This window comes from Esox lucius, chromosome 20 (assembly GCF_011004845.1).
Source record: "Esox lucius isolate fEsoLuc1 chromosome 20, fEsoLuc1.pri, whole genome shotgun sequence".
Taxonomy (NCBI): Eukaryota; Metazoa; Chordata; class Actinopteri; order Esociformes; family Esocidae; genus Esox; species Esox lucius.
Genome location: NC_047588.1, coordinates 6,359,086 through 6,647,443, shown reverse-complemented (window position 1 = coordinate 6,647,443; position 288,358 = coordinate 6,359,086). Strand labels below are relative to the sequence as shown.

At 43.1% G+C, this 288,358-nt stretch overlaps 4 protein-coding genes across 10 annotated transcripts; 1 reads left to right on the top strand and 3 right to left on the bottom strand.

The window, feature by feature from the left end:
• Positions 1-36,913: 36,913 nt before the first annotated feature.
• znf516 (zinc finger protein 516) lies at positions 36,914-87,293 on the bottom strand. Of its 2 annotated transcripts, none has more exons than XM_034288955.1 (6): positions 86,938-87,293; positions 55,398-57,696; positions 48,418-49,746; positions 44,547-44,651; positions 43,170-43,237; positions 36,914-40,273 (listed from the first exon to the last, which is right to left on the bottom strand). In XM_034288955.1, exons 2-6 carry the CDS (start codon positions 57,109-57,111, stop codon positions 40,214-40,216), a joined length of 3,276 nt encoding a protein of 1,091 aa, XP_034144846.1. In that variant the 5' UTR covers positions 57,112-57,696; positions 86,938-87,293; the 3' UTR covers positions 36,914-40,213. The 2 variants fall into 2 exon arrangements, with proteins under 2 accessions (XP_034144846.1, XP_034144847.1); XM_034288956.1 differs by lacking the exon at positions 86,938-87,293 and adding an exon at positions 85,441-85,935.
• A 31,443-nt stretch (positions 87,294-118,736) lies between these two features.
• Positions 118,737-197,214, top strand: LOC105019332 (zinc finger protein 236). Of its 3 annotated transcripts, none has more exons than XM_029115755.2 (32): positions 118,737-118,918; positions 127,138-127,268; positions 128,641-128,805; positions 131,987-132,165; positions 132,394-132,524; positions 137,109-137,281; positions 146,352-146,474; positions 147,277-147,450; positions 148,787-148,964; positions 149,211-149,483; positions 153,279-153,482; positions 155,041-155,164; positions 156,886-157,146; positions 157,576-157,832; positions 164,437-164,538; positions 166,342-166,484; positions 166,715-166,821; positions 171,970-172,121; positions 172,340-172,516; positions 173,323-173,611; positions 176,678-176,781; positions 181,267-181,695; positions 184,426-184,571; positions 184,804-185,083; positions 185,979-186,155; positions 187,641-187,784; positions 189,248-189,414; positions 189,709-189,825; positions 189,934-190,128; positions 192,459-192,588; positions 193,880-194,053; positions 195,388-197,214. In XM_029115755.2, exons 1-32 carry the CDS (start codon positions 118,867-118,869, stop codon positions 195,528-195,530), a joined length of 5,601 nt encoding a protein of 1,866 aa, XP_028971588.2. In that variant the 5' UTR covers positions 118,737-118,866; the 3' UTR covers positions 195,531-197,214. The 3 variants fall into 3 exon arrangements, with proteins under 3 accessions (XP_028971588.2, XP_028971587.2, XP_028971590.2); XM_029115754.2 differs by having other exon boundaries at positions 189,931-190,128; XM_029115757.2 differs by lacking the exon at positions 164,437-164,538 and having other exon boundaries at positions 189,931-190,128.
• Positions 197,215-198,702: 1,488 nt separating this feature from the next.
• On the bottom strand, positions 198,703-217,513 carry LOC105019331 (myelin basic protein-like). Of its 4 annotated transcripts, XM_010885416.4 has the most exons (7): positions 217,285-217,513; positions 204,630-204,728; positions 204,477-204,503; positions 204,143-204,172; positions 202,930-203,013; positions 202,726-202,744; positions 198,703-200,297 (listed from the first exon to the last, which is right to left on the bottom strand). In XM_010885416.4, exons 1-6 carry the CDS (start codon positions 217,396-217,398, stop codon positions 202,742-202,744), a joined length of 357 nt encoding a protein of 118 aa, XP_010883718.1. In that variant the 5' UTR covers positions 217,399-217,513; the 3' UTR covers positions 198,703-200,297; positions 202,726-202,741. The 4 variants fall into 4 exon arrangements, with proteins under 4 accessions (XP_010883718.1, XP_010883717.1, XP_010883720.1 ...); XM_010885415.4 differs by lacking the exon at positions 202,726-202,744; XM_010885418.4 differs by lacking the exon at positions 204,143-204,172 and having other exon boundaries at positions 202,930-203,004.
• On the bottom strand, positions 217,436-268,184 carry mbpb (myelin basic protein b). Its single transcript, XM_010885414.5, has 4 exons — positions 267,990-268,184; positions 257,216-257,274; positions 236,806-236,899; positions 217,436-217,808 (listed from the first exon to the last, which is right to left on the bottom strand). Exons 2-4 carry the CDS (start codon positions 257,258-257,260, stop codon positions 217,510-217,512), a joined length of 438 nt encoding a protein of 145 aa, XP_010883716.2. The 5' UTR covers positions 257,261-257,274; positions 267,990-268,184; the 3' UTR covers positions 217,436-217,509.
• Positions 268,185-288,358: the final 20,174 nt, after the last annotated feature.

Genomic DNA, 288,358 nt, shown 5'->3' with positions numbered 1-288,358 from the left:
TCTTAACACTTTTAGTTGTTCTCTGAGAAACACTTCATATAACATGGTCCAATTCAATTAGAGAATTTCTATAATAATATAAATATATATTTTATATATACTAGTGTTCAAATGTTTGGGGTCAATTGTTTTTAAAAGAAAAGTTTGCAATGTTTTGTGAACAGATTTCAACAAAGCATTGTACAAGATTTTCAGTTTCGTGGCAATTTATTGCATTGAACAGCCTTCTTTTCTCAGATCAAGAATAGACTGAAGGGTTTCAAAAAAGTTATTTGTTTCTGCACATTTTGAGCCTTTAATCAAACCTAAAAATGCTGATTCTGACAATACTGAACTAGTCTAAAGAAGACCAGTTTTATTGCTTCTTTAATCAGCACAAAAGTTTCCAGCTGTGCTAACATAATTGCAAAAGCCTGCATTTTAAAAGGCAAACCTAATGATGAATTAGCCTTTTAAAATGATAAACTTGGATAAGCAAACACAACATACATTGGAACACTGGACTGATAATTGCTGATAATGGGCCTCTGTACTGTACGCCTATATACAGTGGGACAAAAAAGTATTTAGTCAGCCACCAATTGTGCAAGTCCTCCCACTTAAAAAGATGAGAGAGGCCTGTAATTTTCATCATAGGTACACTTCAACTATGAGAGACAAAATGAGAAAAGAAAATCCAGAAAATCACATTGTAGGATTTTTTATGAATTCATTGGTAAATTCCTCGGTAAAATAAGTATTTGGTCACCTACAAACAAGCAAGATTTCTGGCTCTCACAGACCTGTAACTTCTTCTTTAAGAGGCTACTCTGTCCTCCCCTCATTACCTGTATTAATGGCACCTGTTTGAATTTGTTATCTGTATAAAAGACACCTGTCCACAACCTCAAACAGTCACACTCCAAACTCCACTATGGCCAAGACCAAAGAGCTGTCAAAGGACACCAGAAACAAAATTGTAGACCTGCACCAGGCTGGGAAGACTGAATCTGCAATAGGTAAGCAGCTTGGTGTGAAGAAACCAACAGTGGGAGCAATTATAAGAAAACGGAAGACATACAAGACCACTGACAATCTCCCTCGATCCGGGGCTCCACGCAAGATCTCACCTTGTGGGGTCAAAATGATCACAAGAACGGTGAGCAAAAATCCCAGAACCACACAGCGGGACCTAGTGAATGACCTACAGAGAGCTGGGACCAAAGTAACAAAGGCTACCATCAGTAACACACTACGCCGCCAGGGACTCAAATCCTGCAGTGCCAGACGTGTCCCCCTGCTTAACCCAGTACATGTCCAGGCCTGTCTGAGGTTTGTAAGAGAGCATTTTGATGATCCAGAAGAGGATTGGGAGAATGTCATATGGTCAAATGAAACCAAAATATAACTTTTTGGTAAAAACTTAACTCATTGTGTTTGGAGGAGAAAGAATGCTGAGTTGCATCCAAAGAACACCATACCTACTGTAAAGCATGGGGGTGGAAACATCATGCTTTGGGGCTGTTTTTCTGCAAAGTGACCAGGACGACTGATCCGTGTAAAGGAAAGAATGAATGGGGCCATGTATCGTGAGATTTTGAGTGAAAACCTCCTTCCATCAGCAAGGGCATTGAAGATGAAACGTGCCTGGGTCTTTCAGCATGACAATGATCCCAAACACACCGCCCGGGCAACGAAGGAGTGGCTTCGTAAGAAGCATTTCAAGGTCCTGGAGTGGCCTAGCCAGTCACCAGATCTCAACCCCATAGAAAATCTTTGGAGGGAGTTGAAAGTCTGTGTTGCCCAGCGACAGCCCCAAAACATCACTGCTCTAGAGGAGATCTGCATGGAGGAATGGGCCAAAATCCCAGCAACAGTGTGTGAAAACCTTGTGAAGACTTACAGAAAACTTTTGACCTCTGTCATTGCCAACAAAGGGTATATAACAAAGTATTGAGATGAACTTTTGTTATTGACCAAATACTTATTTTCCACCATAATTTACCAATAAATTCATTAAAAATCCTACAATGTGATTTTCTGGATTTTCTTTTCTCATTTTGTCTCTCATAGTTGAAGTGTACCTATGATGAAAATTAAAGGCCTCTCTCATCTTTTTGAGTGTGAGAACTTGCACAATTGGTGGCTGACTAAATACTTTTTTGCCCCACTATATACACTCACCTAAAGGATTATTAGGAACACCTCATCTCATTAATGCAATTATGTAATCAACCAATCACATGGCAGTTGCTTCAATGCATTTTGGGGTGTGGTCCAGGTCAAGACAATCTCCAGAACTCCAAACTGAATGTCAGAATGGGAAAGAAAGTTGATTTAAGCACCATGTCACAAAGCTCGAATCATTAAAAAATTGGTTTCTTGAACATGACAATGAGTTCACTGTACTGAAATGGCCCCCACAGTCACCAGATCTCAACCCAATAGAGCATCTTTGAGATGTGGTGGAACGGGAGCTTCGTGCCCTGGATGTGCATCCCACAAATCTCCATCAACTGCAAGATGCTATCCTATCAATATGGGCCAACATTTCTAAAGAATGCTTTCAGCACCTTGTTGAATCAATGCCACGTAGAATTAAGGCAGTTATGAAGGCGAAAGGGGGTCAAACACAGTATTAGTATGGCGTTCCTAATAATCCTTGAGGTGAGTGTTTATATACACAGTATATCCATCTATCTGTATATTTATATAAATATAAATATATATAAAAGTACATACATTTCTGCTACATTCTAGAACCTTCGAACTACGCTTGTTACAAATAAAATCTCCCTTTTGATTGGTTGTATTCTGTATGTTAATGAAATGTTAATTGTCATTTGAGCAATTGTCTTTTTATTCTACAACATACAGTAAACTTAGGTCTCTGTGGTGACTTTACCCCAAAGGTCGATCTCTATCTGGGAATACTGCTGTGAACACATTCTATCAAAACGCTTCTTGTTCCCAGTTTTATTTGAATGACCTTCCATTTGGTATTCCATGAGGGAAACTCTAAGATGTTACCCTAGTTACCCAGTTGGGACGTTTCACCACTGACCTTTTACCATTTTAAATAAAAGATGACAACATATCAATTTGACATTTAGATATACAACCTTATAAATATACACTATGTATAATAAAGCTAGTCTGACCATATCAATGTAAGCAAGCTAACCTTCCTAATGATTTTCAGGCAATGTCAGCAAACGTATCAAGCTAGATAAAATCATCCTGGTTTAAGAATTTTTCATAATTACTTACACACAATCATGTCGGATTTTCTAGATCCCTGTTTCCTGTTTCCCACAAGCATGTGAATCCACCCGATACCCCTCCCAGGAGTTTTGATATCGATTAGCAGCCAATGACTGAGTGGCATGGGAGGGGGCATTGTTAGCTCCTCAGCCAGGCAGTGAAATCAATATCCGCCCTCTAGGAAGTGCCATGTTCCACTAATCGTATAGAGGAGGCGGTGCTCGGCCTGCCCCCTCTACAGCTTTACCTGCAAATCTCACATGTAGGAAACCACAGCAGCTAAACATCAAGGGGGAGAGGGGCGGAGTGGATCAGAGGGGTCTAAGAAGAAGACAGAGTGGTCAAACATTTCAGGCACGCCATTCCAGAGTAATGAAGCATAGCCAGAGAATATACCTGTGCAACATTTGATAAAGATGGGCTGACACGCCAGTCCAAATAGGTTCTTCTGTAAGCTAGCACACGTCTATCCATCAGTGTAGTGGGCTACCGACAGGAAGGAGAGGGAGGGAGGCAGGTTGAAAACACAGATGGTAAAAGAGAGTCAAAATTGACTGACAGAAAGAGAGCAAGTGTAATGAAGAGAAAGGCCAGGAGAGAGTTAAAAGGGTGTGTTGTCGCTTGGGCAGCTGGTGCTTCCTATCAAGACCAGGTGGTTTGTGAATGAGGCCCGGGCTGCCCAGGTGTCCTTGTGCTCCTTCCGCTGGTTTTCACTCTCTTTTCATTCTGTGGGGCCTTAGATCCACCTCACATCAAGGGCAACCCCTCTTGTCATTAGATAAATATATTTTCATTTTCTGCACCCTGGGTTGTTTCCAAGCATAAGCGACATGAGCTTATTTACTATATATTTATGTATGTGTATTTATATATTTTATTATATGTGGTAAAAGTGGTGGTAATACGTATTTTCAAATGTAAATTATTTGGTTATTGGCCTAGAGATTTGGGCCTGTTTAGGTGGGCCATTGTCATGATGGATAATGAAAGGGCCTGGCATCGGGCCTGAGTTTAGATGTGAGTAGGGAACAGATATCCACAACACGCTAATGTGGCGAGCAAAAGAGTAAAAAGAGAAAAGCTGAGGAAGAAAATCAACATTGTGAGAAAGATTACTTTGTTAGTGACCTCAGCTTGCAAGCAAGGACACCTAGCGAGCTAGGGTTAAATTGAATACCTTCTGCAGCATCAGTCAACAAGGAGGCTTGTTGACTGATTTATCTCAGCAAAGGGCAATTGTGCTAGCTCTATAAGCTTTTGTTTTACAGTAAATGTGCTAGCTAGGTGTGAAATAAATATGTCACTCAGTTCTTTAAGGACTCAGACATCTTCTGACGAAATGACTGTATGCTTCTAGCTTAGCCTGGGGAGAGCTCTTGTAAACCACTTGCTATGCCATTAGGAGGTAAACACGGGGAAGCCAGGTGTTGCACTGGTCTAATTTCCAGGTCCTAAAATTAACACCTACCATGTTTTGCATTGGCGGGTAGAATGTTTGTTTTGCCAGCTTCGTAGACACACAGGTGCAAACAAGCACAGGGCAATGCAAGTGTTTCACTTGCTTTTTGGGCCACAAAATACTCAAATACCACTGCAAATTTGCAAGTGGTGATTAGTAGCACACAAAAACTTCCAGAAGCCTATTTCTATATATTACTGTAATTTAGACAACACATCCCTTATTATTATATTTGTTCCAACTTTTTGAAACATGGGCATATATCTTTTAAAAAACTATAACATTTCTCAGTTTCAACATTTGATATATTGTCTATGCATTATTTCTATTCAATATAGGGATTAAATGATTTGCAAATCACTGCAATATGTTTTATATATATTTTACGCAACGTCCCAACATTTATGGCAACAGGGTTGTATGCCATAATGCACTAGATGGCAATAGGAATCATAAGCAATAAAATATTTCTGGCGATACATGGGACCATACAAACAGGCTGATTGAGTGAATGCCAGAGACTGACAGAACAAGTGAGCAACTGCTGTTCCACAAACCACCAGGACCTACGCCCATCCAGTAACCTCCACACAGGAAAAGGCAACTGTACGTGGAGGTGAACACAATAATAGAAATATACCATACCACCTGTTGCTTCACCACACCATGACAGAGAAAGACAGATAGAAAGCTGAAGGGAGAGAACGAGAGAAGAGGCTGACAATATAAAAATCATAAGTCTAAAGGGGTGAGAACAATGTATCTCCAGAGCTTGGTACAAGCCCTGCTGGGTAGAGCCAGGTAACGCGCTTCTCCAGAGTCCTTTGCGTGATTAATGAAATCTTAACGCCAGACCAGACACAAATATTCATCACCCTGCTGCCCCTATTGTGTAGCGTCTGGAGTCACGGGAGCGTGACAGAGGAGAGCAGAGAGGAGCAAGAGGACCCGGAGACAAAACACAACGCCGGACAACAGGATTACTACCAGGCCTGCTCAAACAAACTGCTTTTTGTTCTCAAAACAAAATGGAGGCCATGTGATTTATGGACAGCCAGCATCTGTTTAGGGCTGAACAACACAGATTCATGTCTGCTATTATTCTGTGTTACATGGCTTGAAATGGGAAGGAAATAGGGACTGGGCCTAAAAGAGAAAGACAAGTACTGTAGGTCCTCTATGTATGAAATCAATAATGCATGTATTCACTGGATAAGAGCATCGACTAAATCACCAAAATGTTCAGTGTGAATGTAAAGCAAGACCCTGAGGGGAAAACAGAAGTTCTCAATTTCTTATATGGTGTTAATATGTGATGTAGAATGGAACTGGGTAGTGTGTCTGAGATGTGTTGCACATTGCAAATTGACTTGACATGTAAAGGATGCTGCAATACTGTCTAAATTAGTTTGTGTGTGTGTGTGTGTGCACGTGCATGCATTTGTTGATGTGTGTGTGCCCCATCTGTGTAGCCCCTGCACTCAGCAGGCTTGAAAACCGTCTTGCAGAAAACTACGCTTGTGACCGTTAGATGGGATTACTGAACAGCAGTTGTTCAAACAGCCACATCCCTGACGATGTGCCGGCCTTCCGGAACCTTCCAAACACTTGCCAAGCTTGGATGACAGAAAAGAGCGAGGCAACTCAAAAAAAATAACACTCCAGCCATAAGAGGAACAGCTGGTTCTCCGGGCTCAGCTGACTCACTCTCCTCAGCAGTGTGGACGCTGTATCTTCCCTGCTGAGGCCATCCTAATACAACATTTATTTTGGGCCGCTTTGCAGACAGAAGAAGTGAGGTAATATCCACCCTCTTGCAGTGGCAGGCAGAGGGCTGCAGCTTGCAACCAGTGCTGTTGAACCATGTTGGATCAAACTTCCAGTTGGTTGTGAGACTCACTCTGTGGTGGATGCTGACAGGTTTTTGGCCACCTGAACCTTTCATCTACAGGATAGCTGGGGCAGCAACATCTTCATTTTCCATGGAGACAAACGCATTTTCCGCTACACCATGCCACTCCTCTGAGACAGAAAGAGACTGGGCCTAGAACCTCTGTTGATGGGATTAGGGCAGTTCAAAAAACACTACACTGTTGAGCTTGGACTCATAATCAAGAATGGGCTAAAATGGCAAAATACAAAATAGAGTTCCAGTCCCCACCCAATCCTCTCTCTTCTAACTTTCACCATTGTCTTCACCAAATCAAGCATGAAGTGCCCTAATATACATGAAAGAAATTCCATATTACCAATTTATACACTGCTCAAGAAAAATAAGGGAACACAATCATCACACTATTACGCCAAGTCAGTTAAACTTCAGGGATATCAATCAGTCCAGTTAGGAAGCATAAGCAATAGCGAATCAATGTCACCTGCAAAAAAAAGTGACAACAGGTTCACTGGAGAGGCAACAACAAGACAACCCCCAAAAAGGGAAGGGTTTTGCATATGGTGGCCACAGACAATTGCTCTCTCCTTATCCTTCCAGACTTATTCTTCTCTAGTTTTGCTATTGTTCTTGTCACTACTGGTAGCATGAGGCGGTACCTGCAGCCCATTCAGGTTGCACAGGTAGTCCAGCTCCTCCGGGATGGCACATCCATACCATCACAAGAAGGTATTTTGAGTCTCCCAGTACAGTCTCAAGAGCATGGAGAAGATACCAGGAGATGGGCCGTTACACGGGGAGAACTGGACAGAAGGCCATCAACCCAGCAGCAGGACTGGTTTCTGCTCCTTTGTGCGAGGAGGGAGGAGGAGGAACAGTGCCAGAGCCCTTCAAAATGACCTCCAGCGGGATACAGTGTGCATGATTTTAACACAACTGTCAGAAACAGACTCCATGAGGGGCGGCATGAGGGCCACAACGTCCTCTAGTGGGGCCTGTGCTCACAGCCCAGCACCAAGCAGCTTGACTGGCATTCGCCAGAGATCACCAGAATTGGCACGTCCACCATTAGCTGGAGACACAGTGGTGAACGTTATGCTGCCTGTAATATCATCCAGCATGACTAGTTTAGTGGTGGGTCAGTGATGGTCTGGAGAGGCATATCCTTGGAGGGTCACACAGACCTCCATGTGCTAGCTAATGACTGCTGTTAGGTACCGGGATGAAATCCTCAGGTCCATCGTCAGACCTCACGATGGTGCAGTGGGCTCTGGGTTCCTCCTGGTGCAGGACAATGCCTGGCCTCATGTGGCCAAAATGTGTGGGCAGTTCCTGGTTGATGAAGGCATTGATGCCAATGACTGGCCCTTACGTTCCTCAGACCAAAATCCAATTGAAAACTTCTGGAACGTTATGTATTGGTGCACCCGACAGTGTCAAGTAGCGCCACAGACTGTCCAGGAGCTCACTCATGCTCTGATCCAGGTCTGGGAGGAGATCCCCCAGAACACCAACCGCCATCTCATCAGGAGCATGCCCAGACGTTGTTGGGAGTGCATACAGGCATGTGGAGGCCATACACAATACTGAGTCACATTATGAGTTGCCAATTTGTAAAAGCCTGTGACATCGGTTGTTTATTTAGATTTTCGGTTTGAGTTTGAATCCAGCCCTCAATCAGTTGATGATTTTGGTTTCTTTAATATATTTCGATAGAAACCTGTGTGATTAAAGTGTTCCCTTAATTGTTTTGAGCAGTACAATCGTTTTTAAAAGTACAAAGAGAAAACTGACAAAGAAAAGGATATCCTTGTCAGGTAAGGTCATCATTATCAAATATGATTTAGTCTGTTTAACCACAATGTACAATGTAACCGCAGTAACTTGTTTCCTCTAGCAACAGCGTTTCTCCCTCAATTCATCTACCCACGCATTCTCAGAAAGAATGACCACAAACGTATCTTCATAGAAAAACACTAGATTTTAACTGAATTTCCAAAGGTCTGATCTAGGATCCTGTTATCCTCCTTTGGAGTACACAAGTTATCCCCACCAACATCTCCTGTTTCCTTGTCCTGACCCTCATCAATGGTGGCCACACCCACCTGAGAGTAATTATTTTAAATGACATCTTTGAAGTCTGGTTTTGATGGATCCAGAAACTGAAATACCGGTCACCTAAAGCAGTTGTTCTCAACCCACTCCGCGTGGGGACCCCCCGCTGGTCAGGGTATTTGAACTACTGCTGAGCTAGCACACCTGATTCAACTTGTCTACTAATCTTCAATCCCTTGATTAGTAAATCTGCGGTGCTAATTCAGGGCTACAGCTTTGCTGTGGGAACCCTGAGGAGTTGGTTGACAACCAAAGGACAAAAAAAAGTTAACAATGCGCATGTGCAACAATATATATTTTTTTTATTTCAGTACACATTATGCATATCACTGAAGTGCTGTACTGTTTTTTGCTTTTTGGCTAAAGGACATGTTTTTGCCCTGGGTGTTTGTGAAACACAGAGAAAGAGGCAGAGAGAAATCTGGTTGGATGCGAAGCCTGGACAGGAGGAACGGTTTGATCCAACAAGAACACATGATGAGAAATATTTGATGGCGGTTTGATTTTCTACGGCATGCGTCGGTCTAGGAATGTTGTTTCTGTTCTATTTGAGAGCTGTGTTTTCAATCACATTTCTAACAGACCTGACTAGTCCATGGTCCCTGATGACACGTGTGTGTGCGTGAGTACGTGCGTGTGTTTGTTTGTGCGTTTGTGTGCTCAGGTGTGTGTGCACTGTAGCATCCACACCTGCCCCCCCCCCCAGGTTTTCTGGAACAGTGTCAGATCTCACTGTAAATGACTTGGCTGTAACTCTGCTGAGGAATACTGAGATGTTTCCTAACCCATCACTGATCAACACACACCTTTCCCCAGGAATGTATGAAAGGTGCAGTCCCTGGAGGGCGATCGCATGTTTGTCTGTCTGAGTCCGTGCATGTGCATGTGTGTGTGTGTGTGTGTGTGAACTCAGATCAGTTCCGCCACAGAGTTTTTGAGAAGGTTGTTTTCAGAGAGTATCCTATTCACCGGCACAGACCGTTCTTTTGTACGTTCTAGCATTTTGCCTTGTCTGTTTTCAGCTGTACTTAACATCCCCGAATCACGGTCTCAGAAAACAATTATAGCAGCCCAGTTTTGTTTTGTAAGGATCTTTCCCTCCAGGCGGCAACACAGAAAAAAAGCCATTCATTGTTCTATTGTTCACACTGTGTCATTCTTTGCCGACGAACAGCGATTGTTTGCTGTATAATAAGGAACACAATGGTGTTCACATAAAAAAGGAGCCACTTAGCTCACACACTAAATTAGCGCCGCAGAGGAGTCAGGCTTTCCGAACTCGCTTACTCATATTTTCCTCTCCTTGTTAGCCCCTAATAAAACAGAGGTTACTGCTGAGGTGGTCAGAGACATAACAGCCCAAGTGAGAAAGGTTTCAGCGTGTTGAAATCACGTCTCACGTGAGAAAGGTATCTGTTTTCAGCGTGTTGAAATCACGTCTCAAGTGCTAACATAAACACTAATCACAACTCTGACCATCCGGATCTTTGTGACCTTCGCCATCGTCATCCTATGCGTAAGGGTCCTTGAATAGAATCATTTGGGTCATTTGAATAGAATCATAAGTTTATCTACAGGCCTGTTAGAAAATTATTAGGTTTGGAGTTATTTGTTAGGGTTGTATGCATTATGGTAATAGTTTATTCTATATGTGGTCATTTAGTCTACCTCAGTACCTAAGTGCCCAAAGCCGTCCTCGACTTACTACTCCAACAATAACATTGGTAGCACGTTGCTCTGCTGTGGCTTTAAATCACAAAAATAGTTATGAGGTGTTCCAAGTGCTGACATGAGACTGGAAGGTCTCCCCCCCCCCCCCCCCCATCAAAAAAGATGATGTACAAGAGGTGATTTTTCTAAGAGCCATAAAAAGTAGTGTTTTGTATCGGTTCCTTTGCACTCCTCGTTAGTAAAACATCTCCAAATCCTCCTACCATCATGGCCAAGAATGAAGTACTCTCCAGGGCCAGACAAAATCAATTCCACACTCTGGCAAATTTCCTCCAACCGTATTTTTCTTTTGATTATTTGTTTTTAATGCTGGCATAGACTTATTGGTTCAGGAGGGCAATAACATGGATCCGTATGAACTTAACCTCTGACTAACACTCAGAATTCTAGTTAACGTTCATTAATTTCTCCGTGTCAGACATACGTTTTGCGAGGCATTGTTATGAAGAGGAGCCGCTCTGAATTTCCACGCATCCCTGGAAATGGCAGCCAGAGATATAGTTGAAGAATTCCTTCGGAGAGATCCATCTCTGTCGGTAGAAAAAAAGCATATTCATCATCGAAATCAGTTTGAATGATCTGTAACAGGAGAATAGTAAAGTAAATCCCAAACCAGGAGGTAGAATCGTCCCACAGGGAAATCTAAGGCAGAGACACTACATCCAAACGTTCAATCCCACCTCCTCCCTCCAACCCACGGCCTGCCTGCCCTCTAACTGCCACGACACATAGGCTAATTCATAACAAGGGGGTGAGAGTAATGGGCCTCAAGTTTTCCATACTCCTGACTGGACTATATTTAAACTGAATGTAGTACTAATATAGTACTAACTATGGGCCTCAGCGGAAACGTTCATCCCAATCCACGTTATATAGTAAGTGCACACTATTTTACCATGTGGTGTTAAATCCAAAGTTATAACCTAGATTTTCATTTTTTACTCATTTCATCCAGTAAGCATGACAAAGATGTCCATCAATGGCCTGGGAGCAATTTGGGTTAACGGCCTTGCTCATGGACAGGCTCCATGAATGGCATACAATTAGTTAGCAAGCCAAACCAAGTAATTTGCTCAGGCTCTGAGTGCAGCATTCATATAGGGACCGATCAGACCTGTCCCTCTAATCTGTGAGCTATCGATTCAAAGCTGTTATATATCCGCAGGGGAGGAGACCATTGTGCTCACAGAATTTCTTTTTTTAATAACATAAAAACCCCCCCGGTGAGCGATCATTACCCCCCCCAGTACTTGGCCCGAGATGGGTTTCACACGGTTGTGAACCCTAAACCTCCCGAGATGATTTCCATGAGAATCACCGCAGTGATTAATCACCAGCGTTCCTCCGCTCACAGACGCCATTCAGCGCCTTTTAAAGCCATCAACCCCTCATGATGTTTATCGTAGGAGAGAGACATGGTGCTCCTCGACCCCTCTCCTCAACAGTCCCTCCCCACCCCAAACCCTCTATTCCTCTCCCACGGGGACGTCCACAAAGTCACGAACTGAACTGTCCCGCATCATCCCGAATCCATCCCACATTCCCTCATCAGTAGTGCTCTCTCATCCCCACCGCACTCTTACAGCAACAACCAAACAATCTCAAGACAGTGAATGCAGCTCCTCTCGGTTTTTTGGGACGGGAAATCTGCGGCTTCTGTTGCAGCTACAAGAAAAGTCTCTTTTTTTCTTTCTGAAAAAAGCTAGCCGCAGACGTCCTGTAATGAGTTCACAGTGTTAGCCATTTGAAAAAGGAAACATTTGAATGCATTTTCGGCAGCTGAGCTATGAAAAGTGAACAAAACAGAACCAAAAAACTACAAGGAGATGAAGCGTCACCGTATCATTCGGGGGGAAAAGGTCAGGCGTCCTACGTTCTTACGGGTCTATTCCATGAAAGGGAGGCTGCGAGCCTCAAGTGTCTGACAGCGTGGGTGGGTGTTTTTTTTCTGGGGGGGTGGGGGTGGGGGCGGGTTAGGATCAGCAGCTCTAGCTTAAAGACCCCAGTGAAGTCAACGACATGTTAATAAACACTTATGGAGGGGCGTGGGGGTCACGGGGGATGACGGGGGGCTGAGAAGGGGCGCAGGGGTGGGGGGGTGGGGGGGTCAGGCTCACGCTCCTCAAACCCACTGTTTCCTTCTAGGCAGAAGAAAAGGAGTTAATGACACCCTAGGGCTTCCCGCCACTCCGCTCCTCCCTCTCCTTTATGGGCCTGTGAGCGACACCACGGAGGTGAGGAGGCGACAGAGACAGCGCTCCAATCCCAAAAGCCTGTGAGCGGGAGGCTTGGGGACAAAAAAAAAAGAAAGCCAAGGAAGGGGAAGCCGGCCCACAGATAGCTGTGATTATTATGACTAAATATAATATGAAATGCCAGAGCAGGGGGCCAGAGAAGCATCCACCCTTCCGCCCCCACGCGGTCCCTATTGAAACCTTGACACGGAGGCTCTGGATGAGGACGGGTTTAAAGACAGGGCCTTTTCAACGCCACTAAGAGCAGGGCTCAGAGGAGAGGTGGGGGTGAGGACTTAATGAAGGGCTTGGTGAAGACAGCATTCAGCAGAGCCAGGACGCGGAGAGGTAAGGCTGCTGTGCTGTCCGTCTCATGGCAGGGGAAGAGGTTGAAGATTTCCTGGAGAATGCGGAGTTGGCGGCGGGGAAGTCAAGGTCAGAGTTGAGAGGAGATGTGCCCGTGCACGTCGGCCACAGCTCTCCATAGCTCTGGACGGAGGCCATTAACTTTGGGACAGTCAAACTAAGACTCCCAGGCCCATAAGTCCCTGTCTCGCATACTGAAATTCATTAATTGCTACACAGCCTTGTGAAGAACAAGAGAAGGGTGGGGGCAGTTCATGAGTGTGGCGTTCTACTGTTGGGGTATTAAACTAGAATTTCCAGTGTAGTGTGAAATTATAATGCGCTAACTACTTTAATTTTCCAAATACAAATGAAAGCCTCAGTAAGTTGACTGTAAATCAATAGTTTCATTTAGGGGCCAGCGTGATTTTACAAAAATGAAAACTAGCTGGTCTGGTCAATGGAAGAGGGTCATAAATCACTGAGCTTTGGGCGGCAAAAAGCCAATTTGACTTGTATATGGAGCAGCTTGGGGGCCAGGGGGGAGTCCAGGATGGAAATGAACTCCTGGTTTATTAGAGAACCCTATTGACCAGAATCGTTTCCAATTCGTCCCCTCTGTATTACATCTATAACATCTCACACACACACACACACACACACACAGAATACCAACATCACACAACGACATCTTAATGAAAACCATGAGGTGTGTTGCGATGAAAAAGTAATTTTATTTAAAACAAAAAAAAGTAATACACCTCGATTGAATTGTCCTCCTCTAGCAGTCTTCAATTCAGGCAAATATGTGATTATAAAAACAAACTTTTAAAGAACAGTAGGGAAAACTTGAATAGATACTTGAAACATGAGCAAAAAAAAGCATTGTCAAAACACTGCGCCAAAAAATCTGTCTAGTCTCCCTGGTAAGGTTTGTATTTGTACATCAAATTGGCACGCCAACATCAAACATCTAATGTCATGGCTCTTCAGAGATGCAGACAGAAGGGATGGAGGGAGATGCAAGCCTCACATTGTCATCAAACAATCAAACAAACAGTCATCCGTTCCTCCAAGCAACTCAGAGCTGCGCAGCTCAGCTGCAACCAGACAGCAAGCCAAATTATAACACACATCTCTAAAGTTAGAGCAAGCAGTTAGCATGTTACGCTAACCTACATCTCCCCTAAAGTTATGGAATTCAATAGGAATGCTACACTAACACATCCTGTCATACACTGTGATAAGGCTCTGTTCAGATTAAATTAGTGGTTTGTGTTGAGACTGTGAGACTGACTAACATTATCACATTATGCAATCAATTGTGTGTTGATGGTGGGAATGTCATTTTTTACTGTGTCCATCTGCATCTTGACAATCTGCCAATATAAGGCATTCATGTATTTAATTGTACAGAAATCTGTGTTTGCAAAGCAAACGTTTCTGGAAAATACGGTCATGAAAACTGATCTGTTTGAGCTACAATACTAGTGATGGGAAGTTCAACTGACTTTACTGATCCGAATCTTTTTAAATTGTTTAGTAAAAAGAATTTGAGTCAACCCTCCCCCCTCCTGTCCTGATGATAATAGACCAAATAGCTTTTTTGGTTTATTAGGCTGATAACAAATCAGAGACTCAGAGATCCAAAAGGTTAAAAGACTTGCTATCTTCTCCTTAGTTATTGTTGTTGCTTCCGGTGATCGTGGGATGAAAAGGACCATGAAAAAAAGTGTAATCATAAATCTGAACAGTTTAATTGAGTCCTGACAGTTACAGTATTACCAATAGACGTACATAAATCGCTTGACAACAACAGGCTGTCCTCATTTTTATTGTAGATTCAATTGATAATATAAGATATTTGGAGATCAGAAAGATTGAAAGACATATTTCCTCATTAGTCATTAGCCTCCCATCATTCTCAGATGATTCAAAGCGCCTAAAGATCCATGGATCATTGTTTACTTCGTTCATTGCTCCACACGGTGAACGAGATTCCAAGATCTGTGGACAACCGTTCATTTTGTTCATCGTTCCTTCCGGTGAATGAGATTCGAAGATCCGAAGACCCTACTGAGATGAATCATGAATCACGAATCATTCACAAATGACCCATCACTATGCAATACATTTTCTGCAATTCCTGAAAAGGATTAATTTCTCTAGGTGCTAGACTGAACATTGTGGGGGCAATATAACATATTGTGTTTTATGCATGCTAGCTATTTCAGAAGACCTGCTTAATGAAAGAGTATCTTGTTTGTAATAGCCAGCCAACATGTTAATAAAGAGTTGTTACGTAAGCTACATTACGTGCTAGCTAGGTTTACTTCAATTAACTCACTGGCCCTCTGATCACGCAACACAAAAAAAGCTTACTTAGGCAGCTAGGCTGGCTACAAGGCTCCATCGTGTCTAAGAATATGCCCAACATGGCAAACTCGAAATCTGATTGGTTGAAGAATATGACAATGAACAAGATTCTCTTAATTTAAAATTTTTCCCCCTCGAAGATTTCAGTTTGTTTTTCAATTGAATTGTTCACATTATAGGCCACATTAAAAGTGGAAAAAGATCTGACATGATATATCTTTGTCTCATTCTTTTATATCACAGAAACCGGGCATTTTAACAGGGGTGTGTAGACTTTTTATATCTATTGTAGTTGTCTATGAGGCCCCAAATCTTTGCAGATGTTATAGTTGCCCATTCATCTTGGTAACATGTCTTCAGGTCATGCTAAGTCTTTGGCCTTCTTGCATGAACTGCATGTTTGAGATCTCCCCAGCTTGGCTCGATGATATTAAGGTCAAGAGACTGTGATGGCCACTCCAGAACCTTTTCTGCTGTAATCACTGGGTCAACTTGGCCTTGTGCTTAGGGTTATTTCATGCTGGAAAGTCCCTCTCCAAAATAGTGCTTATGGTTGGGGACTAGGGGTATCGTTATATACCAGTATTGACAATAACCGTGATATAATTTTTTTTCAATATTGATATCATGTTAATAATATACATGATGACATCATATTCACTAGGCAAAACTGAAGTTGTATATTTCCAAAAAACCCTCTTGGTTTTTCCATGCCTTATTCATGTCGCTTACAGAGAAACGATGCATGTGCTTAAACAAGGAGACTGGACCTAAGCACTGGCATTGAAATCAACTCGTTAGCCCCACCAGAACCCCCGGGAGAGATCTGCAAAGACGTGCCGTTTTAGTTGCCCATTCACATGGAAAAAAGGACGTTGTATTTTTCCAAAAACCCCTCTTGGTGTTAGGCCTTGTGGGTCGTTTGTTTATCAGTTCATCTGGTTGCCTTTTCACTATCCATTAAGTGTAATTGTTCTTTTTGTAAGCATTTATTTTTTTATTTGTACAGTTGGTTACAGACTCTCTCCACCTCCATACAGTCATATTTTTATTTGCCAAAAATTTGAAAAAAAAACACAAAGTTGAAGATGAATTTGACTGACAGCATCCTATTTCTCAAAATGTCTAAAGATACCGCAATAATATTGTTACTGCATAAGCATAAGGAATTTGTACTAAAAAAACACGAAAGTAGTTAGATATGCTGCTTAACAGTGCAGTTAACATAACCTTGAATAAGTTCCACTAAAAGCTGGCTAACAAGCTGCTGTTTGAGTAACTCATTGGCTAGTTAGCTAGCACGCCTCTCCCGCCAGCTGCTGCAATGGGCACAGCTGATCAAAAGCTATTGCAGAGTAAACATGGTGACAAGGCAGAAACAGGCAGAAACCGGGAGAAACAGTATGTTTGCAACTTCATGTGTCATATCATGTGTCAGAAGTAAAGCATAGATGTTTAGAAAAGAACATCGAATTAGCCAGAGAGTTATTAGTGTCAAAGACAGGAAGCATCCTTTGACCTCCTACATCAGCATTCACATACTACAAAATCGTATTTGTGAGAGGAGAGTCTAGCAAAAGGCTCCACCATTACCTCCAAAGGTGAATGGCAACAGTGTGATTTTCACTTGTTTGTATAAATATTTTAAAGGACAGCCATCCCAAATCAAGTACTGAAACAATTACTTCCCTAGAGTTATGTTTTGCACATGGGTATATATTTTCAGTTGACCAGGTCCAGGCCATGTGTTTGGCCTGTTGAAGATTGCGGTTTCTTTCCCCTTGTTTAAGTCCAGTATAAACCTAGAAGTCAACCATCAGATTCAGTACACAGTAGCAAATTACACACTAGCAATTAATATGTTTGATGTAGTCTTGATATTGAGTGGGTTAAAGAAAGGGCCTGACCTCAGGGAAAAGATATCTGAAAAATGTCTGGTTACTGGGTCCAGATCCAATGGTCACAACAGCATTGTTTAAAGCACAAATAGAAATGCCGATTTAACAACTGCCATACTTCCTTAAGCATATGTTGACCAGAGTACCTCATGCTGCCTACACTTTGTTTTCTGTATGATTAAAGAGAAGCAATCCAGACAGGTTTGGCCTTTGTGTACGTGGGCGGAGAAGAGAGGGTCATCATTGATTGAGCACAACGGGGCAAGGAGATAAATGTCTGGTTCTCCATCCACCAGACAGACCTCCCTTTGCACTGACATTTCATTTAGAGTTAGGATTAGATTTTTGTTAATAAATATATTTTGTTATTTATTCATCAGATGTTTGATTTCCCATCAGTTTGTGACATAACTAACACCTTACATACAGTCAAAGGTAGGGGGAGGTTCAATAATGCTGTGGGGTTGCTTCACTGCCATGTCATGAAATCTCTTCATTGTAAAAGTGTTCTGCAATGCAATGTTCAACCTAGCATCCAGAAACAACAGGAGAGCAGGACAAAGACCCCAAACATGCGTAAGATAAAACCATTCTCCAATTTGGATTTGTTTTTAATTTTAAAACTTTGTTAATATTCTTCATTTTGATTAACTAAAAGAAATATCAAAGAAATGCACGAGGGGAAGAAATTAGCATTTTAGAACATCGCTCCCTGTCCCTGTTGCCACAAAAATAATGGTTTTGACCACTAACAATTATGGCATATTTGTTTGCATGCCCCATGTAGTCCTGGGCTAGTAGAGTTTACTACCTTTTAACCTTTCTATTAGTCCAAAATAGACTGACCTGGGACACAGTGGCATGCAAAATGAGCATGTCTTTAGTGGATTTGTGGCTGTGATTTAGATAATGCATTGGATTTATATCGCTAGCTTGCTAAATTAAAAACATAGACGAAGAATATGTAACACTGTCCAAATACTAACACTATACAATCTGGAATCCGACAGCTTCAAAAGAATGATCCAATGTGTTTGAAACATCAACGTTTAGAAGCTGAGACTATGAATCGTATATCTGAGCCAAACTATATCAGCAAAATTCCAATCCCACACACTAAAGATCTGTCCGTTTTTGTAAAATTACTACCCAATCCGAGTGGGATCCAAAGTTGGCCATATCAGACCCCACAATATGCCAGAGATGAGGGTTAATCTGATCAAAATTGTGTTGGAAATATAAGACTCAAATCTAAGCGTAAGACAGAAAATGGCTGATCTATTCCCATGCAGGCATGCCAAATTGTTTGAACTTGTCTGGCAGTGAACATAAACTTTTCACATGCATTTTGTTATAGTTTGGCCGGTAAAATACATGGTTTAGACTACACTGTTTATTTTAGAAAGTTGTCTCTAATTTAAAGTGATCCACAAAAGCAAATGTGGAATGTCTCATAGTAGGCTACAATAATTACCTGAACTGCCCTCCAGAGCTGCTGAGCTTCTGAAAGTAATTATTTGTTACCTCACACATGGAAAGTCAGCGTTGTGGGATACTATCCATTGCTATTTCCAAACATATTTTCAAGTCCTTTAAAATAGTCCTAACCACCAAAACTTGCAACATAATAGTCTGATGGCATGTCTCAGTTGAAACCATTACAAAAATGCTACTCGAGCTGCATGTTGTAAGATCAGTTGAGTTCAAACGAGATGAAAGTTCAAATTACCTGGTGTTGAACCAATTTAGCAGATATAAATGATATTATATTGTTATTAGCAGGATATTTTCTTATAAAATCATTTGACATATTATCACACCGATCCCAGCTCCTTGATCTGACTTGGGATCCGACAGTCAAATACATAATGCTGTATCTGACCTAGTCAGATAACAGATGGGATCTGAACACCTCTAATTTGGGTACCAACATGTTCCAAACCTTGATTTAGTTCATGCTTATTAGTAGCCTTACTCTGTATAGAGAGGTTAACTCTGAACAAGAGTTCCTTATCTTAAAGGGAATGAAATTAAAGTAGGGGTGGGATAACCATCTGCACAGTACCTTTAACTCTTCGGACCTCATTATAAATCAACATTAAGGGACAGCACAAGCTGCTGATCACAGGGCAGGGCAAAGGCTGGCTCATAAGATAAGAGGACCCAGGAGAGAAGAGTTTTTATGCTCCTGTGAGATCACAGGGCATCATACCCTATGAGAAAAGACCCATTGTCATAGAGAATGCTACATTTATTTGGGAATGTGACTTGGAGCCTATTTGGACTGCAAGAATTGTTGTGACAAATATTTAATTTAAATAACATTTACATAATATGTTGATGCCATTTTTGATTTATAGTAACAACAAGAAACTCACTGAGCCATAAGGCGAAGTATGCGTGCACAGTGCTTTCGCCAAACCCTTGACCTGGAAGGTGTATAAACTCACTGACAGTGTTGTTTATCTGGTAACTACCCTCTCTGTAGAACAAGTTCTGTTGCTGAAAATAGTAGTATTGTTTTGGTGCCACTGAGAGGTTTTTAGTTCCCAATAAGAATCTTTCTTTTTTTCTGAGGGAAGCAGCTGCTTTGGGAAATATTATGCTACCTCAGCAGCTAGTTAGCTAACTTCTGGTGGAAGCTTATGTGGGCTGCACTAGTTAGCAGCACCCCAAACCATATTCATTTCCATTTAATGAGGTTTGACTAGCTGAGTGAGCTGCATTATTAGCTTTGGAAAACAGTTTGGGGCTTTGCATGCCAAACTGTACACATTCAATAATACATTTACATGTCAAATAAGCTTTTAATTTTGTATTATAAAAGTGTATTGTAAAATTATATTTGGGATACCTCACATTAGCTTCAGGTTGGTACCAGCTTGAAAACAACAAAACTGCAGTTTTGATATTCTTAGGATTTAGTTTAAAATAATCTGATTACATGAATATGTTGTTCCGTTTAAGTGAAATAAATGTTATTTAAATTCAGTTGTCACAATAATTGTTGCAGTTTAAATAAGCCCTTAAAGGGTTTTGTCATGCTTTGGCATGGAGGCAGGACACAGGCGCAGAGGTTTTCAAGGATAAACTTGGTTTAATAAACAGACTCACTGAAAAGCACAGTCGTAGACAGGAAAACACACACACAAATAAAATGTCCAACAAGAAACACTGGGGCAGGAGGAATGTAAATAAGGACACAACGAGGGGCAAACAGGACCCAGGTGTAAACAATAATAAAAAAGGACAAGCTAAGTTTGATATCAAAGGACAAAACCCAAACAGGAAAGACCACATTCAAAAACAAAAGCAAAAACTTGTGTCCAGATGTAAAAGGAAGTTTCCTGTAAATAACATTACAGACATAATTAACTAGCATAAATCTGTCACTTTTTAAAAGTTTTAACAATGAGTTATAGCACAAGAACATTTGATTGTTTAGTAGTTGATACACCAAGGTTAGCTTCTGAACTACTTGTCTCACCCCCAGAAGTGGAATAATCTCAAAAATGAGCTTAGGCTTCAATGCCTTGTGCCCTTGAAATAATTTAGTGCTCTGTTAGAGGTTTTGCTTGAAGAAAAGTATGTCTGCTTTTTATATAGTGTTGCAGTTCGTTTAGCTTTGTGAAACTTTTTCAAATGCTGCTAAGTTTGTATATTTTAATGTGTTATGCATTGAACTTTGATCCTACACACACATGTGTGTTGTTGTAAAAAAAAGTTTTTAAAATGAGCTATAGAAAATGTACACTCTCTCTCATCATCCAAAATGGATCTCTCATTTGGATCAATAAAATATTTTCAAGACTGTTCAGCATATGACATTAAAACTACACAAATCTGATAATATTTAATATAAAATGAACATATAGGCGAATTTTTTATTGCTAAGGAGTGGAGCCCAAACCTAGTGGTTTGGAAATGTACTAATGGCACAATAATTGACCAATTAATTACAGATCCGAATTCTTTATACTATTGTACCCTAATTCCATGCACACTAATCTTCCAACATTATCTTGAGATGAAGAATTTGTCAATTCCCTGAGATAAACACTCCACAATTATTCCTAACACTAAATAATTGGCCAAAATAGTGTATGTTTTGTTGGTATTTGTTAATTAATGACCAATATTATGAACCTACTCTTTATATACAGTATGCTGTAGTCATGCTTTGGACAACATTCTTATTTTAATATTATAGGCACACCACATTTCTAGGGATAGCTTAAAATAAATGTACTGAAAGCCCTGCTGAATGAAAAATTAAGAGAAAAACCTGTTGGCCATAAAGTGGGGTGCTTTCAGGTAAATGTAACTGTTATCAGGTCTATGTGACCTAAAGACAGACTACTTGTGTCTCACTTCAAACCACTTGATCGCTTCCATGCACTTCGGTTGTCAATAAATCTCCTTTGGCTAGTCACAATTTTTTAAGGGCAACGATACCGCGGTCGCATAGATTGCATTACAGCTTTAGATGTCTTTAAATGTCAACCATGCTACAGTGGTAATTCAGTTTTCAGTAACCTAAGTCATTGCCACTGTAGAACAGAGACGTAAATATAGACAGTGCAGGCAATGCAGTCACGCTGGGGCCCATAGTGTTGGGGGGGGCTGTAGAGAGCCCAGGCCCTCCAACAACACCTTATTCAGAGAACACTTTTATTCAACCAAGAACCCCAACTAAATTAAAGGTGGTGCCATTTGCGATATATGCCCTGAAAAAAAGCAAACCCTTCTCCATCATGGTTTTCATTTTCTTGGGTAATATAGTCACTAGCAATCTATAACAAAATGTAATTCTTATTGTATATAAACATAAAAATAATATAAATAAACTATAAAAGCAATTCAATAAAAAACAAAAACATATTTTCTTTGGTCTTTTTTTCATAAACAAATATGCAATGATGATTGGTAGTTAATATGTATGTTATTGTCCAATGTCAAGGCCAGAGGCAGGCTCACAAAGCCTTCTCTGCTGGCCTTGGGAAGTCAGAATCAGAATATTATATATATATATATATATATATATATATATATATATATATATATATATATATATATATATATATATATATTTTCAATTTATTTTAATCCATTTTCATTTATGCATGTATTTTACAACGTTCATTCCCATCAGTGTATTAACCTCATTTCATTAAATTTTCTCTCCCTCATTTGTATTGCTTCTAGTGCAGCTTTTATCCAATCAGATTTTTCACCTGTGCTACCTCTGGGTGAAAATCTACCCTGAGGCCTTCAGACTTTTGAATGAATCTCCTCTGCTGTTGATACAAATGGGGATGATGTTGTTGATAGTCATATTCTTTAACCAATCAGATTTTGAATTTGCCATGTTGGGCATATACTATGACACGCCGGAGCCTTCTAGCTTGCCTAGCTGCCTTCGTTTGGTGTGATCAGAGGGCCGGTTAGCTAACTAAAGTAAAACTAGCTAGAATGTAAGTTTTATTTACATTTTCTTTCATGATGTTTCGATTTTTAGATGTATATGCGATGTCTCTTTGTGATGCAGCATTCTGTCATACCGCGTAATACAGAGGAGGTACATGACGGTTTCTGTCTCCAGTGTATTCAGTGTGTTTGTGTTTCTCTTTGACCTCTCTACTGTCAATAAAATTAAAAAGTAACTCATTCAATTGTAAAATCCAACATAGTTGGTAAAATATGTATTTGACTAAATGGTGTGTGTGTGTATGTGTGTGTGCACTTCATAACTGTTAACTAGCATGCACTAGGGCCTGTCATAATAGAGTGCATTGGGGCCCGTCGAAACTTCCTTACGCCACTGCTGTAGAACATACTGTCCTTCCACATCCCAAAACCAAACGTTATGGAAGGTGGCTGTGAATATTATCCTTGATTGTTAATGAATGCTTATGCCACAATAAATCCATTCCGAAGCTGTTATGTCCTACAGATTTCTTTTTTTCCCCCCCCAAAGTGTTTCTCATATATCTTTGCATTTGTTCATTACAGCTTTGGACAGGTAAAGCTTTCTGGGTTCTCCCCAGATTGACCCCCACATTCTGACTTTGTGTTTCCACTTAAAAATAATGGACATCCCCTGTCCTGCACTCATCAATCAGCCACTTAGAATTCTCCAGGAAATAGTTTGGTGGTTATGAATTACAGTAACCAGTGCTTTCTGACTCGGAATAGATTAGCGAGGCATTAACAGTGTTTCATTAACCTTGCATTAAGTGACATCCTCCCATGATTAATGGGCATTATTAACAAAAGGGAAATGGTGTTTCCTAAAGTGAACCTTTTTTGCTTAAATGGTTTGTTTATTCGTCATTCATAAAAGCTAGTGTGTGTTTCCTCAATGGATAGATGGAGGCAAGCAGAAATCCACACTCTCGTCTTTGACAGACGGACGGGAAGAAATTGTCACTCAGGTCGGGTCTGTGGTTCCGTGTCCTGAGAGAGAAAGGGAGGGAGAAAGAGATATTATAGGATCAGTGTTCTTTTCTGGAGTTCACACTGTCCATCACCTGCAGGCCCTTCAGAGGCTGGCTGTCCTGCCTGTGAGAGAGGCTGGCAGGGGGGTGAAGGGTGAGGAGAGACAGGGAGGTGAGGAGAAAGGCCAAGAGGTGTTGTTGTCCAGGTCTCCTATCCTCCTGGCTGGAGGTCCACGTGGGACCTCACCTTGCTGAGTGCTGTCTGAAAGGCTGACAAACCAGGTAGCCATCATATTTGGTGTGTGTGTGTTTCTTTTATCTTTCTACTCCTCTGGGCCAACACATTGCACTCTCTCCATCTGAGCTTAGGAAAATAAATAAAGAAACCTACAATGAAATAAAAATGAGGGTCTACCCATCAGGCTTGACAGGATAAGCTCCTCAATCACCCTCGATCTGTCAGAATGCCCCCCCACAAAAAGAAAAAAAACATGCACGCTCACCCTCCCTGACTATCACAGCAGTGAGGACTGGATGGTTGTCCTCTCGTCCTTCCATTACCCGGCGGATGGTTTCCCTCAGCTCTCCCCGTGTGTCGTTGCACAGCTTGCGGGTACTCTCTGGCTTCTCGGAGCGGATGACTGACACTGTCAGAATGCCTGGCAGTCAAACAGGCCCGGGCCTTGACGCTCGGCGGCAAACGCAATGTGACACGGCGAGCAGTATCTGGTTTCTCCTGCACAGAGTACATTTCATAATGGCTCAGAGGGGCTTAGAACGGCCAGGCGGAGTGTGTGTGTGTGTGTGTGTGTGTGTGTGTGTGTGTGTGTATGTGTGTGCTCGAGTGTGCGGTGGGGGAAGGTAATGGAGCAGATGTCAGGAGAGTCTGTGAGAGGATGTGTATGCTAAGGGACGACTGAAACCTGTCACATTGATTTTCAGCCGTCTCATGTTGGTGTGTGTGTGTGTGTGTGTGTGTGTCGGTCTGGAAAGGAGAGCTGTGTATTTGAGCATGTCACAAAGTGTGTTAAGGCCAGGACGTGAGCTGTATAGCAGTGGTGGTATTGGGGACTGAGTAGCTCTAGTCAGACTGTGGGAAGAGATCTGCGCATTCACCTCAAACCGATGTCTCAGATCCACTGGGGAGATTAGTGCAGCAGCGTTTGAAAACACACACCAAAAAATGCTTAATTTACACAGCTTTATAAAGGATTGTATCATACATACTGTGAGTAATTATAGCCGATATCGGTGGATAAAAAAAAGAAGGAAAAAAAAGAAAGAAAAAACTTGGTAACGGAAATTAGGAATTTAGATTGTATTATAATAATATCAGAACAGTCTGATTTTTGGGGGGACGGGGGGTCAACCAATTGTTAACTGATGTGGGAAATAGATACTGTAGTGTCATCATAACAGTGGATGTTCGACACAGTCAACGGAGAGCAAATTCCACCAATAATTTTTCTGTCAATGATAATGTGATGTCTGCCAAATCCAAAGTCCATACGCAATTAACCCAACTTAACGGGGACATTCCAATTATTCCTGTATGCAAATACAATTGGCTTTCTAAAAATGAAAAATAATAACCTGCAATCAGCAGAAGACATTGTCATTGTACATTTTGGGGTGGGGGCGACATTTTGTTTTAAAAGGAGGTTGTGTTCATCATTACAGTCTTCTGTACATGTATCTATTATTTTTAATGGTATTCATCCTTTATTTTGAGTGATAACACTGAGATGTTTCTGCCTCTTTCTAGTGAGCCCCGACCGAGAACGCAGCATTGTAAATCACTACAAAAACACAAAATTAAAAGCTAGAATGATGCAAATTATATAGTACGGTTTAAAAGAGCAGGTTAAAAACATGTATAGCGTTGTGTGTCAAGAAATCTTCAAATCTGTCAAAATCTGTCTGTGGCTCAATCCAACATTTGAATTTTAAAATAATATATATCATTATTTGTCAAGTATAATAAAATTATCATATGACAAGACACAACCCTGTAAAATCAGCTTCAATTGAATCTAAAACTGTCTGAAGTGGATGAGTTAGACAATAACACAGGCAACTCACCTAAACAGAATAATTATATCCAAGCTCAAATTATTCTTCACATTTCTATCCCCTAACATTTTCTATAGATTAATTTCAATTGTGTTATAGGCAATGGTAGTATATTCTTCATTACCTTTAAGTTAATTAAAGCAGCCAAAGTTCAATGTCAATAATGTGTATTTAAAATATGTATGCATGCTTTTATTTGTCTTCCTCAAGGGTGCATTCAAATAGGTAAACCATTCAGACCTTTGCACATAGAGATTTAATAAATAGATCACACATCCTTATTCTATATGTCAGCCATTTCTACCTAAACATTCCATCAGCATATCGCGGATAGAAATGTAATAAATTAGTGCTCGAATGATTCTCTCCTTCTTGCATGGCAGACAATCGGTTTGGGTCTACATAATAAATGTGAATCTGCAAGTGCTGTAATGTGGTCCCGTTCTGAACAAACCTCAGTAATCTCCCACTAGAGGAAACTGAGCAGGGTTTTTCCAGTCCTTCTGTAATAACTACAGAGCAGTAACAGTGAGAGCAGCACATCGCGGTCTTACCACTGTGTAGCGTACTCTGTTACCAGAGTGTGCCATCTTTTGGTCATCTGGAGAACTGTGCCTTCTTCTCCCTGACTAGAATAGGATGGGGGAACAAATGACAAAAACTCCAGGGAAATGGTTGTCATCAGGGTTGGGTTAATTCCTTGAAATTCCCATCATTATATTTTAATTCTCTTCAGTACTTTTTATGGCGCAACATTTGGAATTTGGTCTTCCTATTAAATTAACTGGAATTAAAATTAAATGGATGTTATCATTGTAGGGTTTGTTTGATGGTATCGGTAAGTGGAACTAGAACAGTTTTCTTTTGCTTGAATGACAGCACTGTCTTATCAAGGGTTTGTAATAGTGTTGAAAGTTCTGCTTTTTAAATGCAGTGCTTCAGTATTTTGAAGTCGTTTTTTCTGTTTTAAATATGTATGTCTTCTCACATAATGGATATTTACAAGCAACTTTACAATCATTGACACAATGCTGGAAAAATACAGTGAATACATTTTGTCTTTAAATTGCCCAGCAGTTAAGCCTACATAATTCATAGACAGCAATGTGCAGAAACAGTACATTGAAGTCTACAGTGTGTGTGTGTGTGTGTGTGTGTGTGTGTTACGAGAGAGTTTCACCTTCGTCAGGTCACTCTTTTTTCCTCCTCCCTTCTCTTCCTGGACTCATTAAAAGCAGGCCCATTAGCAACGTTCCTTCAGTGCCTGGCTTTAGATATGCGTGTGTACGACGTCTCTACATCTCTGCCGTTTTGGAGGCCTCTCAGCAGCCAAGGAATACATTAAAAACAAAAGAGCTGCCTCTCCCTGACTGACTCTTCCAGGGAGTACTTAGCATTGTCGGGGTGAAACTTTCCAGGAAGTTGTCAAATGCTATACGAATTACAATAGACCTAAATTGCTCCTGTTTATTTGTATATATATTTAACTCTGTGGTGTGGTTATTTAAGCCCTGACAAAGCCTACTCCCCTGACGCAGAGCAGGCAGTGCATTTTGGGTAATGTTCTATTACGCGGCAAAGACAGGGAAAATTAGCGAAAGAGGAAAGAGACAAAGAGTTCCGTTTCAAAGGTCTGCGGAACCATGACACCCGTGACTCCCGAGTTGCTATCAGAAATTGAAGGACATGACATTCAAAATGTTTGTAATAGTCTGTAAATACCGATGTCATGTTGCCTCTGCCAGGTAACCATAGCGGGAGTTAAGGTTCAATAATCATTAACTGAGGGGTTGGGTTTATTTTGTGGTCCCTAGGTAGCAGACATTAGGAGACATTTGACACGTGTCTGTGTGTAAGCCGTATTTCAGGTTAGAAAGACATCTCGTCCAGAGACTACAAGTAACCATTCTCAACCTGATCAAGATATATCTGGTCAAGATATATCATGACGGGTGGATAACATGGTGGGACAGACATTGTACCATGGCTGGTATCTGGTCTAGACACTGACGGGGCCCTGAATGGCACATTGGTAAAATCACTGCATTGTATTTAGCTGTGTATATTGGAGCCATTGACCAGCATCGTCTGCAGGGTTAGTACTCAAATATGGTGGCCTTGCCTCATTGCAATTTAGCGACTCCTTGTGGCTGCTTGGGTGCCTGCTAGCTCAATCCAGGTAGAAGGTCAGAGAAGCATTTAATTCCGGATTCCAATCTACACTTCCTGGGTGAATAATAAGAACCAGGAAAGCATCAGATATGGTTTGGAGGACACATATCTCGACATTAACTGACTCAAGACCCCTGGGAGTTGTTGCAATGAAGCGGGACCTTAGTCTTGACTTGGATTTTACAAACCTGAGGAGACAAAAGGAGTAAAAGTAAAAAAAAAATAGATAGCTAAAAGTACTCTGGTTACAGTCAGGGAGCGTATCCTCTGGATGTGCAGACAGATAAATGGTGGTGGTGGGGGCGGGGGTCGCTACCCACCTCCAGGCAGTCATCCATTAAAGCTGAACCCGGACTGAAATTCTTAACCCCGTCCAAGGTGCCAATAATGAGGGGCCCATCGAAAATTACAGGGGAATTTAAGTCTGCTGGCTAATGGCATTGGCACGGACACTTTGCCAATACACATTTAGCGCTGTAGCGGCGCGGCGAGCCCCGGGTGCCTGAGGAGAGTGACACGTCTCTCTTGAACCTGTCCAGGCGGGAGATTGGGCTGTCCGTCAGCCCCGGTGCCCCCTGCCATTACCCATGAGCACCCCATCACCCCGCCCCCCCGTATCACCTCTCATCTCCTTCCTACCTCCCCCCCAGGAGGGGAGAGAGTGACCAGTTAGAGCGATTAGAGAGAACGAGAGGAGATGTGTTCAGCTGTTGTCCTCACTGTCTCCTTCTCTGACACTCAGTCACCGGGCAGCCCTGATGTGTTCATCTGCACGTTGGGTTTACACACACACACACACACAGCGAGGAGAGAGGGTCTAGAAGCTCATGCTCAATGTCTACTTGTTTTTTTTCTTACTCTGTGCCATCTTAAGAAGAAGCAGGAACACATTTCATGGCTTTTGTCCTCCACCATTGCGTCCATGTTATGCCTGGCTTCGGTCGGCTTTAATATGAAGACTATAGATCGTTAAAACACACACATATCTGACACCCCACATGTTAAGAGTATGAAGATGAAGGGCATCGGACAACGCTCTCTTTAAAGAGGGCGAGTGCAGAGCTAAAATTGGAGATGTGCCAGGGAAAAGACGAGCGAAAGCTTGACCCCGCTCTTAATCTCTGGTGATGTCAATTGGTAAAGAGTTTGTGACCGATAGAACAGATTCTCAACTTAAAGGGGTTTACTACAATCCACAATCTCTCGCTTTAAGTCTTTCCCCTTCTCCTTTCTAGTGGTTACTCCTCAACAGAAGCACTGGTGGCAGCGGGAAGAGGGAAAAAAGCGACTGAAGGATTTCTGCCATAAGTGTTCCATTAAATTTAAGCTGTAAAAAGGAAGAAACCACAAGCATTAGCTGTTTAAGTATCTGCAGAAAAGGGGGAAATGAATGTGGAGGGGGAGACATGTGAAATGTCATTAATGTTAATTCTAATCACTTTTTGGTTAAGCACAAATTAGTGAAGGCGATGTTAAATGTCAGGGTCTGTCCAGGGAGTCATACAAAGAATGTGTGTGTGTGTGGTGGGGGGGGGTGGGGGGTACACACAGAATAGGTTCTCATTTGCATACTTAAGATCCAACTTAATTCTCGTAGGGTGATGTAAAATGAGCCGGAGCGGTAAAGCGATGATGATGATGATGACACGTAGTGTTAAAAAACACAAACGCTCTCTGTCGGGTGATTGTTCATTGTTCGCAAGCTCAAGGTTATTTTTTTTTCAGCTTGTCATCACGAGAATGTCATTCCCCTTAAATAATTCCACTCAGGCTTCTCATCCTTTTTGGATTTAAGGTTCCTGGGTATTTAAGGCCAATCATGTCAGCGTAAAAAATATATAATCCTGCCTAAGAGAAATTACATGACTGGAATGTGTGTCTTGGAATGCTAGTCTACCTTGTAGTGCTTTGGGGCACGGCTTCACAGCTGTGGCCCAGGTCTGTGGTAAAACTAGGCATGCCGTCATTCCACAGAACGACCTACACACAGGCCTATGGATGTGCTTCAGATTTGATGCGTAGCATCCGTCCGTCCTCCTCGGCTCGGTGTCTTGTTCTGTCTTTCGTCTTCTCGTTATGTTTTTCTCCTTCCTCCTCGTGGTTCATCTCTGAGTGTAAATAACATTGGATATGCATAAACAGACCCTTTCTATTCATTACTGTCAGCGGCGGTGGAGTGTAAGACGCGCGAGGAGGCGCAGGAGGTGCAGGAGGCCGAGGTCAGCATGTGAAGGTCCTCCTCAGGCGGGACGAGCGCCTGTGGTAGCCGTCACTCCGGCCCCCTCTCTCCCCCCTTGCCTCAACTCCCCCTCCCACACGCCCTCACTCTCTATTAGCGGAGGCTCCGGGTCATAACCTTTTCTGTGGCATTTGACGATTTCCGGAACCCTTTGATTAGTGCAATATTTACATATTTCACGGCGGAGGGGGCTTTCTGGTGTCGCAAACGCTTGAAGTGTTGTAAATGTGTTTGGCCTTTTGCCTGGGCTGCCGAGCGTGGCTCTACACTTCTGCCTATGTGTTTAATATGTCTGGGAGTGTGTTTTTGAGTATACCTCGACCCCCTACACATACACACACGTAACAAGTGCCATTTGGTCCGCATCGTTCGATGTGGCCCTTGCTCCTTTGAAGACAGTAGATTGGGGACTATTAGAGCAGAATGCTGCTCTCTAGTGGAAGACCAGGATCATGCCTCAAGAGGGACATGTAGTCTGAAGAGACAACACACAGGCGTTCACGTTGTAGGTCAACTGTTAGGAAGCCTGAAGATCCACCCAGAGTCTTGGGGAGCCAGTAAGGCATGATGGGAGTGTACCTTGGTCCAGGGCTGTTCTGAGGGCTGTGCCTTTGTCATACACTATGACCACCAAGTGCCTTACCGCCATTAGAAACCAGTGACCAGTGCATTTAAAATAGCACACATTATATTTTGTGATAGTGGCAGTACACGTAATGATGTACCCTGATTTCAGCCACAGCAATGTTCACACTGTCTTTATTTTCGTGTTGACCCCGTTGTTGTTGGTTTTACATAGCAACAAAGACTGTTCGGTGAGTTCATTTGACCAGTGCTGGTTTGGTTTAATCGATAACATTAAGTTCCGGGAAAGAACTGTAAGTAGAGCCAACATGGACTCAAAGTCAAGACAAACCCCCCCATGCTGTGGAACACCAGTCTTGTATATAAGTGTTAACACTGCATGTTGGAAACCATCACCTGAACATCTTATACCTATTCCGGCGAAAACGTATTGCACAGGCACCCGTGGCAATGCTGTTAGTTGGTGTGGGGTGTGTATTCTGAGGGGAAAACGTGTGTGTGTGTGTATGTGTGTGAGAAAATAAATGACATTCACAAACAGCTACGAACTGTGGCCCAATTGTCTGCTATGAGCCCGGGCCACAAGTGGAATGAATAAGCCGCACCGGTCGCTACACTGAAACCTCGCTTTTCACAAGGTTGTTCAAGTTCAAACTGGTAAATCTATTCAGATGGCACGTATCATATCAGTCATCAAAATGGAGCCTGCAGCCTGAAGGTTAATACTGCCCCCCCCCCCACCCCAACTTTCCCCAACCGTCAGGGAAACAGAAAGCAGAGATGTCAGGGAACAGGTTTCTCACTGAGTGCAGCCTGCAAGCCGTCATGTTGGGCGGTCGCTCCCGGAGAATGACGAGGGGGAGAGTGACAGGCAGCTGCTGTCTCAGTGTCTTTTTCAGCAGCCCACGGGCCTCGCTGGCATTAACGTCATGTGCCATGTTCTCCAGGAAAACCTGTCACTCAACGCTCAGTCAGTCCATCAGTCAGGCGGGTCTCAAAGCACACAGTCAGTCACAGGCTAGACCATGAAAGGGACTGGCCAAGTAGGAGGAGCGAATCCGCAGAGTCCCAGGCGGTGGGATTTTCCTCGCTGGACCAGGCAGGTGGGAGTAGACTTCTGATCATCGTGAGCTGGACATGGCCCTAACTAGGCAGGCCAATTTCAGAAATGGAATTCAAGCTCAAAGCTATTGAATAATATATTTATAGATGAGTGTCGAATTCAAGAGCTCCACCACAAGCACAAGTTTGAATCCGGTACCCAAAGGCCCGGTAAGGTGAGCATCAGAGGGCACGCGTCTTGATCTTTGACTCTCCCGCACTTGCTGTGGCGTCGTGGCGATGAGTAAAGGCCATTCTGTGGTTGCTGTGGCATCGTGAGGGAGCATAGATGAATTGATCCTGTGAATTTGGAATTTATTGGTAATTTTAAGTGATTTTTGAAAATCATTTTGTTATATAGTAACATATTATATGTTAATGAACTTCAATATCTGGCAGTCTTGACCAACAGGGTTGCTAGGGAAAAGGGTGATTTGTTCAGATGACTTGGCTATCTTTGGCTGGCTTGTTGGCAGTCTTTTGAATAATGCATTAACAAGCGCAAAGAAACTATAGGCTTCTACACCAGTTTTACTGTATTTTCGGTTTCTGAAATATGGACAGTGGTTTAAAAGGAGGCAGAGGTCTGACAAGACGTAGTTAATTTTGTGGGCTGACTGTATCATTTCCTACCGATTGTGTGTTTGAATGACTGCATGATCTACTACTCATGGAGTGGTTGAATGACTGTAATATTTATTACTGATGGAGTAGTTGACTGACTTTATCATCTACTACTGACGGGGTGGTTGGCTGACTGTATTATAAACATCTGATAGTGTGATTGACTGTTGACTGTGCCATCTACTACTGATGGTGTGTTTGACTGACTGTATCATCTACTACTTATGGTATGGTTTACTGACTGTATCATCTACTACTGACTGCATGGTTGACTGTTGACTGTGCCATCTACTACTGATGGTGTGTTTGACTGACTGTATCATCTACTACTTAGGGTATGGTTTACTGACTGTATCATCTACTACTTAGGGTATGGTTTACTGACTGTATCATTTACTACTGACTGCATGGTTGACTGTTGACTGTATCATCTATTACTGACTGCATGGTTGACTGACTGTATCATCTACTACTGACTGGGTGGTTGACTGACTGTATCACCTACTACTGACTGCATGGTTGACTGACTGTATCATCTCGTACTGACAGAGTGGTTGACTGACTGTATCATCTACTACTGACAGAGTGGTCGACAGACTGTAACATTGTCTGATGGAGGAGTTGACTGACTGTATCATCTCCTACTGACAGAATGGTTGGCTGACTGTATAATCTATTACTGAGTGATGGGTTGGCTGACAGTATAATCTACTACTGATATAGTGGTTGACTGACTGTATAATCTACTACTGACAGAGTGGTTGACTGACTGTATCATCTCCTACTGACAGAGTGGTTGACTGACTGTATTATCTCCTACTGACAGAATGGTTGGCTGACTGTATAATCTACTACTGAGAGAATGGTTGGCCGACAGTATAATCTACTACTCACAGTGGTTGACTGACTGTATAATCTACTCACACAGTGGTTGACTGACTGTATCATCTCCTACTGACAGAGTGGTTGACTGATTGTATCGTCTCCTACTGAAAGAGTGGTTGGCTGTATTACTGTTGGTAGGATGGTCTTGAAGGACCTGAATGTCCCTTGCAGCTGCCAAAGCATCACTCAAATGGATGCTACATGTTCAGTGGTTTATGATCCAGACAACAGCTGGAGGATATGGACAAGACACTCCGGGTCTGTGTCTGACCATTCTGCCTACCTGCCATCCGTCAGCACTCCCGCTATTTAAGATCTGCCACAGTTTGTTTTTCATTACAAAATCAATGACATTGACTTAAAATGACATTGATACAGTTAAACTGACTAACGGTTCTTACTAAGTTTACCTCCAACACAAATAGCGTCTCTGTATGGTGTTTGCCACTGGCTGTTTTAACAGCGTATTAGCCAGTAATAAGCTTTACCGGTATCTACTAACTTACTGGAATAGTCATAAGAATCAAGCAATTGTTAGCGAGTCTGCCAAAGCTATTGCATTACATGGCATGAGAACATGTTTCTTTCTTTTATGGCAAAACAACGTACTTCTTTCTTTCATTCGTGAATGACATTTACACAATTACTATCAACAAAGGTGACTATAGCCACCTTTTTCATCAAGTGAAAAGATGAGAGAATCGTAGAATCTACCAGAAATAATTAATAAATATCGTTGCTCTCAATAGATACGAATTTAGGTCTTCCACGAGAGGCACTGTCTTTAACGACTACGCCACGACATTACATGTTTCAGCAGTCGCTAGACTCCATTGAGGATTGTGTTAAACCGACTAACATTTCTTATTAAGTTTACCTCCATCATAGCGTCTATGAACTGTATTGCTTTAGCCAGTAATAGTCTTACTAGTATCTACTAACTTCCAAGGAATAATCATAAGAATTGAGCAATTGCTTGAGAGACTGAAGATTAACTTTTCCATGCCAGAAAGAGTCGCAATATAACCGTATACATTTTCAGTTAAGGCTAACGTAACTACGTTATGTTGAAGCCAGCAAATGTGTTTGTCTATCCTGACCCAAAACGCATGCACGGATGCATACTTCGAAAATCCACCAGAAACAGTCGCAATATGACCGTAAACTGTTTTATTCCAGGCTTACTATAATCCAGACACTGACGGTTTTAGTCAGCAAAGTTTTCGCCTATACGGAATAATTCATAACGTGTACTTCACTTTGCCTGCAAGGAGATACAAACTCGGGACCTATCATTCATAAGTCCGCTTCTCTAACCACTACGCTATTTAACATGTGGTAGTCAGTCAGTCAATCTGTCTGTCTGACCGCTTATGCGGTCTGGCAAAAAAACTGTTTTGAAGAAAAAGACCCACTGAATATTAAGTTACAGGACAACAATGAAGACTTTTGATGTTTTCATCCGCATATAATCCTTATATTTTAGAATAGTTTGAAAGGGTCGACTGATTATGTATTTTAAACTGCCAAACCAAAGGTACCAAAAAAGCGTTGTCTAACCAGACCTGTTTGATCCTTGCCTGTTAATCCTGTGTACATATACAGTTAGGTCCGGATATAATTGGACACTGACACAATTTTCATAATCTTGGCTCTGTAAGCCACCACAATGGATTTGAAATGAAACAGCCGAGTTGTAATTGAAGTGCAAACCTTGAGCTTTAATTCAAGGGGCTGAACCGAAATATTCTATGAAATGTTTAGGAATTGCAACCATTTTCATGCACAGTCCTCTTATTTCAGTGGCTCAGATGTAACTGGACAAATTAACACAATCATGAATAAAATGTTATTTTTTTGTCGAGAATTCTTTCAGGCAATGACTGCTTGAAGTCTGGAACGCATGGAAATCACCACACGCCGGGTTTCCTTCTTTGTGATGCTTTGTCAAACTTTTACTACAGCTGTGTTCAGTTGTAGTTTGTTTGTGTGTCTTTCTGCATTTTGTCTTCAGCAAGTGAATTGCATGCTTGTTGAGATCAAATGATTGACTCGGCCATTGCAGAATATTTCACTTCTTAAAAAACTGGCTTTCGCATTGTCTATCTGTAAAGTGAAGCACCATTCAATCAAAGTCACTGAATTTTGCTGAATCTGAGCAGACAATATATCCCTATACACTTCAGAATTCATCTGGCTACTTCTGTCTTCTGTCACATCATCAATAAACACTAGTGACCCAGTGCCATAAGAAGCCATGCATGGGCATGCCATCACACTGCCTCCACCATGTTTTACAGATGATGTGGGATGCTTCGAATCATGAGCCGTTCCAAGCCTTTGCTCTTGTGAAGTCTTCTCTTTATGGTTGACTTGGGTAATGATATGCCTACCTCCTGGAAAGTGATGTTCACTTGGCTGACTGTTGTGAAGGGGTTTTTCTTTACTATGGAAAGCTTTACCAAGCCTTCTCCATAGTTTTTTCTTCCCATCATTCTGGTCTCACCTGTCCCAAGAAATATGTTCCAAAATGTGGCTGGCTTTTTTAGTTGTTTTTTTTAGCAAAGTCTAATCTGGACTTCAATTCTTGAGGCTTATGAATGGTTTACACCTTGTGGTGAACCCTCTGTATTTGCTCTGAAGGGAAGGGGTTTTTCTTTACCATGGAAAGGATCCTACGATCATCCACCACTGTTGCCTTCCATGGACGTCCAGGCCTTTTTGTGTTGCAGATCTCACCAGTGCATTCTTTTTTTTTCTCAGAATGTACCAAACTGTTGATTTGGCCACTCCTAATGTTCCTGTTTTCTCTGATATATTTAAGCCTAAGGATGGCCTGTTTCACTTCCACTGAGAGCTCCTTTTACATGTTGTGGGTTCACAGTAACAGCTTCCAAATGTGAATGCCACACCTGGAATCAACTCCAGACCTTTTACCTGCTTAATTGATGAAGAAATAATAAAGTAAAAGCCTACAATAGCCCTGTCCATGAAACAGCTTTTGAGTCAATTGTCCAATTACTTTAGGGTCCCTTGAAAAAGAATGAGCTACATATTAAAGAGCTGTAATTCACAAAACCTTTCCTCCAATTTGGATGTGAATACACTCAAAAAGGTCTAAGCTGAGAGACTGCACTTTAAGCCCATATTCATTATTTAACTGTAACTTGAATATATTTTGGTAACAGCCAAAACAACAAAACTTGTGTCAGAGTCCAATTATTTCCGGACCTAACTGTACAAAAACAGTAAATAGTTAGGAATATAATGAAAAGCATTAATGTGTATCTGCTATGTCTCTAGACCTATGCTGCATCAGAAGACCATTTCCTTTGCTTTCAGTGGCCAGTTTACAACACACTTAAAAGACAAAAATACACTTTAATTAAAAAAATATACTGATATTACAGAGAGTATTTTCGTCGCTCTCCTCATTCTCAATAACTAAGCGTTATGTTAGTTCTATGGCATTTGGAAGACAAAGTAAAAGACAGAGAAAATAGAGTCAACAGGTGCCATATTGGTGGTTTTTTTAATGTGAACGTGATGACGTGACATTTTCGTTGTACCAAACTGTGACAGAACTGAGAAGGCCTCAGACAAAGTAGAGCGCTCTCGTTGGTGGCGGCTTGAAAGCTTCAGAGTAGAAAAACAAAACAGCAATAAATGAAATAAAATAAGTCTTGTTTACTTCTGCTCTGAACATTGTAAATGATAATAAATACAGATATCAACCAAATACATTTCCAATAATATCATCTAAGGGACCAGGGCAATGGACTTCATTACTAATTAAAAGCAAACAGAAACATAAACAACTTAAGAGGCATTGTTAAAAACCCAACCAATTGAAAGATTAACACCCGCCAAGTTCTTGGGGGGGGGGGGGGTAACTATTTACGGGACAAATCCTAATATTTAGCAAAGATGTACTAATAACACTTTAAAATATTTACTAAACACACCCTTCATGGGAAAACCGATCTAAGCCGTGTAATACAAACCAAATGTTCAACAAAAACACATAGCAAATTAGATTTAATGAAAAAAACATGACAATGTCTATAACAATGGAATAAAAGCAGTTACCAGAGGTGACTTTAAACTGGACCACCTTCACCAATGACTAAATGAAAAGGATGAAGTGTTAAAGCAGTAACCTAGACTAAGAGCACTGGCAATGCCTTTTGGTTTCTAACGCTGTAATAAAGGGTTTGGTAGGATTGAAACACACACACACACACACATTCGGAAACAATGTCGAATCCCACTGCTCTCGCACTACTGCTTGGTCTGTTCATATTTGCTAAGTCACACTTAGGAATACAAATTCATATTTTTCTAGGAGTTAATGTTAAAGGGAATTCTGTACAACATTGGTATTAAGGGCACTAATAATTAAGGGCACACTACTTGGTAGGCTATATTATCCGTTTCAAGTATTCGACTATGCTCATCTTCAATGTACACATACGGTATGCGAGGCTTCAGATATTTAAGCTCACTTGATTGTATGTATATTCCATCAGCCATAACATCCAACTGATACAGAAATAGTTTCATCTACACGTCTTGGAAAACTACTACTGAGCTCTTAAAATAGACGCTATGTACAATATTATATACCATGCCAATAAATTCATCTTTAACCCCCCCTACCCTGCTAGATATTCTGAACAGGTAATGACTCACAGTCTTTCTCACTACTACCTTATTCACTGTGACATTTGTCATTTACTGTGCGACAGGATTGACATGGCCATTCTCATAAAAATACAGACTGACATTGTCTGCCTTCCTGAATGAACACTGTCCGTGCACCAAAACAGCAATTACTTATTAGAAAGCATCACCTTACCTGGGTTGTGTTCATTAGGTAGCAAACGGAGGTAAGCTGACTGAAACGGGAAGGCCCATCTGGAAGGCCCACCTGGAAGGCCCATCTGGACACACATTTTTTTTTTTTCCGTTTCAGATAGTTCTGGTTCTAATGAATGGAACTCAGGGACTTATTTTCGCAACCTTATTCAACATAGGCATGATACGACTATGAACCCAGGAGACATTTCATGAGGGTTTCATTACAGAAACCCTTTTAGAATTCATACAGTAAACAAGAATGGCTTTGGAGTACACTTCACACCAGGCCATCCAAAAATCAAAAAAACCTTATTGCAAAAGGAGGTAGTATGGGAAGCACCTACAGGGACTAATATACAGGTAGAAGTAAATAGGAAGGGGTGAAACACAAATATACACACATAAGCCCTAAGCGGCGCACACGCAAAGCAGCGATGGCTCCGCAAGAACCCGAAAACAAAACAGCAGATTCATATGCGATTCCCGAAAGCCTGACCTCTCGAAATGTCTCCACTTCTCACCATCCTCATGGCCTAAATTAATCCTCTCTCTCTCTCTCTCTATCTCTGACTTCTCTCTCCGCTTCGTGCTATCCACATGAGAAATGTAATTTCACAGGGGGTTCACATGGCTTCAAACCTACCTAAAAACAAACCAAAAGGCTGCTGTTGTGCGGACTAGCTTTTAGGAGGAATAGCTTTGAGAAACGCGCTCCCATGCAAATAGAGTAGTATGGGGGTGAACCTGCACCAGCCGGAACAATTTCCACACGCTGGGAGGATCTCTAAGTGGTCTAATTTGAGGTCGGAGGTGTGGGTGTCGTTGGAGAACTGCGCTCAGATCAGACGGATCAGAAAAGGCCCCACCCCCACCGTCCCGTTAAATGGACAGTAATTGAATGGTCGTTAAAACCGCACGCTCGTTAATGCCCCCCCATTAAAAACGCACAATCTTTTTAATGAGCAGTAAAGAGGGCACCTACTCTAACCACGACCATTAGCCCCTTCCATTTCTCTCCCTCCTCTGGTTTTAATGGCCGGCCAAACAGACTTGGAGTCAGGCAGAGGAGTGGACACTTCACTCATGCCACTCACACCAGACTCAGTGGTACAGGTTAGAAAAGACACGCCTGTGCAGTCACAACTTGACACAATGTGCAGACAAAGCCAGTCATCTACCTGGAGCCAAAAGTTTCAACCAGGCACTTCTGTTGCAGAGGAACCCTTAAGGAATCCTTTTGTTGAGTGCACAAACAAACACACACAAACAAATGCACACACACGCACACAGTTTCAGTCACATTTGCTTCAGTTGTGGGGATGAGTTGTGTGTAGTAAGCTGAAAATCATGTCCTGCAGAGAGTGGCTGCCCGGTCCTGTTTCGTCCATCCTGTGTTTTTTTTATGGAACTAGCGTCCTGAGGAATGTACAAACCCATTCAATCACCCCCTAAATAAACTACCAAAAACAACTGGGTAAAACTGAATGCTGTGAATATGTCACTATGCCGCTCTTGCCAGAGAAAAAAAAAACATCAGTTGGTTGAACAGTGTCCCGATTTTTCTCCTCAAAATCCATTTAATTCTCTTTTTTTTATATACACATTTCAAATAATCCTGGGAAATTGTTATTCTAAAAGCCCTAGAGGTCAATAAAGTGAATTCAAGGGAATAGGGGTGAGTTGACCTCGCTGTCACACTGACACAGGATTAGGGCCCCTCAGACATCTTTGGGGAGGGTTTGGGAATGTGGAAGGAATTCGGTGGCGGGGGAGAGTTGGGTCTCTGTTTTCATCCAGGACCGGGGACAGTCGTGCTGGGTTGACGGTGGTAGACGACCAGACCCCCCTCCTCCTCTTCCTCCTCTCGGCCCATTCTCGGTGGCCTGTCATCAGGTTACTGGCCGTCGTCAAAAGGGCACATGGTGGATGCTCTGGACGTGGGTCTTTAGGTCCCCTTTCTGATAGGCTCCGTACGGGCAGAGGCAGAAGCAGAATGGTCTCTCCCCTGCGGGACACACACAAAGTTCACACATGGGTCAAAGGTCACATCGAGGGCAGAGAGGTTAACAGGTGGCAGAACTTAGGGATATACAGGTGCTGGTCATTAGAATTAGAATATAATCAAAAAGTTGATTTATTTCAGTAATTCCATTCAAAAAGTGAAACTTGTATAATGTATACATTCATTCCACACAGACTGATATATTTCAAGTGTTTTTTTAATTTTGATGATTATAACTGACAACTAATGAAAACTTCAGTATCTCAGAAAATTTGAATATTGTGAAAAGGTTCAATATTGAAGACACCTGGTGCCACACTCTAATCAGCTAATTAACCAAAAACACCTGCAAAGGCCTTTAAATGGTCTCTCAGTCTAGTTCTGTAGGCAACACAATCATGGGGAAGACTGCTGACTTGACAGCTGTCCAAAAGACGACCATTGACACCTTGCACAAGGAGGGCAAGACACAAAAGGTCATAGCTCAAGAGGCTGGCTGTTCACAGAGCTCTGTGACCAAGCACATTAATAGAGAGGCGAAGGGAAGGAAAAGATGTGGTCAAAAAAAGTGTACAAGCAATAGGGATAACCGCACCCTGGAGAGGATTGTGAAACAAAACCCATTCAAAAATGTGGGGGAGATTCACAAAGAGTGGACTGCAGCTGGAGTCAGTGCTTCAAGAACCACCACGCACAGTCATATGCAAGACATGGGTTTCAGCTGTCGAATTCCTTGTGTCAAGCCACTCTTTAACAAGACACAGCGTCAGAAGCGTCTCGCCTGGGCTAAAGACAAAAAGGACTGGACTGCTGCTGAGTGGTCCAAAGTTATGTTCTCTGATGAAAGTCAATTTTGCATTTCCTTTGGAAATCAAGGTCCCAGAGTCTGGAGGAAGAGAGGAGAGGCACAGAATCCACGGTGCTTGAAGTCCAGTGTAAAGTTTCCACAGTCAGTGATGGTTTGGGGTGCCATGTCATCTGCTGGTGTTGGTCCACTGTGTTTTCTGAGGTCCAAGGTCAACGCAGCCGTCTACCAGGAAGTTTTAGAGCACTTCATGCTTCCTGCTGCTGACCAACTTTATGGAGATACAGATTTCATTTTCCAACAGGACTTGGCACCTGCACACAGTGCTAAAGCTACCAGTACCTGGTTTAAGGACCATGGTATCCCTGTTCTTAATTGGCCAGCAAACTCGCCTGACCTTAACCCTACAGAAAATCTATGGGGTATTGTGAAGAGGAAGATGCGATACACCAGACCCAACAATGCAGAAGAGCTGAAGGCCACTATCAGAGCAACCTGGGCTCTCATAACACCTGAGCAGTGCCACAGACTGATTGACTCCATGCCACGCCGCATTGCTGCAGTAATTCAGGCAAAAGGAGCCCCAACTAAGTATTGAGTGCTGTACATGCTCATACTATTCATGTTCATACTTTTCAGTTGGCCAACATTTCTAAAAATATTTTTTTTGTATTGGTCTTAAGTAATATTCAAATTTTTGGAGATACTGAATTTGAGATTTTCATTAGTTGTCAGTTATAATCATCACAATTAAAAGAAATAAACATTTGAAATATATCAGTCTGTGTGTAATGAAAAGGTTTCACTTTTTGAATGGAATTACTAAAATAAATCAACTTTTTGATGATATTCTAATTTTATGACCAGCACCCGTATGTGGGACTGCACATAAAATCGCATAAACCGTACCTGGGAATAACTGAGAAAGCGCTACAGTGGATTACACACAAACACGCCATGAAACACCATGGCAACAGACTTCTGAAGTTAACTTTCCTCCTCCCTAGTCAACTAGAACTCGTGTGAAAAGCCTGACGTGTGTAATAGGGCCACGGCTCATTGACGCCAAACGATACCCCCCCCCCCCCCCGCTCTCTGTCCCTTGTTTTTTCACTCTAACCCTCTCTCGTTACCTCAATCAGCTAACCCCCCCCAACCACTCCCTCGGTTAATTAGAGCGACCCACAACGGCTCTGACGCCATCGCACAAACAAGCAGAAACACACCTGAGCAAAACAAATGAGATTGCCATTTAATTGCACCTAATTATCATTTTGATAAATGGAGGAATATCAAACGGGGGGAAACAAATGACTCCCTCCGCCCCGGCCCCCCCCCCATCCCCGAAGAAGAAACAGAAAAATACGCGTGGTTATCATACATCATTGTATTGCAGTGGGGGGAAATAAAAACAGAAAAAGACACAATTAATCACAGCGAATCTAAAAGCAGCGGCGGGCGATCGGGCGGGGCGGGCACGTGAGTGGAAAGCGAGACACCTCCACCGCGCCATGGTCCTGCGGGGGGGGGCAGGATTGGGAGTGGTGCACTAAATTACACTAAAGGTTATCGTCGCCGTAAAGCACCGCCAACACTACATCTAATTGGACCCCGACGCTGTTTCTGCTCCCATCATTCACGACGTCGCGATAAATCTGCAGATGGGTGATTCATTAAGATGGAGGTGCGGCTTGCGGACCTGGCTCTCCCCGAATGTCAAAGCGGATGAGATTTACCTACGCCCGACCCTCTCTCTCTCTCTCTGAAAACTTCCAGTGAGTGAAAATAGAAATGTTGTGTGTTCTCAGAGCCCATCCTTTATAGAGGAACAGACATTGAGGACCGTGGCCATCTGTGGCTCTGGTAACTTGTTGACAACAGGGAACGCACAGAGTCTGGAAATAGATTATTCCGGAAGAACCCATAAGTCTCATTGAAAAGTACAGAGTGAATATAGAACAATAAGGATAGGAGCATATAGGTGCAAAATCGCAGACACACGGATAAACACACACACACACAAAATGCACACAGCAAAATGTGCACAAGCATGGGAAATGGGCAACTCAATGTGAATAGAGGGGAACAACGTACTTGTTTGGGAGCTTCCGAGGAGGTGGTTTGAGCATCAGGACCTTGGACTCCGTTATAATCAAACACCACTGTGGGAAAGAAGGAAAGTCAGGGGGTTGGGAAAAAAAGAAGTCTATGTTCTCGCCGGCATCTCGACCAGTCGCTGCCACCACCCAAAACCGCGACGACCAGTTAGCCGGAAAGAGACTACGCGAGCAGAATGCGGCTGGAAGACGGTGAGGCCTAGCGGAGTGAAGCCAGTGATTTAATATGACACAGACATGCTAATGGAGGCCTCGGGGTGACTGGCCTTTCGCGTGAGGACGTCTGCACTGAACAAAATCATAGGTGACAACATTAATTACAGCTCTCTTTTTGTGTGTGTGTTTGTTTGTTTACAGCGTACGCTTGGGGGTTGGGGGCGCCTCTCCATCTTTTACTATGTGGTCCCTGTCACTTAGAGTCACTGGCCACGCCACATATCATTCACACTCTCCACAGTGAAGTCACTTATCTGGCTGTCTACAACTATTACAGCAGTATGCTGGTGACGGACGTGATGGGAGAGGAGGGAGGAGGGGGACGGAGAGATGAGAGGACAGGGAGGGAGGAGGAGGGGATGGAGAGATGAGAGGACAGGGGAGGAGGAGGAGGGGATGGAGAGATGAGAGGACAGGGGAGGAGGAGGGGATGGAGAGATGAGAGGACAGGGGAGGAGGAGGAGGGGATGGAGAGATGAGAGGACAGGGGAGGAGGAGGAGGGGATGGAGAGATGAGAGGACAGGTGAGGAGGAGGGAGGAGGGGGATGGAGAGATGAGAGGACAGGGGAGGAGGAGGGAGGAGGGGGATGGAGAGATGAGAGGACAGGGGAGGAGGAGGAGGGGATGGAGAGATGAGAGGACAGGGGAGGAGGAGGGAGGAGGGGATTGAGAGATGAGAGGACAGGTGAGGAGGAGGGAGGAGGGGGATGGAGAGATGAGAGGACAGGGGAGGAGGAGGAGGGGATGGAGAGATGAGAGGACAGGGGAGGGAGGAGGGGATGGAGAGATGAGAGGACAGGGGAGGGAGGAGGGGATGGAGACATGAGAGGACAGGGGAGGAGGAGGGAGGAGGGGATGGAGAGATGAGAGGACAGGTAAGGAGGAGGGAGGAGGGGGATGGAGAGATGAGAGGACAGGGGAGGAGGAGGGAGGAGGGGATGGAGAGATGAGAGGACAGATGAGGAGGAGGGAGGAGGGGGATGGAGAGATGAGAGGACAGGGGAGGAGACACAATCAGAGGTTCGGCTGGTGAATAAGGATGAGTGAAACGTGAAATGAACACATCATGCTGTCAGGTGACTATGTTCAGTGTGTGTGTGTGTGTGTGTGTGTGTGTGTGTGTTATTCCCTATTTACCCGTGTGGGATCTCATGTGTATACGGAGGTGGCTGGGCTGGCTGAAGTTCTTCCCACATTCTTGGCAGATGTATTCTCCTTGTCGAACCAGAGACCTCAGCACCCCTACAACACAGGAGAAAGTAACACGGGTTCAAATCCCAACACAAAATGCTGTGAACAGTACAGGAGACATTTTGGAGCAGACAGTATCAGGGGAAAGTGTGGTTATGTAAGATTTAGGGATCCGGAGAAAATGAAAAATGACACTGAACATGTAACTACCGTTCATTGATTCAAACTTCAGCCATTGAATCCCTGTTCTAGTCAGTTGAATTGTATTAATTTAATCCTAGTGGATACAGAGAGGACATTTGTCAAATTGGGCCCTGAAGACTGAAATAAATAAGCAGAGATGGATGATGTCAGGAAATTGTTAGATGAAGCGCATACAGGGCCTTACACAGACACGGTCAGACTGGATCTGGAGTAGAGAGAATTAGAGTAGATATAAGTAAAATACTAGGCCAACATGTTGGTAAATGTATAGTTTTTACCGATTTGTCTGAAAGTTGACAAACTATAAAATCATACTAACCTCTACATTCTATGGGGGGAGGGGGGGGGGTAACTTTATTTCTATTTCAGCTTCAGCTAAATTTCAGTGGTGTAAAGAGAGCTAGCTTAATCTCCTGTTTAGTATCGTAGAGAGAGCTAGCTTCATCACTAGTTTACTAGCATAGCGAGAGCTAGCTTCATCACTAGTTTACTAGCATAGCGAGAGCTAGCTTCATCTCTAGTTTACTAGCATAGCGAGAGCTAGCTTCATCTCTAGTTTACTAGCATAGGGAGAGCTAGCTTCATCTCTAGTTTACTAGCATAGCAAGAGCTAGCTTCATCTCTAGTTTACTAGCATAGCGAGACCTAGCTTCATCTCTAGTTTACTAGCATAGGGAGAGCTAGCTTCATCTCTAGTTTACTAGCATAGCAAGAGCTAGCTTCATCTCTAGTTTACTAGCATAGCGAGAGCTAGCTTCATCTCTAGTTTACTAACATAGCGAGAGTTAGCTTCATCACTAGTTTACTAGCATAGCGAGAGCTAGCTTTATCTCTAGTTTAAAATCATAGCGAGACCCAGCTTCATCTTTCATTCAGTAAAGTAAGAAGAGCAAAGCTTTATTTTTACTCTGTGCCTATAGAGAGCTGGCTTCATCTCCAGCCTGTCTGGACAGAGGAAGCTTCATTTCTAGTTCAGCACAGAGAGAGTAGGGAGAGCGAAGCATCATTAGTATGTCTAATGTGTCATTATGGAGGCTAGCTTGAGGGGCTGGACTGCAGCTGTCACACAGCATCATCTCAGGCACTGACAGGCAGACACACAGAGCTACACAGCCACAGCATAAATTACAGCCAATTAAAACGCCCCGGCTGTGATGTGCCCGCTCCGTCGCCCAGCCAGCGTGTCACATGTCAGGTGTGTGTATGTTTGAGCGAGAGAGAGAGAGAGAGAGAGAACGAGTGTGTGTGTTTGTTTTCAGGCATGTGCACGTGAGCTGAAGGGGGAAGATGAAAGGGCATTGGCGTGTCACCCGGTGATGTACAATGCAGGGAGACAGCAAGAAGATAAGACAGACCGACCCGATACGTCATTGGCCTACGCCCCTCCCCCTAGCCCCACTCTACGACCTCTCCTCTCGGACGGCCCCGCACTCCCACAACCCTCAGAAGAAAAAAAACCCGGGGGGCGCGCGCAACAGAGCGGGTGAGTTCCGAGGCCGGCCTCTCCTCTTACCTGGGCCGTGATGCCCGCCGGTTGGAGCGGGTGACAGGTGACTGAGAGCGTCTCTGGCAGATCTAACCTTGCCCCGGCCTCCGGAACCATCCGGAGCCAGACCCGCTAGCCCCCCCCCTCCACCCCGCCAAGAGACACTAATGTAAGACAAGCGAGCTGGGCTAAACACATTAATGCACGGGCGGACACGCAGACCAACATGGAGCCCGGCTTTCTCCAAAAAAGGTCACTTTATAGAATCTGACTCAAAGGGCTAAGGCGAGGCGTGACGGTATCCTCCTGGACGGGTGACAGCGGTGTCATGTGTCTGCCTCCCGGGCTGTTTTCTTCCAATGGGCGGGATGGAAGCCTGGCAGCTGGGTGTGTTAAGCAGGCCCACTTGACCTTAGGAAAGCAGCGGCGGAATACACAGCAGGAAACGGGGATGTTTCAGTAATGACCATTTCCAAAGCAGCTGCTCCTCCTGGGTTAATGATCGTGTCGTGTCCTCGCTCTCTCTCCCTCTCTCTCTCTCTCTCCCTCTCTCTCTCCCTCTCTCTCTCTCTCTCTCTCTCTCTCTCCCTCTCTCTCTCCCTCTCCCTCTCTCTCTCCCTCTCTCTCTCCCTCTCTCTCTCTCTCTCCCTCTCTCTCTCCCTCTCTCTCTCTCTCTCCCTCTCTCTCTCCCTCTCCCTCTCTCTCTCCCTCTCTCTCTCCCTCTCGCTCTCTCTCTCTCTCCCTCTCTCTCTCTCCCTCTCTCTCCCTCTCTCTCCCTCTCTCTCTCTCTCTCTCCCTCTCTCTCTCTCTCTCCCCCTCTCTCTCTCCCTCTCTCTCTATCTCCCTCTCTCTCTCTCTCTCTCCCTCTCTCTCTCTCTCTCCCTCCCCCTCTCTCTCTTGGCCTCGAAAAGGGTCTCTGTTTCTTTTCAAATATTTTCCCCTGTCTCCCTTCCTCCCGCTTTCTATCTGCCTCTGTCTCTTTTTCCAGTGTTTTTCTCTTTCCCCTCCCACTCCCCTAGTCTTGCTCTCTTTTTGTGTCTGTCTCCGTGTGTGTCTCTCTGTAAGTTCAATTCATTCAGAGTATTGGTTTGGGAAACATGCTAACACTGGCAAAGCAAGTGAAGTAAAAGTCACAAAACAAACAGTTAACATTAAACACACAAACGTTTCTAAACACTTGGCCTACGTCTTTCTCCTATCTCTTGTTCTCGCTCAGTGTCCAACTTTCTGTCTCTCTTTTTTTTCTCACGCTGGTTCTTTGCTTTCCTTCTCTGGGTCTGCGGGTGTTTCGTCAGCCGGAGTTTTGAACCAGTTGCTGACATGATAGAGGGAAGACCCACCTCTGCCCTATCTTTGTATTGACTGTTATAAGACAAACTGACCCAGATTCTGCCTTTATTCCAAATGAGGTACCTTGAGTGCTCATACACACACACACACGTTCTGACACTGTCAGGACACACACAAAAACCCAGCGCTGATTTAAGGCATCTCACTTTCATTATTCATGCTCCTGTCAGATTGGCCGGTCGGCCTGTCCATCAGTCATCTAATGCCAGATGTTGTGTGTGTCTGTTCCTCTGTACTGTGTGTCCCGTGTGTACATCTAAGCCTGTGTGTGTACTAATGCGCTCATGTACGTGCATGTGTGTGTTCTGACCACCGTAGGGGCGAAACCCACTGGAAGCGCCTGGCAGGTGGCGCTCGTCCTTTATGTGATATGAGCTGTCAATCACCAAGCTGAAAAAAGGGATGCTCAACATCTCACGGCATCTGGCCTTTCCTCCAAACACATCACACTAACGCATGTTCATCATCACGCACTCATTCATTCTCTAGGTGGACCCTTCTGCACTAACACGGCACTGAGAGCCTGTTCGCGTAACAACAGAGAAAGACGGACCGTTACGTTAAAAGTCGAAAAAAGGCTAACTGTTAAGAACCCTTAGGGTGCAGCGATTTGACAAGAAAGCTTAAGTAAAATGGTGGTCAAAACGACAGCCTAACAACAGACATTACCGTGTTAATCCTAATCGTTCTTTCTCACCCGCGTCCTGTGACAAAACTGCTCTGTGTGTAAACTCTTTTCTTATTGTTAAAAGGCTAAAGGCCGAGACTGTCTGGTACCTGTGGGGTCCAGCAGGGGGTTGGTGGCCCCCCAGCGGTGGTAGAGGGTGGCCAGGTCATGGGTGTTGCAGTTCTTCAAGAAGCTCAGGATGTCCATGGGCGCCTCTGTGGCCTCGGCGGCTCGCGCCTCCTGCTGTTTCACCTCGCCACGGTGGCCCGATGATGAGGGAGACGACGTGGACGTCACCTGGTTGGCTCCTCTGGACGGCTGCGAGGGAGAGGCTCTCCGGGCCTGAGCCGACGCTGTGTCATCGCTGTGGGCAGAGCGCTCGGCCCCGGATTTGGCCGGAGGCTGGATGCGAGGCTGGGACTGGGGGACGCTGGTCTTTGGCGGCGGGGAGCTCTTGGCTTGGCTGTACTCGGCGAGGCTGTGTTTGCTGGCTAGCATGAAGCCCAGGCCCTCCTGAGGCAGAACGTACCTGGTCCCTCCGATGGCGTGGCCGGGGGCTGAGGAACGCCGCGGTGCCCTGGCCGCGGTGCTCTTCTCCAGTGAGCCAGTTGAGGAACCCCCTCGCGGGTAAATCTCCACCCTGGGCCTGGAGTTGGAACGGGAACCCTGGGCGCGGTTCTCCTCGGCTTTTCCTCTCGGCCTGACGCTGCCTGGACGGGGAGGCCTGCCACTCTGTGGGCCCGACAAGGAGGAGGACAACGCCCTTGAGGAGGACGAGGTGCAGGGTTGGCCGGCCGCCCTGTCCCCGCCGTCTTTCTTCCACGTGGGGGGCCGCGTTCGGGGGGTGCGTGCCACAGGGGCTAACGGGGGACACTCCTTCCCATCCAGGGAGGGCGGAGGCCCTGTGCGTCTCTTGGTGGAAGAGCCCTCGCGGTGGCCCTTCAAGCCGTTCCTCAGGAGGGCCCATTTGGGGGCCAGGGTGCTGCTGTTGATGCGGTGGGCGATCGCCTGGTGCATCCACAACACCTCCGGGTAACGGGTGGTGTGGGAACAGTAGGAGCACTTGTGGCTGGCCAGCGACTTCTGCTGAGGAGCCGCGGAGGCCGGGCCCCTGAGGCCCTCGGCCCTAACGCACAGGTCCAGAGGGACGGCGCGGTGGGGGTCGGTGGGCGAGCAGCTCTCGGAGGGACGTTTTTCTCTTGGCGGCCGGGCTGATAGGTAAGGGTGGGGGGCAGAGGTTTGGGGAAGCCCGTGGAGAAGGGCCTTCTTTAGCTTGGGGAAGCCACTGGGGGCTTCGGAGCTGGGGGCGGGGCTAGGGGTGGGGCTGGGGGAGGGGTTGGGTCGGCCGTCACTGGTGTGCTGGAGACGGAGGTGGGACAGGAAGGCTGAAGACTCGGCGCTGACAAAGTCACAAAGGCTGCAGATGTAGGGTTTTTCATCTGTGAAATACAAAACAAAATGGAAAGTGGTAACTTCCCTAAAACATTCTAGAAACCGATTATGAACGTTCCATGCATAACATCGATTTGCCTACAGAATTATTTAGCTGACAATAATTCTATATGTAAAAATAGTGGGAAAATATTACACAGAGAGTGTTGTTCTCCTTTTTGACCACAAGGGAGCAGTGTTGATTTAGATATACACAACAAAAACCCAACATTACAAACACACTGATTCACATGCAGTGCTGCACACGTCACAAAAGGCTGTCTTCTAGGAACTATGAGGGTAAAAAGCAAATATAATTAATCAGGAAATGTATAAAATCGCCTTTCAGTCCCATGTGAGAGGTATTGGAACGCCTGAAGGACTGCATCCTCATGGATTCTAAAATCTGGAAAACTGGACTGAGTGAATTGAAGTACTGCCTTTCCAAGCCCAGATGAATGCTTTTATTAGGCAAATGTAATTCAGTTTCTTCTCATTGACTTAACAGGTCTCCAGAGTGCAGTTCTTCAGGTTTGCCACATGATGGCGCAGTGCTCTTTGAGGGTGAAAGGGGATGATGGAAAAAAAGGCAGAACATTCGCAGAAGAGAGGCGACTGTTTGATCACAGTTCCTTCCCCACGCCATCTATCAAACAAACATGAATGCAAACATAAAGCCGCCCACAGTTAGAGAACATTGATCACCACCTCCCACCCCTACTTAACCCTCCCTATCACAGGAATATACACACATTCAGTAACACTTCCTGAGGCCCACAAAGAATGTTGTGTGTCCACACTCAGCACCTTCTGATGTATACATGGCCTCCTTTGGCCACTGACACAGATGAACACACACACACATACACACAGACACACACACAGATACACGGACACACACACGCACCCACACACAAACACAGACACACACACACACAGACAGGCAGGCACGAACATGACTGTTTCCACTTCTCATTTAGACCCTGCCACCGCCATCTGCTTTTAATTTGGCTTCTCTGTTGTCCACACACTGCAATGCCTAACACCCAACCAGGGTTGAGCAGGAGGCTAGTGTGTACACTGCCATTCAAAATTTTGGGGTCACTCCTTATTTTCCATGAAAACATACAGTAAATTAGTTTGAAATATTGAGATATTGTGTCCTTCAAACTATTACAGCAATTACAGCTTTACAGAGCTTTAGCATTCAAGTTGTCATTTTGTTGAGGTTATCTGAAGAGATTTCACCCCATGCTTCATGAAGGACCTCCCACAAGATGGATTGGTAGCGATCCGGTGACTGTGCAGGCCACTCTGTTATTGACAGAATGCCAGCTGACTTCTTCCATAAATAGTTCTTGCACAGTTTGAAGATGTGTTTTTGGTCATTTTCCTGTTCTAGGAGGAAATTGGCTCCAATAAAGCACCATTCACATTCACCATGGCATGGCGTTGCAAAATGGAGTGATAGCCTTCCCACTTCAAGATGCCTTTTACCGCGTACAAATCTCCCACTTTACAAACAACAAATCAACCCAAGACCATCACATTGCGTCCACCATGCTTGACAGATGGTGTCAAGCACTACTCCAGCATCTTTTCATTTGATCAGCATATCACAAATGTTTGTTTTTGTGATCCGATCATCTCAAACTTGTCTGTCCATAACACTTTTACGTTCTTATTCTGTCCCAGTGTCTGTGATCCTTTGCCCATCTTTTCTTTTTACTGGCCAATCTGAGATATGGGTTTTTCTTTGCAACTCTGCCTAGAAGGCCAGCATCCTGGAGTCACCTCTTCACTGTTGATGTTGAGACTGGTGTTTTGCAGGAACTATTTAATAAAGCTTCCAGTTGAGGACCTGTGAGGCTCCTGTTTCACAAAATAGACATTCTAATGTTTTTCCTCCGGCTCAGTTGTGCACTGGGGCCTCCCACTCCTCTCTATTCTGGTTAGAACCAGTTTGCACTGATCTGTGAAGGGAGTACTACAGCAATTTGACACGCGGAATAGCCTTCGCTTCTCAAAACAAGAATTGACTGACGAGTTTCAGAAGAAAGTTATTTGTTTCTGGTCATTATGAGTCTGTAATCGAACCTACAAGTGCTGATGCTCCAGATACTCAACTAGTCAAAAGAACAGTTTTATTGCTTCTTTAATCAGCATAACAGTTTTTAATTGTGCTAACATAATTGCAAAATGGTTCTCTAATGATCAATTAACCTTTTAAAATGAAATACTTGGATTAGCAAACACAAGGTTCCATTAGAAAACGGGAGTAATGGTTGCTGATAATGGGCCTCTGTACGCCTATGTAGATATAACAAACATAACAAAATCACAATAGTCATTTACAACATTAACAATGTCTACACTGTATTTCTGATAAATTTCATAATATTTCAATGGACACATTTCATTATTATTATTATAAATATTATTATTTATCTTTTATTTCTTTCAAAAATAAGGACATTTCTAAGTGACCCCAAACTTTTGAACGGTGTGTGTGTGTATCTGTGTGTGTGTGTGTATCTGTGTGTGTGTGTGTGTGTGTGTGTGTGCTCTGGTTCCCACAGAGTTGCCATAACTACGCCTACTGCCAAGAAGTGAACCACAGGGGAGAATACTATCCATCTGATATAAACAACCACTGGCTGGGAAGACTGACATTCCCCCCTCCTCCCCTCCCCTCCCCTCCCCACCCAGAACTGAAGACGGTCAAGTTTGAACCTGTAGCTCCTCCCCCTCGCGTGCATAAGCCGGGCATCCAGTAAGGTGAGCTCGGAACGGAGAATGGGATCTTGCTCGCACTGGCCCCGTCTGTCGCAGGAGATTTAAGACACCTGACATCCTACTTAACGTGCAGGTAGTGTGGGTCACTCATCTACTGGACTGTTATGAGTGATGGACAGGGTGTCATGTTGTCAAGAGCTAACCTAACCTAACCGTATATGGAACGACTGCAACTGCAACCACCCAATCGCGTGATGTTTGACATCGTTTGTATTCGACGTTTGTCCTAAGGTGGATGCTTTCTTGTTAGATATTAGCTACTGTGTTTAGCCAACTGGATGGTTTAGGAGCATTTCTTCCCCAGCTACAATGCATCTGTGACCGACACACCTTTGACACTTTGAAACGGTGACGTGAGCGACTTGACTGGCTCAGCTGTCAGAGAGCTAAGAAAGGCTGTGAAAGTGAACTTATGTGCTTACATGGGAGCAAATGCATGTGCGTGTGTGTGTGTTTGTGCACATCCCCAGAGTATGTGTGTGTGTCCATTAGGAGTCTATCTATAAATAACATCAAATACATCCCCGAGTGGTGAGGAGCAGGACAGGGGGAATCATCTGGGATTAGGTAACCAGCTAGCAGAAGCAGAGGTCAGAGCTAGAGCAAAGGACATCCCATCAGCTTCCATTACCTGTCCATCTGACACTGTGGTAAGACAGCCACCGCCGCCACGACCAGGACTCACTTCAATAAAGCTTAAAATAAACTAGTCAAAAAGAAGACTGAATACCTGGACTTGTTCAACAAGGGACCCTGTTTGGGCAAGATATTAAAAATACGTATTGCAGGTTGAAAAGATGCTTTCAAACAGTTTTGCTCAGCAGGGAATCTCCTTTACGTTTTCGGTCTGGGAACGTTTCAAAACGTTGTTGGCTGTTCTGCGACCTAACGAACGTGGGTTTGGTTCTAAGCCAATTGCCGTGAGGGAGATGGACTCCTTGCTCGGAACACATCACTGTGACCTTAAAATGTCCTCCAGCTCTCAGTAGCCTGGTCACAAATGTGTGGAAGTGCTGTCTCAGGTTCTGTCAGCAAAACATGCAGATTGGGCTGCAGTGCACATCTCTAGATCCAGACTACTCTCTGATGGTTCAGAATATACAACTGAATCTAGTTTCCTTCTGACTGTTTTGTGATCATATGCAGACACCTGCCTCATTCAGCTTACAGTAAGACAGCTATTCAGAGTTGTCACACATAGGCTCTTGGCCCTTACAGGGATGGGAAATTATAAAGATGTAATATGTGCATCTGCAATATGACTGTTAAAGGATCTTTAGCAACCTGATATCTAAACATCTAGCAATCATATCACTGTCACTATTTTTTCAGTCAGTCTATTCACTCAATCTCAGTTCTTAAAAATGTAAATATTCTGGGTGTGGGTATGCTGTAACCCATAGCTGTAACCCTAACCCTGCATGACGGATTCCCATTTTTCGGGGCCCCCCACCACCACAAAAGTGACTCATATCTATTCTAAAGGATAATCAAAAAATGTATCATTAAGTTCCTCTCTGCATACCAACTGAAAATGAGTATGCTTCTGTGTGAGGAGTTAGTAATTGTATGACAAACAGGAAGTTCACAGCAGACATGGCTGGAAAAGTGTTTCTTTTAAGGGCAAACACTTAGTTTGGGTTTTTCTCGTTCACTCTAGTTCTTCTTCCTTTTAAATATTCAACCTCTCTTAGGTTGACAGCTGAAGTTGAAGAAAAGCAGGGAGATTTTTCACAGCAGAGAAATAAAAAAGAAAAGCATAAACATATTCACACAGATAATAGTGGGGTGGGGGACGGGGACGGGGGGGTTTCCTGAGACAGGAAGAGCTGAAATAGCACACAGCTCGAGCCCAAAGAAAAAGCTGCTTCTTTTTTTGACATTTTAAACCACCAGGGAAAAGAGTGGAGGACTAAGCTCGGATTTTTGACTATCGATGAAAACGCGATAAGCTAAGACATTATTTACTGCTGACACAGACGCCCACTCAAATACCTGGAGGTGCTGAAAAGAAAACATGCATAGCAAGCAATATTTAATCATAAATCACTGACGATTTATATGTTCATCACAACAATCCTTTTTTTCTTTCACTGTTTATTGGCCAGAAGGGGTGAAAAAATTATCGGCATTCCGAACATTCCGACTGCCATTGTAATGTAACTTTGAAAAGCACGCTTTCATCAAACCAGCCGTCTACTCTCATCATGCTATTCTTTTGTCAGCCGTCTTGTTGTTTTCTTAACAGTGGCTTGGAAAGCAAATGAGAGTAATGACCTGACGTGATATATCATGTTGTTTGTGTAAATGTTCTCAGAAACAGAAGCGGAGCAGTTCCCTCTGTCACCACAGGGCGTCTCCTGTCCCCACTTCATACTGAAGAACAGGAATCACAATAGGGATCTCATCAACAGATGTTGGCCAGTGAGAGCAAGGTAGCCTAGCAATCTGGCTTGTAGGGCCAGCTAACAAATGTATGCCTGTTTTAGTTCCCAAGTTAAAATTTAAAAAAAATCCTTGAGCAAGACAGATAACCCAAATTGCCCCCAGGTCAATGACCACGAACTAAGAATGTGTTGTTAGCTTACTTAAAATAACATTTAAAAACAGTAAATAGACTTGCTACCAATCACCAGCTGCTGGAGCATATTTAACCTAGTACTTCTCTTTCTTGGCTTTATTCATTCAGATTGGGCATCATTTGAGGAATAAGCCTTAAAAACGTATCTACTGCCTTGTCTACATCCTGCTACAGGCGGTCACATTGAAAGAAAGCTTGCGGTCAGAACTGTTGTCCATTCGCGGTCGGGACGGATTCCACAAACCTTTTTACTACTCGAGCCACCAAGGTGCGTTCACTAACCTGGCAGGGGGCCTGCACTGGAGGCGCCCACCTCGGAGGCCACCTCTCCTAGGGTAGAAGCCGGCGGGGAGTCCCCGTACCCCGGGGTGCTAGGCCTGCTGGGGGGCCCAGACTCCGGGTCACTGGTAGAGCCCCAGCGGTCCCCTCCTCGACCTGCCCTGTTGTCCCCGCCAGACCCAGACCCCCGGCCCCCATCCCGCCTCTGGTGGACCCGCTGGTGGACCACCATCTGGTGGCGGCTGCGGAACACCTTCCCGCACTCGAAGCACTCGGCGGACCTGCTCTGCTGGGACGAGGAGGAACGTCGACCCTGGCGGGAGGACGGGCGGTACTCTGAGTCGCTCAGGCTCTCAGGGGTGCGTTCTCCGGGGGGAGTGTGGTGGCTGCAGCTGACGCGCCTCCCTGAGCGCCTCTCCCTCTCCTGGCCCTCCAGGACGTAGCGGCTGCTCTCCTTCTCGTAGACCACGTTGCCGTCGACCAGGGGCTCCTCCCCTCCTCCACCCACTGTGGCCTCCAGAACCCGTCCTCGTGTGACCAGCTGCCAGGCCTGGTGGCTGCACACCGGGTCTAGTTCAGGGATCCTCATGCCCAAGCGCACCTCCTCCCGGGGAGGCTCTTCTCCGGCGGGGCGGAGGCTGAGGTAGTCCAGGAGGCGCCATTTGGCAGGGGGGGAGACGGGGTCGTCGCCGGGTCTCTTCTGATTCTGCTGCTGCCTTGACTGGCTGTGGACTATCTCGTGGGCCCTGAGGCTCTCTCGGTCGTGGAAGAGGTTTCCACACTTTGAGCAGAGCTGGTAGGGGTTCAATGACGTCGCATTGGTCTCTGGGTCTTGGGCCACGTCGTTGATGGTGGCCGGGGACTCTTGGGAGTCAGACTTGGGCTTGGCCCGGCTGGAGGACTTGGGGCCGCTGTGGGTCTTCATGTGGCTCTTGAGGAACCAGGCTTCCCTGAAGCGACGGCCGCACACGCGACAGCAGTGCTCCAGGAGGCCAGCGTGTTTCTTCATGTGGGACTTGAGGAACCAGGCCTGGGTGAAGGCTTGACCGCACGTCCCGCAGGGGAAGGCTCCGTCCGGGTCCTGACTCCCCGCGTCCCCCTCTGTCGACCCCGCCTCCCGGCTCCCCGGCTCGTCCTCCGCGTCGGCGGTGATGTGGACCTTCTCGATGTGACTGAGGAGCTGGTCCTCGCGCTGGGTCTCGTACCCACACAGACGGCAGCGGTACGGCCGCAGCTCCGGGCTCGTCTTCTCCCGTTTGGCGCCCCGCGCCCCCGTCTTCCCCGCGCTGCCATCCCCCAAGCCGGCTCCCCCTTCGACGACCCCGTTGCACGCCGAGCTGCTCTTTGTCGGGCTAGTTCCTCCATCCAGGCCCTCCGACACGCCCACTTCGCCCGAGCCCACCCCTTCCTCCTCTGGCCCCTCCTCCTCCTCCTCCGCCTCGGGGTGGTGGCTAGTGAGCGTGCCCAGCTTGTGACTCCGGATGTGGACCTTGAGGTTGCCCTTCTGTGAAGCGCGGTGGTCGCAGTAGGGGCACTTGTAAGGGCGTGCGCCGGTGTGTCTCCTCATGTGCTGCGACAGGGAGCTCTGGAAGGGGAAGCTGCGGCCGCACACACCACAGTCATAGGCCAAGGCCTTGTCCCCCTCCTCCCCTAGCTCCGGGCCTCCCGGCTGGGTTTTCATGACCTCCACTCCTCCTCCGCTCTGTCTGGGGTTCATGGTGCTACACCCCCGCCCCCAGACGCTCTGCCCGCGCTAGCTCGCCAACAGTGGATCCAGAGCCCGCTATCTGCAGTCGCTCATCTAGCTCCGGCGTTGCCCGTCTGAATCGTCCCTGCTCTTACGCCGTCGAACGCAGAGGCGCATCCGTCACGGTTCAGGACGTGTTCGTCGATCGCTCTCCTCTTAGTGAGACCGATGCCATGTGTCCTTCTTCATTCAAACAATGAGAGTGTCCACTCGAACTCTGCCGATGGAACTGCTTGCTGTGCGTGCCTTTGTGAAATTGCGTACACATAGATTACACCCGTAAGTCCGTTGGTAACTTACAGTGTCAGACAGATTCAGTCATGGTATATCATAACAGGATAACCAGATACATATGTGGCTGTAGTCAGACAGCGTGTTTCTCTGTTTCTCTGAGTGCCTCTATCTGTCCAGAGGCCTGGACACAGTTAATATGAGTGATAGCTCCTCCACGTCTTCTCCGACGATCAGTTGGCTGACTTTTCTTTGGCTTTGTTTTTCAGCACATCAGCAGATTCCAGGTTGTATCTCTCTGTGTGAGGCACAGGTCTTCACCCCCTGTAACAGGGAGGAGAGAGATCAAATAAATTAATTTGAATGTCTCTAAATGTCTTTTTAAATTATTCAACGTGGTTATTTTGGGCAATGCAGTTCTTGAGTCATTTCAATAAATTATTTTTTTTTAATTAAGAGGGAGAGAGAAAATGAAGAGAGAGAGTAAAAGAGGGAGAGACAGAGAAATGGAAAGAGAGCAGAACAAAGACACAGTGTTAGCATAGCCAAAAACGATGCCACTTCACCGACATTGGTCTGTTGCACATTTGCATAAATGTACCTCTCGGCTTTTCTCAGTGCAACACCGGTGTGGAAATACCTGGGTCTGTGCAGCTAAGCCTGGCCTGATATTCTATGTGTGCGGGCGGATATCAAATGGCCCGTCTGATGAAATTTCAGACAGAAAGCGCTGCTGTGTGCGATTGTGCACGGTGCTGTCACTGCCGCCACTCCGGCTGAGTCAACACTTTACACACAATCGCTCCGGAGAGCAACGCTCATTCACATCAGGGAGATCAGCGACAGCAGCCCGGCCTGAGCCACCATATTCCCCACGTCTGCTTCAACCCACACTATCACATGGCAGGGATCTTAAGCACACAACAGGAAGTGGCTCGTTTCTTGTCTTCTACACCCGCCAACTGGGCTAGATACTGAGAGAGACAGAGATAAAGAGAGAGAGAGATGGATGAGAGAGAAAGAGACTGAGATGGGTGAGAGAGAGACAGAGACAGAGACGGGTGAGAGAGAAAGAGACAGAGATGGGGAGAGAGAGAGAGAGAGAGAGAGACAGAGATGGATGAGAGAGAAAGAGACAGAGATGGATGAGAGAGAGACAGAGATGGATGAGAGAGAAAGAGACAGAGATGGGGAGAGAGAGAGACAGAGATGGGTGAGAGAGAAAGAGACAGAGATGGGGAGAGAGAGAGAGAGAGACAGAGATGGGTGAAAGAGAAAGAGAGAGACAGAGATGGGGAGAGAGAATGCAAAGGACAGACGTGGGAGAGAGGAGGGAGAAAGAGCAAGAGAGGGTTGAGGAAGGAAATAGAAGGAGCAAGAGACTGAGAGGGATGAGGAGAGAAATAAAAGGAGAAAAAGACTGAGAGGGATGAGGAGAGAAATAAAAGGAGAAAAAGACTGAGAGGGATGAGGAGAGAAATAAAAGGAGAAAAAGACTGGGTGAGGGAGAGAGAAAAAGAGGACTCACCAAAGAGAGAGTTCCATTTCAAAACAGGTCCTTTGTCAGTTGCTTTACCCTCTATCTCATTTCTCAATCTCACTAGTTCCACAATTCTGAATGTGGGCTCAACAAAAGCCCATTTGTGGTGCAGCACAGGACACATACCGCTAAAGAACCAACTAATGTGAACGTTTTAGCTCGAAAGGCCCACTTTCCAACCGTATTCAACTGATTTTAACCTGACAAGACACCAGAAACGACTGAAAGGAAAAGGAAACAGTGTTTATAACAGGAGAGTGGAGCAGTGAGTGTGAAATATGATTAGGAAAGATGATTGACAGTGTGATTACAGCTTACTCGTTATCAACTGCAGCTAATAAGATGTGTAACTGACTGTCGTTAGAAGTGGATAATGGATTATAATTATAAGGGGATGAGGTGAGGAATGGCTGTCAAAACGCACGCGCGTGCACGTGCACAGACACCACAGGGGCGATGCGTTTACACAGGGAGAGTACGGCAGTTTAAACACAACAAAGAACTACACACACATCGTATGGATTGAGGCAATATGCACCATGAACGCCAGGCACCCATATATACATGCATGTATGATATAGTCTCTGACAAACCATTTCACATATCCACATGTCATATCCACGCCGCTTAACATTCAAACCCGCTGAGAACCTCCCCTTCCCCTAAACACCACATCCTCTCCAATAACTTTTTTTTTAATGGCATATTGAGTGGAAAGAAATTATTTCATCAATAACAACAAACATTTTCCAAAACTTCCAGCATAAAATGACTGACACCACTTGTTGAACAGAACAAACAGGACGAACAAGCGTCAGATAATGACATCCACATTGACAAATACACACTTCAATCTAAACAGTTTATTTTCTCTTGCTACTTAATATCTCTCCCGTCTCTCTCAAGTCACGGCGCTGACTCACAGTGGGCCCTAAGCCCTTGTATTCCAACTTGATTTCTTCCTATATGGGTGTAAAACAGAGAACAATGATCTTGTGTGTTATTACATGGGGTTTGCTTCTTGGGGAAGTATTCAGCCGGCGTTAAGCCTGTCCTCCACCAGACGGTCACATGTGCAAATGAAACTGTAATGAGATTAGCCTAGCTCCAGGAGAAACACTGTGCTCCCCTCTCAACACAAATGAAGAAAGAAATGACAAATTGGCTTGGAGTGTGTGTGTGTGTGTGTGTGTGTGTGTGTGTGTGAGAGAGAGAGTCTGTGTGTGTAGACAATGTTACCATTCATTACTAAGAGATCAATGATAAGTGTAACAGTAACGCAAAAACGACACTCACCACAGGTTTCTTGTGAAAGACTTGATTCTAACACACGTCCCCCCCTACCACCGTCCCCATGACCTATAAAATCTCCTTGGAGCCCGATAAGCCTAACCTTGAATTTACTGCCTCAGTTGTCTCTCCATCTTGCTAACGGCCAGCTTCAAACATTTACGTGGTAGAGATTGGGGTCAATTCAATTTTAATTCATTAAATTTGTGAAGAAAATGGAGAGTCCAATTCCAATATGAAGGCGCTTCCTGAATTGAAAATGAATTGATCCTAACCCCAATGCAGAAGCGTGGCTTGAGTTAAGCTGAAGTCTGTAATAGCAATGACCATCATATATTTTCTTCTCAAAGTTAAGTCCTCTTTGGATTATGGCCATGTTGCAATGCCTCCACAGCAGATCCGAGAAAGTCGAAGATCAAGATATGCCCTGTGAGACTCGCCAAGCCACTCTGCACACTGTTCACTTAACAAGGAAGTATTTGCATCAGCATACATACAACCTGGATGTGAGCTCATAGTCCGACAAACAACCACGATAACGCTCGCAGACGCCCGACCTACCACAAGGAGGGCGACAAGACAACGCGACCCCGTCCAAGATCCTACCCGTCCAACCCGGGCGGCGCTGAGGTAATTTGAACCGCCCTCAGCTGGAGCCACCCTAGCGGCCCCAAAACCCCCACCCCCACCCCGCAAAACGTTGAACTCAGGCAGCTGAATCTCTAGCTCTTGGTTATCTCATTGAGTCTATTTCCATCTCTGTTCTCAGGGAGGTTCTGGGGACATCTGGAGCTGGTCTCGTGGAACATTCTTTCTCCATCAGGCAAGGAGAAAGGCAGGAAAAGGCAGTGTGAGCAGCACAGAGTGCCCTGTGGCTGGACCTGGTCGTTATGTGACGGACGACATAGTCAGCTGGAGGGTGGGCTCTCCATCACTGGCACAGTGAGACGGATGTGCAGGACATGTCTTCGACAGACAGGGGTGGGGGGTGTAGAGAGGTGGAGCGCTACGCCATTTAGAAACACACTCTCCTTCGCTCGCTCGCAACCCTCTTCATCAAAGCTAATGGCTCAGAGTCATATCAGCTCTGTTGTCTGTTGTGGACCCAGCAGGACGCAACATTTTGAGAAACTTATAGGGATGGAAAAGGAATGATGGACTGCTCCTTCCCACACACACATGCGTGCCCAAGCACACACAGAAATCAAAGACCAAACAGAGGGGCGCTTCACAAATGTATCCAGATATTTTCAAATGCTACACACTGTTAGCTTTTAACACTGTTCCATACAGAGAGAGAGAGAGAGAGAGAGAGAGGAAGAGAGACAAAACAGAGAGGAAAAAGCGAGAAAGAGACAGATAGATAAAGGAGACTGAGGCAGAGGAAGAGTCAACAAAACAACTGAACAGAAAGCCACAGTCAGTCACACATGTGCTTTGGGCATTAGCCACAGTGAACTCTTTAAAATCACTTCCACACACACATGCACACACAGCAGAGAGACGGGGACTCGTAAAGGGGACACATTCAGCGCTCAGGGCGGGACAGAACCCCCAACCCTTCCCTCCCTCCCTCGTCCCCCCAGCCAGTGGATTCTCAGACCAATCAATAATCCATTATGAACAAACTGTGCTCTGCCTCCCTGCTCCCGGCCTGCAGACAAAGAGGCCCGCTGTAAACCTGGCTTTGGAGAGAGCCAGCCAACGAGTGGAAGGGAGGGATACTCTGTGGTGTGGACGTAAAACAAACAAAAAACATTACCTACTTGTGTCGGCAAGTTTTTAGACAACGCCAAATGCTTTTGTCAGAGTATGTATTTGTTATTCATGTTAATTCACATATTACCGCTATGTATTCTGTCTTCTTAATTTTCCTTTCAAATTTCCAAGTGGCTGAATCACTACTGGAGAAGATGTCAACCCCTGGTGCAAAACAGCTCCCCTCAGTCTCTGGATTTGTAGTCCTGTCTGGCTAAAAAGAGTACCACCGCCATAGCACTTGATTGATTGACGCCAAGTCGCTTTTGACATCCCGTTATGAAAGACAGCATAAAATAATTAGCCAATCAGCTTTGAGCTGAGCTGAACTGTGGGTAGTCCTCACGTTAGAACCCCCCCTCCCCCCAGCCCCACCACCAAGGGAAGCCATTTACGATCTGGCTTCACACTAATCAAATCACCGTCAAAATGTCAATGACAGAAAAAATATAAAACTCCTCATTTACAGTATGTTGTTGTCCTTGGGCTGCTAGCAAACTACAAGTTGTGATTTCATAAAGATCCATGAATGGCTTTGGATGTGTGGTTTTCGCTAATCCTCCATAACAGCCGGTGATCACAGTATATGTGACTGAGTTCCGGCCTGGGAAGCGGGTGTTCCACTGGGCCTAACGTTAACTAGCTAGCTGGCGGTTGATTGGCATTGAGATCAGCATTAGTGTTTAACCAGGTAACGTTTTGGTAAATCTAGTATTGTAGCAAAGACAACAGAAAAAAAAATTATATAACGTACTGTCTATTGTGTAAAGTCAGGCCGTTTTATCAAGTTGTCAACATGAAGAGGAGCAAAAAGGGTTTCTAATTGTGCACCCCATTACACACAAACACAAGTAATAGCCTTCCACAACGTTGTATAAAGTTAATAGTGGTCCGTTTAAACAGCGGTTTTTGCTATCTTAAGTGGTCCCTGCTGTAGGTTATAAGAATGATGTGTTACAATGCTGCTGGAATGGTGGAAGCAGGTTTGTGGTTTTTTGCGATTTGAGAAAAATCATGGGAGGGAATATATTGAACTACTTTGTGAGTGTGAGTTTTGTCATCTAGTCTTGGCTGTTTGTTAGACCTGAACTTATTAGCCTCAGTTACAATTATGTTTGGGTGTGCACGGGACGGGACGTTTAATGTTTAGACAGAGGGCGGCATACGAGTCCCCTTGGACTGCCTGGGCCATGTTCTGGGTCTGGGACTGTCAGAGCGGGTCATACTCACAGACGGGGGGAGGGGGGGCTTGCAGCATCCATTGTCTCCTCCCCCCACCCATTCTCTAACAACTATACCCATACCATCCTAACCCAACCCCCACACGGCCCCAGACCTCTGCCATTAATCTGTCAGGCCAGACAAACAATGGAGGTCTCCTCTCTCTCTCTTTCTCTGTCTGGTTGTCCCCAGCCACTCTGATAAGTAGGGTGGAAAGAAGGTGCTTTGTAAAGGGGGTGTTCGTGGGTTCCCTCTATGTATGTGAGAAGGGTCTTTCGAATGAAAAGCGCTCCGCTGAGTCCCCATCCCGGGTTGTGTCTCAGAGGGCTTCCCGGGCGAGGGGGGGGGGGGGCTGGGGACAGAGCAGGTGTTTGGGTCAACACTGTCATGTTTGATTTCGGGGAGGGTGCTGCGCTGGTTGAGCCTGGGATGGGAGGTGTCTTCTGTTGAAATCAGACAGTTGTTCTGGAAACTTTGGGAGCAGTTCAACTCGTTCTCACAGCCTGTTCTGGTTCGCCTGGTTGAAAGCTTTGTCTTCAAACTCTTGGACCAATTCCAGACCCCACCCTTCACATTTGGAACACATGGGTTCAGGTAAAAAGTGGTGGTGTGAGGAGGGGGGAATTGCTCATGAATATTCATTTTGGGGTTAGGTTAAATGTTTCAAGTTCTACATTCAGTTAAAAGCCCCATTTCTATGTGGAGTATCACTCATTAAAAAGCCATGCAGGGTGTATCTGGAAATCTCCCTCTGTATTTATCTTCCATACACTGTTCAGTTAGTTGCTGCTTCAGGACCCTCTTTACTTAGTTGCTCCCCTCCCTACATTTTTTAAGGTATCCCCCACTGAACCTCCCCCTTCCTTCAGATTTGTCATGATTTGGGATGCAGCATGTCTCTGCCTTGTTTCTGAACAGAAGAAATAGAAATCCTGTGGCTATTTGTAGGCTTCAATATTCTCTGTCTGTTTTACCTCAGGAGGTTGTAGAAGCGGAATCAGGGTGCAGTCAACGCAACAATACATCTGGGTTTTAACCACCCTTGTGGCTACATCTGTGTTGTCTTTACGCTGCCATGTCGTTGTCTGAGTTGCTGAAGAAGAACAAACATTTGACTGTATATCTGTCTGTGTATATCTGTCAATTATCACATGACTTGATGAAAAGCACTGGAGTGAACTACAAAGCTAATGCTAATGCTGCAACTGTGATAATAGATGAATCTGTTGATTACTACTTTGATTAATCAATTAATCATATACAAAAGTATATATATTATATATACATCCAGAGCTCCGAATAAAATTACAGAGCTCCAAAAAAAATTAAGAGACCACCGCACCTTTTTCTTTCCTTTCCAAAAAGTTGAAAAGGAAGGTTTTGAGTGAGGAATAGAAGGGTTATAATTAAGAGACCACTACAAATTGAATGCTTATATATATATATACACTCACCTAAAGGATTATTAGGAACACCCATTCAATTTCTCATTAATGCAATTATCTAATCAACCAATCACATGGCAGTTGCTTCAATGCATTTAGGGGTGTGGTCCTGGTCAAGACAATCTCCTGAACTCCAAACTGAATGTCAGAATGGGAAAGAAAAATTATTTAAGCAATATTGAGCGTGGCATGGTTGTTGGTGCCAGACGGGCCGGTCTGAGTATTTCACAATCTGCTCAGTTACTGGGATTTTCACGCACAACCATTTCTAGGGTTTACAAAGAATGGTGTGAAAAGGGAAAAACATCCAGTATGCGGCAGTCCTGTGGGCGAAAATGCCTTGTTGATGCTAGAGGTCAGAGGAGAATGGGCCGACTGATTCAAGCTGATAGAAGAGCATCTTTGACTGAAATAACCACTCGTTACAACCGAGGTATGCAGCAAAGCATTTGTGAAGCCACAACACGCACAACTTTGAGGCGGATGGGCTACAACAGCAGAAGACCCCACCGGGTACCACTCATCTCCACTACAAATAGGAAAAAGGGGCTACAATTTGCACGAGCTCACCAAAATTGGACAGTTGAAAACTGGAAGAATGTTGCCTGGTCTGATGAGTCTCGATTTCTGTTGAGACATTCAGATGGTGGAGTCAGAATTTGGCGCAAACAGAATGAGAACATGGATCCATCATGCCTTGTTACCACTGTGCAGGCTGGTGGTGGTGGTGTAATGGTGTGGGGGATGTTTTCTTGGCACACTTTAGGCCCCTTAGTGCCAATTGGGCATCGTTTAAATGCCACAGCCTACCTAAGCATTGTTTCTGACCATGTCCATCCCTTTATGACCACCATGTACCCATCCTCTGATGGCTACTTCCAGCAGGATAATGCACCATGTCACAAAGCTCGAATCATTTCAAATTGGTTTCTTGAACATGACAATGTGTTCACTGTACTGAAATGGCCCCCACAGTCACCAGATCTCAAGCCAATAGAGCATTTTTAGGATGTGGTGGAACGGGAGCTTCGTGCCCTGGATGTGAATCCCACAAATCTCCATCAACTGGAAGATGCTGTCCTATCAATATGGGCCAACATTTCTAAAGAATGCTTTCAGCAACTTTGTTGAATCAATGCCACATAGAACTAAGGCAGTTCTGAAGGCAAAAGGGGGTCAAACACAGTATTAGTATGGTGTTCCTAATAATCCTTTAGGTGAGTGTATGTACAATGGGGAGAACAAGCATTTGATACACTGCCGATATTGCAGGTTTTTCTGCTTACAAAGCATGTAGAGGTTTATACTTTTTATCATAGGTACACTTAAAAAAATCCAGAAAATCACATTGTATGATTTTTAAATAATGAATTTGCATTTTATTGCATGACATAATTATTTGATCACCTACCAACCAGTAAGAATTCCGGCTCTCACAGACCTGTTAGTTTTTCTTTAAGAAGCCCTCCTTTATTAACTGCACCTGTTTGAACTCATTACCTGTATAAAAGACACCTGTTCACACACTCAATCAAACAGACTCCAACCTCTCCACAATGGCCAAGACCAGAGAGCTGTGTAAGGACATCAGGGATAAAATTGTAGACCTGCACAAGGCTGGGATGGGCTACAGGACAATAGGCAAGCAGCTTGGAGAGAAGGCAACAACTGTTGGTGCAATTATTAGAAAATGGAAGAAGTTCGAGATGACTTCAATCTCCCTCGGTCTGGGGCTCCATGCAAGATCTCACCTCATGGGGCCTCAATGATCATGAGGAAGGTGAGGGATCAGCCCAGAACTACACGGCAGGACCTGGTCAATAACCTGAAGAGAGCTGGGACAAGTCTCAAAGAAAATCATTAGTAACACACTACGCTGTCATGGATTAAAATCCTGCAGGGCACGCAAGGTCCCCCTTCTCAAGCCAGCGCATGTCCAGTCCCATCTGAAGTTTGCCAATGACCATCTGGATGATCCAGAGGAGGAATGAGAGAAGGTCATGTGGTCTGATGAGACAAAAATAGAGCTTTTTGGTCTAAACTCCACTCACTGTGTTTGAAGGAAGAAGAAGGATGAGTACAACCCCAAGAACACCATCCCAACCGTGAAGCATGGAGGTGGAAACATCATTCTTTGGGGATGCTTTTCTGCAAAGGGGACAGGACGACTACACCGTATTGAGGGGAGAATGGATGGGGCCATGTATCGTGAGATCTTGGCCAACAACCTCCCTCCTTCCCTCAGTAAGAGCATTGAAGATGGGTCGTGGCTGGGTCTTCCAGCATGACAACGACCCGAAACACACAGCCAAGGCAACTAAGGAGTGGCTCTGTAAGAAGCATCTCAAGATCATGGAGTGGCCTAGCCAGTCTCCAGACCTGAAACCAATAGAAACTCTTTGGAGGGAGCTGAAAGTCCGTATTCCCCAGCGACAGCTGGTCTGTATGGAGGAGTGGGCCAAAATCCCTGCTGCAGTGTGTGCAAACCTGGTCAAGAACTACAGGAAATGTATGATCTCTGTAATTGCAAACAAAGGTTTCTGTACCAAATATTAAGTTCTTCTTTTCTGATGTATCAAATACTTATGTCATGCAATAAAATGTAAATTAATTACTTAAAATCATACAATGTGATTTTCTGGATTTTTGTTTTAGATTCCGTCACTCACAGTTGAAGTGTACCTATGATAAAAATGACAGACTTCTACATGCTTTGTAAGTGGGAAAACCTCCAAAATCAGCAGTGTATCAAATACTTGTTCTCCCCACTGTATATATATATATATATATATATATATAATATATATATATATATATATATATATATATATATAAATAAAACAGACATTTTGACATTAAATGTAGAATTTTAAATAAAAGTAAAAACTAATTAACAATGTCAAAACTCACAAACTAAATTGAACTCTCTGAAAAGCAGACAAAGACACACTTGTTTTGATTAAGGAACTGTGCTGAGGCCTCTTCAACATCTGTCGTCTTGGGTCCAATGTGTTCTCTTTAGGTGTGTATGAATCAGTTGTTGCTCCCATGTCACTCAAGTTCATATTTGCACATTATTTGATAGTTATCCATGGCCTGTACGGATATTCATTCTACAGGCTTTTCCTAATCTCTCCATTTACCTAGTGCATAGTTTGTGATCATCGAGGTATTGTGTGTCCTTTCAAAATACCTGTATTTCCTGCATGTCTTTTAAATTGAAACTGAAAGCATTTTACCCACATTAAATATGTTCAGGTACACAATAAGGAATAATGTGCCATTTTCATATTTTATGTCATAAATGTGGTCATTTTAAATGTTTTGGTACTTTCAAAGAATGTTTGTCACACTACATAAACTAAGGAATTTGTGAAAATTCGATAGCAAAGTTGTGTAGAAAAATTGACAAAAAAGCTGTTAATAAAAGTGTATAAAAAATTTGTCAGCTTCAAACCCTACATAGACCAGTTTGCCATAGCCATTCAGAGCGTATTTGCTAATAAGCTATTTGTCACATGGGCAATCTCATTCACTTTAAAGTAAACGCTGTGAATACAACAGGACTCCTCTTACATTTTTATCAGAAGTCCTGATAAAAAAACATGAACAATAAGACTGCCTCTCTCAGCTGCACACCAGACAAAACAAGAACTTTGTTAAACTCCAACAGGGGAACAATAAATAAACCCTCTCAATGTTCTTCAGCTTGTAGTTGGCCGTCAGAACTGTGCTTCCAATTCTGCATCATGTCTGCCAATTCATGCTTCTCACCCAACCTGGTCCCAATCCACATAGTAACTTAATAGGAACTAGCCTGTCTGAAAGTGCTGTGCATTTGATTGATGCATTTGTTTGACAATAATACAGATATGCTATGTGGATAAAATGTGTTAATTTCACAATTAGTTAGAATGGAAAGTGATTCAAAGGTTTTGGTTGCTAGCTAACCAAATTAACCCAGCTTATCTAGCATCTCCATGCCGGGAGCATGCATAGCTGTACAACAAACAATGATAACAGAAATCACATATTTTTCTGCATGCTATTTATACTCAGTATTTTATTATTATTTCTTTTAACTCCAACTATTAGGGATTATCCAGAGTTTTATTTAGTTTTATTGAGTTTAAATTAGAAAATAACACACAAAATATGCTGAGAATGTGAATACAATGGAACAAGTGAGGGCAGAGATTTTTTTTAAATGTGGGTGGATAATAGTTTTTTTTATCTTGCCCTAGGAAATTGAAGAACTTATCAGTCATGAAAGTAAAAGTGTTGAAAACAAATTGTTTCCCAATTTAAAAAGAAGATGAAGAATAAGTTCAGTCAGAGAAACAATGTTGTTTTTCTGTTTTGTTGCAAATACAGCAAAATAGCTCAAAAACAATGTTCTGGTGTTATCCAAACAATTATATTATTGTCTAAGACAATATCACATTATGTAATCAACCTTTTCCCTGTCATTAATGGTATTATTGTGTTTGATACTCCAAATTAAACCCATTGAGGCTACAATAATAAAACATAGCCTACTGACATTTTTCATTTCATTGCCTGAGGTACAGAACACAGTATTTTAAAGCGCCAGTCTACCGCCACAGGTCATATTAGGCTCTATGTTAATTGTTATAATGTTTGTTAAGAGAACCGCTGAGTTTTATTCCTGCTCTGCTCTGTGTCCAATGCTTGGCCGATGCTTTGTTTGTGCAGCTGTCAAATGTGCCTCTCACATGCAAAGAACATGCCAATGATGTTGTGGAGAGCATATATAACAGTGAAGCTATTCAATTCGGGGAAAAAGACAATTTATTGTTGGTGGAAATCCTATCTGTATAGATCAAATTTGAGTAAAAGTTGCCAAAGCAAATATAGCAGCTCATGGAGCTCAACTAAGTAACATGTTTGCCACTATAACGTCAATTGCCACAGTCAAATTTCCATGTTGTCACCTCCTGCAGTGATTCTTGAGTACTACCCACCATATCTAGGAGGGAATAAACCGTTTCCTTTAGATGACTATGGAGCAGCTTTGCAAGGTGCTTCTACGTCACTCACTTGAATTACAGAGTTATTATACTTGGCACAATATAAGAAGAGCTACTAAAAGCTCAAAATATGTCACTTTTGCAACAAACTTTCAGTATAGATCCCAGCAGGCTCCGGTGAAGGATGTACTGAGGAGAATGACTGAGGGGGATGACTGATGCATATCTAGTTCATACACTTTTTGCAGTGTTTATGTGGAAACAAAACTTGGGGGGCACAGATTTGATCTGGAGGGGCAATGCCCCCCTTTTGGCACCGGGTCTGGATCTCAGTACTGATGTTTCATGATCACTAATTCTAAAACCTCTGTGTTTCCATGGAAAAAGTACATTTTTCAAGCTAGTGATTAACAATGCTGAAGAAAGTGGACTGCATTCAACAAATTTTACCTTCGTTTAGAACGTACTAACCTAGTCAACAAACCAACAGTGGAAGTGCAACAGAGTCATTGAAAGATAATCCTGGCTGAGGCTGAGAAACTTTGGTTTCCATAATCACTGAGGAAGTTACAAACGCTATTTTTAGGATTTTATTTGTCATTTCTTGAATGATGTTAAGAGGGGCATTTTTTTATACAATAAATCAATGCCTAAAACGTTTTTGTGTTCACCTTTATTGTAGCATTTTACCAAATTACTGTAGAAAACTGTACCAATTCCAAAAACACCTCACCACAGACTGGTAAACTTATTTCCTGTGTGTGTTGTGCTTTCTCAAAAATGAGAAGCATATGAAAAAAGGAAGCACACTACCTCCCCACCCCACCCCCCACAGTGAAAAAAGGTCCCCAAACTGACCCACATCTGCAAGGTTAACTCCAGTGGCTGATCAGGCACTGGAACACTGTGTGTGTGTGTGTGGGGGGGTGTGTGTGAGTGTGTGTGGGATTCCCTCCCCACTCTGCCCCTTCTGTTTCTCTCACACCACTCGTTAACCCCTTGCTGCTCCCGTGGGACCGGCCTATTTATGTAAATCTAAGGGCCCTCTTCTACCCATGACAGCTATACTCACTTGTACTTTAGCCACTTAACCCGAGACTAACTAGCACTGACTAAACCGTGTAAAGACAAAGCATTGACTAAACACTGAGGAACTGCTAAAGATTGGTTTGTTTTGTTTGTTTTTGGGCTCGTTTTTTGGTTGCCAGATGTACGGATCTTATGTTTGATCATCGTACAGTTTCCTGAAAATAGGGAAATGTAAAACTACCGTATTAATGGGAAATAAAAGTATTTTCTTATTTCCTGGTGATGCAGGATTTTTTCCCTTCTCTCGCACACTGGATCGAATGATGATCCTACATCTGTAGATAGTGAGTAGACATGGGGGGGTGGGGAGCTGATCCTGCCATATGAAGCCCCCCCCCCCAGAATAACCCAGAATAACCCCCTAGAACAGCACCTTAAATGAGCCTCTCTGGAATGCAATTAGGCCAATGAAGTCCCTGTATGTTCCCCTCAGCATAGCGGGCCCATGAGAGAGGCTTCTCACCAGCCACACAACCACTAACAGACACACAGAACAACAGCCGGCTCCCGTGTCGGACTGAAAAACACAAGATGTTATCAAACTGCAAATGATCAATAAACTGCTTCGCCTTGGTTTTTCCTTCATCTTTTGTGGTTTTAACTGATTTAACTTCCCCACCATGAAATTGAAGGAGTGAAAGCATGAGTTTGTAGACAGTGAAGAACAGCAATGAAGAGTTCGGACAGAGAAAAAGAATTGGAAGGGAGAGAATAATCAGGGACATTGAGAGACATTTAGAATTTTCCGGTCTCAACTAACAAAGCAATTTTTCTCAACTAACAAAATCACGCACACACACACATGCATGCGCACACACACACGCACACAAACCCACACAAACACTGACCACGTAGGATGGGAGTGTTGTCACTGAAAACAGCCAAATGACATCCAAGTAACAGAGCCTCAGACACTGCTTTAAACAACTGAAAACAACAGTCACGCGTCACAAAGAGATGCAAGAAATTAACCAGTGGGTGAAATCCAATATTATCCCCTCAAACATGTCGTTGTTATGTCATAGAATTTCACTGGTACTGGTAACAGAAAGAAACATCTGCCTGAGGCCGTACCAACCAGGAAAAGTCAGAGCCGACACAATGCTACCTTTGCTTTAGGGGAACAACAGGCCTTTGATGTTCCCCAGGTTTACAGAGGACTTACCAAGGCGTTCATGAGCAGACCCCTCAGTTCAAATACATTTAGAAAATCTTTTGCTCTGGGCGGTAACCAGAGGCGGTAGTTTAACGTGTTGGGCCTATTCTATTGGTCCGCAGAGCTGGGCAAGATCAATCAAACTCAGACCTGGCAATCAAAATGATTTCAAATGGCTTTTGAAACCAGGTCTGTTTACAAGGGTACATGCAAAGTAGTTCCTTTGCCTCAGAGACCTTAAAATGAGCATAACGATGTGATTTAGTAGGACCTTGGACATCTGGGTCATGTCTTCAGAGGGCTGACGGATTCCTGTTGGTGAACATCCGCCTTGCCTGTTAACTCACCGAGTGGAAAGTCTAAACTAACAGTGAAAGCAGTAGTGAAAGCTCCCTCTGAAGAAGGATGGGTTGTTGGGGTGGGGTGGGGTTAGAAAGAGAGAGATAGAAGGTGTGTGAGAAAGTAAGAGAACGCAGGAGAGATGAAGTCAAACAGAAAGTGACGGAAAGAGATAAGCAAAGAAAAAGGGAGAGAAAAAGAGGGAGGAAGAGAGCGGGAGAGCAGAAACCGCAGGCTCCAACCACAGGAAAGAAATCAAACACGCTCTCCAATCTCCAAACGCTCCTAACCCAGAAAGCTCCTATGGGGTAGAATCTGATAGGATAAGTATTTCAGAAGCTTCCCCTTTCTGTCGGCTTACTGATGCTACAACTGGACCACTTTCTGCTTCCCAAAGGCCAACCCAGCATAACGCCAAAGTAGACGTAGGTTAGCATACAGCCTCGGAACCAAACAGGGTTTAATATCAGCCTAAACACTTTATGGTGTTACATGAGATTTGTTAATACAAATGCCCAGGTGGTGTGTCCTTAATTGAGGAGGACGCATCCACAGTTACGGTTTCCATGTGTTGAATCCCATCCATTCCCTCTATTCCAGCCATTACATTGTCCGTCCAGTGCTTTTATACATATGGACGGTCTGATTCAGATTCCCCCTGCCACTATAACACAAAAGGTCATACAATCAAGATGAAGTCTGGGACTCTGGGATATATTATAAACCTCTGGCTGTGTAATGTAGCTGTGTAATATGCACGTGTAATATGGATGTGTCATCTGTTGCTTATAGGTGCATAATGTATGAGTATAAACACTATCATACCTCAGTTAGACATGAAATTCCATATTGGAAAGCGAGGGATTTTGTTGACATGGGTTACATATCAACACATACATAACAGAGCACATTATTAAGACATAAGCTCAACAGCACAACTTTCAAAGCTAGTGGCCAAAAATCCCAGAATGCACCTTTAAGTGACAGAAGTATTTAAGACGTATGTCAGACACAGGTGGTTTCCAGGGGTGTTTCTTAGCCCGAGAGATAAACTAAATAAGTTACTCTGCCACAAGTCCCACTCTAAGAAGACTCCACTCTGCTTTGTAATCTGAGAAAGGAACACACACATACACATACGCACAGATCTGCTTATTAGTTGCTGTTCAACAACACTGACCTAAGCATGGTGGAGCCACAACCTGCCAATTGACGGAGCACACAGTATCGCTTGTGGAAAGTTCCTGCATGTAAAAACAGAATATGTCGGGAAGTAAGGGATGCATACAAGTTCAAGTTTCGACTTCATTTGGCACACAGGGCATTTTCTGTACCAGACAGATCTGAATGGCAGTAACTGGAATAGAAAGGCAGTACAAATGATATGTGCGTCAGTTATGGACTGGCAGCCATTATGAATTACAATACTAACACTCAACATTAGCATTCCTAATTACAAATCAGGGGTTGACATACTTAGTGTAGGTTAGATGCATAAGCGAAACCAAAAACATCATCATTGTCTTCATCATCATCGCATGACTACAATGAACAATGTAACTGCTATGAACAGACTAGTCTATCTTCTCCTACTCCCTCCATTAAAGAGCCAGTGACCATAGGGCTGAAGGAGCGCTTGTATCCTTGAATCGTTGGAAATCTGACCCAAGAGCCTCGGGCCAGGACCTGGAACCCACGGTGAAGGAGGGTGGGTCCAGTCGGATGCATTCTGACCTCCTAACCACTTATCTGTCAGAAGTGTCAGTTAGGACGGCTCTACTGAACTCTCAGTTCGCTGCCCGCTCTTACATTCCAGCAGGTGCATTTTTGTCACTTTGATTAGATGATTGTCATACCCGCAGATCAAAGAAAATGTTAGGACAGAGTCTGCGTTAGGTGTGTAAAAAAACAGCCATCCAAGTCTTGTCATCCTAGATCTTTGCCAGTTTTCGATGATAAAAAGGAGCTGCTGGATCTTCCTACAAAAACACGGCTGTGCTAAACTCAAAGCTGGGTGTTTTATACATCACAGTCCATTATACATAGACAGCATCAACATGTCCATGATTCTGTTCTGAGGGGTTCATGGGGTGTTGCCTGAAGATACAGACAAGGGAGAAAAGCGATAGGATAAAAGTAGTAGATGATTGTTTTCTCATGTCTGGTTAACTGGACAAATTCAAATCTTCCAGGTTTAACCAACTGTCAGTTGTAACAAACTAAATGTACTTCCCTAGTGATCACCAGCCCATGACTGAGTTCAGCAGCGGGAGGAGGTTCTCAATGAAAACCTTACCTGCCTTTACCTGGTCATTTAGGTGTTTCAGGAACTGCTCTCAATTGTACACTAGAGCCATCTAGTACGACAAAACAAAAGAAGATTGCCTGATCCAGAATCTACCATTAGACATTAAGCTCGGTGTCCTATGTAGTTGAAAGCCATTTGCCTACCTGATGTTTTGCTGTTTTGGTGGGGGTTTTGTTTCCTTTTGACACCATCCCAAACCTCATCTCTAACCTTAAGTCTGAATGAATGTCTAAACAGTTAACCAATGAGCTGCTTCCAATTCAACCATGCACAAAAGTAGAGGTTTTCCCATGATGTCAAGTTTTGACATCTAGTTCGATGTACACGGCGAAGCTGAACACGCACCTGGCTGAACATTGCCGCGGTGTAAACAATGTGCAGTGATCTCTTGTTTCACTTCTCAAGACAAGTAAGTGACAGAGCTCAGTGATTCCAACTGTATTCACCTGCCGGGCGTGCCACATTGTTGCCGTGACAACCAAGACCTAAGCAGCGTGCCTCTCTCTCTTTCTCCCTGACTCACCCCCCCTCCCTCAGCCTGCCCAATCACTGCTAAAACCTCAGTCCTGTTACACAGCAAATACAGACAAATTATTTGTAATTGTATTCTTTTCAATGTGTGTGTTTGTGCGCATGATTCTGTGTGTGTTTTTGTGTCTGAATGCAACCCTAAAGCAGGCGTCTAGGTTGTCCCATGTACTGTAAATGGCTGTGTGAGTATGCAAGACTGAGGGTCTGTTTGTGTGTGAGTATGCAAGACTGAGTGTCTGTTTGTGTGTGAGTATGCAAGACTGAGGGTCTGTTTTTATGTGTGAGTATGCAAGACTGAGGGTCTGTTTTTATGTGTGAGTATGCAAGACTGAGGGTCTGTTTGTGTGTGAGTATGCAAGACTGAGGGTCTGTTTTTATGTGTGAGTATGCAAGACTGAGGGTCTGTTTGTGTGTGAGTATGCAAGACTGAGGGTCTGTTTTTATGTGTGAGTATGCAAGACTGAGGGTCTGTTTTTATGTGTGAGTATGCAAGACTGAGGGTCTGTTTTTATGTGTGAGTATGCAAGACGGAGGGTCTGTTTTTATGTGTGAGTATGCAAGACTGAGGGTCTGTTTGTGTGTGTTTATCAGCGTAGTTGAACACCTTACCGAGAACAACAAAGTAAACTCACGCCTATAAAGCACCGAATAAAGGACCCAGGAAAGAGAGAGCAGCACTGCCAAACAGTGATAGTGGAGGACAAACTGATACACAGATACACAGTATCAGTCTAACAGAGCTGCACATCGGAGAAGCTGCAGACAATACAACTGTTCCCAGTAACCATATCTGGGCCAATGATGCCAGCCTGAAGCAGAGCCTGCTTGTCTAAAACCACGGTCGAGTTCATTAGCTAGGTTCAGAATACGTTAAGACAAGCTAACATTGTCATTAGGAGTCAGACCATGAACCGATTTGAGGCTTCTGAGTGGTGCTTTGACCTCTGGAACTGCATCCCAGTGTACTTGAACCAACCCTGGTTCTTATCCAGGTCGAGGTTTACCAACGCTTGGGAGACCTAAAACAAGTTATGGTATATTAGAATTCTCTCATCATAACCTTTGTATATTGACTGTAGTTTATTAGTCAACAAGCGAAAGTAAACAATTAAAATGGGAAGAGACAAACTGTATTTGTCCAGTAAGAAACACTCAAGTTCCTTGTAGATATATAAGTTTTAGTTACTTCAATTAACCAGAGCAATTTACAGTTAGCATCAATCTTAAAATAGCTAAGTGAGAAACAAACAACGAAGTAATAGGAAACCATACTCAATGAATTAGCAAACAGTGCAAGAAGGAACAAAGATTACTAACAGTTGTACAACATTTTATGGGTCACGCCCTAATAAACACATCCCTGCTTCTTCCCTGGGTTATAAAGGCTAACATATTTCTCCATCCATGGCTATTAAGCATGAATTGGGTGATTTTGTGGTACTGGGCCAGGTATAATCTGATGGGATTATCTGGCTCTTTAAATAGAGTTCTAGGGCCAGGGATTAGATTATCCCTGCCGGGAGTCTAGAGAGCAAAGAGCCTCTGTCTCGCTGACGTTGTTATGGGAATACCATGACAACTATCATTCCAGAGAGAAGAGGAAGAATAGAGAGAGGGAGTGCGTGTGCGCGCATTTGCATGTGTCTCCTCTACTCAGTAATATTCAATGAGCTCTGGGTCTTCCAGGTCTATTAGATTACCATTCACAAGGCCATTTGTCTGAGGCCTCAGCAGGAACTAGTAAAGGGTTTCATACAGTGACCCGGGGCAAGCTTAAAGAAACAAAATCAGGCCCTTCTGAAATCACAACATTGTCATAGAAAACCAGCTGAGCGTCAACGAAACAAGATGAGATCCCTTCGAAAACCTTTCGGGGATTCCTACAACCCAGACAGTGAAGCTAAAATCTTTAGCAAATGTATGCCTAACAAAAACCAATGGCCGCCAAAGGAAACACAGCATACAGAATATTGTACAATAACTACAATATATTCACGACAATTTGCTTTGGAAAAACGTCAGTTAGAATAAAATATTAATGTCATCGTAATTTGAATGGCCCAAGAGGAACTTTGGCATCCCCCAGTGGAAATACGCTGACCGCTGGCTGCAGAAACCCATGGAAAGACCTCCACCAGTGGAAGGTGTGGAGCAGATAAAGCCTAGTCCAGGGCAGCACAGCCTTTTGGCAATGAGGAAATCAAGTGAGAGGGAGTGTTCGAAGGGAGAACAGACGCTTGGGAAAGCATCTATCTCTGATATCGTTGGCTGGTGAACTGGAGAGCGGCCAACGCGGTCTGCGGTTCGTGAGGCAGTCACCCCTGTCCGGCTCTGAACTGAGCTCCACACGTGGCTATTGGGCGAGCTCATTAGCCCTGGCGTCGCCCTCCTCACCCCCACCCTCGGTGACCTCAAAAGCCAGCCTGCCCCTGCCTCCACGCTCTACGGCTCGCTCTCTGTCTCTCCGTTTCACAGCATATTTCTCTCACTTCCCCTCTCCCTCCACTCATTCTGAGACAGCAAACACAGCTGCTGACAGAGGCAGAGAAATCAAATAGCCATCCCGGGCCAACTCTGCCGTTCAGCTTTTCCACACGAGGAGGTTTGCGCGAGACTTGATCACTTAAGAGAGCACCACTGCGAAGAACATCTGTGTTGTTGTTTTTTAGGACTAATGCAAAATTGTTCAAGAAAGCAATACTGATCAGCGCATAATTGTAATCTAGCAATCTGATAATAAGTTTACTAAACCTTGGCTGTGTTATTGCTTATTTCACATTCACAGATGTTGGTATTTTAGGCCAAACTGCTATTCAGTAGCCTATTTTTATTGGAATGAGTCACTACTTACAGCATTGAGCTTACATGTATGATACAAACGTATGTTTGTATGATATAGGCTTGAAGGTAAGAAAAAGCCTATATGAAGGCACACACAGCTGTCTCGCCAAAACTAATTATCCTTTATTAAAGCCTGCTTAGTGACATCCTGGAGCTAGGCCTGAGGTAGCTAGGCTCCATGAGTCCTTTAAATACTCGCAATTTCCCAAACAGCCCATAACACACCCATAAATAAGGAGGAAGATCAAAAATATGCCCCTTCCATCATGACAAGGAGAGGCTGACATCAGCGACTAACGATCAGTACCTCTGTGGTGGATGATTTGCTGTAGCCCAGAGACATTTCCAGCTTGTTCTCAATCAGATATCACCGGGCTACAAAGAGCACAATGACTAGGGCCTGTGCTAGTATCGTACTCTGCTATTACATCCCACCTCTATTCAGTGTATTTCTTCAAAAACTAGACCATCACCTCAGAAGGCGGGTTAACTGGAAGGCAGAAACTGTTTTGGTTTTCATGTTGTCATCTGTTAAAGCACACAAATCCTTTTGTTTTAGACAAATAATACAGGCTTTGCATCATGGGTGTGGATTGCTTTTTAATTTTACATCAGGAAATTTCCTGACTATATGTCTGTCTTCTTAGGGGACAGCCATTCGGTCAAGTGCAACCCAAGTTCTGTAATGCTTCTTTTAATATTCTCCAATGATTCTGCCGGGCTAGTAGAATGTCTGACTGTGGCTGCTGGGTGTGGCCTGCATGTGAGTCTGTCCAGCCTTCACTCTTGTGCTAATCTAATCTAATTAGAGAGCCTTCACCAGCCACCATGAAGCACATCTCCTCACAGCAGGAAGACTGCATTACAGCATCTCCTGTTGTTCATTTTATGGACCAGAAAAAAAAAAGAAAACAAGGCGCCAGCTCATTGTCCCACTGTTCATAATTCTCAACTAAATTACATGTTTGTTAGAACATTGACTGGTATTGAAAGGTATTTACAGGACCACATTCACAGCCGAGGGGAGTGCATGTTTTAAAACTAGCGTTCCCAAACGTGATAATATTTCCAGATGTGAATGTCGCGGCCAATGAGGAGGGGTCAAGTTTGGGAAACGTTGCCTGTGTACCCCAAATCCCACGGTTGACCTTTGGAGAACCAATCGGGATTAAGCTTAGCGTGTCATCTACCCATCCCTCCACTCCTCCATCCCCTACCTCCAGGTCCTACGGTGGGGGTTTAGAGCTTGCGGGGACTCAGTGTGACTCACAGTGGCTCATCAAATATGAACGAGGTTGTGAGGAAGTCCACAGCTTCGGTCCTACAGCTGACAGACAGACACAGGGCCAGTGGAGGCCACATTAATAAGGGACTGTTCCAGGGCACCGTGTCAGTCGACTACTAGTTTTAGGGGAACATGTAAGGGTACTACTAAGATAAAAAAAGATGGTGAAGAATGGAGACAGGAAGTAAGACAGGAAAAACCTCCACCTAAAATCTTAGGTATTTTCACAGATATCACAGTGTTAAAATAATATATAGCAACGAGGACATGTTATTAGCTATCCACGTAGACAAAACCGGAACAGTGTTGTATTTCACTATCCAACTTACTAGTGATTTAATTTGAACTACTTAATCAACTACAAGACATTTCCCCAAAAGATTTTCTTTGTTTATACAGTCGTGTTCAAATGCTAAATGTCTGATATAATAAATGTAACTGTTGACTTTTGAATAATGTTCCATTACAACGCAATGGATGATTAATTAGAAAAGAAAATATGGTTTATTATCAAACATTTTCTCACATTAATAGTTGATGGTTGGTGATTCTCCTATTCAACAATCTGTCTGCTTATAATCTAATTATTTTGTGGTGCAGTGTGTTTATTAAACAGGGATCAATAATGCCTGTGAGCTATTACAGTCATGTGAAAAGTGGAATTGTGTATTTGGATACATAAAATTCCACTAAATTCCATCCACATTCATTGATTAATTGATTGGAAAATTCAACTTAACAAATTACACCAATGAAATCGTTCATGCAATTAAAAATAAACAAATAATGCAATTTCCTTATGCGGAACAAGTTCATCCTTAGTATATCCTTATCTTCACCATCAGATTAAAAGGCTAAAATTAGAATCAGGTGCACCAAAACAAGTGCAAATGATTAGAAAATCATTAGAGAGTGACTTTGCAGTCTCTAGCCTTTCATAAAGATTAGAAACTCTGCTTTGGTCTCAACCATATGGTTGTGTGGTAACAAATCATGCCAACATCAAAAGACCTATCCAAGGCCCTCAGAAGAAGGACTGCTGATGCCCATGAGTATGGGAGGCCATTTCTAAGCAATTGAAGTAAATCAGTCCACAGTCCAATGGATCATCTAGAAATTGAGAAAGATCATTGACAATCTACAAACAACAGGTATAGTCCCACGAAAATCAGCCAGAGCGCTGAACGAATCATGTTCAAAGAAGTACCCCAAATTTACATCAAGCGATGTACAGGCCTTTCTTGCCACAATCAATGCAAAAAAGAACCTCACAAAAACCATTAAGCATGGAAGCGGTGGCATTATGGTTTGGGGTTGCTTTGCTGCCTCAGGGTCTGACCAACTTGCCATTGTTGAGTCAACCATGAATTCCAAGTCTCAGGGCAAAACCAAACATATGTCTTGCAACAGGAAAATAAAAAAAAAGACACAACCAAATGTACAACAAAATTGCAGAAAATTAATAAATAGAGGGCTATGGAAAGCCCAGACCTCAATTCTATCAAAGATGTTGTGGGGGGAATTGAAGCCCTCAAATAAGATACAGTTGAAGCAGTACTGTAAAGATCAATGGCCAAAAAAAACTGTTACAATCAATGGCTACATGAAGTTATTGCAGCCAAAGGGGGCAACACCAGCTATTGAAGCTAGGGTGTACTATGTAATTGCATTTCTGTGGAATTTTGAATAATGAATAATTGAAAAGTATAATCTTTCAGTGTAATTTGTTAAAGTAGGTTGCATTTATCTGTCAGTTGTGCTTAAGTGAAGATTACATATTTATATGTCCAAATATGTAAAAAAAAAATGTATGTACTTACTTTTTCACGACTGTAGCTGGTGACATCTGCACGGGACAAAATGCTCACCCCAGCTCATGCATACACCCTCGCACACACACACCAAACATACACACAACACAGAAAGAAACAGAGAAACACACACAGAACACAGGGAGAAAGACAAACACACACAGACACACACCCCAAACACAGAGAGAATCTCTCCAATCCCTGATTGCAGACACGTGGCTTTGGGCTACTTCTCCCTAAGCTCATTTCAGTTTTTTAATCCCATAGCTATCAGAGCTACAATGCCAGCATTGGTATGCAAAATCTATTAGACATGTTCCTTAATAAAGCATAGCACAACCAATGGGTTTAATAATTTAATAATTACTGTGTTAATCAAAGTGCTCTTTTAAGATTGTTTTTGTGATATGCTAAGGGGCTAAAATATATTGACTCAGCACGAGTTGGTTCATAATTACATGTTGTTTTTTTATAATTATTATCTCTCTTGCTCTCATGTGAGACAAATGCACAATAGACACAACACATGAATTGGAAAGGGAGCATTCATGTGTAATTAAATGTTTAAAAGTATTAATCATTTAGCAGATGCTCTCATCCACAGTGATTTAGTGCCTTGCTCAAGACCACATGCAATATTTTCAGCTCTGAGGTTAAAGACAGTGACTTATCAGGTACTAGTTTGACTCGGTAGGACAAATGCTACTGATGTCTGAGAAGTAATGAAATTGAAATTATCTATAAATAGTTTATGAACTAATAATTACCCACTACCATTTTTGTGTTCAAATCAAAAAGAGAACAAATGTTTTTGTGATTTTTAACATCTCTACAAAGATATTTGCTTGTTACATCCATGTCCCTTTGAATTTTAAGCCATTCAGATTTGCCATTATGGATTTCCATGTGCTATTATGTCCTGATGGTCAATTTAGGCTGAAAAACCTGTGTAGAAGACCCCATATAATCAAATGTTTCATAAATCTTCTAGATTTTTTGTGTCTAAGTACCCTTATGTAATGCTTAAGTAAGAGATTCATGTTTTTATTCATGCGTATGCAATTTAACTTGACTGTTTAAGGCAAACTGTCATTAACTAAAAAAAACTGGATTTAATGAAAATGAGCACCACCAATCTGGTGGGCTACTTGTGTGCTTTGAGTTTGTTTATGGCCGAACAGCGCCTGTTAGCAAAGCATACATCACATTACTGATGGATCATGGTTTTAGTGTCAAAATTGGAAATCCTATATTCAAGTTAAATTCTAGCAAGAACAATAACTAATGAGAACTCATTTAAACAAGACTAACAAGGCCAAACAAACGTAGATACAAAGTTTATGATTTTTTTTACAGGGATTGATGACTATTAAAATGTAATAAACACAACTATCAATGATTAGTTGCATTAAGTACAAGTTTAAGATGTGTCCACAATTTCAAATGTATTTCTGTGCATTTTCGAGGATTCCTTTTTTGAACGGTTACAATAATTCAGTAATTTGAAATGTTAGCATAAAAATGAAATGTCAGTGAATCATTTTAATACTTGTAAATGAACACTTAATGTGGACACTGCCTTATTTGGAACCCCAGTCGGCTTAAAGAACACAATAACCATAATGCCCAGTCCGAACTTATCACATATTTTACAAAATATCTTTACCTAACATGAAAAAATGACGTAAGTAAAGTCATAAAACCTCAAACAAGACATGAGTCTTTAATTTAAAAGAAAATTGCAATACATATTAGAAACTTCCAAACATACATATTGGTGGGCTTAATAGGAACACTTACCCTAATGCTTATTCATATAGTTGTAACTCATACAGCAGTGTGAATTTGCCATCACCAAAACACACCGCCTCCTCACTGGCTAACCAAGCAATCTCCAATGTGCCGTGTTAAATCCCACTGCCCCATCCTCCCCCAACCCAACCCTCTCCTCTTATCCCTAATCCCCTGATTACTAAATCATTTTCTTCGTGTCTAATTTGGCCAGATATCTTCCTAGATAGCTTACTATCAAGCCCACACTCCCGTGGCATGGCATCTTATTGATCCAGACAGTTGTGGGGTTGCAGGTGTGACCCAAATATAGGGATTACACTCCCACCTGTTAACCATGGAATATAGAGAAATTGTGTGTGTGTGTGTGCGTGTATGCCTCTGCAGTAATGAGAGAAGCTTCAGCAGTGTTTACAAGGACTGCAGTCAGTCAGGTTTTTGCCAAATACATTCCTTTTGATTATACAGAGGACATAAGCAATGAGTTTCCTATGGAGGGGCTCATTTATAATTTAATCCAGGAGAGCTAGTCTTTCTGAGCTGCCAGAGACAGACTGCCCTTTCACAGGAGGAGTTCCCACTGTGCAGCTGGAATCAATGCGAACACCGCCCGCTACCTCTCCAGTTCACCATCAGATTCGTCCCTGGATGTTGACAGCTGTCAGGCCAGAAATTTGGTTACAGGAATGAATTAATTGTAAAACACATTCCAGGGGACTCCAAACACAAAATGTGACATTATTCCCGCTGAATCCACTGCCAAGTAAGCAGCAAACAATGAGTTGTGTCAACACTCCATGTGGTGATGAAAGGCTATACCGGAACATTCGGTTGAACTCGGGGGACAGGTTACGCTAAGGCATCTCCTATCTTACTGTATCTCTTAGAAAATACTTGTCAGAGGTGTGGTATGTGTACAACATTAGCCGGGCCCAAGAGGTTTTGTCTGTGCTAGACAAAAATTGAGGAAATGAAAGAGACACTGAACAAAGATGCTGGAAATGGAGATGCATAACCAGTGTTGTTTAAAAATGCTGTTTCTGTGAATCTTCCATAATGACATTCTTTAAGATATAGCAAATGGAATTTTACCTCTTCGGTGCCATGCTTTTGGTTTGATCCCCAGTTAAAGGTTTGAAATGTATTTGCGTGCGCGGGTGGGCGCATGTGTGTGTTGTCCAGAGGGCCCGACAAACTGAACGGAGTAATCAGTAATGAAAACAGCAGAGGGAGTTACCAGTGCCATTCAGCAAGGGCCTGTTGCTGTGGAATGTGAGGCACCATTCACAGGGGTTCGAAATGCATTGCAGCCACCATAAAAGACTGCTTTGTCTTGATTGTTTCACTTAGACCAATAAAACATTTCCACACTGGGATGAAAAAATTGAAATGGTCATTTCACTGCTGCAGATGGAGAAAATAGATATGACAAAGCATGTTTAAACATTATGTTTTTGGTTAAGAATTGTATCGATTCAGTGTATGCGATAAGCCAAGAGAATCTACTTAGGGAAGATGAACATGTTGCCAAAAAAAGTTAATTCATTTGAAGTCAGGATAAAAAATAAATAAAATATAAAAGGGAATTAAATAAAAGGCTGTTCCTGGACACTGTGACGTCGCTCATGAATATACAATGTTGCGTTTAGTGATGGTTTTCTTTTGTGAAGCTCTGCATTTCTGAAGTCCCCATGAGATTTTTCCATTTCTCTTGTTGAGATTAAATCTCAGATTTTTTTTATACTCTTAGGCTATAATAATATTTAAATAAACTTCAATCTGACACAACAATAACGTTCGCTAGTGTTGCAAAATTATAAAAATACAAAAAGACGGGTAAACATATAGCTATCAAGTTTCATTCTTACAAAGCCACGCAAATCAATCAGTCACTGTTACTCATTTCACGTTCTTATATAGGTCTGTGACGACAGGTGGCGCTCCAATGGACTATCATGATTTCATTGGCTCTGTTGACTTCTCTGTTTAGGGGGAAAATACAATTGGGCTAAGTCATGTGTTACAATCATTTCCACGTGTCACGGAAGAGATTATGGATCTCAAAATTATTTTCATCAGCGGACTTTGGAAAGGTGAATACCGGAACAACGTTTTAATGTCTGAAACCTGACTTTGTGTCAGACAACAACTACATCATGAGTAAGACAAGAGGACACTCTCCTACGGCACTGCAACAGTGAATTTGCCTGTTCTTAGCCTGCTATAAAAATTATTATCCTTGTTCGCCCAATCAATTGAATTATTAAGTTATTTTCTTTATTTCATGTTATACATCGTACTTTTTTTCAGAATACATAGTAATTAAACAAACTAATCGGCGTGTACGCTGCATTGTTGCCTACATGGAGTCCTAGCAAGTTCACTCATAGGGCTAAATTGCTATATTGTTGCAATGTCCTTGTAACAAAATAGCCATATTTAGATGTCTTATATCCTTCCAATAAGGCTACAGGCACATACAACTAGATAGTAATTTAACGAGACCTCAGATTGCTCATCAAAGTCATACTGTTTTCCCATAGGCATGGAAATGAATGCTTTGAGTCTTTGGTCAGTCAAATAGCTCTGCCTAAACCTGTAAATGCCAATCCGACATGCAGTCAGGAACACAAAAAAAACAAACAATAATCTGGATTGAGCGACTTCCTTACCAGTAAAACGGTAGACAACCGTTTTCCCTTAGGGCAGTTTTGGTTATCCAATGCGTGGAAAAAGTCCAGATATCCTACTTGGGGCAATGTTTCACGAGTGACGGTACCACTATCATCTTTTTATTCTATGATATAAAACTTCCATTTGATTACAAATTCCTTGCGCGTTTCTCTTGCTCTGTTCTCCAACGAATCACTCAGTATAGGTAGCGTTCTTTCTCGCTCTGTCTCTCTCCCTTGTTCTCTCTCGTATCACTTGCGCTAAGAATGTAGAGCACCCGCGTGACGTCCCCGAACCGAGGACAAGCAACTCGAGGATGAAAAAAATGAAACAGAAAAGTTGTCCAGACTCAAAGGATGGTAAATATAGTTGGCGGGTTCGTATTAAACAAGTTTAATTACTATACAATATTAAGGATTGGCGTTATTTTAAAACGTGACACAATATTGTCCCCTAGCGAAATCTCGCTTAATATGTTAAAGCGTGGCCTAATTGTTGTATGCCGGAAATGTGTGCATTGTAAACTCCCTTGCCCTACGTGGACAGATGTAGGCGAGGGTAGGCTGGCTAGTCGATAGTGCCCACTGTAGTGGTGCATGGAGGACTGCTAACTGAGGTAACGTCACTACTTTGTGATTGTCAAGCATAACAGCCCTCCTCTTTTCTCCCATCTAAAATGTCACACATCTTCGTGTAGGAGACTGGAGAGTGGTCGTTTCTACGCCTTCACATATAGCAAATAGGAACACAACAGCGGTTCAAGTAAAACAAATTGGCAATAAGAAATGCATAGCCTACTATAGAGTTAAAAAGTTATGCTCCATATGATTCCGACACCGCCAAGAGCCCGCATCTCTCGAACCCCCTCCTCACCTCACCCGCACCACATGTTTAGCTTCCCGCACAGAATGGAATTGCTAATGCCTGAAATTATAATTGTATTCAAGATGTTGGGGACTTTTAAGTTATGGATTTAAAAACCTGTTATTCAAAAACCCGAAATATGTACCATGTTCTTAACATGACAGCTAGCTCGATGGCATGTCCATTAGGATATTCTACTTCCTAATATGGTGGTTCTTTCCTCTTTCTCTACCTGTTTTAAGGAATAAATAACAAAGTACCATGTACAAAATTATTAATGATTATTAAACAAGCATAAATCTAGGCAACGAATCGCTTCCCATTGCGTTCCTCCAACACAATTAATCCCTTGGGTTTTTGATACATGATTTGGCTGGATCAACGTTTCCAACTTCACATTTCAATAATCACGTAATAAAGCACGTCAGCTTTATCAAACCGCTTTGATATAAACCACGTCCAGCAGTTATTAACGAAATACCTACTACTGACAATAGAAAGTTTATTATGTGTTAGTTTCAAATAATCTCGAGTAAGGTTCGTATTAGCTTCTAATCCTCAAATCGGTTGCTATTTAAAGCGCCCACCAAACAGCGGAAAGCGAAACAGCGATAAAATCTAGAGTTACATACCTGTCCGCGAGTGTCTGATCAAAATTGTCCTGGAAGGACTCCCGAAGAATAGGCGAAGCTAAGGTGAAAACAGCATGCGCTGAATGTTGAAGTGTATATGATTGAGTGAGTCGAAACCACTGTACCGTGGGGATCAGTTAACGGGGTCCAAGTCTAACGCACCAATTCTTATTTTCCTGCCGCAAAATTTCGATAAGCAAACGACTCCAATGATTAACAAGTTTAAAAAATAGGCTATTTCATACACTGCATTGTACCAGCGTCAAAACCAAGACGCTTGCCAGTCGATCATACACCTTTCAGTGCCTGGGGATGGTCTCTCCCGGATTAAATGAACTATCTAGGCTACTATTGTCTCATCAGCACAAAGTTCCTGATAGCCCATTATGCAAAAGTATTCTGTTGACATACACGACGAAAGGACATGTAGCGTAACTTGTATTTTCGCCAACATTTGCTACCACCTGTCAATGTGTGATTTGAATTAAATGTAGTTAGGTTTGGTTGCGCACCTCGTAGACAACCACCGTTTTACAGAAAGTGGCAGTTCCGATACACCCAAAAGCAATTGAAATTAGACACATTTCCAATTGCTTGTCCTAATAATTTTTGTTTCTATTCCATGGCATTAGGCCATATTAGTAATATAATCCATTAAACATTTATAAGTTACTACAATCTTTATAAAGGTGTAATTACAGATGTTTGTGTATGGACTAGGCTGATTATAGGATGCTAGGTAAGTTGGCCTATTTACCCTCAAAGGCATACAGTAGGAAGGCTGTAAGAGAGCGCAATACAAGGCATATTTAGGGTTATCTCTTGTTTAGGCTAATATAACTAGACTGGAGTTCATTTTAAACAAATATGCCAAGTTATGAAAGAGAATTCTTTGCATGGTGCCAGAGTACCTTAGATTTAAATTGTTTTTAGATTCAAATCTGCATTGCAGTTGAGTAACCTCTGGATAAGAGGTGTTTGCTTAGCATGCATGTGGCAGAAGAAGCCATCTTGCTGACTGCCGATGAACCAGTGATTTAAGACACAGAGACATCTTATCAACCACAAGCCCTTGAATCGTAACGGCAGGCATAGCGACCTCAAGCTCACAAGGTTTTTCCTGAGCATGCACACCCTTTCCATGCACACACACACACATACACACACACAACAGACACACACAAAAATCAACATGCAAATATCACATACAACAGGTGTAGACATTGCAAGCGGAATGTTTACATACAATCCTATTCAATGAAATAGGGGTAAGAAAGACATGAAAAACTGATACACAATAGTGCTCCCTATCTCTTCATGTAGCGTTGCAGTGGGTAATTTTTTAGGATATTGGTCTATGATGTCATAGTGGAGAGATTGTCCGGCAGGCTCCCTCTATCTCGAGGAAGGGAGGTTCCAGGGGCGAGCTGTCCTCTGAAGGCTACTCTTTCACGAGGCTTCCCTCTCATTTGTCAGATGTCCCGTTTCAGGTCCTGGTCGCGCCGACACAACCCTGGTTTCAGGGCTGCAACCAAACATCTCAGAATTAATGTGCCCAGCACTTTCACCGTCTCCTTCTAGGTTTTACATTCACATACGATTAACTAGTGCCATGTACACACACACACAAACACATGCAGAAAAACAAACTGCTGTTCTTTAGCTCTCAAATCTTTTATTAGTGTCTACTCATAGTTACCACAATCTGTAGGGTTCTAGTGGTACTGTACCAGCAACGGAGACCCTCTGGTTGGGCTAGCTACCAGTAATGGTGGATGTGTGTTGCACAGCTGACTGACACCCACCGCAGCCCCTCGTGCTCAATTAGCCTCCAGTTCTGTTGGGTTATGCTGTGTTAATTGTCAGCTGTTTGGCGGTGTGCACTGACAAACTTACCGACTTAGCACAGGGACTGGGGGGGGGGGGCTTTGTTACCTCACAGCCATCTTAGGCATGAGCGGTTCCCACATCATCATGCCACAATATAAAATATTCATGTGAAGTGTCAGATTACTTGTTCTGGAAGAAAAAAAAGCCAAATAACACATCTCTTTAACCGTACAGGTTCTCTATCTGGGCTACTTTTTCGTCAATCGGTTGCCTCATCGTGCTCACTCTCACCCCACCCACTGTTCCCCCCCTGTCACTCAACCCTCTCTCCTCCCGTGCCCACCTCCCTTCTGTCTTCTCTTTCCTTAACCAAGTTCCACTCAGACCTTAAGGAGGGGATCCACCCCCTCTATTGATGACGCCTTTGCAGCGGTGCGGTTCAGGATGGGGGGGCCGTGGACATCTGACCGTAGGCCTCCACGCAAAACATAAATCATCACGTCGCGACAGGCCCGCCAAACGGACGTCCGACCCGGGGGGGGGGGGGGCATTAACGTGTGGTCCCACCAACCACACCGAATGCTTATGTCAATGCCCCACACAACGGGTCGTATCTGCGTCAGCCTATCAAAGTGGGTATCAATACAGAGATATTGCATTGCGGAATTGAGACGCACATCGATGCAGCGTCAACATGTCTTCCACAGAATGTAAGGAAGCACCAGGTAGCATTCCCTCTTGAGTTGACGTAATAACGCAATAACATGCTAATCCCATCTTGGATGAGAAAGTGGAGTCCCTCACAGCCAGCAGCCAAGCCCGGCAGTGAACCTATTTCCTGTGGGGGCTGTGTGTATGTGTGTGTGTGTGTGTGTATGTGTGTGTGTGTTTGTGTGTCTCTCCAACAGTGTATTTTAAACAGCAGTGACTACAGGAGGAGGAGGAGGGAGCCTGATGGATACAGCACGGCACACAGTGATGCTGCTGCAGAGCTGACATCGTCTTCCTCAGCACTCCTTCCGTCACCCCCTCGACCCCCTCCACGCCCTCCTCATCTTCCTCTCCTCCACCGGAATTATCACTGTCTAAAAAACCCCTCTGCCCGCCGCACAAACACAAGCAGGCACACACAGACATGCTACACTCCCTTCAGCAAAACCACTGCATTCACCACCCCCCTACACACACACACACACACGCACACACACACACTCCACGCACGCCACATGCACTAGCACAAGCACCCCCAGCTGCCACACATAAGAGAACGAGATCATTCAAAGCAAGTGGAGCGTGCACGCAGAGAGAAGGTGCTGCGGAGACAAACAAACAAACGAACAACGACAAGGGAAGGATTTTGTGATTGGAATGTATGTACGCATGTTTCATATGGTTAGCTGACAGGAGGGCACGGACAAAAGATAACACAGTCTAAGAAATGATCTTACTGTTGAGCTGAGGAGGCGAAATTGCCACGCACGCCACCTTCAGCACTTATTGCAGACATTGAAACCATATCCTGTTTTGGATCAGAAAGGCAGGAAGTGTTTTCTCGTTCCTAGCCATGCACGGATTATCTTCCTAATGATGGCTTCATATGGAACCAAGGGTACATGACATGAAGGGGAAATCAAGGATACTCTCTCCTCTGTCATCTGGGTTCTAAATACAGGGCTTCATTTATACAGCCTGCCCAGTTCTGATCTTTTCCCACCTATTTTATCTGTTGGTGAATCACCCATCAGGCCTTATTAGATCAGATCTTTTCGCATCAGATCTTTTTCAGTGGAAACATTCCACTGAATAATTTTATCACAATCTGTCTGTCCTGTTGCACTCTGACTGATTTTACGTGTAGACATGGAGTACATCATTACATTTACATTTAAGTAATTTAGCAGAGTGTACATTTTAATACCCTGGAAGCAAATGTTAGGTTGACGGTTGACATAGTGAATACATAATGCAAAACATGAACTTACAATTTCAGGGCTATTTGAACCTTAAGAAGATGTGGAAGCTAAGTGTATAAAATGCTAATTAGGGGGATATTGATTCGCATACTGTATATTTTGTGCCAACACAAACAATATACAGTATTTAATATTAAAACATGGATTGTTTTGTAAAAGCAAAGCATGGACTGTTGTTTTAGCTTGTCCTCTTCGCAGGTAAGGAAGCAACATTTCTATTTTGTATTTGAGTGAACTACGTATTGAAGCACAGCTAAATATATTCACTGTATTGAATGCTGTGGAGGTTTTAAACTTATTAAGTGTTTTAATGATAACTACAAGGAAGTGGTTGTTTTAACTGTTACACTTCCAACACAGATCACTTCCAACTCCAGTGGCACAAGATGTTATGGTAACTCAGTGTAAGAACTACACTCATGGTGTACACATTGTAAGTCTGAGTAAGCAGTTAGAGGGTCTGACCTGTAACCAAACATTGCTAGATTGAATCCAAGAGACAGAAACATTTCAAATCTCTAGGCCTTTTCCTGAGCAAGACAGTCAATGGAAAAAAAGACATTCACACAGCTGAGTTGTTATTTTACCACTGTGTGATGTAAAGCCTAATTTGCATATTTCCCAGGGTGACTTGCCACTTGAGTGAATTGTAAAGTTACCACCCTTGCTTCTTTTAATGAAAGTCTTGTTGCCTAGGCAAATGCTATAATTAAAAAATAAAGTATATGTCAATTCATTGCATAAGACCGTACTACAAAGGACCTGATTTTACAAACAGAAACTAGTATTGGAGAACTCTTGGTCTATAGGCATTATCAGGTCTTATGTTGCCTCACAAAAGGGATGTGCAATTACTTTTGGAGTCCAGCCAAACTTTAAAACCTTCATAAAAGATAAATAAATCATTTATATAGGAACAACTATATTAATAAAGGATACAATACATTGTACGAAAGTCTTTGGTCACCTGAAAAAAATAATTGAAAGACATTTATATGGGCAGTTACGGCTGGTTTCACGGACAAAGATTCTCCATTGACCTTGAAAAAATATGAACCTGAATGGAATTCCACATTTACCTTGAGTTCTTTAGTCCTAGTCTAGGATTAATCTGTGTCTGCAAAACTGACCTAAGTGTTTCTTTGCTCGTCAAAACATTACATAACATTAAACTAAACACAAATAAACATTAATACAATAAAAGATAACAAAGAATGTTTTGTATTTTCCATAAAGAAGATTTATATAATTTAATCTAAGATGCTTGAAGAATTTCTTTGAAGATATTTGAACAACAAAAAACTCAGTGGAAGAACCAGAAAACTCTCTGCATCTAACAAAAAGTGCCTTTGGAAAATAGAGAGACCCCTTCACTTTCTCATGTTGTTGTGTTATAGACTTAAATTGAAACTGACTTAGAATTAAATCAATCTACACACAATAACCCAGAACGATAAAGCAAAAACACAATTTAAAAGAATTATCAAAATGTACTACATAAAATAAATTTAAATATCTCATGAATATACGTTATTATATATTCTGATTCTTTAATCTGTATTTTGTGGAAAAGCCATTGACAATTATTACAGCTACAAGTCTTTTTGGGTATGCCTCAATCGGTTTTGCAAACCTGGATTAGGGCAGTTCCTTCCATTGTTCCTTGTAGCTCTGTTATATTGGATGGTAAGCATTGGTGAACTGAGATCTTCAGGTTTCCCCACAGATGTTCCTAGCCACTGAAATTCAACACTACTGTTGTTTGCTCCTTGGGGTTTAAGGCCGGGTGTCTCTGTAAAGCACTTTTTGACAACTGCTGTTGTAAAAAGGCCTTTATAAATACATTTGATTGAAATTTGATTGATTGATGTTCAGGTCCAAACATTAACTGAGACACTTGTCCCAAAGCAACTCCACTGGTGTTTTGGCTGTATGTTTTCGATTGCTGTTGTGCTGAAAGATGAATCTTCGACCCAGTTTGAGGCAGTGGTGGTGGGAGGTTAGAATCACTGGAGAAGTGAAAAAAACATACTGCAACTTCTACAAGTCGTTACTCATAACCAATATATTACAACCTATGTAAGTTATTATTCATAGCTATATTAAAACCTCTATATGCAGTTATTTATAACCTATACATATTAAAACTTCTATAATTATTAGTATTCATAGATTATACATATTATTTCTGCTAAAATCTATTATTCAAAAACTATACATATTATAACCCCTATAAGCCCATATTCATATAAACATATTAACTTCTTTAAGCAGTGACTCATAGTCTATACATATTATAACCCCATAATCAGTTACTCATAACTTATACATATTATAACCTCTATAGCCTGTTATTCATAGCATTTACATATTATATTCCCTATAAGCTGGTATTCATAGCCTATACATAATAATACCTCTACAGTTCTTATTATTCTTGGCTTATACATATTATTACCGCTATATGCTGTTATTCATAGCCTATACATATTATAACCTCTATAAGCCGTTATTCATAGCATATAGATATTATAAACTCTATAAGCTGGCATTGATAGCCTATACATATTATAATCTCTATATGCCGTTATTCATAGCCTATAAATATTATACACTCTATAAGCTGGTATTCATAGCCAATACATATTATAACCACTACAAGCTGTTATTCATAGCATATAGATATTATAAACTCTATAAGCTGGCATTGATAGCCTATACATATTATAATCTCTATATGCCGTTATTCATAGCCTATAAATATTATACACTCTATAAGCTGGTATTCATAGCCAATACATATTACAACCTCTATAAGCCATTATTCATAGCCGATACATATTATAACCTCTATAAGCTGGTATTCATAGCCAATACATATTACAAACTCTATAAGACATTATTCATAGGCTATACATATTGAAACCTCTGTAAGCTGTTATTCATAGCCTATATATTAAAACCTCTTTACGCTGTTATTCATAACTTATACATATTACAACCTCCATAAGCTGTTATTCATAACCAATACATATTATAACCTCTATATGCTTTTATTCATCGCCTATACATATTATATCCTCTATTAGATGGTATTCATTACATACATATTATTTCCTCTATAAGCTGTTTGTCATAACCTGTACATATAACCTAGACTTGAAGGCAACAATCACAGAAACCAAGTGCTTGAATACATTCTTTCCCTTGTTTAAGTCACAGAAGAAGCTGGAAAATATGCAAAGAACTGCCTCCACTATACTAGCACCATTTTAACACAAATCCTTTCATAAGTACAGCAGTGACAACATAAGATAGCAACCCCAAAAAACAATACCACTATTTCCTTTGTACGTACCACTACTTACTTAACTATTTGTTTGTGTGATGTGGAGTTAGACTCCACCCTCTTGGTGGAGTCTAACTGCACACATTCTATTCTCTTGTTCATGTTGTCAACATGCTAAAAAGGCCTGAGTTCATGTTCTAGCTTCAATGCTAGCTCGTTTTTGCTAAATGTTAATGCAGAATAAAAAAAATATATGCATACACACACAGTTGTACTGAAAAGTGTACATACCCTTGGAAAATGTATAATATACAGCTCAGAAAAAACAACAAGAGACCACTCCACCTTTTTCTTTCCTTTCCAAACAAGTCGAGTTTTTGAGTGAGGAACAGAAGGGTTAAAATTAAGAGACCACTGCAAATTTAACAATTCTGTTCCTCACTCAAAAAGTTCCTTTTCTACTTTTTTGAAAGGAAAGAAAAAGGTGCAGTGCCCTCTTAATTGTTTCCGGATCTGTATGTACCATTTGTAGAAAATATGAGCGAGCAGGCAAAACACGTCTTTTATTTCTTATGGGATTCACATTCAACTGTAGGTCATAACAGAATGGCACAATGATAAAACAAAAAATGGCAACAAAGAAAAATAATGATCTGACCCCTGTTCAAAAGTTTGCATACCCGTAGTTCTTAATACTGTGTATTGGCCCCTTTAGCATCAATGACAGCGTGCAGTCTTTTGTAATAGTTGTCTATGAGCCTCCAAATTCTTGCAGGTGGTATAGCTGCCCATTCGTTTTGACAAAATGCCTCCAGTTCATGCAAAGTCTTTAGTTGTCTTGCATGAACCACACGTGTGTCTCAATGATATTAATGTCAGGAGACTATGATGGCCACTCCAGAACCTTCACCTTTTTCTGCTGCAACCACTGGAGGGTCAACTTGGCCTTCATGCTGGAAAATCCAAGAGCGTCCCATACGCAGCTTTCATTCAGAAGAAAGCAAATGGTCTGCCAGTATTTTCTGATAACATTCTGCATTTATCTTGCCATCAATTTTGACAAGATTCCCCGTGCTTTTTTGTGGCATTGGCAGAGTAAAGGCTTCTTTCGGGCAACTCGACCATGCAACTAATTTTTGTTCAAGTATCGTCGTATTGTGCTCCTTGAAACAACCACAGAGCAGCATGTATTTCTCCGGAGGTTACCTGTGGGTTTTTCTTTGTATCCCGAACAATTCTTCTGGCAGTTTTGTTTGAAATCTTTCTTAGTCTACCTGACCTTGGCTTGAATGGTACTAACTGGCATTTGCAAGGCTTTGGATATCTTTTTATATCATTTTGCATCTAATGTTCCATTACCTTGCTACGCAGGTCTTTTGACAGTTATTTTAAGCTCCTCATGGCTCAGTATCTAGCCTGCTCAGTGCATCCACGTGAGAACTAACAAACTCATTGACTATTGATACACAGACACTAATTGCAATTTAAAAAGACACAAGTGAGGGAAATTCACCTTTAATTGCCATTTTCACCTGTGTGTGTCACACTTTGTGTCTGTCACAAGGCGAAACATTCAACGGTATGTTAACTTTTGATCAGGGCCATTGGGTGATTTCTGTTCTCATTATTATTTAAAAAGGAGCCAAACAACTGTCATAATAAATGGCTTTATATGATCACTATCCTTAAATAAAAGACATGATCAGTCATAATCAGAATCAAAATCAATGCAACAAAATCACAATTTCTGCCAAGGTATGCACACTTATGAGCACAACTGTATATATATATACACTCACCTAAAGGATTATTAGGAACACCTGTTCAATTTCTCATTAATGCAATTATCTAATCAACCAATCACATGGCAGTTGCTTCAATGCATTTAGGGGTGTGTTCCTGGTCAAGACAATCTCCTGAACTCCAAACTGAATGTCAGAATGGGAAAGAAAGGTGATTTAAGCAATTTTGAGCGTGGCATGGTTGTTGGTGCCAGGCGGGCCAGTCTGAGTATTTCACAATCTGCTCAGTTACTGGGATTTTCACGCAAAAACATTTCTAGGGTTTACAAAGAATGGTGTGAAATGGGAAAAACATCCAGTATGCGGCAGTCCTGTGGGCGGAAATGCCTTGCTGATGCTAGAGGTCAGAGGAGAATGGGCCGACTGATTCAAGCTGATAAAAGAGCAACTTTGACTGAAATAACCACTCGTTACAACCGAGGTATGCAGCAAAGCATTTGTGAAGCCACAACACGCACGATCTTGAGGCGGATGGGCTACAACAGCAGAAGACTTCACCGGGTACCACTCATCTCCACTACAAATAGGAAAAAGAGGCTACAATTTGCATGAGCTCACCAAAATTGGACAGTTGAAGACTGGAAGAATGTTTCCTGGTCTGATGACATGGATCCATCATGCCTTGTTACCACTGTGCAGGCTGGTGGTGGTGGTGTAATGGTGTGGGGGATGTTTTCTTGGCACACTTTAGGCCCCTTAGTGCCAATTGGGCATTGTTTAAATGCCACGGCCTACCTGAGCATTGTTTCTGACCATGTCCATCCCTTAATGACCACCATGTACCCATCCTCTGATGGCTACTTCCAGCAGGATAATGCACCATGTCACAAAGCTCGAATCATTTTATATTGGTTTCTTGAACATGACAATGAGTTCACTGTATTGAAATGGCCCCCACAGTCACCAGATCACAACCCAATAGAGCATCTTTGGGATGTGGTGCCCTGGATGAGCATCCCACAAATGTCCATCAACAGCAAGAGGCTAATATGGCCAACATTTCTAAAGAATGCTTTCAGCACCTTGTTGAATCAATGCCACATAGAATTAAGGCAGTTCTGAAGGCGAAAGGGGGTCAAACACAGTATTAGTATAATGTTCCTAATAATCCTTTAGGTGAGTGTATATATATATATATATATATATATATATATGTATATATATGTATATACACAGAAAAATTGAGACCACTGCAACTTTTTCTTTCCTTTCCAAAAAAGTTGAAAAGGAAAGTTTTGATTGAGAAACAGAAGCGTTGCAGTGGTCTCTTAATTTTTTCCAGAGCTGCATATATACAGTAAACAAGTTTGCATACCCTGGCAGAAATTGTGAAATCTATACATGTATATGCATATGTGTGTGTGTGTTTGTTTAAAGGGATGCCAAATGTGTTAATCAATTAAGTGGTACATATTATTGTTAGCCAGATTGCCTAAAATACCTATACATACTGTTTCACACCATCGGATGATCTCTTCTCTGTTAAAGATTGAGCCCCTTCTTACTTAGTTTGGTTGAATGGCTAGCTCTAAAAAGAGTATTGGCGATTCCAAACTTCGTCCATTTCACAATGATACAGCCCACTGTGCTCCTGGGAACTCTCAATGCTTTAGGAGTGCTTTAGCAAAAGGTAATAAAATAACCTTCCCCAGATCTATGCCTCAATACAATTCTGTTTCGAAAGTAGAGTCAGTTTCTGGGACTTCATGGCTTGGTTTTTGAAATACACATTCAAGTGTGGGATCTTATTTAGACAGGTGTGTGTCTTTAAATCAGGTCAAATCAATTGAATTTGCAACCATTGGACTAAAATTAAGTTCTAGAGACAAGGATGATCAAATGAAACAATTTATCTGAGCTCAAACTGAATTGCCACTGCAAAGGGTCTGAATATTTGAACATGATCTATTTCAGTTTGTAAGTGTTTATAAATGGGCAATAAAATATAATAAAGTGTCAATTCATAAGTGCTACTCACAAAAATGAGCAGAAGATATGTGCAGGCAATGTGTCCCTCTTATTATAATATCAGTGGCTGCCATAATGTGATGCCCCACCACAGAAAATCTGAATATTTTTATGAAAAATATTTTTATCCCAAGCTAGGCGCAGTTTACTATCTCACCAGTATCAGCACAGAGCAACACTGTCCTGCACCATCCTACATTCGGAGTATCAAACTAGCGAGTGAGGTCAAAGAAACGTAACTAACTGTGTTTGTGCATGCGCATGTTTGTGTTGAACTGTCAATAAGTGGCTGTCACATTCATATAAAGGTATCCATCGTCTGAGTGATAACCAAAGGTAAGAATGAAGCTAGCTAGCTAACTGTCACAATTAACTAGTTATGATTGGGTACAATAGATTAGTGTCATGCTGGAAATATATATATATATATATCTGTGATTTTCATATTTTGCCTTCAAAATAAACGTCTGCGGTGTGGCTATATAGTATGTATTGTGTACATTTTCAAAGGAACACTTTTGGGAAAAATATATAAGGGATACTTTTTGCGGAAAAACTATTCAGTGCCACAGTGAAAGTTTGTAAAGTTGCAAATACAATGTGGAATCATGGGGCTACATCCAGCAAAACTATATATTCTACCCCCTCTACCCCACTTTAACCTGCAATGCAACACACTATACTGTACATGGAATTCATATTGCCTTATTAGTTAGTAGCTAGTGGCTTTTATTAGGAGTCTGGGAGGCTATTCATGAACAGTTTTAGAGAATGGTTAATTGGAAGTACTTAGGTAATTATTAGAGAATGATGTTAAGACAGTATTGTCAAATAATGTTAAGAAAATAATGTTGTTAAGCAAGAGATACTGGTGTACAGGGAGGATGTTTGAGCATTTCACGCATCAAGCCTTTTGTGTTGTTGATGCTGGCACCCCCCCCCCCCCCCCCCCCCACTGTTGGGAAAAAAAGGGAAACACTGTCTGCAGGCAATGTTTAAAGTTAATGTTTAAAATACTTATTTCTTCCAAATTATTCCGAGTGCCTGTTATATTCCCCATTGAAATCCTTCCACTGTGAGAAGTCTTACAAGAAATAGTAATCTCTGACTGATTAGCAAAAACATTATCTTTCTGCATGATAATGACTCAAAACACACTGCTAGGATGATACAGACCTATTTGGAGCAGACATCTGCTGATGGAACACTCACAGAGCCCCATCCTCAAGATAATTGAAGCTGTCTCCAATGAAAGAAACGGCACTCATACCAGTACCCCTTACTCATTTGTAATCGTAACACTCCGTGTAACAGTTTATCACATGGCGTTGGCCATCAATCATCTCCTTCAAAACATGTCATGTCTGTTTTTCTTTCTTCTGTTTCTTTAGGCCCTTCACAGAAACATTTCATTATTGTACACAGGGTCTTGGTTAACCCCACATTCTATCTGGTTGCTCATGAGACAACCACATGTTCTCATCCAACGTCATAATACCGGTTTTGCTTGCTGGGCTGAAACGGACCAAAAGAAATCATTGAAATGTCTCAACTTCTCTGACTATCAGAAAGATGACTGCATAAATAACACTTCCTGTGAGGAAGGGGAAAGCCTGTTTCACCTGACACAGTGTCATGTCAGACACTGAGTCCAACGTTGGACCAGAGAGGCCGTCTAGACCATAGAAAACACATTCATACGATATTGATTATGTTTTGTTTGACCATCTCGGCAGCTCCTTGTCTTAAAGGTCTTAAGGCACATTGTTGTCTGGCATGATGGTTCCGTTAGCTCAAATGACCGTGCTCTGAAGCTAACACACCGCTGCTAAGATAACCTCAAGCAATACTGTAGATCATGAAACCAGACCTGTTTAATGTATATAAAGTTGAATTTACATTATGAAATACACAAACAAAATCATTGGCACCCTTGATAAAGATTTTGCCAGGTTTTGGCTTAAGTTGTCCTAGTACTTTGTAGAGTTTATAATGTGCTTGGCCTTAAAACGTCCTCAAAGACTACGATGAAATGTAAGTAAGATCTTAAGCATTTTAAACATCAATTAGATTAAAAAAATATATGGGTACCAGTGGCACGCATGTTTTTGAATACAAGTATTTGTTCTTCATGAAGATCTATTTTTCAGATCAATTTTCTCTCTATTGAAGGTTAGATAATCAGATTTTTGTATTTTAACATCAAGCTGATGAACATCAATGACAAGGGTTTACAAGGTATATTGTAGTTCTTGTCTCATCAACAGAACCCAACCTCCCTCCCAATGTCATAGGAAAATTAAAAGATCAGGATGTGTCCTGCAAAATATGCTACACTAAGGAGTTTTTTTCCCACTACTTGCATGTGATTCCCTTGACTGACCTTAGTTTAGCTAACAAACAACCGACCCACCTGTGAGAGTTGCTACAAGTGCAGTGCGTCATGAATACACGGACAAGGGAGCGGGTCAGAGCGCAGAGTGCTATGATGTTTTAATAACAACCCAATCCAAAATCCAGAAACACAGGGCAAGCAAAAGGTCGGTACACGAGAAGGTCAGATCAGGCAGAGGCAATGTTATGAAAGGACTAAGGCAGAGTCGTGGTCAAAACACTAAACAGAAGGGAATGGTCTGGTACACTCGTAAACACTAGAATTGACAAGAAAGGAAGGCTCAGTAGAGTGGCACATAAACACAATACCTCCCAAAGAAGCCACAAACAGAACTGAACTATATAGGAACTGATAGAGACCAGGTGAACAGAAACACAGGTGAAACTCATTAGGACTAACACAGGGAAGAAGGCTACGTTCAAAACAACACTGAAACAATGTTACAAAAACAAAATCAAAAACACAAGGCAAGACATAGGCAAACCCAGTTCTCAGTGTGACAAGTGTGACAAGGAATCCCCCATGTCCCCCCATTTCCCCCCATGAAACAGCACACAGCCAATGTGCACCGACTCTTTATGGGACTCCCGGCCGCAATCACAAAGACTTTACCAGGGCTAGAACACAGGTCACAGTTCCGCTGCACCACTGTAAAGGCCCTTTTTTAGTCATTTTCATCCCAGTAATTATATCTATGTAACTACTGTGTGCAGTGTTTGTGCGCATGTATCAGAGACAGCTGTTGTTTGCCTAGTGCTAAACGCTCAACTCGTCTTGTAATTAGTCAAGTGCTTCAGTTTGGTGAGGGTGCCAAAAAAACACAGAGGAACTTGATTCCCCAATCTCCTATTTCCATGTCTTCTGCACACTACCCCTCCCCCAAACTGACACATGAATGCACATTAACAAACTCACCCACAGACACACACACACTCCAGACTCAAAACAATAGCTCAAGCCAACGGAAGCCATGTGAAAAACAGCTGACTTTGAGATATATGATATGATCTGACAAGCGAATGAGTCAAGGTTTCAAGCTTTAGGAGTGAGTTTATGAGTGGATATCTACATTTAACTGTTACTTAGTGTATAGGCTGTTATTAATCAAAATATGCTTTCTCATGTTTTGGAAACCTGTTGCTGCCCTAACAGGACTGAGTCTATTTCACATTTGTGTAATTTGCAGCAATAGCCTGAAGGGAGAGTAGCAATTCAGAAAAAAAAGAAAGAAAAGAGAAAGAACGGGCCGACATCAGAAGGTGAAGGAGGAAATCATGGAGCTACTGCTCTTGGTGAAAGGGGGGATGGGTGTTTTTAGAATCTCCCTCCTCCTCTTTCTGTGTTCCTTCTCATCGTTGTTCGAGAGCTTGATGAAAAACACTCCTTACACCCTGTAATACAATAAACCAGCCAAGAAAAACACATCGCAAATGTCGCTGGCTGTCAAAATGAGAGTGAAGAAAGTAATCCAACCCTGTCAAACTTGGTCTGTTACAGAGTATCACAGTTAATACAGCTCAGGTTACATTTAAAGGACCTTCCCAGGCACAGTTTTACTACTTTTCATTGAAGTACATACATAATTAACAATAGGACGCATTTTTCAGACTAGTTTTATTATTCTTGCTTTGCTCTCTTGTGCAATTTAAAACAGTTTGAAACAGGATGCTACTGCCAAACAGTCGCATACTCGCGTTGTTTTGGCATGTTCTTTTGCCTTTACAATTCACTCAGCATGCACATCGATCATCATAATCATCGTCAAATCCCTCTCCTGTCTCCTAAAAGCCTAGCCAGCATTCGTCTCATCTGCGAACCCGTTATAAAGCGTGACTAGTACCTTTGGATTAGAAGCATTCAGAGCTTTCTACACAATTCTGCATTAATAAAATGAATCATATTAAATATTGATGGCTCTTGATGTAATGACCTGTTTATTTGAGTAGAATATGCCTGTCATCAGTTATAATCAGATTTTGGATCTTCATTATGAACACCAAGAAATAATACATAATACCGCATTTCACATTCATTCTGTAAAACTAAATATGTTTTTAATAACTAAAAGTAACTGCGTTGGTTTCACAACCATAGTAATGCTCAATACTATACATTTCAAACCAGAGCGTTTAGTGGATTGAACTCCAAAACAATGGAGTCTTGTAAACAGAATAATCCCACAGGAATATTCCTGTTGTAAAATGGGAATTACTGGAAGCTTTCAATAGTGTGAGGTTTTATCAGACTGTATTCATGGCTTGTTTTCCTGAACCATGGCATGTTTGGGCTGAATATAACAAGAGAGATTTGGATAGAGATTTGCAACATGTCCATCCTGTTTTCTTATGTAATCATAATCATCAATATTTGACCCATTTGAATATGAATGGTAAGGATAAAAAAAACATTTGCAATTGTTAGAATAGTGACTGGATGCCTTTTTTAAGTTCATCACATGAATGATTTTGCAAACCACATTTGGAATTGTACTTTTCCGATTCACACCAGTGGCCTATGATCCATCCATCCATCTTCTACCGCTTATCCGGGGCCGGGTCGCGGGGGCAGCAGTCTAAGCAGGGATGCCCAGACTTCCCTCTCCCCAGACACTTCCTCTATGATATTGGCCTATGATATTAAAGGAATTTGTTGATGCGCACTTTAGCGTGCAAGAGGCAGAGGAGGGGTCAAATCACCCTGTACGTATTTACCTCATACCTCATGCTGCGTTCTGCCCAAATTGAACTGAATCTTCTGAATAGGAGGATCATTACTTCTGCTACTACAGTTGGGACATTATCTGACAAACCCTCTTGCCTTCATGATTTACCTTTAAACATGTTCTGATGCAATATAAATGAGGTATACTTTGTTGAAGGATAAATTATTAACTCACTCTCTGCATCCAACCTCCCTATTGACCCAGAGCTCACACTGAAATCCCGTACGTGAAACTGCGTGGGGAGAAGCCATTTAAAGAGGGAAAGGTGTTTGTATTCACCCCTCTCACTACGAGCACTTGACCGCCGTACCATTGCTATAAAATATTTTCATTTCCCCATAGCTTTAAAGTTTATTCACCACTGATCCTTCGCCGAGCCTGCTCTTTTTGCTTCCCCCCTTTTTTCTTCTCTTCCCCCACCTTTTCTTTCATGCGTCTTTTGTACGAGGCCCTTGCATCATGCTTATTGTCATGTTAATGACCTGTTTGCTCTCTTTTTCTTTTTTTTTGCTGAAGCCTCACCATCCATCAAAGCGTCTTCATGCTTTTCATCTCGCCCAGACTATCTGTACCTGTAATTAGGTTTGGCTGAGGGAGAAGATGGATTTGGTTTGCACCACGCGAAGAAAAACAAGACATCAGGAAGTCTTTACTGCTGTTCTGGGATCAGCCCTTAGCCGTGTCTAATTGACCGGGCCTATCACGTGCGTGGCCGACGCTTTTGCACGGTCAGGACATTTGTGTTAGTATAGAATGTGTGTATGTGTAGGGTGGCTTCACCTATAATTGCCTTCAAGATGGGATGGGAGTGAATCAGGGAAACAATGAATGAGTTTACATAGTAGTCTTCAACCCAAAGCCCACGAGGTGAACATGCTTGCATGATCCGGCCTTGCGATTATAGAACATTGAAATGCACAAACAAACTGAACAGGACAATCACATACTTCGCCCACACATTAATTACACTGGCTTGCAACACATTATCTAGAGGAGGACCATTCCAGTCTAACACCCCGACGCATTAGAAATGAAGGAGTGAATCCGACTGCTCTTTTTAGTCACTTCCTGTCTCCGGTGCAGCTGTAGCCCGCTGCAGACACGTAAATTGCTCTGGTGACCTTCAGGATGAAATGAAAACGGAGGACGATGCCTCCGGTGTGTTTGTGTTGCGTCTCTCCTCTCCGAAGATGGACAGCCATGCATTATTGATCGCAAAACACTTCAGCAATACTGTGGCAGCTATGGAAGCGCATTGGAGAGATGTTATGCCAATTCAGGTGTTTTCGGCTCTAAAAGCGTGTGATGAAACAGTGTTAATTGGTTGCGTTGGTTTGTTTGTTCGTGGTTATCTCTCTCCCCCACCCCCTCCACCTCTCTCTCCAGACCCTCCGCAGGGAGCCTGGTAGGGGAGAAATGCAATGACAACTCCCTCACCTCTCCTCACTGTTTTGTTCACAAGGCAACGGCCCCTCTACAACAACCCAACTACATTGAAAGAGAGGCCATTTCCTTTCTGCTAGCTTATGTTTCTCTACAGGAAAGCTTTATTCAAAATAGCAGCTGTAGCCTTTAGGTCAAAGTGAGCATTAGAAAGAATGCATGTTCAAAGACCAAAACAAAATCGTTTTTTAATTTCCAGAATTGAATACTGTAGTAGATGGCAACGCAAAGTCAGTAGTATGAAACCTATTAATCTATTGACAGTTGAGTCATTTCTTAAGGCTGGTAGGGCAGACATTTAACAGGAAAGATAAACTCTATGGACCCTGCTATGCAAGCTTGCAGACACTCTATGATATCAGCCCAAAAAAAGAAGACATATCAGAATCACCCTTAAAGGCTTAGACATGGATTAAATCGTGTCGCTAAAAATGAGTCTGTTCATGTGTTTGTACACGTGTGACATATAGATACATATCGCATGTACTTACACCAGGATATGGCTCCAATGATCACCTAGATGGGTAGTGATCTCTGATTCACAAGGATGGAATGGTTACATATTGTCCAAAAAACAATACTTAATGTAAAAACTAAATACAAAAATAAGATAAATTCAAGGCATTGGCAAAGCGAAAGCTAGAATAAATCAAGCAATGCTGACTCTAAAAGCAAACACATTGATTGCAAAGATTTGACCTATTTCCGCCTATTTTAATTGATACCGACATTTGCCAGCCGACATCAGTGTATTGACTTCAATTTACATTCAGATGTATATATGTTTTTGCAACACTATTAGTTTTCCATGCCCTCTGAGAATGTGCCATGCATATTTGGAATTTCCAGTCCACGACAAAGCACTCAACACCTGAGTAATGTCTTTCATATAAAAGCCCTTTTACAAGGGGAGATCAAGATAAAGATGCCCAGAGAGGGAGAGCACGGCGGTGCATCCTCGGTCCCCCTTTGAAGGGGTCACAGGGGAGGAATGCCCATAGCGAGCAGCCCTGTCAGATGTTATTTCCATGATGCCTAAGAATGATTGGGTTCAAAGATCGAGGCGACCCTCACTGACAGCAGAGGGGACACATCACCGAGGTTGAAACACCTGGGACAGGAAGTAGGAGTAGGATGGGAAACGTAGTCAGGACAAGGTCATAGCAGAGGTCGTCAACTCATTTCTATTCCTGTCACACATCATGTAGCAATTACACCAAGTCTTAGTAAGATGATCAGACGAAACTCTTTGTTTAACAGCTTGATTCCGAGGTTTGGTAGTATTTTAATGATTGATTGCAATGACTTGATTTCTTCTGTTTTGTCATCTTTTTTTCAATGATTTTTGACTGTAGGAAATGGCTCATGTGAAAACATGTTTGTTATTCGAATAAAGTACATGTTATTCTCCATCCCTGGAGATGGTGTGTTATTTAACTACGACAGAGTTACAAATACCTCCCTTGACAAACAACCTCCTCTTTAATCCATCACCTAATCATTTTAGTCATTGGGAAGACGGTTTTCTCCAGAGCAACATATACACTCAATGTTTAGTGTTGTTATTATTTACATAACTTGTGAATATTCAGGTGAACAGATAGCATTATGTAAGAATCGCTGCCATTGTAGTATCAATATATAGACCGTAGAAACATAAACACATGCCCAATCTAGGCTCGAGTTCAATGGAAAGGAACTGTGTTGGCATCTTATTCCCAAGTCTGACTCAACGTCTGCATGTCTGCTACGCCGGCCACTTAGTAGGCTAGCACTGATGTCAGTGTAAGCGGAGAAAGGCTTTGGACTGGGTCAGGCGTTTGGTCCTCACTGCGTTCTCTCTGCGTTGTCAGAGTGTTTTTGTCAGCGGTGTGTTCCTCTCTGACAGAGACGTGAGATTTACAACCCCCTGCCGTTGCAACCACAATCTCCACGACTGATCGGTCCGCTTTTGACTGCGGAGAGATGCAGAGGAACAGAGCGCTGAATAAAAAAAGAAGAAGAACAGGGGTGTGGAGGATAACTCAAGGTCAGTGTGGTGTCCAAGCTTTTGTTTTCTCCTCAGAATGTCTCTGTGAACCCAGAGGGGACAGGCAGAATCCCTGGCAGGGAAGGTTGGCAGGAACAGACAGTAGAACATAATGAACATGAATCTCTCTTTGGGTCACAATCCAGAAAGTGACTCCCTCTAACCAGAAATAAACGGCGGAGACACACAGCATTCCATGCAATAGCGGACACGCCATAAGTAACGGAGATATAAAGTTAATGTATACATATAAAACCAATTCACTTTCACGTTGACATTCCCAGTTATACAAATGTGGTTACATTTGAAAAGAGAAACGCCACCCAAAACCCACTAACACTCATGGGCCATGGCGTATGTATGGAGAGGTCTCTTTTTCACTCTGTCCCCCCACTGTTTTCCGTTCTTTTTGTCCATGAGACTCCTCTCTCTCTCTCTCTCTCTCTTTCCTTGCCTTGCTCTGGTCTATGGGCTGGATTCCACAGACACAGCTATTATGTTTGTGACACTGAATCGCAAACATCAATTCTCTCCACTTCCTGTCATTGTCAGTGTATGAAAGCTTTGTTATTTATACCCATCGCGGGTAAGTCACTGCCAAGGATAAACATTTACGTGAATCTCCCGGGGAACAGGAGTGACTCGGCTGAGGGTTGTCGCTGGGTTTACTAGCCCTGAAAGCAGGCATCATGGCTCCATACGGAGGCAGCATAATAGGAGGCTCAGATGACTTTAAAAACAAAGTTTTCTTTTGACAAACTGATGTTTCTAACTACAGAGCAATTACATAACAACAATGGTTGGAACCTACATTTAATTCTATTTCTCACCTCAAATAGGCTTGTTTGACCATGAATTTAGGTATTTGCTCAGTCATATTCTCTGGAACTAACCTGAATGTAACATATAAGACATCTCATCATTTTTGCAATATTGAGGAAGTGGAAATTGCCTCTCTAGGCAGTGCAACTGTTCTCAACGGACCTTATCTTATTTTAGCAGCAATGGCAGCCTGTTGACATCATGCAGATTATCACCTCTGTTTAGCAAATAGGGTGTCCATTCACAACTCACTGCTGTCCTCTACTGGTCGATCGATTTCCTTTTGTGACAGACCAAAACCAACCAATACAAATCCAACTCGACACTTGGAATACAATTATCATATTACACCCTTTGGGTTTGTTTATACCGCACTCTTCAATACAATGTTGCACACTTAAAAGTCATAGAACCATTGTTATTGAAAGTTTAACTTGATTGGTCCCATACCAGGGGTGTCATACAGGTTTATCATCAGGTACCAGTAGACTTGCAGACCAATTGTGGTAGTACAACAAACAATTCTAAAAGTATTTACATTTTAATAAACACACCTTGATAATATGAGACACCGCAAGTTCGCGGATAGTACTTAATTCAACATATTTTCCCCTCGTTGTTATGATCACCATATAAACAGAAAACATACACAATATCTGTCAATCAAACCATTTGTCAATATATCTGTGTGTACACTTGAACCTTCCCAAAACATTACTCAAAACTACAAAGTCTTGGTAAATGCACATTGTCAAATGACAAGATCTTGTCATTTACTTTTTAGCAACAGACACAATAATGTTGCTAGAATTCTACATTCCTCTCTATCAATTAAAGGGCCAGATGCACTACTACAGGGGTATTAGACCAAAAAAGTCCCTTGCAAAATATTCACACCCCTGACCAACTCTTTGTTTTTATTATATAAAAAATGTTAGATTGAAATGTTGTTCTGTTAAATATTTTACTACAAAACACTAACATTCATGATCAATTATGGTGAGGTGACATTTATTTAATGTGTGGAAATATTAGTAATAAATAAAAACTGAAATACTGTGCATTGATTCCATAGGAATTCAACCCCTGTAATGTGAAAGCTCTCAGTTTACAAATTGCCCAAATGGTTATAAATTGGTTATTCCCCTGGTGTTTTCTGGTCTACATTAGTCAAGTATTCTTTTATGACAGCAGTCTTCTTGTTTCCGGACGTCTGATGTAAGTTTGTGTAGTCGCTTTTTGACAGTTGACTTATGCACTATGACAGTGAATGCTGCAAGAAAGACCTGTTCATCCCTTGATGTTCTCAAGGGGTTTTTATAAACATATTTCGATCAGCTCTCAGACTGAAATTGGTTGGACAACCTGTCAGCGGTCTGGAATTTTCTCCATTTGTAGATGATCTGTCGGACAGTGGAATAATGTACTTCAAATTGCTTGGAAGTGGCTTTGTAACCACTCCCAGACTCATGGGCATCAATAATAATTATTGAAAGGCCTTTTGGTCTTAGCATGATGCTTTTTTCCACACACCAGTATGGTTAAGACCAAATGACATGCTGTTTTGGTGCACCTGATTTTAAAATGATCTGTAGTCATTTTATATCATGGTAAAGGTTGGGGTGTACTAGCTGTTTTGGCATGTGGTTGGAATTTAGCAAAAATATCTGTGCCCAAATATGTAAAAAAAAAAGATACATTTCTAGCTGGTGTATTTTCTTTTTCATGTTAGAAAGCTACAGTATGAAAAAGAAAATACACCAGCTAGAAATGTATCTTTTTTATTTTCTTTTTTTTCTTTTTTTTTCATGTTAGAAAGCTACAGTACCCCTCCAAGAACTGCCACCTTAACGTGGTGGAGGGGTTTGAGTACCCGAGTGACCCTAGGAGCTATGTTGTCTGGGGCTATATACCCCTGGTAGGGTCTCCCAAGGCAAACAGGTCTTAGGCGACGGGTCAGACTAAGAGCGGTTCAAAACCCCCTTAATGATGAATGAAATTATGAGTACCGTGACGTCGCCCGGTATGGCGCAGCCCCACCCTGGAGCCAGGCCCGGGGTTGGGGCTCGTATGCGAGCGCCTGGTGGCCGGGCCTTCCCCCATGGGGCCCGGCCGGGCTCAGCCCGAACGGGCAACGTGGGGCCGCCCTCCCGTGGGCTCACCACCCACAGGAGGGACCATAAGGGGCCGGTGCGAAGAGGATCGGGCGGCAGTCGAAGGCAGGGGCCTAGACAACCCGATCTCTGGACACGGAAACTAGCTCTAGGGACGTGGAATGTCACCTCGCTGGCGGGGAAGGAGCCTGAGTTAGTGCGTGAGGTTGAGAGGTTCCGATTAGAGGTAGTCGGAATCACCTCTACGCACGGCTTGGGCTCTGGAACCACACTCCTTGAGAGAGGATGGACTCTTCACCACTCTGGAGTTGCCCATGGTGAGAGGCGGCGGGCTGGTGTGGGTTTGCTAATAGCTCCCCAGCTCTGCCGCCATGTGTTGGAGAGGGTCGTTTCCCTGCGCCTACGGGTCGGGGATAGGTCTCTCACTGTTGTTTGTGCCTACGGGCCGAACGGCAGTGCAGAGTACCCGACCTTCTTGGAGTCTCTGGGAGGGGTGCTGGAAAGTGCTCCGACTGGGGACTCTATTGTTCTACTGGGGGACTTCAACGCCCACGTGGGCAACGACAGTGACACCTGGAGGGGCGTGATTGGGAGGAACGGCCCCCCTGATCTGAACCCGAGTGGTGTTCAGTTAATGGACTTCTGTGCTAGTTACAGTTTGTCCATAACGAACACCATGTTCAAGCATAAGGGTGTCCATCAGTGCACGTGGCACCAGGACACCCTAGGCCGCAGGTCGATGATCGACTTTGTTGTCGTCTCATCTGACCTGCGGCCGTATGTCTTGGACACTCGGGTGAAGAGAGGGGCGGAGCTGTCAACTGATCACCACCTGGTGGTGAGTATGATCCGATGGCGGGGGAGAAAGCTGGACAGACTCGGCAGGCCCAAGCGTACTGTAAGGGTCTGCTGGGAACGTCTGGCCGAGTCTCCTGTCAGAGAGATCTTTAACTCCCACCTCCGGCAGAGCTTCGACTGGATCCCGAGGGAGGCTGGAGATATTGAGTCCGAGTGGACCATGTTCTCCACCGCCATTGTCGAAGCGGCCGCTCGGAGCTGTGGCCGTAAGGTCTCCGGTGCATGTCGAGGCGGCAATCCCCAAACCCGGTGGTGGACACCGGAAGTAAGGGATGCCGTCAAGCTGAAGAAGGAGTCCTATCAGGCCTGGTTGGCTTGTGGGACTCCTGACGCAGCTGACGGGTACCGACAGGCCAAGCGGGCTGCAGCCCGGGTGGTTGTGGAGGCAAAAACTCGGGCCTGGGAGGAGTTCGGTGAGGCCATGGAGAAGGACTATCGGCTGGCCTCGAAGAGATTCTGGCAAACCATCCGGCGCCTCAGGAGAGGGAAACAGTGCCCTACCAACGCTGTTTACAGTAGAGGTGGGCAGCTGTTGACCTCAACTGAGGATGTCGTCGGGCGGTGGAAGGAGTACTTCGAGGATCTCCTCAATCCCGCTGACACTTCTTCCATTGAGGAAGCAGAGGATGAGGGGTCAGAGGTGGACTCGTCCATCACCCGGGCTGAAGTCACTGACTGCTCTGTCACTGTCTTTCCTTAAGTTTGTTTACCTTGTCATTTTTGTACTGAACATGTCATTACTTCTGCTTGTATTCTCCCAGGAAGTATAAAACACTGAGTGCACCTAGTGGGTACCTGAATTTCACAAGGAAGGCCGATTCCATGTATCTGGAAACACTTCAGGCCCAGCGTTTGCTGAAAGATAAACACTTGCCTACATCAAAGGTGTCATTCCATCTCATTCCATGTCTGCAGATTTTCGCTCCTACCTTATACCTGTTTGAAAATTGGCTAGGAACTCCCCTCACCTGGTTGTCAAGGTCTTAACTGGACACCAATTAAAAGGAAAACTACAGAAAAAGCAGACACTTGGCCCTGTATGGTATGAGTTTGACAGCCCTGACCTACATGAATATGAGGCAGGAACCAGCAGCAGAGATGGCCCAGAGTGCAGCAGAGAACAACCCCTTCATAACTGTATTTGGACAGTTTGTCCAGACCATAAGAACATTAAACACTGGCAGCATGACATGTGACTAGATTAAACTGGCTGAAGCACTAATTGTGTGTTGAGTACAAACATTAGTTCTTCATTTACTAACATTTCCACAGTACCAAGAGCATCGTGAATGTGTGTTTTAGAATGACTGTTAATTTAATGAAACCTATATTTGTTAAACACTATCGACATGTTACACCAGCACTGCCCAACAACGTTCCTAGGGAGTAACTCTGTAGATTTGTTCCTATTTTGCACAGAAGATTTTAATAATTAGCAGGATGAAAATCTATATCAGCTTCATCACTACTGGGGCTACTGGGCTGTAGATCATCAACAAACTGGGTTTGGAAGCCTTGATTTTTATTATACCTTGAGATTTAACATGCTTACTGTTGTTGATTTTAAATATAAGAAATAAATAATATATTAATAATAATATAATATATAATAATATAATTTCAAAATGAATATTGGTAAAACAATTGTTTATGCAGAGGGCAAAAAATAAGTAAATAAATAAAGTAAATTAAGAAGCATGTAATAGTATCATGAAGAACTGTCTTTGTGCCATCCATGCGTTATTTTCCTGCTTCTAACAAATAAACATTTACTTTAGTTTCATGCATGTAAAGAAAATAATTAAAAAGAAAACCAGGTATGTCTGGGATAACTCCTAGATTGAGACGCGTCATCTCCACTGTCCCTATCTCATCTGTTTTCAGATAAAAAGTTCATATAGGTTAAACTTTGGAACTCTTTTGGTGTTTGTTGTTAATGTGCCAGTGAAGCTGATCCTAATTGGTCAAACACAGTTTCATATCTCCCGATAGGAACCTTTAGGAAGAGAGCCAACCTATTTGACAAAACCGGAGTTAAAGAGAACAGGCTAGGTCTATCATCTAATTTGTAGAGGTTAACTACTTAGGTAAACAACACATTTCAGTTGGTCATTTTTCTTCAAATTATTTTCCAACATGTCCCAAAGTCATTGATTTTGTGTGAGTGTCTGTGTTTCAAAATAAAATATTAAACAGATTTAAATTTCAATGCATCATTTGTAATTCAGTATGAGAGAATGGCCAAAGGTCTGAATATTTTTGCATTCACTGTATATACACTGATGAGCTAAAACATTATAACCACCTGCCTAAAATGCTGTTGGTTCTCCGCATTATGCCAAACCAGCACCAACCCACTGAGGCATGGACTCTACAAGACCCCTGAAGGTGTCCTGTGGTATGTGGCCTCAAGACATTAGCAGCAGATCCTTCAAGTCCTGTAAGTTGCGTGGTGGGACCACCATGGATCGGACTTGTTAGTCCAGCACATCCCACAGATGTTCAAGTTAATTGATATCTGGGGAATTTGGAGGCCAGGGCAACACCTTGAACTCTTCATCATGTTCCTCAAACCATTCCAGAACAATGTGTGCAGTGTGGCAGGATGCATTATCCTGTTGAAAGAGGCCACTGACATCAGGGAAAATTCTTGCCATCAGGGGTGTACCTGGTCTGCAATGATGTTTAGGTAGGTGGCACATGTCAAATTGACATCCACATGAATACCCTGATCCAGGATTTCCCTGCAGAACATTGTCCACAGCATCACACTCCCTCCATTGGCTTGTTGTCTTCCCACAGTGCATCATGATTCCATCACTACCACAGGTAAACGCCATTCACGTGATGTAACAGAAAACGGAACTCATCGAACCAGGCAACCTTCTTCCACTGCTCCAAGGTTCAGTTCTGACGCTTGCGTGCTCATAGTAGGCACTTTCGACAGTGGACAGGGGTCATCATGGGCACTGTGACCGGTCTGCAGATACACGACCCCATATGCAGCATGGTGCGATGCGTTGTGTGTAAACACATTCCTCCCTAACCATTGTTAACATATTCTGTGACTGCCACAGTAGACCTTCTGTCGGTTCAAACCAGACGGGATAGCCTTTATTGCCCTTGCACATCGATGAGCCTTGGGCACCCAACACCCTGTTGCCAGTTTGTCCATCCTAGAACCACTGTTGGTAGGTTCTCACCACTGCTGACTGGGAGCACCCCACAAGCCTTGCCGTTTCAGAGATGCTCTGACCCAATCATCTGGCCGTAAAAACGTGTCGCTGGACAAAGTCACTCAGGTCTTTACTCCAGACCATTTCTCCTGTATCCAACACGCTGACTACAAGAAGTGATTTTTCGCTTAACAACTAATCTACCCAGACCATGGCGTGTGCCCGTGTTAGGAGATCAATGTTATTCGCTTCACCTTTGAGGGGTCATAATGTTTTGGTTCATCAGTGCATGTTGGCTTTGTCGCTGATCTGGCATACTGCACCGATCAGCCAAAACATTATGACCACCTGCCTAATATTGTGTAGGTCCCCCTTTTGGACTCCACTTGACTTCTGAGGGTGTTCTGTGGTATCTGGCACCAAGACGTTAGCAGCAGATTCTGTAAGTCCTGTAAGTTGTGAGTTGGGGCCTCCATGGATCGGAGCTGTTTGTCCTGCACATCCCACAGATGCTTAATTGGATTGAGATCTGGGGAATTTGGAAGCCAAGTCAACACCTTGAACTCGTTGTTGTGTTCCTCAAACCCATTCCTGAAAATGTTTTGCTTTGTGGGAGGGCTCATTATCCTGCTGAAAGAGGCCAATTCCATCAGGGAATACCGTTGCCATGAAAGGGTGCATATGGTCTGCAACAAGGGAAAGGTAGGTGATACGTGTCAAAGTAACATCCACATGAATGGCAGGGCCCAAGGTTTCCCAGCAGAACATTACCCAAAGCATCACACTGCCTCTGCCAGCTTGCCTCCTTCCCATAGTGCATCCTGGTGCCATGTGTTCTCCAGGTAAGTGACCAGGTAAGCAACTTTTTCCATTGCTCTGTGGTTCATTTCTGATGCTTACATGCCCATTGCAGGCGCTTTCAGCAGTGGACAAGGGTCAGCATGGTCACCCTGACTGGTCTGTGGCTCCGCAGCCCCATACACAACAACCTGCGATGCACTGTGTGTTCTGACACCTTTCTATCAGTACCAGCATTAACTTTTTCAGCAATTTGAACTACAGTAGGTTGTCTGTTGGATCGGACCACATGGGCCAGCCTGCGCTTCCCACGTGCATCAGTGAGCCTTGGCCTCCAATGACCCTGTCGCCGGTTCACTGCTTTTGCTTCCTTGGACCACTTTTGATAGGTACTGACCACTGCAGACCAGGAACACCCCACAAGGGCTGCAGTTTTGTAGATGTTCTGACCCAGTCGTCTAGCCATCACAATTTGGCCCTTGTCAAAGTCACTCAGATCCTTACGCTTGCCCATTTTTCCTGCTTCTAACACATCAACTTTGAGGACAGAATGTTCACTTGCTGCCTAATATATCCAACCCACTGACCGGTGCCATGATAACGAGATTATCAGTGTTATTCACTTCTCCTGTCAGTGGTCATGATGTTATGTCTGATTGTTGTAGTTCAACTGAAGATAAATATAAGGACATTTTAGGTGATTTGGCCACCGTTACGATCAGACTTCTACAGTACAATACAACACATGCATTTCTTTAATCTTTACGGGGCAGTTTGTTCAGGGCTTCAGAAAGGATGAACAAAGATACAAAAAACACTAAGGCCTGAGGTAAAAGTGCATTGTGCATTGTGTAAAAGTGCATTTTCCAAAATCATTTGGAGAAACTCCATAGAAAAACAGAATGGTGAGGGGGGGTGAGGGAGAAATCAAAAGTGTCAGATCACCCCATTTCATGAGGAGGTAGCGTAAACTCCTGCGCAGCCTCCCGGTGGGGGTTTTGGAGCAACGGGCTCTGATGGTTGCAACTTTGGTGGCTGCTCCGGCACCATCCATCTCCGTCTTCGTCTTCAAGCCTTGTCCTTCATCTTCTGTTGTTTTGGCCTCCACCAGGAGATGCTCTCTGGGAGCCCTTAATTACCCCCCCCGACAATGCTAACAGCATTTTCTGTTAGGGTCATTGGTGTTACGCTTATTTGTGGGGTAGGGGCACATTTGCATCACAATATATAAAGGAAAATTTGCTGCTTACTTCTGTGCCAAATGTGGTATTATTTTATCATATACATTTTATTTTACTATCAACGTTACTTTTCATTCCTCCATTTAAAACACACCTGGGGACAGTGCCACTTTAGAAAGTGTAAAAGCTTACACATCAAATAAGCAGCATGCATTCAAGCTTTTAACACACTGTTGCTGCTTAAAAACAACATTTTCTCTTGGAAAAGAAAGGTGATGTTGCTGGTTTTGAGAGAAGATCTGAGTTTCCTATTCCTTGTGCCCTTTCTACTCATCCATTTTATATTATTTAATCGTTATTGCCAGACCAGGTAAGCGAAACCGGCTTAGAGGAGCACATTTCTCTGACAGAGTGACTGACTGCCAATTGTTAAATAGTGTAGTGGTTGGAGACGCAAACTGCCACCCACTAGACCGGGTATCGAATCTGGCCATGAACAAGAAACATTAGCTGAGGATAAACTGACTAGAAGCAGCAATAGCTACGTAGCAAACAAGCTGAAAGGAAAATACAACAACACTGGCTGAACAGACCACGCCAGCAGGAAATTCACCACAAATGCGGTCCTGTTCACTGGCCTTTGAAATGGACAGTTAAAATCCACCAGTATGGAACACTGTTTGGGTCTTTGTGTTTCAAAATAAATGAGTTAAAGGAATTGTTGAAGGTGAAAGGTGAGATGACAGTGTCAAACCCATTACAGGAAAATGTTAAAGGGTAGGGACCTCTGGCTTTCTCGTGTAATGGGTTGTTAGAAGAGAAAGAGGCAAGGAGTACACAGTTCTTCCCAATGAAGATCTCAGAGGCAGTGAGAGCCCCTCCCTCTGTGCAGTGATGCTGCTGAGAGGACCGCTTTCCTCTGTGAAGAGATGACTGTTGGTTTAAAATCATTGGAGGATGGGAGGATCGCCTTTTCCTATTCTGTGAAAATCGCTGCAGTTTTTATCCTCTTAGCCATAGCGCTACAGCAGCCACTTTCCCACTGTGAAATTCCTTTCAAAACCAGATGCAAGTCTGATTGCCATTTTACATGCAGGTGCAACATAAAAAAGCTAATTTTGTAAAACATTGAAACTGTTCCATGTTTGGCCTATTAGTTGATAGGAGGCCTCCCTGATGGAAGAATGTAAGCCAGATTTGAGGACAAACGGTCGTTCACACAGGACCCATTATATATTTAATAATAATAATTACTTCCATAATAATTCATTATTATGCTACTTTGTCCTTCCCTAAAAATATCAACAGTTAAATTATAGTTTATTTTTGTGCTAATGAAGTAATACAATCTTAGATAAGCCCTATTAGAAGTGGTAGATTAGAGGCAACAGTATCTGACCAATAGCCGGATGGTTGCTAGATAAACTCCAGAGCCAGGTGGAAAATAAGTAGTTCTGTCCCTGAGCAAGGCGGTTAATCGTAATTGCTTCCAGTAAATTGTGGTAAATGAGAATGTCGATTTAAAATTAGGGTAAACATTTCAAATAAAAAGTGTAGCAATGGTCTCAATGAAAGACAAAGTCCAAAGACGAAAATTAGAATAAATAGCAACTTAATTGTAAATATTCTCTTAACTTACGAACATCTTTCAAAACATTATTTAAGAAGCACAAAAATCTAAGGAAACTTAGTTGAAACTTAAACTGCTAAAGTGAAGAACATGATGACTGGGTAAACGTCCTTTCTTGGGTCTGGTATTATTGCTGGTATTATTGCTGTTATTATTGCTATATACTGCCCTATACTTGCAGTTAAAACAATTCATAACTTATGCAATGAATTGCAATTTAATCATGCCAGTCATTTACTGAATGGTATAATATTGAATATTGAATACAGTATTATGTAGTATATGTTTTTATTACTTTTTTTTCTTTATCGCCATTATTTTATATACACTACCGTTCAAAGGTTTGGGGTCATGGTACCTGCAAAACATCAGGCCTTCTAGACAGAGCTCTTCCTCTGTCCAGTGTCTATGTTCTTTTGCTCATCTTAATCTTTTCTGTTTATTTGCCAATCTGAGATATGGCTTTTTCTTTGCAACTCTAGCATAGACATGACCTGCCTTTGGTCCTGTGGACAGGAAAAGCACTGTGTGCAGGGAAGAACTGAGTGCAGACAGGCCGCCCTGATGCTGGTTCGAGAGTTGTTAAAACTGCACGCTTTGGCGCCCCCCATGGAACCAATGTGCCCACTGAACCCTGTTTCGAGTACTTGGGTGACCTCCAGAAACGCCTGGCTGAGGAACACAACTTCACACGGCAGTGCCAGGGTATGCCAGGGATGAAGCAACCTCGGTGTCAGGGACGCACCTTCTCTTCCGGAGTGTGGGTCTCCAGTCCTAATCGAATGAAATGCGTCACACCCAAACTCACCTTTGCATGTGAGAGATTCTAATGTTATGGAGATATGTTTCAGGATTATTTGGTATTGATTGTCAAATGTTGTCTGTCGAAACATGTGAGTGCATATGACATTATGGAACTTCCGGTTGAGAATATGTTCACTGTTTACCTAACTAGCAAGAGTGTAACAACTTTCTTTGTAGCAAATAAATTCAAACCACCAGAAAGTATCTATAGAAATTATACACATGCCTTTATTGATGAGAAACCTGTTTTTGCCAAGCCCTAACGCATTTTGATGTACTGTCAGACTACGGAGACTTTTGCAATTACAGATCGAATAAAATAGCAACATCAAATTTGCTTGAGGGAAAGACCATTTTTGATATGCGACTAACGTAGTATGACATTATGACAAAATAAGAAAGTTGGCAAATAATATTCTAAATTGGTTCAATTAGTTCCTCCAATGCTCAGATATTGAACTGAATGTTTTTTTTTGGATTAATAACCCATACGGAAAATAAATATATTGTTGCAATGCAAAATGCATGTGGAATGTATGATGAATACATGTTGAATACATTTAATGTTATTCAAAAAACATTTCAGGTATGAAAATGCATTTAATCTTTTATTCTGAAATGTATTTAAAATGTATACATACATTTAACTTTATTCAAATTACATTACAGTTATCAAAATGTATTTCCCCTTTAATTCCGAAATGTATGTCAAAATGTATAAATATTTTATATGCATTTTGTAAATATATTATCTGTCCTTTTTTTTTATGTATCCCAAAAAAAAATTCAATATATTTAAAATGTTGTTATTTTACATGTGGAAAGTTTATAACCAGCATCAAAATCAACATACCAATCACCATGTTTAGTGCATTATGATGCGCTCGTTTACTTCTTCTTCTTAAGACAATTCACACCAATATACGCTAGATGTCTCCCTCCTCCATGCAACGGAACCTCACTAGACCTGGACTAACCGCAGAGAAGTTCATGGGTTTTGCTGCTTTCTCCGTGTCCGCGAAGTGCTCATCGTGAAGCATTCGCCATTTTGAAACCCAAATCGTTCACAGTACACCCGCCCTGAAACCTGGAACTATGCCGCGGGGCCGGCCTCGCAAACTGAGGGATAAAACCAACGACGGAACAGGTAATCAGTTCCAAAATGCCACGAATAAAAAAATGCAGCGACAAATCTGTGTAAAGAAGTTAGCAATTAATGGACAACATTCTGCGTATCTAAGATAAATTCACTTGAATATAGTGTATATAGTCCCCGGATATAGTATCGCGGGTGTCCATTGCTTTGTTGCTGTAAAGGAGTGATTGAGGCGGAATGATATTATAACATTTCGGTCGCTCTACTTATCCAGATTCAGTCTAATTTACACCTCGGGTAGGCTGGAGCTCATGAGGAGTTTTGTGATGTATCGAGAATTTGGCTAGCTAACGACAGTTGTTAGTGGTCTTTCAGTCTCGTGAGCTAGCTTGTTGATGCTAGGTAGTAGGCTAAGAGGCTAGCCCATAGCTTTAAAAAAAAAAAAACTAGAACTGGCTAGCCGTAGGAGAGTTTCACCATCCAAAACTTGCAGCTGGAAAGCCAAAAAAGTTCCTAACAACATAGCTAGTTTACTGTGCTGTACTTAACTAGCTATTTGTATTAGCTGCTTAGCCCACAACCCAACTCTTGTCAAGTGATCAGTAGTGAATGGATGATCTGCATGTGGCAAGGCTGCTTAAGTTTGTTGCATTATTACTGTAGTGTCTTTCCCTAGTTTTATTTTTACAGGGGCTAGCGAAGTAGCTAACTAATACTAATTTTAAGCAAGAAAACTCCTTACCGAAGTTAGACTAACGAATTATCAGTAATTGCATTATTAGTTAGTGACTTTGTTGCTTTTATATCGTTAGCATAGACTTGACGTATACCGGTAAGAGACAATAACAAATGGCTGTTTGCTTTCATAGCTGGTTAGTATGTTCAATAATGCTCCCAATACATGTACCGAGTTTGAGTTTCCAAAACTCATACCGGGCCCAAAACATGAACTCTGCTTATGGCCCAACTACTGTTAAGATGCAGTTATTAAAACACGTTTGAAACAGATTATGTAAATCATAGGGACAATAGTAAGTCAGTAAACACTGTATAACTATCCCCTAACTCCCAGGGATTCAAAATGCAACATTTCTCATGGCCCCTCGTTTTCACAATGATTTAAGTTCAATTTGGAAATTGACTCCTAATTTCATCCCCTTTCCTTCATCTTGGCCACTTTTAGTATTGTCTCCAATGTTTCTACAGTCTCATAAGTCTGAACTTCATTTGAATGCACATTGATCAGCCATTACATTATGACCACCTGTCAAATATTGTGTAGGTCCCCCTTTTGCTGCAAAAACAGTCCTTTCCCGTCAAGGCATGGACTCAATAGACCTCTGAAGGTGTGCTGTGGTATCTGGCACCAAGACGTTAGCAGCAGATCCTTTCAGTCCTGTAAGTTGCGTGGTGGGGCCTCCATGGATCGGGCCGGTTTGTCCAGCACATCCCACAGGTGCTCGATTGGATTGAGATCTGGGGAATGTGGAGGCCAAGTCAATACCTTGAACTTGTGTTGTGTTCCTCAAACCATTCCTGAATCATTTTTGCTTAGTGGCAGGGTGCATTATTCTGCTGAAAGAGGCCAATGCCATGAGGGGAATATTGTTGCTATGAAAGGGTGCACATGGTCTGCAACGATGCACAGGTAGGTGGTACATGTCAAAGTAACATCCACATGAATGGCAGGACCCAAGGTTTCCCAGCAGAACATTGCCCAAAGCATCACACTGCCTCTGCCGGCTTGCCTCCTTCCCATAGTACATCCTGGTGCCATGTGTTCTCCAGGTAAGCAACGCAAACGCAGCTGGCCATTCACATGATGTAAAAGAAAACGTGATTCATCAGACCAGGCCACCATCCATTTCTCCGTGGTCCAGTTCTGATGCTTATGTGCCCATTGTAGGCACTTTCGGCAGTGGACAGGGGTCAGCATGGGCACCCTGATTGGTCTATGGCTATGCAGCCCCATACGCAACAAACTGTGATGCACTGTGTGTTTTGACACCTTTCTATCAGTACCAGCATGAACCTTTTTGGCAGTTTGAGCTACAGTAGCTCATCTGTTGGATTGGAACATACGGGCTAGCTTTCGCTCCCCACTTTTCATCAAAATGCCTTGGCCGCCCATGACCCTGTCGCCGGTTCACCGCTTTTCCTTCCTTGGACCACTTTTGATCTGTACTGACCACTGCAGACCAGAAACACCCATCAAGGGCTGCAATTTTGGAGATGCTCTGTGCCAGTTGTCTAGCAATCACAATTTGGCCCTTGTCAACATTTGCTCCGATCCTTACGCTTGCCCATTTTTCCTGCTTCTAACACATCAACTTTGAGGCCAGAATGTTCACTTGCTGCCTAATATATCCAACCCACTGACAGGTGCCATGATAACGAGATTGTCAGTGTTATTCACTTCACCTGTCAGTGTTCATAATGTTATGGGTGATTGGTGTATCAGTGTTATTCACTTCACCTGTCAATGGTCATGTTATGGCTGATCGGTGTATTTCACCTGTTTTCCACTGATGTTGCCTTATTTTGGATGTAAGCTAAAATTCTGTCTGGCCAGTTTATCAGTTATACACCTTGTTCTGGAGACATGTTTTTCTGTAGCTGATTGGAATGGAACCCAGTGTGGTTTCTGCAATAGCCTCATGTTAGACAAAGACTGATGAGTTGTGCTCTCTGACGTTTTACTGTGTTTGTATGGGGGACCATATGTTAACTTGCTAAATTTTTTACATTGTCATTCGACTTCTCATCAACAAGCTTTTTTCTCTCGTTAAATTGAACTGTTTCTAACAGGATGCATTTTTTACCTCATTCCCTGTAAACCGTAGACGCTGTTTTGCTTCAAAACCACAGGAGAGTTGTTTCTGAGATTCTGGAACCTGATACTCTCAATGCCTGTCTGCCTCAATGCCTCTCTGCCTGCTTCATATATTAATCCATGGCCATGTGATTCTTTGTTGGAGTTACTCGTCATTAATTGCTCCCTACGGCCACTGTGTACAGGGAAGTGTCAGTATGTTTTTCTGCAGGCCTGTTAGGTTCTGGCTTAGTATTTACTGGTGTTTCCGGTGTCTTTTTTCAGTTAATCCAGATGTAAACACTTGCATGTATATGCAAATGATTTACTTAAAATTCTGTCTTGACGAGTCTCATCTTTTTTCGTGTGACCTCGACAGAGGCGTTGCTAGGATCACAATACATTTGGGGCTTAGCCCACTCTCCCACCCCGCCCTGGACAGAAAGTACAGAGTTTTGAATGTACATGCAGAACATTTCGATGTACACACTAGCGGCCTACAGGTCTACATTGTAATAATGCGCAAGCAGATTTATAGATGAATAGATCAGGGTATATTTTTGTATTATTATTATTTCTTGGTCAATTTGAGATCCCCGGCTATTCATAAAAGATCTGGGGCTGTAGCCCTGAACGCCCTGGCCTAATGATGCCACTGGACCTCGATGAGAATGGAAACATTATATGGGTAACGGGGTGACGTATAGGCAACCTTAGCCCTAATCCTTTTAGCAGAACTTTAATATCAGCCTGACTGTGTCAGGAGTATTATTATGATGATAGTCTCACCTCCGCATTGCTTGTTATGGCAGGAAATTAAGAGACATGACCATATATTTTATCACAAAAATTGGACCTAGGTGTATATGCTGAATATACAGGTGCTAGTCATATAATTAGAATATCATCAAAAAGTTGATTTATGTCAGTAATTACATTCAAAAAGTGAAACTTGTATATTATATTCATTCATTACACACAGACTGATATATTTCAAATGTTTATTTATTTTAATTGTGATGATTATAACTGAATTTGGGATTTTCAATAGTTGTCAGTATCTCAAAAAATGTGAATATTACTTAAGACCAATAGAAAAAAAATATTTTTAGAAATGTTGGCCAACTGAAAAGTATGAACATGAAAAGTATGAGCATGTACAGTACTCAATACTTAGTTGGGGCTCCTTTTGCCTGAATTACTGCAGCAATGCGGCGTGACATGGAGTCGATCAGTCTGTGGCACTGCTCAGGTGTTATGAGAGCCCAGGTTGCTCTGATAGTGGCCTTCAGCTCTTCTGCATTGTTGGGTCTGGTGTATCGCATCTTCCTCTTCACAATACCCCATAGATTTTCTATAGGATTAAGGTCAGGCGAGTTTGCTGGCCAATTAAGAACAGGGATACCATGGTCCTTAAACCAGGTACTGGTAGCTTTGGCACTGTGTGCAGGTGCCAAGTCCTGTTGGAAAATGAAATCTGTATCTCCATAAAGTGGGTCAGCATCAGGAAGCATAAAGTGCTCTAAAACTTCTTGGTTGACGGCTGCATTGACCTTGGGCCTCAGAAAACACAGTGGACCAACACCAACAGATGACATGGCACCCCAAACCATCACTGACTGTGGAAACTTAACACTGGAATTCAAGCAACGTGGATTCTGTGCCTCTCCTCTCTTCCTCCAGACTCTGGGACCTTGATTTCCCAAGGAATTGCAAAATTTACGTTCATCAGAGAACATAAATTTGGACCACTCAGCAGCAGTCCAGTCCTTTTGTGTCTTGTTCAAGAGTGGCTTGACACAAGAAATGTGATAGCTGAAACCCATGTCTTGCATACGTCTGTGCGTGGTGGTTCTTGAAGCACTGACTCCAGCTGCTGTGAATCTCCCCCACATTTTTGAATGAGTTTGCTTGTACACTTTTTTCTACCACATCTTTTCCTTCCCTTCACCTCTCTATTAATGTGCTTGGACACAGAGCTCTGTGAACAGCCAGCCTCTTTAGCAATGACCTTTTGTGTCTTGCCCTCCTTGTGCAAGTTGTCAATGGTCGTCTTTTGGACAGCTGTCAAGTCAGTAGTCTTCCCCATGATTGTGTTACCTACAGAACTAGACTGAGAGACCATTTAAAGGGTATTTTGAGTTAATTAGTTGATTAGAGTGTGGCACCAGGTGTCTTCAATATTGAACCTTTTCACAATATTCAAATTTTCTGAGATACTGAATTTGGGGTTTTCATTAGTTGTCAGTTATAATCATCAATAAAAAGAAATAAACACATGAAATATATCAGTCTGTGTGGAATGAATGTATACATTATACAAGTTTCACTTTTTGAATGAAATTACTGAAATAAATCAACTAATTATATGATCAGCACCTGTAGATAGGCACCTATCTAGAATGTGTGTCTTGTGATTTTACTGTATGTCAGGATTCAATGCTCCAATGATATTGCATGCCACAGTGGAAAATAAATACGTGTTAATAAATTAAAGCTGTGACAATGTTGGCTCACTGCTGAAAAAGTTTGAAAATCAACTAGATAAATATGAAAATATGATTCTCATTCAAAAGGAATTGATACTGCAAGTCATTGAATTGATACATATGGACAAGAGTAATATTGCAATCATCTGCAATAGGGATTTATTCCTTCATTACTAATCCAGACTCATCAGATTTGCCTTGGAGTGTGTGGCTAGTACCAAGTGGAATTGAGACCGGCTTGCATTACAACCTGTAATTTAAATGGATTTCTATTTGGATTTCATGTAATGGACATATTGGTGAAGTGAAATTAAAAAATAAATGCTCTAAAAACCGATATTTGGTGCATGTGTGTGTATTCACCCCCTTTGCCCTAAATAAGATCTGGTGCAGTCAGGTACCTTCAGAAGTCACATAATTAGTTAAAGTCCATCTGTGTGCAGTCTGAGTGTCACATGATCTGTCACATAATCTCTGTATATACACTCACCTAAAGGATTATTAGGAACACCATACTAATACTGTGTGTGACCCCCTTTCGCCTTCAGAACTGCCTTAATTCTACGTGGCATTGATTCAACAAAGTGCTGAATGCATTCTTTAGAAATGTTGGCCCATATTGATAGAATAGCATCTTGCAGTTGATGGAGATTTGTGGGATGCACGTCCAGGGCACGAAGCTCCCGTTCCACCACATCCAAAAGATGCTCTATTGGGTTGAGATCTGGTGACTGTGGGGGCCATTTCAGTACAGTGAACTCATTGTCATGTTCAAGAAATCAATTTGAAATGATTCAAGCTTTGTGACATGGTGCATTATCCTGCTGGAAGTAGCCATCAGAGGATGGGTATATGGTGGTCATAAAGGGATGGACATGGTCAGAAACAATGCTCAGGTAGGCCGTGGCATTTAAACAATGCCCAATTGGCACTAACGGGCCTAAAGTGTACCAAGAAAACATCCCCCACACCATTACACCACCAGCACCAGCCTGCACAGTGGTAACAAGGCATGATGGATCCATGTTCTCATTCTGTTTACTCCAAATTCTGACTCTACCATCTGAATGTCTCAACAGAAATCGAGACTCATCAGACCAGGCAAAATTCTTCCAGTCTTCAACTGTCCAATTTTGGTGAGCTTGTGCAAATTGTAGCCTTTTTTTCCTATTTGTAGTGGAGATGAGTGGTACCCGGTGGGGTCTTCTGCTGTTGTAGCCCATCTGCCTCAAGGTTGTGCGTTTTGTGGCTTCACAAATGCTTTGCTGCATACCTCGGTTGTAACGAGTGGTTATTTCAAGTTGCTCTTCTATCAGCTTGAATCAGTCGGCCCATTCTCCTCTGACCTCTAGCATCAACAAGGCATTTCCGCCCACAGGACTGCCGCATACTGGATGTTTTTTCCTTTCCACACCATTCTTTGGAAACCCTAGAAATGGTTGTGCGTGAAAATCCCAGTAACTGAGCAGATTGTGAAATACTCAGACCGGCTCGCCTGGCACCAACAACCATGCCACGCTCAAAATTGCTTAAATCACCTTTCTTTCCCATTCTGACATTCAGTTTGGAGTTCAGGAGATTGTCTTGACCAGGACCACACCCCTAAATGCATTGAAGCAACTGCCATGTGATTGGTTGATTAGATAATTGCATTAATGAGAAATTGAACAGGTGTTCCTAATAATCCTTTAGGTCAGTGTACACCTGTTCTGAAAGGCCCCACTGTCTGTAACACCACTAAGCAAGGGGCACTATGAAGACTGTGGAGCTCTCCAAACAGGTCAGGGACAAAGTTGTGGAGAAGTACAGATCAGTGTTGATTTATTAAAAAAAGATGTGAAACTTGGAACATCCCACGGAGCACCGTTAAATCCGTTAATAAGAAATGGAAAGAATATGGCACCACAACAAACCTGCAAGAGAGGGCCACTCACCAAAACTCATGGACCAGGCAAGGAGGGCATTAATCAAAGATAACCCTGAAGGAGCTGCAAAACTACAGCAGAGATTGGAGTCTGTCCATAGGACCGCTTTAAGACATACACTCCACAAAGCTGGGCTTTAAGGAAGAGTGGCCAGAAAAAAAAATAAGCAAACACATTTGGTGCTCAGCAACAGGCATGTGGGAGACTCCCAAAACATGGAAGTAGGTGCTCTGGTCAGGTGCGACAAAAATTCTGCTTTTTGGCCATCAAGAAAAAATGCATACCCAACACCTCTCTTCACCCTGTAAACACCATCCCCACAGTTAAGCATGGTGGTGGCAGCATCATGCTGTGGGGATTTGAGACTGGTACAGAGGTTCACCTTCCAGCAGGACAATGACCCTAAGCATACTGCTAAAGCAACACTTGAGTGGTTTAAGGGGAAACATTTAAAAGTCTTGGAATGGCCTAGTCAGACCTCAATCTGTGGTATGACTTAAAGATTGCTGTACACCCGCGAAACCCTTTCAGCTTGAAGGAGCTGGAGCAGTTTTGCCTTGAAGAATGGGTAAACATCCCAGTGGCTAGATGTGCCATGCTTATGGAGACATACCCCAAGAGACTTTGGAGGGGTGCACGCTCAAGTTCTGTTTTTGGTCTTATTTCTTGTTTTTTTTTCACAATAAAAAAAACGAGTAACAAGGTGGTAGGTATGTTGTGTAAATAAAATTATACAAACTAATACTTTTGCAGGGCACTGTAACTGACTGAAATGTTTTGGTGGATGTACTGGGTCTTAACACTCTTCTAAGAGGCAGAAAGTAACCTAGAGCAGCCGACCGCATCACACCAGTAGCCAGAATGTTGGTAAATTCTATCCTAGTGTTTGGATAATGCAAATTCAGAGATCTAATATAGTGTGTCCTGGGTTTTTGCTGGTGGATCAAAATATTAGGCTAATGACATTATCCTTCCTAGTTATCTATTAGGCTAATTATGAACTGGATGATAATCTGACTTTCTACCTCTCTTCTGTGTTAACAGATCCATCTGGAGCCAAGCAAGATTACAGCCATGGGAATTCCAAGGACAACAAGTGCACTGTCTGTTCCCAGAGCTTTACCACAGAGAGCCAGCTACAGAGGCACCAGCGTGATCATGAGGCCAATGACAAGGCAAGCATGGTGCCAAAGGCCCAACATTGATGCCATACAAACATATATTCCAATTGAGTTAGTTTGACATTGGCATAGCAGGGCATAAAAGAAAAGCCTGAGCAGTATTCACTCTGCAAATTCACTATAATATACATGTTTTTATATCTGATTTCCAGAGGGAAACAAAAGACTATAGCTGAAAATCTAATGTTTCAGGTTTGGGGCAATGTCCACAGAGTTATGTATCAGACTTTGTTCATATGGGTTTTGTATTATATCTGTATTAATAGCGTGCTGGATGTGTAAAGGTTGTTGGAACCCTTGTTTCAAAGGGGAGTTATGAATATGTGAGTTCATAAATCGCTTGAAGTAACTGTTTAACTTTCCAAACTTTCCATACAGTAAGCCCATGAGCCCTCAAAAGGTAAAATGTTTAACCTGCAACTGACATTTATTAGAAAATGTATATGGTATGTACCGCAATTGTGTGGAGCTCTCCAATTTTCGCTGAGACAACCAATTAGAATTTTCATTTCGATAGTCGTTATTACACAATGTTCTATCAAATAGCTTAATGGTGGGAGAGCAATGTTACCCTGTGACTCTGCAGTCTGGCTAGCTGGACCATGCCCTCCCTGAGTGATGCCTGCATGGAGACAATCCAACAATTACATAAAGCGAGTTAAGGATGTAAATCTTAGATATTCATCGATTACCCTTTAAGAAGCCCCAAGAAATTACTGACAACACATATGCTGTCCTCCCCATATGCATTTACATAGGCAGAACAATTATTTGCCCATTTACAGACTGTAAACACAGCCCACATGAAATGTGATGTTTCTGCTTGACACACAGATGAGTGGTCCTCATATGACAGTTGTAGCTTGTCCACATGAGTGGATATAAGTATGTTTGCTATTCATTATTCCGCTGTCAAACCGGGAGAGCCTTCCTTACAGGCCGCTGAGCCAACAGTCCGACAGAGACAATTTCCTCCTAAGGCAAATAGTGTGGTGTATCAGATAAAAAGAGAATATCCTTCAAAGGCAAATATCACAGTGTAAGAGGGAGAATGTAGTGCCACCAGACAGCAGATGCAACTGAAAGAGTTATTGAAGAAAGTCATGACGCTTCTGCCTGGAATTAAGCCTTTTTGCCATCAGACCAACTGACATTTGCTTGACATTATATGACAACAGATGAAGAAATGTCAGTAACGATTACTTTTCTTACTAGGAGTCACATACTTGCAAAGATGTACCCTATAATCAAAACCCCTTCAGCCTAGCAGACTAAATGCTATTTAAACAGTAGACAAAGTCTACCAGCAAGACAACCTGTTTTTTGTTCCCTTGATTCAACTGTTTTCACTCTTTCTCTCTTCCAGCCTCACCGGTGTGACCAGTGTCCCCAGACATTCAACGTGGAGTTCAATCTCACGCTCCACAAGTCCACACACACCACCTCGGACCCCACCTGCCCTGTGTGCCAAAAGAAGTTTTCTCGCGTGGCCAGTCTCAAGTCCCACATTATGGTGCACGAGAAGGAGGAGGTTGGTCAATAATTAATCACAAAGACCTGCTGCCTTTTCATTGGTTGATCTTTCAGTCCATATACATGTTGCACTTAGGCTTGTAAACTGCTCAAAAAGATTACGGGAACACAATCATCACAGTATAACACCAAGTCAGTTAAACCTCAGGGATATCAATCTGTCCAGTTAGGAAGCATAAGCGATTTACACTTGTTTGCACAGACCGGCACAGACCTCCATGTGCTAGCACATGACTGCTGTTAGGTACTGGGATGAAATCTGACCCATTGTCAGAACTTACGCTGGTGCAGTGGGCCTTGGGTTCTTCCTGGTGCAGGACAATGCCCGGACTCATGTGGCCAGAGTGTGTAGGCAATTCCTGGATGACGAAGGCATTGATGCCATTGACTGGCCCTCACGTTCCCCAGACCTGAATCCAATTGAGAACCTTTGGGATGTTATGTATCTTGCATCTCACACTGCCAAGTAGTGCCACAGACTTTCCAGGAGCTCACTGATACCCTGATCCAGGAGGAGAGGAGATCCCCCAGGACACCATCCACCATTTCATCTGGAGCATGCCCAGACGTTGTTGGGAGTGCATACAGGCATGTGGGGGCCATACACACAACTGAGTCACATTATGAGTTGCTGTGATGAAATTCACTCAAACAGCCTCTGATTTCAATTATTTACTTTGATTTCAGTGTGAGTTTGAATCCAGCCCTCAATCTGTTGGTGATTTTGGTTTCCATTGACCATTTTTATGTCATTTTGTTCTCAACGAACTACGTAATGTACAGTAAAGATTTTGATCTTTAATATATTTCGTTCTTCGAGACTCGATGTGTGATTTAAAATGTTCCCTTAATGTTTTTGAGCAGTGTATATACGATCAATTGTGCTTCACAAATAATATGGTCAATGTGATAGCATTTTTTATTTGAATGATGTTTTATTTCTATTTTTAAATCCCATTTAAGGAGGATGTTCAGGCTTTCTTTTTTTAGATTCTTACATTGGATTCATTATCCACAAAGTGTTATTCCATATCGTCAAAAAGACCTAACATTGTATAAACTTGTCATAAAGCAGTTAGCTTAAAATGAATCAATTTCATGTTTCAAGTCATACAGCACTGTACTTCAAGTTACTCTACTACTTCCAACATAATGCATCTCTGAACTAAACCAATGATTTGTCCTATGTTGAGCAAAAGCCAGTCACAGCCAAAAAAGGCCTTCTCGCAATGTCAAAAGGATCCGCATGGTGGTAAATATGCCTTCGGTTTAACGGCATGCCAGCGGACTGAAGGTAGTAAACACACAGGACCGATAGTAAACAAAGTGGGAGGTGTCCAAGAAAGGTCTCAAGCCCAGCGGCTTGCAAAATGTAGCCTCAGAAAGCTATCACAGACAGTTTAGGGAAAGGGGGAGCTCGTCCAAACGCAGGCCAGAGATTTTCCAACCACAGAAGGGCATGTAACGAGCAGGAAATCAGTGAATGTCGGTCTTCGCTGGGTACTTATTGCACGGGGTGTGGGGTTCCTGGCTGATTTGCTCCTGCTGTGCTGACTGTATTTATTATACCTGTTACACATGCACAATATGTCTTTCCCCTAGAGTGGCACTGAACTGACTGACCGAAAGAGAACATCACGTCAAAGCCTGTAGGGAATACACAATGCCATATAATGAATTACAACAATGCAACCAACAAATCAAATATATATCATTTTTTATTGGGTTGAAATATAGGTGTAGGTGTTATGTCATATTGAGCTCGCTCCGTTATTGCTCGCTTCATACGAATGTGGACAATTCAGTTGTCTTTAGCGTTGACCAAATCTGCTGTTTTTCAAGTTATATTCATCAGTGAAGTGGTTCAGCAGGCTGTTGTGGTCACATACTAGTTTTGGGATTGTGCTTTTATATCGATTTTGGATGTGGTCTATTCCTCCAGTTGCGGGCAGTTGTCATCTTGGGTAAAATGCTGGACTAATATGATTCTGTGGAAATGTGCTTGTGACAAAAGTCCAAGGGTGGATGGCCCTTGAATGTGCCATTGATCCTTGACTGGCTAGCTTAACATTTATTTACACCAGTGTGTTACCATCTGAGCCATTCTCTTTTGTGTCTCATTTGTCTATCATAACATGGTCTCTATAACACAACTCATGGCAGATCAGCCACTGGTGCATCAGACATCTCCTGTTCCTTTTCCCATTATCTCCGTTTTTTATAACTGTTTAACCGTAATTTAACGTTACATGGCTATAACAAAAAAAAAAAAAGATTATTATAAATGAACTGACATTATTAGATTACATGAAATACAGTATGGATGAACACTGCATTTATTCACAAAGCAAAAACTATTTAATCAAGACATTGAATATTTTTTAAAAAAATACATTATTCACATTACTTAGTATCTGTTTGAGCGACTGTCCACTTCGTCCACCACTTGGCACTGTGTGTACCTTTTGTCAGGGATGTAGGTTAATTTACCAACATTCCCATGCTATTGTCAATATTGATATCTCACACAGTCAAAACTATCAGGTTCACGTACAGATCTGTGCGTATGCACACTTGACAATTGAGGTCCCTGGTGTCCCAGGTCTGAATTAGTCCCTGATTTAAATGAAATAATAAAAACTAGAAGTGTTTGGGACAGGGCCGGCTCCAGGCATGAGCAACATAAGCAGTCGCTAAGGGCCCTCACTAGGGGGCCTCCAACTGCTAGGGAGCCCCCGACATAGGGGAGAGGGGGCCCCAAATTAAATTTTACTTATGGCCCTCCAAAAGGCTAGAGCCGGCACTGGTTTGGGACCTCCATGACATGAATTGAATAATGGCACTCTCCTTGATCATAGAGAGGCGGTTTTATACATGTTCAGAAGCTTCCTGGCCTCCCTTAATTAAGTGCTGTAACCAGTTTTGTTACTGCTAAACCCAGATTTTTGTTGATCTTAAAGGTCCCTACTAGTGCTGTCTGAAATTTGAATTTTAAAACACATTTCTAAGGACACACCTCTAATCTGACCATCCCTTCTGCCCCATACAAGTTAATTACCAAAGTTGTGTACCAACATGTGTAGCCGAGCGGCAGTTCTGTCCGTGAAATGTATTTTCATGTATAATTACAATCTGCATTTTATTTTCACCACATTCCCTCCCCCGTCTGGTCCTCCTAGAATCTGATCTGTACGGAGTGTGGGGACGAGTTCATTCTCCACAGCCAGCTTACTCTGCATCTGGAGGAGCACCGCAAAGAGCTGTCCGGGGCCAATGTCTACACCTGCAAGACCTGCAGCAAGGAGTTCAAGATGGCCAGCCAGCTCAAGGAACATGCCAAGATCCACGTCAAGATGAGGTTTGGTGTGGCTGGCGCTCCAACACCTCATTAGTGTTTTCCGGAGTGCTTGTTTTGCAGTGTCAGTAATGGTGCGGGGTGCACTGGGCTCCCGGGTTGTTTGTTTGCCACCATTCTTTTGGCGGACCTGCAGTTATGTGGCATGATGATGTCTCCAAGTTGGGGAGATTTTTTTTTTTCTTCCTTTTTTTAAATTTCTCTGCCCCCTTTTTTTCTCTTTCTCGTCAGGCCACTCAGCTCCAATTCCAGGAACTACAAGAAGAACATTGATCGCAGTGGGTTCACTAACAGGTGTCAGCACTGTGGCAAGATGTTTAAAAAGCCCAGTCAGCTCGTCCGACACACGCGAATACACACAGGTAAACAAGATTAAACGGCTAAAGAGAGCCGGTTCTGTTCATAAGTACACCTTATGAAAAAAAAAAAAAATCTTTGCACGGCCCAAATTGACTCACTTTTCTCAACTGTAGTGCGACATCCAACAAAGCCATGGGGCCCAAATGATCCAACCTAGACTGTGGATGGTTCAGCACTGCTGAGCAGGCCCTTAGACCGAGCCCTGATCTGCTTCATACAATACTCAGGCTGAGAGTTCTCGACTATGAAGCTTTTCCATTTTAAAAAGGGCGTTCAAAGGAGAACATAATATGAAAATGATCTCTTGAGCATGAGTGGCCAAGCCAGTGTGCTGAATCGCTGTTGGTCACTAGGGGTCTCCACTATGATTGGTAATGATCCTTGCCTCTCTTTCCTTGCTTCAACTCAGGATTGGGTGTTAAACAAATCCACTGCCTGGTTACATTCGCCCAGAGAAAATTTAGCCTGGAAATTTACACTGACCTAGGGCCATACAGCTGTCTCATACAGCTCTGGAAAGAATTAACAGACCACTGCAAAATTATCAGTTTCTCTGCTTTTACTATTCATAGGTATGTGTTTGTGTAAAATGAACATTTTTGATTTATTTTATAAATTACTGACAACATTACATCCAAATTGCAAATAAAAATATTGTCATTTAGAGTATTTATTTGTAGAAAACAACAACTGGTCAAAATAACCAAAATAAGATGAATTGTTTTCAGACCTCAAATAATGCAAAGAAAACAAATTAATATTCATATTTCAATAACAAAATACTAATGTTTTTACTTAGGAAGATATAATATTTGGTGGCATAACCCTGATATTTAATCACAACTTTCGTGCTTTTTGGCATGCTCTCCACCAATCTTTCACATTGCTGTTGGATGATTTTATGCCACTCCTGGCACAGAAATTCAAGTAGCTCAGCTTTGTTTGATGGCTTGTGATCATCCATCTTCCTCTTGATCAAATTCCAGAGGTTGTCAATGGGATTCAGGTCTGGAGATTGGGCTGGCCATGACAGGGTCATGATCTGGTGGTCCTCTATCCACACCTTGATTGACCTGGCTGTGTTGCATGGAGCATTGTCCTGCTGGAAAAAAACAAATTCTCAGTGTTGGGGAACATTGTCAGAGCAGAAGGAAGCAGGTGTTCTTCCAGGATAACCTTGTACTTGGCTTGATTCATGTGTCCTTCACAAAGAAAAATCTCCCCCGATTCCAGCTTTGCTGAAGCATCCCCAGATCATCACAGATCCTCCACCAAATTTCACAGTGGGAGCGAGACACTGTGGCTTGTAGGCCTCTCCAGGTCTCCGTCTAACCAGGTATTGGGCAAAGCTGAAAATTTGATCAGTCAGAGAAGATGACCTTACTCAATTCCTCTATGGTCCAATCCTTATGGTCTTTTGCAAACTTCAGCCTGGCTCTTCTTTGCTTCTCATTGATGAAGGGCTTTTTCTAGCTTTGCATGACTTCAGCCCTGCCCCTAGGAGCCTGTTTCGAAACGTCCTCACCATGCACTTCACCCCAGCTGCTGTTTTCCATTCTTTTTTTAGGTCACTTGATGTCATCCTACGGTTGTTGAGTGACATTCGAATGAGTTGATGTCATCTCGGTCAGTGGACAGTCGTTTTCGCCCTCTGCCTGTCTGTAGCTTTGTTGTCCCCAATGTCTGTTGCTTGACCCTGTTCTTATGAACTGCCATCTTTAAAATGTTCAGGATGGAAGCAACCTGACGCTCACTATATCCCTCTGCCAGTTAAAGCCAGAATCGAACCCTTCTTTTCCTCACTCAAAGCTTTTCTTTTCAACTCTTTTGTCATGCTGAATAGTTCTTTTTTAATTCAAATTACCTTTGAGGTACTACTTGCACTGTTTTTGCCATCCAGCTGGTCCTATTGCAAGAGGATAGTGATGACCACAGCAGTGGTTTTTATACTTTTCCTCGTTAAATTAGATTTGGTTGAGGTAATCACCTAATCAGTACCTCATTAAGTAAAATGATGTGTGGAACGACTACCATACACGTAGAGATGCTGATTTAAGAAAAATTATGAGTGGTGTCTTAAGTTTTTTCCAGAGCTGTATATATATTAGGGGTGTGCAAAGCAGCCAGTATTTGTATCTGTATTTGTATTTGTTAAGGGGGGGAAAGTATTTGTATTTGAGTCAAATTCAAAATAGGCGTAAAAATTCCGGGTTTCTTTTGCGATAGGGCTGGTTCACTCGATTAATGAAAATAAGCGTAATGAAATAATATCCTGATCAAACTCTGCTTCCTGAAAGTTATAAATTGCCTTTGGAACCCAGTTAAGGTACAAAAATCTATTAAACAAAATTGTGACGCAGTTAAGTTTTTTCGCTCAGCCGAGCGCTCTCTGTTGCTGTGTGGAGAATGGAGATGTGTGGAGCAGCCTGTGTCAGTTACTGCTTTTATTATTTTCCCCTCCCCCGACTGAATGTCACTCACTCACTCATCCGGGCATGTACTGCGGTCTCATGAGAAAACGCAGCTTTTTGATATAACGGTTTTCTTGTTCCCGAATACAAATATTTTTTTAAGTATTTGTTTGAAATAAGTATTTGTAAAAACCACGTTATTTGTGCCTTTCCGAATACCGTATTCGGGTTCGGCTCCACCCCTAATATATATACACTCACCTAAAGGATTATTAGGAACACCTGTTCAATTTCTCATTAATGCAATTATCTAATCAACCAATCACATGGCAGTTGCTTCAATGCATTTAGGGGTGTGTTCCTGGTCAAGATAATCTCCTGAACTCCAAACCTAATGTCAGAATGGGAAAGAAAGGTGATTTAGGCAATTTTGAGCGTGGCATGGTTGTTGGTACCAGACGGGCCGGTCTGAGTATTTCACAATCTGCTCAGTTACTGGGATTTTCACACACAACCATTTCTAGGGTTTACAAAGAATGGTGTGAAATGGGAAAAACATCCAGTATGCGGCAGTCCTGTGGGCGGAAATGCTTTGTTGATGCTAGAGGTAAGAGGAGAATAGGCTGACTGATTCAAGCTGATAGAAGAGCATCTTTGACTGAAATAACCACTCGTTACAACCGAGGTATGCAGCAAAGCATTTGTGAAGCCACAACATGCACAACCCTGAGGCGGATGGGCTACAACAGCAGAAGACCCCACCGGGTACCACTCATCTCCACTACAAATAGGAAAAAGAGGCTACAATTGGCATGAGCTCACCAAAATTGGACAGTTGAAGACTGGAAGAATGTTGCCTGGTCTGATGAGTCTCGATTTCTGTTGAGACATTCAGATGGTAGAGTCAGAATTTGGTGTAAACAGAATGAGAACATGGATCCATTATGCCTTGTTACCACTGTGCAGGCAGCTGGTGGTGGTGTAATGGTGTGGGGGATGTTTTCTTGGCACACTTTTGGCCCCTTAGTGCGAATTGGGCATCGTTTAAATGCCACGGCCTACCTGAGCATTGCTTCTGACCATGTTCATCCCTTTATGACCACCATGTACCCATCCTCTGATTGCTACTTCCAGCAGGATAATGCACCATGTCACAAAGCTCGAATCATTAAAAAATTGGTTTCTTGAACGTGACAATGAGTTCACTGGACTGAAATGGCCCCCACAGTCACCAGATCTCAACCCAATAGAGCATCTTTGGGATGTGGTGGAATGGGAGCTTCGTGCCCTGGATGTGCATCCCACAAATCTCCATCAACTGCAAAATGCTGTCCTATCAATATGGGCCAACATTTCTAAAGAACGCTTTCAGCACCTTGTTGAATCAATGCCACGTAGAATTAAGGCAGTTCTGAAGGTGAAAGGGGGTCAAACACAGTATTAGTATGGTGTTCCTAATAATCCTTTTGGTGAGTGTATATTTTTTTACTCCGCGGCCATCAATTACATGACAGTATACAGTACTATACATGTGTTACCGACAGCTGTGTGTAAACACAAACACACACACCCAACCTTTTAAGGCGGCATCCTCCCATGCCGATCGACTTCCTGTCAGACATGTCACCCACCATAAGTGCCCGTTGAGCGCTGACACCCTCTGGACTCCTCCAAGTTCCTCAGAGCTTCATCCAGGTTCTCTCCCGTAGCCTTTCTCAACGAGACCTCATTGCTCATTTGTGGGCTGGATGGATGAGTCATATGCAGCGCTGGAGACTGTTGATCTGTGCTCTGAATCACAAACAGCCATTATGGCCTTGTACTGTAGGGGAGCTACGAGGCTTCACAAGAGCCTGGAGGCAACTTTTGCCTGAACTGGAAATCTGAAACAGAATCTCTGGCACTGTCTGCTAATTGTATAAAAGCAAGCAAGGAAGGTTGGTCCCTGTGGGCTTCTCCCCTCACCTCCCCTCTCCCTATACAGCAGACGCAGTGTATTGAGAGATTAGTCTCTGCACCTCTCCCATTTTAACAGCCATGGTTGTTGCTGTGTATTCTCTGTCCTGCCACGTCTCTCTCTCTCCTTCTTTCTCACCCGGCTGTATGGAGTCGTGCTCTCTCCTTCTCTCTCCCCCAGCTGTATTGAGTCGTGCTCTCTCCCTCTCGCCCGCCCAGGTGAGCGTCCGTACCAGTGCAGCCACTGCAGTAAGGCCTTCAACCAGAAGGTGGTGCTGCAGACCCACATGGTGAGGCACACTGGCGAGAAGCCCCACCTCTGCCTCTACTGTCCCGCCTCCTTCTCCCAGAAGGGCAACCTGCACTCGCACGTCCAGCGGGTACACTCTGAGGTAAAAACAGCCGTCTGTACCTGTTGCCCGGCATAACACTGCCGTCTGCTCCACCCCACTCTGTAGACTGTGGAGATCAGGAATGTTGGGGGAATTCGTTAATTAGGTGAAATTGTCCTTTGACCTGTCCAATCCTCGAACCTCATTGCCAGAATCCGCTGAATCCCTTGCGGACTCCCTAACAAACTTTCCGGTTTCCAAAAGGGAAGTGGGAAGAGAATGGAGGTGAAACACCTTTGGAAGTTAGCAACACCTCATCATAACTTCTGCTTTGCACACATTGTTTCTGATGAGTCATCCCCAACTCTCTCCCCATTTTCAATACCAGTGTGTGTGTGGGATTTGGTTTTAGGCGTTTCTTTAAACGGCTATGTTAGGCTATTCTACTGTAGACACATTTTGGACCCTTTAGCTCTCCAAGCCTGTTTCAGTGTTTTGTCACTTAGGTGCCTTGGTGTGTAAAATCATCCTGATATTATTGGTTGGATTAATGTACGGTGTGGGACAAAATTATTTCTATAATTTTAATGGTAGGTTTATTTGATCAGTGAGAGACAGAATAACAACAAAAAAATTCAGAAAAACAAATGTCAAAAATTGTATTAATTGATTTGCATTTTAATGTGTGAAATAAGTATTCAACCCCTCTGCAAAACATGACTTAGTACTTGGTGGCAAAACACTTGTTGGCAATCACAGAGGTCAGGCATTTCTTGTAGTTGGCCACCAGGTTTGCACAAATCTCAGGAGGGATTTTGTCCCACTCCTCTTTGCAGATCTTCTCCAAGGATTGGCAAATTGTGAGTAAAAAAGGAATGAAATTATTTACAAATCTCATAAACTTATATTTAATTCACAATAGAATATAGATAACATATCGAATGTTGAAAGTGAGACTTTGTAATGTCATGCCAAATATTGGCTCATTTTGGATTTCATGAGAGCTACACATTCCAAAAAAGTTGGGACAGGTAGCAATAAGAGGCCGGAAAGTTAAATGTACAGATAAGTAACAGCTGGAGGACCGATTTGCAACTTATTATGTCAATTTGCAACATGATTGTGCGTAAGGCCGGAAAACCATACTGGATGCCTGTGATCTTCGGGCCCTCAGACGGCACTGCATCACATACAGGAATGATTCTGTAATGGAAATCACAACATGGGCTCAGGAATACTTCCAGAAAACATTGTTGGTGAACACAATCCATCGTGCTATTCGCTGTTGCCAGCTAAAACTCTATAGGTCAAAAAAGAAGCCGTATCTAAACAGGATCCAGAAGCGCAGGCGTTTTTTTTGGACCAAGAATCATTTAAAATGGACTGTGGCAAAGTGGAAAAGTGTTCTGTGGTCAGACAAATCAAAATTTGAAGTTCATTTTGGAAAACTGGGACGCCATGTCATCCGGACTAAAGAGGACAAGGACAACTCAAGTTGTTATCAGTGCTCATTTCAGAAGCCTGCTTCTCTGATGGTATGGGGTTGCATGAGTGCGTGTGGCATGGGCAGCCTACACATCTGGAAAGGCACCATCAATGCTGACAGTTATATCCAAGTTCTAGAACAACATATGCTCCCATCCAGACGTCGTCTCTTTCAGGGAAGACCTTGCATTTTCCAACATGATAATGCCAGACCACATATTGCATCAATAACATTGGCTGCATAGAAGAAGGATCCGGGTACTGAAATGGTCAGCCTGTAGTCCAGATCTTTCACCCATAGAAAACATTTGGCGCATCATAAAGAGGAAGGTGCGACAAAGAAGACCTAAGACAGTTGAGCAATTAGAAGCCTGTATTTGACAAGAATGGGACAACATTCCTATTCATAAACTTGAGCAACTTGTCTCCTCAGTCTCCAGACGTTTGCAGTCTATTATAAAAAGAAGAGGGGATGCTACACAGTGGTAAACATGGCCTTGTCCCAACTTTTGTGAGATGTGTTGATGCCATGAAATTTAAAATCAACTTATTTTCCCCTTAAAGTGATACATTTTCTCACTTTAAACATTTGATATGTCATCTATGTTGTATTCTGAATAAAATATTGAAATTTGAAACTTCCACATCGTTGCATTCTGTTTTTTTCCACAATTTTACAGTGTCCCAACTTTTTTGGAATCGGGTTTGTATAAAAAAACAGGTGTTTTTCTGGATTCTTTTGTTGTTATTCTGTCTCTCACTGTTCAAATAAACCTACAATTAAAATTATAGACTGATAATTTCTTTGTCAGTGGGCACACGTACAAAATCAGCAGGGGATCAAATAATTTTTTCATTGTATGTGCTCGTCCTAACAGTTCAGTTTAGCTATTTTAGTCATCACCTGCCAGTTTTTTTTTGTCATCATCATTGGTACTTCCTTCTCTTAAGAAACCTACATACACTAATGCCTTGTCTCTGTCTGTGGAGAACGAAAGCCAATATAGTCCTTTGTTGATTGGGGCAGTTGTCACAGAAAATCTCATACCCATCAAATAACCTCCGGCTGAAGTCGAAATTTAAGAAAAACATCGGAATCAAAATGTAAACAGTGTCGGGAAAAATTATTTGCCTACATTATGATTTTCTCACATTTTGCATAATTAACGGATCCATTTATTAAATAAAGGGAACATGAAGCAAGAAAATATTTGTAGGCTAAATTCCATCCATCCATCTTCTTCCGCTTATCCGGGGCCGGGTTGCGGGGGCAGCAGTCTAAGCAGAGATGCCCAGACTTCCCTCTCCCTAGACACTTCCTCTAGTTCTTCTGGGGGGACACCGAGGCGTTCCCAGGCCAGCCGGGAGACATAGTCCCTCCAGCGTGTCCTAGGTCTTCCCCGGGGCCACGACAAACCGATACATCGACCGCATTACTGCAGAAGCTGCACCGATCCGTCTGTCAATATCCCGTTCCATCCTTCCCTCACTCGTGAACAAGACCCCTAGATACTTAAACTCCTCCACTTGAGGCAGGAACTCCCCACCAACCTGAAGTGGGCCAGCCACTCTTTTCCGACTGAGGACCATGGCCTCGGATTTGGTGGTACTGATTCTCATTCCCACTGCTTCACACTCGGCTGCAAACCGTCCCAGTGCATGCTGAAGGTCCTGGTTTGAAGTGGCCAACACGACAACATCATCCGCAAAGAGCAGAATGGACAAATTAGGCTAAATTATTTAATGAAAAGAGTTATGCAACCACCAGTGCCAATTTATAAAAGTTATGTCCTTGTTATTATAAACTCTAAGTGGTTGTGCAAAGCATTGTTTTTACAGCCTACAATACATTTACAAAAAATATGAGGATTCCTGTTTCAAAATCAGAATGACTAATAATTTTCATTCCTATCTGTCTGACCTACACCCTCCTGCCAGCAGCTCCCTAGGTCTTGTCGGCATCCTGTTTAAATGAAGCACTGTAGCTGCCAAATAGCAAAGCCTAATCAAACAATTTAAAATGTTTCTGGGTTAAAACCTTGGCAAACCTGTTCTTCACAATTTAAAAGTCCAGCTTGCACTGCCAAAAATGAACATGCATTTCCCCCTTTCAGGTGTTATTCATTTTTTTTTTGGTTCATACTAAGTTTTGTCAGAACTTCCATCAACCCCTAATAATGGGATCCTGGGTGAACAAAAATGACAACATTTTGATATTGTTCCCATTTTAATATTATAAAAATTACAGTGCGACTTGTGCTCTTTTCAGGCTTTTTCAGTTCTGGTTTGGTTACAAAAAGATGATTGCAATTTTTCATTGCCAAGGCTGAGTGGTACCTCATTGTTTATTACACCTCCACAATGTACTTGTTGTTGTTTGATTACTTTATTATTAAATGTCAGTCATATTAAAAGTCTGTCATCATCTCATCTTTGGTCATAGCAGCCAAATAACCAATAGACAGACAATGTAATGCTTTCTCGATGCTCCCCTTATCTATTTAGCTATGCTAGTAGTAGGTAGCTAGCTAGTGGTTACTGCTGGCTAGTTTGGGTGGGCTCACCAATCCTGTCCCTGAGCAGACATGGGCAAAGATACATCAACATTTATTTTAAAATAAGATACCAAATACCTTAAGTATATCAAAAGAAACTGCAAAAATACAGCAGCCACATCATGTATCAAAATAAACTATTGAACTATTAAATACTAAAAAATGTTTTCAAGGAAGCATGAATGACTTTGCAAACCTTCCATGTATCGCCCTATTTGATCTATCCCTTCACCAGTACACTGACTCAGTTGGTTTAGTAGACAATGTTTGATAGCAACAGCTTTCCTCTGTCTAACAAGTCATGCGATAAATCTGACATGCAACCAGTTAACAGATCAAATATTCACATATCACTGTGATCACCCAATTGAAGGATAGTTTTAATGTAGCCAGCCGTTTAATGTAACTAACAGTTTACTAATGACTCATAATTGTATCCTAAGTTAGTTACTTTGTGTTTGGTAATGAAGGGCCTACTTTGCATCAGCAACATTGACTCAATGAGAAACAAGTCATTTATAAGAAGACATCTGATGGCACCTTTATTCCTAGCAACTAGTTTCTATGTAATTAATCATTTGATTGTTAATCATAAATATAATATAAATTGTGTGTCAGACAGTCATTCATACAATGGTATACAAAATCATAATCCTACTAAACAGCTACTTCAATTAGGCTACAATAATTTAGCAATCAATTATTTATTTATCAACCTTTTGACACCTATTTGGAGGTTAAAAAACAACAACATTTTAGCACTTTGTCAACAATTATTAAATTATCAATATGTTTAGATTTTAAATGTAGCCAGAAACGGAATCAGAAAGTAGCAACAGAACTTATCAAGGAGTATTAACCCAACTACTGAATCTGTTAAGAGCCTCAGAATATAGGTATAGAGGGAACATACACATTAATAGTGTAGTAAGAACATTTACTTAAACTCCAATTGAGAATACTACTATGGAGAACACTACAGACCAGGTATTCCAAAACAGTTCAGTAGTTCTACCAAAAACAGTAAAACTTATGTTTGAGTGTCAATGAGAGAGTAAGTGTGTGATTGAGTGGGTGTGTGTGAGAGAGGGAGTCTATTGAAAGACTGTGTGCCCTGTGGCCAACATTTCAGAGGTCTCTTTAGCTACTCATGCCTTTAAGCACAACTAACTTTTCAAAAAGTGTGGAATTTAGATGTCGTCGATGAGGCCGGTTGATCAGTCCAGCAAAGGAAAATAAGCACACTACTGGAGCAGAGGATTGGCAAATTACTGAGTAGGGACCAATCAGAGACAGCATTTTTATGATATCAAGTATTTTACAGTATTTTTAAACTACAAATTACAAAACACTAAAGAATTTTGATGCGAAGTATGAAGCCATTTTCATCAACCCTATCAAATACAAATTACAAAATCCTATTTTGTATTTGAAATACGTATCATAAATACTGCCCATCCCTGCCTGTGAGCCAATTTAATCCAGCACATGGTAGGTTTGAGTATGAAACAAAATCACTGCAGCCTGCTCTTGTACGTTTAAACAAGAGCAGGCTGTATGTTGAAAATGATGGACACATACAAATGCCCTTCTTTGACCCGCAGCCACGCACATCAATTTTGACAAGCAAATTGTACATTCAAAAGGGCCATCAGCTGAATTTCTAAATCCCAATGATCCCAAAAACGTTTGCCAACCCCTAGGCTAGCTAGTCCTGTGTTTAGCTCCCAATGCTACCAATCAGATTTGTCTAATGGAATCATTGTAGTAGTTCAGTTTCTCAGTGTACAGTGGATATAAAAAGTCTACACACCCTTGATAAATTGCCAGGTTGTTGTGATGTAAAAGAATGAAACAAAGATAAATCATGTCAGATCCCTCCAAAATTGATGAAAAGATGAGAAGAGTCTTCCAGGGAGGCTTCCAAGAGGCCTACAGCAACGTTAAAGGAACTGCAGGAATTTCTGGCAAGTACTGGCTGTGTGCTAAATGTGACAACAATCTCCCATATTCTTCATATCAATGGGCAATGGGGAAAGCAGTGTTGGGTTTCCATAAAGAATATGGAAAGCAGTGTTGGGTTCTTGCCCAAAATACAGTAATGCAACCTATGTTGTACAAACTCATATTTGCCAAAACATACTTTGGAAGTACCAAAGTTGACTGAAGTTGAAGCAAGCAGTTATTGTGTGTAAAGAGGCAATTACTTTTTCACACCAGGGTATCACACAAATATGAAAGTAATAAAACCAGTATTTAAAGAAAAAAAAGTTTGCTTATTTGTTCACTCAGCCTCCCTTTATCTGATATTTGGATTTGTTTGAAGCGCTAATAACATTTAGTGTATATCCAAAAGGAGGCAGATTCTTTCTTACAGCTCTGCATTCGACCAAAACATTCCTCCTCCCGACTCAGTCAACAGAGCGAGACTCCGTGGCACAATAATATTTTTCTGTCTCTTAGACAGCGGATGAGCCAAATTTACGGTTCATTGTTCTCGTTCTCCTCCTCTGCATCTCATTAATTCACTGCTATCTGATCTAATGTATGCTGTGTCACGTGACACCCTGGCTGTGGAGCCCTTTTCTGTCTGCCAGGTCATTTTAGGCTTTCCATAGTGGGTGTTCTGGGGTTAAAGGTCAGGGGAAGCGAATGCTAATGCCACTAATGGAGACACAGAATGTGGGGGCGAAAGAGGTAGACAGAGAGAGACAGAAAATAAGGGGGGGAGGGATTTGTGAAAAGGTCACCCAGAGCGGTTTCAAACACCTGTGTGTGCATAATCGATATGCTCGTCGACCAGCAACATAATTTTACATTCTACTAGCTGCAGGAGAATAAGGGTTCCAAAGGAGACAGCAAAACACTGGGAGAGATGAAAGAGTTAAACAGCGAGATATGAAAGAGGGGTAGAGAAAGAATGAAAGAAAAGGGGGAGCAGGAATTGAAAAGGGCGTGGATAATTCAGTAGCCTCCATCGACAAATGCAGCTCTGTGGGATCATGAATATGAATCAACCCATATTGCGAGAGCTTTGTCGGGGTGGAGGGCGTGGCGGGGTACGGCATGTGTAGGATGAGCTTTGTCAGGGGTGGAGGGCGTGGCGGGGTACGGCATGTGTAGGATGAGCTTTGTCGGGGTGGAGGGCGTGGCGGGGTACGGCATGTGTAAGATGAGCTTTGTCAGGGGTGGAGGGCGTGGCGGGGTACGGCATGTGTAGGATGAGCTTTGTCGGGGTGGAGGGCGTGGCGGGGTACGGCATGTGTAAGATGAGCTTTGTCGGGGTGGAGGGCGTGGCGGGGTACGGCATGTGTAGGATGAGCTTTGTCAGGGGTGGAGGGCGTGGCGGGGTACGGCATGTGTAGGATGAGCTTTGTCGGGGTGGAGGGCGTGGCGGGGTACGGCATGTGTAGGATGAGCTTTGTCGGGGTGGAGGGCGTGGCGGGGTACGGCATGTGTAGGATGAGCTTTGTCGGGGTGGAGGGCGTGGCGGGGTACGGCATGTGTAGGATGAGCTTTGTCGGGGTGGAGGGCGTGGCGGGGTACGGCATGTGTAGGATGAGTTTTGTCGGGGTGGAGGGCGTGGCGGGGTACGGCATGTGTAGGATGGGACGGTCCGATGGATCCCCACTAATGCTGCGCTGGGTCCTGATCTGGGACGGTCCGATGGATCCCCACTAATGCTGCGCTGGGTCCTGATCTGGGACGGTCCGATGGATCCCCACTAATGCTGCGCTGGGTCCTGATCTGGGACGGTCCGATGGATCCCCACTAATGCTGCGCTGGGTCCTGATCTGGGACGGTCCGATGGATCCCCACTAATGCTGCGCTGGGTCCTGATCTGGGACGGTCCGATGGATCCCCGCTAATGCTGCGCTGGGTCCTGATCTGGTACGGTCCGATGGATCCCCACTAATGCTGCGCTGGGTCCTGATCTGGTACGGTCCGATGGATCCCCGCTAATGCTACGCTGGGTCCTGATCTGGGACGGTCCGATGGATCCCCACTAATGCTGCGCTGAGTCGTGGTCGGCTGCGGTATGGTATCAGTCGGATGAACAGGCTCCCTTTCAGCACATCCTGTTCAATTTCTAAAAGCCTCTGCGTTCAGGGCAAAGCTAATGTATTTTCTTGGTAGGAACGAAACAGGAGTTTCTATTATGAGAGTATGTGAGGTGTTTCTGGATTTTTCTGAAACAATTGGAGCAGAATTTCACACTTCTAATGCATTATTTTCAGATTATTTTTGAGAAAGATGAGTCTGAATTAAATTCAGTCTCTTGGTAATTCACGTTGACGGTTACACTGATTTGCCACGCTCTTCGGGTCCTGAGGGCCTCTTCCTTTGCATTTGGGTCCACCTGTTGCCATTACTTACTTGTACACCTGAAGAAAATGAGGATAAGCAAATGTGTGGTGACATGCTTTTTTTATTTTAGTTAATCCGGCTACCTTGATTTTAACAAAAGTGGGGAGAAACTGAAAGAGCATCACTTGTATGTTTGTGTCCATCACTGCTAAGTGGAAATAATGAGGCAAGTTGATTGAATCTTCTTCACTGCTCCCAGCTGCAGCTATTCAACATTTCTGAATAATACGAGTGCACTTAAACCTCCACTAGCAGTCAGGGCATGGCTTTATATATACAGACTTCAGGAATACATTATGGTCGGATGTTATTAGGAATGTGTTTTATGAGCAGATAGGTTAGGGACAGGGAATTAGTACTGTTTCAGGGAGCAGTGGGTTAGATCAGCAAAAAGTTTCAAGGAAACCATTCTTTATCCTCCAATTTACTGAATTATTAGAATGATTGTTTTAGGTTGCACTTTTCAATTAGGGAAATACATATATAATATTTATCATGCAATGTGATGAAGGGTATAATATGAATTATGCATATTTGTTTGCATTCTGTAGTATTATTTTTCCTGGAACAATTAACATGACAAAATTCTCAAAATGTCTCTGTGCTGCGTCATAGCCAGTGAAATTACATTATTTCGGCCTTGTCTAACTGATTAATGTACCTTATGAAGACCATTTTAATTCAATGTATACTGAGTGCGTTTCCTGTGTATGTCCCTTCAGCTAAAGGGAGTGCCCCTGTTCCCTTGTATGGACTGTAGCTGTGTGTTCAAAAAGCTGGGCAGCCTTAATGCCCACATCAGCAAGATGCACATCCTACTGATCGATGAAACAGCAAATTCACAGGTAAGTGAGGGCAGAAGATGTCACCTTTTTTTTCTTTTTTCTGAATCACTGCCATTTAACGAGGTAAGTTGATTCAGAGGTTTTTTACAGTAATTGCCTGGGGGAATGTTACAGTGGGGAGGAGGAGCAATTTGGGTTAGAACCATGACCTTTCAGACACAAGTCAGATGCCCTAATCACAAGGCCACCTTGCTGCTTCTATTCCTTGGCAAGGCTGTCAAGTGGAATAGCTGACTAGCTAGTTGCAGGCAAAATGGCTACTTGTTGTTAGTCAGTTTACCTGGTAAAGTAACGGTTGAAATAAGAGCTACTTACTTAAAAAAACGCAAAAAATATGAATGTTTTTCTGTTCATGACCTCTGCATTCTGCTTGCGGCTTCACACTAAAGGTCGCCTGGGACACAGGCGAGCCCTGCAACTCAGCCATTACGTGATTCTGTAATAATTTCAGAAACATTCCTCAGTTTTAAATAAGCTTCTCATTCCATATTGTGTTTTGTAAGAAAGTCAGGTGTTCAGATGCACTGCTCAAGAATGTTCCTCGGACAGTGGTATCTCACCTGCATCAACCCTTTGGGAGGGGGCCTTTCATGTTTTTGCTCTTCAGTGTAGCACTCAAAAAAGCAAAAATTAATGTTTAAGTTATTTAGAAGCAGCCCCCATCCACAAAAATTTGCAGGAATGAGTTCATTCATTTTTGGACCTCCCCCAACAAGAACAATGTGATCCCCTTTTTTTTTCTCCTGTACTCTCATCACGTTCGTATACTGGGCAAGAATGAATTTGACTGGCTGTCCTGTAGGAGGCGGAGGAGTCTGGCCAGGCCGTGGCTGGGTCGGAGGGCAGCGAGGTGGTGACCGACGTGATCCAGCAGCTCCTGGAGCTCTCTGAGCAGGTGACCGGAGAGGGTAGCCAACCGCAGGCCCCGGAACAGACCATCACCATGGAAACAGCCATCAACCAGGACATACTTCAGGTGGGTGTCTCGAAATAAAGGAATGCTGTGTACGGGATCGGAGGCTCTCACTCACGAATGCTCGCTGTACCTGTGAACACCCACGCAAGTACAAACACGCACACACAGTTTTTAGAATCCCCAAAGGGATACAGTACTTTGGCATGTGGGAAACACAGGCTGGATACATTTCAGTTATTCATAATGAATTGGTTAAAAACAAAAAGGTTAAAGGGATATTAATCTAAAAACTGTACTTTTGGGCGGGGTGCATTATCAGGGAACCAATTAACAAATAAAACAATTAAATCTAAAATACCCCTAAGAAATGTTTTAACTCTAATGGAAAGTTATCGCCATTTTTTAATGATCTACAACCACATGCAGAGCACTTTTAAAGCTTCAATATTGCATTGATGGGCCCAAAATGACATCTTCTTTTGAGATAATCTCCTTTGGTCTGTCAGTGGCTTTATCTTTCCATGTTAGTGGAGGGAGTTTCCTTCCCAGAGGGAGAAAAGGGAAAAGAGAGCATGCTTAATGATCTGTCCTTATGAAGGTCACAGACAATTATTACTTAGCCTGCTGCTGGGGATTTGAATGGAGCCACTGAAACACAAAGCACTTGTTCTCATCGGATTATAATAGCAAATTCATTAGGCTAACATTCATGATTCCTTTGACACCTTTATCTTCATCACTGGAATAACATTAGCCATACCTCTGATCTCTCCTTGCTTTGTGCTCCATTAACTCACAAGTCTATTGAAATAACGTGTTTGAATTAGCCCTTTACATATTAAACTGGTTTGGTGTTTGTTTGTTGTGACTTTGTTTTGTCGCAGCATCTCCCTGTAAAACTCTGTAAAGTTATAGATCGAGGCCATGTGTCCTCCGAATATCACCAAGATATTGTACTACTTATAGTGGTGCCTGATCTGACAGGAAGTAAACTTGGACAGACGCGTTTAGATAACAGTGGTCCACGCATGTACTAACACAATTTAGCTTGTAGACACCCCACCAGCCAGAACGAGTCACTCACCTGCAACGTGGTGCTGAGACAATTTGCAAGCACCACTGTTTGTCGGACTCCCGGTCCAGCAAAATAACCTGTTTTGCAAAGAAGCTGTTGCAGTGCTTTGGAGTGCTGTGGCACTCTGGAGCTCAGATGAATCACCTATTATTTAAATGAAATTCTGTCATATTGTTTGTCTTACCGTTCTGCCCTGTCTGATGTCTTTTTACCTGGACCTAGTGAATATAGCATTCAGCGCAGCCTTACATAAAACCAATGGTGTAAACGTGTCTATAGATATTGCTTGTTAACCACTCATTTGTGTCTCAACACACACAGCAAGCCCTGGAGAACAGTGGTTTGAGTGTGGTTCAGACCCAGACCAATGGAGAGGCCAGGCCGACTCAGAACCAAGCCACCGGTGGTGCTCTGCCCGACTGTAAGAAGTTACAAGGCCCAAACAAAATCACCAAGAAGGAGAAGAGAAGTATTTTCAAGAAACCTGTACAACTTCCAGGTAGGCCAATCCCCCCCCCCCCCCCCCTCCATTTCACTGTGTCAGTTTTACTTTAACTCCACCAAGCTTGCTAAATGTTCCTTGATTATCCAGATTCAATTGGTCCTTTAAGATTAAGGGAACATTTCAATTGGTTCCTGTGCCCGGTTATCTAACGCCGGACGGTGGTGGTGCTCGTTTTTCAAGTCACAGCGACACAAGACATTTTAAAAAGTGAACCAAATGTTCATTCCATTTTGTTGCTAGGCTCTATCAGGGAGGAGAACGGGGTGCGTTGGCATGGCTGTCCCTACTGCAGCAAGGAGTTCAAGAAGCCCAGCGATTTGGTGCGCCACATCCGCATCCACACGCACGAGAAGCCCTTCAAGTGCAAGCAGTGCTTTCGTGCCTTTGCCGTCAAGAGCACCCTCACCGCCCACATGAAGACACACACGGGCATCAAGGCTTTCGAGTGCCAGACCTGCATGAAGTGCTTCTCCACGTCGGGCAGCATGAAGGTCCACATGCGCCTCCACACGGGTAAGGTCGGGTGGCAGTTATGGAGTGACATAAGTGTGGGCAGGAACTGAATGTGCGTTCAGTTGTTTTCATTGGATGTCGATACTCGCATACTCGTAACGGCCTGTAACCACACAATGCAACTTGTGAAGGCAGGAGAATGACAGCTTCTTCTTGCAAGTTGTGATTAGAGAGTAATTCAATTGAAAGGTGCAAGATGCAAACATATTCTGCTTTTCTCTGATTAATTTAGTTTGTTAGCCATCAGTGTTTCCCCTACTTATTTTCCTAACAGCGGGGAGGGGGGGTGTATTATTTAAATAGTAATTTTGTTTCATTTGTATTATTCCCCAGATAGTTCCTTTTGAAAATGTACGTAATACACACTATATATACGCACCGCTACTTTTGTTTTGAAGGCAAAATACGAAAATTGTATTTGCAAGAAGATTCGTATGTCTCAAACCATAGTATGCTGAAAAATCATATGCCAAAAGTTTCCAGATAGTCTACTATTTCTGGTGGAAGTACGCGTTCTTGCATGCTTTTTGAGGTAATATAGACACCAACCTCTTGTGCATTAGAATAGAAGGGGTTTCCACGATTCTCTTATCTTTCCACTTAATGGAAAAAGTCAGTTATCATCACCTATATTAATAGATATTGTATCAATGTCATTCATGTATGAAAGAAAAACTAACGTTGTTGTGCCATGAAATGAATAGCTTTGGCAGTGTAAAGTTCGTCTTCAGTCTCGCTAGCAAATTCTTTTGACGATTCCAAGTAGTTAGATGCTAGTATTACTGACTCAAAAGCTTTTTAAACTGCCAGTGGCAAAAGCCATAGAGTTCATAGATGTTATTTGTGGTGGAAGTAAACTTCATATGAAACGTTACTCAGTTTAAAACAATGCTTAATGGTGTCTAACTAAATATTAAAACTTGGCGTGATGATAATGCATGACAAAATGATCCAATGTGGAGACACAATTTTATGATGAGTTTGTATGTCCTAGTCGGCTCCAATACTGGCATACTAGCTTACCATTTACTAAACAGTACGTACTTTACCATCATCTGCGAAGTACATACTTGTATGTGTTATGCGATTTGAGATTCAGCCTAATTGATTTGAGATTCAGCCTAATTGTTGCTGCCGAATGTATATAACGTTTCACCACAGACATATTTTGAAGGCCAAATACAAAACTGGAGGACTCACCTGCGTGAAGTTGGCCCCCCACCCAATGCAAAACTTTGGCTAAATAGCCTAAATCGTTTATCCTGATTTGTGCCGGTGTTAGATTCTGTCCAAGTTTGATCCATGAACAAAATAAATGCAACCAGAAGTCAGGGGAGAGCCATCTTTATTCAGCATGAGTCTATGATGTTTTCCTTCCATTTCTCATTTCTCTCTCTCCAAAATTACAGAGGCAACACTGTTTTTATGCCAGAATACATAGGAGGTGACCAGTGGTCATTACCAACCATTACACATTCCAATACCCTCCAATAAGAAAGGTTTATCCTACAACAGACCCTTGTATGGTATGTTCCAACCTATGGTCAATGGACCTATCCATATAGCCTATGTCAGTCACATGGGCAACTCCTAACAGGAGGAATGGACAGAATGTATGGACAGGATATGTGGGGCCCATCAGTAACAGGCAACACGTCCTGTCTATGGTCCTTCTTTCAGAGTTAGTCAGCACATCTGTGTTGTGTTAAGTTTCTCATGCCAATTTCCCATCACCGGTTTGTGCCGTTACACTTTTTTTTTTATTAATTAATATGTCATAGGTCATTCTGAGGTCAATCAGCCCTGCAACATGCTCCAAAATCAACCTAAATAGCCTTTTTTGTTTGTTCTGGTTTGTGCTGTTGAAATTTTCATTTGTGCTTCTTCAGTATTTTATATATTAGACATTTAATTATTGATGATGATGTCGCTCAGCCCCCCAACATACTCCAAATTGAGTCAAAATAGGCTCATTCGTTTGTGCATTGTTTGCACTGTTAAATTTTTTTAGATATCAAATACAATTGTATAAGTCATTCTGAGGACACAGCCCCCAACATTCTCCAAATTCACCCAAAATAGTCTTGTTTGTTTGTGCTTTGTTTGTGCTGGTTTGTGCCGTAAAAAGTTGTGTTTGTTCTGAAGCCGTGATTTATATATTAGACATTTAATTTTAGGTGATGTCATCCCCAGCCCCGCAATCTGCTTCAAATTGCCTTATAATAGGCTCAATCGTTTGTGCTCTATTTGTGCAGCTAACAGTTTTGTTTATGCTGCTACAGTTTTTGGTACATAACTTACATTCCTACTGGATAGAGCACTGGCTTATCTCTTTCCACTATAGCTCTGTCACTAACGGTAAGAAAGCAGTAGCAAAAACAAACCTTTATCAGCACAAACAGAGCACAAATGATTGAGCCTATTTTGAGTGAATTTGACCTATAAAATGATAGCAGCACAAACAAAAATGTTCACAACACAAACCAGCACGAACAATTAAGCCTATTTTGCTGTGCTTTTGTGTTGGATGGGGGACCATCTTTGAGCAGGTAAAATACCTTTAATCGCTTGTGCTCCCATACAGTTGTGCTCATAAGTTTGCATACCCTGGCTGAAATTGTGACATTTTGTCTTTTTGTCTTTTATTTAAGGATAGTGATCGTATGAAGCAATTTATTATCACAGTTGTTCGGCTAATTTTTAAAACATAATGTTAACAGAAATCACCCAAATGGCCCTGATCAAAAGTTTACATACCCTTCAAAGTTTGGCCTTATTACAGACACACACGTGAAAATGGCAATTAAAGGTGAATTTCCCACAACTGTGTCTTTTGAAATTGTCTGTGTCTGTGTATAAATAGTCAATACATTTTTCAGCTCTAACGTGGATGCACTGAGCAGGCTAGATACTGAAAACACCTCAGACATACCTCAGAAAATACCTCAAAAGACCTGCGTAACAAAGTAATGGAACTTTATAAATATAGAAAAGGATATAAAAAGATATCCAAAGCCTTGCAAATGCCAGTCAGTACTGATCAATCACTTATTAAGAAGTGGAAAATTCAGGGATCTCTTGATACCAAGCCAAGGTCAGGTAGACCAAAAAAGATTTTAGCCAAAACTGCCTGAAGAATTGTTCGGGATACAAAGAAAAACCCACAGGTAACCTCAGGAGAAATACAGGTTGCTCTGGAAAAAGACGGTGTGGATTTTTCAAGGAGCTCAATACGACGATACTTGAACAAAAATTAGCTGCATGGTCGAGTTGCCACAAAAACACCTTGACACGCCTCACAGCTTCTGGCACCCTGTGATTTGGAGTGACGAGCCCAAAATAGAGCTTTATGTTCAAAACCATAAGCTCTATGTTTGGAGAGGTGTCAACAAGGCCTATAGTGAACAGAATACCATCCCCACTGTGAAGCATGGTGGTGGCTCACTGATGTTTTGTGTGAGCTCTAAAGGCATGGGGAATCTTGTGAAAATGAATGGCAAGATGAATTCACTCTTTGACCTCACTCGCAAGATTGATACTCGGACGTCGGGTGCAGGACGTTGTTGCTCTGTTCTGATGCTTGTGCAAAATTAAACTGTGTGCAATGTTAAATCCGCTCAGCTTGGTAAAAAAAAGTTGTATTTCATGAAAATATTAAGTTTTTCTGTGAAGGCGCGTCACACTTTAGTAGCGGGGGTAGGGTAGGGCGCTTGCAACAGAGGGGTTGTGGGAAACCAAGGCTTTCTGGACTAATTTGCTATATATGAATTTTCCTTCCACTTTATTTGTTGCCAGGTGTGCGTCCATTTCCGTGCCCTCACTGTGATAAGATCTTCAGAACATCGGGCCACAGAAAAACACATATTGCCTCCCACTTCAAGAGCCTGCAAAAGAAGAAGCACAAGTTCCCTCGCAAATCCCACAAAACCAAGGTGTCCAAGAGCAGCTTACCTTTGCCTGACATCCCCCTACAAGAGCCCATACTCATCACTGACCTTGGTAAGGCTGCACACACCAGCATGCAAGTACATATATACACACACAAATGCAGTGTTATAGAACACCCCCGTTTTCCCATTTTTAATAGAAATGTATGCAGTTCATATCCAGTGACTAACCTGGAATGGTTCAAAGGGAAGCAGTAAACTGACAAAGTTTTAAAAAACAGTTGAGGTTACCAAAAAGTGAAAAAAGATATGTTTTAGAGTTGGGGGGGGACTTTTTCAAGGAACAAGTAACGGGTTAACAACTTATAGCTGTTCTGCTGCAATGGAAGTAAATTATGCCCTGATAGTTGATGCTAACAATTCCTACAGATGTCCCAACTTTAGTTGATTACTTACAAACCCTCTGTTTAAAGTGGGTATGGCACCAGTGTGTTACGGCACCCACTTAAGAATTATTTAGACAGTATTGCACTGCAGGAAGTAGTATACTAAAGGGCAATTAACAAAGAAAGGAAGACAGACCATGATAACCCTTATCATGATACCCTTAAGTGTAGGTCTTTCCTTTAGATAAATTGCAAACAAAGTTTCCCACACAATCAGAAGGTACTTTGAAACTGGAGGAAACTCAGGAAGAGGTTTGGGAGACTCAAATCCCCATCACAATCAGAAGACAGGTTTCTGAGAGCTTCAAGCTCAGCTTAACACTGATCAATGTAAGCAAATCCCAGTTTCAACTGTGAAGAGAAGACTTAGAATTGTATGTTTAAGTGGCAATAAGAAAGCCATTGCTAAGATTGCTAAATAAAAAATAGGCTTGCCCCTGACTTATCCAAAACCTTTATACACCCTAAAACAAAGTTTAACATGTTCCTTGTTTATTATATATATTTGTTTTACCAGTAAGGAGCAGAGAAAGTACTCCCTTGCTATATTTACCAGATGTTCTACATATTTGTGAGGACTTCTGGACTTCACAAGTATCATAATACATACTATGTGCACCCATGTGCATGCTGTCATAATCTCTTCCTTAAAGGATATGTAAAGATATGTCAAGATGTCACATTATTAAATTATTCTACATTAATAAGCAATCCATGCCACAGCCACATGTCAATATTTCGTTTTCATGGTAATGTCATTTTATCTGCTGATAATAAGTGGTTTATAAATGTATTTCAGTATTCATTCCCTATGGACTGTTCTGTAATTACAAAACAGTATTGTTAGTTTTTTTATTTCTTTATTGATTGACGCAGTATCATATAATGTCCATTTATACATTAATAAAAAAGGTGTCATTTATAATATGGGTTGCATAAGTTCAATTCATGCCCTTTTCTGCTAAGTGAAGCCTAAAATATTTCAGGAGTCAAATGTGGCTTAACAAATCACACTTTACAAAGACTCATTTTATAAAATAAGGATTTATATGTATTTTAAATGACTCGCCCTTTGTCTGAATAACAAACAACAAAAGGCCACATCCACCCACAACACAGTGAATGTCCCTAAATTGCCAAGTTACAGTTATGACTTAAACTGGTTTCAATAACTCCAGCCTTTTTTCATACACCTGTTCATATCATCCCCCGTGCTCCTTCTAGGTCTAATTCAGCCCCCCCGTCTGGGTTTTCACACGTACCTGGAGTTGGACAGCGACCGGCCATACAAGTGTGCCTACTGTAACAAGGGCTATAAGAAGTCCAGCCACCTCAAGCAGCATGTCAGGTATGGACGTGTGTGACGCCTGCGTCCTTACAACTGTGTATAAGCATTCTACGGCCACTGATACACAGCCAAGTTGATGTAGAAAACTAGCTCATGTGACACACATGTCATTTAGTGACCTGGAAATATGTGAAATGTATCGTGAAAATACCAGGCTGAGTTATAAGTGCCAGTTAAGGTAATAAAAAAAAAAGAGTAAAGTTAGATTATTATTATTTTCTTTTGTTGAACCACCTTTTCACCTTTTTTTATTTTTTTTGCAAATGTTTAACTGCATGGTTGTACCCTCAAGACTGAAGGCGTTGTTACGTGACTTCACAAATTCCGTCATTCAGACTGTATCATGGAAAAAATTTACTGAACACTGTAGTACCAATGGGTCATTCTAGTAAGGGTAGCTAGTGGAGCTGAGCCTGGAGGAGGGACCAGGAGGCGTGGAAGGGGGACCCAGTGGGAGAGGTTGGTCCCGGTCGGTCAGGGGGTTGGATCAATAATCCCAGGCAAATTCAATCAAATGCAGCTGCATCAGATAATGTTTTTTATTTTTAAGAAAGCGTATACTAATTGAACCTAGGTCCAGCTTTTGTTGGTGCTGTCGGTGCCCTGCAGGGCTGGGCCTGGTTTATGTTTAGACAGGCCTGGTTTATGTTTAGACGGGCCTGGTAGATGGGAAAGATGTACACTTGATAGCTTTAGGAGGAAAGAGAGAATTCAGGGACCAAGATGGGAAGAGAAAAGATTAGGATTTAGTTTGACAGTCAATTTTGTTTCTGTCATTTTTAATTTCCAGGCTGCCCTTAGGATTAATATGTAATTCCACATTGGGTGGCGTTGGGTTCGTCTCATTTTGTGGTCATAAGTCCATTAAATGGATTTTGAAATGTTAGCCCACCATTTAGCCCAGGAAGGAGTTGCTAAAATTTGTTTTGCGTTCTATTTCAGACTTGCTTCTTACAATATAATGAGAAAAATGTGAAGTTGAAATTTGAGGTACCGACAAGTACCTACTACTCAATGATTCTGCCCTTTGGGCTGGCACATCAAATCTTCACCCTCTCACAATTTTTTTCATTTTAAAACCTAGGTGAACAGAAAAGTTACTGTCTATTAATAAAGGTCACTGTCTCTATAGGCAAGGAAACTGTAAAATGAAATGGGAAATAAACTCATGGGAAAAAATGTAACCTTGGTAACCACAGGGACCTTTGCTTCTGCACACCATTTTGAGATCGATGTTCTGTATCCCCTAGACGATTCACTTCTAACAATGACAGAGCCAGAGTAAAAAAAACACTTCGTTATATGGAGAAGCATGTTCCTGAAATAGAGCCAGTTTGAGATTTGGTTCTGTTTTCCATGGCGCTAATTACTGCGTTCTCACAATTCATAATGTATAATCAGACGGTTTAAATGTCTGGTGAGTGACACCCTTCTGAAGTAGACTTAGAACGGGACTAACATTGATGTCATCACTTGCAAACAGTTCTCATGCTATTTTCTGACCGATTGATTCATCCTAATTTCTACCATAATATCGCCTGTCAACACATTCTTTACCTTCCCAATGTTTGACTCCACCCAAGTTTAGCATGCAGTGTCTATGACCGTACGATGTAGACGTTTGTGGGCCGAGACTCGGCCAATAAAGCCGGAGACCCAGAGCTTGTTCTGTGCGCTTTCCATCCAACATGTCATTTGTCTTTCAACGCGTCACCCGCCAGGTCTCACACGGGGGAGAGGCCGTACAAGTGCGTCCAGTGCAGCAAGGGCTTTGCCTCGTCCGGGGTGCTGAAAGCCCACATCCGGACGCACTCGGGCCTCAAGGCTTACAAGTGCTTGATGTGCGACACCACGTTCACCACCAGCGGCAGCTTGAGGCGCCACATGACCACCCACAGTGACACTAGACCATACATGTGCCCCTACTGCCAGAAGACCTTCAAGTCGTCGCCCAACTGCAGGAAGCACATGAAGACGCACAGGTCAGTGAGTCGTTTCTGGTCCCGTGACCCAGCTAGGAAGAACATACCTGTTTTAAATTAAGGTTTCAGTCATTTATTACCATTTTTATTTGCCTGGGTGTGAAGAACAGAGCAGGATACACATTTCTGTTCCTCACATTAATTATCACATTTCATAGGAAGCTATTTACTCAGTAAAGTAGCAGCAACGACGGTGCTAGCGAGGCAACCAGGAGGTGCAAGTGTTAGCTCACTAAAAGGCGAGATGGGGGGTGGTTTGAAAGTTATTTCAAGAAATGTTGTCTCGATAAGTGCCTAGAAAGAGCTTCCCCTTTACGTTGTATTTGCACATTCCTCAATCAAATACTGCCTATCTCTCTTCCTTTGATTAGAAAATGGCCAGTTTCTGTGGTGAGTTTTCTAAACCATCCTGTTTCCCCACCCCCGAAGGTACGAGCTGGCCCAGCAGCTCGACCAGCGGCAGAACGCAGAGCCCTCACCTCTGGACGACCCCATGGACGGCACCAGCGTGACCCACGACCTGCAGGTAGAGCTGGACGGGGGCTCGCTGCAGCAGCAGGCTCCTCCCACCGTGGGCTCGGAGCAGCAGGCCATGCTGGGGCTGAGCCAAGCGCAGGTGGTGGGCGGCTGCCAACAGGTCTCGTTGGAGACGCAGCTGAGCGACCAGCCGCTGGGACAGGACGAGGGTAAGAGTCGATTTGATTCTGTTGGGTTTGATTCTAGATTCTGTTTGATCAAATGTCTGCACAGATTTCTCCCCCGCTGTAATGATCTGTGGGTATACCGATAGGACGGGCGTCTGTTAGAAAGCGAGCCGCAGCGGGGAAACTGTTGGTTTGTCAGTCTGCAGTTGGTTATGGATGCAAATTAAGATTCCATTTTCTGACGACTTAGCAAGTTAACTTTCATTAAGAAGTTAACAGTTTTGTTTTCTAAACAGTAAAATGATGCCCTGCAGAAAATATTATGCATGCTTAAAATGGGACATTGTTCATTAAAAGCCCTGTTATATCGTAAAAAAATCAGGCTTAAGGCATTTGAAAAGTTATGTAATTAAAAGCCAGTATGTGATTTTCAAACTTCTTCTAAAATGCAGTCTATGGGAAAACAGTTAACGGTGCAGTGTGTCCACCAGGAACTTAGAAAGAAGAGCAATCTGAAAAGGTAATAATTAGTATGGGTTACTATGAATAGGGTTATGCTGTTGGCTCCTGGACAACAAAATACATTTTCATTTGAAAACAAAAAGGTGAGGATTGATGTTTTTGTAGTCGCATAAAACAAAGGATTTACATGCCCAAAAATGTCATGTTTCATTGGTTGGATTTTGGTTAGGCTACTTTGAATAAAGATAACAACATGTCTCAAGTGGTCAAAGCCACTGCCTCCAGTGCATGTGTAGGGTCATTTGGGGGGAAACGCCCCCCTTAAGGGAAATCTCAAAAAGCAATGTTTATCCAGATTTCTATATGAACATACTGACTTAAGTCAGACAAATATGTTTAGAAAGAAAATATTTTATTGCAACTTTCCAAACTGTATGTAAATGGGGCATTTACCCCACTATCAGGGCTAAATGCCGCTCCCTATGGGGTAAAATGCCCCCTGTTCTTTAAAGATCCCCAATTAAGATTTATTTCATATTTAGGTATCAAAATCATTCTATCAATGTAATCTATACCATTGAAAATAATTCAGACAATTTGAACCGTGATATTGCACATTCCAATATTCAAAGGCAAAAAGCTATGTATAACATTCATTCCAATTTCAAATAACTTCTGATAACTATTTCTAAATATGTTTTGTTAACCGTGCGAAAGTATTAATTAAATCAATAATATTGAGCAATTCATTCAATATCAGTGCCAACTGATAGGCCTATTATATTATGTTAATATATGCTCAGTGAACTACCTATTAGCAAGCAAGTTTATTTATATAGCACAATTCATACATAGAAGCAATTCAATGTGCTTTACAGTGAAAATATAATTACTAAATGCTATGGATTTATAACAGTCAGATTGTTACAATTCTCTAGCTCAGCTGTCTCCAGGGGGACTGCATGAACTTCAACACCCCGGTATCCCAATCCTCACATTCCAATGCTGGGATGAACCCGTCAGTCCCTTTGTGAGATAATCTTTGCATCAATGTCTCAGTCGGCTGTCTCCAGTGGGACATTTATGTCATGTCTGTACATGCATTTTATATTCATCCTCAATTAATTACAGTTGCCATAACTGTTTAATGTACCACCCCGGTATCTCAATCCTCGTGCTCCAGCACTTGGATAAACTCGTCAATCCTTTTGTGAGATAAAACCCTACATCGATGTCTAAACAGCAGCATAAGAACTTGCATTATCCGTCATCCGCAGATTGTTACATTTACACAGAGGTTATTCCTCTGATAGCACCAGAACTTGCATTATGATTGGTAAAAGATAGCAAAATATACATTTAATAACAAAAAACATCATTTTTTTTTAATACAGCATAATAAGAAAACAGAATAAGAAAATAGAAATAGAATAAAACAAAATAAAACGGGATAAAAACATAGGAAGCTATAAAAGCTGTAAGACTAAACAGTGTGGTTAAGTTTAAGTGAGTTTAAGAGCTGAGTCTTAGGCACGTGAAAAGAGAAGTGTTTTTTTTATAATTATTTATATAATATCATTTTATAATATAATTATTGAACTAAAAACTACTTATATTAGGCTATATCTTGAACTTGTATTTCACTACATTTTGTGTTATACTTGTTATATTTTACCAATATAATATCCGGGGTAAAATACCCCCGGGGCATCAACTGACATTTGCTACAGCCCAGGGAGGACATGGACTGGGTGGCTATGTGGTCCTTTCTGCATGGACCCTTATGGAGAGCAAGTGCAGATGAGGACACGTGGACAGTGTTGCCAGGTTAAGCATACATTTCCAAAACCGCAGCTCAAAACAAGCCCAAAATCCCTGAAAACTTTTGTTGGTACACGACCATTTTACAAGTGAACCCCCCCAAACACGTGTGAAGCCGCGATTCCTACCGTAGCTGACGACTGACTGTGATAACAGCACAGAAACACACGATACAGCACATAAAGACAGATATGGCGTGGTCGCGGGGAAGTTCAGAAGTAGCCCAACAACACGCCACCCGTGACCAATTCATTTTCACCCACGACATTGTTTGAAAAGTAGCCCAATTCGCATGAAAACCACGGATATGGCAACCCTGCGTGAAGAGGATGTTTTACGTTTGATCCTGTAACCTGTGAGGCCCCAAATCTATCGCCTGTGTGCTTCTAGGAACAAAATTCTCAGCTCCCACTAATGTAGGAAAAGGCCTATTTATCCAGTGATAGGGGATACAATGGCTTACCTGTATGTTTGTGTGAGAGGGCTTTTAGCAACCTTTATTTGCTCAATTCAAGAGATATCCCAGGAAGTGTTTACACACACGGAACAAGTGATCAGCCAGATGGTTCGGTTATCACGAGCATTAGTGTGTCCAATTTGATCCTCTTTATCTCCCAAATGTGTGGTATCTACGGTAGTTACCACATCATCTTATCACGGCCACTCCCGACAGGCCTGGGGAGGGAAGACAATCCGGACAATCTTCTGAAACATACCAGACTAAGTGCTGCTTTTTATCGCAAAGATGGCTAACCTGCCGTCATCTCGCAGAGCACCCAACCACCCCGGAGTGGCTGAAACGCATAGAGACATGGAAAGTCACACCGAGCTCTGGTGGCTATGACTTGCTGAGAAACACTGTGGGTTTGAAACCAGGATATAGTGGTACATCGGCCCTCAGATGAAGTGTCGTGGAATGCTGCGCCACTTGGGAGGCATACTTTCTGTCGAGTTAGGTCAAAATGTGTGACTGTACATTGCACAATGTCTTAGGAGACGGTGACACACAGAGACTCAATATTCATGCTGAGAATATTTATATAGTGTTATTAATTAAATAGTAAGTAGTTCAATCTTTCATTGATATTTTACTCAGTTCAGCAGTATGTTAAGTTGTGCCGGGCGTGATTTAAGCCTAAAAGTGAGTGGGCAATTTGAGGTCGTCTTTGAGCAAGTATAACTTTTGGATGTCATTGAATATCCATCAAAGGCACACCCAATTTGTTTAAGAATTCCACAAGCGGTTGAGTTTGAGAGTTTGACGTTCCAAACCAACCTTCAATTTAGGCTAATCGGGACAGCGTGTAAAAAAAAGTTAGTTGTTTCACAAATTCTAAGTCTGTTTTATTTTTTGTTACCCTTCCCCATCTCTCTTCTTCTTTTTTTCTTTTTATATTTTATCTAACTTTTAACAGTCTACCCTCAAAGATCTTTAATTTTCAAGGACACTGGTTGACTTAATTAAGTTAGCAAAATAGCCACTGTTGAATATAACATATTTTGAATATCATTTCAATATTGAATGTTTCTTGACGCCACTCCTTTGAGATGGCAATGGGCAAATGGTTCCTTCGAGGGGCACCCTTTTCTATGTGTACATTCTTCTCATCTCCAGATAGATCCACTTATTTCACTCTTTCAAGGCTTTTCTTATCAGTCTATTCATCAAATGATATTTTCATTCTGAGGTTTGGAGTCAGTCTCCCTGGATAGATGCCTTTCTAAGAATTAATATTTCAGTAAGGTTTTTGAACACATCTCATTAGGATTAATGGCGAATGACTGAATCAACCACTTCCTTGACCTTGTAGTTTGAATAATTATATATTTATCTTTGAGACAAAGACACAAGATCACTATGGATGATAACTGAATTACTTATTTATGAACTTCTGAACTACACTATTAAAAAATAGCTTCATCATATACTTTCTGCCGTGGTGAAATGCCACATAGCCATCAAAATAGGAGAGGGACACTCTTTAGGAACTGCCTTAAGTTATAATAAGGTATTCTCCTATAAAATGTTACTTTTTTCATCTGCCTCTCAATAACATAATTTCCCCTATGTTGTCCCCAACATGTCTGGTAGAGTTCCACTTGTTGAATGGTTAATCCAGAAAAAAAGTTGGTCAGATGCTTGATTATGTTTTGGATCCAGATGTTTGATTAGGTTTTGGATCAAGATGTTTGGTTAAGTTTTGGATCCAGATGCTTGGTTAAGTTTTGGATCCAGAAATGTAATGAGAATCAGAAGCCCTTTCAAATTACAGGTACAGTGGGGAGAACAAGTATTTGATACACTGCCGATTTTGCAGGTTTTCCTACTTACAAAGCATGTAGAAGTCTGTAATTTGTATCATAGGTACACTTCAACTGTGAGAGACGGAATCAAAAATCCAGAAAATCACATTGTATGATTTTGAAATAATTAATTTGCATTTTATTGCATGACATAATTATTTGATCACCTACCAACCAGTAAGAATTCCGGCTCTCACAGTCCTGTTAGTTTTACTTTAAGAAGCCCTCCTGTTCTCCTCTCATTACCTGTATTAACTGCACCTGTTTGAACTCGTTACCTGTATAAAAGACACCTGTCCACACACTCAATCAAACAGACTCCATCCTCTCCACAATGGCCAAGACCAGAGAGCTGTGTGAGGACATCAGGGATAAAATTGTAGACCTGCACAAGGCTAGGATGGGCTACAGGACAATAGGCAAGCAGCTTGGTGAGAAGGCAACAACTGTTGGTGCAATTATTAGAAAATGGAAGAAGTTCAAGATGACGGTCAATCTCCCTCGGTCTGGGGCTCCATGCAAGATCTTACCTCGTGGGGCATCAGTGATCATGAGGAAGGTGAGGGATCAGCCCAGAACTACAAGGCAGGACCTGGTCAATGACCTGAAGAGCGCTGGGACCACAGTTTTAAAGAAAACCATTAGTAACACACTACGCCGTCATGGATTAAAATCCTGCAGCGCACACAAGTTCCCCCTGCTCAAGCCAGCGCATGTCCAGGCCTATCTGAAGTTTGTCAATGACCATCTGGATGATCCAGAGGAGGAATGGGAGAAGGTCATGTGGTCTGATGAGACAAAAATGTTACTTTTTGGTCTAAACTCCACTCGCCATGTTTGGAGGAAGAAGAAGGATGAGAACAACCCCAAGAACACCATCCCAACCGTGAAGCATGGAGGTGGAAACATCATTCTTTGGGGATGCTTTTCTGCAAAGGGGACAGGACGACAGCACTGTATTGAGGGGAGGATGGATGGGGCCATGTATCGCGAGATCTTGGCCAACAACCTCCTTTACTCAGTAAGAGCATTGAAAATGGGTCGTGGCTGGGTCTTCCAGCATGACAATGAACCGAAACACACAGCCAGGGCAACTAAGGAGTGGCTCCATAAGAAGCATCTCAAGGTCCTGGAGTGGCCTAGCCAGTCTCCAGACCTGAACCCAATAGAACATCTTTGGAGGGAGCTGAAAGTCCGTATTACCCAGTTAAAGCCCTGAAACCTGAAGGATCTGGAGAAGGTCTGTATGGTGGAGTGGGCCAAAATCCCTGCTGCAGTGTGTGCAAACCTGGTCAAGAACTACAGGAAACGTATGATCTCTGTAATTGCAAACAAAGGTTTCTGTACCAAATATTAAGTTATTCTTTTCAGATGTATCAAATACTTATGTCATGCAATAAAAAGCACATTAATTACTTAAACATCATACAGTGTGATTTTCTGGATTTATGTTTTAGATTCCATCACTCACAGTTGAAGAGTACCTATGATAAAATTAAAGACTTCTACATGCTTTGAAAGTGGGAAAACCTGCAAAATCGGCAGTGTATCAAATACTTGTTCTCCCCACTGTATGTGGGCCAAATCGCCCCTCACAAGTCTGAGAAGCTTTAAGTTAATACCTAGCCAAGTATTAGCCACCTGGATTGAGGTTGTTACTCCAGATGGGAGATTTAATTGTCTTTACCCTATAAGCACAAGACAATGAAAATATTAAAACATTAAACAATACAAATTATTTCACTCAATGGGTATGCATTTTAAGAATCAAAACATTAATTTACTAGTTGTTTATAAAGACATTTCTTATAAGTTTGTATATTGTTGTGTACGCTTATCTGTACTTTTCATTGTAGTTTTATGTTGAGGCTGTACTGTGTGGATTTGTGATTGGTGCTTGGTCGGTGGTCAAAAGGTGGACCAACTCTGCTTACCGCCATATAAACCTTGGTCTCCTGCCTGTTCTTCTGCTGTGCTGCTTTGACCTCAATTTTTACCACACCAGGCTAATCTCCCTGTGCCTCTCTTTCACCTCTTTTCTCTCTCTGTATGGCCTCAGACTCCTTTGCGACTACCCAGCATGCTCTGCCTCAGAACATCAGCCAGTTTGAGGCGCAGGCACTCCCTCCAACTGGCTTTGACCAGCAATCCCTTACTCAAGGTAACTGTCACAAGCGTGCAGAAACACACACTGCTTAAACTTGACATGCACACACCTTTCCCTGACTTCGTTTAATGTAACCGTTTGTTTTCTCACACACACACGTGCGCGCACACAGCTTATGGTTTTCGTCACAGATATGGAGTTAACCTAAAGTAACACAAACACACGCACCTTGGCAGCCCGCTGCTTTCTGAGTCAAGCATAATGAAAACACCATGGTGGCTGTGAGGAGCCCGTCGAAAGCGAGGCCTGGCAGAAAGCATCTGCTTGGATCTCTGATATTTCATTTTCACAGTGGGTACCTTAACCTTTTGTCTCAGTGCAGATTGCACTCAGCCTCTCTCGCCCACAGCAATACGCTCCTCTGCCCACCTCCTACAGAGTTACACTCTATCCTCAGAACACTGTCTCCTTCCAACTGCAATTCCCACCTCATCCTCAGCCGTCTATGATAATGTACAGTTTACCTGAAGTTAAGTGTAGTCATAAATTAACTGTAGCAGTGAGGATGTTGCTGTGTGTCTATTAATGCATGGGATTTCTGTTTGTCTGTGTGATTTCTGTTTGTCTGTGTGTGTTTCTGTTTGTCTGTATGTTTGTTTCTGTTTGTCATTGTGTGTTTCTGTTTGTCATTGTGTGTTTCTGTTTGTCATTGTGTGTTTCTGTTTGTCATTGTGTGTTTCTGTTTGTCTGTGTGTTTTTGTTTATTGTTGTGTCTGCACAGCACACCTCATGTTGGTCTGTTTCTAATCAGTGTGTCAGTCTGCGCAGGTTCCGTCTTCCTCTTTATTAACTAGGAGGGCCAACATATGTTTCCGCGCGCAAAATAAATAATCTTGATTGGTTGTGTGGGTTCAGGACGTTTCCTACATAGGACACACACACACACTTGGGGGAGGTATGTGTTCTGGAATCCTCAGTCTACTAATAATGCGCTGCAGGATGGTGAGCTATGGCAGTCCTTAATTAGCTTCTGCTGAACCTTTTCTTAATCGGGCTGTGAATTCTTCGATTTTTCCTGAGCGTTCTCAGCGAGGCGTTCATTCACGTCGTCCTCCCACTCGTTCAATGCTGCCTTGCGTTTTTACCAGACATCCATTGTACTCTGTTACTCCCTGTGTCTCATTATGGTGAGTTTGAGCTTTATTCATTGTAGGATTTTATAAATCCTTTTTTTGTAATCCTTTTTGAGTCATCCCTGAGTGTGTTATAAGGTACAGAACACAGTTATGAAGGTACAGGCTCCTGGAATTAAAATTAATGGAAAGTTATCAGACACGTTCTTTGATTTCATCAGAAAAAACTTTCTAATCCACGAAGTGTGGAGATTTGTCTTTAGCTTCACAGCATAGAAAAACATGAAAAAAATAAAACCGATAGTAAACACTCTCGGGAGCGCAACACATTCAAGGTCCTTAAATTAGCTATGTAAAGTACATAACTGACACGGTGCCAGCGCGGTTGCTGACAGGAAAAACCACAAGCAACAGAACTTACTTTGTGAAAGTTAATTTTATGATCTCAAACTGACATCTTGCCAATGCACAGGCTTAGACTCACATTGATCAAACAAACAAACACAGTCAGTAATGACAGGCGAAGCACAGTGTCAGCTGCCTGCCTGTGGCCACCAAAATGAGTGCTGGACCTACAAATCCCTGGCGGCCATTACGCTGAGCCTGTCCATTCCGCTTCACGCCTCCAGTGTTCGAGTTGCTGGGGTTCCGTGACGTTCTCGTACATGGTTAAACTCTGCGTGCTGCCGTGCTTACTGTTTCCCCGTGCGCCCTCCTCCCGCAGGCTTCACCATCAGCACCGATGGCTACGCCCAGGCCCAGTTCTCCACGGTGCAGCAGCTGCAGGACTCCAGCACCCTGGAGTCTCAGGCCCTGTCATCCAGCTACCATCCCCAGAACCTGCTTCATGTACCCAGCCAAGAGGTGGTGAGTCCTGGCCGCCCACGATGTCAGCTTCCTTGAAAATCCCCTGCACTTTGGTAACATGGGAAATTTGCCATTAGGTGTTGCTTGGGTATAACTTCAAAGTAGTCCGTTCGAATGGACTGTACGTATCGTTCTCAAGTCGGTATTTTGCCAAATGAATATGCATGTGACGGTGACAATGTAGTGAATGCACTTTTGCATGTATTCTATTCTCCCATGTCTGCATTTAGACAAGCGGTCTGCTCCAGGAGACTAGCCCAGGTGACCTCCAGCTGTCCGACCAGACACAGGAATACCCTGACCCAGACAGCGAGGATAACAGCAAGAGGGCATACAGGTACACGTGTGCGAGAGAGGAGAAAATAGAAGGCTGTGAGGAGAGAATGTGTGATAGAGCCTATGACATTTTGGCCAGCAATAGATGTATTTACTTGAAATGATTTTAATGGCTTGTGGTTGTTATCATTTCCCTTACGTCCCCCGGTCGTAAGCAGATAACGCTGTTATGATCCGTCATCCAAAGCGACGCTCTGGGGCTATTCGACATCAGCAGTCCACACAGAGGAATCAAAAAAGATAACCCTATCAGAATATCACCGATGTCTTTGTCATTCTCTCACAAAATGATAACAATTCTGAGCTCACATGGGGTGCCCAAATCCTGGTGATTTGAATCAAGCCATTTCTTTTATCCAAACCAGGAGTGTCATTATACCCAACACAGTGCAATTCTACCCCCGGAAGTATCGCTAATATAGTCACCATTTATTTTCCCTTCAAAAGCCTTTTGTTGAGTTGCTCAAAGCTTTGCTTCTGCTAGTTTTCCGTTAGTTTATTTAGAATTGACTCAACTGAGGCCCGGCTGGTGTTGTGTTGCTTCCTTTCTAAAAGAGTTGTGAGTGAGACGTCTGTTAGGTTATAGGTGTTGGCGGACATTTGCGTAGCTACAGGTTGTTTTTTTGGATAGAAAAGATTTTCCGTGCGTCAGATGCGGCAGAGAACACTGGTCACCCATGATGCATTGTGAAAACGGAGAGGGGGAAGAGCAAGAGACAGACCTTGTAATGTGCTTTGTATTTATTCAGCTCTCCCTCTGTTGTTCACACTTGGCACTCAGAACAGACACAAAACTCCAACGCGTCGGCGCTCGATGCATTATCAGTGCCGGTCTAAGATGAAACCGCAATGTTGGAAAAATACAACTAGGTAAGGCTGAAGTAGATATGGACACATTTCACAGCGACTGAGGTTTTTGCTTGGAGAAAGCACTGTAGGACAACAGCCGTGCACATTGACAATGGTCTTGGTGTAGTCACATTTATTTATGGAAATCTATGTATTTATCTGACTGGACTCCACATTCTGTTTAGTAGTAGGGATGGAACGATACACCTGATGCGCATTGGTGCGTAGTCTAAATGTTTAAGACGCATCCAAATGGGTCCAAATAAAGCATACATCTGTCAGAAAGCCCATGAAACTGTTTGCATATGTTTTCTGTCTTATTTAATAAAGACGTCTGACTGTATTGCCATAAGAAGGATAGACATGATTTTCTCGAGGTTTACTGCTCAGGGTTATGTTCTGACCGGTGAGAAGTGGATGATATCCGGAGCTACAGTGGGGAGAACAAGTATTTGATACACTGCCGATTTTGCAGGTTTTCCTACTTACAAAGCATGTAGAAGTCTGTAATTTGTATCATAGGTACACTTCAACTGTGAGAGACGGAATCAAAAATCCAGAAAATCACATTGTATGATTTTTAAATAATGAATTTGCATTTTATTGCATAACATAAGTATTTGATCACCTACCAACCAGTAATAATTCCGTCTCTCACAGACCTGTTAGTTTCTCTTTAAGAAGCCCTCCTGTTCTCCACTCATTACCTGTATTAACTGCACCTGTTTGAACTCATTACCTGTATAAAAGACACCTGTCCACACACTCAATCTACATTCTTTGTAAGTAGGAAAACCTGCAAAATCAGCAGTGTATCAAATACTTGTTCTCCCCCACTGTATATAGTATATATTTATGAAGTCATTACATATTTCTAAAGTTCCAGTGAAAAGTTTGGACATACCTCATTCAAGGGTATTTCTTTACTATTACTATATTTCACATTGAAGAAAATAGTGACAGCATTTTAACTATGAAATAACACATGGAATCCTCTAGAAACCAAAACAGTATGAAATAGATCAAAATTGATTTCATATCGTAGTTACTTAAGGTTTTAATGTTCCATCCATCCATCTTCTCCCGCTTATCCGGGGCCGGGTCGCGGGGGCAGCAGTCTAAGCAGGGATGCCCAGACTTCCCTCTCCCCAGACACTTCCTCTAGCTCTTCCGGGGGGACACCGAGGCGTTCCCAGGCCAGCCGGGAGACATAGTCCCTCCAGCGTGTCCTAGGTCTTCCCCGGGGTCTCTTCCCGGTGGGACGGGACCGGAACACCTTCCCAGGAAGGCGTTCCGGAGGCATCCGAAAAAGATGCCCAAGCCACCTCAGCTGACCCCTCTCGATGTGGAGGAGCAGCGGCTCTACTCTGAGCTCCTCCCGGGTGACCGAGCTTCTCACCCTATCTCTAAGGGATCGCCCGGCCACCCTGCGGAGAAAGCTCATTTCGGCCGCCTGTATCCGGGATCTTGTCCTTTCGGTCATGACCCAAAGCTCATGACCATAGGTGAGAGTAGGAACGTAGATTGACTGGTAAATCGAGAGCTTCGCCTTGCGGCTCAGCTCTTTCTTCACCACGACAGACCGATACATCGACTGCATTACTGCAGAAGCTGTACCGATCCGTCTGTCAATCTCCCGTTCCATCCTTCCCTCACTCGTGAACAAGACCCCTAGATACTTAAACTCCTCCACTTGAGGCAGGCACTCTCCACCAACCTGAAGTGGGCAAGCCACCCTTTTCCGACTGAGGACCATGGCCTCAGATTTGGAGGTACTGATTTTCATCCCCACCGCTTCACACTCGGCTGCAAACCGTCCCAGTGCATGCTGAAGGTCCTGGTTAGAAGGGGCCAACACGACAACATCATCTGCAAAGAGCAGAGACGAAATTGTGTGGTCCCCAAACCTGACACCCTCCGGCCCCTGGCTGCGCCTAGAAATTCTGTCCATAAAAATTACGAACAGAACCGGTGACAAAGGGCAGCCCTGCCGGAGTCCAACATGCACTGGGAACAAGTCTGACTTACTGCCGGCAATGCGGACCAAGCTCCTGCTTCGGTTGTACAGGGACCTGACAGCCCTTAGCAAAGGACCCAGGACCCCATATTCCCCAAGCACCCTCCACAAGATGCCGCGAGGGACACAGTCGAATGCTTTCTCCAAATCCACAAAACACATGTGGATTGGTTGGGCAAACTCCCATGAACCCTCCAACACCCCGTAGAGGGTATAGAGCTGGTCCAGTGTTCCACGGCCCGGACGAAAACCACACTGTTCCTCCTGAATCCGAGGTTCTACTATCGGCCGTATTCTCCTCTCCAGAACCCTGGCATAGACTTTCCCGGGGAGGCTGAGAAGTGTGATCCCCCTATAGTTGGAACACACCCTCCGGTCCCCCTTCTTAAAAAGAGGGACCACCACCCCGGTCTGCCATCCAAGAGGCACTGTCCCCGACCGCCACGCGATGTTGCACAGGCGTGTCAACCAAGACAGCCCCACAACATCCAGAGACTTGAGGTACTCAGGGCGGATCTCATCCACCCCCGGTGCCTTGCCACCGAGGAGTTTCTTGACCACCTCAGTGACTTCAGCCCGGGTGATGGACGAGTCCACCTCTGAGCCCTCATCCTCTGCTTCCTCAATGGAAGACGTGTCAGCGGGATTGAGGAGATCCTCGAAGTACTCCTTCCACCGCCCGACGACATCCTCAGTTGAGGTCAACAGCTGTCCACCTCTACTGTAAACAGCGTTGGTAGGGCACTGTTTCCCTCTCCTGAGGCGCCGGATGGTTTGCCAGAATCTCTTCGAGGCCAGCCGATAGTCCTTCTCCATGGCCTCACCGAACTCCTCCCAGGCCCGAGTTTTTGCCTCCACAACCACCCGGGCTGCAGCCCGCTTGGCCTGTCGGTACCCGTCAGCTGCCTCAGGAGTCCCACAAGCCAACCAGGCCTGATAGGACTCCTTCTTCAGCTTGACGGCATCCCTTACTTCCGGTGTCCACCACCGGGTTCGGGGATTGCCGCCTCGACAGGCACCGGAGACCTTACGGCCACAGCTCCGAGCGGCCGCTTCGACAATGGCGGTGGAGAACATGGTCCACTCGGACTCAATATCTCCAACCTCCCTCGGGATCCAGTCGAAACTCTGCCGGAGGTGGGAGTTAAAGATCTCTCTGACAGGAGACTCGGCCAGACGTTCCCAGCAGACCCTTACAGTACGCTTGGGCCTGCCGAGTCTGTCCAGCTTCCTCCCCCGCCATCGGATCCAACTCACCACCAGGTGGTGATCAGTTGACAGCTCCGCCCCTCTCTTCACCCGAGTGTCCAAGACATACGGCCGCAGGTCAGATGAGACGACAACAAAGTCGATCATCGACCTGCGGCCTAGGGTGTCCTGGTGCCACGTGCACTGATGGACACCCTTATGCTTGAACATGGTGTTCGTTATGGACAAACTGTGACTAGCACAGAAGTCCAATAATTGAACACCACTCGGGTTCAGATCCGGGGGGCCGTTCCTCCCAATCACGCCCCTCCAGGTGTCACTGTCGTTGCCCACGTGGGCGTTGAAGTCCCCCAGTAGAACAATAGAGTCCCCAGTCGGAGCACTTTCCAGCACCCCTCCCAGAGACTCCAAGAAGGTCGGGTACTCTGCACTGCCGTTCGGCCCGTAGGCACAAACAACAGTGAGAGACCTATCCCCGACCCGTAGGCGCAGGGAAACGACCCTCTCGTTCACCGGGGTAAACTCCAACACATGGCGGCAGAGCTGGGGAGCTATGAGCAAACCCACACCAGCCCGCCGCCTCTCACCATGGGCAACTCCAGAGTGGTGAAGAGTCCATCCTCTCTCAAGGAGTGTGGTTCCAGAGCCCAAGCCGTGTGTAGAGGTGATCCCGATTACCTCTAATCGGAACCTCTCAACCTCACGCACGATCTCAGGCTCCTTCCCCGCCAGCGAGGTGACATTCCACGTCCCTAGAGCTAGTTTCCGTGTCCAGAGATCGGGTTGTCTAGGCCCCTGCCTTCGACTGCCGCCCGATCCTCTTCGCACCGGCCCCTTATGGTCCCTCCTGTGGGTGGTGAGCCCACGGTTTTAATGTTGTCACCTGAAATGCATTTCAATTAACAGTTGCCTTGTTAAAAGTTATTTTGGGGAATTTCCTTTGTAATGCATTTGAGCCAATCAGTTGTGTTGTGACAAGGTAGGGTTGTTATATAGAAGGCTATCGTTATGGCTGCACTGTAGTGGTGCTTCTTTGTTTTCTAATGGATCCAGCCCATGTTTTCACCCTCCCAGGTGTAACATATGCAACAAACCTTTTAAGAAGTCCAGCCACCTGAAGCAGCATGTCCGCTCCCACACCGGGGAGAAACCCTTCCGCTGTAACCAGTGCGGCAGATGGTTCGTCTCTGCAGGGGTCCTCAAGTCCCACCTCAACACGCACACTGGTGAGTACACGGCCTGCCCGCCTGACTCCGACCCGCCTGACTCCGACCCGCCTGACTCCGACCCGCCTGACTCCGACCCGCCTGACTCAACAAAACTCAACAAAACGGTTGCTCTCTCGTGGCTGTGCTCCTGGTTATATATAGGTTACGCAAACGTGTTATACAGCCGCTAAGGCGTTGGGAAACTGCTGCTAACCCATCCTCTCGGATTCTCCTAGGAGTGAAGGCCTTTAAGTGCGTTGTGTGCGATGTCTCCTTTACCACCAATGGCAGTCTGAACCGGCACCAAATCATCCACCAGAAACCCTACAACTGTCCCATGTGCGAGGACAGCTTCCGCACCAGTGTGCTTTGTCGGAGGCACATGAAGAAGGACCATGGCGTAGTAGACCGGGGTACGGACGTAGAACTTGTACTGTATTTAAGCAATAACGCATGGGCGGTGATATAAGGCCAGTACACCACCGCCAAGAGCTAATGCAGAGTGTTTAGATATTGGCAATACACCCATTACCAACACAATTAGAACAGCAAAAATGTGATGTCATACCTATGGTATACAGTAAGGCTTTCAGCCATTCTGCATTAAGGACTTGAACAATCTAGTCTATTATTTAGCAGTAAGACATGATGGGGTACAGTTATTTGATCATGTAACACCAATACTATTACAGTGTATCTGTTGGAAAAAGTTACAAATTCCATTAGAACAATGTCGTTTTTGTTTGGAATTGGTATAAAATCTTATATAGGGATTTTTGGTGGTTTAAATCTTAAATGCTGATTGGCTGAAAGCCTTATTTTTAAATATCCCCGGTATTACAATAAGTTACAGTTTACTGTACTTATCACGTTGGCAAACACATAATATAATAACAATAAAGAATGAATACATGGACATTTGAGAGAAATTCCAACCACATTCCTTGATAAAGGTGAAACATTAACTATGAAACCATTCATGCAAATAGAATGAACAGAAATGCAATTTCCTTATGTAGAAAAAGGTTGTGCAAGCCTACCTTTACATCAGTTGTTGGGGGTCCTCAGGAGAGGGATACAATTAGATAAAACACAGGTCATCTACAGCACGTGGTTATTTTCTGCCTGATGAGCTTATGTTTACAAGCATTTCTTAAAACATTTGAAACAGGACAAAAGGTGTAGACTTTCCGCTTGTAATATGTAGGTTCCCTTATAGTTATTGATGAAGAGGAGTGCGAGGATGAAGAGGACTGCGAGCAGGTTGTAATGAAGAGGAATCGGGCTGACATCATCACGTTCACCGAGGAACAGGCAGCGGAGTTGGCCAAGAACGACCCGGGCGACGAGGCGTCAGTGTCTGAAAAGGTGCTCGCCCAGTCGGCAGCGGAGCGCGACCGCATCAGCGAGATCAAGGACAAAGCGGTGGAGCTGGAGACAGAGCCCAAGTTCGCCAACTGCTGCAACTTCTGTCCCAAGAGCTTCAAGAAGCCCAGCGACCTCGTCAGGTGAGCCACTCACACTCTCTATTCTTCCTTTTAATCTGTCTCTGAATGTCTCTCTCGGATTGGGCGTTTTTGCTATTCCTCCACTGTTTGCGAGGGTCTCTTTTGGTCCAGCTGCTCAGTTGCCTGTGTCCCTGTATCTACATCTGTCTACCTCCATCTGCCTGTCACTCTTCCTGTCTCTTGCTGTCTCAATTTCTTTGTCTCCTTCCTACTCTCTCTGTTTCTCTTCTAACTGTCTCTTTCTATATCTGTGCATGTCTCTCTCAATTCATTTCAAGCTGCTTTATTAGCATTGCATACATTTTTACATATTGCCAGAGCATGTCAGAGTCCTCATGGGTATCTCCGCTTGCACACGATGTAAAACGTGCCACTGCAGATTGTGATATACAAGTTAAAATCGTTTTGTCACAGGTCTAGTGACATTTTAGTGACAACACTCATGCCTGCATATTTTACATTGGCAGGTGAAATTAATGAGTTGCATGATTCCAAATATAAATATCAAAACTTTTTTACAACTACTAAAATAATTACATGTGTGCGAGCATGTTTACAAGTATGCAATTCTTTTTTTACAACCACAAAACTAATTATAAGTTTACAAATCTTTTTTATGCCTTCAAGACTTATGTCGCTGTTCCCTTTCATACCTCTCTGTTTCTTAACTGAATTACCTAACAATGTATACATATTACCAAAGCATTTCAGAAGACAACATTAATTCATTTACAATGGAACACTTATTAATAACAGCTAAATGAATAATGAATATCAATGATAAACAACAATGACTAACAAAGGCCTGGTTGGCTGGTCTGTCTGACACTGTCCTCATCTTGTGACGTGGGACCACATGGTGCCCTTCTAATACACCGCTCACTCTGTTATATGTACGTTTCTTGCCTGACCACGTAAGCAGATCTGGCCTAGAAGAGTGAATGTCTCTTACTGGCTGAGTGACCACCCCTTGTTAAATAGCATAGTGGTTAGAGACCAAGACTATGGATCAACAGCTCCTGTGTTCAACTCCCATCACAGTCAAAACGCATTATACCTCAGGGTTTGTTCAGGACAGACTAAAACTTCACTGACTACACGATTCTCTCGTCTTTTCACTTGAAGAAAAAGTCAGTTATTGTCACCTATTTTGATAGTAATTGTATCAACATAATTCACGAATGGCTAATTAGCTCTTAAAACGCCCAGTTGCAAAATCCATACAGTTCATAGAATGCTATTTGTGGTGGCGGTAAAATTAATAAGAAACGTTATTCAGTTTAACACAATGCTTAATTGTGTCTAGTGAAATATTGAAAGTTGGCGTGATGTTAATGATCTAAAGTTGAAATGCTATACCAACTGTCAGACGATTTATAGCTCCGTGTCGTAGTGATTAAAGACAGTTTTGTAGGTGTGAGACCCGGGTTTGAATTCAAGGAGGGCGTCAACGACTATCACTTTTTATTGCGGGTCTGCTGAACTAGGCTTGCTTGGATTTTTGTTTTAAAAGTAGCTTTTGAAACCTAGAATTATGGTGAAAAATTTGGCCAAAATTCCAAAATTGGTGTATATTTTTTAAATGTTGTTCTGCTGTGGTGCAGTGAATGTATTTTTCTTTACAGGGAGCTATGTTTTCCTGTTTTCCTGTTCCTGTCTTCCTTTTTCAGTCTTCTCTCTCTCTTTTTGACGCTGTTTGTCTTTTTCTATTGTCTTTCCCGCTGGTTGAAGAATTTTCTTTGTCATTCCAGCCGCCCTTCACTCTTGGGCCTCTCTCAAATCAACGCCCAACTCATCATCAGTCCTTAAATAACCCACAATGCTTTACTGCTTAGCATGCAGGGCGGTCCCCCCCATCCCACATGAATAATGAGATGTCCCGATAACGGGGCACTGACCTGGATCCTCGTTGCAGCTCTGTCCCCGAAGAGAAGCCGTCCTCTCAGCCAGTACACCGCCTGTACTGGAGCTCTGGAATAAAGACGACCCACAATAGACTCTCCAAAGTGTTTACCATAACCCACAGCACTTACAGGCTGGCAGGCAGACTGGCTGGATGGCATTTATTATTTTAGCTGACAAGTTGACTAAGAAAACATTCTCATTTACGGCAAAGACCAGTAAGGTTCAACAGCATTGCTCAGGGACAGAAGGAACTATTTTCCCTGTGTAGTCTTGAGATTTGAACAAGCAACATTTGGGTTACTGATGAGATGCTATTGCCACTAATCTACTGCTCTCCCCTTACCTGCCCTTTGTGTGTTATTGGCATGTTTGTAATCTGCACTCACACAGACACACTGTCCACAGGGCAGTTAACTTGTGCGATCACTGCCAAACAAGCGTTTTATCAGCCAATTGGATTTTCTATCTCTCCTGCGAAGATTCATACAAAAATTCTAATGAAAACATCTGGCTAAGGAACTCTGAGACAAGGCCATTCTTCAAAGTATTTAATAAATATTTATATAGCATTTTGCATTTGTTGTTAATTAGTTTAAGTCAAAGGACCCGATTAAAATACAATTACGGAGTCTTTCCCAAACTTGGATTTGTTTTTGGGAAGAACTAGAGGAAAGGACCGCACAATCCCAAGGTGGCCTTTTATTGAAAAACAAAAAGCTGACACATTACTCTAAGCACATTCATTCCCATAGAGCACGTTTTGGTTTGTCAGCAAAAAAGAAAAATATCCCTGCCCGTAGAGAACTACCAAAGTTACCCAATACATATTAAAAAACTAAGTACATAGTCATTAGAGGAGTTAAACTGCTGAGTCACTGGCCTTGAGCCTGAAAAGAACACCACCACTAGTCACGGTATCATTTCACAGGAGCCTTGGTTCAGAATGGGAAAACATGAGAACGCCCCCAGGTCATAAATGAGTTATGCTTGTTGCGCTTAGTTTTTTTATTAAAATAATCTTATTTTGTATTTATTTTGTACATTATTCAGCTTTTTTTAATCCTTAACTTATTCCCAAAGCATTCCCGGGACACCCTCTGTTTTAATATCTCTGTCTCTCGCTCTTCTTTTTCTCTCTTTAACTCTTTCCTCTCTCTCTAGACACATCCGGATTCACACAGGAGAGCGTCCCTACAAATGTGACGAGTGTGGGAAGAACTTCACAGTGAAGTCCACCCTGGACTGTCATGTTAAAACTCACACGGGTCAGTGTTTAAGGGTGGCTTTATCTGGTTGAAACCCAGACGAGTCAGGATTTAGTGCTGCCTTCTATAGTCTGATAGCTGTTCATTAGCTACTGTGTCCGATGAGGGAAACATTAGCATAACAAATATTATATTTTAGGACTAAATAGCAATTTTGTTTTTCATAATTGGAAGGGGTAGTACTAAAATGTCTGATAGCCATGTTATATAAGACCATAGCACCGGTATGACTTCACAACTTCTTACTGGTCTAATTGTTTTTGTACACAATTAATAATACGCTGAACAAAATTATGAACGCAACACTTTTGTTTTTGCCCCATTTATCATGAGCTGAACTCAAAGATCTAACACTTTCTCTATGTACACAAAAGGTCTATTTCTCTCAAATATTGTTCACAAATCTGTCTAAATCTGTGTTAGTGAGCACTTCTCCTTTGCCGAGATAATCCATCCACCTCACAGGTGTAGCATATCAAGATGCTGATTAGATAGCATGATTATTGCTCAGATGTGCCTCAGGCTGGCCACAATAAAATGCGCAGTTTCACTGTATTGGGGGGGGGGTCCGGGGGGTCCGAAAACCAGTCAGTATCTGGTGTGACCACCATTTGCCTCACGCAGTGCAACACATCTCCTTCGCATAGAGTTTATCAGGTTGTTGGTTGTGGCCTGTGGAATGTTGGTCCACTCCTCTTCAATGGCTGTGCGAAGTTGCTGAATATTGGCAGGACCTGGAACACGCTGTGGTATACGCCGATCCAGAACATCCCAAACATACTCAATGGGAGACTTGTCCGGTGAGTATGCTGGCCATTCAAGAACTGGGATGTTTTCAGCTTCCAGAAATTGTGTACAGATCCTTGCAACATGGGGCTGTGTATTATCATGCTGCAACATGAGGTGATGGTCTGGATGAATGGCACAACAATGGGCCTCAGGATCTCGTCACAGTATCTCTGTGTAATGAAAATGCCATCAATAAAATGCACCTGTGTTGTCCATAACACACGCCTGCCCATACCACAACCCCACCGTCACCATGGGCCACTCAATCCACAATGTTGACATCAGCAATACACGCTGTCTGCCATCTGCCCTCCATCCATCCATCTTCTTCCGCTTATCCGGGGCCGGGTCGCGGGGGACAGCAGTCTAAGCAGAGATGCCCAGACTTCCCTCTCCCTAGACACTTCCTCCAGCTCTTCCGGGGGGACACCGAGGCGTTCCCAGGCCAGCTGGGAGACATAGTCCCTCCAGCGTGTCCTAGGTCTTCCCCGGGGTCTCCTCCCGGTGGGACGGGCCCGGAACACCTTCCCGGAAAGGCGTTCAGGAGGCATCCGGAACAGATGCCCAAGCCACCTCAGCTGACCCCTCTCGATGTGGAGGAGCAGCGGCTCTACTCTGAGCTCCTCCCGGGTGACCGAGTGATCACCCAGCCACCCTGCGGAGAAAGCTCATTTCGGCCACCTGTATCCAGGATTTTATCCTTTTGGTCATGACCCAAAGCTCATGACCATAGGTGAGAGTAAGAACGTAGATTGACCGGTAGGGCACTGTTTCCCTCTCCTGAGGCGCCGGACGGTTTGTCAGAATCTCTTCGAGGCCAGCCGATAGTCCTTCTCCATGGCCTCACCGAACTCTTCCCAGGCCCGAGTTTTTGCCTCCACAACCACCTGGGCTGCAGTCAGCTTGGCCTGCCGGTACCTGTCAGCTGCCTCAGGAGTCCCACAAGCCAACCAGGCCTGATAGGACTCCTTCTTCAGCTTACTTCCGGTGTCCACCGCCGGGTTCGGGGATTGCCGCCTCGACAGGCATCGGGGACCTTACGGCCACAGCTCTGAGCGGCCGCTTCGACAATGGAGGTGGAGAACATGGTCCACTCGGACTCAATATCTCCAGCCTCCCTCGGGATCCAGTCAAAGCTCTCCCGGAGGTGGGAGTTAAAGATCTCTCTGACAGGAGACTCGGCCAGACGTTCCCAGCAGACCCTTACAGTACGCTTGGGTCTGCCGAGTCTGTCCAGCTTCCTCCCCCGCCATCGGATCCAACTCACCACCAGGTGGTGATCAGTTGACAGCTCCGCCCCTCTCTTTACCCAAGTGTCCAAGACATACGGCCGCAGGTCAGATCAAACGACAACAAAGTCGATCATCGACCTACGGCCTAGGGTGTCCTGGTGCCACGTGCACTGATGGACACCCTTATGCTTGAACATGGTGTTCGTTATGGACAAACTGTGACTAGCACAGAAGTCCAATAACTGAACACCGCTCGGGTTCAGATCATGGGGGCCGTGCCATCTGCCCTGTACAGTGAAATCCGGGATTCATCCGTGAAGAGAACACCTCTCCAAAGTGCCAAACGCCATCGAATGTGAGTATTTGCCTACTCAAATCGGTTACGACAACGAACTGCAGTCAGTTTGAGACCCTGATGAGGACGACGAGCATGCAGATTAGCTTCCCGGAGACGGTTTCTGACAGTTTGTGTAGAAATTCTTTGGTTATGCAAACCGATTGTTGCAGCAGCTGTCCGGGTGGCTGGTCTCAGACGATCTTGGAGGTGAAGATGCTGGATGTGGAGGTCCTGGGCTGGTGTGGTTACAAGTGGTCTGTGATTGTGAGGCCGGTTGGATGTACTGCCAAATTCTCTGGAACGCCTTTGGAGACGGCTTATGGTAGAGAAATGAACATTAAATTCACGGGCAACAGCTCTGGTGGACATTCCTGCAGTCAGCATGCCATTTGCACGCTCCCTAAAAACTTGTGACTTCTGTGGCATTGTGCTGTGTGATGGAACTGCATATTTTAGAGTGGCCTTTTATTGTGGCCAGTCTAAGGCACACCTGTGAGGTGGATGGATTATCTCGGCAAAGGAGAAGTGCATACTAACACAGATTTAGACAGATTTGTGAACAATATTTGAGAGAAATAGGCCTTTTGTGAACACAGAGAAAGTCCTATATCTTTGAGTTCAACTCATGATAAATGGGGGCAAAAACAAAAGAGTTGCGATATAATTTTGTTCAGTGTAGAACTTAGGCAAATTAGGGGTTTGTGGAATACAGTGCACTCTGGAAATATTGGGACAGTAAAGTCAATATTGCTATTTGCCAATCTGCATTTAGTGTCAGTAGGCATAATCCAACATGAGGACTAGGTAATATAAAGGAGGAAACAGAATTTGAACCGTAGTACAAAAGTCAGGCATAGCCAAATCAACCATTTGGAATGTCCTGAAAAAGAAAGTATCCAGTCCAGGGTAAAGAACATCTAAGAACATTTCTTGCACCTGATATATTGACCATAATATAGTATTATTATTATGGTAATATATTACGCCTTATTTCTCTACCTTACTTACTACATTTTGTATACCATTGGATTTTTACATCATTTTTATAGTGATAACTTTGTGGATTTCTAAAATGTCCCTAAACTGAAATAATTTCCTAAATAAATTAAATTAAATTGTATCCAACTGGGTAAAAATGACATCTGGTAATGTGACGGTTAACAGAATCTCTGTGGTTATCACAGTAGCTGTTATATTATGTTCTCAGTGTTAATCTGTTGGTGGATGAAGTACACTCACCTGATGAAGAGAAGGTTTAATGAAGTAAATGCACTTAATATAGCCATACTCAAAAATGGGTTAAAATTAGATATAGTTATGAGTTAGTAAATGGAGTTGAAAGGGACCATTCTGAAAAACATGATTCATTATTCCTTGAATTTGTGTTCGCTACATTATGATTAACATATCGTCATAAATTACCTCTTAACGTGCCGTGGTGAGGAATTGTTCTGCTGATACATAGGATGGCCTTGTAGGTTTAATAGTTGGCTCCAGATTGGGGATGGAAAGTTTAGCCATTAGAGGGACATTAGTAGAGGATATCTCGTCACCCACGCACACACACCATGTTCTCTATGGTAATGACTCTGGCTGACCCCTTGATTCTGTACAAGACGTACTCACTTTCCCTGATTAACGAGAAGGCTCAGACAGTCCTAATCTTTCAAGTTATCATTGAAGAGCAGAAGAATTGTGTTTGACGGAGAAGGCGTCTGAATAAACTTCAGTAATCAGTGAAGTGACTTGTTTTATTGGGTGATTGATGAAATCGATGAAGAGGCATCAGTCAGTCAGACCAAATTGCGGCTTGATTCATTTGTCATTCCACTTTTTCAGGGCCTGTGCTGGTGAACAATAGTTTTTACTTAAACCGCACATTCTGTCGTCGACAGCCGTCGCAATGCATGTTTTAGAACATTAATCCAACTCTCATCACCCGGAAATAAATCCCTGGTGGCCCTTAGCCCAACGTCCAACCACAGGCACATAATTGCCAAAGCTAGAAAAAATAATGAGCATCAACTCCACAGAAACCTAATTTCCCAATAGGGCTGCTAATGGGAATACCCAGAAAGAAACGTACCGCTGAAAATGTTATTACTGTACCCTCCTGTTTCCCCACAGGTCAGAAACTGTTCGACTGTCACATGTGCAACACGTCTTTCTCCACCAAAGGGAGTCTGAAAGTCCACATGCGCCTCCACACGGGCTCCAAGCCCTTCAAGTGCCCCTTCTGTGAGCTCCGCTTCCGTACCTCGGGCCACCGCAAGACCCACATCCAATGTCACTACCGGCCCAGCTCGGAGGGTCGGAAGTCCAAGCGAACGGCGTCATCCAGAACCAACCAGAGCCACCATGACACAGAGCAGAACCAGGGTCAGCAGCAGCACCAGGCCAACTCGGAGAGCCTGCACCCTGTGGGGCTTCTCCAAGCCACTACCGCAGACCCCAACATCTACCTCCCAGCTAACCAGGTCCTCGGAGGTCAGTTTGACCAGAATCTGCTACAACAAAGCCTGGTGGGCCAAGCTCTCCTGCCCGCCTCCATGTCTGGTAAGGCCCCATCCATTCAGTCATCCTCTATGTCTGGTAAAGCCCCATCCATTCAGTCATCCTCCATGTCTGGTAAGGCCCCATCCATTCAGTCATCCTCCATGTCTGGTAAAGCCCCATCCATTCAGTCATCCTTCATGTCTGGTAAGGCCCCATCCATTCAGTCATCCTTCATGTCTGGTAAGGCCCCATCTATTCAGTCATCCTCTATGTCTGGTAAGGCCCCATCCATTCAGTCATCCTCCATGTCTGGTAAGGCCCCATCCATTCAGTCATCCTCCATGTCTGGTAAGGCCCCATCCATTCAGTCATCCTCCATGTCTGGTAAGGCCCCATCCATTCAGTCATCCTCCATGTCTGGTAAGGCCCCATCCATTCAGTCATCCTCCATGTCTGGTAAGGCCCCATCCATTCAGTCATCCTCCATGTCTGGTAAGGCCCCATCCATTCAGTCATCCTCCATGTCTGGTAAGGCCCCATCCATTCAGTCATCCTCCATGTCTGGTAAGGCCCCATCCATTCAGTCATCCTCCATGTCTGGTAAGGCCCCATCCATTCAGTCATCCTCCATGTCTGGTAAGGCCCCATCCATTCAGTCATCCTCCATGTCTGGTAAGGCCCCATCCATTCAGTCATCCTCCATGTCTGGTAAGGCCCCATCCATTCAGTCATCCTCCATGTCTGGTAAGGCCCCATCCATTCAGTCATCCTCCATGTCTGGTAAGGCCCCATCCATTCAGTCATCCTCCATGTCTGGTAAGGCCCCATCCATTCAGTCATCCTTCATGTCTGGTAAGGCCCCATCCATTCAGTCATCCTCCATGTCTGGTAAGGCCCCATCCATTCAGTCATCCTCCATGTCTGGTAAGGCCCCATCCATTCAGTCATCCTCCATGTCTGGTAAGGCCCCATCCATTCAGTCATCCTTCATGTCTGGTAAGGCCCCATCCATTCAGTCATCCTCCATGTCTGGTAAGGCCCCATCCATTCAGTCATCCTCCATGTCTGGTAAGGCCCCATCCATTCAGTCATCCTTCATGTCTGGGAAGGCCCCATCCATTCAGTCATCCTTCATGTCTGGTAAGGCCCCATCCATTCAGTCATCCTCCATGTCTGGTAAGGCCCCATCCATTCAGTCATCCTCCATGTCTGGTAAGGCCCCATCCATTCAGTCATCCTCCATGTCTGGTAAGGCCCCATCCATTCAGTCATCCTCCATGTCTGGTAAGGCCCCATCCATTCAGTCATCCTCCATGTCTGGTAAGGCCCCATCCATTCAGTCATCCTCCATGTCTGGTAAGGCCCCATCCATTCAGTCATCCTGTCAGGGTTAGGGGTTGTACCTAGTCGTACCGGTGTAGTGCCGGTAACTAAACGCTTTCCGGTTCAAATCCCAGAGCCGCGATGGTGTAGGTGGACCATATGCTGTGCCTGAACGTCTCCTAATTGGCTTAACATGTAAAAAGGTATAATAAGTACAGTTAAAATACTGAATTGACTCCAGTTTGAATTCACCTCAAACATTGCGCGTGCGTTCTGCCCGTTGACACGAGAACATAAATATTAGCATTTCTATCAGCGGTACTCATTAGTCCAGTTCACCCCTTCCACATTTGACAAGAAGCTTGCCAACAAACCAACCACATATCACCTCAGCCGTCAGTATCTCAGTCGATGGGTGTAGAGGTCGAAACCCGGACGCCAGCCTTGCCTACCTGATGAATAATGTTTGTAGCCACCTGGCTAGGGCTTATGACCAGGGCCTGAGGGGACACATGCGTACTGCTAATGGGTGCTACATCAGAACACAGCTCCACCAGTCAGGCTGCCAGCACTCCCTCAGGGCTCCCAGCCTGTCACAGTCGGGGACTTTATAGGCTGTGTTCTGCACAAGGCGCGTCTGGTTGTAGAAGCGCAGATGGAAAACGGGACGGGGTGGGTGGGTGGGTGTTTACGAGGGAAGAGTGATGGGATATTTATTCTAGCGGGAAATTACGCTGGAGTTGCATCGTCATGCTGTGACTTTAACTGTTAGGTCCCGCTGCTTCTTGTCTCCAGGCGAAACTGTCACTTTTCTCATATTTGGGGATTTCAGGTGGTTAGTGATGAGGAAGCGTCCTGTGTCACGATCCGTTTGCACTTCCTGCAGTTTTTGCCTTTTATCAATGGTAATTTTCAGGAACAAAATACTTTTTTTTCCATTGAATTAGACCTTAGCTAGAACTCTGATGCATTTAATGTGTTTTTTTTCTTCATCTATTATCTATCATTTGTTCAATCTGGTAGTGAGACAAAAAATAGTTAGAGAATCCAGTAGCATTTTGAAATTACTTGGAAATGGCTGGCTTTCACATTATTTCACATTATTTCACATTATTCTCGGCACATTACTATTTTTGCTACTGGCAGCCTATCTCTCTATCTCGCTCCTTCTTGCATGCTCTCTTGCTCTCTCGCTTTCTTCCTGTCTATCTCTCTCTTTCTGTCTTACCCTGTGTAAAACACAGAAGGCACAAGATTGAAAAAAGAGGATAAGAACATAAGCTACGTGATGTAAATGTTAACAATCCTTATTAAGTTTACATTAACCCCCCCCCCCCAATAAGCAAAGTGTCACCGATGATTTAGAAATTATTTTCAAAATGTCTGAAACTGTCACAGAGAATGGGGCCTTCTCAGCCAGCAGGGTTGTCTTGAAAATGTGCCTGTGCTTTTGTTGTCGTCATGCAGCCGGAGGGGACCTGACCGTGTCTCTGTCGGACGGTCTTGCTACTCTGGAGGGTATCCAGCTCCAGCTGACCTCGGCCAACCTAGTGTGTCCCAACCTCCAGATCTCTGGCATCGATGCCAGCAACATCAACAACATCACCCTACAGGTGAAGACTGTCTTTGTGTGTCAATACCAATCTCTTCCTGTTTCTTCCACTCTTCTAACTTTTATTCTCCATCCAGGACGTCGTCTTTATCTGTCTGTGGTTCTCTGTATTTCTCTCGCTTCTTTTTGTCTCTGTCTTTCTGTCTGTATCTCTCTCAACTCTCCATGTCCCTATTTGTCTTTATTTCTCCGCCCCCCTCGTGTCGACTCATTGAGTGTCTTATGTCCTCCAGATCGACCCAGCCATCCTCCAACAGACGCTTCAACAGGGTGGTCTCCTCTCCCATGCCCTGGCAGGAGACCCAGGCTTGACCGGCCACCCGGGCGCCCACCTCATGTCCACAGGAGACCCCTCGGCGCCCGGCCCCAACCTGGTCCTCCACCCACTCACCAGCTTGGCCTTGCAGTCCTCTGCCGTCGGCACTGGGAACGTTGCCATGGGCGGCCTCGACAACACAGGTGCATGGTGGACTCAAACAGGAAGTCCTTACAGGAATCCTAATGCGCCAGAGGGTAAACACTCTCTCCGACCTTCAACCTCAATTGAGCTCGCAGGCACCCGTGTCCCCATAAGGAGGCGCTAGAGCGCAACCAGGCAAAACATTTATATTGCTAACCCCCAAACCCTTATCGTGCTGGCCAGATGCATGGCCTTTGCCGGAGTAGGATTCAAACCCTGGTCTCGCAATTACGCAGCTTACAACGAGGCAATGTTTTTTCCTAGGGAGTTTTTTTTTTTACCTGCTTCTGTGAACTTAGACGTTGGCATGACAACAAGTGGCACACTAGTCCCTGTCAATCCCTGCATTTCTCCCGCATTTCTCTCTTCCCCATTCACGTCCAGACTAATGTCACCCATCAGTGGAAATAACAGAAAACAAGTGTCCTCAACTCCGGCAAAATTAGTTGAACCTGTCTGCTTCTTTTCCGATGTCTCTTGGTTGTTTTATCAACCGGCATACGCAGTGTCACTCTCTTGTTTGATGGCCTATATCCTCCTCTTGCACTCTCCAGGGGGTTCCACAAGCCTTCGGCTGCCGATAAGACGTGTTTAATGTGGCCTCGCGCCTCGCCCTCAGGGAGCTTGTCAGGATGACTTAGTTCCATGGGTGCTTCCGCACTGGGTAGATCCAACGAAACCACACGTTGTCAGCCCAAAGCCAGAAGAGAGGGGGCTGGAGAGGGAGGGAGAGGAGGAGGGAAAGTGATTAAATGCGGGGGCGGGAGATGGGGGTTGGGGGGGTCAGGGGAATAGAAGAATGGATGGATGGGCAGGATTGATTGAGAAGATGAGAGGAGGAATAACAAATGCCTTCAGATTAAAAGAAGGTTTACTGTCTATTGTCCAGTTTGTCTTCACTGCAGTATCGACTTCTGGACCTCACAGTTGTTCTTCTTTCTCCTATAGCCTCCCATCACGACCTGAGCCAAGTGTTAAGTAGTTCTGGACTCAGCGGTGCTCAGGAGATCACCCTGACCATCAACAACTCCAGCCTCACCCAGGCTTTAGCCCAGGCCCAAGCTTCAGCGAGTGGGACCAGTGGTGCTGGCCTCCACCCCCAGGAGATCACACTCACCATATCAGGTAGATTCACTAACAGGACGCTGCCCGCCTGCAAATGTCTGTTTTGAGACAATAACTCACGCCCGAACCCCCTTGTCAGCTATACAGCTATACGGGAGCACTAGCCATTCTTCGAACCGAGACGCATTGCTAGTTCAAAGCAATTCAGGCTAATGTAATTAATCAAAAGTTCTTTGTGGTGATTGTACAGGTAAAATATTTCAGGAAGAATATACAGGAAACATTTCCCCACCGCTTCGCTTGAGAGCAACACCTGTCTTTTTGTTAGGCTGTAATTGGTAGATTGGGCGGTTGACACACAGCACTTGGATATGTCTGATGTGAGACAGGACCCGGGTCTAAATATTAATTAGTCGTTCCTCTGAGCTCCCTTTTACCAACAACTTTTGTTGCTGCATTTACAATAGACTAATTAAAAGTTTCCTTGAAGATCAAGGCGTGTGTGTGTGTGTGGTGTGTGTCTGTGTGTGTCTGTGTGTGTGTGTGTGCACGTGTGTGTATGTGTGTGTGTGTGTGTGTGTGTGCGTGTGTATGCGCGTGTGTGCGCGCGTGTGTGTATGCGCGTGTGTGCGCGTGTGTGTGTGCGTGTGTGTGTGCGCGCGCGTGCGTGTGTGTGTGTGTGTGTGTGCGCGTGCGCTGGTATATCTCCGTGCTGTAGGTCTCATGAACACTAATCCACAAAGATCCATCTTGTCTGTTTTGCCTGAAAAACTACACTATAATAATCCTTAAATAATAACTATGTTCTCACACACATGTTGAAATCTGTGTGACTAGAAAACATCCTCTTATACAGAGCTCTCTGTACCCAGAACTTAATCCGGCTCGGTATCAGTTCCCCTTTGCTAACTCCTCTCTGACGGACCAATTTATTTGAAGTTCATTGTCAATGCATTTTGCAGAGACACCAAATCTGCACTAAGTCCAATCAGAAAGATAGAGACAAACATGTATTCTTGACGTGATGTGAAATGTCTCCTGTCTCAATTTCTATTTAAAGGGCTTTCTTAGCATTGCATATGTTGCCAAAGCATGTGGAAATGTATATGACTAAAATAAATAACGAAAGTCACAACCAGGGATGTACCCAATGAGAAGTGAAAGCACTGTGTGCAGTCTGGTTAAATTGTGTTAATAGTTTAGACAATGGCAAGGGATATCGAATAGGTGAATATTGCGTAGGTTCACAAGGTTGTTTAAGGTCCACTGGTTGGCCATTTCTCATGACAGTGGCTCGTTAATCGTTCTGCTGTGATAGCATATTACGGTGTTTTTGTAAAAGATAGGATAGTTCTGTCATCAATGGGAAATATGTGTTTCTGATGTAGAATTAACTTTGTCTGGGTGTGCGTCTCTGTTCTTGAAAGCCATGCTTGCTAAGTCAATGTTTTTCTTAACTTTGGGTCTGTCACAGTGATCGAGCAGTCTGTCAACATGTGCTCCCTGTTTGCTGCTAACTGTTAATCCCTTTGTGTCTCGGTGAAGGTCAGGACCTGCTCCAACACCAGGCATCCTCTGCGAACGGGGAGGTGGGTGCTGGGATTAGGCTGGGCGCCCACCAAACCACCAACGCCACCCTGAACCTTGGCAACGATCACCTCCTGCCTCAGAGCAACACCGGCATGACTGGTGAGGAATGTGGGCGTGTGCGTGTGTGTCTTCCTGTGAGTGTGTGGGCTCATGCCTTTGGTACCGTGCGTGTGCCACTAACGTGCGTGTGTTTACCCACCCACTGTGCCCACTCGGATCACATAATGAAGTGTGTGTGGTGTAGAGTTGGTTTGTTCGGCGTGGGTGTTGGGTCATTAATTAGCCTGCTAATCTCATTTCCTCCCCCTGCTCATCACTAGTGGAGTTTGAAGTAACATCACAATGCAAATATCATATTCTGTTATATAACTTATATCCAAACAACGTTTTTGATTCAACTAGCTAGCCAACAACCTGCTTCCCTGTATTCATTTTTTTGCACCATTCTGTTGTTGGGGTACCATTCCATTCCAATACAGAAAAACTGCTTTCAAGAAATTCTCCTCAGAATATCTAAAGCTGTTTTAATTCTGGACAGGTGGTGGTTTGCGTGTGTAGATCGTCCATGGGTCAGTCTTCTTTAAATATCGGCCATTTGACCTCTGACCCAGCCTGACCAGTGTCATCCCAGTCAATCCCAGTTGTACAACAGACAGCATGTCATATGACTGTGTGTGTGTGTGTTTGCTTGTAGTTAGCCATTGTGCGGTCTGCTGGGATTACGGCTTGAGCGGCCTGTTGCTGTAAAAATGCGTGGAGTGATTTGTTTTCCACAGGAGACATGGGTCATTAATCAGCATACTGATTGCAGTGCCTCTCCTGGCTCATCTCTAGTGGAGTTCTTTGAGCTGTCATCATTGCTCTCCTCTCAAATCAAGTGGACGACACATTCCGTGACTAACTAGGATTCAGTTGTTTTTCAAATGTATAAAGTCATTAACAAGGCCCTGTCGAGAGTTGACGTTAAAGAACAATTCAATAGTAAAAGCTTTGGTCGGACAAATTGAAGAATGTGTTTGGCGCGGCACACGGGAATGGCATTTCACCCGGCCATTCACGGTAAAATGCCTTGTCAAGGAGTTGCCGAGCTCTTCGTTAGGTGCTCCCGCGTGGCGTTACGGTGGTTTGGGCAGACAGGAGACTTGTCGAAAAGCAACTACGGCCTATTACCCTTGGAAGCATGTCACATTAGGGTTGGAAGCTGGGATTTCACAGAGAATTGCATTGCCTGTATCTAGGCTGTGTTCTGTCCGCCAGACAACATGTTTAGTTTCATTCTTTTTTTTGTTTAACAAATTCAGGTTTGGCTTCCCCGTTTCGTTCTGTTTGATGGAAATCGTTGAAATGAATACACTCCAGAGACCCCTTAGTAAATATCTGTCAAATGTGCGTCTGGTGTTCTCGGGCGTCGGCCAAATCAGCCCCAGTCAATTTCCACCGGCTTTCCTTCCTTGTTCATTTGTGAAGGCATGACACCAAATGGCGAATCATTAACATCTCTCAAGTGTTTCTGTCGAGTTGAACGCTGACCGATGAACTTTAATTACCGCCTCCTCCGTCAGTCAACAGCCTCCCCCCCAGCACCTCCCTGTCACAGACGGCTATCTCCCAGAGTCTGGTGATGTCATCGTCCAGCATGGCGAGCGACGGCAGCGTGACTCTCACCTTGGCTGACACCCAAGGCATGATGGACGCTCAACCTCAGTTCACGCTCAACCTCAACCCGCAGGTAACGGCGGTGAAACACGCGTGTACGCACACAGGCGTGCATATACTCAGTTACACAGTGACACACACACTCAGTTTTATTATTGCTGGGAGAACAAAAATTATTCCCATTCAAAATCATATTTCCCATAACCCCTTAACTTCAAAACCTAACCTTGCTCTTACCCTAAACCCCACACAAACTACTATAGTTACATTTGCCCTGAAGGTAGCTTCTATCCATAATGGACATGTAACTGGTGCAGTAACACACAAGCAGAAACGTACAGTAATTGTGAACATTTGTTCTCCACAGAGTCAACCGTACCACACTGTGCTCAGTGACCCAAGTCTGTCAGGTCAGCAGGTCGGCACCTCCCAGGAGGTCATACTGGTCAGCCACCACCCCCAGCAGGACTCTGAAGGATACAGGGTCAGTCACACACATCAAGTGGTAATGTGAATATGTCATAGTAGTCCCAGGAAGAATGGAGGATTTAGTGTGTAACCTCTGTACGTCGTGTGTGTGTGTCACTAGCAGCTGTTGGAGGAGGCACAGGCGGTGGGGAAGGAGGAGCAGGGGGAGAACCCGAAGCAGAACCAGTGTTTCTACTGCGACCAGGTTTGCCAGAGCGCAAACACACTGCGACGACACTGCAGGCAAGCCCACGGCAAGGAACGCTGTCACGTCTGCCGGGAGTGTGGCAAGGCCTTCAAAAGAGCCACTCACCTGAAGGTACACACACACACACACAAGGGTTAAAGAAGTCGAACGGTGGAGGGTTTGGGAGCTCTCCGAGACCTATCAACACAATAGACTTTGAGAACCTGACCCCAACAGATAAAACCTGCTGGCTGTTGCAGCCCATCCCAATGGGCTCTTTTAACAACAACGATAAATTACAGTCTGGGCGCTCTCATCTCTCACACTCTTCGTCCCGAATGCCTCCCGCTTTCCTGCAGTGTAATCATAGCCCAGAGAGCAGCGAGATTACGAGCTCACACCTAAAGTCCACTTGAGATTGTTTTTAGGCTGAGGGGGTGGTACAAACCTTTTCACCTCTGTTTCTCACTCAAGCACGTAGCAAGCATGACTAAACATGTTGCAGGCTGAAGGGGGAGAGGAGGGGATGCTCTCTGTGTCATAGCTTCACTCCAGCTTGTGCATAGTTTAAAGCTCTCAGGGCTGAAGAGTTGGATGTTTGTCCGTGTGAGCGCATGTACTTTTGTGTCGAAAATAAAATCTCTGGCTCATTTCTAATCCTTCTTGCTACTGAAAGCATCATTAACAGAATTAAACGTTCCGTCGCTCAGCTGTTCCATGTTAATCACCAGAATCTTGTAGCCATTGACTCAATCCCATTCTGTTGCCAGAGGCCTCTCGTCAAACAATATAATCTCATCCTCTATTAGGGCAAGATCTCCTGGTTTGGCTAGGTCTCCTGGTTTGGCTAGGTCTCCTGGTTTGGCTAGGTCTCCTAGTTTGGCTAGGTCTCCTGGTTTGGCTAGGTCTCCTAGTTTGACACAGTCTCCTGGTTTGGCAAGGTCTCCTGGTTTGAGCCAGAGTGCAAAACAGGAGAGGTGTTTTTGTAGCCCCCAGACCTCCATCTGAGGGGAAGAGTTGGGTGTGGGGCTTGACTCTGCAGGGTTGAAATGTTACTGTATGTGTCAGTACTGGTAGTAGTTAGTGTGGTTCACCGTGACTAATGAGGAGCTGTTCTAATAACTAATCTAGATACCGTTCAAAAGTTTGGGGTCACTTAGAAATGTTTTTTCAAAAGACAAGCCCATTTATTGTCCATTAAAATAACATCAGATTGATCAGAAATAGTGTTAATATTGTAAATGACTATTGTTGCTGGAAGCGGGTGATTTTTTATGGAATGTCTATATAGGTGTACAGAGGCCCATTATCAGCAATCATTCCATTTCAATGGCACAAGTTTATCGTCTTACACACCACCTAAGGGAGCTCAAGGGAAAAAGCCCCTTTAAAGGAACACTTCAGTCACACCATCATCCATCTGAAATCTCTTTCCTGCAAAGAGTCCCACATACCATTGATTTGGAAGACAATATAAGAGACATCTAAATCTAGCCCGTTAAAACAAAGAGCAGCAAACCAACCTCCAAACAACTGGACACCTGCCCTCCTGAACCCCGGTTTGATTGGATTGTGATTGCTAGTGATCTGTGACAGACCTTATTTAGCAGTGGGAGATTTGGGGAGCTAATTTAAGTGGGGGGATCATGTCACCAGAGTCCTTCTTTAAGAACTGGATTATGGATGCGGTTTGAGGCATGAACTGCTCTGTTATTCCAGCAGAAGTAGTGGGGGTTTAAGTCAGTGTGTCTTCTCCACCATGGTGCCCTCCGCCGAGACCAATGCTGAATAAATTAGTGGTGTTGTCTGTCGGTGGGGTGTGATGAATCGTAGCTCCTCAGCCCTTCTCCCGCTCCCTGTGGCCTCCCCAAAGCGTGTGGAGCCACAACGGCATAATGAACTGGGATCCAAATCTGGGAGCATTACTGGCTTGACACCGGGTGGGGATAATCTGCTACAGGATAAGACTGGAAATGGTTGGGGGGCTCAGGGATACTAATGATTTAGTATGTGTTTATCCGTGCGCCTGTGCCTGCACGCGCAACTCTTACAGCCATGAGACAGTTGTGGAAAGTTTGTTGGTCCGGTTATTTGGTTTTTGCTAAGTTTTACTTTTCTTAAACTTCTCAGTATGCTGTTGTAGCTTTAAGGAAACAGTTACTTAGCATTTTTTACCCTCTGTTACAAGTTTGTATTGGGGCTGCTATGCCATCCTTTTCACATCTTATGGCTAGGGGTTTGACTTTGTAGTTACTAGGCTGTTCATAATTACACTTTGTACTTTCCAGATTGTTCCTAATTAGATTTTAAAGTTTCTGGATGTTTTGTAATTAGACTTGGTTTGGTTCTTAACTTTGGGGTTTATTGATTGTTCATAATGAAGCTTTTGGGTCTCTTCAGTTTTTGTCTGTTTCTGAGATCTATTTTGTGTCTTCTGACCCCTGACCTCTTCCTGTCCCCAGGAGCATGAGCGTGTCCACCAGCGAGGACCCTCACTGGGCTCCCAGAGGCCCAAGTACTTTAAATGCTCCTCTTGTGAAAAGGCCTTCGCCAAACCCAGCCAACTCGAGAGGCACAATCGAACACACACAGGTAACGGCGCACATAACGCCTGAAATATGTCATAACTGAACCCCACAAGCCTTTAACATCAGATCTTATCAAGCAGAGTTCAAGTACAAGTAGAAAATTACTATGGGAATGAAACTACAGTCCTTGACCATCTGTCACACACTTTGAACACTTAAGAGACTTCAGGAGGAATATTTTGTATGTATTCCTCAATGGCAAAAGGAACCAATTGCATACGGATCTGCTTAGGGAAATGCAATAACATCGTCTCCCAAGGTGAAGTCAGTACAAGCCCTGCACAAAGTCAAGTGAATGTCTTTTTGCACATCCTCCTCAGACACGTTGCGTGCGCAGGAGTTAGGAAGTACATCTCCACGGTCAATCACTTCATCCAGATCGCTTGTGCAAGTTATCATGATTCCATTACAAGGCGCTTCAATACGGCTTTGATCTATTTGAGAAGCTTGAAGCTCTTCTTTCTAACATGCTGTTTTTTTTTTACAAGCATTCTAAACCACACAGGTCATTGACAGGTGAATGTTTATTTATTGATAGCTTACCAAAAAAACTGAGTTCCCCCTCCCCCTTTTGTCTGTTAATCCTTAGAGGATTATGATTTTAAATGGTCAGAATTCGACAGAAATCTCGCAACTAAATAGCTAGACAGTTTTGGTAATAAAATCACGCCATGTCTATTTCCTGGTGAGATTTTATTAGCAAACTTATCTAAATGTTCAAAATATATAAGTGCTCGTTTAGAAGCCATTGTGTTCACCAAATGTTCTTTTAATAGTGCCTGACAGTACAGTTTGAGTGGTTTCCTGTTAATTAGAGCTACTTCCATAATGGCCATGAACTTTGCACCAGACATAACAGGTCCCTTCAATTTTTGTCATATGTCGGAATGTATTTTTCACCGTAATGTTACCAATTATGCCATGTCATTATGTTCCAATAGTAGTCTAAAAAAGCCTCCTTACGTGACCTTTTCTTAATGGTATCCCATGGCAACGTTGTTCTTCATAGTCTGAATTGGCATTCTCCTTTCAGCCGATAATATAAGCTGACAAGACCTTTCATTTTTATTTGGTTTCATTTAATCGGATGTTAAGTGCTGCTGCTTCCGGCAATATCCTGCAATTCATCAGTCACTGCGTTTTAACTTTACAGAAGCAGGAGTTACATTCCGCGTGTCAAAAGTATTTGATGTGTTTTTTTATTCCTCCAGTGAATTGAAGCGCCTTTTTTGCAGGGCTGTATTGTCCTCCCTGAAAAGCTGACAAGGTTTCCCTCTGTCTGGGTCTGTTTTCAGGAGAACGTCCTTTCCAGTGCTCCCAGTGTGACAAGGCCTTCAACCAGAAGAGCGCCCTGCAGGTGCACACAGTCAAACACACGGGGGAGAAGCCCTATAAGTGTGAGGTCTGCAGCATCGGCTTCACCCAGAAGAGCAACATGAAGCTGCACATGAAGAGGTCGCACGGCTACGGTAAGACCCGGGGACTTTGTAGCTCATCCTCACTGCTGAAGTGTCGGAGTAGCCCGGCTTTGAGTGACGTGTCAGGCAGGAAGGAGACCCTCTGAAGAGCCGAGCCGGGAGGAGGAGGTGGGAGCTGAGCTAACATGTCCTTTATACACACTTGCACACACACACACACACACACACACACACACACACACACACACACACAGGAGAGCTATCTTGTTTTTACCCTCATGTGGTACGCACTCAGGGAGCACATCTGAAATGTGTGTGTGTGTGGGGGGGGGGGGGATTTGTTGTGTGTTTGTGTGTGGGGGGTGTACAGGTGCTTGCATGAGCTGAGAGGAAAGGTGACATTAGTTCCCAGAAAAAAACCCACTTGCTTTTCATTCACCGTTTGCATAATGAACTCATTCTGAACACCATGTCTCTGCCTCTCTGTGGATCCGGTCCATTATAAATCGAGATGGAGCCGGCGAAATGGAGTCCTATTCCGTTAATAGCACTCTACTGTACTTTGGAATAGGGCCCATACGTATCTGGTCAAATGAAGTGCACTATGTAGGGGAGAGTGTACTGATTGAGCTTCGCCCTAGATGAAGTACACTAATCAGCCAGGCACTCCAACTCTCCGTTTTGCAACATTTCTCTGTCTGGCAGACCTTTGACAGAGAAAGAGATTAGTTTACGATGACAGAACCCGTCGCCTCAGATCTCATTCAAAGGTAGAACTGGCATAATTATTTAATGCCATGGCCATGGATGTAACTGGACCTTTTTGCTTTTTCAAATTCAAATAAGTCTAATACATTTTTTAAAGCTGTCTTTACATCAGCAGTTGGCACAAAATGCAGATACCCAGCCAGAAACTCTAAAAAGCTGGTAACAACACCAAGACATTGATGCACAATATAGGATTGGTACCTAGGGAGAAACCTAGAGAAGAACCAGACTCTGAAGAGTGGCAAGTTGTCTTCTGGGTATGCGGGGTGAAGATTAGAGTTAGGGCCGCATCAATATTTTTTCATGTTCAAATAATTAGCATGTTAGAAAATACATGTGGGCAGAATGAGTAATTAGGCAGAATCCAGATCAGCTTACATTTTCATACTGGCTCCCCTTGGTAAAAGGAACTCACACTGGGGTTGAATGCTCCATTCTATACCTACTGAGAAGTTTGTTTTCAGTCCAAAGAAATATTTTATCCTTTTCAGCTCATTGAGAATTTTTTTTTTATTCATTGCTTGTTCAGTTTACCTCCTGAATTAACTGACTTAAACATAGGACCTAAAGACGATTGGCGACTATCCCCTAACTTGGGCTCTCCTTCTCCCTCACAGGTCCAGACCGGACCCAAGAGGGGACTTTGGTGCAAGGGCGAAACACTGAGGTGGAGGTCACGCCCGAGCTGGACGACCTTGAGGAGGTTGTACAGGGATCTTCAGGAGAGTGGCCTTGTGGCATCGCCAGTGTCTTCCCGTAGTCTTTGTCAGCTTGGTGTTCCGCTGTCCAACCCCGCGTAGATTCTGTTGATTAGATCCTCTATGCCGATGTGAAGAAACATGCGGCTCTGCTTGTTTGGCAAGTTTGACATTTTTTTCGCACTTTTTCTGAATCATGTCCACATTGGCTATAGGAACAGAGTGCACGGCTGTAGGTGTTCATACACATGTGCGCTCACACACACACACACACACACACACACACACACACACACGCACAAACATTGCACACATAAGATTGTATTAAAAACAGAGGTCTCGGTTTTTCCACTGACTAAAATTATATCAGCCTGCACTTCATCATCAACATGAGTCCCTTATGAGACATTTTAGTCAATAAGCCCTTTGGTAATCAGCGGTTGACCATACAAGATTCTTCACCAGTTCGGACTCATGTCCCAGGTTATCGTTTTGAACACTACTGATGTGCGTGGCTGCCTTGTCGGCTCGGCGATACTGGTTTATTCTTCTCCGTTGGGTTGTGCGTGTGCAATCTAGCCAAGTCCCGAAGCATCTCCCCAGAAGTCCGTAGGCTAATGAATCAAATGCATTTGCTAAGACCTTTTTTCACGTCAGCAGAGCTCTCAAACTGCTTTACAATCCCCATCCTGGCCCAGAAGTGCAAGCAGAAGCCGAGTTTACACAGAGGTAGGAAGTGACAGTGACTGCTATGTGGAATTTTGACCTGTGCTTATTCCCATCCGATCATTTCAGATCTACACATTTTATTAATGCGCCATAGTGTCACAGCGGCCCACACAAACTGTGTGCACTGTGCAGTTTTTTTTATCTATTTTTGCATGTTGACACTGTCCCCTTTTCAAAAAAGGCAAGCTAAACCGTGATATGTATTTTGGAATGTGTTTCTGTTGTAAGCAAATTGCTTTTCTCCCTTGAGTTGAAGGCGGCCTTGAATCGGGAGAATATAAAGTGCCGAAGGTCAAACCTGGGATCACATACACCTCAGTTTTTTTTTGCATTTGCTTTAGTCTGGGGTCTGCCAGAAGGGTGGATTTGCCCAACTTGCTGGTTACTGCCATAGAGATGGAAAGAGGTGTCATCAGTGTAACCATTCCATTATGGCCTCTGTTCCAGCATGAACAGCGTGATTGAGACCATCTCCATGTTAAAGACCTATTTTGAGTTGTGATTATCAGGATGGATCAGCCAACTGCCTACCTACTTTAAGAACATTAAAATGGTGGATGCATTCGGTATTGATGTCCGCGCCGGAACACATTTTCTCCCAGTGAAGTCCTCTAAACATCTCTATTTGGGTTCATTGTCTGAGGAAATCCCAGTCAAGCCATGATATACCATTTCTGGCACTGAAGACCTGGTACTGTTTTTTTTCTGAGGGCTTTAGGGGTTGACTCTCCATACTGACAATATGTTGCATCCAATTATCATTGTTTAAAAGCTCACGTTCAGCCATTTTGTACTATAATATTTTATTTTGGAATGTAAATACTGTATGATATAATGCATATATTTTTGGATTTCTTTTCACGAGCTACTGTACAGTACACAGGTTGTGAACAAGAATGTTCTCGTTCTGTTCGGCCAGTTGCGGTGTACATACTAGAATCTGTGAAACCTTTTTGGGGCAGGAATGTATTTTGTAATGTTGAAATTATTTAAGTAATAAAAAAAATAGTCATTTTGTACAGATTTAATGTGCAGTTATTGATCACTTGTGTGAAGTTAATTGCCTTTTATCTTTTATTAGTGTTACAAACATCTGTTTGTCTTTGCCGCATGACACATATGGTGAGTGTCCTGGGATTTTCTAATCCATTTCCAGAACTTTCATTCCTTCCAAGTAATGAAACTGCCTCCGCACACCAAAAGGCATGATTCATTTCAGTTTGTGTAAAAGTTATTGAAATCTACAACAACTGTGCAAGGGGGACCGATTCAATACGATTAAACATGCTGAATTATTTAGTCAAATGGACACTGTGCTTTTGGAGACCCATAGAAAACAAATCTACCATTTTAATGTAGGCGTTGGTACTCTTGAAGATTTCCTCATTGAGCTTTACACCTTGAGAAGCTAACTCATATTACTGGGTGACATCAACCTTCCAACAAATGACTTTGATCCATTTCTTTCCACTCCTTCTCTTGACCTCATCCTTTCCCCGTCATGTCTTTGTGATTAGTAGAGTCTGTCAACAAATCTCACTGCAAACCCTAAGGTCTCTGATGACTCCTTCGTCTTACTTTCTCCTTCTCCAGATATACTCTTTCAGCCCCTACTTTACTTTTCTGACAACCAGTTGGAGAAAAGCATCTCCGCATTTCTCTCTGATCTCTCCGCTTGAATGTCAGTCCACCACCTCGCGCTCAACCTCGACAAGAAGGAGCTGCTCTTCCTCCGGGGAAGGCCCATCCGCTCCAAGATCTCTCCATCACAGCTATTAGCTCAACAGTGTCCTTCTCCTGGAGTGCAAGCAATCTTGTCATGACCCTGAACAATACCTTTATGTTCTCTGTAAATGTAAAGGTGTTGAACTTTACCAATAATCCACAACCCCCTGCCCTCCACACACTCCACTGTTTAATAGTTGATGCTTATGTCCACTAGAAGGTCATAAAGCAGCACAACAAGTCTACCGAGCAGCAAGGGGAACTGACCCGCTTCTCCATCCTGTCCCACCAAAGGGGGGACCTTTCAAACTAGGACTGTATCTATCAATTTTCAGAAAACTTCTAAACCATACCTTTTTAAAGAGTATCTAAAATGACTCCTTTGGACATTTTGGGGAGGTGTCTCATGAAGTACAACATGGGATTTGACAGGTTTGATTCTGTCATTTTTCTTTTTCAGGAGGCTCATTACATGCATGTCTAAAGTGTCTTCTCCATCCTTAAGACCTTATTAAATTCCTCTGATAATGATACAATTACTAAGCGAACGCAATTAGTCTTGGAACCATGAGTGGGGCTTTTATCTTTGAGATTATATGAATAGGGATGAATGCTGTCTGCAGGATAAGGTATCCATTTTTATTCTATCAAACAAAAATGGGTATCGCCTATATAGCTGTAGCTGATTGTTTCATCTGTGCTAACACTGCATAATGGAATTTACTGGGTTCATGCAAACCAAATACAGAATATATTTTCACAAAACAACAAAGCCAGACATGATTTTTAATCCCTTTATTTATTTCAAGTTATTAGGTGGCTGGTCGCAATTCTTTTTTTAATTACAGGTTGAACAATCAGGGTCTTGAGTTTAATTTACATTCATTCACAGGACCCATACAAAAACAGGCTCACTCGCACAAACGCACACACCCACATGGGGATGTGGGGAGGGTGACGTGACGGGTGGAGTACACCACAGATGACACACGTTGGGTTTTAAACTGAGGAACAACACTTTTCAGTGTGGGGGTGTTGGGCAGTACGGAGGAAGTAATAAGCAGTTTATGCAACTCATCTCTCGTGCCTTCATCACCAATCTCCACTTCCTCCACATCCGTCCTCATGTTTTCTAATAACATTTAGGCTTTTTACATGGTTAAATAACGAGCACCTTTTGACAGTGTTTGTCTTTTAATACCTATAGAGAGAAAACACACCGCATTGTTTTTGGCAGTCAAAAATGGCTTTGCTTCAGCTAGCTGTTTTGTGTTCATGTTTTGTGCGGCACTGACAGAAATAGAAAGCAAGGGACAAGTAAGACAGAGAAGACTACAAGTCTAGACTACACTAACGAGGAAAGGGTCTGAATCTGTCCTCGCGTTGGATCTGCCATTCTCGTAGCAAGTCCAGCGGGAGCTTGGTTTCAGAGCAGTCAGTCTGCTTCAGGGTCAGAACAGTGCACTTCAGATCTCTGTTACATGTGGACGGGGAAAACACCCAGTACTATTAGTAGCTTTGTCTACATGTACTGGAAATCATATTGAAACAACATTAGAAACGATACCGTTATCTATTGATTTCGACAATACTACATTTAGTAGGTTAAAACATTTCAGAAGCTCAGTGTCAGTTTACCCAGCAACATTTTCAGTCAGCCTTGGACCCTAAGTTAAAGACATTGAAATGTGGCAACAATTATGACTGGACACTTACATGGATAACGCAGGACAGAAGAGGGAAATGGAAACGCTTCACAACCAACAGGCCAACAACGCATGCCAGATGAGTGAGACTGCACTTTTATATTATTATCAGGAATTTACCAAATTAGGAGAGAGGCTGAGGTTCAGGGTGGGGGATGACGGCCAAGACGTAGACAATAAGACAGAGAACCACTCCTTTCTGAACCACAACCAGACCTGGTCACACTTTCACAACCACAGGCGGTTAGTGCCTGGTCAGGACCAAGGCTACTTCAGCCAGGTCTGGTTCAGTCAGCCAGCCTTTGTTAGATGACTTTTCACAGACGGACAAACTATGGAAATGAAGACAAGGTTCCTTAAGAGTGTGAGGGGGACAGATAAAGCAACAGATCACGGCCAAGATGGCTGCACAGGAAACTCAGCGGAAAGCAACGGGGAGAGGCCGGCTGCATCGCTAATATCTACCAGCCGGGCACGGCGGGGGTGGCAATCGAGTTAAAAAATTATATTGTTAGATAAGCAGGGGAGCGCTTTGTGAGTCTAGAAAGAGATCTTTTCTCTTCTTCGTTTTCTCCTTGTGTCCCTTCTTAACATCTGCCCACGTGCTGTTGAAAGAGGTTGATGAGAGGGACTTCATTTTTTGGGTAGAGACCCAGTCCGGCTTGAGCCCTGGAAGAGAGAGACAAAACACTTAATTAGGGCTGGGAAACTGGCATCACGTTGTCCCTAGTTAATGACTGGGTGAAGTCCAATCATGTTATTGGAAATTGACTGGTTTTGTCATTTGCTAATGCTCTCTGAAGGGACCTAATTAGAACCCAGTTTCCAGTATATGGTTGACAAAGGTTGATCTTATGTGGCAGTGCTGTGCAGATTTTTGGTTGTTAGAATTGGTCTGTGAGTGCAATGTAGGTGTACAACATTATCATAATTGTCTTGGTTATCCCATAAAAAATCTATTTGCTATCCTGGTTTTAATTTGCATGGTTTAAATTCATGAACAGTATGTTATAATGTTTGCTATTTAAAAAAATATAGGTTGTGCTGTTACAGAAAGTGGATGATTGGAAGATTATACAAATGAGTCTAGGGTAGAACAATGTTAGATAGAACAATTGAAACAATGATAATCCATAAAATCATACAAAGCCTTTAAATAATTGCAAAAGAAAAGGAGATGTGGGGGCGGGCTGGTCTGAAGCGTTGAGCTACAAATTATTATCTGTTTCAAACAAACTAATTAAAATGCAATAACTGAACTAGAGAATTAAAAACAGCCAAACAAATCAGAACAAAACATTGTAAATAAAATACGACAGCAGATCATCTTCCCAGCACATTTCTCTTTGGACTATGTACATGCTGATTAAAGATAATAGTAATTGGAAGCGCTACAGATGCTAGCTTTAGGTTAACGCAGAGCGATTTTCAGAAACACTTGCCATAAAGCAGTAGAAGTTTGGTATAGGCAACTACCCCCCAAAAATGTGCTGAGTTGATCGTATTCATTATCATCTTTTATTGAAATGCCTCTCAGTGTCTGCCAAGTCCAGCTGCCTGAGATACCAAGCAGCGAAAAACATGCTGTGCAGTTATTTCAAAAAATAAAATGGAAGTAGGGCTGATTTAAATAAAATAATCCACTGTTGGATATGAAAAGGGATGACGGTCCTTGGATGCTTTGCTGATCACCTCATCCCTGTGAATTTGCTGACTGCACCTACGGGAACTTTAGCTCCTTGTGACTATTCTGACTAATTATAATAACTGTATCTGAAGCTTGGGCCAGACCTGCTAATTAAAACTTGAGACCTCTGGAGCATATCCTAAAGATTAGGATTCACTGTGCCGTTGATGATGCATATATTGAGGCGTAACAAACCACACAGCCTCTCAGAACGAGGGAGCTCTCCGAGGAAAAGGATGGTAGTCCAATTGCGAAGTTAAAGGTGAGAAATAGACGGGTGGAAATCAAGGAAAACAGCCAGAAAGAGACAGACGGGCAAGATTGAGGTGGAGGAAGAGACCAATCCTTTGGAACCTTTTTTCAGAGAGTATCCTATGTCAGGTCCTTGTACAGATCTATGTGGATTTTTTTAAGAGATCAAAGCACAGTTATAATTGTGAGCTGTGCCATTGCAGTTAGCATAGCATTTTTGCCAGGCTTTAAAAAAGTGCAGTTCCACGTGCACAAGATTACTTTCCTGGATGTAAGCAGCTAGTTATGCTGAGTGCTACAGTTCCATATAAAGCTGGACATTGAAGGCATTTTCTTTGACATAAAACTGTTATTTAATGCCTGTAGCAGCCTGACATTCAGGAATTTCAGTGTACAGAGACAGCCTGGTCTCAAAGCTAAAGCATCATACCTAATAGAGAGAGAGAGATACACTCATACTATTATGTCTAGCTGTGTCCAGGTGGGTCTAGAGGTTGTCTCAAGGTCAGTTGTCACTGGTGGGTTTATAGGCGGAGGAAGTTCACTCCTCACGTCACTGTTTCCACCTGCTTCTAACGTGTCTACTTATACGCATAGAATCAGATCAAAATCTGCTTGCATGGTTTCCACTGATCGTCCACACCTATCTAACAATGGGGGCACAGTTAGAATTTGGACAAGAACAGATCAGAGGACACCTGTCACCACCAGGTATAAACAGGGCCGGTGTTATATTCAAAGCAAAATGGATTACTAAATGGATTACCATTCAGACGTTTGGAAACACCTACTCATTCAATGGTATTTCTTTATTTTTCACATTTTAAAATAAAAGTCAACACTATGAAATAACACATGGAATCATGTAGTATCCAAAAAAGTGCTAAACAAATCAAAATACATTTATATTTTAGATTCTTCAAAGTAGACAACCTTTGCCTTGATTAAATCTTTGCACACTCTTGGCATTCTCTCAACCAGCTTCATGAGGTAGTCACCTGGAATGCTTAAGGCGTTCCCTATTGAAGGAGTTCTCTATCATTTTACAATGTGGACAATTGTACAACTAAAGAAATACCCTTGAATGAGTAGGTGTGGCCAAACTTTGGCTGGTACGGTATTCATTATTTCACCACTCATGACTCCTCGACTACTCACTGAACGCTGGGTATCATCACTGAGGTGAAAGAAGAAGAGAAGAGAGACAGACAGAAGGGAAGAATAAACAAGAAAGGCTCCACCAGTTTAATTAAGTATTCTTTTTGAAATTGGTGTCAATAACAAAAAGAGAATTATATATTCCCTGTTGAGGTTATTGAAAGGGAAAGCATTTAGTTTATTTTGTCACTTGAAAATGTTTACCATTTTGAAGATCTTGGACAGGGTTCCGCTATCTCCTGCACCAGCCTTCTTCGCCTTAGAGGATCCTGTTGACTTCTGAGAGCCCTGGAAAATAGTAAGGCTGTGGTAAGACATTGGGGAACACAGGCAAGATCTCCATTTCATACCCTTTGCATCCTCTCTCCTTGTTTCCTTAAAACCCATTGAAGGACAATGTCAAAGGGGCGGGATCTTTGGCAGGCTCATCCAATGGGATTTGCATCTGAGATATTCTAGTAGATGTCACCTGGGGGCCTTTTCAGTCTTGTTCTTATTTGTATTGGCCAATCATTTGCATTTTAATTTGTAAATGGCTTACAAGGGTATTACGTTGTGGTAAAATCCAATACGGATCCAAGACATCTTTTTACATGACTGATAGTAGATTTAGCATTGACTGGTTATCTTGCACAAAAGTAGAATGGATAGAATCACTGATTTTAGGACATTTTATGTCTATGACTAAATCTCCCTTAGTGCCCCAAAAAGGCTGGTGACCAAATTCTAGAGATGGCTAAAACACAGTATTTTTATATTGAAGCTGTGGAACAATTCTGTTTTGCAGTGTTATGCACTTTCTAACATCAAACCGTTCAACCTACTAAGACTATTCCAGGAACAGTAGTAACTGTGACAGTATTCATTGTCCTGACACTCACAATGGGGTTAGTATGGGGACCATTCAGGAAAAGCTGCAAAGAAACTTTCAGAACGATGAATTACATTGGGAAGGAACTCTTGAAAGTGTTATTTAAAGATATCTTACCTCCAAGAACAGCTTTAAAGATCTTATCCTTATCACTGTTATTGTACCCCCATGGTGTTAGCTGTTATGTGTGAGTCATGACACCCACAACACACACACACACACACACATCCACAGGGACCAAGAGAAGAAATTACTTAAAATTCAACAGGGTGAACGAGAAAAGGCAGGATTAAGTTTATGGGAAGATGGCAGCAAATGGAAATCCAGCAAACTGGATATTCACTTGAGCAGGAGGCAAAAAAAGCCAGGCAAAACTAGTCAAAATGTGATTAAATAGAAGAGAGTAACTAATGAGGGCGTTATGCACGATTGCGTGGGATGCAACTAGCTCTCAAGCCGAAATGGCTGCAGAATGTCGTGTGTCGTGGAACTTCCTGGGATTTTGTTCCTTATTTGTATCTTTAGCTGTAGCATTGAACCACGTACCAGGCCTAGTTTTGCAGTCATTGCCGTCCACTGGACAAGGACATGTAAAAGACAGAGACAGGGGCGAGGGGAGGAAAGATAAACAGTCAGGTCTTACTCAGAGCAAACGCAGCGCGGGAAGGAGAGATGAGTCCACATCCAGGGTAGAGAACAGCAGAGTAAGATGCTCACGCATCAGAGAGAGCACAAATTCAGAAACATACAGGGCACAGAATACAGTGACTTCACATGCTGCTAACAAAACCAAACATGCTTGAACACACAGCGACTAAAACCAAACGTAACACCTCTACTGGACACATTTTACACAGAGGGTGAGGTAAACAGGACTCACCCTAGACTTGGGAGGTGTAGGGGAGACCTGAGGAGAAAGTGTGACAGACCTTTATGAATACACTCAATGAGGCAGTTGTACATATCAGCCAGTCAAAGCTCCACATAAGCCTTGCATCAACACTAGCAGTCCAACTAAACAGATGTGACTCACGATCGTTCGGAAGAAATGCGCGACAGCGTTCTCTCCACCCTTGCTAGGGGATGACTTGGCAGGTCTGGCAGGAGACGAGGACAGGCCGCGGAATGAACCCTGGAGGTGAACGTTGGAGAAGGAAGGGATGGGAAAACATTATGAACAGGGGTTACATTGGAAAGTGGGGAACCTTACTTTCCACTTTCCAGTTGTATCTAAAATGAAACGAAACTGCTGGCCAGGCAAAGTACAGGAGCTCGTCTCCCTCTAGGTCTCATTTTGACCGTGTTTGCAGGAGCTCTACTCCTGCTGGCTCCCGTCCAATTTAGCCCTGATTATAAAGGCTCTGCAGGGTTACCTATTGCCGTTCACACCAGAGAAATAGAGTGTGCTAGATAGAGATCTGTCCTGATCCAGATCAGGCCCAGCTCTGCTCTGAGGTTCCTGTGAAAACTGTTGCCATTGGAAACAACTGGTGGTATATTGCCAAACACTAGGGATGCAGGACAGTATTTCCTGGGGGCCTGGAGAACAATTAGCTTTTAAAAGAGGACTTGAGAAAAGCTCTCTTGCATTCGTGTAAATAAAAGAAAAGGAACCACGCCATAGGCATCAGCAGATAAGGCCAAGTCAAAAATCTATTGACAACTATGCACAAACGAGCGATTCCAACCTAACAGAATGGAAGAAGGACATTGATTAAATGTGCTTGCTAATTTTCAAGTATACTAGTCTTGACGTATTTATTGTGAAATATTAGTGGTAGTGTTTGTGACACCACAACTGTGGTTTATTACAGATAATGATACATGGGTTTGATACATGGGTTTATTATAATGGGTTATGTGGGCTAGTGTAGGCTAAAGAGAAAACAATATATCATACAATATATGTTTTTCTGGCACATTATTTAAAGCTGCAATCCAGTCACAATCACTCCATTGAAATTACGAATCTGTTTAAAAAAAAAAAAGGTTTAAGAAAGTGACAGCACCTTTTCTAAAAGAAATGTCACCCTGTCTGTGACATCACCACCAATCACGATCCAGATCAAAATGTTGATGTGTGCAACAGGCTGTTCGGAGAGAGTGGGATGCCCTGCTCTCACTGTTTTAACAGGCTGGAAATGATTGAAACTCTTATTTAGCCTTCTGAGCCTTTAAGTTTGAAAATGTTGTGGCATTTTAGGCTAAAACTTACATTCCACTGCTGGAAAGAATGAAGACACAACAATGATCATCATGTATGTACTTGGATTGGTACCCAAAAGCTTTGTATTGGTGTCACTAGCTCTTCCAGTTGTGGTCCTACAGACTGCAGCGGAAAGCTAATAATATGTCTGAACAGTTCCTAAAGTGGTGCTTGTTTTTAACAATTTAATGATATAATGAATGTGGATTTTTTTATCAATGTAAAAATGTTTAGAAGTAAATAAAAACACTATATGTTGTTAGAGGAAGGCATTTAGAGACCAATAGGCCTACAATTTAACTGTATTTCAGAAGTGTAGAGGGCTGTGTTGGTTAAATCAACCCTGTTCCTCAAGCCAATCTTCTCTTAAACTGAATAAATAGCCCTTCCACACTGACAAGCTCTCTAAACATTTAAACATGTACTGTTCATTTTTTACACCTTCTGACAACCAACAACTGGGATCTTAGTGTAATTAGTGTATTTCTGAAAAGGTCTATTGTCATTACCTTCATAATCACCTGGATTATCCCCCAGATGGCTATTTTAAGAGTATCCTTGTGAATAACACCCTTTCTTACGGCGAAAAACCCATTTCTTCCTATTGAGTGCCTTTCTCTTTGGTCGGCCGAGGAGTGAGAGTGAAGAGGTCTTTACAGCATCTGTTGATGTCAGTGGGAGCTGAGGCAGAGGCTCTGGTTGAATCACTCTGATTATCATGAAATAACCAAAATGAGCGTGCAAACTTTCCCCTGTCCATCGCTCACCCAACAAAACACTCATTAGCGCTTCAATTGCATATGATTTGCTATCTTCTCTGCCTTATTTTCCTTAGTGAATCGTTCCATATTTATCACGTTAACATGGTTGTTGGTTGGTCAGTGTCAGGGAAATTTCTTACACTGATGTGTTCTTACTGATTAAAGGACCGAGTCCCCATGTTTAGATAAGTAAAGGAATGTAGGTAGAGTGGGGTCTGGTGTTTGTCTCAGGGAGACATCCTTGAACAGCATCCTTGACCGGCACTAGTGGATTAGTTACTCGTAAATTAGTTAATCTGTATAACACTTTTAGGGTCTATCCTTGGGTGTCCAGACATTGTGGCTCCTAAAAGGTTGAAAAGGTTTACCATGTGAATGTGTTTTATTGACACACATATTACCACACCCCTTTTTCCCTTCTTTAAATGATGATGCTTGTCCTGTTTTACTTTAGAGATTATTCATTGTTACTTTGTAACCTGTGTATTCTCTCCTTGCAATAATAAACTGTTTATTGTGCATTTGAGTTTTCCTCTGTCTTACCTACCATTTTCGTAAATAGTTTGGACTTTAGAAATTGCCATCACATCAGCTAGTTCCAAATATGTTGAAAGGAAGTTAAAAAGATATTTAAAATGTGTGTTGATGCATGAGTTGGCTTACTTGCCCTGCATATGGTGCTGGAGTGTTAAAACAGGTGTCCTGACTGTAGGTGGTCACAAACATCCCATGGTGCTCATCCCAAGTGTGTTGGTATGACCCCAGTGTTCTGGGCGTCACATCCATTTAGGCTATTGAATCATCCCCAGCTTACAGTTTTCTTGATTGTCCCCTTTCTCCCCTCTCTCCCTTCTCCCCCTTTCTCCCCTCTCTCCCTTTCTCCCCTCTCTCCCTTTCTCCCCTCTCACTGGAGTTACCTGAAATGCTTTCAGGTAACTCCAGTGATAAATTAAACATGTCTGTGCCTTGAAACAAATGCTTTATGTTTAGATAATGTAATTAGAAAATGAAGAATATAGTATCCTGTTATTATGACTGTCAACTGGGGCATTGTGGTTAGAGTTTTCTGAAAAACTGCAGTATGCTGCTGTTGAACTACAATTATAATGCAAAGTTACTGCATTTTTTTTTTTTTTTGGATGAAGTATTTTTGGTTTACTGCAACTCTTATTTAACTAAACCTCTTGTTTGACTGCCTTCTTTTATAAAGGTCTGATGGTAATTAACAAAATGTTTAAATGTGTTGACTAGGAGAACAAAAGTGATTCAAAATTACAGCAGTAATTATTACATCAATTCAGAAAATATTGTCATTCCTAAAAGGATACAACAAAGTTCCTTGACTTTTTTCACATTGAGTGGATTAATTCTATATTCAGAAATGTGTATTAGTTCATTGTTTTGTTAAAAGGGATCACAATGTTCAGTTATGAACTTCACATGACAAGTGGATATTTTCTGTATAGAGTTTCATTTTCCAAAAGCTAGTGTGTTCAAATGACAACAGCATTCAGACGCAACTAGGTTATTGCAGGATAAGAGCAGACTGAGGGATAAGGAATGACTGCAGAGCGACGGAAAGAAGAAGGGGAAATGTTTGATGTTTTGAAGAGAATGAGCGATAAGTGTACGTGTGGGGCGCGGACCGCATTCTCATTTGCCCGACATCGAGACTTCACAAAGTAGCTATGACACAAAGCACAGAAAAACAAGGGGGGGGGGGGGGGGGGGGATATGCAGCACTGTTTTGTAACCTGTATGTAGCTGCAAAGCCCTTTTCATGCTCAAACTACATGATTGGACCACATAACAGATGTCCAATCATCCTGTACATTTCATAAAACCTTTGATACAGGTCCTGTGTGGCTCATTTGGTAGAGCGTGGTGCCAGCAATACCAGAGTGGAGGTTTGATTGTTATGGGGGACCAGTATGAAAATAAGAGTGTTCATAGATTTCTCTCTTTCTCTCCCTCTCTCTCTATATATATATATTCTCATCAACTCAGCTAGAGGCTGTATTTTTTCAATACTCCAAGTGATGCTTAGCAGCCCAGCTGTGATAGAGAAAGTTTTGTAACACTTCATTTGAAGCCATCAACAAGCCAGTATTGTTTCAGTAGTATAAATAGACACAGAAAAACTGTTATCCAGTACTAATGCAATTATCTTAACTGCTACCATGTTCAGGGCGACCAAAAATGTTGCTAGATAGAATTCTGTTAAGATATAAAATCTGTTGGAATGGTCCTTAAGCAAGGATGTTAAACCTCATTGCCCCTGTAAGGTGGTTTTCGGGTAAATGGATTTGACACCTTTTTCAGGTCAGGCTACACTTCGTGTTCACGTCATGGTGACAAGTAAAATAATAACACAAAGTTTTCTGCAGTGAAGAACATGGTCACCTACACCCAGGTAGACCAGTATTCAGGGCTCGTAGAACACTTCTTCCCTGAGGACCTGATTGCTGTCAAACCTTCTCAGAGAGCAGGGAGGTCAAACCCAGACAGACGCAGACTACTAAATAAAACATGTTGTTGTAATATTTATCAAAGGAGCAGATGTGGACTACATAGTAATCACTTAGTCTAACCTACAAATACACTGTGTCTCAATAGGTCCCCTGCCTCATATAAAGAGCTCTGGAGACCACTGCACCTTTTTCTTTCCTTTCCAAAATAGTGGAAAAGGAAGGTTTGGAGTGAGGAACAGAAGGGTTCAGATTAAGAGACCACTGCAAATTGAACACTTCTGTTCCTCACTCAAAACTTTACTTTCCAACTTCTTTGGAAAGGAAAGAAAAAGGTCTCTTTATTTTTTCCGGAGCTGTATATATATATTTTTTACCTGGGTAGAAGTGAGGATCCAGATAGAAATGTATACACAGGTCCTTCACGTTCACACGTTCACACGTTCACAGAGACCTTCAAAATCAACCACGGCTTTACATTAGACTTAGATCTGTTTCATCACAAAGACATGTCTGCCAGTGTTTTATGTGAAAAGTCAGTGAATAATTACGTTGGGTGCCAGATCCACTAGGCACTGACTGACTTGGAAGAACTGACTGTGAGGTACTTTAAAATACTTCTGACTGTGAGTCACTTAAAAATAGTTCTGATTGTGAGGTACTTTAAAATACTTCTGACTGTGAGGTACTTTAAAATACTTCTGGGAGGTACTTTAAAATACTTCTGACTGTGAGTTACTTAAAAATACTTCTGACTGTGAGGTACTTTAAAATAGTTCTGATTGTGAGGTACTTTAAAATACTTCTGACTGTGAGGTACTTTAAAATACTTCTGGGAGGTACTTTAAAATACTTCTGACTGTGAGTTACTTAAAAATACTTCTGACTGTGAGGTACTTTAAAATACTTCTGACTGTGAGTCACTTAAAAATAGTTCTGATTGTGAGGTACTTAAAAATAGTTCTGATTGTGAGGTACTTTAAAATAGTTCTGATTGTGAGGTACTTTAAAATACTTCTGACTGTGAGGTACTTTAAAATAGTTCTGATTGTGAGGTACTTTAAAATACTTCTGATTGTGAGGTACTTTAAAATAGTTCTGATTGTGAGGTACTTTAAAATACTTCTGACTGTGAGGTACTTTAAAATACTTCTGGGAGGTACTTTAAAATACTTCTGACTGTGAGTTACTTAAAAATACTTCTGACTGTGAGGTACTTTAAATAATTACTTCACCTCCTCCTAATTATCAACAAGAGCCTAACTCCCTCGGCCTCAGGGGGAAGACGGTTTTCAACCAAGTGTAAGTGTAAGAGCCAGAGTGGAGGTCCGGGTCATTCCCTATGAAAAAAAAACTAGGGGTTCAATTATTTACTTACCAACCGGAACCATTGTACCTGACCTTTTCAGTGGTTGTTTTATTGTGCCATGCAAAATAACAGAATAATGTATATATATGATGTACACTCACCTAAAGGATTAGTAGGAACACCTGTTCAATTTCTCATTAATGCAATTATGTAATCAACCAATCACATGGCAGTTGCTTCAATGCATTTAGAGGTGTGGTCCTGGTCAAGACAATCTCCTGAACTCCAAAGTGAATGTCAGAATGGGGAAGAAAGGTGATTTAAGCAGTTTTGACCGTGGCATGGTTGTTGGTGCCAGACGGGCCGGTCTGAGTATTTCACAATCTGCTCAGTTACTGGGATTTTCACACACAACCATTTCTAGGGTTTACAAAGAATGGTGTGAAATGGGAAAAACATCCAGTATGCGGCAGTCTTGTGGGCGAAAATGCCTTGTTGATGCTAGAGGTCAGAGGAGAATGGGCCGACTGATTCAAGCTGATAGAAGAGCAACTTTGACTGAAATAACCACTCGTTACAACCGAGGTATGCAGCAAAGCATTTGTGAAGCCACAACATGCACAACCTTGAGGCAGATGGGCTACAACAGCAGAAGACCCCACCGGGTACCACTCATCTCCACTACAAATAGGAAAAAGAGGCTACAATTTGCACGAGCTCACCAAAATTGGACAGTTGAAGACTGGAAGAATGTTTCCTGGTCTGATGAGTCTCGATTTCTGTTGAGACATTCAGATGGTAGAGTCAGAATTTGGCATAAACAGAATGAGAACATGGATCCATCATTCCTTGTTACCACTGTGCAGACTGGTGGTGGTGGTGTAATGGTGTGGAGGATGTTTTCTTGGCACACTTTAGGCCCCTTAGTGCCAATTGGGCATCGTTTAAATGCCACAACCTACCTGAACATTGTTTCTGACCATGTCCATCCCTTTATGACCACCATGTACCCATCCTCTGATGGCTACTTCCAGCAGGATAATGCACCATGTCACAAAGCTTGAATCATTTCAAATTGGTTTCTTGAACATGACAATGAGTTCACTGTACTGAAATGGCCCCCACAGTCACCAGATCTCAACCCAATAGAGCATCTTTGGGATGTGGTGGAACGGGAGCTTCGTGCCCTGGATGTGCATCCCACAAATCTCCATCAACTGCAAGATGCTATCCTTTCAATATGGGCCAACATTTCTAAAGAATGCTTTCAGCACCTTGTTGAATCAATGCCACGTAGAATTAAGGCAGTTCTGAAGGCGAAAGGGGGTCAAACACAGCATTAGTATGGTGTTCCTAATAATCCTTTAGGTGAGCGTATATATGAACCACAGAGATGGACTCAAGTGACATGACTTGGACTCCAGTAAGACTCTGTCACATTTTGTGACTTCACTTGGTAAAAAGAGAAAAAAAACATGCCCATCTACTTCAAATTTAGCATACATGACTTGTGACTTGGATTTGAGCTGTATGACTCAAGAGACTTGTATAGATTTTCCTGTACCTTCACCTTATACTCTCTTACCTCAGTTTGCTCACACTACCCTACACTCACAGACTTAGTGACACAATGCTAGTGTTCACTGAAATTACTGATGTGCTGTGTCTAGCTAGCTAGCTAATGAGAGGTATGTAAGAATGAAATACTGTTGAAATCATAGATAATAGAACAGTAGATGGGCTGATGTCACAGAGCCCCAATAAATCAGGATGGAGCAATTTGCAGTAAAGCGGTCGATGTATCGGTCTGTCGTGGTGAAGAAAGAGCTGAGTCGCAAGGCGAAGCTCTTGGTTTACCGGTCAATCTACGTTCCTACTCTCACCTATGGTCATGAGCTTTGGGTACAGGCGGCTGAAATTAGCTTTCTCCGCAGGGTGGCTGGGCGATCCCTTAGAGATAGGGTGAGAAGCTCGGTCACCCGGGAGGAGCTCAGAGTAGAGCCGCTGCTCCTCCACATCGAGAGGGGTCAGCTGAGGTGGCTTGGGCATCTCATCCGGATGCCTCCTGAACGCCTTCCCGGGAAGGTGTTCCGGGCCCGTCCCACCGGGAGGAGACCCTGGGGAAGACCTAGGACACGCTGGAGGGACTATGTCTCCCGGCTGGCCTGGGAACGCCTCAGTGTCCCCCTGGAAGAGCTAGAGGAAGTGTCTGGAGAGAGGGAAGTCTGGGCATCTCTGCTAAGACTGCTGCCAGTGCGACCCAGCCCCGGATAAGTGGAAGATGATGGATGGATGGATCTTACTCTGGGACCTGTTCTAAACAAGCAACAATAGAAACATTGTAGCTTGTACCTTGATTCTAATTAAATAATTCAACAACAAAAAAGAAAATCTCCATCATATTTTTCTTAACCATTGACAAACCAAAAATTAGGGACTTATGACTTGACTTGATCTGAGCAGTAGAACTTGGGACATACTTGAGACTTGGCCATTATTACTTGGGACTGGACTTGAGACTTGAAGGTTAAGACCTAAGACTTGCTTATGTCTGGCAACAATGCGACTTTGTCCCATGTCTGATGAACAGTGTGTTAACAATTGTTTTATGTGGACCCCAGGAATCGTGGCAGTTGCATGTGCAATAGCAAATTGGGAAAATGGAATTCAGCGGCTAGGCTTTGCACTCTTCAATGCTCATTCACTCTGAAGGAGCATATTATTAGCAATTCAAGTCTACTTTTAATTCAGTATGAATGACAAGACCTCCCTGGAGGTCTCCACTGAACTGAGACAATGTGTTTCTTTTTTGTTTTCATTTTGCTTGGTTTAAAAAAAAAAAAACTGTTATTTGCCAGTTTGCCAACCTGAATAATAAATAAAAGAACACGCTGTTGCTTTATCCTTAAATACTGATAAGCTGTCGTATTTTAATTAAGAAGCCATTCAATCAACAATTTCTATTAAAAAAGCTACAAATGTGACTGAAATATAATTATCTGTTGCACTAAAGTTATGAGGCATTTGTTGTAAAATAACTTGTATTTGCTCCGAGACCAGTTTGAACAGTAAAGTTGATGGATCAACGTAGGTGCACATTTATTAAACCATACAAATATAACTTGTTTTAGGCATATTTGGAAAAATATACTCATTGTATATACCGTTATATCACACTTACAGGGTTATGCTAGGGCTGAAATATAAAGAAACACAGGAAAATCATCCAGTTTTTGACTGCACTGGGCCTTTAAAGGGCATTTCTGTTGAAGGGGGAACAATGTGGTTGGTGTGAATTCAGTTTTAATCCCAACCTAAAACCACAGACAGATCTGGAACCTGGAGAATGTCTCAGTTTTTCATCAACAGCCAAAGACTAGGTTTTATTCCAAATTGAACATGGCCTAAAGCTACTTAATGAAAGCTGTGCCACTGTCCCCAGTAGGGTAGGGTTCCGCCCACTTGGTGTATGCCAGCATGGTGATACCGCAAATTAAAATCATTTGGGAGTCATGTCGACTGGGGCTGGATAAGATACATTCCATTTCGTCTGTAACTGGGCCAGATGCCCCATTGTCTGTCCTAACATAGACACCCTCAGGCCAACATTAGAAATCTCAGGTTTCCCTGGATTGAGGCTGAACAGTCAACGTCAATGATTTTGGAGAATACAATGTGAAAGTCTCCAATAATCACCATGTTTAAATGGAGGAGTTATCCAGTAGTGTTATTGTTCCAAACATTCAGGTGTGACTGCACATGTTTTTAGCAGAATGGTTAGAAGCACCCCGCATGATACCGTGGCACACTGGACAAATGTTAAGCCAACAGACAGGTGTAAGATGATTCACACAATCATTTTGCTCTGGGTTTGCTGAGCGGATTCACAATGGCATTGCTGTTAGTTAGTTGGATAATTTCTTCTTTGTTGTTGCATCAGATGGGTTTTATTGCACTTACAGACAACGACAAAAGCATAACAGAGTGCCGCAGGGTGGGTGGTGTTAAGAGAGTTTAATCAAGCTGTTTATCCAAAAGCTCAGAACAGAGATCGGTGAATAACAGATGTTGGTCATTACAATTCACAGGAAATACAACAGTACAGGTACAAGCATTGGTTGGACATCTCAAACCATTACAAAAGTGGTCAGCAAAAATAGGATCTGTGGATCCACCCTGGGATTCAAAAGATTCCCACACACACATACACACATTTCCTGACAGGGTAAAAAGTGACCTGGGTTCAAATAATATCTGAAATCTTTCAACAACTTAAGCATCTGCATTAGTCTGCCTGGAGTGCCAGATGGGCAGGATCTGCACTGCACTTACTATTTTATTGGAATAATTTCACCAAGCAAGTTCAATAAAGCCCAATCATTGCTGAAATGATTTCAATTAGTATTGAATCCACGGTCTGGAAACCAGAGAACCTGAGGGATGGTCTATCTAGCTAGCGGGAGAGGTTTAGCTCTTACTAGCATTTATCCAAGACACTGGGGTTAGTTAAGCCTAGTTATCAGTCTACTTGCCACTTGTTATCATGACAAAACAGTTTTTCCATGTCTGGCATGACAGCACAAACATACTGATGACCAGGCTAGGGTTGAGTGCAAACAATCTGATAGTTTGCTTCATTTGCTTTCATGGTGTTACATTTCATGGTGAGTGCACCTGGACACTCCCTTAGCCATATAGGTAGTCTGATAAGGGTTGTAGGCCTTGTACTAGCCTTGATAGGTGAAATCTTTGCTTCAGTTCCTGAGGTTTAACCAGTGAACTTTTTTATGAATTTGACATCTCCACACAGTGTAATATGATGTAATTTCAAACCAGGATGAATTCATAGAAAACCAAACAATGTAGGAGAAAGACAAGAATGGACAACGAAAGGAAACAATTTCAGTTGGTTAAAAGGATAAATACTTAATGGTGAACGCTCATTTCTGCCAAAGACATTAGAAATGACCAGCTGAACCAATCCATATGACTCAGGTAAACATGGTCAAGGGTAAAGACAACATTTGATACAGTGTTCTTTCTAGAAGGCATCCTTTCAAAACTGTCATGGATTGTGGCTGCCAATACTAAGATTTTATGGAAATAAATATTTTTGCTGTCGTTGACCATCTCTATGATATTATGCAAAAAAAAAAAAAAAAAAAAAAAGAGATTTTTTATACTTTGGTCAGTGCAGAAAAACATATTCTGCTTGAGGCCACAGAACACTAGTTATTAGACATCACAAAAAAGGTAAAAATATAATTACTGTTTGTTTCTTTAAGTCATAAAGTGTCACTGCACAACATATGGTTTTCTTAAAATGCTGAAAGAGGTGAGAGCAAAAACCCAAACAGACCCTCAAAGACAGATGAAATAGAAAGAAAACAAAAAGAAAATACTGCCTCAAATCCATTTCCAATCTTTAACAATAATTTTGTTCATTCAATTTTGACATGTAAAACACTTTGCTTCTGCAACCTTAATTAGGTTTAAACATGTGAAATAATCTAATTCAGCAAGGAAATTACACACTACCAAATCATTCCCTAAAAGCTAAAATGAGTTGATCTTCAAAATGCATAAAAGTCCAAAGATCGTCATCCTTAGTTGTTGTTATAAGCTTGGGAGAATGCATATATTTGAGGCTCACTACAATCTAATGAATTATCATCTGAAACAATCGGTCTCCTTCAAACCACTGGGGAACTAAAACCAAATCCATATAATGAAGTTGGACAACCTGTTTGGTACATAATTCTGAACCAGCTTCGGCACATGACTCTGTTGAAATGTCAAGCAACTAGTAACCACTGTGTGAAGTAAGACTTTCCTTTAAGCGAACAGCTAATACTCAAGTGAGTGTCAAGCTGACTGATATGTACTCTGCCCTGTGTTGGTAAGATGCAAATCTCTTCCCACCGACTCAAAGACAGACTTTGGGGATTTAGCATTAGCACATCACAGAGAACAGAGAGAGAAAAAGGCATTGTGGCCCCATCAACTCTTGCGACAACGGTTATCCACACACATTTCTGCCGGATCAACAACCCAATGCAGCATCTTGTATTCAGAAACTTTATAGAATAAGGACTAGCCTAGATTAATGTTTCCTGTTCCAAAGTACATATTATATCTGTTGCATTATGTGTGATATTATGGGATAGAGCTGTCTTTGCAAAGAAGGCAAGCAGGATAATCCTGGTTGGAGACTCTTACCATGTCATGGGAGTTTGAAGTCTCCATCCTGAACTATCTACAGTAAAACAGTTCATCATAGAATTTGTAGCTTTCTGCAGTCACTCCAAATCAGCTTTCATTCTAATAGCATGTAAGAATGCTGACATTTATATGGCATTTCTAGACATTTCCACTTAAAATCTCCCAAATTCTTACTCCCTCAAAGATACCTGATACACAACTTTAAAATGGCTCCAGTTTTGGATGTATATATAGATATATAGATACAGTATATATGGAGTGAAAATAAACAGTATACACAATTCATAAGAAAAATTAAATAATTCACTTGTACCACATCTATAACATATACGCAAGCTGATGCTTTGAAGCTCCAACTGAAATTAATTTTAAAATATGGCATATTAATGACAGTACCACAATTACACAAATTACAGAACATGATTTTAAGTGAATGCCTCTTTACACTACACCAATCTCAAACCACACCCAAAACAGTTATCCAGTGAAAGTGTGATCGTTTTTCAAACATGCACATTTCTGAAGAATGTCAGAAGCTTTGGTACATCACATGAAAAATAAAGAAAAGAGAGAAAAAAATATATAAATCTAAGCCACTTGAAATAAAAACTCTGGTCAATTCCTGTGATGAAAACCAAGATCGGATGAGGACACACAACTATGAATTGTGGTACTTGAAAAGAGTATCTTTGAAACGAATCAAACCCTCCCGTTTTCCTCACCTTGCTCTTTCTCTTCTTATCCCCTCCAAAGAAGTTTCCAATCTGATCCATAAGCCCAGGTGCCTTCTTCTTTCTCCCCAGGCTAGACAATCCAGAGCTGCTTGCGGTTGCCATGTCGGTGGTTCGGGTCGGGTAGTGCTGCTAGTATCTCTGTAAGCGGGGTTCTGCCTCTTAAATGAGAGCCGAGGAGGACTGAGAGAAAGCGAGGAGAGCGAAAGAACACACTTAGTCTAAATCCTGGTCCTCTGATCCACACTCTGACCCTGCTCCGCTGTGCTCCTGGATGGTCTGCAGCTCGTCCGATTCGGAAGGGCGGTCTTTGAAGGTGTTGTCCTCGCGGCCCGGGGCATCACGGGAGAAGAGGCGGACCAGGTGGGGGCGTGGCCCAGTGCCGTCGTCAGCATCAGCTGTGCTGGCCTCATCCCAGGAGCTGCCGGGGCCCTCAGTGCCCGTGGAGTCAGTCACCGCCGCCGCCTTCGCCGAGGACCAGCCATTGTTCTGGTTCGCATCTGCCTCACCAGGGCCTGTGCAGAAACAACAAGGGTTATCTATTGGATGATGGGGCCCGACACAATGAGGCCCTTTGACAAGACCCAGCCCCTCTCTGCCAGAAAGACTTAACAGAAAAAGGATCATGAGTGACATTGCCTGTAATAGAGCTAGAATACAGGAAAAGAAACACACAGCTAGGAGATTACTGCACCTGGGGAAACCTACACAATGTTTGTGTTTTATTTACTAAATATCAAGTCAGTTTCGTGATTTTTGGGTTCTTCTCAGTCCAGGTGAAAGGGCCCTTACAGGGCCCTTGTACACATCAAATAAAGCAACCTTATGCAGCACATGCATTTTCCTCTTCAAACCCCTGCCACAAACCAATAGCTCTCTTGGAGCATGAAAATGATGTTTTCTTCCCCACATCCCTCTATTAATACAGGCTTTAATGTCTCCGGATCAGCCGTTTGTCATTAAATGTCCAGTTGACACGTTTCTGCAGTGGTTTCTCTAACACGTGCCAACAGACACTAGGACATCAGTGTGATGCTAAAACGTGTGGGGCTAACATGTGTGCAAGCTACTTGCTCTGGGAGCAAAGGGCAGTGCAGCGCTCCCAGAAGAACAATGCAGACACTGTAATGGCAGATATGGTGTAGAAAAACACAGGGGGAATCTGCATGCTAATATTTCCTAAACAGTGGCCTACTGTCAGTGCGGCATAGTTATTTCTCTGGGACAAAGAGGCCAATGTCACTAAAATAACTCCTATAAGTATGGATTCTCAACCCGACGCACAGTGACTCTGATCAGAAGCCTAACGAACTGCAAGGCGGGCGGTGGTTAGAGCCGGTCTGAGCACATCAACGCTTCCAGAAAGACCAATGAGAAGTTCAGATTGAAAGATATCATTTCAAATTGTAAAAAATGAAATAAAGACATTTGCCATTTGGAGAAATAGTCCAAACTTGAACATCACATTCTACAAACCCGTTTCTATGATCAAAGACGCGCATCACATTCTTGATCAGCTATCTTTGAACGGGCTCTCATGTACTTCAGTCCAGAAGCTGAGGTCGATACTGTTGTGTGGTTCAAATGGAATTAGACAATGACACTCACAGGCACTAACATTTTGAAATGAACCACTAATGAAGGCTTGCTACTTCATCCAAAAGACAAAGATATTTCCGTACAAAAACAAAATGTTCTCTTATGTGATTGTGTCCATGTGTAAGACAGACTGGTCTCCACCAAAGCACACAGCCCATTGGGGAAACATCACACCACCAGAACTTTTCTCTGATTCATTTTCCAGGAAAGCGTCGTCACCGTGGTGAAGGGCAACGGTCAATGTGTACCTAAACCTTACAACACCAAACATAACCGAGAGCGCAGGTTGGAAAGAAACGTGCAAAGAAAGAATTCAAGAAATAGGGATAGATGGGAGAAGTCTGACAATGGGGAAGAGATAAAATGAGAGTGATGGTGAGGGCGAGAGATACTTCCCCAGTGGTTGGGGGGATTTTCATCCTAGCTGTGACAGTACTTTATTAAGACACAGTGATATATTATAAAGTCAAGGAAAGCTGAGGACCACTGGGACCCAGCTCCACAGCAGAGGTAAACAGTTGAGCCATAATTTCCCCAAACACCTCAGCTCAACAAGAAAGGAGAAGAGACCACGACTGCATTGTTCCGATAAGCTCTTCCCGCTGCACTTAAAATGTGAAGTCACCTTCTGTCTTCTGTGATGGACGCACCAAACCAAAATACCAAAAACGACAAATCTGTCGACTAATTTTGTTCTCCCTCTCAAAGTGTCTCTGGGAGAAAATGTATATTCCAGAGATTCAATGCACATACAGACAGTGAAATACATCTGCACATTAAATCCAGGCCAATGTTACATTCTATAGGCATGCGTAATCCATGTTATCTTGATATTAGAAAGATCTAAAGGGTGGCCAAAGGTGGCCCAGCATTTTAAGCCGCTGCCTTCATTGTACACACTATTGCAACATTATTAATCTGGCCCGCTACTTTTTCAGCAAAAACTTTATTGAAAATATATATCGTAGAAAATAGCGCCTTTTAACGTTTATAAGCATCTTAGAAAATGCTATAGGTTCACAGTCAGAAATACTGCGACAGAGACCTGACAAGGAAATATCTTAGTTGTGTCCGCTCTCCTCACAATCCATTGGAGGAGAAAGCTAAATGTCCCTCCCCTCTGACCTTCTTTGCCAATGGGGTTCTGAGAGGAAGCCAAGGAGAGGGGAAGCGAGGATTACGCAATTGAGATCCCTCCGAATCCATTAGGCTAAGCCACTATCTCCGGGTACACTCTGAATATATGTCTGCACAGACACTGTCTCCACTTAATCTTAATAACACATCCCATTAGCCAGTTTAATCAACTGGGCTGAACACTGATTAAATAGTGTCTCTCACATTCTCTCCCTGCCAAATGAGTTAAGAGCACTGTTCCATTTGCAGGTGACTAACCCAGTTTCTCATTAGAACCGCTGTTACTCATATGCTTAGAGGACTGTGGTACATAACGTTGACGCCTTTGTACCTGTCTTGCCATAATACATTAAGTTGGAACCTTTAATAATTGTAGAGGGGTTTATGGGGATGAAGATGTTCAATTACCGCTCGTTAGACGATTGTTGTCAGAAATGTCGTCGCTATGCACTTCCTACAAATTCAATCTTTTAAGCCGTGGAACAGAGTGTGACTGGAACATCAGAAATGAGACGGAAAGTCTAAAGCAAAACTTCTCCAAACAAACATCTGAGCCATCAATATGGAGGAGAAAAAACAAGAAGAGTGATACAGGGATGGAAGAGAGGAGATCGAAAGTTACTAGAAGAAAAGCACTAGTGAGCTCAGCAAAGATAAACAACCTTGTAGACAGAAAAATACCTCTAGGATGAAGAATACTTTCAGTCATGAAAAAAAACACCCCTAACAGTTGAACAGATCAGGAACACCCTGCAGGAGAAAACTCACATATGTGTCAAGGATGACCATACACAGATGAGTAGGTTACAACCATTTCAAAGGGTTAATTGCAAGATGCAAACCGCTGGGAAGCCTCAGGAACAGAACAACAAGGTTACCTAAAACACCCTGTAGAATTATAGAACAAAGGTTTATAGAATGATTAGACAAAGAGTGACCTGTACCACAGTGATAGGAAGAGGAAAGTGGTGAGAAAAATAGGAAAAGCACATGATCAAAAGTATTTCACGTCATCTGTGAAACATGGTGGAGGTAGTGTTACAGCTCGGCTACTTGTCTTCATTGATGATGAACCAACTCCCTTGATGATGTAACCGCTGATGACAGCAGCAGGATGAAGTCTGAAGTATCGTCTTGTCTGCTGAGATACAACCAAACGCCTTGAAATGTATCGAAAAGTGCTTCATTATTTTCCGTGCAAAGAAAAAGTATGTTTTTGCCAAGGCAATCACCCAGAGAAAATATAATCAGGGAAGATACCCGGTATCAGTGGATGTCTGTGGGTTGCAGACTTCAATCATTACATGCAACGGATGCACGACCAAGTACCAACTACTTTATTGAACATTATATTAGTATGTGAAAACATTCTTGTTACCCACCAAGTCCTGCCCACAGTCAATGTGTCATTTCAAATCCAAATGGGTAGAATACAGTGCCAAAACCCTGTCACTGTCCAAACTCTTATGGAGTTCACTGCAGATAGACAAGCAGAGAGATAAAGAGATATATAGAAAGACAGACTGAGAGAAAGAGGGAGTGATGGAAAGTGAGAACGATAGATGAGGCGGTTTATACCCCAGTGGGCTCCGTTATTCCATTTACAAAACTGCCCTGTCCCCACACAAAAATGTCAAAACACCAGGACCTTTAAACACATTCAGGAGCAATTACTGAGCGACTGATGCACAGCAACGATGAAAGAGGAGGAGGCACAGAAACGATGAAGGAGGAGGAGGCATGAGCAACAATGAAGAATGAGGAGGCACAGAAACGATGAAGGAGGAGGCACGAGCAATGATGAAGGAGGAAGAGGAGGCACGGGTCTCCAAGGATATCTTCCTGATCACTTTTGAAAGCATCCGTTTGGGTTTAGACAATATGCCAATGGTAGAAGTCATCAGGTGTCTTTTTGCACGTGAAAGCTGAAATATTCGGGAGATAAAGTTGCTCAAAGCTGACAATATTAATCTTGTTGGGAGAGTCACAGTAAATATGTTGCTCCCTGTAAATAAATGTTGTGGTACAATTTAAAGGGGCGGGCCACCTATTTGTTTTCAAAACTGTTTATTTCAGTACTTTGATAGGTACTACAAATGTTACAAAAGCGTTTTAACAAATATGCATTGTTATTTTGATAAATATTGCTCCAGGCCTTTCTCCATTTTTAATTTCTCAGATTTTCTAGGCGGGAGCAAAACACGATCCTGTCTGTCACCAATAACAATGTTTTGCTCATTTAACTCTCCGGCCAATGCAAATGATCTCCTTTTGCATTATGCAGCAAATTCAGTTCACATCTATCTTATTGGAGTTGTCGCATTTGGTACACAGACGGCTGACAAATTAAAGGAAAAACCCAGCGTTTCTCAGTAAGGCTTTGGGCCACCGAGAGCCACTAGAACATAGTCAGTGTGGCTCGGCATAGATTACATCGGTCTCTGGAACTCTACTGGTGAGATGGAAAACCATTGCTGAAATCAAATGTATCCATATAGGATTCACATCACTGTCAAACTCTTCAAACCAGTAAGTGACCCTCGTGCCCTGTGGATGGGGGAATGACATCCTGGAAGAGACCACTCCCATCAGGATAGAACTGTTATACCGTAGGATAAAGGTGATCACTCAGGATAACTTTGTGTTTTTACTGTATCATCTCTGTAGACCAGTGTCTATGGTAGTACCACTCAACTGTCATATTTGGCTCGTCCTGCATTGCCATTCTTAATCACCTGGGAAAGATCAGTTTTTCCTCACATATTCCAGTAATGCACGAGCATCACGGTCACTGAATGTGCTTTTTTCAACCACAATTTCTCAATTGCATTTACACCAAACACCTGAAATTCGATATAAAGCTTACAGACTCTTCAAGATCAAATGCACTGCATTTCAAACAATCAGCAATAAAATAATGCATTTAATTAGACTGTGCCTAAATATTAAGACTCACTGATAATGTCATCATTTGATCAAAAGGTTTAACCTGCTTTTCAAGTCTGTCTTTAAAATGTTACTTTTTGTTTCATTTTCATTAGAGCCATGCATATTGGCCAACTTCATGTAGCCGTGCCAGGATTTTTATAGGAAATCATTACACGTCTCGTAAACAACATCTGAAGCCCTATTAGTGCTATAAGTAGCCAGCTTATCTTCATATTGAATGTCTAGCCAATAAGTATCCATCAGCTTCTTAAGTATTTCTTATGAACACATCCATCTGTCCAGTAGTGATGTGCAGTGTGCAAATTCATTATTTTTGTTTTGTCCATTCAAATAATATTTCAATCCGCAGGCAGCATTTGAGAAGAAAAAGATAAGAACTGTTTAGAACTGATAACGTTTTAGAACTGACAACTTCACACAGGATGATGTAATTAACGTAATTAGGTAATCCCAAGTATTTTAGATTAAATGATAGTATAGACACAGCTTCATAGAAAGTACAAACAGAGCCTCTGCTTAGGTAAAAACTCAAGTTGGGCTGAGTGATTCATTCAATTTAATGGTTTGTTTGAATGATGACTCCTGTGTACCGTTCACTGATGGAGGTCTGCTGTGCTCTTGGCCTGACACAAATTAACAAAATTACTTGAACGATTCTTTACTGAATGATTCAAAAAGATCTGAGTCAAACTTCCCATCTCTTCAGCCCAGTTTATAAAACCTGGTAGCCAGTCCTCATTTCCCATTCATAAAAAACGTGTGCGCCACACACACACACATTTTAAATGTTTAATTTTAATCAAAAATCAAATGAGCACTAAAACAAACATACACTTACACACAGACAGACCCACATGCTCTCAGAAGGCTACCACTGCATAAATTATTTTAGCATAGCAGTATCCTGATTGGACATAATTGTTTAGAGTTGTTTTATTAGTTTTCACTGTACAATATAAAAACAGGTCATTTGATTGTGTTTAAACATTGAGGTTGAAATTATCTGAAAAAGCGAAAACGGCTCTTGGTGTAAGTGGTTATAAATCAATAGGCCTTGTTGTTTAGCCATCTGGAAAAAGGGGACATTATTTTGCATGGCCGTGCTGTATGGGTTGACTTACTATTAAATGTTTTCTGGACTTCACTGGACAGATTTGCTCTCTACAGTACCAGTCAAGTTTGGAAACACCAACTCATTCAAGTGTATTTCTTAAGTATTACTATTTTCCACACTGTAGAATAATAGTGAATACATCAAAACTATGAAATAACACACCAAAAAAGGGTTAAACAGATACATTTCATATCGTAGATTCTTCTATACAGCCACCCTTTGTCTTGCTGACAGCTTTGCACACTTGTTGCATTCTCTCAACCAGCTTTCTGATGTTGTCACGCTGGAATGCATTTCAATTAACAGATGAGTCTTATTAAAAGTCATTTCTTTTCACCTTAGTGCTTCAGGGTGGGTATACAGAAGGCCATCGTTATGTCTGTATGAACTATATTAAATGTGTGTTTGTTTTGTTAAGGCCACTCCATAAAGGATACGATCTGTAATGCCAATTAAGAAGTGGTAAGCAGAAGCGAAAACCCACTGTGACAAAACTCCTCACAAATGGACAAGAGGAGGAGAGAAAGAATGCAGAGAGTGGGTCTTGGCTCGCTCCCTCTTTCTAAATCTCTCTCTCTCCTCCTCTCAGGGCCTCTAGTGCGGAGGGCGTTTGGCCTTCTGGTGGACTAGCATCTGGAACAACAACAAGGAGCCAGCGAGGACCCACCCATAGTGGTGGGACAGAGGCACGGGAAGTATTCCTCTAAAGAAGGGCACAGCTATGTGGCCCTTTGTGGGCGGGCCTCCCACCCAGGAGTTAAAAAACGTCACCGCCCACTCTGACAGAGCATTCATTACTGGCTCTGGGACTTCCACCCACAGGCCTTGAAGTGAAAGAACCTCTGTGTTCTTAGACTCACCAGGCTTTCATTGTCAGGCCGTCCTCCGGAGATTTTTTTGCCTCAGAGAGATAAACGGCCACCAGAGGAGATGTTACAGATGCTACAGCTAAACCCCTCCCTTTCTGTCCCAAAACCCAAGTGGCCTTTGTATGACCTCCTTGACCTCCACTTCCTACAACTGGGCGAGTAATGTGTCAAGGTGAAAAACATCAGGTCTAATAAATATCTATTGTAAACTATTTCCCAGTTATTGAAAAATCGACAAATGATTTGAAAAGAAAAGACTAACTTCCTAATTTACTTATGGACCGGATTCACTAAGTAACATTAAAATGTCATATGCACCAAAAGCAGGACACATTTCTCCCGATTCGCCCGGGAGTTGCTGTGAGGAGACATGGCCGTAGGAACAAATTTGGCTTGAGAGGGGAGATCAAATGTAGTCGCAGATGTAAGATTTCTAATAACTTTCAAGATTTGTAAGCAACACAGTTGTACGGACCGGTTGGAGCTGTTCTATGATGCTCTGAAGTATTTCAGAAAGCGCTCACGCAGAAGGATATCCATTTCCCTGCAACTCCAGTCCTCATAGTTCATTGCAATCTGAGCAGACCGGGGATCACTGTGGACTCTAGTTCCAGTGAGGCGGGATGCCAAATATAACAGAATGTTAAATCTGGACCGGCTGGTGATCTTAACATTGATCTGTTCACTGGCCCAAAAAAGCAAAGAACCATCTCTAATTGGACGGGGAATTTGCTGTGTACTCGAAAAGACAGCAGCGTGCCAACAGGGACCATCACGGACTACACCTACTGGCAGTCCTAAGAACACACTGGTTGGTTTTCTCCACCCTGGAACAATGGTAAACTTAAAAAGAAAAGTGACAATGGCTTGTGTTCAGCCCTGAGCTCAATGCAGCATTATCCCACTGCAAATAAGCTGGGCTTTCGTGTAATCACTACATTTGTTCTAGTTACATTTCCTCTTTAGGTTATGTTTAATTCGTTTCCTGCATTGATTTCTCCCAGAGTTGTTGCTACAGAGTGAGTCATTTGCTCCAGGAAAATCATATTTCATACAGCGACTTGCTCTCACTAGTTCATAAAAGGTTGCAGAAAATGAATTAGAGCTATCTGTCAAATACGACTAATGTTGTTGATGCAGGTAGCGTATCTAACCATGTCAAATGGTGCCCTGTTTTTAAATTGAGCTGTTGGGAAAAGAGCATAACTGCAAAAAGGAAAATGAGGGACAGGTGGGGGTTATGGATCTAAGTCCAGCATTTAGTTTTGACTGGCAGTATAGGCACAAACACACACGCACGCACACGCACGCACACACAGACGCACACTGAGCAGGCCCTGCATGTTCAGTACATGGCAAATGCCAGAAATGACTTACCAGCTGGATTGGAGTTGCGTGATAGGTTACAATAGGACCATTGATAGGTTACAATTCAATCATCTGACCACTCAAATAATGAACTAATCGTTCTGAGTGCTTGTATGAAGTGGAGTCAGAAAAACACCATGACCGACCATCAGCACACAGTTTGTCTCATACCATCTACTCTTTCCTAACTCCACCTACAGGATACATCCCTCCCTCAATTTCCGGAAGATACTGTACTTTTTTAGTTCACTCAGATTATTATATAAAAGCTCAAAAAGCGACCGCAGGTTTGGGGAAAAATTCCCTATGAGGACAATCATCTTTATGTCTTTATATTGTTTTTGAGGGATGATTGGGGACATTTCCAGGACAGCTAAAGTCATGGACAGGTGACCAAAAAACTAGGTCTGTACCAGGAAAATGGGGCCTTGTCTTGTCTCCTTACCAGGGAAATACAGACTCACCAAACTCAAATATTCCCAGACTTACAATGCACACACACACAATCCCACACATACACTTCCATCACTTTATAGAAGGAATGTGTCCATGAGACATTCTTAGCCCTGGTCATAATATAAACGCCCTCTCTCTCTCTGCCCTCCCTTTCTCTCCCCTCCCTCACTCTCTCTCTCCCTGTTTCTGTGGAGGCAATATGTGGAAACCGTTTCCACCCAGCTCCTGTTGGACAGCCCTCTAATGAGCACAGCCAGGGGGTAAGTGGTCCAGTGAACCAGACACCGCCGGTCAGATTGATAGCAACGTAGTTTGCATCCAAAATTGATCGTTTTTGGCCAGTCTCATCCCTGCAGGAGAGTTAGTCGGCTGCTTAACAACCTCTCACATTTGCTTGTGATTTCCTCACACGTCCACAGAGGCAGGGACAACAAGAAAGACAGAGAACGAAGGAGAGAGAGAGCTAAGGACAGAGGCAGTGAGAGAATCTGAACAATGGTGTCAAGGCGGAGAACACTGAGCCCAGTGATACACGGTGGCCCTGCAACAATCAGGGCTTTTGAGTGGCGAGGAGATCTGCTGTGGCTGTGCCAGGGTCTAGAGCCCACAGTACCAGCTAGCGGGTAGCCCCAGCTACCGAGACAAACGCTTGAGCCATTCACCTCCTTAATATATGTTCTGAGATAATGCACAGTAATGCAGCTAAATGGAGACTGGACACACACACACACACACATATATACATATGGATGATCTACTTGTACTGAAATGTTGAAATATGTAGAGATGTAGATATAGCCTGTAACAAAGTATATATTATAAAATATAAAATATATGCCATACAAGAAATAGACACAAAATTGAAGATATTGTACCATGCTGTGTACTTCTCCCTTCACAGAACAGCACAAACTGGCTCCAACCAGCACCCGCAAAACCCCAGTCTCAATGTCAACACTGAAAAGGTGACTCCGGGACGCTGGCCTTCTAGGCAGGGTTGCAAAGAAAAAGCCATATCTCAGATTGACCAATAAAAAGAAAAGATTAAGATGGGCAAAAGAACACAGACACTGGACAGAGGAAGATTGGAAAAGAGTGTTACGGACAGACAAATAAGTTTGAGGTGCTTGGATGGCAAAGAAGAACATTCATGAGATGCAGACCAAACGAAAAGATGATGGAGGAGTGCTTGACGCCAACTGTCAAAAATGGTGAAGGCAATGTGATGGTCTGGGGGTGCTTTGGTGGTGGTAAAGTGGGAGATTTGTACAGGGTAAAAGGGATCTTCAAAAAGGAAGGCTATCACTCCATTTTGCAATGCAATGCCAGACCCTGTGGATGACACTTGATTGGAGTCAGTTTCCTCCTACAACAGGACAATGATCCAGCACAGCTCCAAACTACCCAAGAACAATTTAGCGAAGAAGCCTTCAGCTGGTGTTCTGTCTATAATGGAGTGGCCAGCACCTCCAACCCTGTTGAGCTGTTGTGGGAGCAGCTTGACCTTATGGTACGTTATTGCCCATCAAGCCAATACAACTTGTGGGAAGCGCTTTAGGAAGCATTGGGTGAAATCTCTTCAGATTACCTCAGCAAAGAACTAGAATGCAATTATTACTTCAATTAAAAATATTAATTTCTAACCTTTTTCGTATATTTTTCAGGAAAAATAAGGACCTTTCTAAGTGACTCCAAACTTTTGAACAGTAGTGTACATACAACAAAGACTATATGAAGCAAAGCACTTAAAGCAATCCTTATCATTTAATGGTTTTATATAGCAATTCAACAATTTTCCCATTTTAAAACAATCATATTACAAAGCAAATGGAAACCCGCAAAAAGATTATAACCTGTCCTCTACATCTGAAACCCACACTGAAATGCCATTGCAATTATTCTGTCACTCTTTGTTATGGAAGTGAAACACAACATACTTGCCAATGTTTCTTGTGTTGGGTTCAAGGAGACACTTTTATCTTGAAATATGTTTGAAGATTAAAGGAAAGAAAGCAAGACAACAGCTTCAAAGAAAAATATATTTATTTCCAAGATGGTAGACAAAGTGAGACATCTCACTACCCAAATGTTTTCATGTTCCGAGCGAGGCAGCTGGGCCAATGGGATGATAAGCAGATGTGAGCACGCCAGAGATTATGGAGGAAGTGTGAGCTCACGCGGGAAAGCATGCTGACCCGTGAGAGGGAACGCCAGAGTGACTTTAAATGTGTTTTACAAGGGAACAGCTTCTCCGAATAAACTTGCTTTCATAAATCATAGTCCTGCTTTTGTTTCAGATAGAATTGCAATAGAAAGTCATGGTATGCATTTTCTTTGAAAACATATCCATTCAATTTCAGGTGACCACCTCCCATTCAGTTTCAGGTGACCACCTCCCATTCAGTTTCAAATGACAATTCATTGAGCAATTAATTGTTCTCAGGAGTTGGGATGCTGCGTAAAATGTAAATTAAAAATAATGCAATGATGAACACTGTATTCAAAATAATAAGAAGACAACATATCAAATGTTGAAACTGAGACATGTAATTGTTTTAAAAATATATATTCCTTTGAATATGATGTCAGCAACACGTTTCAAAAAAGTTGGGACAGACACAAGAAAAGAATGGAAAAGTTGTGTAATGCCAAAAACTAAACCTGCTGGAACATATCACAACTAATTAGGTCAATTGGCAACAGGTCAGTAACATGATTGGGTATAAAAAGATCATTCCAGAGAGGATGGGTCTGTCAGAAGTGAGAATGGGGAGTATTTCACCACTCAGTGAAGGTCTGCGCAGGCAAAGAGTGCACCAATTTAAGAATAATGTTTCTCAGGAAAGAGACTCATCATCTATGGTACATAATATCATAAAAAAAATTTAAATACATTTCTGTATGCAAGGGACAAGTCCGAAAACCAATATTGGATCCAACATCCACAAATGCAAGTTAAAACTGTAACATGCAAAGAAAAAAACATATATAAATATGATCCAGAACTGCCACCCCCTTCTCTAGACCTGAGCTCATTTAAGGACTGAGGTGAAGTGGAAAACTGTCCTGTGGTCTGACAAATCAAAATGAAATCATTTTTGGGAATCATGGAAACTGCATCCTCTGGACTAAAGAGCAGAGGGACCATCTGGTTCTGAACAGCGCACAGTAAAAATGCCAGCATCCATGTTGGAATGGGAGTGCATTAGTGCACATGATGCTGAACAATATTTACAGGTTTTTGCTGCCTGCAGTCCAGTCCTATCAGCAATGGAAGATTTTGGGGCATTATGAAGTGAAAAATATGACAAAGGAGACCCTGAACTATTGAACAGCTGAAATCCTTTATCAAGCAAGAATGGGAAAACATTTCAAGTTTCAAGGTTTATTTGTCAAATGCCCCAAACAACATCATCCTGCACCATGAAATTCTTGTGACATGGCACCCGACAACTACGTAGTGAGAGTTATTTCACATTTCAAACTACAGCAATCGGTCTCCTCAGTTCCCAAACTCTTACAGAGTATTGTTAAAAGAAGAAGTGATGCAACACAGTGGTAAACATGCCCCTGTCCCAACTTTTTTGAAACGTGTTGCTGGCATCAGATTCAAAATGGGCATGCATTTTCCCAAAAAACAACATTTTGTACATAGACAATTTTCAATTAAATATAGGGATAAATGATTTGCAGATCATTGCATTCTGTTTTAATTTGCATTTTACGCAGCGTCCCAATATTTTTGCAAACAGGGTTATAAGTATTTCATACTGAAATACTAAAACAATAACCAGACATAATGGCATCCACCTAATGACAATGATGCCTGCTGTTAATGCAACTAAACTGTTAGTAGACATTCTTATAATGACTAATGCCATGATGGATGGGCAGGGGGAGGAAAAGAAAGAAACTCCCCAAATTCCATGTTGTACAAGCAGCACATGAAACCTAACTAGTAGACAGCACATAAAACCTGACTAGTAGACAGCACATAAAACCTGACTAGTAGGCAGCACATGAAACCTAACTAGTAGACAGCACATGAAACCTGACTAGTAGACAGCACATGAAACCTGACTAGTAGACAGCACATGAAACCTGACTAGTAGACAGCACATGAAACCTGACTAGTAGGCAGCACATGAAACCTGACTAGTAGACAGCACATGAAACCTGACTAGTAGACAGCACATGAAACCTGACTAGTAGACAGCACATGAAACCTGACTAGTAGACAGCACATGAAACCTGACTAGTAGGCAACACATGAAACCTGACTAGTAGACAGCACATGAAACCTGACTAGTAGACAAAGCCGGCCTTGTTTTGCCTGGGTCAGTTCCTCACACTCCTGTCTGATGTAGATAAGACATCCACATGTTAACAGGCCCACCATCTAAATTGAACTCTCGGGGCATGTTGTAATTCACTTTCGATTTAAAATCCTGACCTCTGGAGCGTCTTAACAAAGTTAGCAATGAACAGACAAAATGGCGAATGTAAGGGACGAGAGCCCTTCATCCAGTCTGAACAGAAGAGCAGTGAATGCTAACACAATCGGGCCTGGATCAATGAAGTCTGCCACGGATAAGGCAAGTCAGCGGTCTGATTAGGAAGGCGGAAGGGCGGCCCAGGTCCCAAATGTAATCAGAGCCAAGACGCGTGCATGTAGAATAAGTAACAATTGACATACAGTGAAACGATCAACTTGAAAGGAGCGGGACAAGGAGACGTTAGAAGGGGATGGCCTATTCCCCCCATCTTTACATTCTATTTTCTCAATAATATCATATATGCAGGACCAACTGGTTTCACCTGCTTTTAAATTGAATTGAATATACAGTGTATATGAATCAAGTCATTTCAGTTGTCCTAACTTTCCTGAGACTCAAGGTTGTGGAAATCGATCTGATTTTTAAATAGATATTGACTAGTGAAGCACCCTGATGAAAAATACTTGTGGTTTCATGAAGTGCATCCCGTAGACATCCTTGGGCGTCAGGATTCAGGTGGATAAACAAAAACACCCACATGGTCTGAAACCTCTTCTCCAGTATGAGAAGAGAATACCTGAAATGGGAGAACTTGGGAGAGAAAACAAAATAACATCTCCCAAATGTACTGTGTGTGTGTGCATGTGAGTGCATGCACGCAAAACGAAGCCAATCAGTAAAACAAATGAGTCCCAGACGGTCTGTTTCCTCTCAATCCTCCCTCCCTATTCGTCTCTAAATCCAATCTAAAAGCCTTCATTCTTGTTCTGGGTTTTTGGGGGATTGTTCTGAGAAATCTCAGAGGGCGAGGGCAGACGCAGGACACCTCTGTGATTCTAATTGTGATTCTAAATCTCCTGTGTGCTATTAGCTTAATTCTGTTCAAAGTACAGGGGAGGTGTGGTGAATAACAGACGGACAAACGGGTAGGAAGAGGAACTGAGGTTAAGAGGGACCCAGATAGGCAGCGAAGAGGACATCTAAATGGTTAAGAAGGGTCCAAACAGGTTTGGAAAGGGTTAGAGTGTCCCTGACAGGTCAAGAGAATCTGGAGCCAAGATGAACATAGACTGAGGTAACTGTTGCTCCAGCAATGGTATGGAAGCCCTGAGGCAGACTCAGGTAATGGAGCCATAATGGCTTTTTAACAGCATATACTACAGACGGGGAGTGCTTGCTTTGGACTGGAAAACCAGGGCAAAGTCCGCTTACAGGAAGTGTGGCGTGGAGACGTTGGAGACCTTAATGCTCCAGAGTCCTGGGTGATCTGAGAGCACTGCTGATGGCAACTCAAACAGAGCCGTCCACTCAGCTGGCTCTCGTGAACCACTTTAAAACACGGCAAATCGGTGGGAAATTATGGTTTTACACCGTCTGTAAAACCTGTTGGCGCCAAATTGTTTTGGGTCGGCGGGTTTGCTTCGCAGGTGGCTAGGTGCAATAATCAATGTTATTTTCAGGAAACGGTCCTAGGGGAGTCTCTATTACACAATCCTGGAGTAAGTTAATATTAACGGGTCGCAAACATAAAACGCACAACAAGAGTCTGGACTTCAGACCTGAGACGTTGTGTAGCTGTTAATAACCTGTTGCACAAAAACTACAATTAAAAAACAAAACCAATTACAATGACAACAAATATAAAATAATCAGTTTAATTAGCCAACACGTTTATGCGTGCGTGACCCAAGCAGGACTCAAATCCATCATACCTGTTGCTTACGCAGGTTTTCTTCATTTCTCTCATTTAGATGAAAATCGATTTTGCAAGACAGAGCTGTCAATGCAACAATGACCAGATGCGGCCTCAAAAGGTTTCGTTGGCCTGCTTTGCTCATTGAACCTAAATGACAACCCAGTGATTTTCACTGTATGTGGGACTGAATAATGAACAGCTTTTGAAGTGTGTCCTTACAAACATTCAATGAGCACTGCAGAGACTAACGCATTGGTGTCAGGTAGGTGTCTCATTCATTTCTAGTTAACTCTTACCTGCCCTTGCTTGGGCAACCTTTCCACAGTGTCCACTTTTCCATCTATCTCAGAACTGGCATGGTACAGAGGTATCCATACCCATTCCACTTAAATAATTAGTCAAAGGTCGGTTATATGACTTCCGACCTCCCCAGGCTGAAACACTATATGTATTGGGTGGGACTATGAAACAGCTTATTTTCAATTGGAAACTCCTTAATGTATTTAAGTCATGGGACATTCATGTTACTCAGGACAAAAGAACACATGCCTAAACCAGACCTTTTACTAAGATTCATGAATACAGAATCATACATACACGCGCGCACACACACACACACACACACACAGTCAATATTCCCTGTTATCTGCTGCATCTCATGCATCATGACCTACAGTAACCTTGTTTCCCATCTCCTGAATCTCTCACTCCACCATCTCCACTCCTTCTCCCTCCACCATCTCCACTCCTTCTCCCTCCACCATCTCCACGCCTTCACTCTCCATCATCTCCACTCCTTCTCCCTCCACCATCTCCACTCCTTCTCCCTCCACCATCTCCACTCCTTCTCCCTCCACCATCTCCGCTCCTTCTCCCTCCACCATCTCCGCTCCTTCTCCCTCCACCATCTCCGCTCCTTCTCCCTCCACCATCTCCACTCCTTCTCCCTCCACCATCTACACTCCTTCTCCCTCCACCATCTCCACTCCTTCTCCCTCCACCATCTCCGCTCCTTCTCCCTCCACCATCTCCACTCCTTCTCCCTCCACCATCTCCACGCCTTCACTCTCCACCATCTCCGCTCCTTCTCCCTCCACCATCTACACTCCTTCTCCCTCCACCATCTCCGCTCCTTCTCCCTCCACCATCTCCACTCCTTCTCCCTCCACCATCTCCGCTCCTTCTCCGTCCACCATCTACACTCCTTCTCCCTCCACCATCTCCGCTCCTTCTCCCTCCACCATCTCCACTCCTTCTCCCTCCACCATCTCCGCTCCTTCTCCCTCCATCATCTCCGCTCCTTCTCCCTCCACCATCTACACTCCTTCTCCCTCCACTATCTCCGCTCCTTCTCCCTCCACTATCTCCGCTCCTTCTCCCTCCACCATCTCCACTCCTTCTCCCTCCACCATCTCCACTCCTTCTCCCTCCACCATCTCCACTCCTTCACGTACACCTCAACCAGATCACTCCATCATCAAAACAAGCAAGAGAGAAAAATACACCTATTGATTCTGTGCTCATGGCAACAAAGGCAAACTGGGCTTTCATCCCTTGTTCTGCAACTTCAGGGCCCTCCCCTCATTCTTCCTCTACCTCCACCTCTCTCTGATGTTGTCCTCCATTTACATTGATGTTTTCATCCACCTGTGGCCCTTTGTATTCATGCCTACATCATGATTACTTGTTGAGTAGTGATGATTGTTAGCGTTTACACCTGGACCATGTGTTAGGGGAGTTTCAATTGCAATGATTTCAGTTTGGTGTACTGAATGGCAGCATTTTCTAAAAGACAACATGGTGACAATTGTACATTATTAAGATGATTTTGCTTAGGGTTTTTCCCAAAATAGTTGAATGAAACAGAAATGTGTGTGAAAACAGGTGAATATGCTTTTCTAATAGTGTTTTAAATACCTCTCAGCAGTGTGCAGTGGATTTCAGGAGTCATAGCCCTGGATGCATTTTACATCTGAGGGGAAAGTTTCATTTATGTGACAGATAATACGGCTTTGAGTATGTTTAATCTTAAGTGAGACATTTAAATCAATACAGTGTGAGTTTTGAGAATATCTTGAATTTATTCTGAAAATGAGTGTTAGCTGCTGTGAAACTAAATCAAACTAGCACCAAAAAGGGTTCCACTAAAACCTTATGGCTGTACCTGCTTAAAAGTGCGGGATCATCAGTTCCATGACAGAATTAAAGACTGTGGTTATCAGCGACTCATCCAAGCCTCCCTCATCCAAGCCTCCCTCATCCAAGCCTCCCTCTACTCCCCCGGTGCTGAGCACCGTGTCTCCATCAGTCTCCAGGTCTCCGCTTGTTTGCCGTTCGGCTACCAGTCCATACTGGGTTCCGGGTGTGCTTGTGCGGAGAAATACGTAGAACCTATCTCCAACCCTCTGGCCCTATCACCCAGAACTCAGTTATTAAATCAGAACTGACTGAGGTGAGAAAGGCATGAAAAGGACCGTTTAAAGTTCAATTCACACTTCACAGGGTCGCTGCTTCGTTGATGTGAAAGTGATTGGATGAATCTGATGCTAAAATTATATATAAGGTTTTCCAGTTAAAAATATACCTAGACTACCTTACATTTCTGTTTGTGCTTTGATGACTAGATGAAGCCATGAAGTCAGAGTTGAGGGTTCTTAAGACATCATTGATTTGCCCTGCTGTAAATATCCATCCATTACCCATCGGATCGAATTATAGATCGAAGACAGAGGACAAGATTTGTACAGACACGTTACTGTGATTTCCTTCAAGGCAACAATGATCCTTCCACCACAGGTCCAGACAGTGGAAACAGTCCTTTTCCTTATTAAATAAAAAACTACAGACAGATGTCTGTCCGAAGGAATAACTGGATTAAACGTCACCGGACACACTGTCTGCACAACGACTGTACGCTAACTTACATCACCATTCTAAAGTGGTTGGTTTGCCTCCATGCTGACAGCCATCTTCATCAGTGCAGGGAAATCACAGTGTCCGGCAAGCCGGGCTCTCAGTCAGTTTCATGTGACTCCGTTACAGTACAACACAATCGATTCTGCCCTCGCCTGTTAGGTTAGAGTACTGCATTTATCGCCCAGTCATCTTCTGTAATAATTCTATATCTCTTATGGTACTTACTTAGGAAATGCGACGCATGTGCCTTAGAGACATCAGTACACAGCAGTTAAATGAACTTCATTTTGCACGTTGACAGGGTCAGATGGGAAGAGGTGATCTAACACTTCAATATACAGTATAGTGTGTATGTATAGTATTCATTTGTGACAAGCCGTGCTTTGAGTGGGACGGCAACGACCATTACTGAGCACTGGCAGCTCTAATCTTCTGGTTGAGTTTCAAAACCCCTTCAACATATTGTCAAAAAAGAGTACCAGCACCTCTCATTCCATCTGAGTCCCTGTTTGAGAGATTTCAGGCGAGCTGCTTTTACATAGGGAAGCCTTACGACTAGAACCTTTGAGGATTGTGAAGCATTTTAGATAAAAACTAGTATTAATAAAAACCCACTTTGCCGACACCATTGATCTAGAGCAGTGTCTCCCAACCAGGGTGCTAGGAATCCAGGGGATCGACTACTTGGCCATTCTACATGAGACCATGGACTTAGTTGTAAATGCACATGAGGGGGCAGGCATCCTCAAGGTAACTCAGGGCTGGGTAAAATGCAGCCAGTACAGTAACCAGAAAAGATTTTGCAGAAACCAAGCTAATCATGTAATCTTGTGTCCAATGACTGCACTGGCGTCACAACTGCTTTTTTTTCTTCTTCACGAAACGATTCCAGCACAAAACAAAACTCCTTACCAAAGACCTCGTCTTGTGATTCCGGTTCTGCCATGATCTCACCGACAGGCTCTGCTCCCACTTTCTTTTCTCCCCCTGGTTGGGATGAGGGAGGCTTTAAAAGACAGAGAACACACAAACCGAACAGAGATCAGAAACCATGGCAACGGAGCCGAGAGGCTTTTCATTATCAACCACAGTGAGCAAGACTGGAAACTGTATGGAGCCTGACCTGATTGATGACAACACACAAAAGGCCGACACATTTGCATTATATTTCGGACGTGTGTATTATCATAAGTGCATTGCACACATCACATGCATACACAACGCTGTCCTCTCGACACACCCACATGGACAGAAATGCACATCTGCATCACATAACACAAACTCACACGCACCCATCCTTGTGAGATCTGTGTGTTAAGAAAATTGGGCTACTGAAATAGCTGTTTCCAGGAACAGAATTTGTGTTATGGCCACTCAGCAGGACTGACAGTGCTCCGCTGAGACTGCGTTTTTCCAGCAAACCTTGAACTCAATACCTATCTTGTGTAGCCTCTCCCATGAATTCCCATAAAAATTTATATCGAGCACAAGTGGTACATTCACTATACTTCACCATAAATTACACAATATGCGGAGTATCATCTCATGTGAATTATCTTTCTAAACATATCAAAATCCATTTTCCAGTCACATTTTCCATCTCCAGCAAGATAATACCCCTCCTCTGCTCCCAGACTCTTTCATCACGAACCGCGGGGAACTGTATAAAAGGCCGCAGGAGGAGGAGGAAAAAAAGCACTTTGCAATTTTTTCTACAAAACGGGTGCCCAGCAACGGGATCGTCGGTTTGGACCTCCTGCTTGACTCCCTCCGTCCGACCGTCAACAGGAGCCGATGACGAGACATTCCACCTGCTTCATATAATACTGGGATCAGGAAGATCCTCCCGAGGGGAGAGGAGGGGGGGGGGCGGCTCGGAGATACAGGCCCACAGGGCTCGGCTCCATGACATGTGCCACTCGCATCACCACGATGGGGGAACCAAATGTAACTTTTTTGAGTGGGGTCAAGGCCGAGGTTAAGCAGTGTAGCAGCCACTCTCGCTGTAGACACGGGACGACTGGGAGATGGATACAATGTTGACCCCAGAATCCTCTGTATATGAGGGCGCTTCTAACGACACCTGCCTGTCAGTATACTTCTCCATCAATCGGATGGACTTTCGAATTGTATATACAAATAAAGGTCCCCAGAATATCATACTTCGTATGGTACTAATTCAATTACACGATTCTTGGTATTTTGATACAACAGCAACCTATTATTAACAATTACTAGGCTATTGAAGCTTCGGTGTTTAAAAAAAACTAAATGTATTTGAAGTTAATAAAAACTGTGCCCTACTAATTAATCCAGATGCACCAGCTAGAATGCACAGCCTGGTAAGCCGAAGTGAACTGCTCAAAGTTCACAGTTAAATAAAACAGTTTCCCTGACCGTCGCATCTTTAATTTAATGGATCATAGTAGTTGATAGCACAAACCATTCAAAAGCTAGAGTCAAATTAGTAGGAGTTAAATGGAAAGCACTATGCCCCAACTGCTAGACAGGGGCATATGTAGGGGAAATTTTAACTTACCAAATGAAATTGTTTTTACTTTCCTATTGGCCCACTGACTAATGTCTGACTAATGTTCAGGCGTCTACCAGTTTTCACTTAGGCCTTTGATTCGTAAGCAAAGCATCGCTACAACACACATGTTCACTTGGCTGACTAGCACAGGGTTTGAGTGGCTAAACTTGTGATGAAGTTAATGACATTTCAGTCCTTATTGGCGTCATGTTGTGATGTATGCAGTTGTGGTCCGGTACAATCGATACCACCAAAAGTGTGACAATGGAAATCAGAACCATTTCATGACTTTTGCACCCGCATGCGATCATCACATTTACATTTAAATGTAAGTAGGTTAATTCGGCAGACACTCATCCAGAGTGACTAAGAGGAGTGTGTGCATACATTTTCATCTTTTTTGGGCTACTTGTTGAGTCATAAAGGTACACCGAGAATATCAAGGGAGAGAGATCATTGAAAGAACGGACTAATCCTTTCCCATGTTCTCCAATCTCACAAAATATTTTCAGATAAAACCAGGGCGAGGTGTTGAAAGCTTAGAGATGGATAGAGGACTCAACTGGGATACATGGATTAGACTTGGTAAACATTTAAGAAAGCTCACTTGACTCAACCATTTCATTAAACCAGGCTCACCAATCAGTTATAAAAGTGAGGGGAAATAAACTGAAACTGCACCTTTGCTGTAAATGCTCAAGCAGACCTGATAATGACACAGATACAGAGATGTAATGTCAATCTAAGACTGAATTTCAATTTGCAAATATTATGACAGATGAAGATAAGTGTGTCCAAAACCACAGAGCATTTAAATAAGTACACCAAAAGTGCCCAGGTGGCCGACTATTTTGGAAAAATTTTCATAGCATTCTACGGTGCATGCTTTTTGGGCTAATAATGCCACCAATCCCTCATGCAACGGAAGAGGTTTGGTTTGCTAACTCGGGCTAAATCTTAAGTTGCAGACTTAAGATTTAGGTCTACTGTAGGTCTATTGTTTCTGGTGGATTTTCAAAGTAGGCCTGCTTCCGTGCATGCTTATTGGGGTAAAGTAGGCTAAATCTCAAATGGCATACTACTGATGATGTTAAAGTACTTACTGTTTAGTACATCGTAAGCTAGTTTGGTATTGGGACTGTTTGGGACAGACTACTTGGTCATAAAATTGCATCTCCACATTAGATTTTGTCGCACATTAACATCATGACAAGTTTGAATATTTAGCTAGACACAATTAAGCATTGTGTTAAACTGAGTTTACCTGAATTTAAGTTTACTTCCACCACAAATTGCATCTATGACCTGTATGGCTTTTGTCTTGGCCATTTTAAAAGCTTATAAGCCAGTAATACTAGTTTCTTACTACTTGGAACAGTCATAAGAATTTAGCAATTGCTATTGTGATTGAAGACAAACTTTACACTGCCAAAGCTATTGAATTTCATGGCACAACAATGTTCGTTTTTCTTTCATACGTGAATTACATTGATACAATAACTATGAATATAGGTGACGATAACTGACTTTCTCGTCAAGTGAAACTATGAGAGATTTGTGGAAACCCCTCCTCTTTTATGACAAAAGCCATACAATTCCTAAATGCTATTTGGTGTGGAATTGAAAAAAAATATACGTTAGTAAATGTAACACAGTGCTTAATGGTGTCTAACTACATATTAAAACTTGCTGTGATGTTAATGTACAACAAAATTATCTAATGTTGAGACGCAATTTAATGACCAGGGTGTAGTCCCAATTGGTCCCAATACTGGCATACAAATTTACTATACACGTACGTCCTTGTCTCTGGATGTTGTGGGGCTGTCTTGGTTGACACGCCTGTGCAACATCGCGTGGCGGTCGGGGACAGTGCCTCTGGGATGGCAGACCGGGGTGGTGGTCCCTCTTTTTAAGAAGGGGGACCGGAGGGTGTGTTCCAACTATAGGGGGATCACACTTCTCAGCCTCCCCGGGAAAGTCTATGCCAGGGTTCTGGAGAGGAGAATATGGTCGATAGTAGAACCTCGGATTCAGGAGGAACAGTGTGGTTTTTGTTCCGGGCCGTGGAACACTGGACCAGCTCTATACCCTCTACGGGGTGTTGGAGGGTTCATGGGAGTTTGCCCAACCAATCCACATGTGTTTTGTGGATTTGGAGAAGGCATTCGACTGTGTCCCTCGCGGCATCCTGTGGAGAGTGCTTCGGGAATATGGGGTCCTGGGTCCTTTGCTAAGGGCTGTCAGGTCCCTGTACGACCGAAGCAGGAGCTTGGTCCGCATTGCCGGCAGTAAGTCAGACTTGTTCCCAGTGCATGTTGGACTCCGGCAGGGCTGCCCTTTGTCGCCGGTTCTGTTCGGAATTTTTATGGACAGAATTTCTAGGCGCAGCCAGGGGCCGGAGGGTGTCATGTTTGGGGACCACACGATTTCGTCTTTGCTCTTTGCGGATGATGTTGTCGTGTTGGCCCCTTCAAACCAGGACCTTCAGCATGCACTGGGACGTTTTGCAGACGAGTGTGAAGCAGTGGGGATGAGAATCAGTACTTTCAAATCCGAGGCCATGGTCCTCAATTGGAAAAGGGTGGCTTGCCCACTTCAGGTTTGGAGGAGAGTGCCTGCCTCAAGTGGAGGAGTTTAAGTATCTAGGGGTCTGGTTCACGAGTGAGGGAAGGATGGAATGGGAGATTGACAGACGGATCGGTGCAGCTTCTGCAGTAATGCGGTCGATGTATCGGTCTGTCGTGGTGAAGAAAGAGCTGAGCCGCAAGGCGAAGCTCGGTCACCCGGGAGGAGCTCAGAGGAGAGCTGCTGCTCCTCCACATCGAGAGGGGTCAGCTGAGTTGGCTTGGGCATCTGTTTCGGATGCCTCCTGAACACCTTCCTGGGAAGGTGTTCCGGTCCCGTCCCACCGGGAGGAGACCCCGGGGAAGACCTAGGACACGCTGGAGGGACTATGTCTCCCGGCTGGCCTGGGAACGCCTCGGTGTCCCCCTGGAAGTGCTGGAGGAAGTGTCTAGGGAGAGGGAAGTCTGGGCATCTCTGCTTAGACTGCTGCTCCCGCGACCCGGCCCCGGATAAGCGGAAGATGATGAATGAATGAACGTACGTCCTTCATCATCACCCACAAAGTAGTATGTAGTATGCAATTTGAGATTCAGCCTAAGCTCAATTTTAAAGTGTGACAAAGAGGATCAGTTTCAAGATGCAATTTTATGATGTCCCAATACTGGCAATACTGGCAATACTTGCTTAAGATATAGTTAACAGTAGTACCTTATCATCACTGGGGCAGTAAGTGTATGCGAAAGGTCTTTGATCAAAAGGTATTGAAATTAGGGGGAATCCTTTGAACCCATATCTTTTAGAGAGTAACTTGTCACAACAAACTTTTTTTTTAATTGTATTAGTAGATACATACATATATATTACATACAAGTTACCTCAGTATTTTTTACATTTCCATGTACATTCAAAAGTAATAGAGACAAGGAAGGATATATTCCAAGTTCTGTTCTACTTTTATTTTTGTAATATTGCAATGAATTGACATGAGTGGGTTCCTCAAAAATGCATCTCTTAGTGAATGATACTTTGATCAAAATACTGTTAACAGTGTAATATTACCTACTGCCATATTTGTCTCGCTGAAACTATGACGTATATTACTCAGTCCTAGTTTAAATGCTGTGCTTTAACAGGTAGTCAATGTAAATAAGAATCCAAATTAACTTACCTGCAAAAAAGAAAGGTCAAATAATAAAGATAATTGTAACAGTCTGTCTTCAAATGTGGTATGTATCTATGTTGAAACTTTCAGTAATATCTGGAGATACTCTCTTTCCTTGAAAGGAATGTTGTGGCGAGAATTTCTTCCACGTTTTAGAGAGTAGTTAACAGGAATGTAACTATGGGGAACGATTGCGCAACATGAGGGAGAGTGAGAGCCACATGGTGCCTCAGTGACTACCCTGTGAACAGGTTTGCAAGGAATGAGAAGGTAATCACACCCCTTAAGGTTTAAAAGAGAGCTACTAAATAGACCTGGATTCACTACTATTCGAAATCATGTCAGGTACTTTTTCTGGGCTTGACTGCATTCACCTGGCCTAATAAGCCAATAAGAACATTTAAGAAGTGTAACCCCCGACCCCTCCTCGGCACTAAAGACAGGCTTGAGGGAACGCTTGGAATATATGTCACATTTTAAAAAGTATTTGAACCCAGGTTGAATGCTGAGCAACATTCCAGAAACAGGAGGCAGCATGCTGAGCTGAACTTGAGTCTGTAAGTGACAGACATCCTAGGTTCAAAAATGTGTACTGTGTGTTTGACTGTCTGGTATATAAAAATGTAGCCAAAAAAAAACCTTTATTTCAGTGCTGGGATGTTTATTTGCAAAGATTTGCAAACATCAGCTAGGAGATTCAATTATACCACGGGCCTGGAAATGCATTCATTCTCCCCAGGCACAACCGCATATGTTCTATGATTCTTCGGATACATAGACATATCCTCGATGTACCAGTGTCTCTGTGTTACGTAAGTCCTCTTAGCAAGCACCATGCCCACCACATCAAGCAACCGCCAAACTGTTACTTAAATAGGTTCACTGTAGAGCACTCAAAACGTTGCTAATCTCCTTGCATCTAGATGTACTAACTGTAAAACTGTAAATGTGTACCAACTGTATCAATTGTAAAGTGTGTATCAACAGTAAATCCATGTAAATGTTATTCTAAAGGCCTGTGTCCCTTTATCAACTTTGCTGTGTGCCACTAGCAGCACCACATTACACCAAGTTACAGTACACTGAGTATGTGTACAGGTGCCTCTCAAAAAATTAGAATATCCTAGAAACGTTTTTCAGTAATTCAAATCAAAAAGTGACACCTTCATATATTCTAGATTCATTACACATAAAGTGAAACATTTGAATACTTTTTTCTTTCAATCTTGATGATTATGGCTAATAGCTCATGAATATAAGAAATCCCGTATCTCAAAATAATAGAATTAAAAAAATTATAATACAGACATTTCGACCTGAGAAGAGCTTACTTTTTCACCATATGCACCGGTAAAAATACTTAGCATACCGTTATTGCAATATCACGTTGTGCAATATCAAAATAGAAAATGTGGCAGAAAGTATGCGATATTACGTTCATTTTTTAGGAGAAATTCATTCGTTTGCTTATGTTCGATTTAGAGGCCGCTTGAAATCGCTATAGAATGATCATGTTTCATTGGCCAGTTGCCCTGTCACAAGCCGATGTCAGCGCAACGGGTCCAATACACAAGCATACCCTATGGAGCATACCAGGTGACGTGTGTGCATACGTCGACAGCGGGTGAGTGATGGGAAAGATAGAGACAGCGAAACGAGTCAGAGGAGCGAAAGAAAAGTGTACAGAGAGAGAGACAGCGAAACGAGTCAGAGGAGCGAAAGAAAAGTGTACAGAAAGAGAGAGAGAGAGCGAAGCGAGTCAGAGGAGCGAAAGAAAAGAAAGGACAGAAAAGTAAAGAGATGAGTGTAGCTCAGGCAGACAACGAAACGACGGTGACGAAAGAGGAAACATTAGTGGACAAAAAGTTACGTGATAGACTGTAATGTAGTTACAACATTATAATCCAAAATAAATATAAACATCTTGGCATTAATTAGAGTCGCGAATTTTGAAAAGTGCGCGATAAATAATGAATGAGTGTCCGATATTAGCTATAGAGGCAATGCTTCTAAAATGCCTTTGCACTAGATTTGAGATGTCATCAATTTAAAAATCTCAAATGATGTATGAGCGCTCAGAAATACAATAGACCACTTTACACAGGCTGAAACACCGGACTCTTGCGAACAGCGTTCAGATTCCCTTTGTGGTAGCCTACAAAGCTTTTATGTAGCTAGTTTGCAGTCTTTGTCTATGCGATCATTTGTTTTTATGTTTTCAAAATTATTTTGCATTTAGTGTTGATTAAGTACCGTGTCTAAAAAGCCAATACCTGTGATTGGTCCTGTTTGAGTAGACAAGCGTTCCTCTACTGTAGAGACTAAACTTGGGGGCATATACTAAGAAAAACTTTAGATTCAACTTTATTTTCATTGAACAGTATAACTACAGTACAACGAAATACAGGAGGGCAGAAAATGTACAAGTATTATGTATCCTCCCACTCCACCACGCAGCTTAACACTGTATCCTCCCACCCCACCACACAGTTTAACACTGTATTCTCCCACCCCACCATGCACCTTAACACTGTAGCCTCCAACCCCACCACACAGCTTAACACTGTATCCTCCCACCCCACCACGCAGCTTAACACTGTATCCTCCCACCCCACCACGCAGCTTAACACTGTATCCTCCCACCCCACCATGCAGTTTAACACTGTATTCTCCCACCCCACCACGCAGCTTAACACTGTATTCTCCCACCCCACCACGCAGCTTAACACTGTATTCTCCCACCCCACCATGCAGCTTAACACTGTATTCTCCCACACCACCACGCAGCTTAACACTGTATACTCCCACCCCACCATGCAGTTTAACACTGTATCCTCACACCCCACCACGCAGCTTAACACTGTATACTCCCCTCCCACCCCACCACCCAGCTTAACACTGTATACTCCCCTCCCACCCCACCACGCAGCTTAACACTGTATCCTCCCACCACGCAGCTTAACACTGTAGCCTCCCTTCACACCCTACCACGCAGGTTAACACTGTAGCCTCCCCTCCCACCCCACCACACAGCTTAACACTGTAGCCACCCCTCACACTCTACCCCACCACGCAGCTTAACACTGTTTCCTCCCCTCCCAACCCACCACGCAGCTTAACACTGTATCCTCCCACCCCACCACACAGCTTAACACTGTAGCCACCCCTCACACTCTACCCCACCACGCAGCTTAACACTGTAGCCTCCCACCCCACCACGCAGTTTAACACTGTATTCTCCCACCCCACCATGCAGCTTAACACTGTAGCCTCCCACCCCACCATGCAGTTTAACACTGTATTCTCCCACCCCACCACGCAGCTTAACACTGTATTCTCCCACCCCACCACGCAGCTTAACACTGTATTCTCCCACCCCACCATGCAGCTTAACACTGTATTCTCCCACACCACCACGCAGCTTAACACTGTATACTCCCACCCCACCATGCAGTTTAACACTGTATCCTCACACCCCACCACGCAGCTTAACACTGTATACTCCCCTCCCACCCCACCACCCAGCTTAACACTGTATACTCCCCTCCCACCCCACCACGCAGCTTAACACTGTATCCTCCCACCACGCAGCTTAACACTGTAGCCTCCCTTCACACCCTACCACGCAGGTTAACACTGTAGCCTCCCCTCCCACCCCACCACACAGCTTAACACTGTAGCCACCCCTCACACTCTACCCCACCACGCAGCTTAACACTGTTTCCTCCCCTCCCAACCCACCACGCAGCTTAACACTGTATCCTCCCACCCCACCCCACCACACAGCTTAACACTGTAGCCACCCCTCACACTCTACCCCACCACGCAGCTTAACACTGTTTCCTCCCCTCCCACCCCACCAAGCAGCTTAACACTGTATCCTCCCACCCCACCCCACCACACAGCTTAACACTGTATCCTCCCACCCTACCCCAACACGCAGCTTAACACTGTTTGTGACACACTCTCATATTAAACCTGGACATTGCAGCACTTCTATGACCCTATGATGTGACACCAAACATTTTTTAATGTCCATGTTTTTCTAAGAGTGTAGCGCTTCCCTCTGAGCTAGCTTCGTCATTGTGAGACCAGCGTTCGATTCCTGCTTGTAGATTAGTTCAGGAATCCAACTGACCAGCACCCTTTGATTCTTATTCTTTAGTGATCAAATACGGTGCCTTGCTTGAAGCGTGGTCTTAATCTCAACCTGGATGTTACTGATTTGGGAGAAAGAAAGTGTAAAAGTATACAATCCACCTAGTTCCCATCTACTCTACTCTCAGCGATCTCTGTGAACTGGGTGTTTTAGGCAGGGGAAGCATTTGAAACCATCACTTGGCTGCTGGCCTCACAAATGTATGTGTGCATGGACTCCCCCGGCAGGCTGGCCGTGTCTGAGACAGGCCCGTACAGGACATCCCTTTGGGTGGGTTGCCCAGCCAGCTGAGCCCTGGCCTAGATCTCCTCCTCTGTCTGGTAAGCTAGGAAGTCAGCTCCGGCCAGTGCCAGCGTGGTATCGCAGGAGCCTGATGCTTCTGGCACCGGGCTGAACTCATAACGGACAGAGGTGACTGTCTTCCCCTGCTCTCTCGTTTCTTTTCTCCTGTCTTCTCTTATCCCTTTCCAGTGGTGGAAGAAGAGGCCAGCCCCCTCTCTCTCTGCTAAGGCTGTCTCTGAGGCAGCGGGGGCTCACGATTATGTAGAAAGTTGATTGCAGCCGCAGCTGAATTTTAATGGCTGGCTTATTTTATCTGCTGTAATTTGAAAAGCTGAGACAAATTGACTTAGGCGAGGCGGAGGTTAATTACCAGGTGTCATTAAAGTACATTACTTGTCATTTTAAGCCTCCTTTCCTCTACCTCTTCCCTGACTGCATAATGCAGACACAGACAATAGGTGGGGTGCAATTTCAGGATCCAGAGATGGCGGCCCCGAGAGAGAACAAAAAGCTCCTTCTCTTGATCGTCTATGTTCTATTTAATTAAGGGACCATTATAGTCCAAAGAGGCTGCTCTCCGTCCTGACCTAACCTGAACCGGGTGTTCTGTTATCGCTAAAGAAGACACTCCTTATTACCTGTGGACCACATATCACCAAGGTTTCTATATACAAATCATATTCTTCGGGTCAGGTAAGAGTTCAGTGAGAAAAACATCAGAGCGCCTCACATGCTTCACCCCTGTGGGAGGATATAATAGATCCAGAATCATATCTCTGATATCATATCGTTTACTGTATATGTGTTTTAAGAACCCTGTTGAGGTAAAGAATAATGCTTTTATGGATGTCAACATGATCAAATGTTGAGTCCAAAATGAACTGCATTCCACTGGCAAGTGATGGTACCAGCACAAAATAAAATGTAATTATTATTTTATATATATGTATGTACACACACACACCATTCAAAAGTTTGGATTCACTTAGCCATTTCCTTGTTTTTGAAAGAAAGTTCCTTCTCTGTCCAGTGTCTGTGTTCTTTTGCCCATATTCATATTTTCTTTTTATTATCCAGTCTGGCTTTTTCTTTGCAACTCTGCCTAGTAGGCCAGCATCCCAGAGTCACCTCTTCACTGTTGACACTGAGACTGGTGTTTTGCGGGAACTCTTTAATGAAGCTACCAGTTGAGGACCTGTGAGGCGTCTGTTTCTCAAACTAGACTCTAATGTATTTGTCCTCTTGTTCAGTTGTGCACCGGGGCCTCCCACTCTTTCTATTCTGGATAGAGCCAGTTTGTGCTGTTCTGTAAAGGGAGACCTTCAGATTCTCTAATAGAATAGCCATTTTGCTGAACAAGAATCGACTGAAGAGTTTCAGAAGAACGCACTTGGTTACTGGCCATTTTGAGCCTTTAATCGAACCCACAAACACTAATGTTGAACAAACTGAACCAGTCTTAAGAAGGCCAGTTTTATTGTTTCTTTAATCAGAGCAGTGCTAACATAATTGCAAAATGGTTTTCTAATGATCAATTAGCCTTTTAAAATGCTGCATTTGGATTAGCAAACACAACGTGCCATTGAAACACAGGACTGATGGTTTCTGATAATGGCCGTCTGTATGCCTATGTAGATATTCCATAACAAAATCTGCCGTTTCCAGACAAAATAGTCATGTACAACATAAAAAATTTCTACACTGTATTTCTGATCAATTTGAAGATATTTTATTGGCAAAATGTTTTGCTTTTCTTTCAAAAGCAACGACATTCTTAAGTGACATCTAACTTTTGAATGGTTGTGTGTATATATACACTGATCAGCCGTAACATTCTGACCCACTGCCTAATATTGTGACCCCATTTTGCCGCCAAAACAGCTCTGACCCATCGAGGCATGGACTCCACTAGACCTCTGAAGGTGTGCTGTGGTATCTGGCACCAAGACGTTAGCAGCAGATCCTTTAAGTCCTGTAAGTTGTGAGGTGGGGCCTCCATGGATCGGACTTGTTTGTCCAACACATCCCACAGATGCTCATTTGGATTGAGATCTGGGGAATTTGGAGGTGAAGTTAACACCTTGAAATCGTTGTTGTGTTCCTCAAACAATTCCTGAAAATGTTTTGCTTTGTGGCAGGTCCCATTATCCTGCTGAAAGAGGCCAATGCCATCAGGGAATACCGCTGCCATGAAAGGGTGCATATGGTCTGCAACAATGCTTAGGTAGGTGATACGTGTCAAAGTAACATCCACCTGAATGGCAGGACCCAAGGATTCCCAGCAGAACATTGTCCAAAACTTGCCATTGTGCATCCTGGTGCCATGTGTTCTCCAGGTAAGCAACACACACGCACCTGCCATCCAAGTGATGTAAATGGAAACGTGATTCATCAGACCAGGCCACCTTTTTCCATTGCTTCGTGGTCCAGTTCTGATGCTCATGTGCCCATTGTAGGCACTTTTGGCAGTGGACAGTTCAGCATAGGCACCCTGACTGGTCTGCGGCAACTCAGCCCCATACGCAACAAACTGTGATGCACTGTGTGTTCTAAAGCCTTTCCATCAGTACCAGCATTAACTTTACTAGTAATTTGAGCTCAGTAGCTCGTCTGTTAGATCGGACCATAAAGGCCAGCCTTTGCTCCTCATGTGCATCACTGAGCCTTGCCCACCCATGACCCTGTCGCCGGTTCACCGCTTTTCCTTCCTTGGACCACTTTTCATAGGCACTGACCACTGCAGTCGCTCAGATCCACACGCTTGCCCATATATCCTGCTTCTAACACATCAACTTTGAGAACAGAATGTTCACTTGCTGCCTAATATATCCCACCCAATGACAGGTGCCATGATATCGAGATTATCAGTGTTATTCACTTCATCTGCAAGTGGTCATAATATTAGGGCTGATCAGTGTATATGCAAATTAGATTTCTAGCAATCCCATTACAGGCATGTTCAAACTCCAGAGTGTTGCAAATACCCATTTAAGATCAGTTTTTTTTTTTATGTACGCTAATGAAGCCATATTGTCCTTTCACCGTGTTCCACATACAGTGGGGAGAACAAGTATTTGATACACTGCCGATTTTGCAGGTTTTCCAACTTACAAAGCATGTAGAAGTCTGTCATTTTTATCATAGGTACTCTTCAAATGTAAGTGACGGAATCTAAAACAAAAATCCAGAAAATCACATTGTATGATTTTTAAGTAATTCATTTGCATGACATAAGTATTTGATACATCAGAAAAGCAGAACTTAATATTTGGTACAGAACCTTTGTTTGCAATTACAGAGATCATACATTTCCTGTAGTTCTTGACAAGGTTTGCACACACTGCAGCAGGGATTTTGGCCCACTCCTCCTCCAGATCCTTCAGGTTTCGGGGTTGTTGCTGGGCAATACAGACTTTCAGCTCCCTCCAAAGATTTTCTGTTGGGTTCAGGTCTGGAGACTGGCTAGACCACTCCAGGACCTTGAGATGCTTCTTACGGAGCCACTCCTTAGTTGCCCTGGCTGTGTGTTTCGGTTCATTGTCATGCTGGAAGACCCAGCCACGACCCATCTTCAATGCTCTTACTGAGGGAAGGAGGTTGTTGGCCAAGATCTGGCGAGACATGGCCCCATCCTCCCTCCCCTCAATACGGTGCAGTCGTCCTGTCCCCTTTGCAGAAAAACATCCCCCAAAGAATGATGTTTCCACCTCCATGCTTCACGGTTGGGATGGTGTTCTTGGGGTTGTACTCATCCTTCTTCTTCCTCCAAACACGGTGTGTAGTGGAGTTTAGACCAAAAAGCTCTATTTTTGTCTCATCAAACCACATGACCTTCTCCCATTCCTCCTCTGGATCATGCAGATGGTCAATGGCAAACTTCAGACGGGCCTGGACCTGCGCTGGCTTGAGCAGGGGGACCTTGCGTGCACTGCAGTATTTTAATCCATGACGGCATAGTGTGTTACTAATGGTTTTCTTTGAGACTGTGGTCCCAGCTCTCTTCAGGTCATTGACCAGGTCCTGCCATGTAGTTCTGGGCTGATCCCAAACCTTCCTCATGATCATTGATGCCCCACGAGGTGAGATCTTGCATGGAGCCCCAGACCGACGGAGCCTTCGCTCCTCATGTGCATCACTGACCGTCATCTTGAACTTCTTCCATTTTCTAATAATTGCATTAATAAGTGCAGTTAATACAGGTAATGAGTGGAGAACAGGAGGGCTTCATAAAGAGAGCCAGAATTATTACTGGTTGGTAGGTGATCAAATACTTATGTCATACAATAAAATGCAATTTCATTATTTAAAAATCATACAATGTGATTTTCTGGATAATGTTTTTAGATTCCGTCTCTCACAGTTGAAGTGTACCTATGAAAATACAGACCTCTACATTCTTTGTAAGTAGGACAACCTGCAACATCGGCAGTGTATCAAATACTTGTTCTCCCCACTGTATCATTTATTGTAGGTACATACAAAAGTGTGGTGTATACAACAAATGGAGAGCATAATATACCCACTATGAAAACTCCAGGTGCACTGTTTAATGATAAAACACTACAAAACTACATATTACAAAGGTTGGCCGAAAGTTAGGCCTCAGTTTAAACCATATGTCATACTGACCATTCCCATAGGAGTCTTGTGCTTTTGATACTGCCTTTATATACTGCATAAAACATGTTTACCATACCAATGTTTGGAATCTTCTTTTGTCAGCACAACATCACCTATATGACCTGACAATTAGTTATTCCAATTACTGTATCAACATACTGGACCCAAAAACACACAAACAATATAAAAAAGCAGAATAGAAAAATTATTCATTTTTCTGAAATTTGTCTCTGCTTCTTTTTTTGACAAAAACGACAAAAATATTGAAATAAATGCAACACCTGTCCCATCCCATCTTTCATTCTTTTACACAAGTGTAAATACTTTTTATTACATAAAATGTAAATGATCCTATCTCCATTTTAACTTGAATGGAGTTTCAAGCCAGTACTTTCGACAGAAGTGGACGGCAGCTCTCAATGTGACTTTGTTTTTATGCTTCAACATCTAAAACTGGTCATGTGATTTGATCATGCCAGCGTGATCGCCAACATCTAAGGGCTTAACATTCCAACAAAACAAATGGGAGAATACTGCTTTTACTGAATATTGTTTACTCTGCATAGCACGAATCAACCTAGACATCCTAACATAAAATGTGCATAAAGTAGCATAACTATTCTACTCAAAGCAAAAGGTTGCATCTCTGTTTATAAAACAGCACGTCGGCCTGTGGGCTAAGATTAATGCTTTCATGCACAATAGTTGTCCAACACATCCAGGGTATTTTAATGGTCTTTGACACTTCCTCACAATTTGATTACCTGTGTTGTAGAGCCAACAGTGAGAACTTGGCTCGGTCAAACAAATCTCGCCCGTCAGCGTGTGCTAAGACTCTTTAAGGCTTTACCATGATCTAGTTCATTCTTCTGAGCTGACAAGACAAATCACAGAGCTAACAGAATGACCACCCTTATACAAACACTGACTGAATATACTTTTGACTTTTCAAAGCCCTTCCTTTGGTAACTCATGTACCTTTGACAGTTATATCTGACAGACTTTTCCCAAAAAGGTAAAACTAACAGTGTTTTAGATTTGATACTTAACATAACAATCTCTTTGTAGATTGCTTGACATGAGCTCAAGGTGACTGGACATCCGGGCTCTTTACGTGAGATTAATGAACAGGCTATTGTAGACAGCTGGACCTGACCTAATGTTCGGCTGATTTGTAAAGTTGTCTGCTTGACAGTCATTTCAATCTCGCAGAATCAAAGAGGGTTACTGCTTTTTTCATAGCTGTGTGAATTAGGTGGTTGAATGCATGTGTGGGGTGGGTTCATTCAATGAAGCGTAGATAATGGCTATTGCATCAGCATTGGAAACCTATTTGCTGGCCTTTAGTGAATGATTATATCGCTGGGAACTGAGTCCTCTTAACGTTGTCAGTCAATAAACGCATTGTGCCACATAGAACTGGCTTTGTCCTTCACATTTTCATGAACGTACCTCACCAATGAGTAGCTGCACACACTGCAGAGTAATTTTCGAAGTCATCGTTTTCTTAGCCTGAGCAGGGGATCTGATCAAGAACGAGTGGGCGAGGAAACACAAGGCATACCAAGGCAGCCATAATCCAAATTTGGATGAGGCGAGAATCAGGCCGTCAACTTTCTAATATTCATCACTGACAAAAAAAAAAGATGAACCCAAGACACCCGTACAGCATATCTGACATTAACCTTAAATGACCCAGTTACATAAGCAGGCTTGCATCTGAGACCTGACCTCCATCTTGTCTCCTCTATCTGGGCAGAGCTGCAGGAGTAGCAGGCGAGCTTTTGACACCACTTACTGACATCCCGGTGTTCTGAGCAGCCAGGCACGCTCTGATGTTAGCTAATCAACCACTGCCTGGCAACACCAGCAGTCCGCCACTCTGAGACCAGGCAAGTCGATAAGGAGACTTGGCGGCTCCTGCAAATTACTGAGTCGAATCACTCCAGCTGATAAAAAAACACCTCTTCCAGGACAGGACTACCCATAAAGAAAATGATCTCCCTAAAGGGATGGAGAGAAACAAAGAGATCTCTGGGAAGAGGAGAGGTAGTGCGTGAAGGGAGAAGATAGTTGGATGGCTATGGCCACAGCATGACTATGGAAAAAATATTAAAACCAGAAGGGGCTTTAAGAATTCAAACAAAAAACTACAGTACATAGAAAGACCTAACTTTCAAACTGTTCTAAAAACAGAAAGTAATGGAGAAACCATTTCACTCAATTCACTTTCATTTTGATCAATCTGAGGCAAGAGAAATTGTCTGCAATATTTTTTGTGTGTTTATTTGTCCTGGTCAGTCACTGGGTTGGCGTATTGATATTTTGAAACACTGCACTAGGCACTTAGACAGCAGGGATACGATAACGGAATTGTCAGCGTCTCGGGAAACCATTCCAGCCAATCAGATGGCAGTTATTTCTAAACCTGTTTATCTAAGTTAAGAAGGTCACAGACAGCAGGATACACCTGCTTTTCTGAGACACCACAATACACAATGGGGAGAACAAATATTTGATACACTCCCAATTTTGCAGGTTTTCCAAATTACAAAGCATGTAGAGGTCTGTAATTTCTATCATAGGTACACTTCAACTGTGAGAGACGGAATTTTATTTTACATCACATCACATTTGCATTTTATTGCATGAAATAAGTATTTGATCACCTACCAACCAGTAATAATTCCGTCTCTCACAGACCTGTTAGTTTTTCTTTAAGAAGCCCTCCTGTTCTCCTCTCATTACCTGTATTAACTGCACCTGTTTGAACTCGTTACCTGTATAAAAGACACCTGTCCACACACTCAATCAAACAGACTCCAACCTCTCCACAATGGCCAAGACAAAGAGAGCTGTGTAAGGACATCAGGGATAAAATTGTAGACCTGCACAAGGCTAGGATGGGCTACAGGACAACAGGCAAGCAGCTTGGTGAGAAGGCAACAACTGTTGGCGCAATTATTAGAAAATGGAAGAAGTTCAAGATGACGGTCAATCTCCCTCGGACTGGGGCTCCATGCAAGATCTCACCTCGTGGGGCATCAATTATCATGAGGAAGGTGAGGGATCAGCCCAGAACTACACAGCAGGACCACAGTCTCAAAGAAAACCATTAGTAACACATTACGCCGTCATGGATTAAAATCCTGCAGCGCACGCAAGGTCCCCCTGCTCAAGCCAGCGCATGTCCAGGCCCATCTGAAGTTTGCCAATGACCATCTGGATGATCCAGAGGAGGAATGGGAGAAGGTCATGTGGTCTGATGAGACAAAAATAGAGCTTTTTGGTCTAAACTCCACTCGCCATGTTTGGAGGAAGAAGAAGGATGAGTACAACCCCAAGAACATCATCCCAACTGTGAAGCATGGAGGTGGAAACATCATTCTTTGGGGATGTTTTTCTGCAAAGGGGACAGGACGACTGCACCGTATTGAGGGGAGGATGGATGGGGCCATGTATCGCCAAATCTTGGCCAACAACCTCCTTCCCTCAGTAAGAGCATTGAAGATGGGTCATGGCTGGGTCTTCCAGCATGACAATGACCCGAAACACACAGCCAGGGCAACTAAGGAGTGGCTCCATAAGAAGCATATCAAGGTCCTGGAGTGGCCTAGCCAGTCTCCAGACCTGAACCTAATAGAACATTTTAAGAGGGAGCTGAAAGTCCATATTGCCCAGTGACAGCCCTGAAACCTGAAGGATCTGGAGAAGGTCTGTATGGAGGAGTGGGCCAAAATCCCTGCTGCAGTGTGTGCAAACCTGGTCAAGAACTACAGGAAACGTATGATCTCTGTAATTGCAAACAAACGTTTCTCTACCAAATATTAAGTTCTGCTTTTCTGATGTATCAAATACTTTTGCCATGCAATAAAATGCTAATTAATTATTTAAAAATCATACAATGTGATTTTCTGGATTATTTTTTTAGATTCTGTCACTCACAGTTGAAGAGTACAGACTTCTACATGCTTTGCAAGTTGGAAAACCTGCAAAATGGGCAGTGTATCAAATACTTGTTCTCCCCACTGTAGGCCCTGGTAAAAAATAAATGCTCTACATGGGAAATAGGCTTTTGACTTATCTGAAGTACTGTTCACAGGATTTGTATTTTTCTGATTTTTTTCAGATAGTGCTTGCTTATGGTAATCTGCAAGACCAATTTGATAGCAAAAGCAACCTAACTGAATGACCATGAATGTTTTACATGTGTCTTGACTTGATCCCAAAGAAATATAACACGTTCCCATTTGGTTTGGTGTTTTGCCTGTGTGCCCTACACATATAACACGTTGCCATTTGGTTTGGTGTTTTGCCTGCGTGCCCTACACATATAACACATTCCCATTTGGTTTGGTGTTTTGCCTGCGTGCCCTACACATATAACACGTTGCCATTTGGTTTGGTGTTTTGCCTGCGTGCCCTACACATATAACACATTCCCAATTGGTTCAGTGTTTTGCCTGCGTGCCCTACACATATAACACATTCCCATTTGGTTCGGTGTTTTGCCTGCGTGCCCTACACATATAACACGTTCCCATTTGGTTCAGTGTTTTGCCTGTGTGCCCTACACATATAACACCTTCCCATTTGGTTTGGTGTTTTGCCTGCGTGCCCTACACATATAACACCTTCCCATTTGGTTTGGTGTTTTGCCTGCGTGCCCTACACATATAACACCTTCCCATTTGGTTTGGTGTTTTGCCTGCGTGCCCTACACATATAACACGTTGCCATTTGGTTCAGTGTTTTGCCTGCGTGCCCTACACATATAACACGTTGCCATTTGGTTCAGTGTTTTGCCTGCGTGCCCTACCCATATAACACCTTCCCATTTGGTTTGGTGTTTTGCCTGCGTGCCCTACACATATAACACCTTCCCATTTGGTTTGGTGTTTTGCCTGCGTGCCCTACACATATAACACGTTCCCATTTGGTTCAGTGTTTTGCCTGCGTGCCCTACCCATATAACACGTTCCCATTTGGTTTGGTGTTTTGCCTGCGTGCCCTACACATATAACGCGTTCCCATTTGGTTCAGTGTTTTGCCTGCGTGCCTTACACATATAACACGTTGCCATTTGGTTCAGTGTTTTGCCTGCGTGCCCTACACATATAACACGTTCCCATTTGGTTCAGTGTTTTGCCTGCGTGCCCTACACATATAACATGTTCCCATTTCGTTTGGTGTTTTGCCTGCGTGCCCTACCCATATAACACGTTGCCATTTGGTTCGGTGTTTTGCCTGCGTGCCCTACACATATAACACGTTCCCATTTGGTTCAGTGTTTTGCCTGCGTGCCCTACACATATAACACGTTGCCATTTGGTTCAGTGTTTTGCCTGCGTGCCCTACACATATAAAACGTTCCCATTTGGTTCGGTGTTTTGCCTGCGTGCCCTACCCATATAACACGTTGCCATTTGGTTCAGTGTTTTGCCTGCGTGCCCTACCCATATAACACGTTCCCATTTGGTTCGGTGTTTTGCCTGCGTGCCCTACACATATAACACGTTGCCATTTGGTTTGGTGTTTTGCCTGCGTGCCCTACACATATAACACGTTCCCATTTGGTTCAGTGTTTTGCCTGCGTGCCCTACACATATAACACGTTGCCATTTGGTTCAGTGTTTTGCCTGCGTGCCCTACACATATAAAACGTTCCCAATTGGTTCGGTGTTTTGCCTGCGTGCCCTAGTTGCGTCCGGTGGAGTCAGCTAAATGAATGTGCACATGACCGCACACGCAGAGGAACGGGCATGGGTGGTTTGGTCAAGGTGGAAATGTGTGCAATTCATCAGAGGTTACCATCTACAAAAATCTAACTAAATCTGATCAGTGTCAGTTGCAATACATGAAGTTCAATTGAAATAATAAAACTTACCTTGCACACATCTGTGCACAACAGCAATATTAGCTTGGTTCCATAGTGTGTACATAACCTCCTATATAGTTGCACAAAGGAATGAATATAAACATTACATTTAGAACTTACCTTGCTCTCCAGATGTAGCTCTCGTTTTCCTAGATGTTGTCCCATGTTGCACGCAGAGACTGAGGAAAAAATCATGAAAATAATAATTATTTTGAAGTTAGGTAAATCCCCTGCTGTACAGCAACATCTTCAAAGGATGTACTTAAAGTCAGATTAGTTGAATTAAATATGGGATGTCATTAAGAGTGCATTAACTTGCTTGTCGTTCATTTGGAGTCAATAATGCAAATGCTAAACAATAAAATTTACCCAGATGTCACGGTCGCAAAACAACGTATCTATATGTATATATCTGTCATTTAAAGGTTGTTTAAAAGAGAAAGACAATAAGTGGGAGTAATGGAGGCTGGGAAGACAAATGACAGAATAGAATCAGTTGGAAAAAGAGAAAATGAAATAAGGAAAGCCCATGGACAGACTAAGAAATGCTGAAGGGGATGAAAGTGAGACTGCTCTAATTGCAAACAACAAATTAAAAAGTCCTAGCTACTGTAATTGTCTCACTTCCAATCAGCCTGTTGTTGACAATCACACATTCATATGGATCCAAGGGAAAAGTCGACAACACACAGAAAGTGGAATCACTTTTGACTTTTAATCAAAGCAACCAGAGCAACTGGCTCGAATGCCTCAATTCCCCAGCCCAAGGCCCCTAGGTAAAGCAATCTACTGTGAAGACTCTTCCTGCTTACACAGTCGCAACCCTGATGCTCTGACTAATTCAAACCTTCCACCTTCTTACATGCATGAGGAGGTGGTAGACAGGATAGCACTGGCATCCCCTTGATAGTGTTGCTGGGTAAGGTTCAACTACACAGTAAATGGAGTTTTCCTCCTTTCCCAACCATTATCACATTAATTCAGATTTTATTTGCACCACCTTAAATGGGCTATACATGGGAACTGTCCACCATGCTGAAGATGGGTAAAATGGCAAAACATTATGTTTTATTCAAAGCAAGCGTGCCCCCCCACCCCACCCTGGCTCGATATTGCGCATGCTGACTTTAATCATGTCGAATTTTCCCATTTGATTTCTTCACATCAGTTTAAAACGTCTGGAAAACAATTTTGTTGGTTAACGGAAAATGTTTTTCCCAGCGATTTAAATGACAATAACATGAATGCCCAAGCTTCTGAGACCATGACTTTGCACATAAACATAAATTAAACTGTTTATAGCAATTTCCACATTGCCACTTTTAAGTAATAGCGAAACACCATCCTATTACTCAATTACTGGAGACATTTCATGGACTGTTTCTGGAATTACATGGTTAAAAAATAGTTGACTGACTCCCTTATACAAACTGCATTTCAGTAAAACCTTTGGCATTTTACTGTTCAGTATACAATATAAAAAATCCAAAATAATCCCATGTGTAGCGCCTTATATTGAAAGAGAGAGTTGTACTGAATGAAAGAGGTATTGTACTGAAGCAAATCAATTATTTAGCATGTGACAACATCTATTCAAAGTGCAATGCAGTTGAGACTGGTATCATACACAAATAGCACAATCTCACCTTCAACTCTACAAAAGGTCAATTTCCTCAAAAGAACACATCCAACATCATGCCTGAATCAAGTAAGCATATGAAACACTGAGCAGAAAGGCTGACATCAGAAATCAACCATGGAACCATGCTGATCCACTGTTTGCCATTGTTCTGGCAGTAGGGGAGCACTGATTATGCTTCAGTGTCTTATCATGCTTGGGGTGTCTCAGAGATCCTGAACTCACTGAGTGCATTGCGCAAATCACGCCTGATACGGCGAGGGGTTTCACAGCATTCCACAGCCTGCATTTTAACATCGGACGTACACTTTAGGATTTTACTGTATATTATTAAGAATATAATTAGACCATTGTAACATATAATTTTCTTTTCATGGCACTGAAAGAATTTATCCAAGTGCTGTGAGCTGTAATACATTGTGTTAGGCTTTGGAAACAGGTACATACTGGCAGCGTTGGTTCAGTGGTCCTTTTTAAGCTGGTTTGGTTTCAGGAGCTTTTGGACCATAAACATGGTTTTTAAATGAACTGGTATGTCAAGGCTTCCTGTAAACCCTGACATCCAGACTACCCATTATGGTTGTAAATGTTCACCAGAGCGCAATCCTGTCAATTAAAATCAGCTCATGTGGCTGCTAAATCCATCCACAGTAATTTCTTTTAAAATATATTTGGAAGTATGACGACCGCAATCAATATAACTTGCCCCCCTTTAGCCAGAACACCACATTCTATAAAACATGACCTGTTTTTAGTCCCCTGAATTCATTTGAATACAAACATTCAGAAAACTATGCAACAGAGCCTATTTACATTTTAGTGGCCAATTTCATGTTCTCTCTTGACAACAGCTGATATTTTTAAATAGAACCCAGAATTAGTAATTAGACCGATCACTGATTACAAACAGTATAAGATCTATTCTCCTCCAATCTATTCTCCTCCTCCTTTACCAATGTGAAGCTGAAGATTCAGAGAAAACATCTCACATTTACACTGTTATTAAACTGAAAACGTGGTCACTTATGTGTGACGGTGATCACTACGCCAGGGGATCTGAACCTTCTGCTGACTGAACCAGCAACTGAATGTTGTTGTACCTGGCATAAACCTGAAGAAATCACTCATGTGCATATCATGGTAAACATCGGGTCACATGAGTCTTCTTAAGTATCAATCAATCAGTCTTATACATCAGCAGTTGTCACAAAGTGCTTTTACAAAACACCCAGGCTGAGTAAAGTATGTGGCTAGACCAGGTCCCTCCAGGGTTCCTAGTTCCCTTGGTTGGGAACCAGTGGCCTAATCAATATGAGATGACTGAACTTAAATGGGTTCTGGTGTAATACTTCAATAATGAGTAGTTTCCATTAGCTTGTACAATTAACAGTAAGAAGAGGAAATCTGTTTTCATTTTACCTCCCCCGCAAAAATGCATCACAAGTTGGCCAATAACGCAGAACAATCAAGTAACTTTATACTTTTGTAAAGAGAGTTCAATTAAACAGTGAATGTATGTATAATACAACTGTTTTTCCTACAAACAACTCCTATCTGCTTTTTAAAATAGGGAATCAATTTGTTCTTGGCACTTTCATTTATTTCCATGACTGATCAAAACAACTTTTCTCCTGGCTGTCTCTTATCCCACAGCTGCAGACATATGGTGAGCCATCTAACAGCAGTACTGAATTGAAATACACAGAACTGTGAAAATCGTGAGAAACATGAGGCATACCGTATTGTATTGGCACCTAGGTCTCATGATGATATCGTATTGTAAGGTACCTGAAAATTCCCAGCCCTAGTCACATTTAACACTTTGACATCTCGTACTATTGCAAATGTCTTTAGGAGTGAGATTATAAATGTCTGAGTACAGAGCAGCATTTTGGCAATCCATTTGAATAATCAATTGGAAATTATAATAAAATGATGTCTCAGATCCAGAGCCCAAAACTTCCAAATTACATTTGTACCAGACATATTAAAAGCACCCTAGCAGAGTACACTCTGTGATATGCGTTGAGCACCGATTTAATCAAGATCTAAAGATGTAATCATGCTGAAACCATCCTTTTTTTTTATCTTATCTGACGTAGAGTTCACTGAGGCACGTGAGTTACGTATGAAAGATTTATGTTGGAAGAAACATTACAGGAGACGGCAAACCGCAAACACTCAGCGGCAGGGAAGCTACAGCCGGCTACAGTGGGACATGGGACGGGGATCAATTCTGAGACCTCTTCGCTAAGTGCTGCGAGTCTGCGCGTGATGCTGTTTTCCCTTCAAGGCAAGAACATGTTGGCCTGATCGAGCCTAGGTTCCTTAATCCCAATAAAGGTTGAAAATATACAGTACCATTCAAACGTTTGGACACAGCTACTATGAAAAACCCATATGGCTGTTATCAAGGCAATGGTTGGCTACTTTGAAGACTCAACAATATAAAATATATTTTGATCTGTGAAAAAGTTATGTGGTTGCTACATAATTCCGTATGCGTTATTTCATAGTTTTGATGTCTTCACTATTATTCTACAATGCAGGAAATTTTACAACTAAAGAAATCCCCCTGAATTAATGTGTCCATGTGTGTTGACTGGTATGGTATATTTGCATTGTTTGGCAAGAGTAAATTCAGGGAGATAGCTAAGCATAAATGTTTTTTTTAAGAGCTGCACTTCTAGTTGCCACAAGTCTGCCATCACATTGAGTCACAAACATACCCATCCCACACAGCACTCACACTCTACTGCTAAATGTGTAATCATGTCTTTGTATTCAGTCTACATGGGTTGTCATTCTGCGCCTAATAGTGTAGTTTACAAACACACTGACACTTAGTTTCCTTAGAACTAACTAAGAAAGAACTATAGTCACAACTTCAGTCTATCCTTACTCTCTGGTGGACTAGTACATAAACAGAACCGCTAGAATTGCTCAGCAGGTCTGAGTAACCTGAAAAGAGTTTCACATTACAACATATTGACACAGTATTTCAACAAGAGCACATGTTGGCATTAGAATAAATCAACGGTTTCTAAGAGGAAAGAACAATACTGTTTTGTTCAACTGGTATATAAGCTTTGGCCAGTTCACTTCTAGAGCAATGTACTGAATGTCTAATCTTTTCTTAAAACAACATTCTCTGGTTTAAAATGGCAGTATTTTAAGCATGGATAAGTAGCATGGCCAAGGAGTAGTTAAATAACAATGAGGGAACCTGAGAATAACAACATTGATGTATAAGACAGATCAGGGTGCTGTGATTTCATTCTGTTACATAATTCTATTAGCAGGTGTGAATTCACTTTGCTTATGTAGTTCAATAACAAAGATACTTTTTTTTAAAATTCAAGGTTATACAAAGTTTTTGCAAAGACATCGAAATCAAAAAAAAAGGAGGAAGGTTTTTCCGTCCTTCACTTACATAGCTTTACAGCGGCTTCATGCATTTTTGTGAAAATGCTCAGTGGAAATAGTAACAATGAGAACCTATTTAGCCTATAACAACTGCTGTGAAAGCAATTAAATTTAGATAACATCAACAACTTATGTAAATGCTATTTTTGTTTCACACCAGCAACTAGAACCAGAGGTACACAACAACACGTGCACATGTACGGCTTTGGCCAGACCAGACCAGGAAGCCATACAAACTTAACAACAATGGTCTTTACCTGGTAACTACCATGGTTCTCTCGGTCGAACATGTTCTTTTGCTGGTGATCTGAATTGTTTTGGTGCCATTGTGAGATGTTTTCAGGTGTATCCCAACTAGAAATGATATCTGTTTGACTGTTTAAGGAACATGAAGGGCCTACAGAACCTATTTCACTGTTCATTCCAATAAACATTGACTGAGACATGTCTTTAGGCCTCAGTAGACGCAGTGAGTGTCTGGAAAGTCTCCCAGGATCCCTCCGAACATGATGTACAATAGACTATTTACACTCTCCGCGCAAACCTGTCAACAAGTCTCATTTGTCTAAATGCAATTATTCTTGTGTCCTTCTTCTGAGAGTTGTATGGTTTGTTTTGCATACATGTTAGATTGTCCAATTCATTTTGTATTCTGTGAAATTGCCCAAGACATGTCAGAGAACTTCTAGTGTGTCATGAGATAATATGTAATTTGCTTTCAAGGATGAGGTTTCCCTAAAGCAACTGTTACACAACCACAGCGGTAACATGTGAGAACTTGCAAGGCCTGGATGTTAAGTAACACCGGTGAAAATACACTCACACTCCAATCAAATCTTTACCGGAATCCTCAGCTGTTCTACAAAAGGTGAACAGTTTCTTGCCTAGCCTTTTTGCACATACAGTTTTTGCACATAAATTCTAACAATAGTCTGACTCCACTCACAATAATGCAGCCCTTCTTTGGATCAGGGCCATCAGTTCGCTTGAGAAATGATCTACATTCCCTCTGACAGTTATTCTCGTGTGGCTCTTGTCAGTCACCTCGGGCCACAGGACTGTGAAAGTAAAGCCTCTTATTTTGGTCTTGCTGAGGAGGCTTGCTGAAGAAAAGCCTCATACGCTTCACCTCATATCAAAACAATGCATTCTGACTAGGTTGGCCCTCTACTTTCAGCTGGTTCTCTATGGACTGAGCTGTGTATGTCTTGCAGTGAAGGGTTCATGTCTTATTTTATTTAATACTTGCCTTATAAAAAACATGGAATTTGTTAATGCTGTAGCCAGACTGGCAGGATATGTAAATGTATACTCTCCAATAGTGTAGAGAATAAGAGAGACAAGAGCATCATTTTCAACCCAGAAAAACCCAGAGATAAAGGCATAACAGATCAATTCAAAAGCCCTACCTCCATATCTCCAACTGAAAGGTTTTAGTTAGCAACAGAAAAAGCAATCTTCCTTCTCTAAAGAGAGAATCCAGCCTGTGAGACTAAAACGGATATTACTTTCCAGGAACATAAATCTCCCTTTAGGGAGAAATGGCTATTTATGAATCCTGACAATGGAACTATACACTATTCCACAAGACAGAGACTGTGTACACAATAAAACGTAAAAGCAACTGTGAATGTAATGTCTGTTTGCTTGTCAGAATAAATTCCTGTTTGCATTGACGCTTACGCAAACTTTGCAGGCTCAGTGGACAACAAACCTCCCCTAAACGTGGCTCTTAACTTTCCGTTTAGCTTGCATGTAAACCATGCTCTGACGCGCTCCACCAAACATGGTGGTCAAGATCACACTTGTGTACACTCTCTAGATTGAGCGGACTCCATTTTCCATATGCTCTACACGGCCCCAACCACCAGTCTCTCTCGAATCCTCATCTTTTAACCGAATTGATGGCTCCCAGAAGGGTTCAGGATTCCTGTGTATATCCAATCTGTGCGTGGTCTTAGTAAGTGAAAGAGGTGCTGCCCTCTCCATGGTACTGAATGCAGACCAACACATAGAAGACATACTGTAGTTCAGCTGGTAAGGCATGGTGCTTGTGATGTTGGTGTAGTAGATTTGAATCCCAGGGACCATGTAGAATATATTCTACAACTAACTTGTTTAGGATAAACGCTGTGTCTGAATGTGTATTACAGTGTCACATATTTTGTCTGTCTTTCTGATACACACACAAAGACCGACACACATGCTTTCTGTAATGATTGCAGGTAATGCAGGTAAGGGCCAAGAACGTGTGGTGTATGTGTATGTGTGTGTGTATGTGTGTGAGTGTGCGCGTGGTTGGGTATGTGGGATCTATGTCTTCCCTGGAAATGAGCTGACATACAGCTGTCACTGAAGACGATAAACAAGTGCTTCATTTAACCCTCCTGCTGCCTTGGGTTGCCAAGGGGCTTACGTAACCCATTCAGTGATACTAAGTCCCTGGTAGAGCCAGGGTCAGAGGTCAACATCTGCCCCTACAATGAGCATCTGGTGTACGGTAATTGGTTTGTGCACACAATGGAAAACCTATTTTTACAGAAAAACAACCTTTGTTTCCTTTGTTTTTCCTTGTCCAGGTAATCCTTAAATCTTTCCTCAGTAGTTTTCTTCCTTTTGGATGGAGCACAATATGTCCAGAAATAGCGAGGCTATCCTTTGTACATATCTATGTAAAGGTTTCTCCCGATATTTTCAATATCTGTTTTAATGTCATATTATTGAGCAGGGTACTGTCCCACTCCAATGTCTCTTAGCCACACACATTCGATTTACAAGCTGTCCCAAATGAATGACACAATTCCCAAATGATCTGCACTGTCAGGATAAATTGCATGCAGTGGGCCAGTAGAGGTGGTACATAGAACCAAGTGTTGTTTGATGCCTAATCAGTCAGAACTCAGCACTAAATCACTGATGTGAGCAGTTTTCTTGTACAGTATGAAGTTAAGGCACTTCTTCTTTGCTCTTGTCCTGGTACTCCTTATATGGTGTGATGTGATCCAGTTTCTTGGAATCCCCGGAGGTGTTTCTTGGAATAAAGTATCCCTGAAGATTTTTCTTGGAAAAATAATTCTCCCAAATGAGTTTTCTTGAAAAATACATTTTCCTGAAGAGCATCAGTCAGTACATTCTGTCTTACAAAAGGCATAAAATGGTAACTATGTAAGACAAATAATCTGAAATCTGTCAATTTGTGATACTCCATTATACATTCTGGCTTGTTCTAGTGTCAGCAAAGAAAATACCAAACTAATTAATCAGATCATCACAACAGATCACAGATATTTCTTTTTACAACAGATCTTCATCAAATTCATAATTGGTGCATTTTTTCCTTTTCTAATCCAGAGGCAAAAGCAAACACTAAAGACTGGACAAGTTTCCGGATCCTCCAACTAGGGCCTGGAGTCTAGGGTCAGCACCATCCTGGGCTAATGTTTTGCGGAATCCTTCATAACAAAGCTGAGATCAAAATCAACCCTGGTGCTTTTGGAAAGAGATAAGTATCAAGCAAGAATCCTGAGTCTCCTGATAATATATTAATGCAGTGGGAGGCTTTTAAGAGTAGTTATATAAATCTGAAATATAAGGGTTTGTGTTGTCATTGTTTGTTTGTTTGTTTATTGGTTTATTGTCTTTCTTAGACATTCCTGACCTCTAAGACGTCAGATATTATCATGTTCTTAGACAGTCTGACATCTGAAAGGACCGTGATATGCACAGCTTATACAACCCACGGCAGCCAGGAGTTTGCCGCTAGGAGCTGGGTATTACTTAAACTTTGCACGTTTGGGATTGAAATTAATCTCTGCAATATGTTTATAGAGCAGGTTGTGGACGATGCAGGCTGGTTGCCTGGCGACTAAGACCTCATTGTGATTGGTCAGACTACCGGGTGAATTAAGACAACTATGCTGTCATTGTGGGGAAGTGGGCATTTATGGTTGCACCATGCCTTTAGAAAAGAACTCGCCCACCACACAACGAAGTTCAAGGTGACTGGAATCAATCTGCCTGATAGCAGCTGACGCAGATGTGACAGGAAGTGAGTGAGACAGTAGGAAGTTGGTGAGGTGTGAGAGGAAGTTGACTAATCTCTTTGATTCACCTGCTTGCACAGGCAAGCACATGCACACAAACACACACACACAAACACTCACACTCCCTGATTATTACATATAGAATAACAGCACATTCAGAGTGTCTCTGTTTTGCAAAAACTCACTTCCGTGTACGCACAGGATAACATACACAAAAAACGAACGCAAATTCAGATTGCAAATCTTACACTGCATTGCATTCCATTTCCTGATATATTCATGTCTAATAACTATCTATATCAGGGAGATTTGTGAAGAAAAAAATAAACTGTACCAACTGACAGAAGCACCACCTGAAAGTTAAAGGCAATAAAAACAAGATTGTGTTCATCCAGTATGTGCACAATACAAGAAGCTGTGCTTGGGGACAAGCAATTATTGCAAGATGTGACTGTTAAACTGTTGAACATATCTTGGTAATATAGAATGTTCTCTGACAACCTATTACGTAGAAAAAGGGTCTCTTTTTGATTCGGTTCATAACGTAATGTGTGAGTGCTGCAAGGTTCCACCTGAGCAGAAGGGGCTCATAGTTTCCACCACAAAACATTTTTGTACAATGCACTCAAAACTTCCTTTTCTCAAAAAAGAGTCATTGGGGTTTTGTTTGCTTGCGGATATCTCCAGTTTCCAGTTAGCTCCTCCACCACCTCCCCTCAACAGCAGCAACAAAGATACAACTAAATGTATGCAATCAATAATGTATGTTACAAGTTGTGAGGAGAATCCTGGCTACATGGCTTTTTGTGACTGAATCACTGGAATTCAGATAATACCTCCCACTAAGATGTGTGTTCTTATTCATAGAACACTAGATAGCGGATGGCTTTTAGTGTCAATGTTGTATTCTCCTTTCTGTTCTCCATTAGCAGCCATTTAGTTGACAAGACAACATGGCAGGTAATCCTTTTTAATCAGTAAACTAGTGTAGGTATTGCCGTTCCCTCCACCTTATGTGTGCAATCTCACTAATTCTGTCACTGGCTTGAAATGTGATCAAGACTTCCTGAAAACAAAGTCCATCCATTAACACCGTAAATAACGCCATATCTTAGCAGCTTTAAGTAAAAACACTTCAGATTATGACATTGTTATAGCAGGTCCGGGTTAGGCCTCTCCTGAAGGCTACAGGTAAATGCTCTATGCTGTTAATCTTGTTTACATCTTGCTAAGCAACATTAATCAGTACTGTGTACTTTTATAATCGGATATTGTTCTGCACATTTTGCCTTCTAATCCTTCCATTTCTATATCAGATCATTCTTCCCAGGATGTCTGCATATAGCCTCATATACAATTCAACTGGGCGGAACGTACTGTGACACTCACTGTCAACACATGGTGATCATGGTGTAATATTCGGCTGTGACAATGTTACAATATTGTTCCAATATTGTTCCAATATTGTCACGTACTGAACAGGCCTAATATTCAGGCAATAATAGTAAGAATGATTCTTTCACAAGCATTGAATACAACTAATGAAAACCCTGCACTCGCGTGTTTTCTGGTTTCGAACTGTAACGAGCGCTACCTGATAGGATAAACAAAACAACGTAGGCTACATGGTGTTTACTAAACATTCTCTACAAATGAGATGTTGCAAGCGCAACAAAACAGCTGTCAACAGAATGACAATGTCACATGGCCGCGAGCTGCCACAAAAACAGTCAAGTTGGGTTTCGTTATCGACTGTCTTTTAAAAACGAGAATGTTGGCTACATACCCTTCTCCGTTCAGATTGAATCAAATGCATCCACAATAAGTAGCAGTTATTTGATCAGTGGTTTCTGCTCTCGTGGTCAATAGGCTACTAACGTATCTTTTATACGGATTAACGTTGCTGTATTCGCTGATTGTCTTCGTATAAATGCATGTCTCTCGTTGCTTCCTGCTTTTTTAGATAAAGTGATGGTTGTTTCTTCGGGGTGGGGCGGAATGTTGATACTAGCCTTCTCCGCGAAGAAATGTAGGCAAAAGAGCAGAGCACGCCCGTACACGCACGCACTTGTTAACATTGGTGCCATATGGCATGTACGTTTACATACGTGATAGAGTGCTTTTAGCTGTCAACTCTTTATTTGTTTTTAAAAAATCTAAATATACATTGTAATATGTAAGATGCTATTGATTTAGCGGGGTAATTAACATGCTAAGGCAGATAAAATTGTGTGCATAGCCCACAGATATAAATTAAATGCAATTTGACATATGTGTATTATATTTATGAAATTACTATTTAGTAATTACACAGTAACTAACATTATGTACATATGTGATACTGTTTATAGCTTCTAAATGTGCAACTTGTAACATGAGGCTACTCAGTGTCTGTAGAAGCTAGAATAGCTCATTAATCAGATGTTTTTATCGTGGGTTGCTAAGGCAACAAGTTCATTGTCAAAAGGAAATGTGGACACTTCAAGCCCCTACAGCCAAAAAACCCCGCAGATCTCACCTTTGAGAGGCTGGACTGGTATCGTGCGGCTTATCAGACCAACCATAACGTCATGCTGTTATAACATTTTGTTCTTTGTTCTTTGTCTCGCCCAAGCAGGTAGGCTTGTAAACGAGTTCATTGGTTTGGTCGTGAGCATATGATCACACTCACACATACGCACGCACGTCCGATCTAGCTATGTAAATGGGAACAACAAAGTTGACTGGCCTTACAAAATAAATGTTTTCTTAACCCTAGTCTTAATCTCAATCGTACCTTAATCATAACCCAAAAAACATAACATTAAAACTAAAACTGAGCCTTAACACTAAGCCTATGTAATTGTAACCCCTAAAATCTAACATTACCCATGGTCTTATACCTAACCCCCAATCCTTAGTCTATTTCTAACCCCATCTGTAACATTGGCCCAAAACGTAAAAACTAGAAAAAAAGAAAACACAACATTTATCAACAGAAAATGTTTCCCAATAGTTGCATTTTTCTTATTCAAACAAAGTCTAGAAAGTTGAAGTCCACATGTATACAGTAAACTTGTTTGATTTTCTGTCCTTGTGGGGACCAGAAAATCAATGATCTACACCCCCTTACCTAGTAGGAAATGGAAAAGAAAACTTGCTGGGACAGATTTGTTAGATTTTACTATATTTTTTGGTACTTCCTCGTATTGTTGTATTGGATCTAATTTATTCACGCACTCACACGCGCACACACACACACACACACGCTTGTTCTTCTACCCTTGAAATATGTTAACTTTCTCCTAGCCCCAAACCTAACCAAAAGTATTCCACATGTTCCTATTATGGTTTGTTGTTCTATTTTAATTAATGACTAAATTCGACCAATGATTCCTGTACCTCAGTGGATTGGTGAATACGTGTTAGAGGGTAGTCCACCTTCAGGGCGGGTTCTAGGCATAAATGACCACTAGGGGCCCCTGTACCGCTAGGGAGCCCACAACCACTAGGGGCCCCTGTACCGCTAGGGAGCCCACAACCACTAGGGGCCCCTGTACCGCTAGGGAGCCCACAACCACTAGGGGCCCCTGTACCGCTAGGGAGCCCCCATACCACTAGGGAGCCCCCGTACCGCTAGGGAGCCCCCGTACCGCTAGGGAGTCCCCAACCACTAGGGAGTCCCCATACCACTAGGGAGCCCCCGTACCGCTAGGGAGCCCCCGTACCGCTAGGGAGTCCCCAACCACTAGGGAGTCCCCAACCACTAGGGAGTCCCCAACCGCTAGGGAGTCCCCATACCACTAGGGAGCCCCCGTACCGCTAGGGAGTCCCCAACCACTAGGGAGTCCCCAACCGCTAGGGAGTCCCCATACCACTAGGGAGTCCCCAACCGCTAGGGAGTCCCCAACCACTAGGGAGTCCCCAACCACTAGGGAGTCCCTGAACACTAGGGAGTCCCTGAACACTATTGGAGAGGGGGCCAACATTTCTTTTGCTTAGGGCACCAAAAGGCTAGAACCGGCACTGCCACATTCACACATCGGGTAACAATTGTTACGCTGGTTTGTTTAAACTGCAGACAGTGTAGAATGTGCTCATCATCTATAAAACGTAAAAATCATTGGATCCCAGGATAAGCAATCATGGTCTTTTTGTCTGTTGTGATAATAAACTATCTATGGTCAAAATTCTTACATTTATTGAACTTTACACAAACAAAAAGTCCAGGAAAGAAACACAAGTTAGGTGTGAGTTACAGTGTCATTCAGTTGGTGAATGCTTGTTGCAGTGACTGCTGCCAGAAATAGAGTGAATAGAACTGGAGTCCCCATTCAATTCAAAGAAGTGTCATTTGTAGTCATTAAATGTTTTTCATGTATCCTATCTGATAAATAACCTTTGAAAAATTATCCCCAAGTCACATAAAGGCCTTATTACACAAATATTACACATTTTACTGAGAATTTGCAGATTTTTCCATGCCATCAAACAACATGCTACAAGAATGGAATTTGCTCTTGCGAACAATAGATCAAATTTTCTTTTCTGAGTCAGTCCCCTTTTATCGATGTTTAGCTGTCGCATTGAAGGATCATGAACAAAGTGTTTTTTTAGGGACAAACACAAACAAATTGATCCATTCTGTGACGAGAATGTCAGACTCGATGCAACCTCAAGTGAATAAGTGATTAAGACTCCGGAGTATTCTGACTCAGTGGCATTTTCCCGGGGTCAGGTTCAGAATAACCCTAGACAACCTATTTCTCGTCATTACAGGAATCTGCGTTTGTCTCTCATCCATTATGACCAATGCAATTATGTTGATTGGAGAATTTTGAACACAGGTGATGTTTTCAATTCCAGTAATTGAAAAACAGGAGAATATTTTAAACAGATTTGTAGATTTGTCATCTTATGTTACTGTCTCATGTTCGCAGTGTTTTTTTCCCCCTCTTTCCATAGGAAATATCTCCTGGTTGATAAGCAGTCACTGTGTCCTCTCTGAACTCTGATCATTATCAAACAGGCCTGCACGGTTGCTTGAGAGGCAATCATCTAGATTGGTGATGGAGAGGGGGTCAGAGGGTGGGGGATGGGGCTCTCTACCATGTGACGGTCACAGTCCTTGTGCACACAGTTCACTATACATAGTAATAACAGAAATGTGTGTCGTCATTCAATTCTGTTCATTTGTATAATTCTCGTTGTGTTTTTGATGCTTCATTATTCTAACCACCTGGATTAGACATGTTTTTAAAAGTGTCCTTGAACTCCCCATTGGATATTTGCTTTTAGCTTTGCAAGCCTCAGTTTTCAGGCGTATTGTATTCTACTTTGTTTCCTCTACTGCATGTGCCAACTATGAGTCTAAGCTGCTTACTGGTAGCCTAGTTGTACCCAGAAGGTTTTGCTTCAAAATTGTAGAGGGCTGTCTTACACAACAATATGCAGGTAATTGCCACAGCATTGAAGTCCAAAGGCAATTTTTTCTTGGTTCTTTTTATGAAGGTGGAAGGATTTACAGAAGCAGTCATAAAATAACATTTAATTGGTCATAAATACAATGTAGACCATGTTAATGTTGTAAATTACAATTGTAGCTGGAAACCACATATTTTCAATGTCTATGCAGGTCTACAGAGGCCCATTATCAGCAAGATTCACTGCTGAGTTCCAATGGCATGTTGTTTGCTAATCCAAGTTTATCATTTTCATCATTAGAAACCCTTTTGCAGTTATTAAGAGGCGACTCCGGGATGCTGGTCTACTAGGCAGAGTTGCAAAGAAAAAGCAATTTCTCAGACTGGCCAATACAGAGAAAATATTAAAACAGGCCAAAGAACACAGACACTGGACAGAATAAGAGCTCTGTCTAGAAGGCTAGCATCTCAGAGTCGCCTCTTCACTGTTGACACTGAAACTGGAGTTTTGTGGGTACTAATGGACAAAATAAAATCAGCTTTTCTTTCAAAAACAAGGACATTTCTAAGTGACCCCTAACTTTTGGATGGTATTGTGTAAGTGCTCTGTGTCCTGTCCATGATAGGAAGCTACACTGTGTGTGTCATTCCACACCATAAATGATGGATAACAAGGTGACAACTTGAATTATAGGTGGAATAGCGCTCCCTCGAAGAGACACTCCTCATAATCAAAAGACCATTAAGTGGGGGATCTAGTTTCTGGTATTCTTTTGTTTCTAATGCCTGCTATGTTAGATTACTCTCTTATAGACACATATAGCAGATAGGTCTGTTCTACTTTGCTCATTGATATCCACTGAAACTGGTCTCACTTCCTCATCCCTGTCTGCGCAACACTCCTGTACTGATCGGATCCATTCACTTTGGAAGAATCCACTCACTAAGGAGAAAAATACCACTCACCCTGGCCCAGCCAGATTCCCTCCCACTGAAAATACTGCTGATGGATCTTTTCTCAAAAAGTAATGAGAAATCATAAGTCAGATAATCATTGAACATTTACATTAGTCCTTTGTTTTGGTATAAAACCTGTGGGTACAGTGTTTAATGGTCTATGGATACGGGGTCTCTCTCATTAAAACACAATGCCCACTGCAATCATGAGCCACAATCAAATCCACCTGTTGACCTTTTTACATGTCAGTCACATTCCCGGCACAACATCAGGTGACAGACACCTTTTCATCAAGTCATTAAACGATTGCTTTTAAATTCAGAACGCCTGTGTGTTCAGAAATATGACATCTTGCATGTCTGATCTCATTTATATAATAATGGGTGTCTTTGAAACAAACTGTCAATACTTCACAACCTTAATCTTGTGCGCTTGATTGTTGACCAATGCAAAGGTACACATGTACCTTTAACAACAGAAAACTTCAGACTTTACAAGGCAGTGTAAGAGTCCAGTGGTACAAAGGGTGAATATGGTTAGTGATGGGTCACAGAGTTCAGCAGGGTTGCAGCAGATGGAAAGAAAGTGTTCCTGAGCCTGCTGGTGGGGGAATGAAGAGACCTGTACCGCCTGCCTGATGCTAGGAGGGCAAACAGTTTGTGGCATGGATTTGAAGGGTCCCTGATGATGCTGCACACCCTGTGCAGACACCGCTTGTGCTGGAGGTCTACGTTGGCTGGGAGCTGGGCACCAGTGATGGGCTGGGCGGTTTCCACCACCCGTTGCAGGGCCTTCCAGTCGGTTACAGAGCAAACGCCAAACCATGCTGTGGCGCAGTTAGTCAGAAACATTACCTGTCATAAACATGTCATAGCAGGCCTGATTATCAAACTTGAAGAAACAATTTAGCTTTATGTGTTAGCCTTAAATACAACTGTCATATGTGGCGACCCGATACCGGATAAGCGGATGAAAATGAGATATGTGGTTCGTTTTGACATTGGTTGTCATGTGACCATTATAATTGTGTCATGAATATTTTTCTTGACATCAAGTACAGTGGTACAATTTGTCATAAAGATGTCATTAAGTTAGTTTCCGTGTCCAGAGATCGGGTTGTCTAGGCCCCTGCCTTCGACTGCCGCCCGATCCTCTTCGCACCGGCCCCTTATGGTCCCTCCTGTGGGTGGTGAGCCCACGGGAGGGCGGCCCCACGTCGCCCGTTCGGGCTGAGCCCGGCCGGGCCCCATGGGGGAAGGCCCGGCCTCCAGGGTGGGGCCCCGGCTGCGCCATACCGGGCGACGTCACGGTACTCATAATTTTATTCATCATTAAGGGGGTTTTGAACCGCTCTTAGTCTGACCCGTCGCCTAAGACCTGTTTGCCTTGGGAGACCCTACCAGGGGCATATAGCCCCAGACAACATAGCTCCTAGGGTCACTCGGGTACTCAAACCCCTCCACTACGTTAAGGTGGCAAGAGTGCCTGCCTCAAGTGGAGGAGTTTAAGTATCTAGGGGTCTTGTTCACGAGTGAGGGAAGGATGGAACGGGAGATTGACAGACGGATCGGTGCAGCTTCTGCAGTAATGCAGTCGATGTATCGGTCTGTCGTGGTGAAGAAAGAGCTGAGCCGCAAGGCGAAGCTCTTGATTTACCAGTCAATCTACGTTCCTACTCTCACCTATGGTCATGAGCTTTGGGTCATGACCGAAAGGACAAGATCCCGGATACAGGCGGCCGAAATGAGGGTGGCTGGGCGATCCCTTAGAGATAGGGTGAGAAGCTCGGTCACCCGGGAGGAGCTCAGAGTAGAGCCGCTGCTCCTCCACATCGAGAGGGGTCAGCTGAGGTGGCTTGGGCATCTGTTTCAGATGCCTCCGGAACGCCTTCCTGGGAAGGTGTTCCGGTCCCGTCCCACCAGGAGGAGACCCCGGGGAAGACCTAGGACACGCTGGAGGGACTATGTCTCCCGGCTGGCCTGGGAACGCCTCGGTGTCCCCCCGGAAGAGCTAGAGGGAGTGTCTGGGGAGAGGGAAGTCTGGGCATCCCTGCTTAGACTGCTGCCCCTGCGACCCGGCCCCGGATAAGCGGAAGAAGATGGTATGGTATGGTATGTCATTAAGTTTGTCAAATACTGTCAAAAATATATAATTCAGTCTGTCAACTGCTTTTAAATACCTTAACAAAAGCAATACATCTCCATTGTTTTGGCTCAAAAAAAAATCCTAGAAAAAAAAACTACTTTCAACAATCCTACTTTAGTAACACTTTCCAATAGGGGGACATGAACAACCATTAACAAACGCAGTAGTTACCTTGAAAGAACATTGATGAACTGTGAAGAACAAGACATGAACAAACGGTTAACAAAGATAATCCTTATTGTATTAATGGATTACAAATGCATTATTAATAAACAGAGTGTAGGGTCATTTGTTCCTGTTGACACAGGACATAAGCTCATGGTTTTTTCAAGAACATAATTAGTACTGTAATTTGTTAAGGTTGATACAGGACATCCATTCAGGTACAGTACCTAGTTCTTTGCATGAACAATAGCCTAAATAATATAACAATTATAAATAATTATTTCAATGTGATTATATTAAGTAGGCTAGATAGTGATAGTTTAACAAATTACCTTCATGTTAACACAAATAGAACATGGCTTAGCAAGTTAGTAAAGTGCTAACAGGTGTTACAAAGAATTCAGTGACCGTGCGAATTTAGTGTGCCTGTCGAAAGTGCGCATGCGCTGCTATTGAATATTTCTTTCTATCAGCGGGAACGTGTGATATCTTGTGCAGTTATTGCTCCTCATTCCCGACATTGTCTTCCTTCTAAAAAGCGTCTGTAAACCTAAGCTTGTTGGCGCTGCAATATTAACCTTTTGATCTTGCATCCATAGATCACGTTTTTTAAAAACAGCAGCAGAAAGCAAGTATATTGTGTTGTTTAATTAGGGTGTATTACTGTATTGTTGCAATGACAAATGCCATGTTTGCGTTAGCTAGCACAGCCAAAGTAACTGATCTTATAGTTAGCCAATTCAATGTGTTGGACTTAACAAGCTACCCATACGGAAAATATATGTATTTTAAATATATTATTTCTATACATTTGATAAATGTATGTCAAAGTGTTGCAATTGGATTCCTTAAATATATTTCGAAAAAACGTGTTACTATAAATGCATGGCTATTACGAACCCGCAAATTTCCTCTATACTGTCAGGCGCCCTACACACTGCTCCAAACAAGGATAAGCTAGTAGTGGTTTTACCAAAGTCGCTGCAGTACACATCTTGCTGACTGTAAGATGAAACGCATTTTGTAAATGTAATGCTAAAATGTATTTAAACAGCTAAAAGTGATGTTATCAATATGTCAGTAATTAACATTTTTAAAGTGTGGTTGTATATTCAGGCCTGCTGTGAAGTGATATCAAATATAAATAGCCTTACATTGTAATGATTGCAGTGTGTTGCGGGAGCAAGAAACCAGGTGCAGGCAGAGGTAGTCGGTGTGGTTTCTTTTAATATAAAGAAAAGTAACACCGAGCACAAACACTATGAAAGAAAATGGCTGACTAAAGCAGCAAAATAAATGCAGCAACAGGTATAAGGCACTTACATTTGGCAGCAACACACACGACATCAAACATGACGACAATGATCCACACTGTGGGGAGCAGAGGGGAAACATTTAAACACATACAAATTAGCAAACAGGGACCTGATGTGAACGATGATTGACGACATGACACATCAAGTCCGGGATGCGTTCGTGTGGTGATGGAAACTGAGAATGTAAGGAACGGTGGTGCTGCTGCTCAAAGGCCCGGCCACCGGACAGGCCAACACGAGGGGGGGCGGGGCGGCCCAGAACTACCACCAGCACAAACCCGCCGAAGGGGCGGAACAGCCGAGACTAACCAGGGCGGCGGAGCCATCGGGACAGGCCGGGGAGGCAGAGCCGGCGGAGGGTCGGTAGCCGGCGGAGGGTCAGTAGCCGGAAGAGCTAGCGGAGCCGCCGGGCTGACCGGGATGGGAGAGGGCGCCGGGATGGGAGAGGGCGCCGGGACGGCTCAGGCCGCTCCTCCTCAGGCTCAGGCCGCTCCTCCTCAGGCTCAGGCGGCGCTGGCTTCCGCTCCTGGCAGGTAGGAGGCGCTGGCTGCCGCTCCTGGCAGGTAGGAGGCGCTGGCTGCCGCTCATGGCAGGTAGGAGGCGCTGGCTGCCGCTCATGGCAGGTAGGAGGCGCTGGCTGCCGCTCCTGGCAGGTAGGAGGCGCTGGCTGCAACTCCCAAGCAGCAAGAGGCGCTGGCTGCAACTCCCAAGCAGCAAGAGGCGCTGGCTGCAACTCCCAAGCTTAGAGGGGGTGCTATCAAGACCCTCCTCGGGCACCCCCATTGCCCCCCCATAAAAAGTTCCTGGGGAGGCCTCAGTTCTGGGGGGGACCACAGACCAGGTGTTGGGCACCTCACACTAGAGTGCGGTGCTGCCCGTTTCAGCTGGGCCCTCCCAGATGAAGGGAAGATGTCCCTCCCCAACCGGAACGGGTACCAGGCCAGCAGCTCCTTGGTCCCGGTGATGGCCCGTAGTCTGCACGCATCCACTAGTGTTTGCTGGATGTGCTCTTCAGTGAAGGGTGCTTCCCGCTCCAGTTGGTGGTAGCGCAACGAGCCGAGCAAACATTTGAGGAGGCGGTGGTTCCATTTTATGTCCTCCTCTCTATTAGCCTGCTGGTTCCAGGTTTGGTGGATCATTCTGTAATGATTGCAGTGTGTTGCGGGAGCAAGGAACCAGGTGCAGGCAGAGGTAGTCAGTGTGGTTTATTTTAATATAAAGAAAAGTAACACAGAGCACAAACAAACACTATGAAAGAAAATGGCTGACCAAAGCAGCAAAATAAATGCAGCAACAGGTATAAGGCACTTACATTTGGCAGCACCACACACACCATCAAACATGACGACAACAATGATCCACACTGTGGGGAGCAGAGGGGAAACATTTAAACACATACAAATTAGCAAACAGGGACCTGATGTGAACGATGATTGACATGTGACACAACAAGTCCGGAATGCGTACGTGTGGTGATGGAAACTGAGAATATACGGAACGGTGGCGCTGCTGCTCACCGTACCATGACATACATCAATGTAATTTTGGACTGTGAACATTGTTTTATGCAGTATACTAAGCATGTACACCTCAAGGTGAAATACACATTTTTATAGTTCTGTACATATCATTAAATAGCAAGAATGTTTACAGAAAATTCATCAATTAATAATAAAATAGTCCTTAATGGTAGCATTTTGTCTGTTATCCAATGATCCACCATTCTAACCCACCATTTTATGTAAAAAAGTAATCCTGTTAGAGAACTAGATGGGAAATGATTGGTTACATTACTAGAACATACACAAGCCTATGAGAAAGGTTACTCGAATATAACAGGACCAAAAGGTTGTCACAAAGTGCTTTTAATTAAAAGTTTAATTCAATGTGGATGATATCTTCAAATTTCAATCAAACATTTTATAAAGCCCAGGGTCAGAGGGGTGACCAGTCTTAACCAGTAAATACATGTCATTGTGAAAAATGCATTCGGTAATGTATTTTCCACACAAAATAGATATTGTAATGAGACCATGTTTGTCAGTGAAATACATTTGGACAAAAATTAAATGAATGTACACATTCTGAAATACATTTTGATACCTGAAATGTATTTTGAATAAGGTTGAAAGTTGGAACACTGTGTAATAATGCAACAATTAAAGAATAATGTTTCTCAATATAAAATTGCAGAGAGTTTGGGGATCTAATTATCCATGGTACATACTAGCATTAAAAGATTCAGAGAAATCTCTGTACGCAAGGTATAGGCCCGAAAACCAGTATTGGATGGCTGTAATCTTTGGGCCCTCAGGCAGCACTATATTAAAAACGGACACAATTTTGTAGTTGACAACACTGTGTGGGCTCAGGAACACTTTTGAAAACGATTCTCTAGGAACTCAGTACATTTCTGCATTTGAAAAGAAAAAGAAGACACCATATATAAACAAGATCCAGAAACACAGCTGTCTTCTCTGGGCCCAAGCTTATTTATGATGAGCTGAGGCAAAGTGGAAAACTGTCCTGTTGTCTGTAAATACACTAAGTATAAATTATTTTGTGAATCAAGGACGCCGTATCCTCCAGGATAAAGAGGAGAGGGAGCATCCAGGTTTGTATCAGTGCACAGTTTAATAGCCAGCATCCATGATGGTACAGGAATGCATTAGTGCACATGGCATGGGTGACTTGCACATCTGTGAAGGCACCATTCATTCTGACCAATATATCGCTGGTTTTGGAGAAACACATGCAGCCATCCAGATCAAGTCTTTTTCAGGGAAGGCAATGCTTATTTCAGCGAGACAATGCCAAACCAAACTCTGCACATATTACAAAAGCATGGCTCTGTAGTAAAAGAGTCTTTGTGCAAAACTGTCCTGACTGCATTCCTAACCTGTCACCTATTGAAAACATTTGGCGCTTTATGAAATGAAAAATACAAAAAGGAGACCCCGAACTGTTGAGCAGCTGAAATCCTACATCACGCAAGAAGGGTAAAACATATCACCTTCAAAGCTACAGAATGTGGTGTCCTCAGTTCCCAAACGCTTACAGAGTATTTTTAAAAGAACAGGTGATGTAACACAGTGGGTAACATGTCTCTGTCCCAACTTTTTTGAAATATGTTGCTGGTATCAAATTAGAAATGGGCATGTATATTTCCAAAAACAGTAACATTTCTCAGTTTTACCATTTTGTCTTGTATTTGTACTATTTTCAATGAAATATTGGGAGAAAGGATTTACACATCATTGCATTCCTTTTATAATTGCATTTTACACAGCCCTCCAGAATTTTTGGAAACAGGCTTATATATGTATCTTGCTTATTGGTAGCTGAATAAAAATCATCAATCCACCAGGATTGTCCAAAATATATCTCATCAACATTGAATATTTTTTTTTATTCAGGAGCATATTTCATTCAAGCAAGAAATGGTGCCTTATTTCCGCACCGGCAAAATCTGTGCCCTTCTTTCAATTAAAATAGAAAGTACCTAAATTGACCAAATATATAGACATATTGATACTAACCCTCACCAACACATTGCATGGGTTTAATTCAATGTGGATAACATCTTCATTCGTTAAAGAGGGGGATTCCATTTCTGCCAGGCACCAGTGAAATCTGTGTCCCCCTGTCAATCAAAATACATAGCACCTACATTTTACAAATCTCTTACAGATATTGATTCTCTACCTTACTCACACATTCAATGTGTTTAATTCACTCTGAATTTTCATTAATTAGAGAGGGGGACACCATTTCCACCAGGCACCGGCAAAACCTGTGTCCCTCTGTCAATCAAAATACATAGGGCCTGGCAAAATGGTGTCCCCCTCATTAATAAATGTATTATATACTCCAGATTAAATTAAACACATTGAATTTGTTGGTAAGGTAGAAAGTCAATGGCTGTGAAATTTTAGGAAAATGTAGGTACTATGTATAGTATTTTGATTGACAGGGTGACACAGATTTTGCTGGTGTCCCTCTCTTTAATGAATGCTGCCACTCTGCTGACACGTGTGTTGACACAGGTGTTGTCCCTGTTCTTGTCCATCTGGTCATGCTTCCCACCTGGACTAGGTTTAAATAGACTCTGGACTCAGCCTACATGCGTTTATTAATTATTACAATTTGGACTCTTAATATGTTCACCCAGCACAGCCAGAAGAGGACTGGTCACCCCTCTGAGCCTGGTTCCTCTCTAGGTTTCTTCCTACATTTTTGCCTTCTTAGGGAGATTTTCCTAGCTACTGAAATTAAGCACTACAATTGTTTGTTTGCTCTTTGGTGTTTAAGGCCGGGTGTTTGGTAAAAGCACTTTGAGACAACTGCTCATGTAAAAAGGGCTTTATAAAATGATTGATTGAAATTTGAAGATATCATCCACATTTAATTAAACTTATTACATATGATGGTGAGGGAGAGGCTCATTAACTCTATGATATTGGTAAATTTAGGTACTATGTAATCTGATTGACACTGGGGCACAGATTTTGCCAGTGCCTTGTGGAAATGGTGTCACCCTCTTTGATTAATGAATTAAACCCATTGAATGTGTTGGTAAAATAGAGAATCAATAGCTGTGGGAGTTCAGGAAAATGTAGTTACTATATATTTTGATTGACAAAGGGACAGATGTCGCTGGTGCCTGGCGGAAATGGTGTCCCACTCTTTAATTAATAAAAATATACTCCTGAATAAAAACTTATTCGATGTTGGTGAGAGATATGTTTTGGACAATCCAGGTTGATTTACAATGGGGGATTCCTCCAGTGACTGATTGCAATGGTGACCACCTTATTTTAGAAAATATATGTATATTAATTTATTGCAGTCACTCAATGTATTTTCAATGAGAGCTGATGAAGATTTAGTCTATACTGCATTACAGGCTTAAAGACGTTATTTCATATCTTTCATTCTGAAATGTATTAAAAAATATATATATACATACATACAGTGGGGCAAAAAAGTATTTAGTCAGCCACCAATTGTGCAAGTTCTCCCACTTAAAAAGATGAGAGAGGCCTGTAATCATAGGTACACTTCAACTATAAGCGACAAAATGAAAATATAAATATCCAGAAAATCACATTGTAGGATCTTTAATGAATTTATTGGTAAATTCCGCAGTAAAATAATTATTTGGTCACCTACAAACAAGCAAGATTTCTGGCTCTCACAGACCTGTAACAACTTCTTTAAGAGGCTCCTCTGTCCTCCACTTGTTACCTGTATTAATGGCACCTGTTTGAATTTGTTATCAGTATAAAAGACACCTGTCCACAACCTCAAACAGTCACACTCCAAACTCCACTATGGCCAAGACCAAAGAGCTGTCAAAGGACACCAGAAACAAAATTGTAGACCTGCACCAGGCTGGGAAGACTGAATCTGCAATAGGTAAGCAGCTTGGTGTGAAGAAACCAACTGTGGGAGCAATTATAAGAAAACGGAAGACATACAAGACCACTGATAATCTCCCTCGATCCGGGGCTCCACGCAAGATCTCACCCCGTGGGGTCAAAATGATCACAAGAACGGTGAGCAAAAATCCCAGAACCACACAGGGGGACCTAGTGAATGACCTACAGAGAGCTGGGACCAAAGTAACAAAGGCTACCATCAGTAACACACTACGCCGCCAGGGACTCAAATCCTGCAGTGCCAGACGTGTCCCCCTGCTTAAGCCAGTACATGTCAGGCCTGTCTGAGGTTTGTAAGAGAGCATTTTGATGATCCAGAAGAGGATTGGGAGAATGTCATATGGTCAGATGAAACCAAAATATAACTTTTTGGTAAAAACTCAACTCATTGTGTTTGGAGGAGAAAGAATGCTGAGTTGCATCCAAAGAACACCATACCTACTGTAAAGCATGGGGGTGGAAACATCATGCTTTGGGGCTGTTTTTCTGCAAAGGGACCAGGACGACTGATCCGTGTAAAGGAAAGAATGAATGGGGCCATGTATTGTGAGATTTTGAGTGAAAACCTCCTTCCATCAGCAAGGGCATTGAAGATGAAACGTGCCTGGGTCTTTCAGCATTAAAATGATCCCAAACACACCGCCCGGGCAACGAAGGAGTGGATTCGTAAGAAGCATTTCAAGGTCCTTAGTGGCCTAGCCAGTCACCAGATCTCAACCCCATAGAAAATCTTTGGAGGGAGTTGAAAGTCTGTGTTGCCCAGCGACAGCCCCAAAACATCACTGCTCTAGAGAAGATCTGCATGGAGGAATGGGCCAAAATACCAGCAGCAGTGTGTGAAAACCTTGTGAAGACTTACAAAAAACATTTGACCTCTGTCATTGCCAACAAAGGGTATATAACAAATTATTGAGATGAACTTTTGTTATTGACCAAATATTTATTTTCCACCATAATTTACCAATAAATTAATAATAAATCCAACAATGTGATTTTCTGGATTCTTTTTTCTCGCTCATCTTTTTAAGTGGGAGAACATGCACAATTGGTGGCTGACTTAATACTTTTTTGCCCCACTGTATATATATATTTAACTTAATCCATATTTACTACCCTCTGGACAGAAAAATTTACACGTACAATAAACTGATATAACATATTTATACATTAATATCTTTTTCAGCTTTTTTCCCCATAAATCTCTTGAATAATAACTTGAAAGCTGCTCAAAACAACCAAACATTCCAAAAAAAAAAATATCAGGATTTTAACCCTTTAAATGCCAGTTGATTGTTTGAATTACCTCATTATTTATTACAAAAAAATCATTAACAAAATAATATTTTCCATATAATAAATAGTAGAGGCATGGGGCTTTGGTGGTGATTAGAGTCTTGGATATGTCAAAGATTAGCAACAAAATTTATTTTATTGCATTAGTATATTTTATGTAGTGCCAGATACTCCCTCTGGACACCTTCGTGGACAAAAATGTCCCATTGACCTCACTTTTTTTTTATCTCACTGCCATTAGAGTATAAAACCATGCATTCTGTAATGTAAGCATTTCATTTTGAAGAAAAGTAGTCCACGCACACATGTATGTGTGTATGTGCAGTGGTGGTGTAACGAGGATGCGCGCCACCCCTCCCGACGTGGTGTTCGGTGCACGTCATCGCCGGCCTTCTAGCCACGCTGCTCCTCCTCCCACGGCACTGTCCTGTCTTGTTATTGCACACACCTGGTGTCCATTCCCTCATTAGGTCGCATATATAAGTTCCTGTGTTTCTGGCTGTCTTTGTGTGGTATTGTTCTATGTTCAGTGTTCTGTATTTGCCTTGTGCGGTTGGTTTTTGCGCTTGTGCATTATTTGAGTTTTGCGTGCCTTGTTTATCAGAAGAACACAATACATATACTTTGACTGCATCCCTGCATTCGACTCCTTTTTTCAACACGCCTCTAGACACACTGTTACAGAATACCACACCTGCCGAATGGAGTCAGCGGGAACAACCTGATTCTCCAGCATGGGAACATGATCACGTCCCTGGGGGAGGCCGTGACGGAGATGGTCCATGCTATGCGGCGGTTGGAGGCGAGGCTGCCACCTGAGCAGCAACCCCCGACACAAGACCCGGCTGGAGTGCCCCTGCCATCGTCTCCACCGTCGCCGAGGAGGACCATACAACTGAGCCTTCCCCAGGGATTCGGCGGGGACGCTGCCCAGTGCTCTGGGTTCTTGCTCCAGTTGGAGCTCTACTTCGCCTCCCTCAGCCCTCACCTAGGGGATAGGGAGAAGGTCTCGGCCCTTGTCTCCTGCCTGAGGGGCAAGGCATTGGACTGGGCCAACTCCGTTTGGTCCACTAACGGGCCGGAGTTGGCCCACTACGGGGCGTTCGTCGGCCTCTTCCGGGCTGTGTCCGATCACCCGCCCGACGGCAGGGAGGTCGGCGAGCGTCTCGTGCACCTGAGGCAGGGGACAAGGAGCGTGCAGGCCTTCGCCCTGGAGTTCAGGACCCTGGCAGCGGGGTTGGGCTGGAACGACAGGGCACTTATTGATCATTTCCGGTGCCACTTACGGTCTGACGTCCGTAGGGAGCTGGCATGCCGGATCGCCATGTCGATGAGCTGGTCGAATGTCAACATGGCGATCCGGCTGGACAATCTGCTAGCCACCCGCGGATGCACCGGGAATGATCAGCCCCCTCCGGTACACCCCGTCGCCGGACCTAAACCCATGGAAGTGGGAGGCGCCGCATGAAGGGAGACGGTGCGGCCTAGGGAGTGTTCCTTTTGTGGGAAGAAGGGACACTCTGCCTCCCACTGTTTCCAGCGAGAAAGGGTCGAGCGGAGAAGGCCTGACACCCCTACACTGAGTCAGGTGAGTAGACCACACACACTGTCAGGGCTCTCTGCGAAGCACATGACACTTTTGGTGGCCTTCCCTGATTTTCCTGCTAACTCTCAGTGTAAGGCGCTCGTAGACTCAGGCGCAGCTGGGAATTTTATGGACAGCGGTTACGCACAGAAACTGCGCATTCCGCTGGTGCCATTGTCTCAACCTAGGTCCATTACGGGCTTAGACAGCAAACCACTAGGCACTGGTCTCGTTGAGCACGTCACGGTCCCTATCACGATGACCGTACAGCACGCCCATACTGAACTAATCGAATTCCATGTTATCCACTCACCTGCTTTCCCTGTGGTGCTGGGTCTTCCCTGGTTGTCGGTACACAACCCGACTATTTCCTGGTCTCAGAGAGTGTTGACAGGGTGGTCTCAGGGGTGTTAGGAGAGGTGTCTAGGTGTTTCCGTAGGTGCGACCTCGGTGGAAAGTCCTGACAGTGTCTCCGCAGTGTGCATACTCCCGGAATGTGCCGATTTAGCGCTGGTCTTTTCTAAGGCCATGGCAAGTCGTTTGCCACCACATCGGTCCGGGGATTGTGCTATAAACCTAAAGGGAGATGCTGTGCCGCCTTATTGTCATGTGTATCCCCTGTCGCAAGCTGAAACGGCAGCGATGGAGACCTACGTGGCCAAATCCCTGCGGCAGGGGCAGATCTGCCGTTCCACCTCGCCCGCCTCCTCGAGTTTCTTTTTCGTGAAGAAGAAGGATGGGGGTTTGCGTCCATGCATTGACTACAGGGCGCTGAATAAACTGACGGTCCGTTATTCATATCCCATCCCCCTTATTTCCCAGTATATCGAGTCAATGCATGGGGCGCGCTTCTTCATGAAACTGGACCTCAGGAGCGATGGGGTGGAAATGGAAGTTGATCGTGTTTCAGCCGTGTGTAATTGGCCCGTTCCTACCACGGTTAAGGCGGTACAGCGGTTCATTGAGTTTGCCAATTTCTACCGTAGGTTTATACGGGGCTTCGGCAAGGTAGCAGCTCCTATCACTTCCTTATTGAAGGGTGGGCCGAGCCAGATCACCTGGACGGCCGAGGCAGACGAGGCATTTCGCACCCTTAAGAGAATGTTCACCTCTGCCCCGGTTTTGGCTCACCCCGACCCGTCACTGCCGTTCATAGTGGAGGTGGATGCCTCTGAGGTAGGGATAGGTGCTGTGTTGTCCCAACTATCAGGTACCCCTCCTAAGCGTCGCCCCTGCGCTTTTTACTCGTGGAAGCTCAGTGAGGCAGAGCGCAACTATGGCGTCGGTGATAGGGAGCTGTTGGCTGTGTTTAGCGCCTTGACTGTTTGGAGACATTGGCTCGAAGGAGCGAGACACCCGTTTGTAGTCTGGACCGACCACCGAAACCTGGAGTATATCCGGTCGGCGAGGAGACTGAACCCTCGTCAGGCCAGGTGGGCGTTGTTTTTTGCCCGGTTTGATTGTACGAAAAACGCCAAGGCAGACGCGCTGTCTCGGTTGTGCGACGCGGGTGTGAGGCGGGTAGATGAGACACCATTTCTGCCCGCCTCGTGCATTGTGGCGCCGGTTCTGTGGGACGTGGACGCGGACCTTCAGCGGGTGTTGCGTGGCGATCCTGGGCCTCCTGGGTGTCCTGCGGGTCGTCAGTACGTCCCGCTGGATGTCCTTGACCGTCTCATCTACTGGGCCCACACGTACCCTTCCACGGGTCACCCGGGCATAGACCGTACTGTGCGCTGCCTTACCGACAAGTACTGGTGGCCTGGTCTGGCCAAGGATGTGAGAGTGTACGTGTCCTCCTGTTCGGTGTGCGCTCAGTGTAAGGCACTTAGACACCTTCCGGCAGGTAAGTTACATCCTTTGCCCGTTCCACAACGACCGTGGTCTCACCTGTCCATTGATTTTTTAACCAATCTACCCCCCTCACTAGGCAACACCACGATCCTGGTTGTTGTGGACCGGTTTTCAAAGGCCTGCCGGTTCCTTCCTCTCCCCTCAGTTCACGTCTCGGGTCTGGAAGGCCTTTATGGGCCGGTTGGGGGTCTCGGTCAGCCTCACCTCCGGGTTCCACCCCGAAGCTAATGGGCAGGCGGAGCGTGTGAACCAAGACCTGGGGAGGTTCCTGCGGTCCTATTGCCAGGACCGGCCGGGGGAGTGGTCGGAGTTCCTGCCCTGGGCAGAGTATGCCCAGAATTCGCTCAGCCACTCCTCCACTTCCTTGACCCCTTTCCAGTGCGTCCTAGGGTACCAGCCGGTCTTGGCACCCTGGCAGAGCCAGCCCAAGACCGGGGCTCCGGCGGTGGACGACCTGGTCCGTAGCTCATCGGCACATCCGGCGCGCCGGGGCTCGCCAGAAGTCCGCTGCCGACCGCCGGCGTAGCGACGCCCCGGTCTACACAGTGGGCGACCTGGTCTGGCTCTCGACCCGGAACCTCCCTCTCCGCCTGCCCTGCCGGAAGCTGGGCCCGCGGTTTGTGGGGCCGTTCAAAGTCCTGAGGAGAGTGAACAAGGTAACCTATAAGTTACAACTTCCCCCTGAACCTTTTAGCGGGTTGTGAGTGAACCAGGAGTGAACTAAGCTATGGCCGTTGGCTTCACACTTCCTAACGATCCTGTTTCCAATCTCCTTCATGTGCCTTTTTCAAGGTGATCGTTTGGAGAGAGGAAAGAGATAATTTTAAGAGGAAGACCTACACCTAAGCTGGATGGGCTGACCAAGGCTGGCAAAGGTTTTGTGCTGCACTTCACTGAGGGTAACTACAACCGCTATGACTGCTTAACAGCTAGCACCAAGCGTAACAAGCTATTTTGCTGGCCGTGTTTGCTTTTTAATACCAGTGAGGGAACATGGAACACCACAGGTTTTAACAGCCTTAATAGCTTCACCAAGGCAGCTATCAAACATCAAGCATCCGAGCGACACCTCACAATGGTTGTAACATTTGAAGACCTTTGGTGAGTCCAGGGTGGATTTGCAACTAGATGAGCTGCGGAGACGAGACAAGCCTGCACAATGAGAGTGAGAAAAAACCGGGACATACTGAAGCGACTCATTGATTGTGTCATCTTTTTGGGATAGCAAGAACTGTCTTTCGTGGGACATGAAGAGGGGAAAGAGTCTATGAATCGAGGTAATTATTTGGAGCTATTATCTCTGCTATCACAATATGATGCTGACTTGCGACACCACCTTGCCATGGCCATCGTTTTTACGGGAACATCTGGGAAAATTCTAAATGATCTCATAAATGCTGTTGCTGAGGTGCTAAATGAGGCCATCAAAAAAGAGATCAACAACACCAAGTTTGTCGCAGTTATGGTGGATGAAAACACAGATTTCAACAACACTGCACCGCTGTCATCATTTGTACTTCGGTACGTTACTGACACCGGAGTAAAAGAGAGATTTTAAAAGTTTGAGGATGTCACAGAAAGAAAACGAGCTCATGATATAGCAGCTTCAGTACTTGAAGTGTTGGGCATCTACGATTGCAAAACAAAGTTTGTGGCACAGTGATATGACGCAGTAATGGCATCGGGACTTAATGGCGTACAGGCGCGCGTAAAATAAATCCCTCAGGCTCTGTTTGTGCACTGTTATGCACACACATTACATTTTGTGATGTCTCAGGGAGCATCAAAAATAAAGGACTGCAAGATTTTTTTATAAATCTGGGAGGATTGTCTGCATTTTTTACACGTTCTCCCAAGCGAACAAAACTGCTGGATGAGTTTTGTGAGAGGCGGCTTCCGCGGGTCTCAGGTGAGATGGAACTTCTACTCCAGGTTGGTGGGCACGGTCCACGACAAAAGAGCTGAGCTGGTCGAGCTTTTCCAGCACATCCTCGAT

Excerpts from the sequence above, each read along its gene's own strand:
- LOC105019331 (XM_010885415.4), bottom strand. The coding sequence starts at position 217,398 with ATGGCAACCGCAAGCAGCTCTGGATTGTCTAGCCTGGGGAGAAAGAAG. Across the intron at positions 203,014-204,142 it reads TGACTGCAAAACTAGGCCTG|GGCTCTCAGAAGTCAACAGG; the intron begins GTACGTGGTTCA and ends ACTATTTTCCAG. Across the intron at positions 200,298-202,929 it reads TGTCCAAGATCTTCAAAATG|GGCTCAAGCCGGACTGGGTC; the intron begins GTAAACATTTTC and ends TCTCTCTTCCAG.
- LOC105019332 (XM_029115754.2), top strand. The coding sequence starts at position 118,867 with ATGCCGCGGGGCCGGCCTCGCAAACTGAGGGATAAAACCAACGACGGA. Across the intron at positions 132,166-132,393 it reads AAGATCCACGTCAAGATGAG|GCCACTCAGCTCCAATTCCA; the intron begins GTTTGGTGTGGC and ends CTTTCTCGTCAG. Across the intron at positions 190,129-192,458 it reads AAAGAGCCACTCACCTGAAG|GAGCATGAGCGTGTCCACCA; the intron begins GTACACACACAC and ends TCCTGTCCCCAG.
- znf516 (XM_034288955.1), bottom strand. The coding sequence starts at position 57,111 with ATGAACCCCAGACAGAGCGGAGGAGGAGTGGAGGTCATGAAAACCCAG. Across the intron at positions 43,238-44,546 it reads ACACATGAGATCCCACACGG|TGGTGTTTGATTATAACGGA; the intron begins GTAAATAGGGAA and ends TCTTTCCCACAG. Across the intron at positions 40,274-43,169 it reads CCTCGGAAGCTCCCAAACAA|GGGAGAGACCATTCTGCTTC; the intron begins GTACGTTGTTCC and ends TGTGTCCCGCAG.
- mbpb (XM_010885414.5), bottom strand. The coding sequence starts at position 257,260 with ATGGGACAACATCTAGGAAAACGAGAGCTACATCTGGAGAGCAAG. Across the intron at positions 236,900-257,215 it reads AGCTACATCTGGAGAGCAAG|CCTCCCTCATCCCAACCAGG; the intron begins GTAAGTTCTAAA and ends TGTCTTTTAAAG. Across the intron at positions 217,809-236,805 it reads ATCACAAGACGAGGTCTTTG|GCCCTGGTGAGGCAGATGCG; the intron begins GTAAGGAGTTTT and ends GTTTCTGCACAG.